This window comes from Thermobia domestica, chromosome 1, assembly GCF_964235325.1.
Source record: "Thermobia domestica chromosome 1, izTheDome1.hap1.1, whole genome shotgun sequence".
NCBI classification, from domain to species: Eukaryota; Metazoa; Arthropoda; class Insecta; order Zygentoma; family Lepismatidae; genus Thermobia; species Thermobia domestica.
Window position 1 is genome coordinate 205,312,810 of NC_137454.1, and position 288,358 is coordinate 205,601,167.

General features: G+C 35.4%; 2 protein-coding genes across 3 annotated transcripts; one reads left to right on the plus strand and one right to left on the minus strand.

The window, feature by feature from the left end:
- The first annotated feature begins 48,512 nt into the window (after positions 1-48,512).
- Cul5 (cullin 5) lies at positions 48,513-168,447 on the plus strand. Of its 2 annotated transcripts, none has more exons than XM_081768975.1 (16): positions 48,513-48,951; positions 77,026-77,235; positions 81,070-81,252; positions 82,550-82,691; positions 85,200-85,420; positions 88,562-88,655; positions 95,828-95,958; positions 106,615-106,782; positions 112,191-112,325; positions 132,735-132,859; positions 135,859-135,989; positions 149,674-149,846; positions 152,120-152,281; positions 157,710-157,828; positions 159,431-159,554; positions 167,704-168,447. In XM_081768975.1, exons 1-16 carry the CDS (start codon positions 48,943-48,945, stop codon positions 167,896-167,898), a joined length of 2,322 nt encoding a protein of 773 aa, XP_081625101.1. In that variant the 5' UTR covers positions 48,513-48,942; the 3' UTR covers positions 167,899-168,447. The 2 variants fall into 2 exon arrangements, with proteins under 2 accessions (XP_081625101.1, XP_081625093.1); XM_081768967.1 differs by having other exon boundaries at positions 48,513-48,864.
- Positions 168,448-192,632: 24,185 nt separating this feature from the next.
- mgr (prefoldin subunit mgr) lies at positions 192,633-222,236 on the minus strand. The gene is made up of 5 exons (XM_081768988.1): positions 222,036-222,236; positions 206,693-206,820; positions 205,123-205,288; positions 201,254-201,366; positions 192,633-193,190 (listed from the first exon to the last, which is right to left on the minus strand). The coding sequence occupies exons 1-5, from the start codon at positions 222,102-222,104 to the stop codon at positions 193,106-193,108; spliced, it is 561 nt and encodes a 186-aa protein (XP_081625114.1). The 5' UTR covers positions 222,105-222,236; the 3' UTR covers positions 192,633-193,105.
- Positions 222,237-288,358: the final 66,122 nt, after the last annotated feature.

Consider the following 288,358-nt stretch of genomic DNA (forward strand, 5'->3'; position numbering starts at 1 on the left):
TCAGAAGGTTGGCGTTTGAACTATTGACGGGTGGCCCTCACGACGTCATCTGAATGAAACTTCTGACCATTCTACACCTTATTTAGAGAACCAAAGATGTAGCACTCATAATTTAAAAGGTCAAGGCTGTGGAAAGTGTAACGCAATATTTCCCAATTGAATCTTTACAATAAGACTTGAATGTGGCGTGTAACATGAAGACGGGCATTATAATGTAAAACAGCTACCTGAGAAGTTCTATCCTCAATCAATTACCTGTCAACAGACGGACGGACATAGCCGTTCTATAAGACTTACCTTCTTCCTAAACTTCTGTGTACCATAGTCTGGAAGTATAGAAACTATTGTTGATATCTAAGGTAAACGCAAACTGTACAATTCTAGTTGTCCAAAGGGAAAATAAGGATTATACTGTTGAAGAAGAGCGCTTTTCAGTGATGAATCACGAATTCAGCTTTACTTTTTCCGCAAGATTTGAATTGGTTTCGCATCTAACGAACAAGTTCTGTTCTCAGCAGTTCAAAGTGGAGACTTGTCTGTTTATGGCTTGGAGTGTGTTTCCGGCAGACAGTTAGATCCTTTGCTTCATCTAGAGCATTATGAACTTAAATGGGTGTTTGTACTGTTTGAGAGATTGTATTGCCTTCAGTTACAAAACTTCATGGGGAATAGTTTGTGTTCCAGAAAGACAACGCCCGATGTCATAAATCTCCTGCAGTCATACAATCAGGAACAGTGAAATTCTTGGCTACCAAACATCCCGACTCGGTCGTATTGAAAGCTTCTGGAGTTGTATTGGAAGACGACTGGGAACAGTAGTAAGCTTAGCGTAATAACTTAGCCGAGTTACTACTGTTTAAGACGTGTTTTGGCCCGGAACTCCTCGAAATTTGACTAAGGATTCCTAATTACGAAGGAAATAGAACATAATCCGCTTTTATCTAATATTCTTGTAAAACAGTGTATATGTGTATTATAAAGCTTTAAGCTGACACGTAAAGCTTCCATCTATCTGTTGTAGTCTAGGTCAGTCCCATATTTACGTACGACTCCAGGAGCTTGGGTCCATGGTGACAACTTTCGAGGGGCGGAAGAGGCTTTCAACGAGGTACAACATTAAGAGAAATCTATACTGAAAACAAGGTTGTACCCCATCTCAACTTTTTTTTTTTTTTTTTGTTTGTTTGTTTGTTATGACGCCATTGGCACTAGAAGATGGTCAGGCTAATGTACATTGGCTGCCAGCGTAATCAGTGCATTTGGTTCGGCACTTCCATCCCGTTACTAGCGGCTCAACGCAAGCCAGACACACCATATTTTATAAGTTTTTAGTATTTTTTTTCCCTACACATAACAAAGCTATTTATTTAATCCGTTGACAATAAGTACCACGACAAAAAGAAACTCTTGCCAATTTTATTCGGTGAGAAACTGAAAGAAAAAGGCATTAGCCACTATTGCACTATTTAAATAACATATTGTTTAGTACCTCTTCCTCTTCACCTCCGTTGTGATGATAAATAGTCTAAGGCAGGGGTTCTCAACCTTTTACACAAGCGTACCACCAAAAGCGGCTCGCCTACCACAGGTTGAGAAACCCTGGTCTAGGGTATTTGTGCTGGTACAGGAAAAAACTGGTAGAAAGCTAATTATTGCTGGAATATGTTCTTTAGGATCTCTTTATTTACTGGACAAAAATCCCACATGGATAAATCCAAATGAAATCGATCAATTTCCAGGTCAGAGGTTGCTGACGAAATTTATTTATTTTTGAATTTTTTACCTAAGATTGTACCACATTTAGGGAGTTGAAAACGGGTATTAATTTATTTTTAAGCCGCGCAGGTTTGTGGCGGCCATTTTGTGTAGGCGCCTGACTGTATTTTGCACTTTTCAGAGGATTCCGTTAAATGCTGTAACTTTTTAGGTTTTAAAGATTATGGGGCTTATGCAGAGTCGTTTCGACGTATGATTAGCAACATACTAAAAGCCTAACTACTGCAGGAAACATGTTAGTCGAACTCTTTAGTAAGGCACTAATCACGTGTTAGAACGGTCTCTGCATAAGGCACAATGAGTTCAAACCAAAATCATATGAATGATAATGGAATGGACAACATTCTGTGTTCTGTCCACATTGAGACGTACTTTAGAATGACGAAAAAAAGAAGCTCTGAGGTTGAGGTTGGAAACCTAGAAATGACCATTTTGGAATGTACATTTTGAAATGAAATAAATAAGACTCACCTTCAATTCTTTGTCTACATAGAGACTAGATAGTAAACAACGCCCCAAAAAAGTTTCAGATCTGAGAACCTTATACTTGATTCTTGGAAATTTTTAAACTTTGCGGATTTTCGAATATCGTGTATTTTCACCATCAAATATCTCAGGAACGACACAAGTGAAAAATGTTAAATTTGTAGAAAATAGACAATAGTTGTTCAGTAAGAAGTGGGTAAAATTGCATCACTAAGACTTTAGTAGTTTCTGAGTTATAAGTTGTTGCGGTGCACAGTGGTTCAGAACGAGCAAAAACCTGGTCAAAACCTATAACCGTTTATAACAATGTGCAAAATGCTTCTAATCCCTCAAATATGTGAAAATTGTATATTTATAATACTAAGAATTAACGAACACGTTCATCGTTCGGTTGCGCTAGCCTTATGTGCAGGAGAGAGTTTGTAGGAAATGTTTGTAAATACTGATAAAGTACTGCGTATTGGTATGCATTACGTCAGTACACACACACAAAAATCTGCACTACATTCATGCATACAAGTCTTCATTACGCTCACACACACAAATGAAAAACAAGAATTCATTTTGTAAACCACATTTGTAAGTCAATCATCACTGTCACTATCAATATCGCTGAATAAAAATGGAATGCCTTCATTCTTTTGTTTGCTAGACGCCACGTTGGCTCCTTATGCTCCATGCTTCGACGTCTTTAACAGCATTCGTCCTTCATGTCACAAGCAACGTCTTTTCTTCCCGGTAGTCATGTGCCTAATACTTGAAAGAAAGGGATCAGAAGTAATAAGGAGCATATGCAGCATATCCTGATTCGTAATAGTGTGAGAGAATTTTTGCTCTAAACTGCTTCCGAATCTCATGTTTTCGTGATTTCAATAGTTCCTTGTGCTTCCTTCGAACTTGCCATGTCTTGAAATCGAGTGTATAAGCAATATAAAGGAGGCACTCAAAAAATCGTATGTACGCATGTAACACTGACAATCCAAAGAGAAATGTGGATGTGTCTATGTCTTTCATAGAAACTCTCTCTAAATCGTTCATTTCTTTGGGAGATGCTTTGCAAATATAACACTTTGAAGAGATTTGTTGTTCAGGAGTGCATTACAACTTTTCCATCTACCATAGTGAGAATGAGCTCGTGATGCACAGTAAATTGGAATCCACTGACATTCACAGTTGATAGGTGATCTTGAATCTTCTGTTCGATGCACTGGACTTTTTCAACTTTTTTCTACAATAAAGCTTGAGATTTAATTTCTGCACTGACATCTGAAACCGTAATACTTTCATCTGACGGGTAACAACTTTCTTTGCCTCGAGTAATTGGTGATAACTTGGACAAATGTCTGCGTTGCGTGTTTTGGCACCAAGGCGTAGACAGTTGTATTGATTTTTGGTTAACTTACGATCGAGAAGCAATGCAAGCACCTCTTCTTTGGTGCACGGTTTAAGTAAAATACTCTGGACCTTTGCGCTCATAAACGCTTGTCTCATCTTACGAACTCTAGTCGAAGTTGTTTCTGTCACCCCACGAAGTACTTTTTCTGCATCTTCTTGTTCTGATACCCGAAGCCTCATTTTGGCAGCAAAAGCCAGTTCCGACGTACTTGCAGATGTACGTAAATCTTCCGCTTTCCTCCGTTTAGTTATGTCAATAGATTCTCCGAAATCCTTCGATGGACAACCGCCAGGGTTTGATCGACGTTCCATGTGTCTCCGGAATTTAAATGTCAGTTCTTCATCAAGCCATTCTGTATGTGTCTTCAGGAAATGTCATGATTTCTGCCACTCTTATACAGTTTTTGGTACACTTGGCTGCAAAACCTGGAAACAATTCGTCGAATGTCTTCACTAACGTGGGCTGGGTGATCACCAAGGTCCAATTACGTTAAAACCCAGGTCTGGACATGTGTTTGTTCCCTTCGACAACGTCCTTACATTTCTCTCATTTTCGCATTGACCTGGATGCATCTCAGCATCATTATGAACTATAGATGTCCTGCACGTAAAAAGTAGGAATAATTAATTTCAGTGTCCTGTCACAACACACAATAACAAAGGAACACGTATTTCACGAATTCGCACATATTCGCACCTAAACTTCCTGAAAAACAATTCATTATGGATTATTCTTTCAGGCCATTTCAATAACTCTGCTGGGGAACGCTGGGCACTATACTAAATCTCTGTAGTTTTGTGGACCTTTTGCTAAAGCACATTAGATTTTGTCATATTAACATATTTTGTTCGAGGAAACGTAGATATGGAAGATACTGCATAGCCACTTTGGACAGTTGCAGTGCTTGAGAGGTATGTTGGTACCATATACAACAAATGTTTCTTGTAACCACATATTCTCAGATACCAAGCCATGAACTTGAATTACAAATACTCTATTTGGCAGCTATTTCACAGATATGTCCACAATGGTTAACTTTCACCCTTTCTAACTCACACGTTACATGTTACTCGTGTTCATTATTTGTATATAATAAACTATGGATATTTCGTAATCCATACACTAAACCAGTGTCCTTCTAACGCAATTTTCAAAAATTGGGTTTTGGCCAGCTTTTTGCTCGTTCTGAACCGCGGTGATGTGAAATTCACGATTTTAAAAACTGAACAGATGTGCAGGTTTTGTGTTGATATAGTATCTCAGGCATACAATTTATGTTTCATCAGAAGAATTAGTCAAATAGCAAAAAATTCAAGATTTGCTACTTGTAAAAGAATTATTAATAGCAGATCATATTATAGATTTGTACCTCTGACGAAAACACAAATCAGATGTTATGAATACTCAAAATCAGATGAATTTACTGATTGCAGCACTTCAGTACTTCCAGAACATAGCATGTTGTCATTTGCACCATGATAGAAATGGTGGATTCGAGAATTGAAGACATCAGTCAGGAAAATAATAATCTTTTTGAGCACTTTTTCCATCCCCGTGGCCCAAGAACCTCTTTTAAACTATGTATGAATGACAAAGCGTGCGTGCCAATCACTAAGGTTCGCCGGAAACTCACACCCAGAGAGTTCATAACTCCTACAGGTCGTACTTTCAATATGTGCCAAACTCTGTACACAAATGTGTCATCTATTTACCTCACTGATGTCATAACAGCAGCGCTATAGGCAGAAAAGAAATAACAGACGACTTTTGTGTTTTGTACAAGATATGATTCATAAATTATACACACTTTACCCATTTAACATTACTTTCGTGTTATTTTGACTTTTCCTACAAAGTTTATATTCACTCCAATGGCGCTTCATGATATTAAGTCCCAGTGAAGAAAAAACTTGTAACTCAGAAACTACTCAAGTCTCAGTGATATAATTTTACCCACTTGTTATTCAACAACTGTCGTCTATTTATTGCAAATTTGGGATTTTTCACTTCTTTCCTTCCTGAGATATTTGATGGTGAAAATACAAGATTTTCGAAAATTCGCAAAGTTTAAAAATTTCCAAAAAATCAAGTATATAGTTCTCAGATGTGAAACTTGTTCAGGGCATTGTCTATTATCTAGTCTCTAAGTAGACAAAGGATTGAAGGTGAGTGTCATTTATTTCGTTTCAAAATGTACATTCCAAAATTGCAATTTCTAGGTTTCCAACCTCAATGTTAAGAGCTACTTTTTTCGACGTTCTGAAGCACGTCTCAACGTGCACAGAACACTGAATATTGTCCATTCCATTATCTTTCATATAGTTTTGATTTGAATTCATTATCTTTAAAACCTAAAAAGTTAGAGCGTTTAATGGAATGCACGGAACGGAACGGAATGCCGGCCTCCCTAGAAGCAAAGCTGGCCTCCCCAGAATTTTTCTACTGAATGAAAATAATGTTATTAATTTACCTCAATTTACGCATAACAATTTTAGTGATGCTTGCATTCGACATATTTAATAGTGTTTATACTCGTCCGCCCATCGATTTTTTTTTTTTTTTTTTTTTTTTTTTTTTTTTTTTTTTTTTTTTTTTTTACGGTCTGCTGCCTGGATATAAAATTTCTGGACCAATGTGATAGTGGGCAGTATAGTATAGCGAAATCTCAAGTTGTATTATATGCGATTTTTTTTTATTTGATAGCTTCATTAATGTAAATTATTTTTGTATTGTTTCAAGTAATTAACTTATTGACGTAGCATTGATAGACAGAATAGGTATGAAAGGAAGCATGCATTGATATACAAGCTCTCATATCTATCCCGTCTATCAATATAAAACTTGGTACACATTTCTTATTCCCTATAGTATTTTTCGAGATACATTTGGATTGAGTGCTTTTACCCGGGGCTACTCTAGAAAGGTCCAAAGTTGATGGAAGGGATTTCTGGAGGGAATTTTTCCGACATTATCTAAATTTTACCTGTTCAAGTACGTTATGGACCCCACTACATAGCACATCTGGAAATTTTCTTTCATGCTGAAGAGAATGAGCTATAAACCATGACTCTTCAATAGACAGTGGTGATGCAGTAGCTATTTCACTGCGAGTCTACGATTTTCTTTATACTAAGGGTTAATGGGCCCCAGGGACTTACTTCGTTGTCTGTGGCACCTATTTTTTTGTGAATGAACATATCTTTGTCATGTTTATCGAATGGAATAGGTTTGATTCGGAAGTCCGGATTCATGCCCCTTCCTTGTGAGCACATGATAGTCAACGTTTACGAATAATGTACTTTCGCTCAGAATTGCACGAGTAAAACAGTAGTGGTAAATTTAGTTTTCATAGTTAGAGCAGATTTTAGATAGTTATTTAGTAGTAACTGAATATAGGAAATATACAATTTTAAGCAAACTTATGATGTAATATATTTTCACTGAACTATTACATGACAGTCTCGTGTTAGGAGAACTAAATAACTTGAAGAGATTATAGTGAGTGCGGGGAAAGGGGGACTTACAAGGGAAAAGAGGGAGATTATATATCGAAGTGGAAGATGGTTTATACAGCAATCGAAAGCACTAAGGACACCGATTAAGAAATTGTAATAAAATTTTTCCGAATGCATATACAGTGCGAATTATATGAATATACAAAGTGTCCAGAAAGTACGTTGTCACCCCCAGAAATTGCAAACGGTGTGACAGATGCCAAAACAAGGAAGCACGTGTTTGATCATTTGAAAAGTACAACGTATCAAAGCAAAAATTGTTGTCCCAGGGCCACCCGCAGTGTCCCAGGCGAAGTCCAACTCAAAAATTTCAAATGGTAAAGGGGTCAAGTAGCATATCGTTAGAAAGTTAAGAAAGGAAAGAAGACAGAAAAAGTCTCGACTCTCTAAAAGTACAATGTGCAAACTGGCGGCCGGTCAAAATGTCAGCAAAAACGTCATTGTAATGTCTATGGCCACCTCAGAAATGTGAAATGATGAGACAGATGTCAAAATAGGAAAGCACGTATTTCATCATTTTCAAAAGTACAGAGATTTAAAGTGAAAAATATTTGTCCCACAGGGTCCCAGACGGAGCCCTACTCAAAATTTTCAAATGGCAACTGGGGTCAAGTAGCATATCGTTTGAAAGTTGTTATTAAATGAAAGCAGATGGAGCAAGTCTGGACGCTCTACAACATTTTGCAAATATCACTTACAACAACACTGTGCACTTTTGTCAAACGAAAGTCTCTAGCAAATCAGTCTCAGACTACAGTAGTAAGTCGAAAATCCGAACTAATTGGGATCACAGGTAGTTCGGATTTTCGAAAATGACCAAGAAAATGCCATTTAGGCTTAACATATTGATCGCCAGAGTGTTTTTTGTAAATTTTACTGTCAGCGCCAAGTTGATGTGTATCAGAAATACACGAAGTGTAGGCGGAGCACCTACTTAAAGAAAAGTATTCAACTGCACCAAATTACTGCTGCAATATGATTTTCCAGCGCCCTGACTACAGTTAAGATGTGCTAAATATACCAGCCTGTCTATTAGATCATATACACGTGGCGGTGGAAAGAATGTTCGTTGTGTATCAGAAATGATACACGAGGCGTAGGTGGAACACGCTGTGTGTATCACCTGTGATACACATGGCGATCAATGTGTTAAATATACTGTACGGTATGTTCTTTTATCGATACAGTGGTTATACAGTACATACAGTAATTACAATACCGTACGTAAGGCTACTTACATTTAATGTTCTGAAGAACCTACTCGTACACTAAATTACACTGTTCTTGTAACTCACACTTAAAACTTAAGTTGTATAGGTCTAAGGGAAAATATAAATAAACATATGTATGACAAACAATTATATATGAATGAGCTTCTTTAAGAACACTGACTTCACACAACGCCGACGGACAACCCTATTGTTTGTTTATCGCTAGCGCTAAGACAAAATATAAAAAACTTCTAGGGACCACGTTCGGATTATCGATGTTTTACTGTATATTCAAACCATTTCTGATGTGATCTGATGCGATATTTGTTGAAAATAGGAAACCTTACAAATAAAAATGCATAAGACTCGCACAGTACATGCATTCGGAACAATAATATTACAGTTTATTAATGAGCATAATAGTACTTTCGATTGGTGTCTAAACCATTTTCCACTTCGATTTATAATCTTGGTCTCTCTTAGTTTTCTCTGTTCTTATCGTTTCTTTTCTTTTCTTTACTGGGCCCCAAGAGCAGAATTTCACAGTAGGGGCATTTCTTTTCTTTAAGTTAAGTACACTAATTAAAGTGAAATCAAACTAAAACCTGACTACAGAAAAAAGAACTAAAACGCAAGATGTTTGCACAGTGTTATCATGGAATGTCCAAACTTGTTCCATATGCTTTCATTTAACAACATATTTCAAACGATATGCTACTTGACCTCCTTGCCATGCGAAAATTGAGTAGGACCCGCCTGGGACCTTGCGGGGACCGTGGAACAAATATTTTCACTTTAAATAATTGTACTTTTGAAAATGATGAAACGCGTGTTTTCCTGTTTTGACATCTGTCTCATCATTTCACATTTCCGGGGTGGCCATAGACATTACAATGACGTTTTTGCTGAAATTTTGACCGGCCGCCAGTTTGCACATTGTACTTTTAGAGAGTCGAGTCTTTTTCTGTCTTCTTTCCTTTCTTAACAACTTTCTAAATATATGCTACTTGGCCCCTTTACCATTTGAAATTTTTGAGTTTGACTCCGCCTGGGACCCTGCGGGTTACCCTGGGACTTTTTGCTTTGATATATTGTACTTTTCAAATGACCAAACACGTGCTTCCCTATTTTGGCATCTGTCCCACCGTTTGCGATTTCTAGGGGTGGCAACGAACTTTCTGGACACCCTGTATAATCATATAACTCGCACTGTATATGTATTCGGACAAATTTTATTACAGTTTCTTAATAGGTGTTCTTAGTGCTTTCAATTGCTGTACACCGTATAAACCATCTTCCACTTCAATATATAGTAGTAGGGACCGCAATATGTCTAGTCGAGTCAGCAAAATTTTAGTGACGTCATAGGTGAAAGGTCAATGACCTTGGCCCGGGATCAACGACCTAGGGGTACTTAGGACCACCCCCTCTAGATTTTGGCAGGGGTTCCTTGGCCCACCCCCTAAATTTTGGAATGGGTACATAGGACCACCACCCTTAAATTTTGGAAATTGCCAAATCTAAAAATTGGGTATGGTAGCCTAGAACCAGAGTATGTACTCCCATGCGCAAAAAAAAATTGCGCGTATACTGTAACTCACGATTTTTCGCAATTATTTCATTTTCCATATGTTTATTGGTAAAATTTAGTTATTAGTAAGTGGAGATAATAGAAAGCAATCCATCTAAGGAGATATTTCCAAAAAATATAATAAAATAATAAAAATATAAGCAAAAAACAAAATTATGTTCGGTTTTGTGTATACTGGCAATAATGTTTTCGAGGGAATTTTTGGAGTAGCACAGCACGATTGCAGAGGGAATAACAAGATTAGTAGGAGAAGAGCTGAATGAAGGAACTGGAAATTTGACTAAAATATTGCATTTATTGGCTTAAATCTAGGGTGTAAATTGTCTGCCAAATATAAATTAGCTTCTGTAAACAAGATGTTATAAGGAAATATATAAACAAAGACAAAAACTGTTGTCTTAAGTTTGGAAGTGACATGCTCTATAGCCATGAGCATTTATTTCTTAAGAAAAAGATAGGCAACAAAAGAAAATCTGTGTGGTCAAGTGGGTAGAGTGACGGACTAGTAATTCTTATACTGTTTTGACACCAGATCGAATCCCATCCGGTCCTGTTCAATTTTTTTTCTTTACAAAACATTGTAGAAAGTGTATAATTTTTATGTTAATAAAACTGAAACAATACAATTAGGAAATAACTTTTTGTTTTCTCTGATGACGTATTTATTTAGAATTAGTGTACTATTAGTAATACCGATTGCTTTCAGTTTATGGTGTTGTATAGCTTCCTTTATCATCCTCTTTTCTTGAAAAAAAAATTGTCTCGAATAAAGTATGAAAAATAATATATAGTCAGAAACAGACATATTAGTATCAAACGTGATTTATCGTGATGAAATAAACAAGTTTCCCGTTATTAAAAAAGAAAACTATAGAAAATCATTGAATTTGGTCTTAAGGTTTTTATTATGCTATATATATTCTTTATAAGACTATACTTTATAAGACAAGATGAGCGATCATACCCTCAAATTTAGCTAGTGAGTGAAAGATGTTTTCGGCACAAATATTTTACAGGTTTAGGTGCATGAAACACTAATACGCCATGGTCTTGACCTTCGTTTATTTCACATTATTATCCGACATATCATAGCAGGTAAAAAGCAGCATCAATCGGCAAGAAGAACTGCAAGTTGTGGTCTTAGTCTGTTTTTGATGCTCCGGACTCGATCGCCTAGCACGCTCGTCTATACCTTGACTCATACGTCTATCATTCAGTGCAGGCACACATCCAGCTTTTCTTTTCGGAGGGGGCCCAACACGAATCCTCGTAAGCACGTAATTCTAATGTTTCAAAAATATCAATAATAATAATAATAATAATGCAACAGTTCTGTATTTATCTTAAACGTTTCTTACTTGTCATTTATGAACCGGTCAAACTTAATTCTAACTCACATGAAATCAAAAAATATTTTCTAGAGACATATAAAGAAAACTGTCTGCTACGTATATCACATAACAAAAATAGCAAATGGCAATGAGTGTATCGTTCTAATACAGTAATGTTATAAACAGACCGGAAACGAAATTGTAATCCCATTTAAAATTGTTCTTTAATTCCACCTGGTATCAATGGCATTACGGTATATTCTTACAAGTAACACTTCCCAAGTGTAACACTCCGATTTTGATAAAATTTGACAGGCAGATACTACACATAAAATAAACGAATACATGTTTTTTTTATTTTCTGCGGTAAAACTGTTTTACGGGGGCAAAAGCACTCATCCAAAATTTTGAAAGTTGACGCCCGAAAGACAAAAACAAGTGGACCAAAATGTACGAAATTGTGCACAGATATGGCAGACGTAAAATGAAGGAATACGTGTTTTGTATTTTCCTGGAAAAAACGGTTAGGTGGGACGCAGACCCCTCCAAACCTTTGATCATGAAATATCAAAAGTGCTAGTAACAATATGTCTGATGTGTGTAAAGGACGAAGAATTCCGATGACACTTTGTGTATGGACAATACGCAAAAACTAAACGAATGCCTGTTTTATGGTACAAAATCCCCCATCCAAAATGCTGAAAGTTGACGCCCGAAAGGCAAGAAGAAGTGAACCGAAATGAATGAAATTGTGCACAGATATTGTAGACGAAAAATAAGGGAATATTGGTTCCGTATTTTCCTGAAAAAAGAAAAACGTTTCGGTGGGACACAGACCCCTCCAAAACTTTGATCGTGAAATATCAAAAGTGCTAATAACAGTATGTCAGAAGTGCTTAAAGGACATGAAGAATTGGAACGACACATTGTGTAGGGACAATACGCGGAAAAACATTGTAAGGGTTAAAGTTGCCTCGTGAAATACTACAAAATACGCTATACTGTTTGTGCTTGTTGTTGATCTGCCAAATTTGAAGAAATCTGATGGAGACACTTGTGAAACACGAGAGGCTTTATTTTTCATATCCAATATTTACAGACAATTTCATTCGCTTCGGTACAATCCTTCCGACACTCAACGCCTCGGTCCACTCAAAAGGTTTTTTTCTCTTTTCAGGAAAATACGAAGCACGTATTTCTTCATCTTACCTCTAAAACATTTGTGAACAATTTCATTCAGTTCGGTACATTTTTTCTTGCCTTTCTTGCGTCAAATTTCAAAATTCATGGAGGGAACCTTTTGTCCTCTAAAACCGTTTTTTCGCAGGAAATAAAAAAGCCGAATTTGTTTATTTTTTGCTTATTGTCCTAACACAAAGTTTTGTTCCAATTCTTCATGTAAATTTAGGCACTTCTGACATACTGTTATTAGCACTTTTGATATTTCATGATCAAAGGTTTGGAGGGATCAGTGCCCCACCTAACCGTTTTTTCCAGGAAAATACAAAACACGTATTCCCTAATTTTATGTCCGCAATATCTGTTCACAATTTCGTTCACTTTGGTCCACTTGTTTTTGCCTTTCGAGCGTCAACTTTCAAATTTTGGGTGAGGGCTTTTGCCCCCTAAAACCGTTTTTCAGCAAAAAAAAGCACTTATTTGTTTATTTTATGTATAGTATCTATCTGCCAAATTTTATCAAAATCGGAGTGTTACACTTGGGAAGTGTTACTTGTTAGAATTATAACAACAACGCATTGTCCACAGTTTGGACACTGACTCAAAGTAATCTGAGATAAAAAAAAACTCAAAAGGGAAAAAGTAGGTTTATTAAAAAAGTGCTTGAGGTTCGGTAAGGGACAGCTTCCAGGACCTCACGCTGGATACGTCACTGAGTAAATGCATTATATTTGTTTCTTGCAAAGATGATAATTAGATGCGTAATGTGTAAAATTATATCATAGTTTGTCTTTTTATAGGTCTTTCCTTAACACATCCATATTATCCGGCGTTCTGCCTGCCTGTTTTATGTCGGATAAGCGAAACTCTACTGTATTTTCAGATAGCATATACACAGGAGCTAGAGGTCTGCACGGGCCGGAATTTTTAGAACGGACCCGGCCCGTCCCCTTTAATTTATAATCTATAGGCATTAGCGGATTAAGGGCGGAGCCAATGGAGCCCAGGGCCCCCAGCTCAGGGGGCTCTTTAAAATCCCTCTGTTTAATACTTACGCTCGCGGTATCGCTAGATTTAAGTCTTTGCATCAGCAGCATTTAACTGTTAATAATGAATGCAATTATTTAATTGTTAATAATGAATTTAACTAAACTAATTATTGTAAACTTGGAACACATTCAAATATTACAGCATAGTTCTCGGTAGTTCCATAAGTAATTTCAGAGACCACGGTGTTTCAGTGGTAGAGCGTTCACCTTTAGTGCATGGAGTCCTTGGTTCAATCTATGCTCGCGCCAAGTGAACCTTGTGCTGGACAAACACTGTGTGCGTGGGTTTTCTCGAGGTTCTCCCGTTTTATCCCACTTTTTTCATTCCACCATTTCATTCATTTCTTATCCTCACTGTCTCCTTTAGCCTATCCGGCATAATCGTGGGACGTAAAACTTAAAAATTTCATTTCAAATCATTTCAATCAAAAAACAGTTGCAGTAAGTATGTAATTTCGAATAAAACAAACTACTATATACAATTCTGAGTATATTATTCTTTTATGAAATTCTCGCGAACCTTATTTCTAAATTGAAAGGTAAGAAGACTAAATTAATTATCTTATTATTATAGATCCATTTCAATTGAAGCAGTTGGAATAGTTGGAAAAAAATAATAAAAAAAACATACCCTATATTCCAGTGGGCCACAATCGGTATAACGCGCCACACTGATGTGTCCAGCAAAGTGAACAGTGTGACGCAAACTTTTTCCTATTATTTGCAAGAATATTTGTCGAGTTCCTGTTATTTATTATTATTATTATTATTATTATTATTATTATTATTATTATTATTATTATTATTATTATTATTATTATTATTATTATTATTATTAACGATTTTTCCATGGATCAGCTGTCTGTATACGGTTAAGCAACCACAAGTATCACATTGAAGGAATGAGTGTAATTATTTACTTTAATAGTAATACAAAAGTCTAGTTGCTTGTATATTCTACCGGTAATAACTGCATCCGTCTAGAAAGCTAGGACTAACAACAAAGGGATACCAAGTTGTGACCACACACCGCCCCAAATCGTGGGTGCCACAAGTTCTCTTCTACGCCTTAGAACAATAAGGGCTGTAGCGTTCAGGGAGAGAGAGAAACAACTTAATTCCATTGCAGTTATATGCTTATTAAATGTTAACTTATATTTATCAATTATGTAAGTGATCGTATCGTTTTCTGTTTATTAATAATAATAATAATAATAATAATAATAATAATAATAATAATTCTTATTATTATACATTTCTTAATACGTTGATTGCCATGTGTATGGAATTCCATACACACGGCTGTCCTGTACAGTAGAGCGTGATTATTTTCCATACGCAAACAATGTAGATATTCCAAGTTTGTTGTGTTCGTTCTATAGGTGTGTATGTAATTAGATACATATAGCGTAGAAATCAAAATTTAATGTCCATGCCGCGTATATGCAAAACCATAGACAAAGACATTTATGAACAAAGACATTGAGTTTGAGTTTAACGTCTCGTTCAGCAACGAAGCTATATGAGACGTCGGCCTACTGATTAACGTGGACTCCGAACCACGCGAGCTCTCGCCGGGAATCGAAGCCGAGTCTTCCACACCAAAGGCGCATACGCTAACCACTAAGGAGCTTGTGAACAGAGACATTTATGAGCTAAAACAAAGGCGAAAACAAAGATGTGTGATGTGATTTTGAATTTATCGTCCCTTTCAGCAGCAAGGCTATATGAGACGTGGACCTACTGATTAACGTGAAATCCGAACCACATGAGCTCCAGCCGGACGAAAACAAAGACCTTTGGAATTGACAATTGTTTGGACATTCCAGTCGAACCTACGTAATATTAACAACGTTTCTACGATAATTTCGTAACATTGTATTATTTCTTTTGTTGATTAGCTTGGTTAGGCTTATTTAAACACTTTCTTCTTTGCACCGACGTGTCACATCTCTTGGATGAAGATACACTAGCTCTCACTGGAAATCTAATCCAGAACCAATGCACTTGAACCATTTGACCATAACAAGGCACATTTAAAAAGAAGTTTCGATTTTGTTCGGAAAATTGTGATTAGGTGTAACATTTAAAAAATATATTTAAGAAAGGGTACGGAGTAAACGCACTGTACTTTCTCGCTCGAATTTTTTACACTGACTTATGTTAGGCTGCAACTGTTATTGAAACTTTTATTTAGGAAATTGCGAATAAAATAATGTTTTGGAAAACTTTGCTAGAAGAAACTTCAGGCCCAAAAGTAAAGTACCCATTGGACATATTTCCGTTAGAAATAACTTGATCCATATATTAGAATTATAAAGGATATAATTGTATGTGAACTATAAGCAAAAGCGTCTGAGTAATTTCTGAGAAAATTATGCAAAAAGTCACCCCCAAGAATAAATTATCCCTTGTGGATCTTTTCAGTACAAACGAGCTATGCTATATTGTTAGTGTTTTCATAAAACATTTATTTATGAAATACGAACACAATCGCCTGAGTCGTTCTTGAGAAAATCGCAGGGTAAAACTTACTGTCAAAAGTAATATACCATTTCTAGATTTTCCGGATGAGGGAATTATACCATATAGCTAGGTTATTTATGTAACACGTATTTATAAAATATGAACAACAAACATATCCTGAGTTGTTTTTAGGAAGGTCATCGGGAAAAGCTTACCCCCAAAAGTAAACTCTTCTATCTGTAATTTTGACAGCATATCGAGTAATTTTTAAGCAAATCGTCGGGAAAAATTTCACTGTCAAAGTAAACTATTTCTTTTGGATTTTTCTTTTCGGAACAAGCGAGTTATACCATATTGTAAGATTATTACAGAATATATTTTTACTGAAATTAGAACAAATTTGTCTCAGTTATTACTGAGACAATTGTCTAAAAAAATCAACCCTTGAGAAAACCACTTCTTCTGTATGTTATCGGAATAAACTATTTATGCTCTATGTTAGTTTGTTAATGAAATATTTCTTTACGAAATATGAACAAAATTGCCTGAGGCGTTAATGGGAAAACCATCTGAGGAAATCTCACCCTAAGATTAAGGTACTCCTTCGAACGAGTTGTCATATTGTTAGGTAATTAATGATACGTTTATTTATGAAATGTGGTTGAGAAAATTGTGCAAAAAGAACGCATACCATACAGTAAATTACACCATATATATTTTTTCAGAAAAATTATTCATATGTGGTGGAGATTTGTTAATAAAATATATATTTATCAAAAGTAAATAAAATCGTCACAGCTTTTTTTATTTGAGAAAATTGAATTATTTTAAATTTTAATCCTTCAGTAAATTACCATTGCTTTTAGGTGTCGAAGGACATAAAATTCGAAAGATATTATGTTATTAAAACGTTATGTCTAGAATTCGGTGCAGATACGTTGAACAGTATGGCCTCTATTTGAGTGCGTGTAGAAGCGTGACGAACCGAGAGACAAATAGATGGACAGACATCGAAAAATCATTTTTTCTCGATATGTAGGAGCCATGTAACTTGAATTTATTGAAATCTGGTATTCGGTTTTCATAACTATCACCACACTTTCTTCTTTCGTCGTTCGAATGTGAAAACGAATAGGCCTACACCGACACGTAATGTGATAATTTGTAATCCCAAAAATTTAATTTGTTATGTTTAATGTGGTTACTCTAGGAAAAAAGCTTATGCATGTTACATCATTTTATTATCAGTTTTTCACGCTACTGTATATTTCGGTACGATTATAGTTAATATTCATAGCATCTTTTTGAAGCTTTCGCGTTCCTCACAAAGAGAGCTGTAAAATTTAGTTTTGTTTAAAGAAAGCACTCTTGATTTTTTTTCACACAGACTTGCATTTGTTGCATTTGTGGATATGAAACAAAAGGAGAGAGAGTCAAAGAAACACACACACAGAAACACTAGAACAGTTTTTTTTCTTCATGACAACGAGCTATCGCTGTGACTGTGTTCCTCACGCTGTGTGTAAAGCTGCAGGTTACTCTTGTTTTGTTTTTTCCAGTTCCTGACTCACAGACACTCGCAGTGAGTTGAAGCTGTGTAAAAACGGAGAGGGAACGGTTAAGCATACCACACCATAAACTAAAAACAATCGCTATTAGTAATAAATAGTAAGCTAATTCTGAATAAATACGTCATCAGAAAAACAAAAAGTTATTTCATTATTATATTATTTCGTTTCTTATTAACATAAAAATTATACACTTTCTACAATGTTTTGTAAAGAAAAAAAATTGAACAGGACCGGATGGGATTCGATCTGGTGTCAAAACAGTATAAGAATTACTAGTCCGTCACTCTACCCACTTGACCACACAGATTTTCTTTTGTTGCCTATCTTTTTCTTAAGAAATAAATGCTCATGGCTATAGAGCATGTCACTTCCAAACTTAAGACAACAGTTTTTGTCTTTGTTTATATATTTCCTTATAACATCTTGTTTACAGAAGCTAATTTATATTTGGCAGACAATTTACACCCTAGATTTAAGCCAATAAATGCAATATTTTAGTCAAATTTCCAGTTCCTTCATTCAGCTCTTCTCCTACTAATCTTGTTATTCCCTCTGCAATTGTGCTGTGCTACTCCAAAAATTCCCTCGAAAACATTATTGCCAGTATACACAAAACCGAACATAATTTTGTTTCTTGCTTATATTTTTATTATTTTATTATATTTTTTGGAAATATCTCCTTAGATGGATTGCTTTCTATTATCTCCACGTACTAATAACTGAATTTTACCAATAAACATATGGAAAATGGAATAATTGCGAAAAATCGTGAGTTACAGTATACGCGCAATATTTTTTGCGCATGGGAGTACCTCTATTAGTATTGGGGGTCCATCTCGTTCCCTTTTATGGGTAAAAAATTGCCAAAATGTTAAATTTCGGTTTTTTTATGACCTAAGTTAACCCCTTTGATGAGGTGTTATTACCCTATATAGTTATGTGGGCGTATACAGGGGTCTATTCCCTTTTATAAGATATGGGTATAAACCCCTTTAAAATTTTGGGAGGACTATCTTGGCCCACCCTTTAATTTTGAAAATTGTCCAATTTAAGCATTTGGTATAATAGTATAGGACCCTAATATAGATCACTATAAATTTGGGTGGTCCACCTCGTTCCCTTTTAGGGGTACAAAATTGCCAAAATATAAACGTAAGCAATACGTTGTACCACGTGTTTATTTTTTGGCACATTTTATCCCCTTTGATGAGGTCCTATTACCTTATATGGTTATATGGTCATGTATAGGGGCCATTCCCTTACATAAGACATGGGTATATTGATGCACCCCTTTAAAAATTTGGGAGGGGTACATTGGCCCACCCCTTAAATTTTGCAAATTGCCCAATTTAAACATTTGGTATTATAGTATAGGATCCTAATATATATTTATTATAAATTTGGGTGGTCCACCTCGTTCCCTTTTAGAGTACAAAATTGCCAAATTTTAGTACAAACACGTGTTTAGTTTTAGGTCCATTTTATCCCCTTTGAGAGGTCCTATTACCTTATATGGTTATATGGGCGTATACACGGGTTCATTTCCTATCATAAGACATGGGTATATTCATGCACCCCTTTAAATTTTTGGGAGTGGTACCTTGGCCCACCCCTTAAATTTTGGAAATTGCCCAATTTAAACATTTGGTATAGTACAGGACCCTAATATATGTTATCATAAATTTGGGTGGTCCATCTCGTTCCCTTTCTTGGGTAAAATTAGGATTGTCGAAAATTAGTACGACCACGTGTTTGGTTCTGACTTAAGTTATCCCCTTTTATGTGGTTCTATTATCTTATATGGTTATATGGGTATGTATAGGGGCCAATTATCTTACATAAGACAGGTATATTAGTGCACTCTTCTTAAAATTTGGAAGGGGTACCTAGACCCACCCCTTTAAATTTTGGAATTTGTTAAATTTAAAAATTCGGTATTATAGTATAGGACCCCAATATAGATCACTATAAATTTGGGCGATCCATCACGTTCCCTTTCATGGGTAAAAACTACCAAAAATCAAATTTTGGAGGTTATTGACCTCCCTTTGATGAGGTTTTATTACCTTATATGATTATATGGGCATGTATAGGGGTCTATTCTATTTCTTAAGATATAGATACATTGGTGCATCCGTTGAAAAATTGAAGGAGTACATTGGCCCCCACCTTAAATTTCGACCCTAATATGTATTAGTATAAATTTGGGTGGTCCATTTTTGTTCCCATTTATGGATAAAAAATGTTAATTCAAATTTCGGAGGTTATTGACCCCCTTTCATGCGGTTTTATTATCTTATATGAACATATTAATGTGTTCAGGGGTTTATTTTCTAAGGCATGAAAACATCGATGCTTTCATCTTAAAATTTGGTAGAGGTACATTGGCTCACCCGTAAAGTTAGGAAATTGCCCAATTTGGTATAATAATATAGTTTCTTATAAATTTCGTTCCTTCATGGGTAAAAATTACCAGTAATTAGTATGACCACGTGTTCGATTATTGACTCAATTCCCTTTGATAAAGATTTAGCACGTTATATGGGTATGTACAGAGGTTTATTACCTTTATATTTTTGTTTTCTTTTAAATTTTGTTGGGATTTATAGGACCATTTTTAATTTGGGAATTACCAAATAAAATTCGGTAATCGTTCTCTCGGACCCATTGTAAATTTTGGTGTCCCTCTTATGGCCAAAGATTTAAATTTGAAGGTTATTGACCTATTTATCTTTTTTGATACGGCTTTATTATTGAATGAGTACAGGAATTTTTACTTTTTCATAAGACACAGTTGTATTTGTGTACCAATCTTAAATTTTGGGATGGGTACATTTCTTATTGTTAAATCAATAATTGTTAATTGCTCTTAGAATTGGATGGTATCTCATTCTTTGGGTAAATCATTGTCAAATATTAGTATGATCACGTGGTCAGTTATTGGCCTATGATGGGATTAGGAGTCCAGGACATTGGTACATTGAAACTTTGTAGGATAATTTGAGAATTGTCAAAATGAAATTACGTCATTAGTTTTGATTATTCCCGCCTATGGACCAAATATAAACGTAAGCAACATGATGTACCACATGGACCTTATTGAACATATAATGATATGGTTAATTTTAAGACAGGTATATCGAGAGAGGTATTCTTTAAATTCGGGAATTGTGATAAAGAGAATTTTAACATAAGGCGCGAAATTTAAAACAATACTTTGTACTTTAGTCACAGCTCATAGTCTAAGATTATTGGTGGTAGTTGATTTGCCCTTGAACTTTAGAAATGTGATAGCTAACCTTATTGAATCTCATGACTTATAGTCAAAAGGTAATACATGCTATAACACTGAAATTTAGTCACAAGGTGATGTAATCTGACACTGGCAAATTTATTGTTGATGCAATTTGATTGGATGATCACTATCTTTCGTGCAATCTGACTAGTTGATCACCATCTTTCACGCAATCTGATTGGTTGACGATTTTCAAATGTTTGCTGCATTCAGTTTTAAGTTTTTTTAAACATTTATCGATTACTGTTAAAAATCTTGTTTTGAACATTATCGTTCAACATTTTGCACTCACTGATAAATAGGATGAAAACCGTTTATTTGTTAATCGAATAGTTAAAAACCGGATAAAGTTTGACGGTTAACCGTGAAACGTAAAATTATTTGTTTGAATTTTTTAATTTTTTTTCGTTTCAAAACTTTTGTTTGAAATTTTGTTTAATTTTTTCGTTTCAAAATTTTGTTTAAAAATTTTTTGTTTGAAAGCTTTTCGTTTTCAAATTTTTAGTTTAAAAAAATTTTGTTCGAATTTTTTGTTTAAAACTTTTTGTTTCAAAATTTTTGTTTGAAATTTTTGTTTGTAAACTTTTTGTTTGAAATTTTTGTTTGGAACATTTTTGGTTTCAAATTTTAAATTTGTGCACTCATTGATAAAGAACCGGAACTGTTTAGAACAAAATCATCTGGCAACACTGTTTATCATGATGCAATAGTACACGTCAGAACATGGGGTTGTACTTGAAATAAAAAACACAAATCATTGAAATGGGTCATTTTATTACTCTGCACTGATTTATCACATACATCCATACCAGATAAATTATCTGGATATTGTCGATACAATGTATTATGAAGTTCTTTCATAGTTTGTCCTTAGCATATAATTTTAATTCCAACTGAAGTCTTTTAAGGTCCAATGCAATGTCAATTGGTGGAATCTCAATTTCCATTTGATCACAAATAAACTGTTTATCGATACAGGTATGCACCCACGAACGATGTTGACAACCATCACAACATCTAGATACATTTACAAGATGCATATCACATTTCTCAAAATAGTACTTTTTCAGGAATATACTTCTTGCACACTTCCACTGCATGTTTAACACTCTGGAATATATTGATGATTTTATCCATTTCGTTTGTGTTAGATACACCATGTTGCGGGCTTCATGCAATGTACTCTTTTTACGTAACAGCACAATCTTCTTCTCGAGGACTGTACGCAGCACAACTTCATGATTTGAGCCTAATGATTTGACTATGGTCACATTTAGCTCATCATGAAAATAATCATTCATTTGGTCGATATGTGTACATAATATTTGCCATTCTTCAAAGTTCAGTTGTACAGTAAATTGTTCTGATTTGCCCAATCGAATCACGGGTTCATACGTTGTAGCACAGATACCAACCATGACATGTTTTGTGTTAAATATATTTATTGGATAGTAGCTTGCGAAGAGGAATTCTTCATCGTTAGAAGTACATATCGTTCCTGCTGAATCGCACTTGCTGGAATGATTTCATGGGCTGAACCGGTATTTGCTAACGTTTACATTGATGATTTCATACAGCTACGACTGACGTCATTGAAAAGGTATTTGCTGACGTTTGAATTCATGATTTCATCACAATTGCTAACGAAACCAAATTCACAGACACGGCTGTGTACTAAATTCAAATTGATGACTTCGACCCGAGAATCCTTTGTAGCATAAAGATACAGATCTAATATTTAAAAAACGTAATAGTTCTTTTAGTTTTGAAGCTTCCATGGGTAAATATCTTGCTGGTAAAATAGTCCTTATCATTTCTAAGCTTCACTACGATTTTTAATCCCAACTTTGTAGGGATCATTTGGCTAGCTAAGATTCTATAAGGTACATTCTGTTGTAAATCAGTAATCTTGGTAAACGATTTCATCACATCACGTGAATTTAAAAACTGCAGACAAGTAGCCATGATGACGTTATGAAGAATACTATCTCGAACAATGATGCAAAACTGATGACGTTGCATTACTATGTTCTGACGTGTACTATTGCATCATGATAAACAGTGTTGCCAGATGTTTTTGTTCTAAACAGTTCCGGTTCTTTATCAATGAGTGCACAAACTTAAAAATTTGAAACCAAAATTTTCCATTAAAAGTTTTAAAAAATTTACAAACAAAAATTTTAAACAAAAAATTTCAAAAATTTTGAAACAAAAAATTTAAACAAAAAAATTCAAACAAAATTTTTTAAACTAAATATTTGAAAACGAAAAAATTTCAAACAAAATTTTTCGAACAAAATTTTGAAATGAAAAAGTTTTAAACAAAAAATTTTCCAAACAAAATTTTGAAACGAAAAAAATTAAACAAAATTCAAAACAAAAATTTTCAAACGAAAAAAATTCTAAAAAATCAAACGAATAATTTTACGTTTCACGGTTAACCGTCAAACTTTATCCGATTTTTAACTATTCGATTAACAAATAAACCATTTTCATTCTATTTATCAGTGAGTGCAAAATGTTGAACGATAATGTTCAAAACAAGATTTTTAAACAGTAGTCGATAAATGTTAAACAAGACTTAAAACTGAATGCAGCAAAGATTTGAAAATCGTCAATCAATCAGATTGCGTGAAAGATAGCGATCAACCAATCAGATTGTACGAAAGATAGTGATCATCCAATCAAATTGCATCAACAATAACTTTGCCAGTGTCAGATTACATCACCTTGTGACTAAATTTCAGTGTTGTAGCATGTATTACCTTTAGACTATGAGTCATAAGATTCAATAAGGTTAGCTATCAGATTTCTAAAGCTCAAGGGCAAATCAACTACCACCAATAATCTTAGACTATGAGCTGCGACTAAAGTTCAAAGTATTGTTTCAAATTTCGCGCCTTATGTTAAAATTCTGTTTATCGCAATTACCGAATTTAAAAAATACCTCTCTGGATATACCTGTCTTAAAATTAACCATATCATTATATGTTCAATGAGGTCAAAAATGTCCGTCAATTGTTTACTTTAGCAGAACCAACAGTTTTCTAGAAGTGTGTACTCAAACTTAAGAAGTACCACAACAAAGGAAATGAATCCCTGTACAGTATCTCATCAAGGTCAATCACATGGTACATCATATTGCTTACGTTTATATTTGGTCCATAGGCGGGAATAATCAAAACTAATGACGTAATTTCATTTTGACAATTCTCAAATTATCCTACAAAGTTTCAATGTACCAATGTCCTGGACTCCTAATCCCATCATAGGCCAATAACTGACCACGTGATCATACTAATATTTGACAATGATTTACCCAAAGAATGAGATACCATCCAATTCTAAGAGCAATTAACAATTATTGATTTAACAATAAGAAATGTACCCATCCCAAAATTTAAGATTGGTACACAAATACAACTGTGTCTTATGAAAAAGTAAAAATTCCTGTACTCATTCAATAATAAAGCCGTATCAAAAAAGATAAATAGGTCAATAACCTTCAAATTTAAATCTTTGGCCATAAGAGGGACACCAAAATTTACAATGGGTCCGAGAGAACGATTACCGAATTTTATTTGGTAATTCCCAAATTAAAAATGGTCCTATAAATCCCAACAAAATTTAAAAGAAAACAAAAATATAAAGGTAATAAACCTCTGTACATACCCATATAACGTGCTAAATCTTTATCAAAGGGAATTGAGTCAATAATCGAACACGTGGTCATACTAATTACTGGTAATTTTTACCCATGAAGGAACGAAATTTATAAGAAACTATATTATTATACCAAATTGGGCAATTTCCTAACTTTACGGGTGAGCCAATGTACCTCTACCAAATTTTAAGATGAAAGCATCGATGTTTTCATGCCTTAGAAAATAAACCCCTGAACACATTAATATGTTCATATAAGATAATAAAACCGCATGAAAGGGGGTCAATAACCTCCGAAATTTGAATTAACATTTTTTATCCATAAATGGGAACAAAAATGGACCACCCAAATTTATACTAATACATATTAGGGTCGAAATTTAAGGTGGGGGCCAATGTACTCCTTCAATTTTTTCAACGGATGCACCAATGTATCTATATCTCAAGAAATAGAATAGACCCCTATACATGCCCATATAATCATATAAGGTAATAAGACCTCATCAAAGGGAGGTCAATAACCTCCAAAATTTGATTTTTGGTAGTTTTTTACCCATGAAAGGGAACGTGATGGATCGCCCAAATTTATAGTGATCTATATTGGGGTCCTATACTATAATACCGAATTTTTAAATTTAACAAATTCCAAAATTTAAGGGGTGGGTCTAGGTACCCCTTCCAAATTTTAAGAGTGCACTAATATACCTATGTCTTATGTAAGATAATTGACACCTACCCATGAAATTTATGAATTTATGAAATTTATTAAATTTATAAATTTACCCATGAAATTTATGATAAAATACTATTAGGGTCCTGTACTATGATACCAAATGTTTAAATTGGGCAATTTCCAAAATTTAAGGAGTGGGCCAAGGTATCCCTCCCAAAAATTTAAAGGAGTGCATCAATATACCCATGTCTTATGATAAGTAACAAACCCGTGTATACGCCCATATTACTATATAGGATAATAACACCTTTATATACGGTAAACAAAAATTTAACATTTTGGCAATTTTTTATCCATAAATGGGAACGAGATTCACCCCCAATACTAATAGAGTACATACCCTGGTCCTAGGCTACCATACCTAGTGCTCTCAAACTGGTAAGGTCGGGTCGGGTCAACTCGGGTCGGGTTGTCGGGTCAGGCTACTCGGGTCGGGTTGTCGGGTCAGGCTACTCGGGTCAGGTTGTCGGGTCGGTTCGGGTTATTCGGGTCGGGTTGTCGGATCGGCTTATTCGGGTCGGGTCAGTTCACTTTGCTCAACTGAGTTTAGGTTGAGCTTAAACTCGGCTGGAGTCGAAAGCTGCTGTTTTTCACTAGCTGCCTAATTAAAAATAGCAATTTTCAATTGAGTTTATAGAAGCCATAAATCTTTTTTGAACACTTGCAGCTAGTGTTTTTATGGTAAATGCTTATTTTTGTACTTGTGTGTACTTTAATTTTTAAATGTGGAAGATTCATTTTACCAATCGACTGTAATATTAATATCTACGCTAATATGGAGTCTGTATTTAGAACAAAACTAGAAGTTGTTTAAGCAAGGCCAAAAGAAAGATTGGATATGGACGACCAAGCCCCAGCAGGTCCGCGGTAGCTCAGTGGTAGAGAATTCATCTCTGGTGCATGATGTCCACGGTTTGATCCCAGCTTGTGTTAAGTGGGCTTTGTGGTGGAGAAACGCCGTGTAGTGGGTGTTCTCGGGGTTCTCCTGTTTCTTCCCAATTTCTTCATTCCACCATTTCATTCATTTCTCATGGTCACCATATCCCTTAGCCTCGATGCAGAATCGAGGGACCTTAAACTGAATATTTCATTTTATTTCACCAAGCCCAAGAACATCGATACAAGAATAAGATAAAGATTGGATATGCAAGACGAAGTGCATAGTAATCTTGCTCTTGGCCTTGTTTTGGTGATCACGAAGTAGCGATGAGCATATTTTCTTGCTTTCCGTATAGTATGAAAGACCATAATCAAAATCACATTTGGTCTTCATTTGTACCGATGAGGTGAGCATTCTTGGCTCTTGTATAGCATGAAAGACCACCAAGGCTACGAAATGCAGGAGCAAAACTTGACTGTGCAAGACAAAGAATAAGACGCAGTATTGATGACCAAGACCCAGGGTGCGAATTGTTTGAATTTCATTTGTTGGGCTGAAAGTGATGAAATAAAACTAGTACTTTATAATTAATTATCATACTGTGTTTTTAAATTTTAAATTACAAAATTCATATTATGTATCTTCTTACTTGCAACTATATCCTCTTCAGTCCCCTTGTCGAGCCCGCTGAACAAATTTCAAGGTCACGTTGTATTATCGCAAACGGGGCAAATGCATTCAAATTCCGTCATCGAGCTCGTTGAACATTGTACTTTATCTGTATGTATGAGTAGTGCGAGTGTCGCTTTTCTTTTGTTCGTTTTGTGTTCGGGAGTATGGCTGGACGTCCAGAGAAGCGGGAAGCTGCATCGTCCTTACACAAAGGTACGTCTATTCATTATAAAACCTATTTTAGAGAATACATTTCGCTTCTTTCTTATCAAGAAATGTCTGGTGTGTATTATTAGTAAGAAATTTCATTGATATGAACTAAAGTCTGTAAATATAAGACGTCATTGTTGGCGTGTTCAGCCGGCTGAACAATCGTACGCAACTGATAAAATTCTGGCTAATCTTTGTACTACTGCGTCGTATTTCATTTTTATTGTTACTTCCTAGAAACATTGAACAATTGTTTGTATAATTGTTTAGGCTTGTAGTCAGGGTTGGGTGCTTAACTAGCTGGAATTGTTGCTGTACTTATTTAATGTTGTATGAATTATTTTAAATGTTAATTTGGCGTTTCTTTTCAACGAATTAACTCTAGAACTTGACAATTCTGGTTAATTAAAGAGAAAACTTGTTTCGATTTCTATTTCAGGTCGAGGCCTTGACCAAGATGATGTACTTCAAATGATTGATGAAAGCGATATTGACGCTTATGAAAGTGATGTATCGAGAATGAAAGAGTTAGAATTTAAGTATTAAGCTCTGAAGAGGAAGAGGAAAAAATAATGTTGCTCCACATTTTTTAATTTTTGAATTTAGGCTGCATTCATTGAGGGGATGAGTGTACCCAGCTTATTAATATTTGTAATTTACCAGTTTAGTAATTTGTATGTATGACTGAGTTGGGGGGGAGGTATGGGGACATCAGCATTGAGGCCGTATGCCCATGTCACGATCGACACGGCTGCTCGCACAAGTACTGTATCAATAGAAGAGCAAAGGAAAGCTAAAACGAATATATCAAAAACAAAAAGTGCTGCAAAATTAAAAACAAAAAATAATGATAAAAGAATAAATATATGGAATAAAAATAGATAACAAGAACAATAAATATAGAAAAAAATAAAAAGATAGAAGAATAGCTAAAAGCGTAGCAGCAATTAAAAGAATAAAGAGACTAGAAAGCACAGAGAATGTAAGCAACCTCAGAAGCATGAAGAAAATGAAGTGCCAAGCTAACAATACCATCATCATAAACCAAAGCGCGGGTAAAGGTACAAGGCAATCCGTGACGTTCTCTGAGATCTGAATATTCAGGACATTCCAGAAGAATGTGCTGAATACTCAGATGGACAATACACTCCTCACAATATGGACGGCGCAAATCACGCAGCAAATACTCATGTGTCAGGTGAGAATGTCCGATACGAAAACACGTCAAAAGACACTTCATCTAGATGACTAGAGTGAGAAGATGTATGTCACTTTCCTAGGAGCGGCTTAACTGCGTACATTTTCATTAGGCTGGTCCCAAACTGCTTGCCAATGAGTGCGTATCAAGGTGGAAAAATTAGTAAAGATCGCAGTAAGGAAGAATATGCTCCAATGCAACTCAGCCAAGGCGCCGTTCTTGGCGATTGTGGCAGCACGTTCGTTTCCCCGGATGCCAACATGACCCGGCACCCAAGAGACAACGATGACACAGTCCTGGTGTTAGAGCTGATGGCTGGATCTCAGAAGAATGTCTTCAACGAAGGCGTGCTTAATGAAGACTTGTGGAGGCCCCTAATTATGCTCTGAGAATCGCTGCAAACCAGCTCACGACGGAACGAGAGCGTGAGAGCATGTTCACGGGCAAGCATAATGGCAGTAAATTAAGCAGTATATACGGAACACATGCGATGTAAGCTATATTCTGAGTTGCTCTCGTCAATGACAAAGGCACAGCCAACAGAATTTCCCTCTTTAAACAATCCGTATAGAACACATTAAAATTAGGGTACTGTTCTAAGAGTGTTGTAAACTGTTGCTGGTACAGCTGGGAATTAGTATGCTGCTTGGGGTGTGAAGACAAGCGTAATTCAAACCGTGGTGATCGAAGCAGCCTTGTTGGGACAACAAAAAATTGAAGCAACGAAAGAGAGGGCCACACAAATTCGTCAAAAAGGAGACTCTCACACACATGGATATACCATGGACGGACCATGTGTACAGCGACGACGTGCAGCATAGAGGTCGTAAATCCGGCCATCACACAAGAAAATCTACAGAGGTGATTAGAAATACAGAGCACGTGTGCAGAATAATTAAAGAGAAGCCTCCTACGACGATATATTAATGAATGTTCGTTGGCTTCAACACAAGGGCTGGCAACAGGACTAGTACGAAGCGCGCCAGTAGCTAGTCGAATGTCCAGGTAAAGAACTCTTTCTAGTTGTTTCACCAGAGAAGAGCGAGTGGACATATAAACAATAAACAAGGGTGTTCAAAATCAACAGGTCCCAAATGTATCTAGTGCAATATTATACTCCATTCAGGAAAACAGGAACTATTTCTATGATTTCTATGGAAAGTGAACCGGATAATGGAGTGCAGAAAGGGAAATGAAATGGAATGAACTAATAGTTCACAAATTATCAATATAAACAAATTATAAATATTGTACACATCAGGGGCGGATCCAGGGGGTCGATCGCCCCCCAGAAGACGAAACTTTCTTTTATATATATATATATATATATATATATATATATATAACCCATCCCAAAGTTCGGAGCACTTAAAAGTTGCGGTATGACCTCCCACCGCCCCCTCAGAAGTAAGTCCTGGATCCGCCCCTGGTACACATTCTATATTAGTTTAACATAGTCAACATACATAACTGAATGTACGATAAATATAGGAATAAATTTACTCAAAATTTAAGAAGGTGAATCTCACTGTTCTTCCAAAAATAAGTATCCGATTATGGACAGAAATGTAGTGCCTTGTTACAAATGTTCAGCCGGCTGAACAGGCCCCCCACCCCACCCCGTCAACCCTACCCCAACGAAACTGTCATTTATGTGTTTCAAAGCACCCCAATTTCATAATATATAAAACTCCTATCTCTGCGATTCCAACTAACAGCTTGGGACTGAAGAGGATATATACTGTAAAATACGTTTTAATTATCGAGAAAGAAAAATCAAATTGGGGCGGTTCCCGGAATCATAAGAACCTATTTTGGAATGAAAGTTGAACGATTGGAAAAAATCACAGGTGTTCTCCCGTTTCCTCAACCCTTATCATTGTAGTTAAACGATTTCCTTTTGTCTCCGCCAAGAGACTCTCGCTTCTGAGAAGACCCCTTGCCGTGCGAGCAGGTGAGAACACTGACCTTGAATAAATATTTCGTCACATAGAACTAAAGCAAGAAAAAATAAATTTCTCCCACGTCGGACCTGGTATCAGTTATAAAAAGAAATAACCAAACCTCAAAAGTGCCAAATATTCATTAAGATGCATATACCAATCTCCCGCTTGATCTAGCTAGTGGTTAACGTGTAAGACTTCGGTACACGTGGTCCGGATTTAATTCCCAATGGGAGTGCATTTTGGCGTTCATCCAGTGTCGTGACCATAATGCTCTCAAACTCGGCTCGAGTCAGATCGAGTGGGGTTACGGATCGGGTAGGGTCGGGTCAGCTCGGGTCGGGTTGTCGGGTCGGGGCAATCGGTTCAGCTCGGGTCGGGTTGTCGGGTCAGGTCAATCGGATCGGATCGCGAGTCGGGTCACTTGGGTCGGGTCAGTCAATTCTGGTCACGGGTCGGGTTGGGTCAGTCTTCAACCCGACCAGCTGAGAGCACTAACCATACCCAATTTTTAGATTTGGCAATTTCCAAAATTTAAGGGGGGTGGTCCTATGTACCCATGCCAAAATTTAGGGGGTGGGCCAAGGTACCCCTGCCAAAATCTAGAGGGGTGATCCTAAGTACCCCTAGGTCATTGAAAAATATCCTAGTTACGCCAATGTCTATTTCATTTGGATTGCTCCTCATATGAAACATGTCGCCATCTTGCAAAAAATTGTGGGAAAAGCGTATGTTTTACTACTTTGTCATTTAACCGCTGTTGGTAGAAGGGAAACACTAGTAGAGAGCTGATTATTGCTGGAATTTGATCTTTAGAATATCTTTATTCGCTAATTAAAAATTCAAAAATCTCACATGTTGAACATTTCACCATCATGTGAAAATGTTGAGAAAGGCACGTGGTCTATTTCCCCATTTAACGGCTGCTGGTGAGAGGGGAGAATTTGCTCTTTAGGATCCTTTTATTCGCTGGACAGAAATTCCACATGGCGAAAATGGCGGGAAAGCTTCATGGTCTAATTTTTCCTCATCAACTGTTTCTTACACAGTAAAAATATATACAACTATAATTAATTTTAATGTAATGGTTCATAATCTTTTAAAAATCGAAACATTTCTTCCTATATATTATCCCCATCCAAGTGATTTTGTGGTTGACCGTGGGTTTTCTCAGGGTACTCCCGTTTCCTCTCACATTCTCATTCCACTGGTTCTTCCATGAAACCTCACTTGCCTTAACCATTTGTCTCCCTTCCCTAAAGGGCATAACCGTGGTACGTTAAACTGAAAGGTTTCATTTCATTTCTTTCTATATATATCTCTTGACAGTATAATGTAAAATTAGCTTCCTAATATAGTATGTAGAGCAATTTAGCACATATGATTTTCGATTTTCTCCCACAAGCTTACAATGTTGTCTAGTTTGATTTAGTAGAAATGAGTGCTCTAAGGCCCAGGCAGCAAATGGAAGGATATCACAGAGCTCCAAACAAGCTAAGTGGTTAATATAGGAATTATTTTCAGTGTTCCAGACAGGTTAAAGCCCGCAGACTACCACACAAGGTAAACGGGCAGAAGAACCACAGAACTCCAGGGAATCTAAGTGGTTCTGGTTCGGATATCTCAGAGCTCCAGCCAAGCTAAGAGGCTTGGGCTAATTTCTCACATCTCCATGCAAACTAAGAGAGGGAATGACCAGCCGAAACTGATGCGATGAAGGTTTTGCAATGTGTTTTATGGAGAGTAGCGCTAGTGTTCCTTTCCTATCACGTGTCCTGGTGATAATGATGGTGCCTGTCGTTTGCTTACTCGTAGTAGTTGTAATAAGAGAACACGTGATTTTGTTCAAAAATAAGAATCACATATTTTTGTTTACAAATATAGACCACGTGTAAGATATTCCACCCCCGATCAGTTTAAAAATAAGCCAGAGGGTTATTTTTTCGTAGAATTGCACTGGTAAGCACCAATTAGCTTTGGAAATTACTGAAGATTAACTAAAGATGTGATTGCAGTAAATACTAGCCCTGGTGAACACTAATACTGGTATCATAAACATAAAGGGATAGTTGTAAGAGCAAAGGCGTTTAACAGTTAGTCCTTTGCCAAGGCAGGATCTGTGACACATTTCATTTCCGTCAAGGAAAAGGCTGTTCGAGGTTTGATATATAATTAATATAAGTACACTAATCCACCGATGGTGATATTCGATGTATTTGGTAGTTGTACATAGGAAATAGTGCTATTATGAAAATATCTAATGGAATTCGCTTGGAAATGTCGCGAATTTTACTAGTTGTCGCGAACGGAGTCGATGATAGAATACAGAGGAAAATTAAAAATGAAGCACCATGAAGATAGTTAAAATCACTGAGGTAATAAGCTTATTCTTACTGGAAGAGAGTTTGTCTAATGATGGGTCTGATTTCTGGACACCCAGTATATAAGTTCAAGGGCATGACGTCATTGGCAACATGTAATTCACTGCAAGACAATGAAATGTTATTGCTATCCTTGTGTAGATCGTTGACTTGACAAGGAAACAACGGCAGGTTTTCTTGAACGAAAAATTTATGTGAATTCTGTGGGGTTTTGTTAAAGAAAAAACTTCGACAATGCCAATATAGCTATGATTATAAGCTGGACACAATTTTAATTATTTTTTTTTTTAAATTTTGTAGCCGCTTCGCCTTGTGGGCTGGAGCCTATCGAGATGTAAATAAGAATATGCCAAAACGTAGTATATCTTCGACAAGGAATTTCTCAATGGTTCTGCGGTATTTTTACTGGAGAACATGGTAAGCAGTTCGACTGCAACAGAGATGTGTTTTTGACGTCCTCTGTTGGAAAAGGTCGTAGGGTTCAAATTGCCAATGTTGTACAATAGATTGAACTGGATGATGCAATAGTTCACTGTACGTTTTTTTCAGTAGCTTCTTGATTTGTTGGCACCGAACTTTTATTGGTGAGCCAAATTTCATGGTGTGGAAAGTAGTATTTTCTTAGAGTTGATAAGTGTTAGTAAATCCAAAGTTCGGAACTATAGGATGTTTATGTATTAACTCGAATCGTTGATTTACAAAAGACCGGGACGCGAAGAATGTATATTAATTCTGGATGTCAATGTGCGGATACAGTAAGTTATTAGGCAAAATAGGCTCCTTACGATCCAATATGAAAATGATGTCCGAAAAGAATTCATCTTCTCTTTGTTCGTGTGTCAAGTTGCTTAATGGCAAACAGTGCTCTACTTGGAGAATGGTATCTTCTAATACGTTTATTCAAAATACTTTTGCGTCTTCTGCGTCGTAAAAGTTGCCAATTTTTTTTGTTTATTTTGATCTTGTTGTTTATTTTTTAGTTCAAGGTGACTGAAAATTTTCATTGAGTGGTTTTGACTTTATATGGTATATATCAAAGTGATAATCGGCCAGAAATATTTTATAAGGTAAATTTTCCTGCCCTGTCGGGTTGGATATTTAAAGATGACAGTTGAATAGTTTAATTTTCGGTTTAGTTGAAACTATGGAATCTTTTTAGCAAATAGATGAAAGTGTAAAGGTCGCGTTCCCAAGTTGAAGCTTTTACCTGAAGTTAATCGACGGCTACAATATAACACTTATTTCTTAGTTTGAGAGATAATCTCAAATTGATTGACAAAGCGATGTAACAACAGTGTGTGCAGTATGTCCTGTTTAGTTTTTCGAAGAGTTCATCATGGTATAAAGACCATTTAAGTTTAGCAATGTCGATAAGAAGTACTTGAAATGGATTTTTTCTGAGTTCTTAATGTGACCAAGCAAATAGGAACATAGGTATAGGAAGCTTTCCGAAATACGTTTTGTAGTTAGTTTATTAAATGTCTAATTATGTTACCTGTCGGGAGAAATTTTGTTTTCGGGGTACTCCAAGAATGTTCAATTCATTAAATAATACATGTGTTTTTCTAAGGCTTGCTCTACAGTCGTGTTTTCTAAGTTTTTCAAAAAGAAGCTCTAAATCCGAAAGCTGTTCTACAATTTTTTGAACCACTTACTAAATCATCTGCAAACGATGTTATACGTTCTGACAACCTCTCTAAAACATACGGGTTGCGATTGAAAGAGCTTGTGCCGACGTCTTCTGACTCATGACATAGCGTAGAAATTGGTAAGATTTTCGTGAAGGGTTTACGTCGAATCATATATCTAGAACTTTTAGGATGAACTAATATTTGAAAGTAGAACTGCTTAATATCGATAGAGGAGACAAATGGAGATTTTCCTTTTGACACATGTAGGACATCCTCAGTAAATTGAAAAGGAGTACTACGATATTTTGTAAATGAATTGCATGTCTAGATTTAAGACCAATCGAAATTCTGATGTATTTAGCTTTTTAACTACTATAGCAGAGCCAGCAAGAGGTCTCTGATAGCTTGAAATGACGTTACCACTATTCACATGTCAAGGCTTCGATGCATCTATGTTTCGATGCTGCATTGTCCTTGCGCATGTGGTAAGAAACGTCAGAGACCCTCTCTTGTTAGCCCTGCTATAGTAAAGAAGAAAATGAACTATCACGTGTCCCCTGAATAATATTCGCATCTAAAAAGTATTGAATCTGCTTATCTATCTGTGGACGGAGAGCTAGTGGTATACGAGGTTACCTTGGGTACAGGGGTAAAAGAGGGGGAACGCGGGGGACGCCGTCCTCTATTTCCAGAAAATATTTGTGGCGTCTGCCCGCTTTCTAAAAATATTACAATGGGCAAAGGTAAGCACGGGGGACGGCGTGACGTAATGCGTCCCCTACCTTTTCAGATCCACTTTTACTCCTGCTTGGGTGGAAATTTACCGCATTGTCAATGCAATATTTTATGAGTGTAGCCTCTAAAATAACCAATGTCCTGTGATGAGTAGGAGTATATATCTTCATATTTATGAATCAAGTTATGAACAGCAGTTTTTTGTGCTAGTAAATCCGGATTAATATCAAACAGTTTAATATCAAAGGATGTAGCTGTCTTTAATCTATCGTGAATTTCCTGTCGTGGCCTAAATGGAGTTTGGTGAACGTTGTCTTCTGTTTTTGCTCCTCATCAAGTTGGAGGTTAATCTCTCATAAGTTTTCCTCTATATATGCTATTGGAGTGCTTTTGTTTAACGTTATAGGACGAAATGAGGGATTTCAAAGTAAGAAAGTGAGATTGTCCTTTAGAATTTTGACGGTCATTGCTTCTAATCCGTATCTCTCCAGAATAAGGACTCCGCCATCACTGTTTTTCTTGATATTGACGATAAAAATATAATCTGGCACGAATGACGACTTTACGAGTTGTAAATATATCGGCCGAGATATACAAATGTATAGAATTTATAACTTTCTCTGATAATTCTTCAATAGTCATGAAATGAAATCTTTCAGTTTTGAGTCCGACTATTATGTTCTTTAGGCTAAGGGGCAGATGATACTTGTGTGTTTCACATTACAAGCGGTATGACCTTGACTTGGCTTCACACGGCGTCCAATTGGCTTTGAGCAGTGTTGACAATTCGCGACAAGCAGTTTTGCACGCTGACTTCTCTCGCTACTGCCAATCTTGACAATACCAGAAACTACTTAGAAATATTGTATTAGCACATGAACTGCCCACTTTACGAGGTGGTATAAAGAATTACGCACACATACGTTAAAACTACATATTTTTATGTCAACTGGTTGTCATGATACAAGCTTTTAAAGGTTTCCATATCTAATATAAATAAAATAAAGATTTTGTTTGTGTTTGTTTGTTTGTCTGTCTGCCTGTGTGCAGCCTGGGGACCAGACGAGTGGACCGAGAGTTATCAAATTTTGATCAGAGGTACCTTGGCCCAGGCCCCAGATCAAGATGAAGCCCTTTTTGAAATTTCGAACCAGGGGGGTCTCAGGTGGGGCGTTTACCGGAACTGGAACCAGACAAATTGACCGAGAGTTACCAAATTTTATTCATGAATACCTTGGTCCAGGCTCCAGACCAGAGTTAAACGTTTTTGTCAAAATTCGAACCAGGGGGGTCTCAGGGGGTGTTTACCGGACATGTAAAAGTAGTAGAAAATGACCGATAGTAGTGTTGAATTCATAGTTTTCGCGGTCGCTGAAATCAATGGTGACACTTTCATTAGCGATGACTTGCAAATTTAGTTACAATTGCATGCGGGCTGGGACTTAGCGGGAGGATAACGACACATTTTAAAAAATAGCCCAAAATAACCGACATTAGTATCAAATCCATAGTTTTCGCGGTCGCTGAGATCAATGGTGATACTCCCACAGGCGTCGACTTCCAAATACAGCCCCCGTGCGAAGCATAGGTATGTTCAACTAGTAAAACAATAAGTAAAACGAGTGTTGAGTCCCGCGTGTAATTTCCAGTGGATTTTGTTTCGATTTGGAAAAAGAACTCACAACTTTTATTACAGGACAATCAGGGGTGTAACCAGCAGGTTGTTCTAGGGGAACATTACTTTCAGTTAAAGGCAAGCATTTCACATATTAAAAGCAAAACAAATGTCCTCTTTCAGAATATGAATCTTATTTTAACTAACTACATATTATATTTTCACGATGCTATAGTACGGGACAAAACATAACCTATTTTTTCCTCGAAGGTCAGGATCTAAGGGTTTACTTGTCCCTACAATAAATCCTTCATTGTAACTAGATTTCGGCGTTGCCCCTCCAACTCAGGTAGAACTGTATAAAGCTTTCAGTATGGCTAACCCCATTACGGTTATTATAGTAGCATCGTACAGCGTTTTTTCCGTCTGGCATCCGTAGCTTTTACAGCGTGATTGAAGAACGTATATTTCGGAAGCTAGGCTTTGCAATCAGCCCACGTCATGTGACAATATATGAAAGCTATTTTATTCTACATTGCACAGCTTAAAACACAAATTACTTTGATGTTTATTATGTCGGGAAGTATGTAAATGTTATCGAATAGAGCAAATCTTCCTTAAATTTTACTCTCGATCCAAGCATTTGCATTATGTTTTTTCCTTAAATGACGTAAAGGCAATGTTCTAAATAGAAGAGAGCGAGTATGCGGGGTATACTTTCTTAGATCTTCCACTTCGGGCACTGCATAAAGAAATAGCAACACAGTTTAAAAACCGAGATCTTGCTATCTTGAATATTTTCAGTGCGTAGCTGATGCTTGTTGTATTGCGACATTGGGCAGGCACGGCCCCTCATGGACCGTAGCTCCAGGGAGTCAGTTTAGTATATTTCCTAGTTAATTTTCTCACTATTTCAATCAGCATTTATTATTTTATTACCGACGTCCTAGCCACACTGGAATATCACTCCCCATGAGATCAGCGAAGTCGAGCAGTCCTGGGTTTGGTCAGAGAATAGACAGGTGTGACTATTCGTACTCACCAGATGGTCTTGGCACTGCGGCGTAAACCTCGTGAGGACAATTGGAAGTTACTTGAAAGAAAAAAGTAGCGAATTGCAGTCCAGAAAGCAAGCATTAATGGCGAGGGTAGCCGATCTGCTGATAACACATCACCCCACAGGAATGAGTGCCATAATTCCAGGCCTTCAAAGAGCTGTTGCGCCAGGAATTTAGTTATTAGGCGTATTATTATTGCTAATAATAATAATAATAATAATAATAATAATAATAATAATAATAATAATAATAATAATAATAATAATAATAATAGTAAAATGCTTAATAAGATACTGTCTGTCTGTCTGCTCTGCTCGTAAGTACATTATTTCTAACTTTATGATGTAGTTAAACAGGCCAATAATTGATCAGTTTCTTTCTAATGTGATTCGTCACGTTGCTGGACGATAAAAACGGGACAAGCCACAAATTAGGATATTTACACAGGAAATTAATAATGATAGCTTCATTACTCAGATATTAACCTGCATACATTAATAAATATGAGGATCTAGGTACTTAATAGAATGCTTTTTAATCATTTCTTTTTAAAAGAAAAAAGTTTTAAATTGTCATTATAGACAGATGGCCTGTCGAATAATAATAATAATAATAATAATAATAATAATAATAATAATAATAATAATAATAATAATAATAATAATAGTTTTTCCAGGACATTGAACAAAATTATCGTGTTTTGCAAAATGTATTTGATGAAGACCAGGATCATGGTCATCAAGATAGATCAATCGTCTTCAGAAAGTGAGGTAAATGAAAACGAGAAGTGTTAAGTTCAAAATTGTTTATTTTATCTATTTATGTGAGAATTTTCAAAATAATATTCAATCAGGTCTGATATAGTGCTTTATGTGAGATTGATTCTAAGCTAAAAGAGCATAAACAAGAAATAATAATAATAATAATAATAATAATAATAATAATAATAATAATAATGCTATTTATAAAATACTAATATTAGTGCATCACGCTAACTCCTAAGAGTAAATCACGTTCATGCTCATTGCAATAATATAATGCACTAATTTAGATTTGAGCATTTATATTTATGTATCCGCAAGTTGGTTAACTAAAAAAAGTGTATGCAAACAATTAGAGCTCTTAAGATTGAATTTAACCTATAATTAGTGCGTGAACTTTTCAGGTAAACAGTATCCGCCCGATAACCATTGCGTTTGGTTTACTCGATCCTTAGACCTGATAAATCCGTTTGACCTGCGTTTCGCCTGTTTGTACCGTTTGACCCGATAGACTCGTTATGAGTTCCTACGTGATAATTAGAAGAATTTGTGTTACGACAATAAAGTGAAATAACACACTATTTACAATCATGACAGACTAAGTTTGTTTTCATAAAATCGGGGTTATCAGGCCAACCCTATTCATACGGTTCAATCGGGCAAACCCGATTCATACGGGTAAAAATACAATATCGGTCCAACGGGCGGTCCAGGATCGATTCTATTTTCCGAGCATTATCGAAAATGCACAGTAGCCCGAAACGGCTTGAACGGAAAAACTATATTATTATTATTATTATTATTATTATTATTATTATTATTATTATTATTATTATTATTATTATTATTATTATTATTATTATTATTATTATTATTAAAAGGAGAGAAAATTACTTGTCGAATTACCTATATGTATTTTATTACTATTTTAAATGGTTATTCTTGTTATATTTATCTGCTTATTGGTTTGCAACACTCAGAAAGAATAGTTCGAGACTTCATTGTTTACCCTGGTGACGGGGAGAGCGGCTAAGCTTTTGTAATACCGGCAAGATCCAACTGGTTGACGAACCGCGCGTGGCCGCTAAAAACCATATGACAGTTTTACTGCTGATAAGACAAGTTGGTTTAGCTTTGAAAAGCACTATACCTTATCAAAAGACGGATCTTGACTAATGTTGCCAACTCTGAAAAATAAAATGCCGGAACCCCTTCAAAATTCCTTATGATATTGGTCCAAGTGTGAAGTATCTCTGTTTGGACCCATCTATGCAAAGGAAATGTGGTATCGTGAACAAAAGTGAATTAGTACCTGTATTTTGCATATCCTTAGTACATTCACTAATAAGCTTAATAGATATATTGTGCTGTAAATGAGAAATTGAAATCGGCATTGATCATTTTATAATTGCTAGTAACTGCTACTACTTTAAAATTATCGAAACAGCTGAACAAAAGTATATTAATCTTTACGTGACAATTTTGGATTTGGAAAACAAAATTTATTCTTTAAACTTACACTTCAACTATAGAAAACTGCTTTAAGAAGTCCTTTTTCACTCTTAATAAATGTATAAAATTCCTTACAAGTAGATTTCAAATTTTCCCTGATACAATCCCTGTTATGTCTTTAAAATTATCTGAACAGATGATCAAAGTATATTAATCGTTGATAGATGGTGAAAGATGACAGTTTTGGATTTACAGAATGAAAGTTACTTTTTAAATCTATAGTTCGAACTAGATACAAATTTGAAAAAAATCCGGCCATAAAGAGATTGGTAAGAAATTTGAACCGGTCCCCGGCTTTAATCAAAATAACAGTAATATTTCCGGCCAGGCCAGTGAAAAACCGGCCAGTTCGTAACCCTAATCTTCACAGTACTGTAGTTGAAAATCGGATTGTAAGAGATGAATCAATAAGCTATTCATAAGTAAACAAATGCTGTTTATGGCAGTCTGTTTATCTGACTGTGTTTGTGTAGGTTAAAATAGTAAAGGAAAAAACTCAGAAACAGGAGCGTCATTTCAGATTTTGCTTGGGGGGCAAGACCCCTTGATATAAGTAAAATTTCGCGTTTTTCACTGATTTACTACTATTCTATTGATAAAATCTATATACATCTCAAACTCAGGGGGGGCAAATGCCCCTCCCTGCCCCCCTAAATGACGCCCCTGCTCAGAAAAATATCAACTCAGATATTATTATGCAATAATATAATAGTGAAGTCTCGCGGCGTGTGTCACGTTAGGAAAATTAGAATATAAAGCATATGATTAATTTTAGTTGTTTTAATTAGATACAGAAACCGTATTGATGATGATTTAAAATTTTCATAATCATAATTTTTTATATTTTTTTTATAAATTTTTATAATCATCATCAAAATTATAAACGTCCCTGGTTTGCATTAATTATTAAATAAGCTTATTAAACATATACCAGACGAACCTCATTTTGGGACTGGATGGCAGGGCCTTCTTTTTTCCCCACGGCTAAACTCCAGATAATAGTAAGCGAGCGAATTAAATAATATCAAGCCTCTTTGCAATCTGATTCATATATATATATATATATATATATATATATATATATATATATATATATATAGAGAGAGAGAGAGAGAGAGAGAGAGAGAGAGAGAGAGAGAGAGAGAGAGAGAGGGAGGGAGAGAGAGAGAGAACCTGTAAAGTTGAGCAACCCAAAGTTTGATTGCGTATATCTTTTGATCTAAGAATGATAAAAACCTGAGACTTGAAAGAAATGTAAACATGTTCTATGTAGATATTTTCGAGATCATGGCCAATGCTGGAACTTGTAACGTTTTTGTATAGTTTTTTAAATAAAGAAATTACTGTAAATGTAAAATAAAAATGTGCAAAATGAAGAAATCAATATTCAGTTGCAGAAAACAGATTTCCTGCGTGTGAATTCCTGTGTATATGTACAGTATGCATCAACACTTATCCATTGGTGGGAAAATGAGAAAAAGTTGATGCAGTGTTCCCATATACAAAGGCTATTTAATGAAGTCCGTAAAATGGATGTTTTTGACAGAAACGCGGCACCTGACAAACTGTTGTCGTAAAATTACTGCAACAGGTGTGTTTTAGGTTAATTAATAAGCAATGAGAACTTGCAAATAATTGATAACATGAATTCTTATTAAAAAATTTGCGATAAATTTGCGATATCGTACATTCTTCCCGTGGCAAGAGGCAAACAAATGTTTCTTGTTCAAAATCTGTTTTCTGGTTGAAAATGTCTGATTTTTATTTTTTTCTATTCCTATAGTAGCCATTTTTATCCGAAAAGTTAATAATGAAAGTACAAAGACATGGTCCTACCTTGTGTACTTACTCTTGATTCAATTGAAGACAGAAATTTTCAAAACTTTAATTTTTTAGAATTAACTTCTTTATTTGGATATTATAAGGTCATTCAACATTAAAATATAAATAATAAATTAGAACAATGTGTTCTGAATTCAAGTTGGCCAAGTATTTAGTTCAGAAACAAATGGTTGAACGTAACATAAACATGATCTCCGTGGAACTTTTGAAAATTCACAACTTCGAAATGAAATGAAATGAAATCTGTGAGTTTTACGTTCCACGGTTATGCCGGTTAGACTAAAGGAGACGGTGACTATAAGAAATGAATGAAATGGTGGAATGAAGAAAGTGGAAGGAAACGGGAGAGCCCCGAGAAAACCCACGCATACGGTGTTTGTCCACCACAAAGTTCACTTGGCGGGGGCTGGGATCGAACCCGGGTCCCCAAGCATCAGAGGTGAACGCTCTACCACTGAGCCACCACGGCCCAAATTCACAACTTTGATCGAAGTTAGATATCATAGTTGAAATTTCTTCAAACATTGCAAAAATTACAAAATTTCAAATTAAAAAAAAATCATTGTAGAAATTGTAGAAAAAAATATATCAATGTACTTTATTTAGTAACTATAGGACCAGTGTTCGAAATGAAAAAAAAAGCAGAGGCGGTATGATTTATTACGATTTTAACTCGACATACCGGCTATCTAAATGTTGAAATACAGTGATGGTATGTTGCCTAAAAGATGGCATTTCAATTTACAAAATGACTGAAAACCACTGAAGAGCTTCTCTTTAGTTACGGAGGAGGGGGACATGGAAAGACTTTGATCCCTCGCCAACAACTTTCTGATTTTTTTAAAAAATATCCTCTTATATTGTATTATAGAGAATTATACACGAAAATGTTCAAAAACCGAGTTTTTATATGAACAATTTCCTGTGGGAAAGCCCCCGGACCCCCCATTTGACTGAGGAATATTCCAAACCCCAGAAGAATCGCCCCACGGCACAGTGCATTTTTTAAGAAATCGCTACTGGGTATCCAGGTACAAAAGGGGGCCTTAACACACACACAGCAACATTTAAACACACAGAGATGTTTTAAAGTGCATTTTTGGATAATGTACACTTTTGAAATAATGACATACAAAATGAGGTATTCGTCACACTTCTGCTAAACCGTTTCATTTCCGATTCAACACATCGCCATCAATACAGGAGCGGACATATCTTTTTTACATTTTGGCTCAGATCCTCCTTCAGGCCGGTACTTAAACATAAAACCATAATTGGATATTTTCCTTTATTTATTTATTTATTTTGATTATCATATTTTTAAATTCGACATAGACAGGACAAGGACAAAGAAACGCGACTGATACAGATGGAGAGGATACAAAGCACACAATACACGACACAAACTGCTTAACAAGGAAATAATACGTGAACTTGACTAAACATTTCCCTAACGAAATCATTTTATGTATACATGTATGTATTCAATGCTAAATATTATTACTATTTTTTTTTAAAGAAACAATGTAATCAAAAATTTATCTTTATGGTTTAAATATTATCAATGGTTTAAATCATAGTATGTAAGCCTTTTTGTTAGTGGTTTCACCTCTGCTATAATTTTTACACTTTAAATATCAATCTGTTTCACATTGTTTGGTTTCTCTCCTGTTTTAAAGCGTGTTATTCCACTTGTAACTGGTTAATTTCTAGAATTATTTTCACACTTCAAATTTTAAAATGTCCCATATTATTTGGTTTCTTATCTGTATTAAAGCATTTTAGGCTATTTGTTAATGATTATACTTTTGCTATTATTTTCACACTTTAAAGTTGAAGTTGCTTCACATTGTTTGGTTCCTCAAGTACTTTAAAGCTGTATTATTCCAGTTGTTATAAGTTGTATTCCTGCTATTATTTTTACACTCTGCATCTGAATGTGTTCTGCATTGTTTGGTTTCTTACATGTTTAGAATATAATTGAGTAAGTTTCTCATCTAGTTACCATAGATTTGACAGAGCCGTTAAAATCATCAGCAGTCTTAACACCTGTATTACTGTCACGGCAATTGATACATGATCTACTATCACCAAATTAAGGACACTGACTGATAACATCACAACAAATGACTATGTGACACAAATATGTTGATTTTGAATATAACAAATTATTCAACTCTGAAAAAACCTTTTCACAAACTCACTTCTTTTATAGATACCACGATCAGGCCTGCTCTCCCATCTGTCCTTTTGCTTCAAGAACTCCGCTACAGCGGTCTTATGTCGTAGTTTGTAGTACCAGTTCTATTTAGCGATATTAGAAGTCGATCATTAGTCGTGTTTTCACTCATCGACAAACGATAAATACTTCGGAGCTGGTTATAGTGTGAAATAGCTCGTTCAACTGAAATGCTGTGAGGCGACATTGTAAGTAAGACAGCATTCCAGGAAGTTTCTGCAGCATTCCAGAGAAGACTGGTAATAGTCTCCTCAGTCTCACAAAATATTTCATTTCTACATCAGCACTATCCAATGGTACTTCCTGAATTCCTAGCCAGCTGTCGCATACATTTGAGGCAAAAGTATGTACTTCTTCTTTTCCAAATATTGCTTCTTGCTAATGGACGAACAGCATTTACCATAGACTATGCTGAGATTCGAACAAAGTAGTCTGATTGGAGCTGAGAATGCTGTCATCTTCTATGTGCAAATCATAATGTGTATCAAGGAAGTTTAAGCAAGATTGCACTGTTTCTCTTCGAACAGCTTCCCAGTTTCTGTTCCGACGAGTCGCATGCACATTATGATTTGTACGACACTGTAGCCTCTGTTCATCGTCCCTCACGTTGTCTCTAACTACGCAGTCCTCCTTTCCACCGGGAAAGGGATTCACCAACATTAAGGTCAGTTTCTTTAATGCTACATCCCTCCTGTAAGAACATCAATCAGTAGAAAATCAGACCGTTGAAGAATATTCTGCATCTTCTGGAAGATACTGGTGATGTCATGCATGAGAACTGTTAGCTTAAACTGCATGGAATTTTCGGCTCACGCATCTAACATTCTGTTGGCAGCAGCTCGATCCTTCTTCTCTCCTTCCCTGACAATTGCCTCCCAAACCATCTTGCATCTAGGAAAGTTGTGGAGTACGGCGACAACGAATGCACCGTATGTAAGTGTTCATCAAACCGTAACCTTGAAGTAGGCAAGAAAAGTATGGAAATTAGCCATTGTTTTGTGCAGCATTTTTGCTTTTATTTTCGATGTTCTGAAATACACTGTAACATTTTTCAAACTTGACAGTCAATATGCCATTTCAGGAACAAAGTCCAACATGTCCTCCATTCCAAGATCAGATCTGTGGTAAACACCGGCATCGACACTCTGAATCAGCAGCTCCTTGTTGTAAATCTTGACGTTTTCTATCTAAAGTTGCTAGGTCAGAACTGGCTATCATCGCAACGCAAGATGTTCCCCTAAAGTGTAAAAGTTCTTTTTACAATGTTTTATCAGAAATAATGAGTTTTAATTGTAACGAACCAAAACAGTGTTGTAAGCTAAAAATAAGTAAAAAAAAAATCACTTCATAAAAATTAAATACCCAAATAGCAAGTTGTTTTATGTTATTTTCTTTCAGAGACTATTCAAAAGATGTATAAGCCAAACGCCATTTGGACCGTTATATGTGAGAGTTCTGTTCCAACCTTTCTATCTATTTAGTCAGTCTATTAATTTTCTCTGTATTAGAGTAGAATGAAAGTGTTAGCATCTCGAGTAGATAAATGAGTACACGAAACGAAGGAAAGAGGATCTGAAATTTCAAGAATGAAGTTCTCCAATTTTATACCTACCCACAGAATACAAGCCAATACATATAGACACAAAACCAAAGTATATTGAAGTGATTTTAAACTTACAGTAATTCAAGTAATTTATTGTTCAAGTACTCTTCCAGTAATTTAAAGATTTATGGAGTACACTGGGTATCCAAACTGTTGGGCCTGGGTACCCATTTGGATACAAAAAAGGTAGCTTAAAAAATGCCCTGCCACGGCAGACAATCCTTAAATTCGCTCGTGCTCAAAACATGACATTTATATAAAGTAAGACAAGAAGATACACACATTCATATGAAATAAACAATTCAATATCGCATATCAAAATATAAACTAGATAGACACTTCATTTGAAGACACCTCATTTCTCTGAAGACACCTCATTTGAAAAACAAAAATTAGGAAAAAGATAACAAAAATGTCGGTGTTGTCGACTTAGAAATTATTTCTTCGTCAATTACTCTGTATGAAAATGGTTTCATTAAAAGTATTTAGCATCTACTCCCCCGTGACAGTATGTCTTGATCACTTAAAAAATCAGAGGCGGTATGTTTTCGTCACTGAAAAATCAGAGGCGGTATGGCATACCACTGCATACCGCCTCACTTCGACCACTGTATAGTGCCATGTGGAACTATAATAAAAAAAAATCCACAAAAATTGTGTCAGTGTACTTTAGCTATAGTAATTATAGTACCTTATGAAAGTATAATAAAAAATCCACTTTGATATTTCAACTCTTCGTTACAAACGTCAGTTCTAAAAAAGTAGCATTTGTCAAAAATCGATACTAAATTTAGCGAGTAATTTTCAACTATTAGGGTTCAATTAGGGTTTTGCTAAGAGGCAAAATTAAAGGGAAAGTGGTGAAGAAAATAGTGTTTGTTGCAATGTTTCTGAATAGACCATTAAATTAAAAATGGTAAAGCAACCCTCATTGATGCCAAGTAACTTCATATAGATTGATCGATTTTTAAAGCATTTATTATGGTACTTGTAATTTGCATAATGTAGACGGATTTAATCTTCTCGTTCACACAGAAAAGAAAGTATTTGACAGTTCACAAATTTTCTTTTGTCAATAACTCGGGAACAAATTAATTAATTTCGATCTTTTTGTACCTATCCTTAGAATAGTTATAACTTGATAACTTGCCAAAATCGGTAGGCACTCCATTAGGTTATTTTTGTTGAGTTATTAAGAAAAGAAAGTTTGTCAACTGAAGAATACTTTCTTTCGTGACTGTACAGATCAAGAACTGACCAGAAAATAAAAATGGCTGCAAAATAGTGTTTATGTTTGGACAAACAAATCTTTTGGTGCTTTAAATACATTTATTCTGTTAGCAGACCATTTCGCTAAACATATTGGGCAAGGGTATTTGTTTCATTTTACACAGGGAAGTGCAAGGCCTGAAAGTCAACCGACTGACATAATGCAAAGTTGACGAATTCATACAACTTTACAATACTTCAGACAAGTGCTTATGACATGTTAGGGGACATAAGATGTGTAGAGTGTTTCTCTTACGGAGGCACATATGGAGGTCATTACTACTGTACCTTATTACTGTAAATACAGTTTTGCTGGTTGTATAAATCAGTTCCTTGGATATTATTCTTTCTTTGTAAAGTAATATTTTACCTTAGTATTTCCTATTATAGTCTGGACGTTCTCAATCTGCATCATTGTAAATATTTATAGTTATTAAATGATCAGAGCGTGTGTTTTCATGTTGAGCGTGGGGGTAATTGTCTTCCTTTAAGAAAAGCCTTTCATGTATTTTGGTATACAGAGATTATGTTGCTTTCCCGAACCAATTAAATTAACAACTGACATGATTTTCAACTTTAGTCCTCTCGAGGATCTTATAATATTAAATCGATTAAAATGCATATTATAAGGGTTAGCGAGAGCCATAATTTATGTGAAAAATTGAGTTGTGACATGTGAATATAATCGAAAATGGATCTTTCTTAGTGTCCTTGGAGTTGCTGAGATGATTAGTGACACTCTCGATCTTGGGCATAATAATAATAATAATAATAATAATAATAATAATAATAATAATAATAATAATAATAATAATAATAATATACAATTTTTGTATAATATGAGCATGTAATAGTCTGACTAGATGCCATATCAAAAGTAAAAAAAAAAAGTTTCCAATGAGTATATAATTTTGTCTTCATGAACGCGGTTTAGAGGGTTGTTGTGGCATGTTCGCAGGAATTTTTTGATTGTTACCCATTCTTTAACGAATATCAATTAAAAGTTAATTCTCGAAAAATTTAAGGGCCTTATGCAAAGTCGCTCTGCCGCGGGATTAGTACCTTACTAAAGAGTTCGACTAACATATGTTTCCTGCAGTTGTAAGATCTTTAGTGTCACCCCAATCATACGTCCAAACGACTCTATAAGGCGGCAACTAATTAAACTAGGAATTAAGAAAATTTCTAGTTGATTAATTTATTGTCCTTTTTAACGGATTAATTTCAATCCTGGTAAAATACTTTTTTAAGTTCCTATGAGAAAATCCGTATCTGTTTACTTCAACGCAATACAAATTTGCAATGTAATTTGTATTAATTGGCATAGCAGTTATAATTCTTTTTATTATTATTATTATTATTATTATTATTATTATTATGTTTTGCGTTGTGTTGCTGTCTACAGAAGTTTGGGAAGACTGATACCAATTCTCATTTTTCACTCTTTAAACGTCAGTTTAAATCATATTGAAGTAACCATGCGGATTATTCTGTATCAACCTTGCACATATAACAGTGCGTAACTAAATAGTAAAAACAATCGCTAACTAAAACGCAGATTATTATTTGTGTTGACGGAAATCATTACGGAATAGACCTCAAATCTGACTTCGAGCCATATTTCTTACCAGCCTTTCCAAAAATTACATATTGGAAAGTAATGCAAAATTTGCAAAAATATATTATAACTATCATACATATTATGGGAAGATTAAAGCGCTGACTTGACGTTGCGTTGGCTCAAGGCTTGCGGCATGGGTCTTCTGCATTAATTGAAAATTAATTTTCTAATATGGCATTTCAATTCTTTATTATTTAAAAGAAGAAAAAGAGGAATAGAGAGAATATCACAGTGGAAAGTTTTGAATGAAGAGTGCAATTCCCTTACCAATGGCATTTACGGTGTGAAATGACATGAGGAAATGTGTGTAGTAGTGGTGTGTTTTAAATACAATACTACATTGTGCCTTCCAGAATGAACAAATAGTGTGATAGAAATTTATCCGCGACAGTTTCATTTGAGCGATAAATTACCATGGCGGCTATGTTGAAGGTGAGGTGAAGCTAACTTCCATACAATACAGAGAATTTTCGATTTTACGAACCATTTTGAAAGTGAAAGATCGGAAAAATGAATAAGGTAGGTGTAAGTATAATGTTTGGAGGTGGAAGGAACACTTCTGTCATTTTTGACGATTTTTCAAATCTTTTCGATTTGTATATTCCCAGAATTAGGTTCATAGACTCATTTGGGGGTTATTCGATTCATGTTTGGGACCGGTATATAAAGAATATCTATGCCCAAAGACAGTTAACGAGGTACCCAGCGGGATATTAATTCCAAACATATTCGAGAATATTGAGTATACTTAAATAGACTTGTAATGTAGTGTATGCTTATAAATAGGATACTCATTTCACTTCACGTTACATATGAACAACGTTAAACCGAAAGGAGCACCTACGTTCCTAAGATGAATTTCAGGACTAAATTTTGTTGCAAACAATTCTGAAACAAACCTTAGGGCACATAAATTGTGTTAACATCAAAATCTACTTTTTGATTTTGTGGATTTTACACAAAAGTAACTGTACTGCTATATTCATAATAAAAACTAGTTAATTTTGGAAATTTTCTAGGGAGTATGTTTAGTACAAGGGGTCCAGAAGCACGTAAAAAACACAAAATTTACAGGAGAAATGAATGATGCAAGTATTTAGACGTAACTAACGTAATTAAATCTAACCTAACCTAACATAAACCAACCTAAATTAACATGAACTAACCTAATATTAGTAAAAATAAACGAAATTCTATCATTTTTTAAAAAATTATACGAGACCGTTACACTAATATAACATAAACTAACCTAACCTCCTTTAAACTACCCGAATGTGAACACAGATTACGAAAATTGTAACATTTTTTAGAGAAAAGAGCTGGTCCCCTGCTGCTAAACATAGGCCGTTTCTAGATGTATAGGTTTATTTTGGATAAACAAGGGGTCTCTTCAATAGGTTTGAAGACACGGTTTATATTACGGCCGGGGATGTAATGGAGAGTATACGCGGGTATACGGTGTATACCAACCTCTAATTTTTGGAAACTATCGTATAGCCACCTAACATTTAGGAAGTACGCGGGTATACGCTATATTCGATCCATGGTATAGTCACTTCAGGTTAGTGTAAAGGGACAAGTTTTGCCGATAGATGTCGCTACAGTCTTCGTATATCTCCCATGTATTTTTTACCTTTCACGAAAATTTACAATTTCTCTTATAAATTTCAACCTAGAGACTTCAACATTTTTAGAGAAGGAAATTCATAACCTATTAAAGGGAACAAACCGTGCCGATTTTTTATTTAGAATGTTCTTCACTGTTGGAACAGTTCCATTGTTAAAGGTTTGGGTATCCATTTCAACAATGAAGAAAATTCTAAATAAAAATTTGGCACGGATTGTTCTCTTTAATAGGTTTGAAGTTCCTTTTCTAAAAATTTGAAGTCTCTAGGTTGAAATGTGTAAGAGAAATTGTAAATTTTCATGAAAGGTAAAATCTACATGGGAGAGATACGAAGACTGTAGTGCCATCTATCGGCAAAACTTGTCCCTTTAAACCAGGGTTTGAAAAAACCCGGGCTTTTTTGAAAAAGCCCAACCCACCTGGGCCCATATGGTTTTTTTCGGGTATTTTCGGGTTTAATTGGGTTTTTTCGGGTTTAATCGGGTTTTTTCGAAATATTTCAATGTCTTTGGGGTAAAAGTGTTAAAATGTGATTTATATTTCAAGATTGTCATTGTCACAACTTGCAACAATTTTCTACTTACTGCTGTTTTGAAAAAAATGGCCACCATTTTGAAATTTTACATTCGATCGCCGAGAAAATCTATACAGCAAATTTAACATATCTCGTGCTTCCACCGTCAAAATTTCAACTTAAAAGACTGAAAATTGGGCTTCGTAGCGTGGATACTCGCTGTTTTGAAATAATGGCCGCCATTTTGAAATTTTACGTTGGTATGGCGCCAAAATCTATACAGGAAATTTAGAGTGTCTCGTGCTTGTATTCTGAAAATTTTAACTTAAAAGGCCGAAAGGTGTACCCTGTAGTGTGTGTGGTAGAGGCAGACAAACGAGTTGAGTTGATTTTGTGTTTAACGTCCCTTTCAGCAGCGAGGCTATATGAGACGGGACCTACTGATTAACGTGGAATCCGAACCACATGAGCTCCCTCCGGGAAGCAAACCCGGTTCCCACGCCGAAGACGCGTACACTAACCGCGTAGCCATGAAGGAGCTCGGCAGACAAACGAACAAATGTAGATCAAGTCATCCAGAAGCCTGACTGACGTTCGCCAAATATGAATACCAAAAGGGGTCTATTAATTTAAAACAAAGATACAATTCATGTTGTATGAAATAAATAAATGTTTTAAAATATCTTATATGAAGTTAATATCTTCCAGCGTAAATAAACCTGCCATATTTTCTCCATGAGAATACGGGACACCTCAGATCCCCCTTCCTCAACTTTCCAACACAATGCAATGAACTGTAGTCTGGTTATGAACAAAAGTAGGCCGAGGTGGCTCAGTGGTAGAGCGTTCACCTCTAGCGCATGGGGTTCCTAGTTCGATCCCAGCTCGCGCCAAATGAGCTTTGTGGTGGACAAACACCTTGTGTGTGAGTTTTCTCGGGATTCTCACGTTTCCTCCTACTTTCTTCATTCCGTCATTTCAATCATTTCTCATCATCACCGTTACCTTGAGCATAGCACGCATAACCGTGAGACTAAAACTAAAAGATTTCATTTTATTTAATTTTTTTCAATAATATAATAGGCGAAAGTCCACTAAGCAGTAGCTGCTTTTCTCTGTTCGTACCCTGCAATTAATTGTATAGACTGAAGATGTCTAAAAACTTAAGATGTGCTATAAAAATGCTTTACAGGAAAACAATATGCAAATTTTTTAAATCAGTGGTACAATCTACTTTCAATATTTTTCGCGCGTTTAGCAATATTTATTTACATGGCTGTATCTGCCAAAATTACGTTCGTCAGTTTAATCTGATGAAAAGCTGATTTTTCTCCTTGTGTCGTGTGTAATTCTCAGGACCAGATTTACATTTTTCTAAGACCTGGACCAAACCACAATTCTGTACCCCTAGCCTCTGAAAAAGATTATGGTTCTTGTTAACTTATCTAATGTGTTGCTGAAGAAAAGGTTAAGTCATCTTCCCTGTGTTTGTAAATGTAGAAACACTCAAAGCCATCTTTTTTTTATTATTTTATTTATTTATTTCTATTTCATTTTTTATTTATTTATTTATTTATTTATTTTTATTTTATTTTTATTTTTTTACATATATGTTCCGGAGAGGATCCGAGTTTCCGTCAAGTGCAATGGAAAAAGTAGCATTGCAAATTTCGCTCGCTATCAAGTCGGACAGGGTGGTGTTATAACTTCCTCGAAACTGTTACATACAACAGCGCACTGTTCATTCACTAATTAGAGGATTCCCAGCCAATGTCTGATTTTTTGTTTTTCACTTTTAGAATAAGCTGATATTGATAGCAGAAATGGAACGGAGTTAAAATACGGGACATTTCTCTGTCCCGACTAAATTTACGGGGACGCGGGACACTCGGGCTCAAAAACGGGACCCGTATGGCAGCCTTAAGCGTAAAATAAATAGTTTCATTGTTGAAGTATTCATTTCCAATCCTTCTGCGTTTAATTTGGAAATTTCCCGAGCATTTCTTTCACGGCGTGTACATCAAAACTTCCACTAGTACGGAAATTTGAACTCAGCACTTGAAATAGTAAGCGTTACATAGTCTTCGGAATCCCAAGCATTAAGCTTCTTAAATTTGACAAGAATTTTTACGATATTGCTGGTTTTGGTTCTACAGAATGCTTATTTTAAGAGTAGCAACAAATGATTGAATTAAACTGTTATTGTTGCAAAACCAAATTTTAGTTGAAGAACCTTGTGTTTTACATCAAAGGTGAGAAATAATACTAATATATTTACATATGTACTATTAGTACCGGCACCTATGACTTTAAACCCGTCAAACGTATGAGTGATAATGTCCCTCGGTGTCGCCAAGTCGACGAGCATACTATTCACGGAAAATATTTTCTAAAGTACAAAATTGGTTATTTTACTTTAAATAAGTTATAAACATAATTCATACATTAATTTGCTCTGTAACTATCGCAAGCTAAGGTAAGTTTTTTTTTTTATTTTTATTTTTTTTTTATTAATTCATTCAGTGCATTCAGAACTTTATAAAGGTCTTATGTTGAATGTTGTTGTATACCTTAACGTGAAAGCCTCTAATCCACACAAGGAAAGTCTAAAATGTGATAAAAATCACTTACAATGTGATCACGTTAGTTGTATCAATAATATACTAACAAATTGGTCAAAAACCCAGGTGGGTTTTAAAGTGGGTTTTTTCAGGTGGGTCCAACCCGAAAAAACCCACCGGGTTTTTTCGGGCTGGGCCCACTTGGGCAAACCCTGCTTTAAACCAACCTTCAACGGAACAAACAACTGCTTTTCATGTACTGTATTTCAAAACAAAGAAAATCTCACTAAACAGCTGGTTGTCAGGTGGTTGCTGCGAATGATGTCGAAATTCATTTAAAATGTTTGCGTTTTCGGGGTGTAGAAATCGAATTTTCCGAGAATACCTTCTATAAGGAAAACAGTACTCTGAACCTGCAGTTTTTCCCCCAAGATGTCGCATGTGCTGTCCCTACCTTCTGAAAGCTGACCTCTTGTATTATAATAAAATAAAGCCAAGTTGTTTCCAAATGTTTTTATTGGAAGCTGTTTTGTTTCTTGAAGACCACTGAGAGTTAGAGTTGAGTGATAAGGTGGGTGGAGAATGAAGAGTAGGGCCTATAATTCATGTGGTGACATTGTAGTTTTTTTGTTTTCACATACCAATGACACATTTTTTACTCCCTCTTTGATCCAAATTCAAAGTTTGCCAATTGGATACAATTTGAATAAGGGGTCATTCCATGTGAAATCAACAAATTAAACAGGGATTTCAGACCCGACCATTATAGATTTTTACCAAATTTTAGTATTTCGTAGGTATTGTCGAGATATGGAATTGTGCAAAGTTGTAGCTTCCTGTGTGGCGAGGTTTCTGAATTATGGGGGCTCAAAAATACGAAAAAAATCGTCTATGGTATACACACAAAACTTTCGGACAACACTGCTCTTTATCTAATTGACGTAAAGAGCTGATTCTTGTTTTGTTTGAAAGAGCATAAAATAAGCTTTACAACGATATATCGCGTGCCAAATTTTGGAAGAATATCTATTTAAGGTCACCCAGTGTGACCTTTTGACCTTGAACTTTTGAGGATGCATATCTTCGATTTTCCTAAAACTTGCATATAATTTGCACACAAGCTTACTCTATAATATAACGGAAATAGAAGTTGGGACAGTAATGGGAACTTGCAATAAAATTGTTGAAAGCAATTTTATATTTTAGAAAATACTATCCGTGAATAGTGTGCTTCCTGACTCGGCGCCGCCGAGGGACGTTGTCTCTCATACGTTGACGGGTTTAAGATCATAGGTGCCAGTACTAATGGTAAATATGTAAATACATTAGTAAAACTATTAGTCCTATTTCTTACCTTTCACGGTGACAAAAGTATTGAGTAAAATTTGGTTTTCCAACAACAGTTCAGTCATTTTTTGCTACCCTTCAAGTAAGCATTCTGTAGAATTAACATCAGCAGTAGCGTAAAAATTCTCGTCAAAATTAAGAAGCTTAATGCTCGGAGCTCCCAACACTACGTAACGCTTACTATTTTAAGTGCTGAATTCAAACTTCAGTATTAATGGAAGTTTCGATGTACAGTAAAGCAAGCTGCATTTTCAAGGAAAACCCGTCGTGAAAGAAGTGTGCGGGAAATTTCCACCATTGAACCCACAAGGCATCGGAAGTGAATACTTCAACAATAAAACTATTTATTTTACGCTGGAAGATATTTAATTTCATTTATGATATTTTGAAACATTTACTTCAATAAAATATTAATTATAGGACTATCTTTGTTAATTGTTTTAAATTAATTTTCAGGAAAGAACCGTCTTGCAATAGGTGCTCGGGAAATTCCCGTAATTGAACGCACAAAGCATCGAAAGTGAACTTCAACAATAAAACCATTTATTTTACGTTGAAGAATATTTATTTCATATTAGACATTTTGATGAATTATGTCTTTGTTTTAAATTAATATAGCTATTTGGTATTCATATTTGGCGAACGTCACAGGCTCCTGGAATGACTCGATCTACATTTGTTCGTTTGTCTGCCTGTACCACACAGTGTTCAACTTTCGGTCTTTTAAATTTCAGGATACAAGCCGGAGACACTAAATTTTCTGTATAGATTTTTTCGGCATACCAACGTGAAATTACAATATGGCGCCCTTTCTTTCTTTTTTTTTTTTTTCTTTCTAGGGCAGTTTCCGGTCTTTCAAGTTAAAATTTTCAAAGTAGAAGCACGAGAGATTAAATTAGTTGTACATATTTTGGCGGCATAAATTTTTAAAATGGCGGCCATTATTCAAAATAGTGGGTATCCATGCTACAGGGTGCAATTTTGTGACTTTTTAAATTGAAATTTTAAGGGTAGAAGTACAAGACATTCTAAATTTGCTGTATAGATTTTTTCGGCTATCCAATGGAAAATTTCAAAATGGCGGCCATCTTTTCAAAACAGCAGTGAATAGAAAATTGTTGCAAGTTGTGACAATGACAGTCTTGAAATGTAAATCATATTTTAACATTTTTCCCCAAAGACATTGAAATATTTCGAAAAAACTCAAACCCGAAAAAACCCACATGGGCCCAGGTGGGTTGGGTTTTTCAAAAATACTCGGGTTTTTTCAAACCCTGTCTGCAACCGTTTGTTCTTTTAAAAGAATTCTAGAAAGAAGGCGAAAAGTAAAGTGTGGCAACAAGTGAACTGTCACCCTCAATGACTTCTTTTCGATCAGCCATAAATAAGCCCCCATACTTAGTCTGGTGACATCTTCCACCACCTACTGTGTGTCGGCATCGGCCAGAAACTGTATAAGAGGATAGCGGACACACTATACCTTTAAACTGTTGCAAAGTATGCATTATTGACAAATGACGAAAACAACGAATCCCTACCATCACAATGCAATGGAGGGTTTAGCTTCGAAACTGCTACTAAGAATTCATGATCGATATCAAACTTTTTTGTTGCATATTTAAATTGATATTCTGCCAAATATCCATTTTTACTCCTTAAAGTATTTCTTAAGGAAAGAGTTGTATTAATGGATGTATGTTCATTTTAGGAACACTGAGCATAACTACAGCGTGTAGACATATGACATAAATCACGAACCAACGTGCTAGGTGGCCACTAAAAAATCGAATACTATCTAACTGAATCAGAAGGAAGAGTGCAGCAGGCGTTCCTACGAAGGAGTTACGTTAGCGACGGTTGTTATAGAAATTGTACATAAACTAGGAATCCTCCACTTATATGGCATAAAAGCACATGCATAGCGTGTGTGTGGGATTTCTTGAATCCTCCAGGAGTAATCAGGGGATGACTTTTCGACATCAAAATCTTGTGCCACTTTAGGAACATCATGATGCATTCATAAAGTAAATCCTAACCACATTTGATTAAGATGCGACTTCAGTTTCATATCTTCCCACTATACATTTCTGTTTTTCCCTCCATTATTGCACCATACACGTCCTAGGTTGTAAAGACAGTGGGTTTGAAACACTGACACATTACACTGTATTGCCTGTATCGTACCAATACGCGAATTCATATATTCCACAATTTAACTATGATTATTACTTTTTTTTAGTCTCATACTGACATTTTGCCTGACCCTTTTCATTTCTCCGTATTTTTAATTTTTTTTTTTTTTTTTTTTTTTTTATTATTATCTCGGAGCCACCACCTGCGGCAACTAACCCCTATTTTCAGTGGACGCATGCTTACATACGACATTAGGGTGCAATGATGTGATTAGTTCCCGTATTCAGATATGATAGTTGCATGTGATGAATGCGATATTTCTATTTTCATTTTCATAACGTATGTTGGTAAAAAAAGAGATATTACTACATGATGTGCAGCCGTACGGATTATTAAAATCGAGCAGAAAGTGCGGCAAATATGGGAAGATCTGTAAACAGCTAATCTAACCTAACCTAGTGTTCTTTTAAGCAACATCCTTGTTTATATGTATACCCACCGTTGCCGACTCGTCTAATCGGTACGGCCGAACCTCCGCGCGGTCTCACAAGTTTCGGCCTGCACTGACACAGGTACGTAGCATTTGGAGTTGTTGGTGCCCACCTAAAACAAGTTGGTTTGTTTTTTTCGCATTGTGGTTTTTATGGCATACCTCCGGACACTGTATTTATACGGAAACGGTAAAGTAAAGCTGCATCGAGGAATGCAGCTCCTCTCTTCAGAAACACTTTCTAAAGTAGTAGCAGTGAATTTCGTCATAACAGTTAACAACATTTTAAGATTTTTAAGTCTTAATTTTTTTAACCAACTCTGCGGCACTGAGGCTTTAAGTTTGCCCAGCGTTTCTGAAAGTGGTAGTAATCATAAAAACCTCGTGTTTTGCACACTCGGACAATTTTTGACGCTGATTCAGAATATGATACTAATTATCCGTTTAAGTGTACTTCATTATAAATACAACTCTTGAATGGTTAAAAAAAAAAAAAAAAAAAAAAAAGCACACTTCAGGGAACCCACATTGAACACCATAACGACGTGAATGCTCCTGTTCAATCAAAGCTTGGAGATACGATTATTACCTATGATATTAATCTGTGGATTACATTCAGTTGCCACTGTAGAGCTAGATCCAAAAGTATGCACTTGGAAAGTTGGTCAAAACCTCGTAAATTTTTGGGTATGTTTGGGTGATATTTTAACTGTATCCTCTCTAACCCTATCCTTCTAGCCACGCCCGAAAGGGCATGCTTAAATCTTTAGAAGCTATATAACCGAATTTTAGTACTTAAAATAATCTCAGAAGATTTGGAAAGTCATCTAGAAAACGAGGTGAGAAAATTTTGAAATGTAGAACATTATAGAATCAGGTTGTATAATATAAAGAGTACTGGAACATTATAGAATATCTTAACACATCCTATAATGTTCTATAAGGGTGATTCTAGACGAATGTATTCTTGTTATTTATTTTCAGTGGTTTAAGACTAGAATAAAAGAAAAAAGAATTTAAAACATCTTAGAAAGTTTGAAATGTTACGGTGTGCTAGAATATTCGTAAACAAATTGAAAATATGTATAAACGTTACGATTTTAGAACGGCCTCGTATATGCATTTGCTAAGCTTTAGTAGTGATCTAATGATAAGTTGCGTGCTTGTGATAACTTTGTAGATAGAATACTTGTATCTATTTTTAAATAATTACTTATCGTTGCAGAAATGAATTATTGAGATACCTGCATTCAGCTTTCTTGAAGACGCAGATGGTACTGATTATCATAAGCCATCAGTATTTTATTCGGTAAAAGTCAGCTAAAGTCAATGAAAGATATGTTACCGGTACCAATGGAAAAGTAACTTTCGCATCGCAGGTCATTGCTGGACTTAAAATGCCCAAATTTGTTCCCATCTGCTGCTGACCTGGATTCAGTTTCTACAAAAGACATGCTGCAACCCATTTGGAAAGAAAAAGACACGGTCAAGAAGGGTTTTACAATCAGTCAGGTCAGAAAATTCGTTCCAAATGTGGACGAGAAGTAACTCAAAAGCAGTTAGACTTCAGGGATGAGTAAGAATGAACATCTGCTGAAGACATGGGTATTGATGCTTGCTACACATCAAACACTTCATTATCATCACTTGGGGACTCACTTTTGAAGCTTGAACGATTTGACAGGGATTAAATGGATTACATTTGGCACAAATTTCAGAAACCATGGATGTATTACTCAGGCGATTGCAACAACTGCTAGTGTGAATAAAACTGATATTGTTAAAACATAAATGGAAACGGAGTGCCAGAAATGTAAGGATGTGGACATCTTGATCAAGGAATCGAAAATTAAACTTCAGAGTTCAAGTTATTTCCAGAAGGTTCAGATTGTGATCTTGGCCCCAAGTAACTGGACTATAGCAAAAACAACTGAAGAATGTTGCTGTTTATCTTGGATGGTGAAGCAGACTAGGAACTTCTCAGGTGGCATTTTGGCAACATTTGAGAACGGAAAGGGAAAAAACAAAATGTCCTCTGCTTTCTTGAGGATGATGTGTTTTCTCGTTTGTATTTAGGCAAAAAGAATTGTGTTGCAAGTAAATCAATGGTGAAAAAGTTTACAAGCGAAAACATTTGCTGTGAAATTTCAAAGAAATGTTCAAAGCTCATTTTGAGCAATATGGCAATAAACTCAGCTTCTCAATATTTTGAGAATTACAACGAAAATGGCGTCTCAGAATTGGCGCTCCTTTGACACATTCAGAGAGAGAAAGAGAGAATGTTAATATACGTATATGGTATGTGTGTGTGTGTGTGTGTGTGTGTGTGTGTGTGTGTGTGTGTGTGTGTGTGTGTGTGTGTGTGTGTGTGTGTGTGTGTGTGTGTGTGTGTGCGCGCGCATGTGCATGTGCATCTATGTATCCAGTTCACCAAATGTGAAGTTGATATTGGTTGCGGTAACAACAATCAAAGATGTCTATAAGGAACTGATGGTGAAAACTGTATGTAGCTCGGAAGCAAAAGGCTGCATGCTGCAACTCTGTGGGCAGTGGCCAGGAAATCTTAACTTGGATCTTATTTGGGAGATTTTTTTAACAACTATAAGCAAGATAAAGTGATAGAATACAAGCTATACTGAGAGAAAACACATCGCAGAGATGCCATGCAACTGTTGACGACTTGGTTTTAAAAATTGCTAGTTTGGTAAACCATCACTTTGTGTCAAAACACCAAAGTTTATACCTTAAACAGTCTAAAGACAATCCTGCGGATAATAGTGACCATATTGATGGATTATGCTGGCATGCTCATCTGTTTCGCAAGATGCAGTCCATGGACTTCATTGGGAGAATAATCAGGCCATATTACATCCCTTTGTCATCTGTGTTGTTGGAAACGAACTTCAGTATATTAGCACATGTGATCAGTGACTGCCTCCGCAAATCGATCATTATTCATTCTTTTCTAATGCGTTTGGTTGAGTATCTGAAGACAAAGATAGGAATAATCAAGAACTAGGATTTATTACCATAGTGATGGATTGGTTGTTCAGGATAAGAATTTCATTAACTTGCGTCTGCATGAGAGAACTTTGGCTCACTGCTGAACGGAATTTCTTCGGAAGAAGCCATGCCAATTCTGTGATGGCATTGGAGGAACAGCTAAAAGGCTAGCAGTTTGTACTAGTCATTTAGACGAGCAAATATTGGTTCCACATGATTTGTTCAAATTCTGGCATGACAATATTCCAGACGTACTTTTTTTTTCTCTTCTTCTTAATGAGATATAGAACATTACACACGTTCAGACTGATCAAGAAAGATTGGCCAGGTTTTGAAAAAAAGAAAATCATATGTTCATGTGATTTTTTAAAATTTATTTATTTTAGGAATAAAGACTTTTTAAAATTCCAAGTTTTGTGAGATATTGGCTTGTAACACTTATTTTGACTCACCACCGATGAACCATTCGCCCTGTGCGAATGGTTATTTGCATCCCTGATATAGGGTGTAACAAAAAGGCACGGTAAAATTTCAGGGGTGGATTCCTTATGGGTAGACAAGCAAAAAAGCTCATATGACCTTATGTCGGGAAATGCATCGTTACAGAGTTACGGCCATTGAGCCACTTGACGGTGTGAAATAGTCACATTCTGGTCGCCCCTTAATGTGACTCAATTTAAACCTCAGTAACTCAGCCTCTAATTAAATTAGGAAGATAATTTTGGTATCAGTGTGTTTCTGAAAGACGAAGCTTTTCGCCGATGTGCATTTTACGTGAGGGGTATCACAGCAGACGGAGGAGGGTAAAGTACGTACTTTTTCGTTTTTTTTTTTTTCTTTTTGTTTTTGTTTTGCATCAGAATTTTGAAAATGGCATTCCTTCCCTCTTTCTTTCACTTGTAAAATCTGGTATGTGAAGCAATGAAGTAGTCCACTACGTGGTAATACCTTGTATATGTATTTGTTGCGTAGAAGTCACATGGAGCCGCCATGAAACTAAATGTAATTTTAAAACACTCAAAAAATTGGCCAAATTTGTCCTCCCCCTTTTCTCCAATATAAGCAACAAGTACACACACAGGCTATTACCATATGGTGGGCTATCTCATTGCTTCATACACCAATTTTCATGAGTGTATACTCAAGGGGGAAGGAATGCCATTATCAAAATCCCGATGCAAAAAACGAAAAAGCGCGTACTTTATCCTCCCCATCCGCTGTGGTGTCTCCGACATGCATAAAACGCATATTGACGGAAAGCTTCGTCCGTCAGGAACACATTGATACCAAAATTATCTCCCTAGCTTAATTAGAGGCTGATTATTGAGCTTTAAATTGAATCACATTGATGGGCGACCAAAATGTGACTTATTTCATATTGTCAGGCGGTTCAATGACCGTAACTGTAACGATGCATTTCCCGGCATATGGCCATATGAGCTTTTTTCCCTTGTTTACCCATAGGGAATCTACCCTTGAAATTTTGCCTACCTTTTTGTTACAAGAAAGTCGATGGAATAAATGTACAATAATAACAAACAATAATAATAATAAAAAAAAAAAACACACACACATACATACACACAAGAAACATTCATAAACTTACAAAGAAAAAAGTTGCTTTTGCAGTATAATCTCTGAGTAATGAATGGGGAATTTAGGTCTGAATATACTTAATACGAATAATATACGGAAGTGAAACGTGATAACCCACAAATGTCTGTTCATCAAGATTTTACGAACACTTACACTTCTACGAACAATTTTTTTTTTTTTTTTTTTTTTTTTTTTTTTTTTTTTTTTTTTTTTTTTTTAAAGCTGGTTTAAACCATCTTGGTTTAAATCAGCCAACCCTGGGATGAGGAATAACTCATTTCGGGCAAAGTGTGTAAAACTTTGACACACCAATTTTTACATGTAAATGGTCTTCTGTGAATTTCTGGTAAATTTCTTTTATTGTTGTTCTTAAGAAGCGCTTAACTTTTTTGAATACGCTCATCATTTTCTCTCACTGTGATAACGTCTTTAGCATTGGAGTTCTAGAGAGAGAGAGCAATCAAGATTGTCACTAAAGTAATAACTTTTTGCAAGTGCCACAGTTTCTGGAGGTAATGAGTGACCTAAATACGAATCAGGAATATGGTATACTCCATGCATTCGTTGTATTCTTCTGGATCTGTTTATCAAGTGCTTTGTCACGTGGGAAAACCAGGACAGTAATTCCGTCTTCGTTATATTGTTGGGTGCAATTGTCATCAGTCGTACTTTTACATTATAAGAGCGGCATCCTTCAAAGGTAGCATTAATCTTTTTATGTCACTGTTCGCAATTAACACATTTTTCAAACCGGGCACTTACATTTTGTGCATGGATAGGGACATCATAAATTTCAGTCAACTTAGTCTGTTTTTGCTTCAAATTCTGTTATCAGTTGCTTCCGCTTTCTGGTCACATAAGCTCCTCTTCTTTCAGGCTTTACAACAGTAGATGTCCTCAGTGGTGTTACATTCATTTTAAGGCTCAAAATGATCGTGTCCATAGCTTGCATCACTTCTTCAGTTTGGTTAAATGTTATATCCTCTTCAAATGGATTGAATTCAGGATCACTTTCTTCTGTAGAAATATTTGCTGTTCTTGTACTTACATAGGAAATATACTCTGCTTGTTTAGAGATGTCAGAACTCACTTCAAACATCTTGGAACACCGGCGATAACAGTTGAAACAAACCAAAGTCTCACTGAATATATCATCACGTTTAAATAAGCTTTTCAGTAAAAAGGACATATCTTCCAGCTTCACAAATCTACATCTTGTGCTTTTGTACACCACATTTTTGTTTAGGTTCAAAATCTGGGCACTTATATATCTTTCACCAGAAAACAGATTTTCCACCCTTTTCCCCATAACTTTTAAAATGATGTGCACAGTACTTTACGACAGGAAGGTAACCCACGAAATGATACAAAAATACCATCAAGTGTTCATCCCTCAGTACAAAACTCTTTTAACATACATTCCAATTTCCGGCTGAGTTTATAAAATTGGATGAAGCACGTCTTCTGATTGGCTGAGAGTTGCGACTTTTGAGCCACAGCTCGAAATGCTTTCATTTGAAGAAGAAATAAGACGAGTTGATTATTATGATATCCTGAAACACAAATAATAAAATTAATTTGTATTGTAGCGGCAATCTTGACTGCAAGTACACCACTATTTACGGAAAGGTTCGATTGCTTTCCCTGAATGCGGAACAATTGGGCAAGTAATATTTTCAAGAGAAATGTTATGATTTTTTTAAACAGTAACAATTTATTGTAAAAATTTATCAATATGAAAATAAATATAACTATAACGTAATAGAAGTGCGTACACAAATATTAACATACAAACAAGTTTAACCTTTCCCATTTTTCACTGGTAGTACGGAAGTTTCCAACATTCTCATTCCACTTTCAATTAGTTAGATGCAATTTTACATATTCTAAACTTTAGAAAATTTCTCATTTATCAAAATATACTACTAGATATAATGTAAATTTCAAATACTTAATAATAAAGATTTTAATTTAGGACTCAGACTCATCGAGAATTGAAATGGTTGGCAAAACGAGGGAAAATTAGAATAAAATTTCGTACTTACAATTCACGTTGAGCTACTACACCTCCTTGTTTACTTTACATATATATATATATATATATATATATATATATATATATATATATATATATATATATATTCATATTTTACGTCCGTCCACCTTACGTATAGGAGCACTATAAACCAAAACTTTTTCCGAATGATACACTTTACTTAATTTCTATTAACAGAAATAAATAAATAAAATGAAAAAATTAAAAATTAAAAAATCAAAAAAAAAAAAAAATAATAAAAATAAAAAATAAAAAATAAAAATAAAAAAACTCCTATCCTGTTTACCTCACGTTTTCCTTCTAATGGAAACGTAGTAGTTACATTTAAATTACACAAGATAAGTGGCGTTTCAATCGCTTAAAAACAAACTAAAATCAAAACCTTGACATTGACCTAGTAAGCCAATGTTTCCATCCTCAAGTTTGTATAGCTAATCAGCTGATCGGAAATGTCCAAAGCTCTTCGACTTTTTTTCCCACAACTTGCTGAGAAGTGTCTTAGTATGTAGATAATTGTTAAAGAGTAACAAAGATAATGTGTTACATTTGTTCTATATTAACGATGATAATAGTGTGGTTCGTCGGAAAAATTTCATGGAAAGAATATTGCTTCTACTGCCAGTTCAATTCACGTCAGAATAATGGTAGTTTTTACTACGAATGACATAAGCTAATTTTACCTTACGTGAAGTCAGGAATACATAAATAAAATAAAACCATTTTGCCCTGTGACTGATCAGATTCTCGAGAAAATTGAACAGTACTGTACAACCAAGGCTGTAACATCTGAACCAAGCATTTACTCTCTCTGAAATTTATACAGAAACATATTGGGGTGGTGTTGAGTTTATCCTGAAAGTATGAAATTTTTTAAAGGTGGGAGTTTCTATATACTGACCCAAAAATGGGTATGTTTTTTCCTTTCAACAATAATAGCTCAGTACGTATGTAACTTACAGAGTTGAATTTTGTCTCATTTTATAGAGCTTTTAGAGAACTTTCAGAGGAACAAAACAAAATGAACATATCCTGAATAGTTCTTGAGATATATACATTTGAAGATTTTGACCCCAAAAGCGCGGAAGATGTTACCCAAAATTTCAAGCGGGTATAACTGATTTTTTTTTCTTTTTTAAAGCAAAACGCAAAAATACGGGTCTCTTATTTTTGTACCTAGAGTAATATATTTAAATTTCATGGAAATCTGAGAGAAATACCGGACAGATTTTTTTTTTTTTTTTTTTTTTTAAATTTGCCTGAGTTCAAATGAAAGAAGCCCTACATCATCCTCGGAAAATCCATATATATCCATATGTTATAATACATAATTTCACTAATTTATTTTGAAAATAATGATTTCAATTGATTGCTGTAAATGAATGATATACATGTAATTCAGCATCCGATACTTTCTTTCGTATCATAAACACTTGAAAGAGGACTAATGCCATTACTTGTGCATGCACTATTGTCTCAGTGTAGTCGCCAACACATTTTATAAATTAGTTACAGAACTAACCTTCAACAAAATATAAATGTGCTGTTTTCAATATGTCATAATGGTATTTAAAAATTTAAAACACTAACATAAAAATTACTTTCCAGTAAGTACATATTAACATGTGTTAACTTATTTGGTCTAGGAATTAATTCGTGCGGTTGGTACGCACACATTGAAGCTGTAGTACAAACACAAAATACATAAATACCTTAAGAAAAATATTGTCCATCGCTAGCCACCACTTTCGCCCATCTGTCAGGCAATGTACGGATTCCGTGGCGAAAGAAGTCCTCATCCTTGGAAGCGATCCAGTCAGAGACCCATGTTTCGATATCTTCTGAAGAAGTAAACCGCTGTCCAATCAAATCGTTGTTCATGCAATCGAACAAGTAGTAGTCCGAAGGAGCAACGTCTGGTGAATACGGCGGGTGGGGTAAAACTTCCCATCCGACATTTTCTAAATAGGTTTTGACCGGTTTTGCGACATGTGGGCGAGCGTTATCATGTTGAACAATAAGTTTATCATGTCTGTTCTCCCATTCTGATCGTGTTCTGGCCAGAGCTTGCTTCAAACGCATTAATTGTCGTCGATAACGTTCTCCATTCATAGTTTCACCCGGTTGCAGCAGCTCATAGTACACCACACCTTTCATATCCCACCATATGCACAGCATAACCTTTGCACAGTGAATATCTCGTTTTGGTTGTGATGGACCTGGTTCACCTAGGCCTTTTTTCGTTTAGGGTTCTCGTAATGGATCCACTTCTCATCACCCGTAATAATTCGATGCAGAAACCCCTTTCTGCTCTGTCGTTGAAGCAGCAATTCGCAAATGGTTTTTCGTCTTTCAACGTCTCTGTCTTTCAATTCATGTGGAACCCAATGTGACATCTTTTGAATCATTCCCATGGCTTTCAAGCGTTTGGAGACTGTTGTTTGATCAACGCCTAATGCTGCTGCAAGTTGTTCCTGCGTTTGACACGAATCCTGCTCGAGCAATGCTGTCAATTCTTCGTCTTGAAATTTTTTTGGCTGTCCAGCTCGCTCTTGGTCTGCCAAGCCGAAATCACCACTTCTAAACCGTGCAAACCACTTCTGACACGTTCGCTCAGCTATAGCATGGTCACCATACACTTCCACCAAAATACGATGACTTTCAGTCGCACTTTTCTGCATGTTAAAGTAATGCAGCAGGACACCCCGCAAAAACACTTTATCAGGCACAAATTGCGCCATGTTCACTTAACTACAAACTGGTGTTGTTGACGCTTTAATCCACTGCCCTATACTACGAACGATACGCGATGACAGGGGTTTGCAACACATGTGTGGATACACGGAACTGTGGGACGCTCCGTTCGTTGCGCCATCTCTTGTCCACCCGCACGAATTAATTCCTAGACCAAATATAATGGCAATGAAGTTTTTTAAATTAATGTGTTCTTCAGCGATACTCAGATGTACTAAAGTATATCACATATTCTTTTTGTTAACAAATGAAGTTATGAAAGGAACAGTCTACTTGCAAGTCGTTGCATACATAACACGATTATTTGATAAATCAGTTTGGCCAACAAATTTATTAATTTATTTATCTATATTATATATTTAGATTATATAGTTATTAATTTGGCGTCACTTGGAACAGTTTACGTTAGTTTTTACTTTCTGTAAAAATTGTTTTCTAATTAGCTTACCTCCGTATCTCGTAAGTAATATCTGTTAATCCTTGTGAATAATTTCGGACCTCGCTGTAACCTTTTTTAGCACCTGCCACGACTATAAACTTGAATTTATTTCATTTCTAATGTTGTTGCCTTGTAAAAATTATAAGAGCGCAGAATCATTTGAGAAACAATAACTTAAATATTATCTTACTATTTTCCATAATTGTAGTATAAGTTCTATCCATATTCTCATATCTCAGTGTTGAAGGTGAAAACCTTTGGCTGTTATTTATTGTTAGATACCTATGATTAATATTTATTGTTTATTTCTGTAAAATCACTATTTTACTGCTTAAATGTTTGTAAACACATGTAAACATTTACTTAACAGAACGAATTTACCTTTTCGAAAATCTAAAAGTTTGAAATGAAAATATTTGATTTGTAAATTTGATCACCTATAGACTGAAATAGGGATGCTGTCATTTCCTCTGTTACCACTGTGATTGTCAAGTTTTTTCAATGTAAACGCATGAAGGAAAGGTGTATTGTGAAGCCTAGAACAAATAACAATAGATGTAACATTATTTGCATTTATAGAACACCTTGAAGACGTATTGAAGTTTTAGGGAAAACTTATAGATTAAGAATGTAGGGATCATCATTTAGAATGTGTACGAGTGAAATGTTACAAAGAAAGTGTAACATCCAAGGAACTTATTTCTACAGGCGCCAAATCTCTAAGTAAAAGATATTTTAGAAATCAGGGTTCCCACTCGTCCTGGAAATCCTGAAAATGTCCTTGAATTGTTTTTGTTCTGGAAACATCCTGGAAATGACCTTCAAAATGCATTTCTGTCCTTGAAATGTACAGAAATACTAAATGTCAGATTTTTCATAATTATAATGAACATTTTAACTGATTGCTATTCCTGTTTTTGTGCTGAATAATAATTTATGATCCTGCATGTGTGGGTGGTTGGTGTCTTTCCTTGTTCCAACAGAGTAGTTGGCTAGGAGAACTCTTCTTTCATCCACTAGGCTGTCAACCCATTCTTGGCTGTCTTCACTAGCATTATCCTCCAGAAACTGTGCTTTGTACTAGTATCAACTTTCCACAGTCAGTTTAATTTCGCCACAGTAATTCAGTAAAATTTCATATGAATCCTATTTGTGACAAGGTTATATCTAGGTGAAACTCAGTTCCCTGCTATGCCAAAGAAACTTTAAGTTTCCCAAAGTTGTTTAAATTAGGATTTCGTTAGAAAGTTGTGAGTCTCTAATATTTATTTGTATGTTGAACCCTGAGAGGCTAGATTGTTTTTACACAAAACTATTGGATGGTTCGGAAGAATTTAAAGATTTGTTGTTAATCACAAAGAAGCTTTTGGTTTGTCTCATGGACAAGCTGCTGTCGAGCGAGGCTACAGCATAAATAGAGATCTGCTTGTTGAAAATATGAAGGAGAAATCATTGCTCGGTTTGAGATTGGTGTATGATAACATTTCCCATAAAGACCTTGCTTCAATCAACATCACGAAAAAAATGCTACACCATGTCTTCCATGCAAGGCAACGCTATAAGGTAAAGCTGGAGAAAATAAGAATTGTTGAAAGAAAAAGTCAAGTGCAGGGCAAGAGGAAGGAGCTAATTGCGAAAATGTACATCCGCTGCAGAGAAAGAAAAGGAAATTGATGAAAATAAGCGAAGCTTTGGAAAACCAGCTTGCAATGAAGCCGAGCAGAAATCTTGCTTTACTTCATTGAAAAAATTAAAGTCGTAGAGCAGCTTCTCTAAAGAAGAAGGAGATTGTTACTAGATGAGGAAATCACACAACTCCATATTCAGTTGAAAAAACTTACAGTAGCATTTCTTTTTTCCCCTAATTATGTTTGTCAGACTGTCACTCAACGAAGATGTCATGTACGAAAAATAGATTTTTGTTGTTTGTAAATTTGTTCGGTGCACAATTAAAATGTAATGTAGAAAAAGAAAATATACGTGCCGGATGTGGGTGGATCGGGTGGCTATAAAGGGAGTTGGGAGCCCCCCATATATATATATATATATATATATATATATATATATATATATATATATATAATACAAAAAGCACATTACGCTCCGCTTGTGTATTTAATTATTGTGTATTGATACTGTATTTCCATTAATATTCACTGCATAAGCTCTGTACTTTTCATTTCACTGTTGTGAGTTTTGAACCTACAGTTGCAATCCTGTTATACTTTCCTGTTTCGAAGTCCTGGAAAATTAGTGATTTGTTCTGGAAACGTTCTGGAAATATCCTGGATTTTTTTTTTTGGGGGGAAGAAAGTGGGAACCCTAAGAAATCGCATAATTAACACAAGTGCCATTACCATGTAATTTACCGTAAGAAAAATCAATTACCGGGGATCATTTCAATTCCAGAGCATATACCATAAAATAAACGAAGAACGAAGTAAATACAAAGGTTATTGTTGTAAGATTAACATTGTTTACGAGATACAGAGGCTAGCTAATTATAATTGATTGATGTATATTCCATATTTTATCAGCAATATAATGCTTTCCACATGGAATCAAAAATAAAATTTTAATATGCCATAAACAAATTTATCTAATAATTATTTATTCTAAGACTATAGGAACACTAGAAGACATCAATAAAATTTCTGATAATATTAGTTGTTACCATATATCAATTATTCTGTATCATTTACAGGTTACAAGGACAACAATTGCTCTCCTCTTAATGTGGCTTCCGTGATTGCCTGTGATACATGTGGTTCAGTGTTCGATTCCCGTTGGGAGAGTACTAAAATTTGAGTCTGGGTGGTTCGGATTTCACTTAAACTATAGATCAGCTTCTCATGAAGCCTCGATTCTGACATGTGAAACGTAAACTTCAAGAAACAGGCTACAACAAAGACAAAATTGATTAAGCAGAACAGTTTGGTTTTCAACCTCTATGCCAATCACAAACAAAAGAACTATTTACCGAGTTATAAGAGAACACATACAGTAACTGAAACAGGGATTGTTTGAATCCAAGAGGAATTGTGAGATGAACGGATGGAAACATGCATGTTATAGTAGAGTTGAGAAGGTTATATTATCCTTTGATCGTGGTCTATGTAATTTCTCTTCCTGTAAGCTTCTCAGTAGAAGAACTCTACGCCATGAATACTTTTTATTCGAGCGACGGGTTTTACCCATCAGTGACCTAGCGATTAAATCTGTATGATCTTTTGACGTGTAGATATTGTGTATTGCACAAATATTTAATATGTTGCATAAAAATTAAGGAAAGAAAAATTGATCCAATTTAGGTTGTACTATATATACGTGTATGATACGTATATATATATATACGTATGATATTATATATATATATATATATATATATATATATATATATATATATATATATATATATATATATATATATAATATAATATAATATCACAACTGGTTGGATGCAGTATATATTATGCCATAATATTGTATCCTGGTATTCGGTATCCAGGAAATCCTGAAAAGTCAGGAAATTCAACTTACTTGCTTACTTGTAAAAAGTCGTAAAAAGTCAGAATTTTCAGTAGCGAGTTTTACTTTTCAGAACTTTTTTTCCCTTACTGGTATTTGATAGGGAATATTTTATAAAATAAATTAGTTTATGAAAAACTTCTCTACCTACATACGCATTATATACGAATGAGAAACCCCCTGGTAGGGAAAAATATAGTTACTTTTTACATTGTATATTGAACTGGAAGTTTGTAAATCGTGTCCTGAAAAAGTCTGGGAGTTCATGCTCGGCAAATTAGTGGGAATCCTGCTATCTTCATGATAGTTTCAATATCCACCTCCAAATACGGTGGTGTGTGTTCGAACCGAAGACTTGCACCAGATATTTTCACCAAACTCTTTGTTCTATCTTAATTATATATACGAATTTTTGTTTTAGAAATATATTTAAAAATTTAGTACAAATAACAGGCTACGGCACAAAATGAGTACTTATTTACAGTATGAATTAATTTTAGTTATCATGTTTCCATATTTTAATTGCTCATCTTTTCGGCTAGTTCATTTGCTTCGCCACTCTACAAAAATAAGATGATTGTCAGTAGTAGTCTAACACAAGAAGCACATTACATTTAATACGAAATCAACACATTCCTTGTCCCAGTTTTTGAAAGCTTCGCAAGAATTTCAGTTGATGCTGATATAATCTTCAGGTGCGAAGTATGGGCGAGTTAATTAAAACTTAACAAACTAAAATATTCTGTGAATTAAAAGTTTACATGTTCCTTGCAAATATGATTATCACTTCCCAGTTTCTATTATTGCTCAAATCTTGATTAAACGCAAACGCACTCAAATTTCTTCCAATTATCACTAGCACAAAAAAGTTAAACATGAAACAGTTTCGATTCGATCGCTTACGTAAAATTGATTCTCGCGATATTTTCAGACACCAGAATACCTACGATATTTGCAAGACATCGGTGTAGATCATACTTTGAATGAAAAGTTTCAATACTTGCATTATTTCCTTATAGCTGACATCTTTCGTGATCCTCTCAGGGCAATAAAATTATGGTGTACACATCAAGAAGTGAAAGCAGCTGACATCTCAGAATGAGATAATGAAAGATATGGTTCTCACTTCTGAAGTTTATTTGTACGAGGGTCATTAACGAAAGTTTTGAGATACGCATTGTTGTGGCACAGTATTTGAATTCCAGTTCGGTAGTGGTATCCAGAGCGAAGAAGCGAAGCAAGTTTCAACTCGCCTTGCTTATCGGTGTGGCCTATCGCCTTCACTTGTTTGTTGATGTGAGCAGTATTCGGCTGTCCACAATGGAGCTCGAAAGGGAACATTTTCGGGCAATGATCCTTTACGATTTCAAAAGTGGTTTGAACGAGACACAAAACCTAGACCGTTTGCAGGGGACATATGGGTACCTTGCTCCTTCCCGTGCTACAATTTTTCGGTGGTTTGGTGAATTCAGAAGAGGCCAGACATCGCTTAAAGATGAAGAGAGAGCTGGACGTCCGGCAACAGCTGTGTCAGATGAAAACATTGCCGCTGTGGAACAAATGATTCGAGAAAATCCTTAAAGAACTTTCAAGGACATTGGATCGACAGCAGTAACAAAAATTCTTCATGATCATCTTTGGCTCAGGAAGGTTTCATCTCGTTGGGTGCCTCACACTTTGAACAGCAGAAGCGCATGCGTGTGGAATGTTGTGAAGAAATGTTTGCAAGATTTGATGGAGGCAATTCTCGACGCGTCTCTGACATTGTTACTGGTGATGAGACTTGGATCTATCAATTTGACCCTGAAAATAAACGGCAGTCTACAGTTTGGATCATTCCAGACGAAAATCCACCCACGAAAGTGAAGCGACCGCGAAGTGTGGGGAAGAAGATGGTCGCAACTTTCTTCTTCAAATCTGGCCATGTTTCAACTGTTCCACTTGAAGAACAAAGGACTATTACTGCTCAGTAGTACACCACTGTTTGCCTAACAAAAGTGTTCCAGAAGCTTCGGGAACGGCGTCCAAGAACTGGATTGCGTGGGATCCTGCTTCAGCATGACAACGCGTCCGCAATACGGCCAACATCACAATTCAGTTTTTAGAATCTACGGAGGTCAAACTTATGACTCATCCACCGTATAGCCCTGACCTGGCCCCGTGTGATTTTTTTCTGTTCCCCAGGATCAAAGATCGAATGCGTGGGGAGAGATTTTGCAGCCCTGAAGAAGCTGTAGTGGCTTACGAGAATGAACTTTCAACACTTAAAGAAAAAGACTGGCAACACTGCTTCCAAAACTGGTTTTCGAGGGTGCAAAAGTGTGTACAGTGTAATGGTGAATACTTTGAGAAAATGTAAGTGTTAAATTGATTTTAAGTGTGTAAGTTATTTCACATCTCAAAACTTTCGTAGTGACCCTCGTTTGTACACTCATGTCCAAAATTATTGTCGCATATCTATAACTGTCTTCTAGTAAGAATATAATGTGATAATGATTTTGCAAGGTACGTGTAATACGGATACTTTGTGTATAATTGGGAAATTTATATTTGTGGTAAAATTTATAGGAAAAGAATTATAAATACGAAAATTATAATGAGTAAAATAAAATGTTGCTAAATGGACAAGAAAGCTTTATTTTCGTTTTATTATTCTTATTTACTGCTCTTTTGACATGACATTTACCATGTACGTGTCTTTGCTGATTATACACACACTAGGATTATAAGAAATACCGGGCGAATTCGATATCGAATTATATTCCTAGAACAACATATTTATAGACATGCGACAATAATTTTGGACATGAGTGTACATTATAGCTGAGTTATGTATATCAAAGGTTCATTAGAAAGTTCCACGATTTAAATCGGACATTTTGTAAGTCTGTTCATTTTCACTCCGTTCCTTTCCAGGGTGTATAAGTTAAATATCTTTTGTGTAACAGTTTTCATTGTTGTTAATTTATTTCAATTATAAAATTTCACACTGAACTCACATGAAAGGAGGGGGCCGCGATGGCTCAGTGGTAGAGCGTTCACCTCTGGTGCTTGGGGTCCCGGGTTCGATCCCAGCTCCCGCCAAGTGAACTTTGTGGTGGACAAACACCGTGTGCGTGGGTTTTCTTGGGGTTCTCCCGTTTCCTCCCACTTTCTTCATTCCACTATTTCATTCATCACTCATTATCACCGTCTCCTTATCCTAACCGGCATAATCGTGGGACATAAAACTCAAAGATTTCATTTCATTTCATTTCTCATGAAAGCAAATAAATTCCCGCATATGCTATATTTACGTGTATATAATGCACATTTTTCTTCTAAAATTTTACGTCCAAGAAGCAGGGCGCGATGTATACGGAGAATATTTTCGACATCGCTTTGAGACTAATACTTCTATTAAGTCATTAAGTTCATACAACAGGTAATTTCGCGAGATTATATTGTATGAATATAGAAGTAGTAAGTGAAATAAGTGAAGTAATTACACGTTTACGTGCCATAGTTTGTATTATGGTCAAATACACGGAAATTATCCACTTTCGTCTTTTTAAACCGATCTTCTGCCATCAAATTGGCGTAGAAAACTTTATTATATATTACATAGTATAATATAACATTATTCTTTGTTATCTATCAAAACCAGGGTCCTCATTATATATACGTAATACAGTACTGACCCAGAATATGTTTTTACAGTTATAAGATTGTAGTAGTTTATAATCAGAATTTATATTAAGTCTATAAATGTATTACATTATTTATTTGAGACTTATATTTTTAAGGTATAATACTTGCAAGGGCAATTTAGGTATAGTGCTAGAAGGAATATTTGACAAAGAACCAATGTATCAGATACTCCTAATTTATATCCAATTTAACATCAGGGTTTGAAAAAACCCGGGTATTTTTGAAAAAACCCAACCCACCTGGGCCCATGTGGGTTTTTTCGGGTATTTTCGGGTTTTATTGGTTTTTTTCGGGTTTAATTGGGTTTTTTCGAAATATTTCAATCTCTTTGGGGTAAAAATGTTAAAATAAGATTTACATTTTATGAGTGTCATTGTCACAACTTGCAACAACTTTCTATTCACTGCTGTTTTGAAAACATTGCCGCCATTTTGAAATTTTATATTGGATCACCGAAAAAATCTATACAGCAACTCTAGAAGGTCTTGTGCTTCTACCCTCAAAATATCAACTTAAAAAGTCCGAAAATTGCACCTTGTAGCATGGATACCCGCTATTTTGAAAAATGGCCGCCATTTTGAAATTTTACGCCGCCAAAATATATACAATTAATTTAGTTTCTCGTGCTTCTACTTTGAAAATTTCAATTTGAAAGACCTAAAATTGTGCTTTGTAGCGTGGATATCAGCAGCGGCGCAAATTTGTCTTCAACATTGGGGGGACGGGTAAGACGGTATATATATATATATGCGATGTACAAAATATTTATGAAGGAGAAAAACAATGCTGGGGAGGATTACCTATGTCGGTCCCGGCGTCCTCCACAGGGAACAAAATATGACGACATTATTATTGCTTTATAACTTTAAAATCCGACTGGCAACATTGAAAACTGTTTACAAGGGATGATCCAAATATGATAATTCCCTGTAAACAGTTTTCAATGTTGCCAGTCTGATTTTAAAGTTGTCAAGTAATAATAATATCGTCATATTTTATGTCCCCTGTGTGGGACTCAGGGACAACATGGGTAGGGGAGCAGAGTTGTTTTCAACATCGGGAGACGGTCAGATTTGAGGCTTATTCTGGGAGGTATTAATTTCATCTCACTTTCCTTTGTGACAGTTGGACACAAATCATCACATTTCTTCCTAAAAGACACATTTCCAATCGGATTATTGAGGGGGACAGTTTCAAGATTGTAAGAGATATGTCCCCATCATCCTCCCGGGATTTTCGCCAGTGGATATCAGCTATTTTTTTAAACGCGCCATTTTGTAATTTTACGTTGGTATGCTTCCAAAATCTAAACAGAAAATTTAGTGTGTCTGGTTTGTATCCTGAAAATGTAAAAGACCGAAAGTTGAACACTGTGTGGTAAAGGCAGACAAACGAACAAATGTAGATCGAGTCATCCTAGGAGCCTCAGTGACGTTCGCCAAATATGAATACCAAATAGCTATACTAATTTAAAACAAAGACATAATTCATCAAAAAGTCTTAAATATTTTTCAACGTAAAATAAATGGTCTTATTGTTGAAGTTCACTTTCGATGCTTTGTGCATTCAATTACGGAAATTACCCGAGCACTTGTTGCAAGACCGTTCTTTTCCGAAAATTAATTTAAAACAATTAACAAAGATAGGCCTATAATTCATATTTTATAAAGTAAATGTTTCAAAATGTCTAAAATGAAATGAAATATCCTCCAGCGTAAAATAAATAGTTTTATTGTTGAAGTATTCACTTTCGATGCTTTGTGGGTTCAATTGCGGGAATTTCGCGAACACTTTTTTCACGACGGGTTTTCCCTCAAATGCAGCTTGCTTTACTGTACATCGAAACTTCCATTAATACTGAAGTTTGACTGCAGCACTTAAAATAGTAAGCGTTACGTAGTCTTCGGAGCTCCGAGCATTAAGCTTCTTAATTTTGACAAGAATTTTTACGTTATTGCTAGTGTTGATTCCACAGAATGCTTATTTGAAGGCTAGCAACAAATGACTGAACTTAACTGTTGTTGTTGGAAAACCAAATTTTACTGAATACTTTTGTTACCATCAAAGGTAAGAAACAATACTAATAGTTTTACTAATGTATTTACATATTTACTGTTAGTACCGGCACCTATGACCTTAAACCCGTCAACGTATGAGGGATAACGTCCCTCGGGGTGCCGAGTCAGGAAACATACTATTCATGGAAAGTATTTTCTAAAATATACAATCGCTTACTTTACTTCAAATAGGCTATAAGCATAATCCACACATTAATTTGTTCTACAATTATCTCAAGTTAAGGTGAGGGTTTTATTTATTTATTCATTCATTCAGTGCATTTAGAGCTCTATAAAGGTCTTATGTTGAATATTGTCTATCTTAACATGAAAGCATATAATTCGCCCAAAGAAAGTTTAAAATCTGATAAAAATAACTTTCAATGCGATCACCTTAGTTGTACCAATAATACACTAACAAAAAAGTCAAAAACCCAGGTGGGTTTTTTCAGGTGGGTCCAACCCGAAAAAACCCGGTGGGTTTTTTCGGGCTGGGCCCACTTGGGCAAACCCTGTTTAACATCCCATTGAATATTTATTTCATTAGTGGTTCGTACCTCTTAATGTCTCGATGAACCTACTACAGTCATTGTAGATCATTCCTTTGGCTCTCGCGTATTCGATACAGCCGTAGAACTAATTAAGCTGGAAATGCAATAAGTCTATATTAGTTTCGTATGTCTGTGATCCAGATGTTAAATATTTTGTGTTGCAGTATTAAATCGTTTTAAGGGAGCAAAGCGTAAAATTTGTACTATTTGAAATTAGCAAATAGTTTCTAAATTTCAATCCTTCTTTCAGGACAAGGGGCAGCAAATGTTCGATGAGAAATGGCCTTCTATGAGACCAGTAATTTTGAAATTACTTCGCCAGGAGACTGTTACTCATGATGAGTGGCAGGATTTGTTCTATTCGGTGCACGTTGTGTGCCTATGGGATGAGAAAGGCCCGCCCAAGGTTAAAGAAGCTCTGCAGGAGGACATCATGGACTTCATCAAACAGGCTCAGCAGGTTAGTAATTACGTAGAAAAATATGTTACTTGGAGTTAAATGATTAGTATTCATTGTAATCTACTGTTCTGTGTTCCGTTATTTATAATACACATAATACGAGGCTTGTCAGGAAAGTGAAGATACAACGGAAAATAAGATATATATATATATATATGAATCGCTTTGTTTTGAAAGGACATCAGTCAAGGTTTTACCGAAATTGAGTTTTGTGCGAATTCATAATCATCGACCATATGTCCATATATTGGTGTTACAGAGGCATAAAACTGATGGATGGAAATGGTCAAAAACAAGGTGGGAAAAAGCGAAGTTGTGTTGAAAGGGCATCAGTCACTGACTGATGCCGTTTTAGCACAAAAGTTAATAACGCCTTCAGAAGCGTAAATTAATTGGTGCGTACATTTTCATTGCTTTCTTTGCCAGTATCGTATTATTAGCATAAGTATGATACTGTGCTGATGGAACTTGAATCGAACGAGAGATTGTGGTCTGAAAAAAGGCCATTTCCAGTTGGTAATACGGAAAAATGAAGACACAAAATTTGGAAACTGATGCAAAGAAGTTTTTAATAGCTGGCAATTGTGATTCACATTAGTTTAACTTAAGTATATCTGACGAAAATGTTCTTTTCATGTGTCTAGCAACGGAAGATAATTTCGAAGAGACTAGGAGGAGAGTAACAAATGCATGTAAAGATAAAAGGAATTCGTGACTTAAAATTAGGGAGAAAATAGCCAGAAGAACGAAGAGGGAGAAGTGTGTTTAATGCCATTTCACGTGACATCGAGCTGATAATTCGCAACCATATTGAATAATTTCCGGTGAAGGAGAGTCGCACTATTCAGAAAAAAATATATGCTACTTAAATACAGATAAACCTGGCAAGTTCACAGTTAAGGAAGCTTGCGACACCTACAACTACAAGCAGTGGTGGATGGATTACTGCAAGAAGATACCAATTTCCATTGAAAGTGAACAAACCCACGGACTGAACGAGTGTCATTTTCTATATCAACTCTGTTTCACTTCGTTTTAGAGAAGTAAAGAAAAGGTTGTCACAGGCTACACAACAATCAATGGTCTCATTCGCCATATCTATATTTCAAATGACACTTCCAGCGACATCATATGGTTCAACCTGCACACGAGAAGGTTTATCCTACAGGAAAAGTTCTCATTAAATAATGTAAAATGAAAGACACATTCCTGCGGAGAAGACGTAGCTTTATTGTGAACTTCTGCGCTAGTCATTGACATCAGAAACTGACAAAGATAATAACTAGGTATGCTGAATTTAGATAATACATTTTGTTCAACAAATCACTTTATGTGACTTCTGAACTGTGTTTTATTAGGGATGGGCACAAAACCAGGTTTCCACTTTTTCTATATACAGGGTGTTTCAAATAACACCGACAACGTTTCGGAGGTGATTCCTGACACCAAGACCAGACGAAAAGTATATACCAACCTGGGTGCACAAATGCCTCATTTCGGAGTTATAGACTGCCGAAAACATGAAAAAATGAAGTTAAAGGTCAATAGCTCCAAAACTATGGAACCTACGGCAGTCAGACCAAGACTTCACTTAGGAATATGTGCCCTATCCAAAAGTGTATGTTTCTGAATCCTAAGGTACTCAAGCAACAGTTTTTATAGAGGCTGTTTGGCTACGGGCATGTAATATGAAGTAATCACCAACTACCTCTATAAAAGTCGTTGCGGAAGTGCCGCAAGATTCTGAAACATTTATATTTGGATAGGGCACATATTAGTTCCTAAACGAAGTCTTGACCCGACTACGGTTGGTTCCATAGTATTGGAGTTATGGACCTTTAAAGTTCATTTCTTCATGCTTTCGGCAGCCTATAACTCCGAAAAGGAGCATTTGTCCTCGCAGGTTGGTCTATACTTTTCGTCTCATCTTGGTGTCAGGAATCAACTCCCAAACGTTATCGGTGTTGTTTTGAAACAACCTGTATATACAAAAACTGTTTTGCCCATGGCCTAGTCTTTATAGATATGAACTTTTCTTTACTAAATAGTATACCTATTTTGTAACAAGTAATATGTTTAGTCTAGTAATAAAACAAATTTGTCAAGTTTTAACATAATTTGCGTCTTTTGTGTTGAAAGGGCAACATCATTTTGCAAATTTTACATCATCACAGCATAACATACATCATGCATGCAAAGTTAATAATCATGTTAAAATGCCTAGTAAAAGATAACAAATCACCATCTCAAACTATTGGAAGCTACGAAATCTCTACTTTCATTGGGACAGTTTTTGCTGTTTTCCTAAATTTTATATTCGTTGACTGATGCCCTTAAAAAATCATATATATATAAAAATAATGTGTGTGTGTAAGAAAAATATTCGACGCAATAAAAACTACATTGATACAGAGGTTATTTCTCTATATAAGTTGTCACCATTCTCCAAATATTTGTTCAAATGCGGAAGAAGATTTTGTATCTCAGAATCGTAAAAATCCGGCACCTGCAATGGGACCATGTTGTGACTTTTTCCCTGACCGTATCGTCGTCATCAAAATGTTTTTCACCAAGATTTTTTAAAATTATTATTTTTTTTTTCTTAAGATTCAGATACAGGTAATATTCGCTGGGTGCGGAGTCGGGGCTGTATGGCAGATGTTCAAGGATGCCTCTTGAAAATGTTCAGTAAATTTTTTGGTGACATTTGCGAAATGGAGCCAGTGTTGTCATGAATAGAGCGGATTTTATGTGACATCATGCCCCTCCGTTTAATGTAAATTGCATAGTAAAGACGTTTCAAAGTCTGGCAATGTGTTTAATCGCTTTCCTTTTATGGACAAAAACGTGATCACACTGCACGCTTCACACTGACGGGATTCGGTATTGCTACTGCCATTTCCAATGCGTGTTTCTCACACAAGACTCAACGCAGCACTGACGAATGACTCCCAATTCTCGCCTCATGGATCCAGGTTATTGCCAACCTTGCCAACTTTGATATTTATTTTTCACCTAACGTGCAAATGTGTATCAGGTATGTGGTTGAGTTATTTTGAGCATTACTTAAACACTCAAACGTTCAAAAATTCGCACCGTATTTAATTATGGCAAAGAGATACATAGAAACACTTCTACAGTAGGTAAGTGTTGAAAACGGTTATCTTAACTTGAAGGCACAGGCCAGTCCTATACATTTTTGCGAACACTCGAAAGGACGCAAATACAAATCAATAAATGTACTTATAATTAGATTTTTCAAAATCTTGAAATGTTTTGTCATTTCAAAATACAGTCATTTCCAAGTGCTTCGTACACACCCTCGTGTTTCTTTTTATTTGTGTTTTACTTTCAAATGCAGCTGCAAGCCCAATTGACATTGGAGTCATTAATAGTTCACAACAGTAATGGGAAAGGAATTGCAAGGGAGCTAACCAGGGCCTGTAGTTAAATGTACTGTCCCGGCTTCGTGTGGTGGAGCTGAGCATGGTAACATTTCAGTCAGGACGGCTCACTTCTTAATTCAAGCCTGGAAATTTCTGATTACAAAACAATAACTCGAAGTTCTTGGTGTTGATCAATCTTGCAATGTTCATATATGTGTGGTAAACACTTCGATTCATGTAAGAAAGATATGGTTCTGCATTTGATTAAAATTGTCTGATGCTTAATAAAATATTTGTAGGCTTCTGGATATAATTTTTTGTTCCGTGCACACTTTGTTTTTTGAATGTTAAATGCATAATAACGTTGGTTGCTTACATATATATATATATATATATATATATATATATATATATATATATATATATATATAAATTATAATTATTTCAGAGGGTGCTTCAACATCAGGAAGACCAAGCATTGTTAAAGGCATACATAGCGGAGTGGAGGAAGTTCTTTGCTCAGTGTGATTATCTTCCTACCCCATTCCGACAGCTGGAATCTGCATTGGCTGGAAAAACTACTACCTCCGTGCAAAAGAAGGCTCAGAATGATGAGAGCATAGTTCGCAAGGTAATTGTAGATATATTGTAATTAATCAATGTCTGAACAGTTTAAAACATTTATGTCAGGAACCCGGAATGTTAAGGTTTCTTGTAATTTTATTGGATAGATCCTGTAAATATGCTAGGCTTTTAAGTTTCTGACACGTGTTAGTCAGTATTGCTTTGTCGTAGAAGAAGTAGTTGTACGTTGGTAGATATATTTGTATCACTTTGGATTTTTTCTGACAGCTTCATTAGAATGTGGTAATAAGAGACAGCCTTTGGAGAAGAAAGACCTCTAATTCGTCCTTAGCCCCAGAACTTGTAAAAGATATCACATATATGTAGCTTTTTTTAGAATTGTTTTCCCTTCTCGTGTTGTCCTCTTCGCCCCTCCAATCTTGTATCATTCAATTTCATTCACCATTTGCCTTTTTTAGCCTGAAAAGAAATTAAAACTGGAGGAATGTACGTAAATAATAAGAGCAATGCCAGATTAGTATTATTTATTATACGTACTTTTCTTTTGAGACTTTCAAGTATATTAATTCATTATCCTTCTTATCAGAAATAATGATGAGAACTTTTATCACACGATAGAATTGTTATTATTTATTTATTTATTTTAAATGAATCAGTCTTTTGTGTTATTTCTTACAATGTACGATTATTAGATGTATCCGTATACTATTATTTTGATTCAGCAGCTTAGTTTCTGGTAGCCGAAGGATTAACCAGCAGAGTAAACAAAAAATATTAAATTGTGAGAAACCAAATAATATTTATTTCAAGTAAAATACCTGAACAGTCAAAGCTGTATAAGCTATAATGGAGAAAAATATTAATTGTAGACTTTATCTGCAGGAACTAGATTAGTGTTACTGAAATAAATCACTCCAATGCGTACATTTTTTATTAATTTTTAAGTTCTTCCAATGGTATGTAAAGATATTGCATAGTACCCGTCTCATATGGCCTCGCTGCTGAAAGAGACCTTAAACTCAAAATCAACTCAAGATATTGCATAGAGATTCATGTTTTTTAAAAAATAAAGTAATATCCAAATCACGAGTAAGAAGGAACTTTTCTTGTCTGTAATAATATACACAATTGATCTCTTCCCTTCCTCAAGAAAGATTTCTGTTCATGCCATTGTTACAATTGTCAAAAATCATTATTTACATTAAAGACAGGAAAAGTGAGATTATATCAGACCAGGTTTTTCCAAGTAACCCATAGTTGTGAGATCAATGTAGATCCTCCACCAGATTCCTCTGATAATTTGATTAATAAATAGTCAAAGTAAGTTAATGTTTGTATTTCAGTTGATGCTGGATAGTTGGAATCAAAGTATCTTTTGCAACATAAAACAGCGTCTCCAAAATTCTGCAATGAAGTTGGTACATGCTGAACGAAATGGCGAAGCATTTGATTCGTTACTAGTCATAGGTGTAAGAGAATCCTACGGTGAGTATGTAGCTAAGCGTTTGTTTTAGGGAGATAATTTTCTATAACCGTTATTACCATTTTTCTTAATGAATCATTTCTGAAGCACCATTTCACATGTTCACATAAGGGTTTTATCAGATCTTTTTAAATCTGAATATCAGTTTGGTGAACCCGGGCGGGAATGTTTTTGATCATCCGTAGTCGCTCCCTTTGGGTTGTGTAGTGGACAAAGTGATACAGGGATATGTATTATAGGGAGCTGGCTTTAATGCGAGGCTGAGGAATTCAGAGTTGATTGACAGGTGCCCCATCCCGTCACTAAGAAATGGCCACTCGACGGTCCTAGGCAGGGTTGCCAGTGCGTTGTCAAAAAATTCACCTAATACTTAAATCAAAGAGTTTATGCAAATTATGCAATCCCTATCGAAATAAAAAAAAAAAAAAAAAAAAAAAAAAAACATTTACAAATTTGCATAAGCAGTTATCGTATTTAGGTACATTTTGCATATTACTCACTTTCTATATTTTATAACAACCCGCGTGGCAGAGCGGTCTAGCAGTTAAGTCTTCGATTGCAAGATAAAAGAGTCAATTCGCTGGCGACAGCTGAATGGAATGGTTCAAATCCCACCTTATGCACGAGAAATAAATTTTTTGTTTGATGACTGAAAATTTCGATGCGCTTGGAATAATTTTCTTCTGCAAATAGAAGTCTTGTATAATATAACCTATAACGCACCTGTCAAATTCATCACAATGAAACGTATACTGTTCCGCTTTAGGTCGTTTTTTTTTTTTAATACCTGGGGTGGTGAGTAATGATTCACCAGCGTCCAGTCCCTCTTTCCGAATCGCACAGAGATCCCTGTATACGTGGACACACGCAAATTAGGCTGTGATAACAAATGCTTTAGTTTTTTCTCCCTCGCTTCTTCGTCGCACTGCATTATGACCTTCCTATTACTTCTTTAGCTTCGCTGTGTATAGTTTGACCTCTTTTACGCTGTGAAATGAATAATGAGCAACAAAACCGTAACCACAATAGCACCCAAGAAATAACAAACCCTCTATAACTCTTCAGAATGGCATTCATGTGACAGTATTCTACCCTTGGCAACACTGACATATAGGAGGAGGGAAAGGGAGTGTCGCAAGAGTTAGGCAGAAAAATGTTGAAATGTTTTCCCCTCTACCTCAGCCCCCGCTGGTAAACAAGCTAGCTCGCTATAATAGATTCTCTTGAGGATACTTCCTGTTTATCTCACCTTTATATCATTTCTAATTCTTTTTTCCATCATTAGCTTCAGCGTGAAGAGCGTCTAGAGTTTTTATTTTATTTCTTTTGTATCATAGTTGAAGAGATGAGATTGGTCATTGTAACAATGAAATACTAAGGTGAGGAGTATCATTTTCCAATTTTTGAGAAGATGGAAATAATTTCTGTTTAGTGAAAATAATCTTGTTTCAACACAAGAACATCTACAGTGAGAGTCTGCCTTCAATTGAGAAAAACATAATGAATATTTTCATGTGAAGGGAATATTGAACTTTGGAAACTTTATCGGGGCAATCTCCATATTATCTTGCATTGTTTCATTAACTAAAATTATTTATCATTATTATTTTCAGTTTGTCTGTATATGTCTTAACAAATCTGTGAATTTTATTGAAATTGAAGTTAAAATAATTGGACTGTCAAATTTAAATCAAAATTATGGATGTGTAAAACATGTTTAGCAATAGAGTAGTAGTATAGTTCTTTATTTTAGTTATACAGATTTCCTAGATTCGGCATTGATAATATAGATAATGTTCATTTCTTCTTAAGGCTGCTTTTAATTGTATCATTATGTCGTAATAATAAGTTTATTAAGAAATTAAGGAAAGTATATGAAAAAATGTAATAATAATTTCACACTTCAAAATTTCTACTTTCCAAAAAGTCCTGAGAATGGCTTACTATTTCGTTGATTAAACATATTAATACAGACGTATCTGTGCAACACTAAATAATCTGGACCTACTATAAGTTTACCAGAAAGGTGCGTCCCTAAACAATAATAAATTTTATTATAGATATTTCATTTAACATGATCCCGAAATTGACAAATGCTGACATTAAAACTTTAATGAAGAACTTATGAAAACCATTAACTTCATATGTAGCACCATTGCTACCATTACATTTCTAAACGAATAGGAGGGTTAATTTCGCTTTTAGAGAATGTACTTTTCATATATTTATTATACGTACATATAATGAAATCCATCTTATGTGATTCTGACAACGGACATTTACTGAATTCGTTAAGATCGGGGAGTTAGTGAAAAAATGCTTTGAGACTATAAAATATTGTAAATGTAATAATCTGAATATTCTTAGCTAGAAGGGCAGTTGTACAATAGCAAGCGGAAATTAATACCAATCAAAATTAAATTAGTAAAATAGTTGTATTGGATTAAATTTATTTTTTCCTTTAATGCTCCTTTAATTTTAATGTTCTTCCTTTTTATTTCCTGTTTCAGTAAATCTATGTTCAAATCCTGAGGATAGACTGCAGATCTATAGAGAAAATTTCGAGAAAGCGTACATTGAAGCAACTGAAGCATTCTATAAGATGAAAGCTCCTCAGTACTTACAAGCAAATGGAGTTCAAAATTATATGAAATATGCCGACGTTAAGTTGCGAGAGGAAGAACAACGAGCTCAGAAGTACTTGGAGTCATGTAGTGGATCTGTTCAAGTCGTAAGTACTTAAAAGTGCTTAGCACCAAAAGGGTAAAGTACTATTAAAGATGAAATTTTAATAATATAATTTTATATAAATAAGTAATCCTAGTTTAGATAAATAACAAACATATTTAGTAAAGATGAACTATTTGGGGAAAGCTGAGAATTATGTTCATCCTCTTATGGATGTTCACGGCGGATTTTAAGGTGCAGCACCTTTTCTAAAATTGTAGTTGTTATAATAACCAAAGTTCAAAATATGTATTTCCGGGCATAAAACGAACTGAGATGAACGCACTTTGTTGCACCTTTTTCGTAAATGTTGCACCTTTTTTGCAAGAGTAATAAAATGTCCCTTTTTTTTTTTTTACTTCTTTTAACCTTCAGCGCCTTTATTGCCCCTTTTTTCTATCTTTTTTTTTTAAATGGCCAGAACAATATGTTTTATTTTTAATCTGGTTTATACATAATATTCCATAAATTTAAACACAATCTTGACAGATTTGCTAGGGACAAATTTGAACTGAATTTGCGAAACAATCCGGACGTATAAACCTTTGCAGCGTCAACTGAATTTCCTTTCCGTGTGCTTACAAGATATGCATACTGGTTTTCATTCATGTTGAGCGAAGTTTCTCCGCCTTTAAGGATCTCCTGAGCTCCAAGCGACAGAAACTAACATTCGAGAACATAGAAATGTTGTGCATAATCAAGTGTAACCAGTTTCTGAAAACCTAGTAGTATGTAACGGTTTCTCAAGCCACAATATTGCTAAGTTATTTTTTTTTTTTTAATACCGAGTTGTTGTAACCACAATTTTATTACGAGAATGTTGAATGTTGTACTGTACAAGTTTGAGATTAAATAAAACAATTTTGCAATTTATGTCAGATGTTTACAGCCAAGTTTTAAAAAAATATTTGCTGGTGTAATGAATAAAGAATATTCATGTAACTGTATACTACACTACTTAATAAAGATATCGTATTATCACCTTTTCTGCACCTTTTTGAATGATTTTTCAGCTCCTTTTTTTCCCTCTTTCCTACCCTTTTTTGCACCTTAAAATCCGGTCTCTAGTTATAGCAGTAGATTTCAAACTGTGTGTTGGGACAGAATGTGTTACGAATGTAAGTACATGCGGAGCTGGAAGGTTGCCAAGATATAGTCTGTGGGGTTGTATGTTAACAAGGTAATTTTCAAGATAATAAATAAATAAATGTCGTTTGGGAGAGGAGTAACGAATCTTAAGATTTATAAGTATATATATTAGTTAAGATATGCAAGATATAAAGGAAAAGAATGATTAATTAATCGAAGATTATCAAGAGGTTAAGCGTATGCCAGTTATTTTAGATTAGTCTTTGACATTATTACCAGTCACAGTCAACTACTACAAAGATGATACGATACATTGCATTCATTCTACCAATACAATAATTCCTTTTTAAGATTGAACAAGTTAGTCTTAGACATGGTGTAGATGTGAATAAAATGCCAGGAATAGAAACCGATGATCATAGCTTTAAATTCCCATCTTTCAGTACTGTTTTTCACTCGAATGACCTGAAAAGCTGCATACAAGTTTGATTATGAAATATGCAGGGCAACAATGTGTACAAGAACTGACACAAACGTAGTTATTCTTGGTTTCTTGCAGTGGATTTTGCGTCCGATCCTGTGGTCAGCTTTTTTATTTTATTTATTTTTGTAATCGATTATTGTAATGTAGAGAACTTCTTGCAGGTTACAAAACAAAGTAGAATATAAAGTCGTAGTCTGATAAATCTAGTGATATGTACAAGAAATACTTAGGAATTTTGTTTCAAAAATAATGTAAGATTTTCTACATATAGAAAGATAACTTAAAGTTCGTTAGGAAATATGTGTGAAATCTTTTATCAATATGCAGTGATATTTCTCAAAGCAAGTATGCCCCTCTGTCATGTTTGAAGTTATAACTACAATAAATGTTAAGATTGTTAACAGTAGCAGTTAATTGGTAATCCACATATTTCCATATATTTTGATATACGTATATTAAATTATATAAATTTGTATTTTAAAATTAGCACAACACCGCTGCAGAACGTTAAATCTGTAGTTTTTTCATTATCATACAACAATGTAGAAACGATCCTGAGAAATGTAGTTACGTCGATCATCTAGCTCTACCTCCTTTTATACAGGGCCGTAGTCTAGGGGGAAGGGAGATTTGTTACCGTAAACTTTAACCAAGTACTTCCATCCAAGGCTGCTGTAAGTCTAACCGAGTGTATTATAAGCAAGAGTTATATGGAATATTTTTAGTTTCATATAGGCGATTAATACTCATACATCTGACTCTCAAATGCAACATTGTTTCACACTTTTGCGTCTCAATCTTACGAATTGTCTTCGATTGTTGCTATTCTTTAAAATCTGTTAAGGTAAACTCTTGCCTTAATCAATCTTACATTATCAATGCCTTTTCAACTTTTGACAATAACATTGCACTTTTCTGGATGCCCTTTATTTCACTCTTCACTATAAACTTATCTTATTATCTAAACATCTCCATATCTCTTGACTTAATTACATTCACTTCTCTAACTTTACTCGGTTTAAAATCTCACACATTTTCGTGGCACAAACTCTGAATTAACAACTAACTTGTTATCACTCAAACCCCCATAAACAACTACTTAATATCTCCTTAACTACCAACCATTCTCCCTTCCTTTTTCCCCTCTCTCTTTTTTAGGTACAGCTCTAACCCAAAAATACTTTCCGCGCTAAAGTGTAACTCAAGCCTCATTCCATACTCTAAGCCTCATTACATCTCATAGCCCTAACAATTGTCTTCATAGAGGTCAGTGAGATTGAGGTGTCATATATGTGTAATATGATTGATTCTCTTCATGACATTCCGTTCACCTCCTAGGGCCTCTGTGGTGGCTACGATTCATGTGTACGCTGTGTATTGTTGCTCGTTCTTCCCACTTGTAATTACTTAAATCAGTTTCTAAATACGATTGAATATCAATAATTCGTAAGTCGATTGGGATAGAACGTCAATAGTAAAACATTTCGTACAATACGAAGTATATTCATTGCTATTAGTATTATTGTGTCTTACCAATATTGCTTGCTATAGTCTGCTTTGGGTTTCTTTCAGTTAACGGAATGCTGTGTTAAAGTCCTAGTAACAGCTTTCCGGGACACGATATTAGCGGAATGTGCACAGATGATCAAGGACAACGATACTGGAAGTAAGTATACAATGCTAATTCTGGAAGGCTAGAATATAATGAGTATTCAATGTCAGGAAAACTGGAATTAGTATATATATATGAATGAAAATCAGTTAACAATTAGTAAGAATTATAAGTTGTTTATTATTCAATTTGTAACATTTGTTTCTATAACTTGGAAAGTAAATTGTATTACTGAGTTCAATAAAGAGTTGGCTGTAAGCTGTTGAGTAAACAAACAAAACAAAACTTACTGACATTGAAGGGAAGGGGAATCATTCTGTAGGCAAAAAAGAGAAAAAATCATACACAGTGGCACCAAAAAAAAAAAAAAAAAAGTCAGTACTTCATGCAAATTACAGAACGTTATCTTTCTATAACATCTTCGTCAGAATAAAACTTTTTAGAAAAACTTTTCAAAATATCACGACAAATGTACTGTAAAAATAGTCAGTCGGCCACACATGAGTTTGAGACTGTATCTGAAACTTCTTTGGACTTTCAAGCTCCGGAATATTCCTGGCAATTTGTAAGAGCAGTCACAAATCCACTTCTTGATGAGTAGGCATGAGAAAGTGCAATCTGGCACCAAAACAAGGGAACATGTTCTTAATTCCAAGAAGTGTTCACCTATTTTAAAGGCCTAATAAATCAAACTATATTATGTAGAAAGATAAAATAAAGTGAAAGGTTTGGAACATACTTTATTCAAATAAAACCGCCGAAACTGAGCGTTAATTCGGTCATTTTGCACACCAGATGGCACCCATTTATAGGTTAACTCATTTTGCAGATCAAAATCGTAACACCATAGCTTCGTAGCTTGAAATTTTAGTCAAAAGTCGGGAAGTCATAAGAATTACACAATCTACAACGATAACGGTGTATTGGACGCTTGCCCGAAGTAATCTTCACTGATAGTACAAGGTTTCTACGGAAGGCAGAGGAAGTCAGGGAAACTACACTTTCAAACTTCACTTTATAAATATACAAGGTCTTATAGAACAGCTATGTTTGTCTGTCTGTTAGTCCGACCATCCGCCAGAGCAAACACTGTAAGAAATAGCGAAAAGCGCATTTTTTGAAACAAGAATAGGTACATCTAATCCATTAACCTGTTTAATCTGGAAGTGGTAGAAATTCACTCCGTTTATATCGTTGACCACCAGAGCAAATACATCTTTTTTAAATCGATTCAGTATTTCAAGAATAGATAGTTTCCACTTTGCTAAAACCGGAAGTGGTAGAAATTCAGTACCACTTCTGGTTTCAATATTCATCTCTATAGAACAAAATTGGTAAGTGATATCGAGAAATATCTTTTTGAAATGCGTTCAGAGTACAAATATCTAAGGGAGATCTTGACCTTTATCCTTTATGCAACCTGGAAGTGGCAGAAATCAACCACTTCAGGTTTCAACGTTGATAACCATAGAGCAAAAACAGTAATATATAGCGAGACGCGGTTTTTCGGAATCAGTTCAATGTCCCAAGAATATATTTAATTTCCACCCTTATTTCTCTACTAAAATAAGAAGTGTTGGAAATATACTACCAGTTCCGATTTCAATATTGATCACCATACAGCAAACACGGTAATAATTAACGAAAAGCATGAATTCAGTGCCTTAAGAATAGACGCTATCTCCAAGTTTTATCGTCTGGTAGAAATTTACTACCATTTCAGTTTTCAATGGTGATCAGCATAGAACAAAAATTGTAAGAAATAGCGAGATGTGGCTTTTAGATATGAATTTAACATCTAAAGATTATCAACTTGATCTTTTTCCTATTTAAACCGGAAGTAGTGAGAAATTGCCAATCTCAGTTTCAACACTGATCGTCATATTAAAAGATCGATAGCAAGAAGCAGTTTTCGATACGGATTAATTGATGCAAGAATATTTTTCATCTCCGTTTTCATTCATCTATTGCAACCGGAAGTAGTAGAAGCTTACCACTTTCGGTTACAATATTGATTCTAATAGAGCGAAAAAATGTACTAGGAGGCGACAAACTTTAGGGATGGTATCGGGACGAAACGAGACTTATTGCAGTCTCGGTCTCATTTTGAAATTGAGTGAAATTAGAAAAGAGTATAAGTAATAGCTTACTACAGCCTGAAGGTTTATTTACTTATTTATTTTAGTTCATTCTTGACTAGGCCCTATATGCTCATAATTATCGTAGGCCGAATACTACTTCGTAGCTAAGTTGCTAACGGCCGTGATTTCTGTGCATGTATTCGCAGGTTAAATCCGTAGGAAGTATATGAAGTCTTGGATGAAACCCGAATAATGATTCAGATTCCGTTTTAAGCAGCAGATATTTTGTATTAAATATCCTCTGTACTGAAAAGGATATGAAACTAATGTCAACTCCAGTATTTAACGTATTTTATGATCTATGTATTTTCTAGTGCACGCATCTTGGTTGCATGTGATTACGGATTTCATTCGCGAAAGAGAGCATTAAAAAATGTAAGCACATTACGGTTATTCGGATTCCACCGTAACCTGTAGGTCCACATCTCATATAGCCTTGGTGCTGAAAGGACTAAATTCCAATCCAACCAACCAACCAATTTACATTATATACTTCTAAACAATTCTCTGGTTGAATCTGATGCTTTCCCTACTTACATGATCTTGCGTCCTCCTATTCTGGAATCCCTGCTTTACTGTCTGCCAATCGTAATACTTTATCTTGTTTCAGAAGAAAGATGGTATGTACCACGTATAGTTACTGTAAAAACAACAAGAAATTTAAATATCTTTCCCAGGATAATTCCTAACTTATATGGAAAAATAATGTTGCGGAGTTACAAAATTAAATGTTTGCGTTACAAAATTGAGTTTAGTAACATTTTGGCAACATAGTCTTTGATTCATTTAAATGACTGGAAGGAGAATAAAATATACTGAATCTGAATTCAAAAATATTTGCTGTATAAAACACCTTCGTAATATCTCTGGATCAATGATTCTTGGTGACATTTCTCCCTTTTTCTCGTGTATATGCCTATATTGCGATCATCCAAGGTCATTTCTTCCACTGTCTTACACATAACATAACATATAACAAATTTTGAGTTTAAAAAGTAATTTCAGTAAACTATATTAATATTCGAGATGAGACCTGTCTTGGTCCTGCCTCGCGTAAGTTTGTCTCGTCTCGATTTATAAACGTCCGTCTCGATCTCAGTACCGTCTCTAATCCAAAGAATAGATTTCAAATCCTCTCAGCTAATCTACTGGCTAGCTAGTGTTCCATTGATGGACGCAGTTCCAGGTTCGATTCCCAATGGAAAAGCATTCAACATATTACGATGTCTCTGATTCCACTTTAAACTGTAGACTTACATCTCGTATATTTTCTGTACTGAAAAGGGATGCTCGAAGTCTCAACAAAGAACCAAATAAAAAATATTTCATCTCATAGTATTCTTCTACTGAAACTAGAAGTAGTAAAAACATACGAAAACGAAAACTCACTTATTTAAAATTTGAATTTGAATTTGAGTTTGATGAAGTCATTATAGTCAGACAGTTTTCTCTCCTGTTGTCTATGAAAGATCTTTAAAACAAATAAACTATTCAGTAGTATTTTCTTAATATTAAATTGCCTATTTTTGAAAGCAGTCATATTGTTTGTGATCCCGACTTATATTCCCATTCATTTCTCTTATTTTCTATTAGTGATAAGCCGTTAGAATCAGTATCACTATATATATAATCAGTTTGTTTCAATTTTGTTAAAATCAATTTATTACAAAATTGTCCTGATGCTTCAATTTATACAAGGACCTTTTTGGTAATTTATTATTTTTGTTCTTACATCGATAATGCATTAATAATCACTGTTAGCGCATAGCTACATTTTGATATTCTGTAATAAATTTTACACTGTTTACCTGATTGAATAAAACGTTTGAGTAGTAAAATGGAAGACGTTGCATATCTGCAAGGAGAAGTGAGGAACTGGCAGCCTGCGATGGAAAATTATGGAATTGTTTTAAGAGGAAATTTTTGGCTTTTTAATTTTATTCTGGCTCACCATAGCCTTTATCTGCTTTTTATTTTCATAGATGCAACTCACATACCATGTCACGTTGTATACTTATACTATACCTGCTATATAAGTTCTTTAATCATCTACAACTTAATTTAGCTTGCAACTTGTTTGAAAGAAAACCGCTACCAAATTAAAATCACGTATATTTGTCATATATTACACCTAAGAGAAATTGCATTATTTTGTAGACGATTATGAACAGTAGATGTTTACTAAATGATTATTAAAATTAAGTCCGAATGAATGCATATCTATATTTGAAAAAACAAAACCATTATAAAGATCCTGCATTTTAGACCATAAGTGACGCTGCTATCAAAGATTTCATCACTTTACGGCTCATTATATTGGAGAACCCAGATTCTAAGGTATCTGCCTCAGTAATTGATAGTGTACTTATAATCGAGACTTTGGACTTTTTTGTCGTAATAAGATTCCAGAATCTGGTATGACTGAGTGCTCGTACCAGTCGTTAGTTCTTTTGTGATCGCACATCCTACACATATTTGCCAATAAGCTTTGAATTCTTCCAAAGGAAGCAAGAATTTGAGTAAAGTAAAAAATCACCTGGTTTTCTTGATATTGAGTAATAGTTACGCTCAAGATAAGTTGTTCTTGTATCCGGTAAATGTTTACTTTATCAGAATAAACTCATATCAACTGAAGTTACTTGAAATAGTAAGTAACACGCTTATTGATCAGTATGTAAATAAAATTTTGGCTGAAGGTGAAACCACATGTATGTTATAGGTTTAAGGAGGCGCAGAGGCTCAATATAAAGAGCTTGCTTCTGGTGCATGGAGTGTCTGATTCTATCACAGCTAGCGTCAAGTGGGCTTTGTGGTGGAAAAACAATCTTCATTTTTTTGCCCTCCTGTTTCCGACTACTTTATTAATTCAATGATTTTGTTGATTATCATGATTACAGTCTCCGCTATAGCTTCGGATCATAAACGTGACAATTAAACTAAATTTCGTATTAATAATCAGTAACTGACACCTATGTCAATCTTATTTCCTGCTTTATGTTTAACAATACAATAGTTTTAATTTGTTTCCATTTCTGTCACTGATTTGATGGTCAGTAATTCAGAAGCCAAATCTCACCGTAACATCTCATACGAGTACTTAAACTATCATCGGATGAATTCAGTGTTACGTGTTTTACTGAAATTTCTGGATTTCACTGAATCCAAACTTAATTTTGATAGCCAGTAATTGAGGAGTGAAAGGACTCTCACCATAATATTTCGTAGTAAGCTTTTCAAGGTCTGCCAATCATACAAAGTTCGATTAAGATCAGAAGAGTTACATCAATTGTACGTACTTTAGCCAAAACCAAACTCCAGAGCCCAGAAGTTGCAACACCATACCATTTTACATATATTCTTAGCATGAAGTCTACCATATCAATTTTCGTTAAGATCGGTTGCGTTTAATTGATCACATACAGTATATACTACGCGTGTGTTTGATTTTTGAAAGAAAAATGAAATGAAGGACGGAAGTAAAACAAAACAAAACGGAAACGTTTTCGGACTTTTTCGAAAACTTAAACCCCCTTGTCGGGAAAAACACGAAAAATGAAAAATCAAGAAACGAAAGATTATAAGAAAACCAAAAAAGATTTTTTTTCCGAGAAACGAAAACGAATTTTTTTTCAAAAATCGAGAAACAGTTTTTCGAAAAAGGCCATTCCTTACTCTCGTTTGTTTCCTTCATGTGTTATATAATTAATTCAACCGTTGTAAGTGTTTGTACTTACTAATACCGATCTGTATTTTTACTAATCCTTTTCGTATGCTGAGATCAGATAATCTGCTCTTGATATATATATATATATAACGGAGTTCATTTATTTATGCCAGGACTGAATGACATATACCAAATTTAATTGTAGATTTTGAACTTGCAAAACTGGCCAGAAGTTTCTTAAACAATGAATAGTGGTAATTTTTATCTAGACTCTGAATATAGCAAGAAAATAAGCCACTTTTTGTGTCAGGCATTCTTTTCTAAAATGCTTTCTTCATCCTAAAAATATCACAGAAAATATTGTGGAAATAGGTGCTTGGTACATAGGATACCAGTCACTCACTCTTTGTAAAGTTGAAGTTCGTGAATTTTGTGGTAGCAGTCCTAAATGCTCCATTACGCTTTTGAAATCTTTAAATTTCGCAACAGATCTGAAGTGTCATATTCAGATTGAAAGTTTTTTTTTTTTTTTTAATGGAATATAGTGGTTTTAAAATCATATCGGAAATCTATGTAAGAATATTACAAAAGTTGGTTTAGAACAGTTGTTTTTTTTCTTTGAAATGATGTCCAAATTATGACGAGAATACTTGTATGTAAAATACTAGGTATCCATATCACTGTAAAGACAAAGGAAATGTTGAGGGAACAAGTTTGAAACGAAAAAAAACTATACATTTTCTTCTATATGTAACGTTTCTCTCTCTCTCTCTCTGTGTGTATAATTTATATATATATATATATATATATATATATATATATATATATATATATAACTATCTTTAAAATTCACGTTCCTCGTAAGAGCTCGAAGCATTGTAATGTTAACTACGTGAAGAGCAGTCTTATAAATAAACTCAAAATATACTCTCCTTGCTCTTATGTGTTGTCTGTTTAGTTGAAACAGACATGTTAAAGTCGAATTTTCACTGACAACAAGGTATTTTCGTTTACTAGTATAAATATTTGCGATTTTTTATTATCGTAATTCGTATATAAATTCCATGTATCGTATCCTCTTCATACGTATCTTGATATTGCTGATAGCTATCAGCAAAATTCGACGTTGAACATGTTTATACTTAACTATACAGGATACAGCAAAAAGAATAAGATAAGTACCTTCTAAGTTTATCGAGTCAGAGCATTTTACGATATCTTACTGTAAGTCTGAGAGAGGCATTAAGTTGAAATGAGAAAGGATCATATCCAAAGTATAAGATGTAGTTTTGTTAAGTATAGAGTATTTACGGAAACTATGAGTGCTAGGTGCCTATATGAATTGTTTATAATGACTGCTTGTATATTGCAGATTATCTTAATTTTGTATTTTACTTAAGTACTTATTTTCTCCCTTTCAGAGTTGCAGCTAATGTTTAAATTAATGGATCGTGTACCTGACGGTATATTGCCAATGCTTAAAGACTTAGAGGAACACATTGTAAGTGCAGGTTTAGCAGATATGGTAGCAGCAGCGGATATCATTACTCAGGTAAGAAAGAATGAGTGAAAATGAACGTATACTTTTCTAAAGTGCCCACTGAACAGTGGAAAGCATGAATAAGCCGTGAATTTCGCGTACCGAGAAAAAATCTGGAAAAAGCCTTGAATTTTCTTATAAGACCTTGAAAATCCAAAAAATTTTCAAATTAATTGAAAACAATTCAGAAAATAAAAGTCGAAAGAAATTCTAAATAAATTTTTATTGTTCTCCCGTTTCTTGTATGTACAGTTGACCTTGTCAGGTTGAACGAGAGCAAGTTGAATTATTCCATTGCAACTTACCAACCGACACTTCGCAACTTGGATCCCGTACTGGGTAGTTTTTAATGACTTTATGCGGTCAGTAAAGCTTGTTTTTATAAATGTTCCAACCGTGAAATAGAAAAATTTGGACCATGAAAAAGCCGTAAATTCGATTATTTAATTTGATCGAAACTCTTTATTCCACTATCAGACATAATACTGAATCATTACATAATATGAACTACTAACAATGGAATAAATTAATATTGGATTAACATTTTTAACGAGAAAAACATTTGGTAGATGTAAGGCATAAGTTTTTTTTATTATTATTTTTTATAATAGGCGAGAGAGTATATTTCACCTACAGATGTGGGAAAAATTTTGTATCATTTATATATTATTATAATGTTCATGAAATTTTGTAAAGTGCAACAGACTGTAATTCAATTTTCTGCGTAATTCAAAAGTTCTGCTGCTTTTATTGTGTTATTAATAGATTTTATTAATTCTTTATTTTTCTTGACACCATCTACAAGAATCTATGTTTAATTGACTGACACACAAAATTATCTAACAATGTTAACGTGATTCCATGACAGTTGAAATGTTATTCCCTTTGTATTTCTTTTACTATTTCTGCTTCCAGTGTAGAATACACTGCCTACATTATAGAGTCGGGGCCGCGGTGGCTCAATGGTAGAGCGTTCACCTCTAGTGCTTGGGGTCCCGGGTTCGATCCTAGCCCCCACCAAGTGAACTTTGTGGTGGACAAACACCGTGTGCGTGGGGTTTTCTCGGGGTTCTCCCGTTTCCTCCCACTTTCTTCATTCCACCATTTCATTCATTACTCATCATCACCGTCTCCTTTAGCCTCCCCGGCATAACCGTGGTACGTAAAACTCAGATTTCATTTCATTTTTACATTATAGAGTCAAAAGAAGAAGAATAAAATAGCAGTCCCATTAACCTTACTCAACATCATCAAAATTCCTATACTGACAGTATTGTTAGTAACAAGCATCAAATTTATCAAAGCTTTCCAAGTCTTACTCATACATCGGTAAACTATTTTATCTGCTCACCTTCCATCAATTTTAGGACACCTGTCAAACAGCTGACCTCCCGACATGTGCAATTTCTGTATGTTATAGTGGTTGATTGATTTGTAGTTTTGCGTCCCGTTCAGCGCCGAGGATATATCAGACGTGTGATTCAACACGGAACGGATTCAAGGTTGCAGGAAGCTGTAACTCAAGACCCTCTTCGCGGTAACGAAAAAAAGTAAAAACCATTACCTAGAACGAAATTATCAACTGATAAGTTCAAACTAATATTAATTTCGGCAGAAGGGCACACATTAAATTGTATATATGAATATATACAGTATAACGATCTGAAGGCTGGCTGAAGTTCGTTTGTAAAGGCCAGACTTATTTTCTAATTTTCTTCGGAAAGATTGTATAATATTAAGAACTGTAACTGCCCTGTTACAGGGATGAACTGAAAGAGAAGACAAAATGCATGAATCCCGTATTTTCCCCCCTTTTCAGAGTATAGAAAACTTAAAAAAATTCAAGAGTAAACTGTCTTTCATGAATGATTCAAGAGAAACGACTTACGCTATATTGTATGTAGTGATTGATATACTTATTAATTATGAACAGTCACGTGACAAAACTTTCCCACCTCAAAGAATAAATTATCCATTATAGCGTGAAACGCTTGAAGAGCAAAGTTGTTTGCGAAAATTCGGTACTCAATTTTGTTTTTCAAGGATATGAGACTTTAAAGTTAAGTAGAGGAATTTGGAGTACCTTTGAGTTTATTCGGTAAACTATCGCTTGAAGACTTTTCACGAAAAATCACTCACACCATAATGTGAGGTTATTAATGAATACTTCTTTCTTAAGAATAAACTCAGGTGAACCTGTTTTGAGAAAATCAAAGAAAACTAATTCCATAAAATAAATTATCCCCACGAGGAATTCTTGTGAGAATTTACTTATACCATATGCGAGTGCGGTGAAGCTATTACAGAATACATCTTACAAATGAAACAGCAACGTTATATAGGTTAAGCAATTGACAAATATCACAAATGGAAATACCTGATTCGATCCCAGGTCCCGCCAAGTGGAATTTGTGGATAAACGTGTGTGCGTTGATTTTTTCGGGGTTCTCCGTTTCCTCCAACTTTCATCATTCCACCATTTATCATCCTCCTCATCATCACAGTTTCCCTTAACTTCGGTGCATAAATGGAACGTTAAATTAAAAAAAAAAAAAAAAAAAAGTTTACAGTGAGCTTCATGAATACTTCTAATGTCTATTTGAATAATCCTCATCAAATTATTTCATTAAAATAGTTTTTCAGCGACATGGCATACATTACATTTAATAATACTTTTCATATCGTATAAAATTTATAATTGAACATAACTGCATTTTCATTACTCCATTCGTCGAATCATTTATTTCATATTTGCATTCATCAATAATAGGTTGATTTTAAATATATAGCATTGTATCAGACGCTAACTTGATAGTTAGTAACCATAATCGTTTTCAAAATACCAACAAGTTTTACTATAAAGATCAGATTGTTACCACTGGACAGATCAGATGTTAAATATTCAGAACATTTACAGTTTATTACTACGTCTGTATCTGAACACCATTTGTTTCATAATATAACTAACTAAATAAGGAATATTGCACTTACTTGGCAGTCAGCTGCTATCCTAAACATAAATTTCATTCAGCGGGAAAACAAGAAGGTGGATCAGACCTTAGACTCGTTGATGACCAGTTCATTCTCATTGACACCTCAGCTCTCAAATCGCATGTAGATCAATGCTTATCAAGGAAAGAATAAAATGGATTAATTTGTAGTCATCAGTGATATAATCGTGTCGATAAAACAATAAATTCAGATTTTAGGAATGTTTTGACGTGGTTACCCTCTGTTTCCTTTTAACAGTGTAAACATATATATATTGAAAATCTTTGTGACACGAAGAGAGAGAGAGGAAGAGAAACATAGGTAATTATAAGAAGAGATTACAAGTATTCAGTAACGCAGAGCATTATTTCACCCATTTGCCATTTTAAGATAGTGGCAGCGTAGAACAGGAATAGAGGTGAGGTTATTTTGAGTTTAACGTCCCGTTCAGCAGCGAGGCTATATGAGACGTGGACCTACTGATTTACGTGGAATCCGAGCCACATGAGTTCCCGCCGGGAATCGAACCCGGGTCTCTCAGAACTGGAATAGAGTACACACATAAATTAGGTAATACAAAATCAACATTAAAACATACAATAATTCTAGTAAATCAGGAAAATTATGTTTATTGAAAAACGGCAGCTTCTACAGAATTTATGTACAAATTATTATTATTATTATTATTATTATTATTATTATTATAAGAATATCCAACCGATTGTGGTGCCTGATAGCTTTCATTATCCTATTGAAATTAAGTTTCATTTTTATTTCAATACTCGGATAGTTGGTAATTCTTCTCATTATGCTTATCATAAGGGCGATTATTTAAGCCCTTTATCAACAACTTTTTGAAGCTGAGTGGACTAATGTTCTGTTGAATCCATACCTTAATACTGCTGTTATTGCTGTAGAAAATTTAATAAAATCTAATATGAGTAAGAACATGCCTCTAAATAGACCTAAATCTAGAAAATATCCTTCTTGGTACTCTAGGAATCTGATCTCATTAATTAAAGCGAAAGAAAAAGCTCATAAGAGATTCAAACTTATTGGTTCAAGTGAAGATTATAATGTTTTTGCTTACATACAGAAACAATTTAAAGAAAGGTTAAGGTTGGACAAGCTTGCTTATATACATAATATTGCTAAAACCTAAAATAGGTTCGCAATCTACCTTAAACGTGACCGGTTTTAATTTTTTAGTTGATGTTGGTGTCTGAAATGTTTTGAAATAATGATCTTGTCCGAAATTTTGTAACCAAACCTGGATAATTCATATCCTAACGCTATCACTTTATCGTGGATAAACTTACACTTCTCAACAGAAAGCTTCAGGCCTACATTACGTAATCTTTGGAATACTTTTTCTAAAATTTCAATCATCTGCTACTGAGAATTTGTTGAAATTAAAACATCACCCATATAACACATCACAAGCTCAGGATAAACATTCGCTAAACACATGGCCATAATTCTACTAAATATTGCTGGAGAATTTAAGAAACCTTGAGGAATTGAACGATAACGAAATGACCCAGTTTGAGGCAAATTAAAAGCTGTATAAGGTCTAGATTGTTCTGCCAAAGGAACACAATGAAATGCGTTCTTGATGTCTAACGAACAATAGTACAATCTTCCTCCTATGGTAGATAAAATGTCATGTATTGGTGGTAGAGAAAAAGATTGTAACACTGCATGAGAATAAGGAGATGTGAATCCAAGCATAGACGTAAATCTCCATTTCTTTTCTTTACAAACAGCACGGGCGAATTATATGGGTTTTCACTATATTCAATCACTTTTTGGTCTAAAAGAAGATTGATGTGTTCCCTAATTTGTGGTCTAAGGACCGCAGGAATGGGATACTGTCTTCTATAAAAAGGAACCTGTGTTTTAACTCTATTACATGCTCATAATTCTTAATTCTCCCTATAGAATTCTCTGACCAAGCAAACACGTCGGCACACCTATAACAAATCAATCAATTGTTCTCTAATCTCAGGTTTAACCTCTGTACCATCTAGTTTTGTGCTATCAAACAATTTCTGATCTTTCAACAATTGCTCTGAATCTATATCCTCTGACTGTACATTGAAACATTTAAAATCACTTGAATATGCAAGATCTTCGGCATACCCTAAAATCTCATTTTTCGCTAACAAAACTGAAGACATAAAAGGACCTGTACAAAGTGTTGTTTGGGAGATAGAACTGTCCTAGGAATCAGAATTCCTGTCTTATCTTGTAATAATTTGTTTGGTTCAAGTAACCACTCTTTTCCTGTCTTTGAATTCGCTAATTTTACTTCAACAAATAGTTACGTCCTAGGCAGAATAGAAACATTGTTAACCAAAACAAACGCAGGGCTCGTACTATTACAAACTAAATTATTAGCCTGTGGTGATAATTCCTTTGAAATATCCCTGTTATTCCTTATAACAAACCTAGGAGGTTTTCCAAATCTACGTAGCAACAAAACATTTCTATTCAAGTCTATTTATGCTCTCTGGGATACTAAAAAGTCATTCCCTAACAACATGTCTTGGGAAAAGTTGTTTAACATGCGAAAAGCATGATGAAATGTTCTCCCATTAATTTTAAAACGAACAATTGCTATTTTATTTATCAAAACAGAATTTTGAGTAATTCTTTTTATGCGTGTATCAATATTCAAAATCTTAGCCTTTGGTGAAACTAAATCCTCTCTAATTATTGATATCTGTGAAGCAGAATCTAACACAGCATGAGCATTCTCATCTTCTGTCAGTATTGGCATTAAAATCGTATTGTTTTGTGTAGTAATGGAGGATTTTACTGACCCTTTTCCCGAATACTGTGTTATCTGTAAATGTAACTCCCACATTTACAGACTTTACGCGTTTAAAGACTGTTTCCGCAATAAACATGCATCCTCTGTGTGAAATCCATGACCACAAACCGAACGAACGGGATGTGTTTGTGCCTGATTCGGATACTGTTGATAATTACTACTATACATATGTGTTTGGAACTGGTAATTATAAAAATTACCTCTAGGATAAAATTGATTTCTCGACTGGCCTCAAAAATTTCTATGTTACCACGGAATCGACCTCTAAAATTTCCTGTTTGACTAAAGTTGTGATTCTGATTTCCCCTATTTTGTCTGAAAAAATTATTCCCTTTTCCTTGAAAATTCTGTCTGTTTTTATTACCATTGTTTCTATTGCTAGTATTACTATTTTGATCAGTTTGCTGCTGACTAATCTGTAAAGTTAATTTCTCTAACATTTTCTCCAACGACTGCAATTGATCGGCGCTAACTGGACTTTGTGCCTGATTACTTGATTGACTCTGCACTTTCGGTTCACTAGCCCCCTGCTTAACTAACTTTTTCATTTTCTTCCTCTTTTCCTGATTGTTCAGCACCTTCATATCTACTTCACTGTCTGACTCGACCTTGGAAGAGTCTGCTGGTACTGAAGTTTTTAACTTTGGAAGTACAGACTTCCAAGATAGTTTTGTAACGGACGTATTATGTTCACGTTTTTCCCTTCTTTGTACACAAGCTTTATTTTTCTCAAGTTTAACTAAAACATCCAACATTTCTTCTACAGTTGTAAATTCATATACTCCAATGCGCTCTAAATAATAAGGTTGTAATGCAGAGGCTATAAGAGCAATCACCCTTTCCTCTGACAACTTGTCATCAAATCTCTAAATCAGTAAAAGCATGTCATACACAAAGTCCGTGACTGGTTCATCAGGTTTTTGTATTCTTTCTCGCAATTGATCTTCTATGTCTAAACCTAGTATAGATCTATCAAATTCCTTAAAAATGAGTGTTTTTAGATTGTCATAAGATTGTGGCTCTTCACCTTGTCTCTGTAAGAATGCCCGTAACCTTTTCCTAAATTGCCCTGTAAATGCTAAAGATAACATTTCCTTTTTCTTAGTTTCGTCCCAACCATTGATCCTACATATGTCATCATATTCTTCCATAAATAAACGAATATCATCACCACTTTTGACATCGAACCTCGGAATAGGCAACAAATCTCGAGAAATCTCAACCCTAACTGAATTGTTTGCCGGAGTTTCTGTATTCGTTCCCTGATTCATTTTGCTGTTTAACCTAGTATTATATCTATGTGGAATTCTTGTTTGCGTTTGCGCTGACTTTTTCTTTAATTGCACTACACGTAAATGTATGTCATCTAACAATTCTGTTAACTCATCAATGGGCATGAGCAAAATAAAGCAAGAAATAACCTTTTAAAATTAAATAACTAATATAACATTGTCCTCTATGTAATATAACCTTAAATTCCTAAACCACTTTAAATATAACCTTAGCACTTAAGTTCTAAAACGTATAAATACACTTTGAAATATGGTTGCACACTCCTGCACTTGGTTGAACATTTCGAGACCGAAATCAATTTGAACAGTGGATTTCAACATACAAAATAGCTTGTACCACTATCCAAAAGACCGTGCACTCCACCATGCTAAAACCTAAAATAGGTTCGCAATCTACCTTAAACGTGACCGGTTTTGTGACGTAAAAGGCAGTTAGAAATTTCCGAAGTCATGTTAAACGGAGACCTTTTGTCTGGGTTACAAACCCCAAACCATCTCATACATGAAATTACTGAATGGCCTTAACATCCACCCAGTTCCTCCAAGAAGTAATTTAAATTAATGCAAGTCTTGGGGGCGTAGAAAACATAGCCCAAAATTGATTAGAAACATGGGAATAGAAATTCAAAGATAAAATTCGATAACACAGAAATAATTTAGAATAAGAATTTAATGATCTGATGTTGAATATTTGAATAATCACAGAGCATGATATGGACTGGTATGACTTAAAGACTAGGGAAGACAATGCATAATCACTTACTTTTGGTAACGATGATAAGCAGAACCTCTGATGGACAGAATGACGAAATAGAAAAACTAATGATGAATAAACTGTCTCGCAGAGTTTCACGTCAAAATAGAACTTCCAATACCCGGAAGAGAATCCGGTAGTATTTATATGATTTTTCCGTCATGTCAACATTCTTACACATTCTTTCTGCGTCTTCCTAGTTCTAGAAGTCATAGCCGGTCATTTGCATTGTAGAAGTCAAGACACACTAAATTTTCCATTGAATTATGAATCCTGATGAATATTCAAACTGCCTCCACTTCATACATTCCCTATTTTATACACATTTTAAAATTCAATTAAATATTTTGTTTGATTACACATTGTGGTACACAATAATATGGAGAATGCATTAAATAATTCACCTCAAAAGTTTTGGAAGTTCGTTAATAAAAATAAAAGCCAAATAAACCAAGCCACTGGACTTACGGTTGATGATATGTATGTGTCTAATCCTAAAACTTTAGCTAATTCATGGGCTCAATTATTTGAGACTATATATCAAAGGCGTCCTTCTTTACATAATATTGACTTACCGGAGTTGGCGGGTAATGATTCTTTTTATCCTATTATTACAGTTGAGCAAGTAACTAAGGCTATAAACAATCTTAATGCCAAATCATCTTCTGGCTTAGACGGTATACCTGCTTTTATACTGAAGGGCATTGTGTCCATCATTGCGCCTGTCTTAACATCTTTGTTCAACTGGACTTTATTTATTTCTGTTTATCCTGAACATTGGAAGGTGGTCGTTGTTGTTCCTATACCCAAGACTGATGGGAAAAATTTATCCGACTATAGACCTATTTCTCTGTTGGGTATCTTTTTGATAAGTTAATATATAATTATTTGTATAATCATGTTTGTCCCAATATTACGATCTATCAACATGGCTTTATGAAAAACAGGTCAACTACAACTAACTTAACATGTTTTATGGCTGATACTCTTCCTATCTTTTAAGAGTAATGGTCAAATCGATGTAATTTATTTCGACTTCTCTAAAGCCTTTGATAAGTTACCACATGACATCTTAATTTACAAATTGAAACATTATGATCTCTCCGTTGTATTTATTACTTGGTTAGTATCTTACTTGTCCCATAGAAAGTTTGTGGTTAGGTATAAGTGTAATCTTTCAGACGTATATAACATATACTCCGGTGTTCCGCAAGGATCAAATCTCGGACCACTTCTATTCCTTATGTTTATTAATGATATAATTAAAAATGTGGATTGTAAATGTTTGATGTATGCAGATGACCTCTAAATCTACAAAACTATTGTAAATTTGGATGATTGGTTCTCCACAATAATATTAATAAAATACTACTTTGGTCTAAAAAGAATGTACTACCTTTAAATTGTAACAAAACCTTTTCAATGAATATTACGAATAAAACATTTTTTTTTTTTTTTTTTTTTTACTTATAAATGATACTCCAATAGAATTGTAGATACTATTAAAGATTTAGGTATTGTTTTTGACAGTAAATTGCTTTTCAAACATCTTGAGAATATAACTTCCAGAGCGAGAAGGAATCTCGGAATTCTTAAATGGATGTCCAAAGATTTTAGGTCTGTTAAAACATGCCTTATTCTTTATTATTCCAATGTTAGAAGTCATCTTAAATATTTCTCTATCATATGGAATAGAAGTATAGATTGTATATCTACTAGTTTGGAACAGTTCAAAATCTTTTTCTTTCTTGGTTACGCTGGAAGTTTAAGTGTTATGAAGGTTGGATGAAGTTAGGATGTCCTTAAGTATGTTAAGATTGTCCGAAAGAAGGATTATTCTGGATCTTAAAATCCTACATTCAATCCTTCACGGTAATTTGAATCTGTTATCAATAATAACTTCGTATACAACCAGTTATCATATAAGAAATCCGAAAATATTTAAACCCATTCAGTTTCTCAATGATGTTCCTTTGTATAAAATTTTATCAGTAGCCAATGATTTTGCCAGTGTTATTGACATTTTTGATCATAATTTTAGCAATATACAAGGGCAATTATATAATCATTTCATTATCAGCTGAGAGTATTATTTTCTTTTATATAAGAAAATGTTTGTTTTATGCATGATTTTTTTTTTCCCTTTTCTGTGCATGTATCATTTGTATTTTAATGTATTATGTTTATATTTGTTATTTGCATGTTATTTGTATGGAAATTGAAAGTGGGCAGTTCTGTCTGGAATTTCCAGTATGCAATAAAAATATTTATTATTATTATTATTATTATTATTATTATTATTATTATTATTATTATTATTATTATTACACAATCACCATCATTTCTTCTTTACTATCACCATTCAACAGTAAAAAAGTTACTTTTCACAGACTCCTGAACAAAACTGTTTCGAAAACATTTGGAACAAAATGATAATTCAGATCCGCTAATGGGATCTCGGGAAAGGAAGTGGAGAGTGATACAAATGTTAATTTCATGTATTATATTACCAAATATTAATAACTTACAACTTATTAAACAGACTACGTTGTAGAATATTTTTATTATTTATTTCCTTTTCCTTCTAAAGAAATGTTCAGGAATACTTACTGTTGCTGCTGTTACTATAATTTCTAGTGCGCTAACTTCATGTTTTTTTTTTTTTGTCTTAATAAAGATTTCAGATCAAAGCTTTTCTTTTTTTCACCAATCCGTTAGTGTGTAGTATGCATTGTACTAACAGCTAGTCAACATTAAGAAATAAACTGGAAACATAATCTCATTTATTTTTCTAGGATTCTGAGAAGTACGTAGAACGACTATTAGAATTGTTCCATCAATTTAGTACCTTAGTCAGGGATGCATTCAACGATGACCCTCGATTTCTGACTGCCAGAGATAAAGCGTATAAACAGGTTGTTAATGACACAACAGTATTCCGTTTAGAATTGCCAACTAAACAAGTAAGTATTTCTTGTTAGAGATTGAGATTTTATCACTTTATAACCTACATTTATATATTTTTTCTTTAATTATACTGTTCAATTTCAATTTTTTGTTTTTTTATCAGGACGAAAATAGCCGTTATTTATAGATTTTTTTGTGCTAAACATACAAGTAACATTAAAAAAATCTCCTAGCCCAGGTTTCGGGGTAAATAGAGTTTGTGTTTTACGTATAATGCAATGTGATGTTACATTTGCGATACATGTATACATTGCTGTAGAGGTTAAGTTATTATCAGTTCAATTGTGTACCTATGATGGAATTTGGGAACGCTGATCATATCAGACACATATGACTTGCTCTCTTCAATCACGTGATAATAGCCAAGGAGTGGTGAACTCCTATCCATTTACCTTACTTTAAGGGAAGCGTGTGTCATTAACATGATCGGTTTAATTCAGTACGTGTGACTTATCGTTGTAGTTACTGTAAGTGGATTTTATTTTACTAACGTGTTATCTGTGGTGCTGTTTGAGTGTTTATATTTAAATGTATTATAATGCACCGCTCCTTACAATTCAGACAGTTTTCGTTGCATTTGTGCAGATGTGATCTGTGAATCAAGAAAGCGACCAATGACTCGAAAAAGAAGTAGTTTTTGTACTTTGAATGTCGTGTTCGAGTCCAAGATAAAACTTGGGTTCCACATGTTCATCAACAATGAATACTTGGATGTATGGAGAGAAAGTTTCAATGTGTTTTGAAGCCACCAACCATGTTACCGTTTGCTACTTCTGCATGGTACCTTTCTTGAAGAAAAGTATACGTGTGAAAAGAAGGAACATTGAATAATTTGTAATACTATCCGATATTTACCCAGTAGCTCAAAAAGAGGGATTGCGTGTTCCTTATTTCCAAGTTAGCGTTCAGACAACTATTGACGAATATAATTATAAATTCATAGAATCAGGTGATACACAAGCTTATCCATCCATCGGTAATACAAATTCTACATATATGCGAACATTGTCTCCCCAACGAACCCAGAATTATGCAGTGTGAACTCAGCGATCTGGTTAGGGATTTGAAACTACCAAAGTGTAAAGCAGAATTGTAGCATCACGTTTACCAGAACCTCATCGCCCATACATTAAGAATGTCAGTTTTTCGTTTCATCATAAAGAACTACAAGGGTTATCCTCAGTGATAGTATAACGTTCTGTATAAACCAGGGTTTGCCCAAGTGGGCCCAGCCCGAAAAAACCCTCTGAAAAAACCCACTTTAAAACCCACCTGGGTTTTTGACTTATTTGTTAGTATATTATTGATACAACTAAGGTGATCACATTGTACGTGATTTTTATCAAATTTTAGACTTTCCTTGGGCGAATTAGAAGCTTCCACGTTAAGGTATACAATAATATTCAACATTAAGACCTTTATAAAGGTCTGAATGCACTAAATGAATTAAAAAAAAAAAAAAAAACTTACCTTAGCTTGAGATAGTTATAGAACAAATTAATGTATGGATTATGCTTATAGCCTATTTGAAGCAAAATAAGCAATTTTGTACTTTAGAAAATATTTTCCGTGAATAGTATGCTCGTCGACTTGGCGACACCGAGGGACATTATCACTCATACGTTTGACGGATTTAAAGTCATAGGTGCCGGTACTAATAGTACATATATAAATACATTAGTAAAACTATTAGTATTATCTCTTACCTTTGATGTAAAACACAAGGTTCTTCAACTAAAATTTGGTTTTCTAACAACAGTTTAGTTCAGTCATTTGTTGCTACTCTTCAAATAAGCATTCTGTAGAATCAACACCAGCAATAGCTTAAAAATTCTTGTCAAATTTAAGAAGCTTAATGCTCGGGGTTCCGAAGACTATGTAACGCTTAATACTTCAAGTGCTGAGTTCAAATTTCCGTACTAATGGAAGTTTTGATGTACACGCTGTGAAAAAGTGCTCGGAAAATTCCCGAATTAAACGCTGAAGGATCGGAAATGAATACTTCAACAATAAAACTATTTATTTTACGCTTAAGCCTGCCATACGTCCCGTAAAAAACGGGAATGTCCCATTTTTGGGCTCGAGTGTCCCGTGTCCTCGTAAATTTAGTCGGGACAGGGAAATGTCCCGTATTTTAACTCCGTTCCATTTCTGCTATCAATAGCTTATTCGAAAAGTGAAAAACAAAAAATTCTGACATTGGCTGGGAATCCTGTGAATGAACAATACGCTGTTGCATGTCAGTTTCGAGGAAGTTATAACACCACCCTGTTCGACTTGATAGCGAGCGAAATTTGCAATGCTACTTTTTCTATTGTACTTGATGGAAACTCAAATACTCTCCGGAACATTTAAAAAAGAAAAAAAAAAGATGACTTTGAGTGTTTCTACATTTACAAACACAGGGAAGATGACTAACCTTTTCTTCAGCAACACATTAGATAAGTTAACAAGAATTATAACCTTTTTCAGAAGCTAGGGGCACAGAAGTGTGCTTTGGTTCAGGTCTTAGAAAAATGTAAATCTGGTCCTGACAGTTACACATGACACAAGGAGAAAAATCAGCTTTTCATCAGATTAAACTGACGAACGTAATTTTGGCAGATACAGCCATGTAAATAACTATTGCTAAACACGCGAAAAATATTGAAAGTAGATTGTACCGCTGATGTAAATAATTTGCATATTGTTTTCCTGTAAAGCATTTTTATAGCACATCTTAAGTTTTTAGGCATCTTCAGTCTATACAATTAATTGCAGGGTACGAACAGAGAAAAGCAGCTACTGCTTAGTGAACTTTCGCCTATTATATTATTGAAAAAATAAATAAATAAATAAATAAAATGAAATCTTTCAGTTTTAGTCTCACGGTTATGCCTGCTATGCTCAAGGTGACGGTGATGATGAGAAATGAATGAAATGACGGAATGAAGAAAGTAGGAGGAAACGTGAGAATCCCGAGAAAACCCACGCACAAGGTGTTTGTCCACCACAAAGCTCACTTGGCGCGAGCTGGGATCTAACTAGGAACCCCATGCACTAGAGGTGAACGCTCTACCACTGAGCCATCGCGGCTTATTATACTTTTGTTCATAACCAGACTACACTTTATTGCATTGTGTTGGAAAGTTGAGAAAGGGAAGGGGGAACTGAGGTGTCCCGTATTCTCATGGAGAAAATATGGCAGGTTTATTTACGCTGGAAGATGTTAATTTCATATAAGACATTTTAAAACATTTATTTATTTTATACAACATGAATTGTATCTTTGTTTTAAATTAATAGACCCCTTTTTTTAGTATTTATATTTGGCGAACGTCAGTCAGGCTTCTGAATGACTTGATCTACAATTGTTCGTTTGTCTGCCGAGCTCCTTCATGGCTGTGCGGTTAGTGTACGCGTCTTCGGTGTAGGACCCGGGTTTGCTTCCCCAAGGTAGCTCATGTGGTTCGGATTCCACGTTAATCAGTAGGTCCCGTCTCATATTGCCTCGCTGCTGAAAGGGGCGTTAAACACAAAATCAACTTAACTCGTCTGTCTGCCTCTACCACACAAACTACAGGGTACAACTTTCAGCCTTTTAAGTTGTTAAAATTTTCAGAATACAAGCACGAGACACTCTAAATTTCCTGTATAGATTTTGAAGGCATACCAACGTAAAATATCAAAATGGCGGCCATTTTTTCAAAACAACGAGTATCCACGCTACGAAGAGCAAGAGTTTTTTAAGTTGAAATTTTGACGGTGGAAGCACGAGATATGCTAAATTTGCTGTATAGATGATCTCGGCGATCGAATGTAAAATTTCAAAATGGCGGCTATTTTTTTCAAAACTGCAGTAAGTAGAAAATTGTTGCAAGTTGTGACAATGACAATCATGAAATATGAATCACATTTTAACACTTTTACCCCAAAGACAATGAAATATTTCGAAAAAACCCGATTAAACCCGAAAAAAAACAATTAAACCCGAAAATACCCGAAAAACCCACATGGGTCCAGGTGGGTTGGGCTTTTTCAAACCCTGGTATAAACATTGAAGGAAGAACTGAACATTCCTGACAAGCCAGTCAAGTGGAGACTCTTTATAGATGCATCTAAAATGCTGCCCTATTACATTATAGTAATATGAGACCTTTCATCCCTCTTGCATATGTTGCCCTACGTAAAGAAAATTATACCATGTTAAAACATGTCTTAAGCAGTATAAACTACAATAAATTTGAATGGCTGATACATGGAGATTTCAAAGTTATTCTCATTTTGCTCGTTTGCACTGAGGGTACATACAGTATTAACTGTCATATCTGTGAGTGGGACAACCATACAACACGAGTAAATTTTAAGGTGTAGTACCAGCGACGACCAGCTTTGTTGCCTGACACAAAAAGTGTTACACAAGAACCTCTAGTCGGTCCTACACAAATTTTATACCACCATTGCTTATAAAAGTGGGGTTCATGAGGGTATTCTTAAAGACTGTAACCAAAAATAAACATGCACATGAATATTTGCGCCAAAAGTTCCCACGTCTAAGTACTGAGAAGATTAGTGGTCCACAGGTACGCCAGCTTTTGGGAGAGCGACATTTTGAATCTATTCCTACTTCTGATAAACAACACGCTTGGCATTGATTCCGTAATGTTACAACATTGTTCCTGAACTAAAGAGCTGATAATTCCATGGACCTTGTGGAAGAATTCCTACTTTCTTATGAGAAACTTGGCTGCAATATAGCACGTTCCCATTTATTTATCTTCGCTGAGAACTGTGGTGTGTTTAGTGAGAACACGGGGTGAGTTTTCATCGGAACATTTTAGTAATTGAACAGCGGCACAATGGAAAGTGGAATGTTGCTGTGTTATCAGACTTCTGGTGGATGCTTCAGAGACACCAGGGTTTTCTCATAAGCAACGAGTGAAAAGATGGCGCGTATAATTCAGGTAAGTTCATCCAATTTTATCACTTCTTGTGGTACATCCTATTGTAATGTACGTGCTATAATACAAAGCGTAAACAATGTGTTTACTTGGAAACCTGAGCTAGTTAAGAGAAATTTTTGCTATGTCTTTCGTGTTCAGAATCCCAGAATCTATAAAGAATAATTACTTGGAATAATTACGTATTTGTAAAAAATTCATTCTTGGGCAGTGTTACCTATCAAATTAATTTATAAATGAGATGAATTCTCTGCACCTACTGAGTTATAGTTAAATTTCTCTTTTTTATAATTATAAAGTTCTATTTTAGATTTCCGTAGAAAGACTCAAAATAAATGTGTTATTTTAAAAGGTAATGATGTAATAAAATTTTGCAATATGTGTTCATAATGGATTTAATGTCTGCCAATACTTGTAATGTCTTCAGTCTTACTATTTCTTTAATATAATAAATTTATTTGTAGGGTACTGGTGTTAAATCCCAACCTGAATCCAAATGTCCGGAGTTACTTGCCAATTACTGTGATATGTTATTAAGAAAAACTCCTTTAAGTAAAAAATTAACATCCGATGAAATAGAAAGTAAGCTGAGAGATGTTGTAAGTATGTATTTCTCTGTAGTATCTTTACTTGTGTTCTATACTATATTCCTCCTATTGTTTATTTTTTTAAAAGTATTTCTAAGTCGTTCACTAATGTATCAAAACCATAATAAAAATATCATAGTCGTTCGTAAACACAACGAACCACACCGTCAGTTGATGAAAGAATTTCAGCAGTACTTTGGACATGATGTGTCTGCATATACTCTTTCTTGGAAAGATATTTTATTTCCCTGATGCTCTTATTTCTCTTTTATTTTTATCCTTCGTGGACAATGTTCTAGAAGAGAGCCGAAAACTTGAAAATACAAGGATTATTTAAGAGAGAGAGATTTGAGATGGTTACTAATTCAAGTTTTTATGTACATAGCAGTAGAGCAACTATGTGATGAAATAGGTTTGTTTTAAATAACTAAAGGTGAGTACAAGTGTAAAAATTGCTCTCTTGTCTGTGTGAGAAGTTAAACTATCTTCAAAATTCAAATCCCCAGTCCGGAGTGTACGAGATTACATACGAATCCAATAGTTCTTAAGATGGCATAATATATAAACTAAGATAAAAGAACAAATCATTAGAGATTCGAACTGTGGTCGCACAAGGACCTGACCGAGGGACCGCCGACGAGTTTCACTACTGGTAGAGGAAAATCCTCTTTCAAATCCGAAAAAAATTGCTGCAGTCCATGAATACATCTATTCAAACAAATTTCGGAGAGTACATTGCAAAGGGAATTTTATGCAATAAATATTTGGACTAGAGTAGCACGAAAGAACCTACTTCTCACCACTGTGCATATAGGTGGATCTTTTCAATTGGCTGAAAAACACACATTGAAGTGTAGCGGGTCCCGCGAGTCGCGGTTTGTGTATTCCATTGATGCAAAACGTCGAGTGCACCGAAATTCCAACAAAGCACTTCATTTGTAGTGTTCAGAAGGCGTGGTCCAAGCTGGAGGAGGTTCTGTTATTGTAGGGGTATAGGGGCATATGAACATGTAAACAAGCATGTTTAGTTGACATTCTCATTGACCAGTTTTTTCCATTTTCCCAACATCTTTATGAAGAATATACAGCGGTCATTTCCATCTCCGAAGATTACAACTGTCATCTTCAAAGTACTCAAAAGCGTTTCTACATGGTTTGAGAAATAACTAAGGTTAATGACGCACATGTCTGATCTGCAGTCCCCAGATTTAAAATGTGTAGGACTATTTAGAGCAACAGATGAAATGCAGAAGTAGACATCCCTATACTTCACTGGAACTAGAGAATCTCTGATCAAGTAGGTTGACATCGATATCATATCTGTAACACCTTGTGAAGTCACTTCCAAACAGAATCCAATTTTTGTTACTCTGTATTCACCCCAGAGTTATTTTCAAAGATTTTTTTAAAAATAATACTGAATAGTCACGTTATGTAACACAATAAATTCTTACGTATAAAGATTTCTTACTGTGGTAGAGGAATTCCGTGTATTTATATATACCTGTAGGCACAGTGTAAAGCACGAACTGATCTTTCCAAATTCTTTTGATACATTCAGCAGAGCAAAACTCGCTAAAATAACAATAGTAAAGATAACAATTTAAATTAATAGAGAGAAAGGAATATTGAAGATATTAGTAAGTTAGGAATATCAGTTCCAGCGACACATTGAGCTCCATTCACTTGCTAGTATTGATAAGTTGGAAATCGAGAATTTGGAAGACGAAAGTAAAAGTTGGAGTAAGCCAATTGCTACTCTGACGTTCCTCTATTTCTGTTATTTCCTTTTAAATACTGTTATCTTCTTTCTCTTTCTGTTGGAAGAAACATGTTAGCGAAAGTGTTAAAGTTCATTATTATTTATGACCGTGTTTTGTATATGTATCAATCATGAAGCCAAAATAAAAAATAAATTATTTACCAAAAAAAAAAAAAAAAAATCACAATACTAAAAAATACATTATGAGCCTTTCGCTAGATCGCGTCATGGAATAAGGAGGAAAAGCTACTTCTGTCTCCTTACTTTCTTTCTTTCTATCTGGTGAAGCATTTTAACGAAGATTAAATAATATTCTATTTATAGTTTTTATTATTATTATTATTATTATTATTATTATTATTATTATTATTATTATTATTATTATTATTATTATTATTATTTCTAGTAATTCACACACAGAAAGAACTGTGTGTATATAATACAGGCGCCAATAGAAAATAAATAATAATCCATACGAATGCTTACTGGAAAAAAGTGTTTTGATCAATAAATAAAATAAGTCGTCAGAATCCAGCAGAATATGTATGGAAGGGCTCTGATTGATGATTTGGTCGGTGACGGGCGGAAAAGTTACGCACGTAAACGTGCGTAAAGTTCGATCAGGTATTATAATTGCCATTGTATACATGTAAATTTGGAGTTCAAGAGGGTTACTTAGGTCCACTTCTGTATAGCGTAAAATGTGGGACATGATGTACGTATTCCAAAACTGATCATTGTATGGGAAATTTCACTGTTACAACATGCTACCTCTCAACCATTGAACATGAAGGCACTTAAATTCAAATGAGAGTTCTTGAAACAAAATACTGCCATGGATTAATTCTATAACTATATGCGGGCTAATATATATATCAGAAGGTAGATGGAACAAATTACTCGTTAGATCATGATGCTTGTGTTCTTTTCTTGTACAATAAGGAGTCATTGCTTTATCCATAACCTGAAGCTAGTATCAGTGCACAGATGCTTACCAATTTAATGGAAACACCTGAAAAAAGTGCAACTTAGCAGATTAGTATGACGGTCGACTACCTTTCGCCCTTACAGCAGCTTTGATGCAATGTGAAATAGAGTTATAGAGATATTGAACGCCAGTAAGTAGATTAGTATACAATTTTGCGTAAAGTATACCATTTAGTTTCGTAAGAGAGTCTGAGGACGGAAATAAGCGCCTGATTCGTGGCTTCAAAATGGACAAAAGATGTTTAGTTATCATGTCCGAGATATAGTTGGCCAGGGGATGTGTTCAGCTTCATCCCTACATTCCCCAAATCACGCCGCAATAGCTCCAGCTGTGTGAATGGGCTCATTATCCTGGAATATGGTGTACCATTACAGTTGAAAGTAATGGCAATTTTTTTTTTTACGCACCCTGTACCTAGTAATTTTTTTTTAATTCAATTTCGGTTTAGCTACACAATTTATTTACTCCCTTTACTTCGAATTAAATACAATGAATCGAAAGGTTTCATTAATAACCATATTCCCGCTGTATAATATATTTATTTACATTTTGATTAAGTGTAAATCTCATTTACGGATATATAACTTGAATAGTTACAAGGTTTACCATTCTGACGTCATACCGAAACATAGTTCCGTTATTGGATATAAATTTCCTTAATTTCAGACCAATGTAGAATTTAGCCAGGTACCTAATCTTTCCCTCACCCCCTCTCACTAGTCCATAGTCACTTTCAGATCCGGTTATATCTGGATTTACCAAATTTCCATTCGTTTTGTAATTTCCGCGGCTAAAGTTTTCGTTCTGATTGGAGGAATTCTCCTACCTCTGGCTTTTTCGGCGCAATGTTATGAGAATAATCAAGAACGACTCTACGAGCACAGCCGTGAAAATCAACTACGCTATACTGGCTGGTAAAGACGTGGATTTCGAGTGTAAAACAGGTAAAATTTAGACTAAATGTCATCGTAAACGTCGTGTGATTAATCGGGAGCCAGGAAACCCATATTTTTGTTGAAAGAACTGCAAAACCAGGGGAAAATATCTGATTCAGGATTTCGGTTTGCAGGAAGCCATATTTGCTGCCCAGATAGGATAGACAATATAGGAAAGTGATTTTTTTTTTATCTTTTCAAATTCAATTAGGGATTAGGGAAATTACGACCTGATTAGTGCATGTTGGTCGTGTATTAAGTAAATGTGATTTATTATTATTTATTTCGTAATTGCAAGTATGTAGTAGGTTTGATAGTATTGTAAATAATCATAATGGCAGCTTAAGTTAGCTTAAAAGGGCTCCTATCCCCTTTTCTGAATTGAACCGGTTCTAGCGGGGGAATGGGTTAGTTATTGTTCGTTTTAGGGCCTTTTCCCCTTTCAGGGGAAGGGTCCTTACATAAACCTCCTTAAGGTGCCCCCCGGGCATCAACTTTTGGTAGTCATTATGTAAACAATTGGTCAGGTCAATTGGACCTAGTGTTTACCTTTCTCATTTTGCCCCCTCTAAATTAAATAGAGCCGACGGTATATATCAGAAGGGAGTATTTATTTTGTCAACATGCATGTAACTAAATGGTGCATGTTTGGTTTAGTTAGTTGTTTTATGTATAGTATTAGCAGTGGTGTATGTAGTTAGTAGTTTTGTGTGAGTGTGTGAATTTTCGATTTGGACAGTGTATAAATATGTGTTAATTTAGTACCATTTTCCTAACAGAAATAAACCAGAGTAAATATTAAATTTCTGATTAATGAGTACAAGTATACATTTCAGTACACGGTAAATTATGCCTCCACTACAGCGCCACAGCGTCCGGTTTCGGTACTCAATTGTTTGTTGACAATACGACATCGCATAACTTAGTGATCTAGGTTGTCGGATTTTAGTCATTTATTCAAAAATTACTTTCATTGGACATGGTTTTCGGTTCAGATGAGTATACCTTCGTATAAAATAGCATGAGATCTTACTGTACTGAAAATTTCAGCTTGCTAGGGTCAGTAGAAATTGAAATATCCGCCGAAATAAAGAATACCTATTTTCTTAATAGAAGTAAAGCCCATATGCTGTTACTGTTTGGTTCAAAATGTAGTATTAAATTCTTTTTTCCCGTGGCTGTCGAAAATTCCATTGTTGCTTCAGTTTTATCAACAAATCAGAAATAGATTAATCATTGACAATTTAACTTTCCGTAAATACATGTATGATTTTTTTTTTTAAACCTGCAAGGTAAATACAATTTGGGTGCTTCGAAATAAAGAGTACGTGGTTCGATGAATGTGATCGTGTGGTGGTTTGAGCGTGATAGATTGTGATAGTTATATATATATATATATATTTATTACTGCGTAATGTAGATATGTGTATGGCCTGCGTGTAAAATGTACGAAATAGGGTGTTTATAAAATATTACTTCGTGCGAAAATTAGTAGATAATGAATGAACGTAATGATATGTTAATAATATGATATATAATATGAACGAGATGACGACCCCTATATTTAAATGGATAGGCCTAGTGAATTTTATATAGTGAAAATATGAATATGTTTACGAAAAAAAAAAAAAAAAAATCTCTCGCGTTTTGACTTCCACACCAGTGCATTCATCCAACCGAGTTTGCTACTTGAATGTAAATTATAGTTGGGAATTGTGTGTTACTTTGCATTTATGTACCTCATAATAACAGCCCCAGATCTTAAGCCTTTCAATAGATAGAGTAGTATCATGTGGGAATTACTTCTAAAGGATGACAGAAATGATAATTAAGAAAACCAACTGCTATATCCTGTGATCATCGAAAAGTACAGGTTTCGGTCATTTGTATCTTTAGCATTCATAGCCTCTCCGAGATTTTTTTTTTTTTGTTTTTGTTGCTTACCTTATTTATTTATTGTGCAGTGTTCATATAACTCAGTTCGGACTATCCGATTAAATTAACTGCTACTAAATGTAGCGTACCCGGACGTCGACCCCTAGTCCCCTTAAGTATTTTCATGTCTTTTCTTAGTCTAATTAGATGAGGGAAATTAACGACGTCCCAGACGGTGGCATGTCTGCGCTGGGTAGCCATCGGTGATGTTTCGGTAATTGAAATCACCGATCCAAAATTCAGTTTATTTATTTAATTTTTTTTAATTTTGGCGAATTACTAATTAGGGATACCTTAGCTATTACTCTAATTTCATTACTATCCTGGAATCTTCTAGTTTCCAAGAGGTCGGATGATTTTTTTTTTTTCTTGAAATTCTAAATTAGCGCCTTCTCTAACCTTCCGGACGATTTCCGGGAACCTGCTGGTTTGGGCCGGATACGGGGATCGGATTTCAATCTTACAACCAAATACTTGTGGGATTGGGATCTGATGGACACAGAACTTGCATCCTTGGCAGCAGGGCGTTCCTTGAGTCTACGTATTTGAGTAGACCACCCTTTTGGCATGTTAAGAATATTTTGGCTATGGATTTGTTGAGATAGAAATTCGACTTTTGTCTTTGTAGCGTTAGTTATTTCTCACTTAAGTCTTTGGCGCCACTATTCTTCGTCTTCCTTCTTCTCTATCTCTCTCTGTCTTCATTACTTCGAGATTTTTTTTTTTTTAATTTTTCAACCTTGCCCCCCCCCCCCCCCCGATTTCTGAAACTCATGAAAATGTACAATATTCCATATCACTTATTTCGATCGTATGTACTAACTGAGACATCGAGGGATGCAATTCGTGGAGGTATTGCAGCACATCTCGGGACCATTTTCGCGATATTCAATCCACTACTGGAGAAATTGATGGGAAGGTACACTATGCTTTCGGATTCCTAGAAACATTCGTTATTCATGGATCATACAAATTATATCCATTGACAACTGATTTCTGGTTTTTATTTCTATTGATTGGTCATATAGTGTGTATGTATTAGTAGTCTGGGCCCACTAGTTTCCAATAACATTGATTTTTTTTTTATATACATCTATATATGTGCTTACATAGTTTTAAAAGTTACGTGCCTGCTCAATTTGTTACATTTCCACCTCTTATGTCACTAAATAACACCAACTATTTTTTATATATATATATGCGGATCTTTAGTAAATTGAAAATGATTATTGATTATCGGGTTTATACATAGAAAGTACAATGTTGCAACCTTATGAGAGAAAAAAGTGAATTTTGATAGTCAGGGTTTTTGTTTTGTCTTTGAGCCAATAAAATATAAACATTTATAAAATATGAATACTTGTCGAATATGAACGGTTATGTAGAATTTAAACGTCGACAAAATACTACGATGGATATTAAAGTGAAATTTATTGTATTGAATAATATGAATATATATATATACGAGTATGTATGTAATGGGCTCGGTATTTACCCTGGTTTTGTTTAGGTTGCCATAGGTTTTTGACACCCGACCGTTACCAACTATTTGTGACATATAGTGTTACCGCGTATATTGTAATAAATTACATTTTGTTGAGTGGTTACTGATGTCTGTAACTATTAAAGTTGAATATAATGTTAAATACCGCATGTAAGTAAAACGAGTAGCAGGTCGTAAGATAAGTAAAATAACCCTAATCCTCATCCAAATTTATTCGCAAGATCAAAGTGAAATTAATAACCTACGAAACAGTGTGCCCCACCAACGAATCTTCTATCAGTAGACTCTGAAACAAATCCTTCCCCTACGATCAGAAATTTAACTATTCAGTGACTAGAATCTTTTGACTACAAGATCTATACTATAAAGAAAATTACTGGTCTTAAATTTAATGAAGAGAAATTTAGTTGATAACTTAAGGTGAATACCGGAATATGGAAATATGTTCTCAATATCTGTGACTGGATTCAAAATTTTTTTTAACCTTGATAAACTTTGAAATTTTATATTGAGTGCGTCGAGTGACGAAATGAGAAATATAAATATATATGTGATATGAAGCGACTATTTGTCTATAGCTAAAACAAAAACAATTAAACACTCTCATGGACACAAACCACAGTGCGAAAAGAGAGTTGGAAAAAGGAGCTATTATCGATGTGAGAACAAAGACTCATAAAATCGTCGAAATGTCTCCTCTTGGGACAGAGACCTAATAAAATGTTACTGAAGTGTTTTTTTTTTTTTTAGGATGATTAACCAATTATAATTTTTTTTATTTATTTTTTCTTTCTTTTTCCGCAACGATATATATATATTCATTACATTGAATCCTAAATGTATTGATCTTTGAATTTTTTTATTTTTGTCTTTCATTTTTTTTTTTTTTTTTTTGTCAAATTCTCTTTTATGTAATTCAACTTTTAATATATATATAGGAAGAGAAATGTGTTATTTGGTCTTGATAAAATTAGCGAATTTCTTTGCATGTTAATGAAACATTCTTTCCATGTATTAAATTTTTTCCCTGTTATGTCCAACTAATTTTTCTTTTATTGAAATGTAATAAATGTATATAGTAATGTAGTTAGGTTAGTTTAATTTAACTAAATACAACCCGAAGTATACATTGTCCTGTATGAATGTGTGTGTGAGTGAAATGTAGGTTCATTATTAAGTGCATCCATTATTTTGACATATATGTGTGACTTATTATAATTAATGGTAGTTATCAATTAAACTCATTGAATGTTAATACTAACTTAAGTTGGCTCTATGAAGGAAGTAAAAGGGACTGAAGTAGTCTGAACGAATGATCAGCATGGGAGAACTGTGAGAGTCAAAATCTTCTACGAATATGTAATACTCTGATTTTTTTTTTTTTTCTTTGTGGTCGATTCTAACATGCCATCAACTTCGTCGTTTATTTTTCAAATATTGGATATTAGTCTAGAACTTCTGGAAATATTGAATAAACTGTAAACTTAAACTTTCTCGTCTATCTCAGATCTAGATCGGGATAATTTGGTAGTTAGGGTTAAATGGATCTAGATCGGGGATGTATGGGTTAACATGTGTCTACCCTTGATCACCTTAATACCAAATATTAACCCAATAGCTATTGGAATTCGATAATTATTCACTTTCTTTACCATATTTTTCAAAATATTCAGTAACAGCTTCCTCTTTATCACCTTCTTACTTTACCTCTTTCCTTTTCTATTTTCCTTTTCCTTTCTTCATCTTCTTCTTCTATTTTTTAATAAAACTGAAAAGGGGGTCGTGACTGGGAATCCTAGATGTAATAAACACGGTCATGTATTTAGTTATTTTATTTCATTCTCTTTAGAAGTCCGATAAAAAGTTTTCTCGTTTCGATCGAATCTAGTATGTTCAAAATTAAGAAACGGCTAATATATTCCAACGTAATTAGACATAAGCTGATAGCTTCATGAACATCCCCACCAGGGGTGAAGGGTTCCCACTTACGACTTATTCTTTTCTTCAAACAGTTTTAGACTGACAAGAAGTGACAGGATTCGTTGTTATAGAAACGGTGGTTTCTATGGCAACGACGACTTTCCCTTTTACAGTTTTAAATTGGCGACACGTGACAAGACTGTTGCTATGGTAACCATGTTTACTGTGGTAACGGATCTGAAAATGCTTATTGAATAATACCAGTTATCATGCCAATCAGTTTGAGTTGGTGAACCGCGATAAAAATGGTTGTTATGGCAACGTTTGTTTCCATGGCAACGGATCTCAGTTTAAATGGCAACCGATAGATTTGAAATTTTTTTTTAAGAATGTCAAAGAGTGAGGTTGAAGGCATGTTGAATTGATTACAACATTGAAATTAATAAGAGAAATTTTATAGTCAAATGAAATAAGTAGAGTCGTTGGCTACTTTGTCATTTTTGTTTCCTTTTCTAAGGGGGAGAAAGAGAAGGAGTGTCCAAATTTTTCTAAAATTAGAATTAAACGCTAGAAGGGTTTCAAGGAAGGAAAGAGAATGGGAGTCCTTTAAGTCATGAATAATACTTGTCTGGATAGCAAATAAGTATTTTATAGTATATGTGTATTTTTGCTATATATATCTTGTCTTTTGTAAAGTGTAAAGTGTCTCAAAGCTATGGCAACAAAAAAGGTTGTGGTGTCACAGGGCGAGTGTGAAATCACGTGCACTCAATGCACATTAAATGAAAAAGAGAAAAGATCTCGCGCCCCGCGAAGATTAATTAGATGCACCGGTTGTGGACAAAAATGGATCCACTTTGCTTGTTCCAATTTAGATGATACTGCGGAAAATGCAGAAAAGGTGCAAACCGGCGAAATAGAAAAATATTGTGAGGACTGTGAAAAGGACCGAGGCCAAATATCTCCAGCGGAGATATCTGACCTCGACGATGAGGAAAAAAATGAAAATCACAGTGATTCTCGGGATCAGACGGCAAACCCGAAGGAAGGAATGTCATCTGGAGGGTCTGACACGTCTGCATTAATTCGCCAGATGATGGAAATGATGCATGAAAAATTCACTAACATGGAAGTTAAAATAGACCAGAATAGTGAAAACTTAAGGCGTGAGATAAATGAGAAGTTTGATACCTCGAAACGAGAGACCGACGCTCGATTCGAGGTATTAAACAACAAATTTGACCAGATTTGTTTAGACTTTGCTTCTTCGATTAGTAAATTGAAAGAACAAACGTCTACTGAACTGGAGCAGGTTAGATACCAGGCCCAACAGTCTACCGAGCAGCTCAGAGACGAAACAAATGAGAAATTAAACGAAATAGATGTAAGGTTTGAGGGTACAAACAAAAGATTTGGTGACATCGAACGAAAGGTTGAACAGCAGCAGGCTGAAATAAGTAAATTGAATGTTGTAATATCCGACCTATCAATAGAAACTAAACTAGAGTCGGTTGATCAAAGAATTAGTCGAATTCAAACTGAGGTAGACAGTATTAAGGGGAAGATTACTAAACTGGAAATCGTCAAGTCTGACATCTCCTATCCTTTTCCTGATAGCGATTCTATAGGGAAAAATTTCCCCGAAACGAGTAACGTCCTCCCGGGAAAGAGTCAAGTGTTGCCTGATGCACGGGACACAACCATGTATTGTCCCCCGCATCAGCCAACCTCGAAATCATGGTTGAGTAATTTCGATGTACCGATGCAGTCGAGTGTTGTGACTACAACAGTCACTAGCGTAAATGCTCACTCTACCTTTGGAATGGTACAATCTTACAGCGTGCTGCCAGGAGGGGAAAGGAGATGTGCCGGACCGTCAGTTACTGCAGTGGTGGGTCCTAAATTCGAACCTTACATGGTCAATACTAATTATAAAACCTCTCTTGGTCATATGGGAGCGTTCAGTTCAGTGACCACTCCGTCGGTGGCAAATCCGGTGACAACCCCAACCGCTCAGGATAATGCGTTGATTCCACTAGATTCTTTTCCTGCCCCGTATAGTATGAGCTCTAAAGTTTCCCTCCGGGATATTGAACGTTTCCCCACTTTCGATGGGAACATTACTAACGGGTTACCTAGAGTTTTTCTGCGAAGATTGCAGCAATATCTAGACATGTACAAACTTACTGATGGAGAACGCCTACAAATAGTTGAAAAATGTTTGATCGCCGCTTCGGGCGCATGGTTTGCCTCGGTTAAATACCAAATCCGGACGTTCGGTGATTTTTTGATTCTTTTCAAAGAAGAATATTGTAATGAGCACATCGAACGACTCCAAAAAAGAAACTTACAATCACTCCGGTATGATCGCTCCAAGTATGGATCCCTCTTGGACTATGCTTGGAAAATTATCGAACTATATTATCAGATAGCTGAACATCCCTCTCAGGCCGAACTGGTAGATATTATAGTTAACGCTCTTCCACCTGATGAGTCCCGGGCCATAGCGTCCCACTTGTGCCAAACGGTGCGAGAAGTCACCTCACGGTTAGCTGCCTTGTGCGGTAAGGAAGTTGGTGGTCCACCAAAACGATACTTCGCCCGACAGGCAAAGATTCTAAAACCGACGAAGATGAAGGTAACGGCAAGTTGCCAGACGGATTTCCTGAGTTATACCCAAGCTGGATCTCGTTATCCTAGTGGGTATGGCTCAGAAAACAACAATAATGGCCGGCGACTATTTAGGAATCGGCCCATGTTCAACAATCGCCGGAGTTATCGTCCCTATGACCGTACCAACATGGCATCGAACCCGGATAGGGGCGATAACACCAGGAGGAATTTTAACAGGACGTACGGAAGAAGGGAGAACGGTAATAGTCAGAATAATAGTAACAATAATGTAAATCGACCCCAGAATTCAGTCCCTTCGCAAGCGCGTGGTAACGGTGAGTCTAGAACAATATTGAATGGAAGTGATCGTCGGGAAACTGCATCCTAATGTCATTTGATATGCTACTCGGCGAGTGAAGCCTTACGAATTGTCTCTGTCGATTTCTCAGTTAGAACTTCTGTCCGTTCTATTGCTATGTGAACACTACTGAAAAAAAAAAAAAAAAAAAAAAAACTGCGCTGTTTTGCATAATCTCAAAGGCGAAAGTATCGGAACTCACAATTTTCGAAATTTAAAGATTTTCAATTGTACAGAAGATAAACGTAATGAATTACTCGCGCAATACCCCAAGTAGATATAATATACTGTCCTAGTGTGACTGGTAATGTTTGAATGAGATGAATGAGTGTGTTAATTTAACAAGCATCAGTAGTTAGTATTCCCAATTAGCAAAATTTTGTTATTCTAACAAAATTTTGTTAATGGGCCGGGGAAAACTGTAATGTACCATTACAGTTGAAAGTAATGGCAATTTTTTTTTTACGCACCCTGTACCTAGTAATTTTTTTTTAATTCAATTTCGGTTTAGCTACACAATTTATTTACTCCCTTTACTTCGAATTAAATACAATGAATCGAAAGGTTTCATTAATAACCATATTCCCGCTGTATAATATATTTATTTACATTTTGATTAAGTGTAAATCTCATTTACGGATATATAACTTGAATAGTTACAAGGTTTACCATTCTGACGTCATACCGAAACATAGTTCCGTTATTGGATATAAATTTCCTTAATTTCAGACCAATGTAGAATTTAGCCAGGTACCTAATCTTTCCCTCACCCCCTCTCACTAGTCCATAGTCACTTTCAGATCCGGTTATATCTGGATTTACCAAATTTCCATTCGTTTTGTAATTTCCGCGGCTAAAGTTTTCGTTCTGATTGGAGGAATTCTCCTACCTCTGGCTTTTTCGGCGCAATGTTATGAGAATAATCAAGAACGACTCTACGAGCACAGCCGTGAAAATCAACTACGCTATACTGGCTGGTAAAGACGTGGATTTCGAGTGTAAAACAGGTAAAATTTAGACTAAATGTCATCGTAAACGTCGTGTGATTAATCGGGAGCCAGGAAACCCATATTTTTGTTGAAAGAACTGCAAAACCAGGGGAAAATATCTGATTCAGGATTTCGGTTTGCAGGAAGCCATGTTTGCTGCCCAGATAGGATAGACAATATAGGAAAGTGATTTTTTTTTTATCTTTTCAAATTCAATTAGGGATTAGGGAAATTACGACCTGATTAGTGCATGTTGGTCGTGTATTAAGTAAATGTGATTTATTATTATTTATTTCGTAATTGCATGTATGTAGTAGGTTTGATAGTATTGTAAATAATCATAATGGCAGCTTAAGTTAGCTTAAAAGGGCTCCTATCCCCTTTTCTGAATTGAACCGGTTCTAGCGGGGGAATGGGTTAGTTATTGTTCGTTTTAGGGCCTTTTCCCCTTTCAGGGGAAGGGTCCTTACATAAACCTCCTTAAGGTGCCCCCCGGGCATCAACTTTTGGTAGTCATTATGTAAACAATTGGTCAGGTCAATTGGACCTAGTGTTTACCTTTCTCATTTTGCCCCCTCTAAATTAAATAGAGCCGACGGTATATATCAGAAGGGAGTATTTATTTTGTCAACATGCATGTAACTAAATGGTGCATGTTTGGTTTAGTTAGTTGTTTTATGTATAGTATTAGCAGTGGTGTATGTAGTTAGTAGTTTTGTGTGAGTGTGTGAATTTTCGATTTGGACAGTGTATAAATATGTGTTAATTTAGTACCATTTTCCTAACAGAAATAAACCAGAGTAAATATTAAATTTCTGATTAATGAGTACAAGTATACATTTCAGTACACGGTAAATTATGCCTCCACTACAGCGCCACAGCGTCCGGTTTCGGTACTCAATTGTTTGTTGACAATACGACATCGCATAACTTAGTGATCTAGGTTGTCGGATTTTAGTCATTTATTCAAAAATTACTTTCATTGGACATGGTTTTCGGTTCAGATGAGTATACCTTCGTATAAAATAGCATGAGATCTTACTGTACTGAAAATTTCAGCTTGCTAGGGTCAGTAGAAATTGAAATATCCGCCGAAATAAAGAATACCTATTTTCTTAATAGAAGTAAAGCCCATATGCTGTTACTGTTTGGTTCAAAATGTAGTATTAAATTCTTTTTTCCCGTGGCTGTCGAAAATTCCATTGTTGCTTCAGTTTTATCAACAAATCAGAAATAGATTAATCATTGACAATTTAACTTTCCGTAAATACATGTATGATTTTTTTTTTTAAACCTGCAAGGTAAATACAATTTGGGTGCTTCGAAATAAAGAGTACGTGGTTCGATGAATGTGATCGTGTGGTGGTTTGAGCGTGATAGATTGTGATAGTTATATATATATATATATTTATTACTGCGTAATGTAGATATGTGTATGGCCTGCGTGTAAAATGTACGAAATAGGGTGTTTATAAAATATTACTTCGTGCGAAAATTAGTAGATAATGAATGAACGTAATGATATGTTAATAATATGATATATAATATGAACGAGATGACGACCCCTATATTTAAATGGATAGGCCTAGTGAATTTTATATAGTGAAAATATGAATATGTTTACGAAAAAAAAAAAAAAAAAAAAATCTCTCGCGTTTTGACTTCCACACCAGTGCATTCATCCAACCGAGTTTGCTACTTGAATGCAAATTATAGTTGGGAATTGTGTGTTACTTTGCATTTATGTACCTCATAATAACAGCCCCAGATCTTAAGCCTTTCAATAGATAGAGTAGTATCATGTGGGAATTACTTCTAAAGGATGACAGAAATGATAATTAAGAAAACCAACTGCTATATCCTGTGATCATCGAAAAGTACAGGTTTCGGTCATTTGTATCTTTAGCATTCATAGCCTCTCCGAGATTTTTTTTTTTTTTTGTTTTTGTTGCTTACCTTATTTATTTATTGTGCAGTGTTCATATAACTCAGTTCGGACTATCCGATTAAATTAACTGCTACTAAATGTAGCGTACCCGGACGTCGACCCCTAGTCCCCTTAAGTATTTTCATGTCTTTTCTTAGTCTAATTAGATGAGGGAAATTAACGACGTCCCAGACGGTGGCATGTCTGCGCTGGGTAGCCATCGGTGATGTTTCGGTAATTGAAATCACCGATCCAAAATTCAGTTTATTTATTTAATTTTTTTTAATTTTGGCGAATTACTAATTAGGGATACCTTAGCTATTACTCTAATTTCATTACTATCCTGGAATCTTCTAGTTTCCAAGAGGTCGGATGATTTTTTTTTTTTTTCTTGAAATTCTAAATTAGCGCCTTCTCTAACCTTCCGGACGATTTCCGGGAACCTGCTGGTTTGGGCCGGATACGGGGATCGGATTTCAATCTTACAACCAAATACTTGTGGGATTGGGATCTGATGGACACAGAACTTGCATCCTTGGCAGCAGGGCGTTCCTTGAGTCTACGTATTTGAGTAGACCACCCTTTTGGCATGTTAAGAATATTTTGGCTATGGATTTGTTGAGATAGAAATTCGACTTTTGTCTTTGTAGCGTTAGTTATTTCTCACTTAAGTCTTTGGCGCCACTATTCTTCGTCTTCCTTCTTCTCTATCTCTCTCTGTCTTCATTACTTCGAGATTTTTTTTTTTTAATTTTTCAACCTTGCCCCCCCCCCCGATTTCTGAAACTCATGAAAATGTACAATATTCCATATCACTTATTTCGATCGTATGTACTAACTGAGACATCGAGGGATGCAATTCGTGGAGGTATTGCAGCACATCTCGGGACCATTTTCGCGATATTCAATCCACTACTGGAGAAATTGATGGGAAGGTACACTATGCTTTCGGATTCCTAGAAACATTCGTTATTCATGGATCATACAAATTATATCCATTGACAACTGATTTCTGGTTTTTATTTCTATTGATTGGTCATATAGTGTGTATGTATTAGTAGTCTGGGCCCACTAGTTTCCAATAACATTGATTTTTTTTTTATATACATCTATATATGTGCTTACATAGTTTTAAAAGTTACGTGCCTGCTCAATTTGTTACATTTCCACCTCTTATGTCACTAAATAACACCAACTATTTTTTATATATATATATGCGGATCTTTAGTAAATTGAAAATGATTATTGATTATCGGGTTTATACATAGAAAGTACAATGTTGCAACCTTATGAGAGAAAAAAGTGAATTTTGATAGTCAGGGTTTTTGTTTTGTCTTTGAGCCAATAAAATATAAACATTTATAAAATATGAATACTTGTCGAATATGAACGGTTATGTAGAATTTAAACGTCGACAAAATACTACGATGGATATTAAAGTGAAATTTATTGTATTGAATAATATGAATATATATATATACGAGTATGTATGTAATGGGCTCGGTATTTACCCTGGTTTTGTTTAGGTTGCCATAGGTTTTTGACACCCGACCGTTACCAACTATTTGTGACAGATTCGTGGCTTCAAAATGGACAAAAGATGTTTAGTTATCATGTCCGAGATATAGTTGGCCAGGGGATGTGTTCAGCTTCATCCCTACATTCCCCAAATCACGCCGCAATAGCTCCAGCTGTGTGAATGGGCTCATTATCCTGGAATATGGTGTAATTACTCGGAAACAACATTTAGGCTACAGGATGCATATGGTCCCCTGAAACGGCGACATAATCACAGGCAGTGACGCGACCGGTAACCCCTTGCCCTAACCACTACCACCAACAGCCTTGCACTGCGGTCATCACCTGACTGCCAACCAGATATCTGGCCTAATTTCAGCTCCAGGTGGTTCCATTAAATTGATAAGTATCTGTATAATTATCAAGCTGTTGAGTAAAAATATTACTAAACTATGAACGTCAGCAAACAATTGCCAGAATCTTACTTCACTCCAGCATTCAATGTTACCATACCTTCATTTATCTTGTTATTATTCTGCCGTGTCGTGACAAAACGCTGTAACTTTGGCGAAGAAGTTTTGCGAAAATGAGCCTTAAAGTTTTCATCCGAAAATGTGATCTGTATCGTGTAGAACCAGTGTAACTAGGCAATAATGGTCAACCAATCAATTTTCACCAAATTTAATCACACAACATGCATTTACGTAACATTACATGTAACCACGTGTTTCCAAAGTCAAGATACACTATTTCTACACGATACAGATCACATTTTCGGATGAAAACTTTAAGGCTCATTTTCGCAAAACTTCTTCGCCAAAGTTACAGCGTTTTGTCACGACACGGCAGTATTGCTCTCGTACCAATACAGAAATTATTATAGTTTTGAGTAGAATTCTTTAGAATTCCTCATTATCAAATCCCACTTTTTAAGTTTACTTTATCTAAATTTAATTTTAGATTCTTTGTTCTGATGAAACAAGATTCACACACTGATCTTTTCACCAGTGTAATGTTACATACAATCTGTGTTCGTTGGAATGCTTGTAGTTGTTTAAATGTTTTCATAATCCTGATACTGTTTAATTTGTCTTTATCGACTTTTATGTATTCTATAGTCCTTTTTCCTATACCAAATATGTATTTGTTTGAATCTCATACAACCTCGTATATGCTCGAATTTACCGTAACTTCCACATAGTAATGTTTATGATCTGTTAATGACTTCCCAGTATTCTTTGCAGATTTGAGTGCTACTTTGAATCCATACTTTTGTGCGATATTTTAAAGTTTAAATGATAGTCCTCGCCGTAGTTGGAAAGAAACCTGTTTACTTTTATGTTGCTGTCGTTTTTAGTTTGAGTTATTAATTTCTTTGTTTTATATATATGGATAATGCCCGGTATTTTTATTTGCCTAATATAGATTTATTGTATCTTCTGAGCGTCTAGTTTATGTATTCCAACAGTTTTTTTGGTGATATTACGATCTTGCAGATTTTTATAAAATACATCTGTATCTAGACATATTTACCCTGTAAAAATGAGTAGTTTTTATTTATTTATTTATTTATTTATTTATTTAGAAGTCACACACGTTTGGCATTTTATAAATGTTGATTATAAATTTACTATCAACTCTGCTGATCGTCAGATGTAAGAAATAATTTAACTAATATCTTTTCACTAAAGTAAATTTAATTTTAGGGTGAAAGTTATTTAATTCAAAGAGAAGCTTTTATAAAGTTTCTTCCTTTTTATAAATGAAAAGTGAATTATTTACAAGAGTGTTACAGCTGGAAGAGTTTAACGAATTTAGAATATAAGAACAATATGTCGGCCATCGAAGAATATGGAAAAGTAATGTCATTTCGTAAAGATTTTTTATAGATCTGTTTCATGTGATTGCAAGATTGTTTACCTATTTCTGGTTCCTTGAATCATTTAAAGGATCCTGTCATTTGATTTAGGATGTGACATTATTAAAACAAAACCGTCAAAACAACAATTGAAACAGACGTAAGCCATTAGAAGGCAAAAATACTGCTTAGACATTCGGATCAGAAAAGGATCCATTTTACATGGAGTAGATTTATTTTTATAACAAGACAAAGATTTCTACAAAGTATTCATATTCAACGCGTTTATCTGATAGTTACATTTTTCAAATCCTGTAAAAAAAGTTTACTCAAAAAATATCTTTAGATGATATTGTAATTAATTCATTATTTTATATTGTCTTCTTCAAATCTTGCAAGAAATTGTTAAAATCGTGTAAAAATTTACGTAAAAGATATCCTTAGCTAATGATATAACTAATCTGTTATTATGTTTTCTTCAAGTTTTAAACGAATTTTGTATTAGTATTTTCTCAGACAATATTCTTAAATGATGAAATTATTAACCCTTTATTTTGTCTTCAAATCTTGCAGGAAATTTTGTTAAAATTCTATTAGGATTTACTCAAAAGATATCCTTATATGATAATGTAATTAATCCTTTATTTTACATTGTCTTCAATCCCATTAGGATATGCTGAAAAGATATCCTTAGATGATGATATAATTCTTATCATAAAATATCATTCGCTAAGGTTATCTTTTACGTAAATTCTTACGAGATTTTAACAAAATTTCTTGCAAAATATGAAGAAGGCAAAGTAAAATAAAGAATTAATTGTCATCGTCTAAGGATATCTTTTAAGTAACATCTGAGAAATCCCATTAGGATTTACTCAAGAAATATCCGCAGGTGATGATATAATTAATGCTTTATTTTGCATTGCCTTCTTCAAGAAATTGTCTTGCAAGAAATCGTTAAAATCCTGTTGGTATTTACTCAAAAGATATCTTTAGGTGATGACATAATTAATCCATTATTTTACATTGTCTTCTTTGAATTTCCAAGAATTTTTGTTAGGATTTACTCATTGGTAGCAAAACTTCAGGTAAACTAAGTATCTTACTTTCTAATACGTAAATCAAATTTAGTTTATCAGAAGGACAGACGCTAGAGATATTCAGTATATTACCCATAGACATTCTAATATAGTATAGAATATGTGGTCAGGTTGGATTCCCGATTACATATTTGTCTCGTGTATAAAACTCGAGTAATGGTTTGGGCCGCGGTGGCTCAGTGGTAGAGCGTTCACCTCTGGTGCTTGGGGTCTCGGGTTCAAATCCTGCTCCCGCCAAGTGAACTTTGTGGTGGACAAACACAGTGTGCGGGGGTTTCCTCGGGGTTCTCCCGTTTCCTCCCACTTTCTTCATTCCACCATTTTATTCATTTCTCATAATCACCGTCTCCTTTAGCCTAACCGGCATAACCGTGGGACGTTAAACTCAAAGATTTCATTTCATTTTTTTTTTCGAGTAATGGTTTGAATATTACTAAGCAGTAGGTCCTCGGTACTGAAAAATAACATCAAATTTTAAAGGATAAATACCACCTTCATTTAGGGGGTTCAAAATTCTCCGCAGCATAGTAAAAATGAGATTTGTGTAGTATGTTAAGAAATTTTGTGATTACATAGTGTGAACAGCCCTGAAGTATTTACTATATATACTTTGGTATATTTATTTGTTGCTTTGTGTACTGAGGATAGACATCAATTTTTGCCCAAAATACGTACGATATAGGTTAATCTATTATTTGCTGTTGTTGGAATGCTATGAATGTATCACTTGTTGTTTTATTACTAGTTTTCCTCCACCTTACTCTCACTAATGCAATAACAATGTATTTTAAATTTTCATTACTAACGTTAAATGTAGTGAGAAAAATTGTAAATAGTAATCTGTCCATAAAAGTTTTATTTTCCCGTACCTTTTGCTATAATTTTTTTAGATTTAAATCCTCCCCTTCTTTTTAACTACCATTATGGAATAGTAGAAACACTAGAATATTTTAACAATTACTGCTATTTGAACTTTGACTAACAGTGAAATGAAGTTCTCTTTCTTCATTGCAGCTCCTTGTGTTAAAATATGTACAGAATAAGGATGTATTTATGAGGTATCACAAAGCTCATTTAACAAGACGATTAATTCTCGATACTTCAGCTGATTCAGAAAAAGAGGAAAATATGGTTGAATGGTAAGATGTTCTTAAAAGCAAAGTGGAGTTTGCATTTCTTTCGTAGGATAACACAAGATGCGATAAGGCGTTAAAAGTATAAAAAGAAGTAAATATGAAAGAAAGTAGAGAATATCTGTATAAATTTAACCCTTGGAGTTCTGTTTTCTAACGGATCTCCAGCAATCTGCATGGATATTCATGTTTCGGTGTTTGAGAAAGGTTTCTTAACTCTTCTCCACAACAACCTACCGTGATTCGCCACATTACTGGGCAGTAAATCTTGGAACTGGGTGTTCAGAATCCAAGACAGACAGGTGTTCATGATTTAGTGATTTAGATACATAAATTGATATTATTGCGCTCAGTTCTTGGTAAATGTGCAAAAACTAAGGGGTTTCACTGTTTATTTTTTCCGCTGAAATCTACGAGTAAAATAGGCTAAAAGATTTGCTATTTCATGAGCTAAAATGAAATCATATTCTACATGCTGAACAGTGAGGGAGAAATCGCAAACTGTTATTAATGAAGTATTCTAGGACTTAATGTTATTTATTGAAGAATCGTAACGTTACATTATACTTATTTCTAGTCTCTAATCTACCTTCATACGGTGTTTTTTTTTTTTTTTTTTTTTTTTTTTTTTTTTTCAGCGTTAAGATCACGTAGATAGAACTTTTCAATTCTTACAACCTGTATACTTAGAAAATTTAATATCAAATGTGCAAAAGAAACTACAGTGGACGTAAAGATTCAGGTGAAGCTCTTTATATATACGAAATATTAGATGGCCTCGAGAACGACCAGGATGCCTAAAATTCTGAAACTTTGGTCTCGTATCTCTCACCAACTATTAGGATTTCGGAAGAAAAAATTTACAGGTCTTCATACCATAGTAGTGTTAACAAGTACACGAAGTTTCATTAAAATCTGCATCGGTGGGTGATATTTTGGATTTTTTTTTCTGGGTGATTTGAGATGGAATGAGCCTTGTATTTCTTGAGCATAATATTCATTAAATGTGTGATTCTAATTAAATTGGGTCTTATTTGTACGTCCTTTTTTTCAGTTTTTAGGTCCCTTTTGGGCAATTTTTAGGTCTTCAACTTCCGAGCCCTACTGATAACATATAATTCAATAATAGTGATCTGAATAAAGGGAAAATTATGTTAAGATGCGGAGTAATTGTTACAGTCCTGGAAAAAAATCCTTTTGATTTGTTGCTGGCATTTTGTATTTTGCGTTGGGAAGATGAGTAGATAAAAATTTAATGTTCTTACATTAGACTAAAAACGAGGCAATAATGGAGTGACTTACTAAAGTTATTCCAACAATAAATGGTGAATATTCTTCATGTTTCGAGATACACGATACCTAATAACAATTGGAACAAGGAAGGTATGATCTTATAGTTCCCCATTACATAAAACCTACTTTTCATAGCCACATCATCAGATAAGGGTAAAATATATATTTGAGAATAAAATTACATAATCTACATAGAATAATAATAATAATAATAATAACAATTGTGTGAATGTCACTTTCATGTAATCCTTCGTCCTTATATTGGACATCCCTATAAATTTGAACCCTTTTCCATGGAGCTACGAATGTTCAGCTAAAAATTTTCAGTATTTAAAAGAAAAAAGTTATAGAATAATTTAGTCGTTTATGATTACACTGAGTCGTAATAATAATGATAGAAAAACTTGATCTAAATGTACATGAATATGTATGTGCTTCGAAGATCACATCATTCCATACTTAATTCATACAACATTGAAATAAAAATTATTATTTTTTAAATGTATTACACCAAATACTAGAAATAACACAAAATTGAGTAAAAACGTTTGCAATATTTAGGTCATTTACTTGCTTTGTGCGACAAGTTACAATAAAAGCTGTCTAGTAAGCTGTAGTACTAGAATAGAGGTCATCACGTTACATCATCTGAAGCTACTTTCCGGCAAGTTCTTTGATTCCACGCCGACACAGATTCTTATTCTTCGAAAAGAAGAAATCTTGCATTTCAATTACCACCTCCATTTGGTTGTTAAAGCGTCGCGAGCGCAGAGAATAAATCTTGGATCGGACCAAGTAGTAATCTGAGTATACTGGATGTGGTATCAGTTTAATTCCCTCCAGTTTTTGGAGTTTATTCTGGGCCGTTCGAGAAGTATTAGTTTACGTTGTCTCACTGAAGGACCAACTTTCTGTAAATAAATGGGGGATTTTTTTTTTTTTTTTTTTTTTTTTCTAGCACGCAATGGCATACATCCACTCAAAGCAGGCTGGCATTGATGGTTCGACGTCCATAATGAACTCGTAGTGAATTTTCCCATCACAACTCGACCAGACGTAGAGCATTGCTTTGTGTTCGAAACATCTGTGTTTGCCGAAAGGTTCCATCATGTAATTGTTGTTTAACAATTACCTATAAATGTTAGGAATTTAAAAAATATATCTACTTTCCATCACACGGTATTATTCTCTTCAGGTAATTCAAATCATGAGGGCTTTCGACAAGTTTTTTACACTTTCGACTGCTTAAACTGGTTCGTTCATAACACATGTACGCCACAAGTGATGCATACGTGCTAATATTGCAAACTTACTATTCATTTTTATGTGTACATATGTGTGTATATGTACGTAAATTAATTTATACAGTATTGATATAAGAATTATCATTTTTTAAAGTATTACTTCAAATAATAGTGATACTGTTACTTAATTATCCCGAGGATTTGATACGGTATATTTAGAATCAAACTAATTCCCAATATGCATTTAGTCATTTTGGCACTAGAGTTTAAGCGTTTACATTCCTATCCTATGCTTCTGGATACTATTTGATCAAAAGGATTTTCGTGTTAAGCAATAAGAAGGATGGAAAGAAGTTTTCGAGTACCCAGTTCAGTAGTTGCTTGCAAGCAAACCATAATCTCAAGTCTGTAACTTCAAACTTGTAAACATTAGAACTATATACTTTATAGACTATCTTCTTGTTTCAGGTTGAGGGAAGTTGGAATGCCAGCTGACTATGTAAATAAACTAGCCAGGATGTTCCAAGATATCAAAGTAAGCGAGGATCTGAATCAACAATTCAAGGAACAGTATAGAAATAACCGAGGAAGTATAGCAGGTACTCTTTTATACTTTTTATTTGTGACATTCTGCTCTTTGTCTCGACTGTCATTCTTGTGTTCAAAAACTACTTTAATATTCCTTTGTTTGCAGTTGCTTCCATGCTTCACCATTGTATATGATGTAGCACCGGACGAGACACCAGGAGTTAGAGCTTGTGCCTAGCTTACTGATAGGAACTCTCCGTGAACCTTTAAGGCGTTTCACTGTTTCTTTACATTCTACACTAGTTCGGATCCTCTGCATTAATCACTTGTTCAAAGCAGAAACTTAACGTGCTAACCAAAAATCTATAGAATATCAAAGGTCCGTAACAACTCATAAAAGATTTGACATATGATCCTCCGAGTTACGACTAATTATTATAATTTGTGTACTAGGACAAAATTATTCGTTCATGCGACACTAATGAAACTAAGTATTAAAGAATTTGATGCACAAACGTGTATCGACCGCCAAACAGCAAATTACGTATGCTGTTAATATCAAACCCTATATTTCACCGCTTTCCACCAGTTTAATAAAATAGTGGGCAGCGAAACATTTTACATCGTAACAGCTTACATTTAATTTAACCAATACGGACCAGAGGTAGCACATGAGACGCTCGGAGGTATCTTTAATAGCAAAGAATATAGGGATTCCAGGTGTAATTCTGCATCATCATTTAATTTTACAATTTAGGCAGTTATTAAAAGTAAGTTATTTTATACCTATCCCAATGTCATCTGCTACGAAGGGAACGAATTACAAAACCATTAACTGTCCGTGAAAGAAGCATGGAAGCAACAAGATAGACTTGTAAGTAGTGTTTAATGACAAAAACAAAAAAGTTAGTGATTCTCCTGAGACAAATGAGACGGATCAGAATGCAAACAATAGGTAATTGAAATTTCTGAGCGGCTGTATTGAAACAAAAGTCTTAATCCTCTTAAGAGATGTTTTTTCTACCATTCGTTTCTCAACGATCCTTAAATATTGCATTCTTAGATTAAGTTCGTGATCACTGCAAAGACATTTCACTCGCGCCGGTGATAGCACAGGCACTAAGAAATTTGTCCACATATATCCAGGCGAAATCCTTGAAATTTGATAGACAAGACTTGTGCGCCGAGCTAATGAACCCCAAGTAGTATGATCCTCCTGACGAATAGTACAACTTACAACTTCTGGAATGGTACACCGTGTCTAAGATGGAAGATGGCAAAAGCGAGTGGATAAGAAGTACCGGACGAAACTTCTCTTCCTAAGAGCTCCTAGTTTCAGCAATTAGGCATCTAGTCGCAGAGACGAAGCATCCAGATTATAGAGACTTTTATAGTGAGTTTGTATCATTGCCATTATATTTGCATAACGTTTCTCTTTTGTTTTAAAAAACAGTTTGTGTGTGTGAGTGTCAGCAAGTTGAGCACCAAGAGATCCATACAAGACAGTCCTCCGGAATTCGTAAAAGAGACAATATAACAGTAAGTTGTAAGTGTTTCAGTTGTGTAGGTAGTGCAAATAAACATTTATTCATTTATCACAATTAAGCTGTTTTGTGAACATTTATTCATCAAAAGAGAGAAACATTGGTCAACTCCGACCGGATTACAGTGAACTAGCGTTTGATACAAACTGTGAATGTGTATGTGAACAATTGTTACATTGCTCTTTGTTTAGTTCTGTTCATGTGTGCAGTGATATTTATTAATTCTTCTGGAAATTATGTGAATAGACATAAGTGAGAACACGTTCATCAGTGTGGACTTGAGTGTGGACTTCTGTTCATTAGTGTTAGTGGGGACTTTAAATATTTTAAGATGGAGGACTCAAACAGAAGCAAGCTAATGAAACAACGTGGTGTGTGCGAAAATCAACTGATAAGAATTCAAAACTACGTAAGTAATATTAATTCAACAACTACAATTACTCAGGAGAAAGTACGTAAGACTGCAATGATTGAGTTGTATAAAAAGTTCGATGAAGTACAATCACAGTTAGAAATAAATTACGAACAAGTAGAGGACGATGCATATAGGGAGGAGTTTGAAACCAGTTACTATGATGTATTAGCGCAACTAGAGGATTTTATTATTCAGCGTAGCCAGGAATATCATTCAAACAATTCCTCGAAAAATGAGAATCAGGTGTCAAATGATCAATTAAAATTGCATCGTGTTGAATTGCCATCATTTGAAGGACGATACGAAAATTGGCTTTCATTTTCAGACAATTTTAAAGTTATGATTCATAATAACGATAACGTGTCAGTGTTGCAAAAGTTCCATTACCTTAGGAGTGCATTGAGAGGGGAGGCGAATGATTTAATAGCGAATCTGCAAGTTACAGAAGCTAATTATAAAATTGCATGGTAATTATTGAAAGACAGGTATGAAAATAAGCGTGTGCAGCTACTCATGTCCGTAATTTGTTACATATTAAATGTATCACAAAGGAAACTACATCAGAATTAAGAGAATTTATTAATACAGCTACTAGTAACTTAAATGCATTACGAGCTTTAGATTTGCAGACACCACTAGAAGAGGTTTTGTTAGTTCAACATTTCGTTTCACAATTAGACAGTAACACTAGGCGTGCGTGGGAGTTACAAATCACAGGTCATTCTTTCCCTCCCTTCTCAGAGTTCTTTGCTTTTTTGGAACGTAGGTGTCAAGCATTTGAAACTATAAAAAATACACCATCGCAGGAAGTAGTTGGAACGTAGGTGTCAAGCATTTGAAACTATAAAAAATACATCATCGCAGGAAGTAGTGTCAAGGTCAAAAGGCAATAAAAATAGACAGAGTGCTGAACCGAAACAAAAAGAAAAAAATATGCAAATCATACGTGACAACAACTCAGTCTTTCTGTAACTTTTGTAAACAAAACCTAATACATCAGTTGTTTAATTGTCCTGCATTTTTAAACGCTGAAGCAAAAGAAAGACAAGACTATGTTCGAGATAATTTATTGTGTTTCAACTGTCTCAAAAAAGAATGTAAAGTAAAGACGTGCAGATCAGGTGGCTATAACTGTTCGAAAAGTCAATACCTTGCTGCGTTATGACGTAATGTCAAAAGCAGATGAGAAAACCAGTGTTGCTAATTCACAAACAAGAAATTTTTCGAGTCATTCTAATACGAATAGGGAAAATATGACACAAGGTTCTTATTGCATTTTCAAGGGAAAACCAAATGTTACTGTTATCTACTGCTATAGCAAATGTACGAGATGAAAATGGTAAATTACATCCATGTAGAGTATTATTAGATTCTGCCAGTCAAAAAATTTTGTGACTGAAGATTTAGCTCAAAGGTTGCGTCTGCCTAAAAATAAACACCGAGTTCCAATTCAAGACATTAATAGTGTGATTAGTGAAACAAAGCATTGTGTAGATGTACATATAGAATCAAGAATTCGTGAATTTGCAATTGATGTAAACTGTTTAGTTTTGCTCAAAATAACAGATAACATTCCAAATAGGCCAATAGACATGCTGCTTGGAACTTGCCGATAGACATAGTGTGTGCAGATCCTAACTTTCACCAACCAGATACTATTGACATTTTGTTAGGCGCGGAAGTGTTTTTGGACATTTTGCGGTGGCATAAACTAACTAGACCAGGGAATTATCCAGTAGTACAAGAGACTGAATTTGGGTACATTTTGGCGGGTAAAGTTCCTACAATAAGAGATTCTAGTATACCACAAGTGTCATTTTTGTGCAAGAAAGTAACTTTGATAGACAGTTACATTTTGGGAGCTCGAAACTATACATTCAACAGTCATGACTCAAGAAGAAAGGCAATGTGAACGACACTTTGAGGAAAACACTACCAGAGATAGCAGTGGTCGATTCGTTGTACGTCTGCCAATTAAGCCAAACCATAAACTATTAGGAGAATCATATAATTTAGCTCTTCGTAGATTTTACCAGCTAGAAAGACGGTTGCAGCAGTATCCAGAAATTAACGAGCGGTACTGTAACTTTGAGGGAATATGAAGAATTAGATCATATGAAACCGGTGAAAGAAAAACATGAAGATAGTGCTATGAAATGTTATCTGCCCCATCATGCAGTATTGAAACCATCCAGTACCACAACAAAGCTGAGTGTGGTTTTCGACGCTTCTGCAAAGACTTCAACGGGGGTTTCATTAAACGGCATACTTGGATAATTCCACGGGAATGTACACCAAAAGTGTATTTTCTAAACTTGTGTTTCGCTTGTTTTTGTCACTCATATCTTCGATTGAGGTCTAAAATTATGAATGCTATATAATTTGCTGCAGTTTGTAAAATGCTGAACTGACAACAGTGCTGATCCAATATGGCCGCTCTGTGGGACAAGCTGAAAGATATATCGACTGACATTTAATTGTCGATCATTCATTTTATTGAGAAGAGAAGAAAAAGATGTTTACAATTTTGAGTGCAGAGTACCGTATTGTGTATCACTACATATGCAAATGTTGTCTACTTTCAGCTGTTTAAGTGGTATTTCATATTAGAAAACTGGTCTTGTGCTGTAGTGTGCGTCACGAAAAAAACACATTTTTTCTTGCTGAAAGTTAGTTATTGTATGTAACGGTTTAATACTTTCAATTTTCCTTCTTGATAGATAGAGCAACTACTTCCAGTGATATTGATTTGGAAACTCAAATAAACACAGACTTACAATTACTGAAGCGTATGTAGTGTGCGTCACGGGTAGTGTGTGTCACGTTCAAGCATGGCGAAAACTGCTGCACAACGTAAAGCAGAGCACGAAAAGGCTCCGTACGTCCGGAAATAATGCTGAATTTCGAAGAAAAGAGACTCAGAGAATTAAACGTGAAAGAAAAAGAAAAATATTACAATTGAAGAGAAGGAGCATACGCGAAAGAAGAAGAGGGAAGAGGGACAATATCGTCTGAAGAAGAAATAAAGCACAGCTATTGATGCTATGTTAAATAAACAAGTACCAGTGCATCTTCACCTAACAAAGTGTTAGAATCTCGGTGTTAGAATCTCGGCATGGGAAAGCTATGGCTAAAGTTAAAAGAAACGTACCTCATAGTTCCAATAAGCGTAAGGTTGTTGTTAAACAATTGTTTGAACAGTTTGCGCCCGACAATAAAATAACAGCCAAGACACTAGATCAAAGTTCATCAAAAACGGCAACTGAAGAAGCAGTTATTCAGTTTTATTTAAGCGATGCAATATCTTACCAGGCACTAGGACTTCGAGATTGTTTAATCATCAGAGATTCATTCGGCAAACAAAAAGTTCAAAAACGGTACTCGTTCCTAACACTCGGTGAAACAGTTCAAGAAACAGAATCCTGATATAGAGATTGGAAGATGTAAATTCTGTGAATTTCGGCCGAAACACGTCTGCTGAACGCGAACACCACCAAATCTTTCTGTGTATCAATCACGAGAATGTTAGATTACTGTTAAATTCATGTTCATTTCTGTCAAACAGCACAAATGATCTGATTTCGTCTCGTAGTGTGTGACGATGAATCTGAGACCTGTATGTTTCATACTTGACAAGAATGTGGTGAATTACCAAAGTTCGTTTCGCTTCTCAACTCTACTCAACCAATGGACACGAATATGGAAATCACCTATCAACAATAGACTACTGATGAGACTGGCAAAGTGCCGAAAGAGAAGGTCAGGAACAAATTAAAGGAAGTGATGAAAAAACTATAGAATAAACTACTCGTTTTTTATAGCATGCATTTATACTGCGTCACCAGGCAAATTATTTTAAAATCCTGAAAAAGATTGGGTTGATTTAGTTTAACGTCCCACGATTATGCCTGCTAGGCTGAAGACGACGTGGACCTACTGATTATAGTGGAATTCTAACCACTTTGGTCCTTCAACTGTACCCCCACCGGGAATCGAACCCGGGACCACGCTATCCGAAATCAAGCGTGCTAGCCACTAGGCCAAGCAGGGGTTCCCTGAAAGAAAATGTACCGGAAAACACAATAATCATGCAAATAAACTTTAGTGAAAACTACACATTTCCGAAACATGCTAAATCCTTTTTTGGTCGCTCAATAAGTATAGTTGAGTTTGCTCTTTCATTTTTCGAAAACCTTTCGACATATACCTCAGTTTCCTATTTTTATTTTTTAATTTGCGTTTTGGTTTCTAACAAACATTATTGAAACGAAACTACTGCAGGTATCGATAGGCATTTGAAAAGATCAAAGAAACAATACTGGTATGCTTATTGAATCACCAAAATGCGTTTATTTATTTAACGAACACCAGATACGGCTCAGAGGCCATCTTACACTAAGGAAAGGATTTGGAAAAGTGTTGGCCAGAGTGGATTTGCTAGGTACCATCCCGGCATTTGCCTGGTAGGACTGAGGGAAAAGCAGAAAAACCCGTCAGAATGGTCGGCAGTGGCATCGAACCCACAACCTTCCGGCAGCGAACCAACGCTGTACCAACAGAGCTACCTCAGTAGTATGTTTTGGAAATACATTCCACAGTTGACTTGACTTGATTTTAGTTTAGCGTCCCTTTCAGCAGCGAGGCTATATGAGACGTGGACCTACTGATTAACGTGGAATCCGAACCACATGAGCTCCCGCCGGGAATCGAACCCGGGTCTCCCACGCCAAAGGCACGTATGCTAACCGCTTAGCCACGAGAAAGCTCTACATTCCACAGTTGTACGAGGTACGATGAATAACAAATTCAAACAATCAATAAGATTCCAAACAATAGGAAAATTTAAGTGTTGTCATTGAAGGAAGTGTAGTGTGCGTCACAGAGAAATTCCATTGGCATATGTTTACTACAGTGAAGTGCGAATGAAACGGTGGTTGTGAGAACATTGCATTCCTTCTGGAAAATGTTTATGTACAAAATACATTTTGTAAAGTCATACGAATGGATTTCCTAAATTCAAAATATGAGTAAAATTTTACTTCCCTTTCTGTAGTGTGAGTCACGTTTTAGTGTATAAATATAACCTGGTATTTTAATAATTAAATACAAAAATACCAATATGTGGAAACTATAATATGTCCTTTCTATAATCATATTTAGTGGTTTGTATTTAAAAATCGTTACATTCATTACCATAGTTAAGGTTTAAAATATACTAGCATGTTCCCTTGTAGAGTGCGTCATGCGTGGAAATAACCACTTATGACAGGACCAACAGCCCAGCAAGATTTACATTCAATTCTCACGAGATTTCGAACCTTTCCTATTGCTTTTACGGCGGATATTCAGTCAATGTATCGAATGATTCAAGTTCGTGAAGATGACATTGGACTTCAAAGAATTCTGTGGAGATATTCATCATTGGAACCAGTCAAGATTTATGAGTTGCAGCAGCGGGTCACATATGGTGAAGCATCATCACCATATTTGGCGACGGCGTGTCTTCGAAGGTTAGCGGAAGAAGAAAGAAGTAAATATCCTCAAGCAGCGACAGTATTGGAACTTGATTTTTATATGGATGATGTAAGCTCAGGATGCCATAGCGTTGAACAGGCGTTTAAGCTTCAGAAAGAACTTAATCAATTATTGCAAAGCGGTGGGTTTACTTTAAGAAAATGGTGTTCGAACGAGGCAGCATTGTTGAAACCAGTGCCAGAAGAACATAGGGAAATTCACTTACCGTTTGAATTTGAGTCCGAGTCAGGTGTTCCAACATTGGGTTTATCGTGGAATCCTGCATAAGATAAGCTTCTCATCACCAACAAGTCAGTTAAAAAATGTCTTACGACCAACATACCAACCAAACGTCAAGTGACTTCGACCATAGCAAAAATATTTGATCCTTTAGGACTTATAAGCCCTGTAGTTACTCCGTTCAAGGTTTTCTTACAACAAGTGTGGATCCATAAGATCAATTGGGATGATCAAATACCATCAGAGCTCTATCAGCAATGGTTAGACATGTCATCATCTTCCAAGTGTTAACGAAATACAAATTGATAGATGTGTAGTATTGAAGAATTATGTTCGTGTCGAGATACATGGGTTTGCTGACAGCAGTCAACTTGCTTACGGCTGTTGCATATATGTTAAAACTGTGGACAGATCACATCAGTCAACCAATGGCATCATGTGTCGTCAATGGACAATCCAGCCGACATTATTACAAGGGGAATGGATCCGAAACAGTTGAAGGAAGCAGATATTTGGTGACATGGACCCGCATGGCCCGAACAATCAGAAGTGGTAGACGATGTTCCAGAAGAAAGGAAAGTAACGAGCATATCTTTAGCCAGTTATGAAGGTGGCATAAGCTGTCTGGAGAAATTTTCATCATTGTGGAAACTATTGCGAGTTATTTGTTTGTGTTGTCGTTTTATTTACAATTGTAAAAATCATAACGAGAAGAAAGTAGGAACTGTTTCCACTACTGAAATTGGTGATACTTTACAACAATGCATTAAGTTAATTCAACAAGTCAGTTATTCGCAAGAATTCAAAGATTTAGCTTCGTCAGGCCAAGTTTCATCCCAAAGTGAACGTAAATCTTTGTATCCATTTATAGATATGAACAGTCGCTACGAGTGGGAGGACGGCTAAAAAACTCCGACTTACCGTATGATAGCCGACATCAGATCATCTTACCACCTAAAGAGCATCTCACCAAATTGATAATTGAAGCGGAACATAGAAGATTGTTACATGCTGGACCGCAGTTATTGATTTCATCATTGAGGGAAAAATATTGGATCCCACGAGCTAAACAAGTCGTTCGATCTATCATTCATCAGTGTCTAGTTTGTTTTAAATTGAAAGCGTCAGCCTCAGAACAACTCATGGGTCAATTACCATCAGCACGAGTACAACCACTCGAGCTTTTATTCACTTAGGAGTGGATTTCCTCGGTCCCCTAATGATTAAGTAAGGAACTAGATCTCGTAAAGTGACAAAGGCGTATGTTGCAATATTCGTGTGCTTAGCAACCAAAGCGATTCATATGGAGTTAGTGAGTGATTTGAGTAGCCAAGCATTTTTAGCAGCTCTTCGAAGATTTGTATCAAGAGGAGGCAAATTTTCGAACATCTATAGTGACAACGGAACCAATTTCGTTGGAGCTCAGCGAGAACTTAAGGAGCTTCAACAACTACTCAGCTCACAACAATTTCAAAACTCAATTCAAGATGTTGCAGTGCAAGAAGGATTTACATGGCATTTCATTCCACCCAGAGCAAGTCATTTTGCAGGCATTTGGGAAAGTACAGTGAAGTCATTTAAGTTTCATTTAAGAAGAATAGTAGGTTGCACGATTTTGACATTTGAAGAACTCAACACAGTTATAACACAAATAGAAACCTGTTTGAATTCAAGACCAATCACCGTTCTATCCAATGATCCTGATGATCCTCCATTTTTGTCGCCAGGACATTTCCTTATTGGTGAACCTTTGATGAGCATTCCTGAACCAGATCTAGTGGACATTGCGACCAACCGATTATCAAGATGGAATCACTTTCAGAAGATGAAGCAGCATTTTTGGAAAAGATTGTCTCAAGATTATCTACATGAACTTCAGCAGAGAAGAAAATGGACAACAAAACAACCTAAAACAGGGACCAATAGACCAATTACTAAAATTGTACCTTTACCTAAAAGTGATAATGTGGATTGTGTGTAAGCTGATTGACTTGGTTCAATCAAGAGAGGGGAGAATGTAGAGACTTTTATAGTGAGTTTGTATCATTGCCATTATATTTGCATAACGTTTCTCTTTTGTTTTAAAAAACAGTTTGTGTGTGTGAGTGTCAGCAAGTTGAGCACCAAGAGATCCATACAAGACAGTCCTCCGAAATTCGTAAAAGAGACAATATAACAGTAAATTGTAAGTGTTTCAGTTGTTGTGTAGTTAGTGCAAATAAACATTTATTCATTTATCTCAATTAAGCTGTTTTGTAAACATTTATTCATCAAAAGACAGAAACACAGATAAAGAAGGGCGTCAAGTACCTGTATAGAAGGTGTTCCTCTCGCCGATCGACTTGCAAGAAACGAACACTATTTCGCAGGTTTAGCCGGTGAAGAAGCGAAAGATGGTAGTTCGTATTTTTATGAAGAGTGCTATATTAAAATAATGTTGGCAACAGATATTTTCGTTTTTAGTTGAAATTTATTTGGAACGGAAACAATTAACAAACCATGTTACAATTCTGGACATGAACTTTGGGTTTAAGGATAGATGTGTAGAAATATTTGGTCTAGGAATTAATTCGTGCGGTTGGTACGCACACATTGAAGCTGTAGTACAAACACAAAATACATAAATACCTTAAGAAAAATATTGTCCATCGCTAGCCACCACTTTCGCCCATCTGTCAGGCAATGTACGGATTCCGTGGCGAAAGAAGTCCTCATCCTTGGAAGCGATCCAGTCAGAGACCCATGTTTCGATATCTTCTGAAGAAGTAAACCGCTGTCCAATCAAATCGTTGTTCATGCAATCGAACAAGTAGTAGTCCGAAGGAACAACGTCTGGTGAATACGGCGGGTGGGGTAAAACTTCCCATCCGACATTTTCTAAATAGGTTTTGACCGGTTTTGCGACATGTGGGCGAGCGTTATCATGTTGAACAATAAGTTTATCATGTCTGTTCTCCCATTCTGGTCGTGTTCTGGCCAGAGCTTGCTTCAAACGCATTAATTGTCGTCGATAACGTTCTCCATTCATAGTTTCACCCGGTTGCAGCAGCTCATAGTACACCACACCTTTCATATCCCACCATATGCACAGCATAACCTTTGCACAGTGAATATCTCGTTTTGGTTGTGATGGACCTGGTTCACCTGGTTTCACCCAGGCCTTTTTTCGTTTAGGGTTCTCGTAATAGTTCCACTTCTCATCACCCGTAATAATTCGATGCAGAAACCCCTTTCTGCTCTGTCGTTGAAGCAGCAATTCGCAAATGGTTTTTCGTCTTTCAACGTCTCTGTCTTTCAATTCATGTGGAACCCAATGTGACATCTTTTGAATCATTCCCATGGCTTTCAAGCGTTTGGAGACTGTTGTTTGATCAACGCCTAATGCTGCTGCAAGTTGTTCCTGCGTTTGACACGAATCCTGCTCGAGCAATGCTGTCAATTCTTCGTCTTGAAATTTTTTTGGCTGTCCAGCTCGCTCTTGGTCTGCCAAGCCGAAATCACCACTTCTAAACCGTGCAAACCACTTCTGACACGTTCGCTCAGCTAGAGCATGGTCACCATACACTTCCACCAAAATACGATGACTTTCAGTCGCACTTTTCTGCATGTTAAAGTAATGCAGCAGGACACCCCGCAAAAACACTTTATCAGGCACAAATTGCGCCATGTTCACTTAACTACAAACTGGTGTTGTTGACGCTTTAATCCACTGCCCTATACTACGAACGATACGCGATGACAGGGGTTTGCAACACATGTATGGATACACGGAACTGTGGGACGCTCCGTTCGTTGCGCCATCTCTTGTCCACCCGCACGAATTAATTCCTAGACCAAATAGATTTTTAGGCATTAGGATGTATGTTTGAAAGTAGTGACATGTCAACAAGATACACGCAAGTGGAAAGTTCAAGAGAGGTAGTGGGATAAGAGGAGCAACTCTGTTTTCGTTATATAATTTTGAAGAGGTATATAATTCGATGCCTCTCAGAGGTTGTAATCATGAGTCCGTGAGGGATAAGATTTATGACCGTGAGGGATGCCTTAAAAGGGCTTTAAACACAAGATAGGTTCATAACACGGATAATGATATTTTAGTAGCGGTATCGTAACGAACTATGTCCGTTTAAATACACACACAGTTCTACAATAACAAGACGACATAACACATTAGAATGATATTACTGACGACTCTTGATGAATGATGTCTAGTCGACTGGAAAATATAGTTCGTAAATCTGTGACACCCAGTAGATACAGAAGTCGACTGAGTGTAAGTCATAACGTTTACAAAAATAATATTCCAACATTCGATAAGTCCAACATTCTTTCGAAGAAGATGTGGAGATATCGCTATGTCGCATGAGGACGAGTAATTATCTCCACGCACTGAAAAGGGGTTGAAAAAATTAGAAAATACGAAGTTCCCCCGAACTGTAGAAAGCATTAGGTTCGAACCGAGAAATGTGGATTTTGCGTTGCGTATGTACGAATGTTTTCCCTCCAAACACTGGGTTCAAACGAACGAGCTTCGTGAAGTTAGCGCACCTTGAGACGTAGTATTCTCCCTCCTCCCGTCCACCACCGCCAGAGAAAGCAATCCCTGGGTTTTTAAGAGGACCTTATCTATTACACACGATACTATTGTTGAATCGTGCTGATAGTGGGCAGCTAAAGAGTAATTTTGAAGGAACATTGATGACGTTCGAACCGAAAATAAGCTTACCAAGTTTTAGGCGTTTCTTATGACTATACCTTAATTGATAAATTTTGATGTATTAACAAGTTTTGGAGATTAAGACAGGATGCAGAGGTTGAGAGAATGACTCATCATATTACAGAATTCCATTTTTTTTTAAAACAAAATTTAGGATGGTATTTACAAGCAACCAGATTGCACAAAAATCATACATACGGTCAATGTCAAACAGAACCCGAACACAGTCTGTATTTGAGATATGAACAAAGTAGTATGCCTTGAGCATCTCCTAAGAGCGCCTTCTATACAGGTACTTGATGCCCTTCTTCATCTGGATGCTTCGTCTCTGCGACTAGATGCCTGATTGCTGAAACTAGAAGCTCTTAGGAAGAGAAGTTTCGTCCGGTAGTTCTTCCTATCCACTCGCTTTCGCGATCTTCGCCATTTCGCCAATTTTACCCAGTTGGACAGTTTTAACGAAAAGACGTCAAATGGAAAGTTCAGTTATTAAGTTGTCTTGTAACTTCTCTATAATCATAAGAACAGTGTGTATTTTCTCTTTCTTCCGCTGAAGGGAAGAGTAATATTACTGCTTGTATTTTTTTTTTTTTTTTTTTGAAACTTCAATCTATAATTTATGTGGGCAGACTATTGACTCAAGAGGAGGGGGGAGAGTGAATTAGAGCGAAGGAAGAAGGGTGGTTTCGTGAAACGAAACAATATTCCTCTTTGTTTTCTTGCTGTTTGTGGAAGATAACAATGAAGGAAAGTTAATAAACTAATAAAAACACTAGTATTCAAAGATTAACAAGCTATACCGAAATACTTGTCATCTCTAATCCTGTTATATAGCTGATAATTAGTGTATTAAAGTTGATAATTAAACATAACTAAATTCTTTGTCACAAAAGAGATGAAGTGGAGCAAAAATTAAGGGCGGAACTTCACACACTAAAATGACAATTGAGAAAATAACTGATTTTATATCACTAATTCCCCTATAGGTGCAAATTTAACATTTTTAATAGTTCAGAAAATTTGACCTAAAAACACTGAAGCGTAAGAAAATGGTGAACGGAAACAAAAATAAATATAGAAATTTACAGTTAATCTTCGGCAAAGTTTCGTTATAAAAAGGCACATTAAAAAATAAAAATAAAAAAAAAGTTAAGAAAATGAATTTATTGGTTAACATAAATGTTGGATATTGTTTTCTAACATTTGAAGTGTATCTTTTGTTGTAAATTCCGTTTTACAATGTAAAAATTTGTGATTGTTTTGTTGGATTATACAATGTCGCTTCAGTATTAGTTATTATTTCCATTGCACATGTTTCTCTTTAGATTCAATAAATATTAAAATTTTGAACGCTGGAGCATGGGCACGAGGTAGTGAGAGAGTGACAGTATCCTTGCCATTAGAGCTGGAAGATTATATTCCAGAAGTTGAAGACTTCTACAAAAGAAAACACAGCGGAAGAAAACTTCAGTGGTACCATCATATGTCCAATGGTACAGTAAGTATTGCGATTCGGTTAATCTTTATTTCTTTCTTTCTGTAACTAATAATTAAACTTTATTTACATACTATAGCAAGCTGAACTTGCTTGTTTTCTGTCCACAATAAATTTTCAATATTTAAATAATACTAATAATAATGTTTCATGTTCTTTTATTTTAAGTATATCATATAAAGATCTTCTATTTGCGAATTAAGAGATTTTTACAAAGTATACTTTTGTTTCTTTAAGAAATTTTGTAATATATTTTGAAGTCCATGTGAATACATGACTAAGGTAGCTGAAGATCGTGATGCATGGAAACTTCTCAGTTGCGGAAAATGACCTGCCAATAATGGTAGAATGTTGATAATCATGGCATAAGTGTCAGAAATATGCAGGTTATAAATCTGGGAGGAGTGTGTGGTTTGACAAGGAACTGCCGATTTGTTCTTCAAGCTTTTAATTAAAAGAAGTCAAGATTGATACGAGTATGAATAATTGAGTATGTACGTGAGACTATACAAACCTCTATTCATTATTATTATTATTATTATTATTATTATTATTATTATTATTATTATTATTATTATTATTATTATTATTATTATTATTATTATTATTATTATTATTTTCGGGATGTGTAACGTGGTAACGAAAAACAAGAAAATTAGTATACGTATAAATTAAAAAAAAAATGAATTACCAGGTCTGTATCATATACTGTATGGAAATCCATATATTAAACTGATGGAAAAGCATTTAAGAACAGTCCTTGCACATCGTCGGATGTTAATGAAATTCGCACCACAATGTGTCCTTTTATAGGTTGTTGGACAACACGACGAGGTACTTGTGTTTTGAATCCTTTGTGTACATTGCCAGAGAATGTCCATTGTGTGCAATTAAGTGATTTTAAGCGTGATCGTATAGTGTGGCTGTGGCAGGCCACGTTTCACAGAGTTGCGCTTCCGTGGGTAGTGGCGTTAGTGGCATATCATTATTTCCTCGGTGGGAGGTAGAAGTTTCCTATAGTAGACTTACCGCTTCCTTATGATCCTGCGACGAACTGGGTAGCGTCTGGACAAAAAATCGTTTGAGTTGTCCTAAGGGATCGTTAGTGCAATCAGAGGCACCATGGCTCCGTGTGAGAGCATTTACACCTAAAAATCGATTGTTGGAGGAAGGCCTACGTTCTGCATTCGTCTCGCACGTCATCGAGACGACATCGTGGTGTCGGAAGAGACTGCAACTGTGAGATGCATGAAGACACTGGTATTCAGTGATTAAGGACTATCGGGCAGAGTGCAGCAAGCGTCCATAGAAGTGAAGGCGAGTGGAAAATCTATCATGTTCGCTCTCGTCATGCGAGACACACACCTGGCATTCCATTGGGCAGAGAATAGTAAGCTATACATCCAGATACTCTTGTAGTCTTCATTCATTCAGCTATGTATGATTAGTTGCTCGTACGTTCGTGACATCAATCTTGTTTCCCTACCTCACGTGCACACATTCTGGATTTCTATCTTAAAGTGGGATAACGCGCGTCCCCTTAACACCAGAGGAACCCACGATATTCTGCTCGATATACACCTTCTAGACTTCTATCTTCACTGCTAGGTGGATAACATCGTGTCCGTGAGTTTTCTCAGGGTACTCCCGTTTCCTCTCACTTTCTCATTCCATTAATTCGTCCATCATTCACTTGCCTTCATCATCGTCTCCCTTAGCCTAAAGGGCACAATCGTGGGACGTTAAACTAAAATATTTCATTTTTTCTCAGAAAAATTGTTACGTTGCACACAATAGAAATCTAGAAATTGAATGTTTAAAGTTTATCGCAAGAGTGCAGCACGTGAATATTTGGCGTAGTTGGTATGATTCTTACCAGTCAGCTGGCCGTGTTTGAATCTTCAATAAGTACACTTTCTATTTTTTCTTCGAAGGAATAGCTATAAAATGTAGTATTACAGTTTTAGATCTGGTTTCAGCCTGTTAGATTTTTCATTATTATTATTATTATTATTATTATTATTATTCGATAAGACAACAAGTATGATTCTATATCAAAAGTAAATGTGTTCTAGATTTTTCCTCCATTAATAAAATATAGAAATAAGCTTTCGTCCTAAACTAAATATACACATAATTGAAACGAACGTAAGGAGTTTCTATCATTGGACTTACTCAACATTTATGTGCGCGTCCGTCAAGAATGGACAGAATGTAATTTATGGTTTTGAAAATTTTATGTACATTTTGTGAAACCATATCGTTTAAACTTTCAGATAACGTTCTCCAATGCCGTAGGTAGGTACGATGTAGACGTTACAACGTTTCAGATGGCTGTACTTTTTGCTTGGAATCAACGACCATACGACAGAATATCTTACGAAAACCTACGACTGGCAACCGAGTTACCGGATCCAGAATTGCGTCGAACACTTTGGGTAATTTTATCATCATTTTATTATTTTACTTATTTATGTATTTATTAGTAGCAATAATATACCAATATTTTGTCTCATTTCAAGTATGAATGTGATGCATAATTAAACCATAACTTACCCAGGAAATGTTGAAGAAAAAAAGAAGAAAGACATAAAAGCAATAAATAATGTAACCTCTTAAGAAGCTGTCTTGTAAGCAAACTCAAAACGTATTCACCTTGCGCTTCTCCACTATGTTACGAATTTTTGAAACAATGACCAATCGTCGACTTTACTGAAAGAATTGTCAAGAGAAAAAGTTAGTGATGATAGGATGAAAGGGAACTAATTACACAGATAATAACTAAGGCTAACGTATTATAAGCGGAAGTTATATAAACACAGTTACTAAGGTAATACAACTTGATATGTTTTTCCATGTCAATTAACCCACATCTTTTCACCTGTTTTGAAGATTTGTAAGGGCAGGAAGCGCTAATTTAACTAAGATAGTTTCTCAAATGTGTAACATAGTAGAGATTAATAAGGTGAGTAATTGTTTATGTAAGAACAAACTGTGTGAAAGAGGAAAACAAGGATGTATGAGAAGTTCAAGAGCAATTTAAGAAGGGAAATCGACAAGTTTATGCATAAACGTGATGGTAGAGAAATTGGAAAGAGTAGAGAAACAGAACAAATGTATAGGAAACTAAAGTTAATGAAAATAGGAAGGTACGAGGAATAAGTATGATATTGGAAACGAAGACTGGGAAAACCATAAGCAAGTAAAACTAGGTTTTAGGCGGGAAAAATTAATTGAAGATTTGTAAGGGTATATTCTTATCTATCGTTTAATCTAGATATTAAAGACTAGAACAAAGGATATGACAAAAGTTGTTATGGAAAGTTTGAGATAGTTTAATGGAAAGGTAATATGCAGAGATAATAGTTTGAGTTAGTTAAGAATATAAGGAGGGAAAATAATGAATATTTGAAAAATGTTCTTCATATATAAAAATAATTCATAGGTTAAAAAAAGGGATTAATTTTAAATTTAGTCAAGAAATTGTACCGCATTCGGTAAAAGAGAACTATGAAAATGTGCCTTAATATAAATTTTGTAATTTTATGTTCATCAAATGGTGTGTGTGTTATACCACTAAAGCCAGTAAGTTGTAAGGCTTGCCTCAACATGGCGCTACTGCGCGAAATTTCAGATGTCATAATGTACACGGAAAGTACCATCCTGTGTAACATCAGCAAGGCGCGTATTTGATATGACAATGATAATAGTCCGGTACTGGTTGTGTGAAGCAATGATGTGTTAGCCGTGAAGAGGCCATGTCAGAAGTGGAGTTGGAACATTGTTTTGTCAGCAGTACACCAGCTATACGTTGATATGCTGTGAAAGAGTCGTACTTCTTTCCCTCAACACATCAACGTACTTCTGTCTTCATGTGATACCGGTCGTTCGTGTGGACAGGGAATTCGTGGAATATGTATACAGACATCAGATGTTGAACAAAACAGAGAGAACTTTCGGGAAGTAACAGATTGTTTATGAAAATTGTTTCCGTACAATAGATGGCATCTTAGGGGCATCAAGAATCTACCATGACAGCTGTTATTCCATTTTAACAGGATTTGTAAGTAACATGTATCACTGAAAACTTGCATGTAACAGATCTTATTATGATAACAGATGATCAGCAAGAGATTCGGCTGACTATCTGCGGATACTGATTGAGGACACTGACCCAACATTCCATTATCACAAAGACTAGTCATAGTGCTTCCTATACTATTTACAATTAAAACTCCATCTTCAACCTGGAAGCCGCATACGTTCCGACTCAAGAAACAATGTCGTCAAGACATGTCCAAAGCAAAATAATATTCCAGGGGATTTTCGATGCTAGGAGAGTCGAGCATAGAGAATTCATTCCCGACGAAGCAACAGTCATCCAGTATCTCTATGTGAACTTTCTGCGTTATCTACATGAATCCGGACCTGTGGATGAACAATTGCTCTTTCTCCACGATAATGGCCTCACGTCGCTTTGCTCTTGTGCAATCTGAGCTTACAAAATATGGAATGACTATATTTTGCTACATCTTTCATACTCCACCATGTATGGAGAAGATTTTTGTTGCAGTGATGCATGCCTTCCGGTCGGTTTCAGGAGTCTTTCCAGTGGTTGTATCGACGCAGTGGTTTTGTATTATGGCCGAACATTGTCGAAAATGGATGTGTATAGCAGGAACATTGTACCAAGTTTAGACCCGTTTTTAGACTATTGATTCTATTGATGTCTTGTTGATCTTGTACTGTGTATATTCTTGTAACATATATCACCATTATGCCACATTGTATTTCATAATTCTTTTGTTGTTTTCTAATATGAGTAAAATAATTGCTTTAGCTGAACAATCACTGTTGGCATAAACGCAATATTTTACGAAATCTTACTCGCAATCAGTGAAATATTCAGACGTTTTCACTGGGAGCGAATAAGAACATTTTTTCTGTAAGTATTCGTCATTAAACATACTTAATAGATCCATGGAGGGGCCTGAATTTGTTTTCTCGTAAAATATTTTTTTTTCTTCTGATTTCCTTGAATTCACTTTGCATATAATCTTCAGATCACCTGATTCTATGTCCAATACTTAAAACTTCGACTAAGCTTTCGCTGCGTCATTTTCGAATATTAGAAAAATATTGTAAAGGAATTGTTTCCGCAATACTTTGTCCAATTTGTAGTGTTTCCAATATGATAATCACATTGTTCGTATGAGAATACATCACTTATAATCGCAGTTTGTCATGTCCTGTAATTGGAATGTTACATTTCATTGCAACACTATGGCTGTCAAGGTTTATACTCTTATAGTATCAGTTATATTCTGTTAAAATCGAGAGGCTTTCCAACTACACCAAATGTATCACTGTATGTGGTTAAATATGTCTTCAGATTTCTTAACTCTATAAGTGTTGTCACTAGCAGTGTGTAATTCTTTTATGAATTTATATTCGAGAAAATTCAAATTCGTACTATATAATGAAAGTTATGTTAGGAATACAGTGTTGGGATATAGGCCTTTTTTTGTTATGAGTAAAGGTACTATAAAATGGAAAGAGAGGGAAGTTGTTGCAAATAGGTGGTTTTCAGTCCTAAAACAATGGAATTTTTCCAGTCGAACCAACCGTTTGGGCTCCATTTTGATAAGGTACACTATTTTCAATAATAAAAAAAGGAACTTTGCCAGTTCAGCAGGCCCTTGGGTCTTCACTCGACAAACAATACAGCATTGGTAGGAAATGGACAAGGGGTTCTAGGTTTTTTCACACAACAATGTGCACGGTCCTCTCCGTCATGTATTGTGTGTCCTCGCGTTCCATCCTAACAGTGCTGAATTGGAAATGTTTTTTTCTCAGTTACCATGAACACCTTAGGAGTGTAGAACCCAAATGGCTTGTGCGATTGAAAAAAATCTATTTAAAATTGAGAACTGACCATTTTCAACACTTCTCCTCTTTCCATTTTTCCGTATCTTTACTCTTAGGAGTTAACCTATGGCTCCGGACCTTTTGATGTGCCCGGTATATACCTATGTAAGTATGTACTTCGTAGTTAACGGAAAATGTAAGAATGTAGTGCGTAACTGCTATAATTTATTATATGATACATAAAGGGAATATCCAATTTTATACCACATCAATTATTCTATGGATGCGAATTCTATATTTGCATATTGTGTTTTAATTCATATTTGACGAAGCTGCCCCAGGAATACGTCTTCTAACTAACCAGGATGCTTGTCTTCTAGGCGCCGCTCTCACAAAGGAAGCATTTACCAATGTCCTGTTAAGCAAAATATCGAAGTTTGAATATTTTTTGTCTCGCCTCGCCTCGACTTCTGTCCATGCAGCTTTCTTTCTTCTACGTGCCTCTTTATCGATCCCTCATTTAAACTACTTCTTAAGATGCTTTCCATCTTGGAAAGAGACTCCACTACTGGAAAAATATTATCTTATCCTTAGAATGGGTCTGGAGTCAATTTTGAATTGCTCCTTGAGTGACGACTCTTGGATGCAAGCATCCTTACCTGTTGGATTAGGTCTTGGTATTCGACGAACCGTTGATATGGCGATTCTTACCTTTTTAGCGTCCTACCACGGATCTCTTCGTTTAATCGAGGCTCTCCTTCCACAAGGTTACCACCTGGACCCAGATGAAATAGTTAAAGAAGGCTCAAGTAAATGGATAAATATAACAGATACGGACCTTCCAGAAATCAGCAGAAGAGGTTTTCAGGCGTCTTGGTACACATCAATAGCAGCACATTTTCATGAACTTCTTTTACAATCCGTTACTGTTCCAGACGATAAAGCTAGACTTCTTGCTGCGTCATCCCCCCATGCTGGGGCATGGTTAAATGCGTTACCTTCCCCCCAATTAGGTCTTCACATGTCTAATGAAGCCTTTCAAATCGCAGTAGCCTTAAGACTAGGTTGAGATGTTTGTGAGCCACATCGCTGTCCAGCTTGCGGGGATCAAGTTACCCAACGTGGCCTGCATGGCCTCTCATGCATGAAGAGCATTGGCAGGAACACCAGACATTCATCTGTTAATGACATCATTTTGCGAGCCCTCACAACGGCAGGAATTCCTTCCATTCGTGAACCGTCAGGCTGTTGTTGTTCTGATGGTAAACGACCTGACGGCATGACATTAATACCTTGGATGAGAGGCAAATCACTAGTTTGGGATTTTACATGTTCGGACACATTTGCCCATTCAAGCCTCCCATTGACTATTATGAATGCTGGAGAAGTTGCTAGACGTAGAGAGACAGAAAAGGAAAGGAAATACAACAATCTCCTCGACAAATTTATTTTTGCTCCAATAGCCATCGAGACCAGTGGGGCATGGGGTTCTAGAAGCATTCATTTTATTAGAGAGGTAGGCAGACGCATATCTATCGTTTCTGGCGATGTTCGTTCAGCATCCTTCTTAATACAACGTATATCCATTGCGGTCCAACGAGGCAACGTTTCGTCAGTTCTTGGTACGTTGCCGCCTGGAAGGGAACTGGAGGAGATATTTCTTCTCTAGCAGAGTAAAGCGGGTCAAAAGGCCGCACTTAATGTTCAGCGGGGCAAAAGTCCTTCAGTTAATGGGTAAAGGGACGCATAATTGTGTTTGATAATATCATAATGTAAAATGCAGACTTTTTTCCATTACAAACTAAAGTAAATTAGCGATATCAATGTTACCTTAAAATACTAAAACTATTTCTTATGTTTGTATCTGGTAGTTTCATAATCTGATGTATTTTCATTTATTTTCGATAATGTGTGTATATATTTTAATTTATAACGCATCAGTTGTAAAGTCCATACAAATAAATTCTTAGAATAATTTCTTCTATTTCTTTATTACAGTCTTTAGTAGCGTTTCCAAAATTGAAGCGTCAGGTACTTATATTTGAGCCAGAAGTACAAACGCCCAAGGATTTTGATGGAAATACTATGTTTTGGGTTAACCAGGAATTTGCTTTAGTGTGAGTTTTGTAAACCAACTCTCTAGTTTTCTTTTTTCTTTCTTTCTTTTTTTCTTTTCTCACTATTACTGAATGACAAAAATGCGGCTAAGTAACCAGCACAGGAAAGTATATTCTTTCAAGTACTTACAATTGTTAAGTTACTGTATGCTTACCATAAAGTAAAATCTCGTTATACTAAATGTAAATCAAAAAGAAAGTGCAAAGGGTATACTATGATTTTTTTTCAGACATATTCATACAGGTTATACAGCAACTGATCTGTACACCTTCCGAATGTAATCTCCCTTTATTTTTCTGCACTTTTGCCAGCAGTGTGCCAGTTTCAGAAAACCCTCTTGAAATCAATTATTTGGAGTCCCACAAACCCATGTTTGGGCAGCTTGTTCAAGTTCATGAGCACCTGGAAACCGACGACCTCTAAGAGATTTTTTATTGGTAATTTCTGGGAGTCAAGTCTGGAGAGTAGGGAGAGTGTGGCAGCACCTTAAACCGTAGTTGATCAGTGGCAGTAGTGGTTTTCCAGCTGGTGTGAGGATGTGTCGTAGAAGCACGCCTTTCGCCCATTTTCATGGCCGCTTTCCTTTGAATAGCACGATTAAGCGTCTGAGAGACTCCACATATGCTGCACTGTTAATTATGGCTCCACCTTCTAGGCAGTCGATCAGAATAATGCCTTTCGTGTCCCAGAACACTGCAGCCATACACTTCCCAACTGAAAGTGTTGTTCGAAATGTTTTTGGCGGTGGACTGTCGTAACGTTTTCACTGCATTGATTTCTGCTTGTTATCAGCACGTGGTAATGAAGCCAGATCTCATCACCAGTCACAAATCTAAACATGAAATATTCGTGATCATGCTCATGGTGTTTCAAAGCCGTGGATTAATCGGGATTCTCCCATCTCGTCTCATATTCTCATTCCACCAATTCTTCCTAATCATTCACCTTCATTAATCTGCTCATCTCCTTTAGGCATGGGCGTGGTACTTAAGTGAAATGTTTTTATTTATTTTTTTAAATCCTTTTGAGGAATACGAATGACAAGGTGTATATTTTGTGTTCCAAAAACCAATTTAATTAAACTATAGGGTACCAAAAACAACCTTCAAACTTTGAAACCAGTTTCTGCGCCCTAACTGGGTTCTATCCGGTAAATCATAGTCCTCATAAGGATACACTGTAAGTAAGAGTCGTCATATTAGGATTAGTTTACCTGCAATAGTGGATTTTTATTTATTTGTTCGTTTATTTTAATGAAGCCATCTTACAAGTAGATTGCAATTCAGGATGATAGTACACCAGGTCAAGAGAAAATTTCTTAGAAATAACTGCTCGAGCTTAATGGTGATACATATATATAATCATTTTAATAAATCTAGTACGACTTTTGTAAATTAAAAGCACTTAAGAACAATAATTGCGACATTTAGCAGTATACTATATGAAATGTATTGAAAAAGCCTATAAAAAAACAGAAAAAAATCTTATGTTACTTCACTACATTGATAATTGTAAGATATATATAATTACTGCTGTATATTTTGTGCATAAAATTGATTTATTCAGAATAAATTTAGCTAAATATCAATATTTATCTCCAGGAAAAATGGAAAACTTCAGAAACGTGGTAAAATTAACTTAATAGGAAGACTACAGCTATCCACAGAAAGAAGTAAGGAAGAAGATAACGAAAGTATAGTACAATTAAGGATATTACGTGTACAGGTAGGAATCAATATTTAGTGGAAATTTTCTTTTCGTATATATGTAATACAAGGGAGTAAAGGTATGGTCGAGTTCGAATAATGTAAACTAAGGTATTAATTCCAAGCTTTTTTAAGCAGCAACTTAGTTGCCATTACGGTTCACATGTGTATGCATGTTGAAGACTTTAAAGACAACTTTCTATTGAAGTCATATTAATGGAAACGCACAAACCATACAACACTACCACGTTGGAAACTGAATTTGAACAACTTAATATATCTGAACAAGATAATATAGTTGAGCGTATTTCTGTTTCTCATATTAATTCGAAGCAGATCTGCAACAATTTATTCGACCTACGGTCTCTTGTACAGGGCGTGGCAAAAAGATATATTTTTTAGTTAATAATAATAATACACTTATTACACGTTTGTATATGTTTGTTTATTTAACACGAATATATGTGCCACGTAACAGTCATTTAAAAAAAAAAAAATCTCACGTAACTTTAAACTTTAATTTTTAAGGTTTTCAAAATGACGTCATACATGTAATGCAGCAAAATGATCTTACGGTTTTCATTGGTGCGTACCGTAAGCGTATTGCGGGGGGGAGGAGGATTCATTGCTTGATCAACTGCTGCGCATGCTACGCCAGTTCAGTAGCCATGGAACTGTGGTCGTGTGAGCACTGTGCATTTTCGTGGAAATCTTTTTAAAAAGTGCTGGTTCTTCTGTTGCAACTCAGCTCAGTTCCGTCAACGCTTCATCGTTTGTCGAAGAGATCGTGTTTTATTCCTAACACAATTTTATAAAAAAAAATTTCAAACAATTTCAGCTCTAAAGTGGAAATCAACAGGTCGTGCAAGGTCGGTCAAGACACCAAAAAAACATTAAGCCTATAAGAGAAGCTGTGGAGATAGTCCAAACCGGCTAGCTCGTAAAAACACTTATGCTATGCATCTCTTTTCTGAACGCAGCTTATGGCGAATACTTAATTACGATTTACTCTGTCATCCGTAGAAAATGGTGGTGCAACAACTAACGTCTCAAAATCACACACATCGTGTAACATTTTCACGGCAAAAATGATTGATATGATGACTGATGACATGGTTTTCATGATGAGCGACAAAGTTAGTTTCTATTTATCTGATGAGGATATTCTATATATTACCTATCTACCGTATAATTTATATTACGTCTATGGAAAACATAGTTTAACGAAACATTAATCCTGCCCTCGAATGACTGATTAATTTGTATTTTCATATTTTCGTCCATTGCCAGCAACGAGGTTATATTGGGTGGGACCTACAGTCTAAGGTGAGATATAACCAATGTATTGCGTTTCGATGCTCTCTCGTCGGGAACTCAGGATCTCGTACATCAAACGCACACGTGCTAGACACTAGAGCAGCGAAAAACGTACCCGAAATGAAACCGAGCTACGTGTAATTCTCACTTCCTGATACCAGAATATCTTTGTTTATATGGTATAGTAAAGATTGGTAGAATTTGTAACATGTAAGTAATAAAAGTGCTGAAGTATATGCATTATACAACACGCTTGTGATATGAATAATTATAATAGATTCAGAAATTTTTAATTTTAAAATGTCATTATTAAGTTGATATTTGTACTAGACACCATGTTCAGAAAACATTGTTTGCAATAATGTGAGACAAAAGGATACGTTTGCCATTTTGAGACTTTTATTTCAAAGCTACATGGTAGTGTTTGATATATAGACATTTAAAAAAATAAAATTTTAAAAATGTTGGTACCTAGTCTATATATATATATATATATATATATATATATATATATATATATATATATATATATATATATAATCACTTAACATTCTTGATAATAAGTTGTGTAATATTTCACACTTTTTTGTCATATACAGGGAATGGATAAAAATATGGAAACAGTTAAAAATTTTTGCACATTGCCTGTATTAATAGCGAGTAGAACTACAACTTCCTTTGGCACGCAGAACGGCCTGCAGTCGACGGGGAATGGAGAAATACAGGTCATATATGGTTGTCCAAGGATGTTGTATCATTCTTCCGCCAAAGCAGCTGAAAGTTGTTATAGAGATGACGGTAGTGGATAGCTGGCTCGCACCGTGGTCTCCAAAAAATTGACCGCAAGGCCTCAATGATATTGAGGTCTAGCGATTGTGGATGCCGTGGCAGATGTGACACTTCATCTTTGTGCTCATCAAACAAGTCCGGGACGATGTGAGCTGTATGAACAGGGGCTATCATCTTGAAATACGGCATTACCATCTGGGAACAAAGTTTGCACCATGGAATGCAGCTGGTCATTGAAAGTGGTTACGTAGTCCTTGGCAGTGACATATCCATGCAGGTGATGATAGGTTCGGCAGAATACCAGGATGTGGATGCCCAAATCATCACTAAACCACTGCGATGCTTCACTTTTGGTAACAGACGGTCTGTATCGTGCGCTTGTGCTGACGTTCTCCACACGTAAACTCAGCGAGCAGTTGGAAACAATGTAGAGGAAGACTCATCCGACCAGATGACAGTTTTCCACTGTTTCATTGTCCAATTTTTATCGGCGTTGTCAACATGGTCATTAGTCACAGGTAGTTCGGAAATTGCAGATCTGTCATAACTGCTTATGGAGTTCTCTTCTGACTGTTTTGAAGCTAACAAAGTTTGTAAGCACTATTCAGAACAACTGTGACTTTCGGCACCGTGGTGATCTGCTTTGTCACAATCTTACCCAGTGCTCATCTGTCTCTGTCACGCAACATACATTTGCATCCATACTGGTTCTTCGCTGATGCAGTTTTTCCGGAACACTCGTAGACAGTTATGATCTTTAAGATTGTGCCTCTTGATACACCAAAAATTTCCGCTAGTTTCGTCACGGAAGGTCCCACTAGGGCTGTGCGATATCGACATTCGATATTTTTCTGATATGGATATATATCAAATGTCGATATCCACATCATCAAATATGGATAACCAACATATTGACGTATTCATGTTGATGTAGACCATCTGCTCGCAAAACGTTTCAATGTAGGATATCTCAGAATACTTTTCAGTCACAGAAAATAGACTTGTGTTCCTTCTAATTCACCAGTCTCCTCCGAAAAAGTTAATAAAAATAGTCATTTAAAAGTCTTTCCCAGCTATATATTGGTCATCATTGCGGAAACAGAGTGAAACAGCGTGACATATTTGATGCCTTACTGCAAGAGGAAATCGATGCACATCTTTCAGTGCCATCTACAGACAGTGATGCTATTCAGCCGGTTCGCTAGAACCAGTTGTTAAAATATTTTAAGTTTGCTAAACCGTTTGTTATACACAGACATAACAGAATTTTACCCAGTTATACCCAGGAACAAGCAGGTTTTAATTTTTTAGCTTTGTTCTTAGAAATTCTTACAGCTACAGGATTAAATATATCGCCCCCAGAAAGCAGAAAGGTGCTAAGCGCCATTCTCCTTGTTTTCCAACTAAATGCATATCCTGACTACCCATTTCATGTTTAATATTGTGCAGAAAGAAGACAAGTAGCAGGAAACAATATGAAAGGTTTGCAGTGAAAACTGAATTCTAGAAGAAAGAAAGAATCGGAATTAATTAGCTTAGCACCTTTGTGCTTTCTGGGGGCGATATGATCTCTCAGAATAAAGGATAAGCGATTATTAATTAATTTCAAATGGGCTGGGTAGATATCAAGAATGAGAACTGGGATCACATGAGTATAGTGGTAAGGGTTATTTATATTTCAAACGCATATATACCATTATCAACATTTGTTGATCGATTGCTGGATTAAGGTCTTTCCAATACTTTTTGACAAACATCTATTTTGGATAATTCGTTTCCAAGATATTCACAGTGCTATCTAATTTCGTCACAACACTTTATATTAGGTTGCTGTGTAGGTCTCTACCTGTCACTTGTGGTATACAGTAAAAAATTTGCTTTTGTCTATCTTGTATGATTTGTTTCCTAAGAGAGAGGGAGAAAAAAATCTTTCTATCTATCCATAAAATAATCTACTCTCTCTCTCTCTCTCCCCATAAAATATACAGGGTGTTAATGAACTATACCGACAAACTGTAAGAGGTGATTCCTTACATCAAAATAAGAGAAAAAGTTCATATGAACATGTGGGGAAAAGTGAATAGTTTCTGAGGTAGGGCTGTCCAAAATCCCTAAAAAGTCAAATTTCAACAAGCCCCATTTCGAATTCCAAAAACTGTGGATGGTGGTTCTTATCATCGTAAAGGAAGTCACGCATACGCAATCCAGTAATGCATATTTCATTAATTTTCAGTGGGTGTACAGAGTATTCCATACAAGGTGAAATTGCCAGACATGCCGTCAACCGAATTTTGAGATAATCTCTGACTTTATGATTGGTTCAAAATAGACAAACGATAAGCCTTGATAGCAGTGAACGCAGAGTCCTTTGGCGCGATGTCGGAAGTGTTAAGGATCGTCAGAAGTGTGGTTTCTCGCACTTGGGAAAACGCATGCTGCAATGTTTTCTTTCACGCTTATAAGCGAAGAAAACGTGAAATTTACCGTGACGAAATACATCGCACCACACACTATTTCGAAAAACACATACAAAGAAAGAAAGAAAAAAAAAAAAACATAGAGCTGCCGGTTCTTATCATTTCCGACTCCCCTCCGAAGCATTGGATGTCTATTGTTGTCAAGGCTTTCTTTCTGCCTTGAAACCGCCTTGAAATCAGAGTATATCTGAAAACTATTGAGAGCGTATCTGAGAATTACACCCTGTAGGGAATACTTTATATAGCTATTGAAAATTGACGAAATATGCACTTTTGGATTGGGTATGCGTGGCTTCCTTTACGTTGATAAGGACCACCATCCACAGTTTCTGGAATTCAAAATAGGGCCTGTTGAAATTTGGCTTTTTCGCGATTTTGGACAACCCTAACTCTGAAACTATGCACTTTTCGCCGTAGGTCCATATTAACTCTTAATTTGATGTGAGGAATTACCTTTTAGTTTGTCGGTATAGTTCATTAATACCCTGTATATATATATATATATAACCGGTTGTTAAAAAATTAGAATAACACCACTGTCTACAAATATGGAAGAAAACCACCTTCACTGGTGGAAATCTCATGACTGTGACTTTCCAAAATTAGCTCTTCTGGCTCATAAGTATTTGTGTATTCAGGGTACCAGCGTTCCATCGGAAAGAGTATTTAGTTGTGGATGCAATATCGTAACTGATGCTCATACTTCAGTTAGTGCAGAACATGCGAAACAACTGATTTCCTTTCCATGAATAAAAAAGCTCTTTCCTAAATAGCGGTGTCATGAACTTCGATGCAGCATACATTTCTAGTTGAAAACTTAGTATTAACCAACATATTTTTACACAAGACAGTTATTGTTCATTTTTCTCTCTGTGTGTGATGTATGTCTTTGTGTGTTCTTCTAAATTAGTCCGTTGGCTTTACAAATTTAACACTTGGACTTAATGTTCTTTTGTAATATTCTATTTTAATATTCAATTTAAAAAGCACGTGATCCGCCGAGATCTCTTACATGTTGTTATTAAATTAGTAATATTCTGTATTAAACAACTTCACGGAAAGACGTGACATCTCCCATGTGAACTGGAGAGGTTTCTTGTTATTGGTTTTGTGCAAACACTTACCTAAAAGTGTTGATTTTTTTTATTATTATTATTAAATTTAGAGCTTACGTCTTATACCATTATTCAGTTTTGCTTATGAAATTAATTTAGAAAGGTTCTAAGTTATTCCTAATAATAGTTCACCTGCATTTTCTAATACTTAAGCAAATCCAAAGAAATAGGTAAGTGCTGATACTACCTAAACAGAATACGTAGGTCTGTGTAGTGAAATGACAATGGAGGCTTTTGTTTCTTTTAGTGGGCTGAGTTATGTGGCTCAACTTACATTTAGTAACCACATACAAATAAACGGAAAGCTATTACTTTGCACAAAATACGAGTAAATTCTTGTTTGCCTCTCTGTTTAGATTTAAGCACTGGCATTTGATTCTTTATTCGTAATGACAATACAGCACAAACATTAACTGTAGTGAGGATATCAAGTTGACTTTGTTAAGGAATGTAACTATGTTAATGATGAGAAATATTTTGGAGGGCATAACTCCCGGCTTTGCACTTATTTGGCTCTATCTTCGAAAGGGACAGAATTTCTTCCCCACACAATTTTTGCACAAAGTTTGGTTTGATTCGGTGAAGAAGTGCAGCCGATAATATGAGTTAAATATACAATATATAGGTTGATTAAGTAGATGTAGAGACATCCCTATCCCACCACTGATTTGGAATCTCTTCAAAAGGAACCAAATTTTTAACCCATACTAATTCTGTGTAAATTTAGTTTCATTCGATTAAGAAATGCAGTCAACAGGGGGGCATAGTCCCCAAGCCCTACATTAATTTGACTCATGGAACGGGGCGTTTTTCTGCCTCATACGAGTATTGTGCAGTTTGGTTTCATTTGGTTAAGAAATGCAAATGCAGCTGCTATCGCGAGCCAAAAAGCGTTATATATATATATATATATATATATATATATATATATATATATATATATATATATATATATATATATATATATATATATATATATATATATATATATATATATACAGTAAAACCTGTCTTCAACGGACCCTTTATTAAACGGAAAACTGTCTTAAACGGAAATATTTCACGGTCCCATGAATTTTGGAGAACAAAACGCGTAAAACGTCCCTTTCTTAAGCGGAAACTGTGTTATGCGGACAACGGAAAGAAAAATAAACATTTAACGGAAAATTCTGAGTTCCTGACTACAGCATTTAGAAGATGTTTAGACATTTTGTGAGACATATACATTACATTGTCTGCGATAAAATGTTCGTTCTTTTGTTAAATATTTCTGGACAGTGTTGGCCTTCCCCAACCACTACTCATATTCACCCCTACAAATTGTCCTTAATCCCCGCAACTTAATCAAGAATCATACGGAATGTCGGAAAGAAGAAAACGAGATAGAGGAAGAAGAGGAATACGATACCGAGTTCGAAGAAGAGTGTAGAATAAATACATATCAAGATGCTCTCAGAAGTTCAAAGGAACTGCAAAAATTTGCCTTACGGAAAAATGATTCTGATTCACTTAGTATAATTTCTCAGGCTAAACTGTATGCAGAAAGTCAAGCAGCCAAGCAGCAATGTACACAGAAAATCCTGCTTGGCTATTAGAAAAATAAAGAAAACGTGTGCATATTATGTTTTGTATTCATTTTAGTTTTATTTTGTGTGTGTATTTATTCGTAGAAGAAAGAAGTACTGTATTCGAGCAATGTACGTACAGCAATATATTTTCTCAGTATGCCCCTTTATAAGCATATATATATATATATATATATTTAAAAAAGGGAAAGGGCTACCTCCACTAAGCGGAAACCTGACTTTAACGGAAATTTTTGCAAGTCCCGCTCGATTCCGTTAAAGACAGGTTTCACTGTATAAGCAAAACCCGCCGCAATTTTTTCGAGACAGTGTCAAACACCCATATCGAATGTCGATATCAACGATATTGCTATATCGACACTTATGTTTGCGATATCGATATAAGCTGATATCGTTATCAACGATATCGACATATCGCACAGCCCTAGCTCCCACCAATACGCTCATCCACAATTTGCCCTCTTTGAAACTCGGTCAGCTCAGACATGATTCACGATAACCTGCACGAACCGGTCGCTGAACTGTAACTGGCCCATCTGTTCCATTGGCTAGGTTATGTACCTCACCGAATGTGCCAGTGAACACAGCGACACCTACAAATCGTGTTTGAAATGGCTACCTCTTTTATACCAGGTGTTTCTATATTTTTGTCCATTCCCTGTATGTCCTTATAAGATTGAATTCTCCCTTACGCATAAGTATCATTAGCTCGTTATTTAAGTTTTTTTTTTTTTTTTTATGTTTATAATGCTTCTACTAGTATGAATTACATTTATTTTACTAAGTGTAATGTTTAAAAATATCTTTAATATCTTATTTCCCACTAGAAGTGTCATTTTGTCTACTTTTGTGTTTGATTGTTGGATTAATTTTATATTTTTCAGGAGGCAGTAATTAAAATTTTAAAAATGAGAAAACGAATAACGAATGCTCAGCTTCAAACAGAACTCGTGGATATTTTGAAAAACATGTTTCTTCCTAGTAAAAAAATGATCAAGGAACAAATTGAATGGCTTATAGAGCATAAATATATGCGAAGAGATGAAGATGATATTAATACTTTTATTTACATGGCATGAGAAGACTTCATATCTATATACGTGTGTGTGTATCTGTATATATTTATCGAATCTGTGCATATTCGATATGAAGTGTTCTTCGAAGTGAAGAAGGGAGTAAAAAGAACTTTGTGGAGGAAACAAAAACAGTGGCTTCGACACTTTTGCAGAAAAAGTACGCATAATAAAGAAAATAAAATTGAAGTGTACGTTACATCTAAGTATAATTTTATACCGTGTATATCTTTGCATAGAAATTAATTTGTACATTGTTATGGAGAACAGTTGTTCAAAGTATGCACAGTTACTCCTTGCGAAATATTGTTACTAAGAAAACAAACATTGCCTTCTCTTCACACAGTTAAATATTTCACTGTGACTTAAGGAGTGGAATTAGAAAGCAATTTTATTTTTATGTGACACTGCTTTCAATGTAGAATATGTTTTACTTTCTCTCATAAAAGTTTGTTGATATGCAATAATTTTTGATTGGTTCATAAATATCAGTGCATTCAGTTTGCATTGACTAATAACAAGTGTTCATGTTTTAATGTATTTTTACTGCGAATATTTGTAGTTTTATTCCTTTATAAGCATATTAAGCTTATTGATCGATCCTATTGCATTCACAACAAATTTACATAATCTGTTCCTTCGTCTCAGTACCGTAGCATATTGAAAGTATATTTACATTTTCCAAATGAGAAGGCCATACCAAAAATTTAACTAACTTCTACACAGTATGGTAACACGAAACGTATAAAATTTGTTGGCTGTTGCAGTTCTTCTTCTTATTTTCCAGTGAAAATACATGCTGTTTGTATCTTTCGCTAAACTGGTAAGTTTAAATTTCATTTAGCCTCGAAGAACTGTCTGATTTTTGAAACAATTTTTCTGCCCGCTCGAAGATTTTCAACATTATTATCTATTACTCATTATGAAAGATGCACGGAGTTAATATGGCAAAATGACCTCCTTGATATTGTAATTGTTAGTAAGGTCTCTGCTATATTTATGCATTATAACACCGGGTTGAATGTTAAGAGTAGCTCTATATTTTTGACTTGAACTAAGTCATCAACTACAAAATCCACACTTCTTTTATTTTCTAAATATCTGAAACAAAAGAAAACTAGAGTACATAGCGACTGACAGCATAGTAAGTACTGTGGAATATGACGATAAGAGTTTTAGAAATGTTATTTTCAACTTGGAAATACATGATAACGTTATGATGTCCGAAAGTTCTCCAAATATTAATATTGCATTCCGTGTTATAGTTACCGATTTAAGAACCAACATTTTTGGAATGTACTTATTTGTGTGTAATATTTTGTTAAATTAACGTAATTAGAAATTTCATTATTCAGGTATTATTTCGTGCATCTAAAGGGTTACTAACTATACGAAAGCTCACCTTTGTTTGGCTTACTCATGGTCATGAAAACCTACATGTCCTTCCATAGTAAGGCTAAAATATCAGATTATCTAAAAAGTATTGAGCCTTTGGAGGTCAAAATTGAGCGAAACGTATGATTTCAAAATAGCATTATGAGACCACACATGCACCATTATGTTCGGTGACCTTTGGTTTCGCTATAGGACTGGTTTCTGGTCAAAAAATTGGGACATATTGCTTTCATAGATCTTTTTGAAAGTAACGTAATACCATTCAGGGAGTTCTGCAGAGACCGAAATAAATAATAGTCTGATGTTGCTAGGTCCGGACTGTACGGTGGACTCATTAAAATCTTCTAGCCAAGTTCTCTCAATTTCTGACGGGTTATGAAATATGTAAGCGGTCTGGCATTGTCAGCGTGGTACACAACACCCTTTCTTTTTAAAATTCCGGCGGTTTCCTTTGAACTGGTAGATGCACTCGTGTTAATTATCGACAGACAGGTTCGAATCTATCGTTCCGCCCGACGGCAGCAGCTCGTGATTCCACCAAACACACAGTATAACTTTCCTGAGTGTTAGTGTAGGCTTTGCCACAGTGTGTGGAGCTTATTCTCTCTTCGACCACGAAGTTTTCCGTACATTGCTGTCGTAGATTATCCACTTTTTATCACTTACGATTAACCACTTTAGAAATGGTTCGAGTTCGTTACGTTCCAGTAGAGACTCAAAGATAGAAATCCGATCAAGTTAATGTTTTGAGTTGGATCATGTTGCATTCAAACTTTGAGCTTTTTTTTTTTTAAACTTCGGTTCATTAGCGATGTAATGACTGTTTACATGCCGGTTTTGTGTGACTTTTGCCAGAATATTATCCGCTTTTTCTGTGATTGATCGCCCACTGCGAGGAGCATTTTAGATAACGAAATTTTCAGAACGAAAGCGATTGAACAATCTTTTAACTGTTGATTATCATAATTTATCTCGCCTGCCAAAAACAACACAAATTTCTTCACGGACTTGTGCAGCATTTGCTTCTTTATCAAAATAAAATTGTGAAATGTAGCGCAGTTTTGCAGAAAGTTCACTCATCCTAATGACACAATATCTTACTTCTGATTATAAGAATTCCAATATTTTTCTATTCTACTAACTTCAACTGTCAAATGACGTTAGGCCTGACCCATTGTGACACGTATACCCTGAGATTTATAGCAAGGCCAACAAGAAATGGTCTCTGACGTTTCATACCACATGCAGAAGGATAATGCAGCCTCTACTTTGGTACTAGTGTTAACAACCACTGTCACTCTGTCTAGTACCATTAATTAAATTGCCATTATAGATGCACCGACGTAAGTAGTGGCATCGTTACTGCGAGCTGTCAAAGACCTTCTGTTGCTGGCCCTGCTATAGGACACTAGCGCCACCTCGTGCACAAAACCTTAGTACTTTTTACATTACCTGATATTCCCACCCCGCAGGGAAATGTATTACATAACAGACATTACATTAAAAATAATACACACACAAGTGTCGAAACCTGACATACTTCACGTATGAACATCTTTCTAGGTTGCTTTCTGTTAAAGAGTATACATTAGAGACAAGAGTTGAAGGAGTTCTAATTATGTTTGGATAATGTATATATTGTAGTATACTGCATTACAGAGCCATGAAAGACAGGGTGGACCAAGTTAAACCGACGGACATAGAAGATGAGAAATCGAACAGCGTTATTGCATTTGACGTAGCAACACAATAATATTTCGTGTTCCACATAGTGAACTATGGACGAAACACATTGACCTTGAATACATAAAACAGACACAGGAGGGTAAAAGACGATCTGCCACTGCAAAGAAGAAAGTTGACTTGAAGTTAACCACCAGTGTGGACGGAAGGCTATGGTATCTATCATAAAGGATTATTCATAGGCATATCACTGAAAAGAGTACAAGAAAAATTCAGTGCCGAGTTCAACAGTAACCCATCCGCCAATTCATCCATACACGAACTTCTATAAAAGTTTGATCGAGTAGGATCCGTGCTTGATAAGGAGCATAAATACCCGCATTGGAAAAAGATCAAAGTGCAGAAAGACTATATTTTTCAGCGGGTGTTGAATAGCCCCACAAAGTCCATGAGGCGTCTATCGCAGCAGATGAGAATGTCGTGAACATGTTGGTGCATCCTTAAAGACCTTAACCTAAAGTCATATAAGATTCTGGCTTTACAGGAGTTGAAGCCCGCATACCTGACAGAACTGTCTCGAAAGATCTATAACCTCCAAGATCTGACCTACCTACCAGTGGTTATTTGTGAGACAACCTAAAGGGCAAGATTACCACAACAATCCACGAACCATTGATGCATTGCAATAGAACATACGCAAAGCCATCTCCAACATCCAAAGGTCGCGATGAGCATGATCCATCCGGCCAAGCTATGCCTGGAATATGATGGTCAGCATTGCCAGCAGTACCTCTAGAGACAGGGGTAAAAGTGGATCTGAAAAAGTAGGGGGACGCATGACGTCACGCCTTCCCCCGTGCCTATCTTTGCCCATTGTATTTTTTTTTTAGAAAGTAGGGGGACGCCATGGATATTTTCTGGAATAAGGGGGACGTTCCTCCTCACTTTTACCCATGTCTAGAGATGGAGGAACGCATGTGAGTACGCCTTTTGTCTTTGATCTGCTTCATAATATTGCCTTGCAGTTCATATGCACTCCACTTAATTTGGGTTCCGTTTATCTTGGTCCATCCTATACTTTATAACTTAAGTCTTTAGTTACATAAATTTTTGGATACACTTACGTGACCTTATTGACTATACCATGAATCCACTACTATGGAAGTTCCTTTTCTTAATGCTCTTGCACCATAATACAGGCTTGGTTGGATCTTCTACTACCCAGTTGCCAGTTTTCTTCTTAAGGTCTCAGTGGCAGAGCTCTCACCTCTGGTGCGTAGTGTCCCCATTCGATTCCAGTTCCATGTGGTGGGTAAGACACCGTGTTCGTGGGTTTTGTCGGTATTTCCCGTTTCCTCCCACTTGCTTCATTTCACCATGTCGTTCATCACTATCTCCCTTAGCCTCAGTGGATAATTATGGGACGTTAAACTAAAAAAATGTATTGTTGTTGTGTATAATAACCATGTGACAGAATGTAGGAGAGTGTTCCATTCCTGTATGTGTGGGAAGGTGGGTGTAGCGCATGTGCGCTCTCCTCAGACTTTTGAGATTGGAAAGGATCTAGAGTGTTTTTAGACTTTTTAGCTGTGGATAGCTGTCTAGATTTTATTGACCAGGAGTATACCAAAACGAAAACTCTTGTTACGACCTGCAACACTGACCACCATAAATCTCAATTTACGAATAGAAGTTTCGTATTAGTACTGATTAGCCTTTCTTTTTACAATAACGTACTAGCGTATTACATACATAAACAATCATCAAAGTTACCGTACTTCACAATAATGGCTCTAAAACTAAAGTTTCGTTACAATAATTTATACGGCAAACATTGCTAATAAAACTAAAACCGTATTCGTATAAGAAATAGACCGCCAGCTACTCTGGGACGAAGCAGGATGTATCGGAAACAGTCAATAAAAGGTAGAAACATGTGATTTTATTAATTTTCTTTCCACGAAAATGGGTATTCAGGAGAAAGGATATATCAAATGTTTGTCAGAGTATTATACTGAAATATAAAAACATCAAACATTTGAACTAAATATCTCTATATGTAACAAATTTAATGTAATTGAGGTGAGAAACAGTAAACAGTTCAGGTATTCACAAAAGTTTACATCTATACGTTACAGTTAAACGGGAACGTGAGTGGGAGCTAGTCAAATGTGGAAATCCCGTGGAACCTAATTTCTTACTAATTGAAACTGAAAAGAAATATCAGAACGTTAAGAAAAACCCGGTAGGCATTCGATAGGGATGTAAGAAATGAGTCGAAAGTAGAACAGTGGTTTTAACAAATTTAAGAGAGGAATGAATACCACCAAGACATGTCATGTACTGGACATCTGTAAGTTATACACATCGAGGCACTCAAGACTGCTATAAAGGCTAATAATACCCAAATTTTACGTTGGAAAAAGCATTACATACAAGTAGAAACCATTCCCCAACACTTGTCCAGTTTGGGAAGTTTACAGTGTAGAACAATGGGTTGATTAAATTCAGAACCCTATAGAGCAAATGTTTCTGTTTCCTTGTTCATTTATGTAAAAGATCCGTTTGAGAACAGAGTTCTAACGTATAATCAATAGTGTATTTATGTCTCTAACGATACTGCACGGCGCTATCTTTGATTCATATATAAACACACTCTGAAATAACCAAACTTATTGAACCAACATTTATGCTCGTATGTTATGGATTAACTCGGGACTACAGTAATTCAAGGACGTAGTAGTGTTAACGTATCCAGCAGAACAAAATACACCTTATTGGTAACCCATCTATCACTCACATTTTTTAACTTTTTGGTATTGATCTAAACTGAATTTTTTGCATAAATATAGTATGTAGATTTAATTTCTGACCTCCGATACTGGTAGAAAGAAAAGAAAACGCTGTGCCTTCATTGTCATACAATGCATTTATGAAAATGTAGCTTGCAATGTTTATATACATGTAAAGGAGTGGGCGAAAGTTAACACACAGTGTCATTGCTGTGCTAAGGTCACATTGAGCAATGCGAGTGAGTCTGTACGTCGTACTGAGCAAGCAGATTTGAAAAATATACGGCTGAGAAAAGGAGAATTGCATTACGACGACATGTGTATCACCTTCTTGGACATCTGTCTGTGGTAGAAATTTCAAGCATTTTCAAAAAGAGAACTTTTCACGGTACACGATATATATCAATATAAAACGCTATCAAAATGGTTTCTCGGTTGAAGACTTGGCAAACTGACCTACAGTGACAAGAGGAAACAAGAAACTTGCAGAAAACCGTATTGGGATAAATGGTCAGAAATAGCTAGCAAGTTTCGTATCTCCAGAAGAATGAATGCTCGGAATTTGCAGAAAATGAGTGTGAAATTTCAAGCGTCAGAAAACACCGAAGTATACAGAGAAACAATTCGTTACAATAACAGGCAAGTGTAGAAAACTTCGTCGCGACATTTTGCATCCTGACACAATCATCATGGATAGTGAAAAATATTTTTTATTTGTTGGAGATGAAATGTCAGGAAACAGCGGGTATTATGGGAACTCCAGCTACTGTAAGCTACAAAAGCAATGAAAAATTTCAGAAGAAATTACTGGTATCGGTGGCCATTTCACCAAAGGGTGTCACCCAACTATTCATCAATACAGCTAATGGACCAGCAATCACAGCTGACATGTACACCAAGAGAATTCTACCGAAGTTGCTTCAGTTCATTAACACACATCATCATGGTGATAACTTTGTATTTCGGCCAGACCTCGCAGCCAGCCATTATGCCAGGAAAATAAGTACTGGTTGACAAGACACTCAATACCATTCGTAATATAAATCCAACAAATGTCCAACAGACCAATGTATGTGCTGTCTTGTAGAATTGTGTGCAGAGCGTCTACCACACGGAAGTCTCGAAAAGGCCCAAAATTAAAGTATTGGTCACGGGAAAATACTGCTAAATAATCAGGGCTACCAACTGTCCTATTTCCCTATTTTTTCCTATATTTTGAAAATTTGTGTATATTTGTCCTATATTTTAATCGTGTCCTTTATTTCCTATATATTTTAGTGATTGAATTATTAAAAATACAAGCCAAGGGCAGTTCCATTGATGTTATAAATTGCTACATATTAGCAATATGTAAATGTGTCTTAGCATTTTTTCTAAGGGATTAGTCACTAATCATCACTTTTTTTTTCTTTCTCCTATCCTCCCATGTCCACTCTTCTTGTTTTATTTCCTATGTGCTTATTCTTCCGCAATGAAGCTTAGCTGAGGAATCTTGCCATGCTCCAATTTCTTATAAAGCAAGCTGTGTTAGCATTTTCTTTCAGCAGTGTGCGCAGCAGTATTGGCTAGGCATTGAGGTATGTTAGTACTTACCAACATAGCCCAATGCTTCCAATATTGGAAATGAATGGAATTTATGAATTGGAAATGTCCTAAAATATTGTATAACAGTTGTTAGAAGTGTATATATAATTCGCAGAGCTATGATGAATGAAATGCTATTACATTATTTATTTCAGAAGGAAATACGTCTATCAAATAATTCAATGTTTGATTATATTCACATATTTCATTAAAGAGAAATAAGTTATCAGTCTTCTTTCTTTTCAGTAAAAAGATGTGAAGTAATGAAAAATAATGTCAAGGTTCATCTGTAAATAAAAGAATAGAAGGATAGTAGGAAGGTAGAGAAATAGTTAATATTTTTGCGCGCATTAATTGAATTTACGTATTCAAAATTTTGTATGAATAATGACATTTCTTGAATTTCCTTCCCAAACAAAATCAAAGTTCATTATAGTCAGAACGCTACAAAAGAATCCGTCAGAACTTGAGATCTCCTGTTACATATTCTTGTTTACATTTTCTTATTAGTGTAGGCACTTTGATAAATTCCTTGTGATTATGCAAAGACAGGGACCACTTCTCCACATTTTGCATGATGAATTAGTTGAGCTACTTCAAAGAATAATGGCAAGATTTCTAGTATTTGATTTGTACAATGAAAAAAAAAAAAAAAAAAAGGATCTGATCTTCTGAATATAAAACTGAAAGAAGAAAATAATGTTCTGCCAGATAACAAAATTGATATCGGTGAAGGCGCACGGTTAGATTGAAAGAAGTCGATGAAGTGCAACAATGGTTATTCACATTGAATGCAAAGAAATTCTTCATAACAGTAACAAGTTACCTTTAGCAAAGGCTGCCGCTAAACAACCAGGTTTTGAAACAGCCAGATTTTGTATCCTGCTTTTAGACATGCAAAGGAAGAACAAGATAAGATATTGTCATCCTTGAAACAATTAGCGTCTTTTTTTTGCCTAGGATTGATCAGTCAGGAAATTGACAAGGCTGTAGACGAGTGGCAAATTTATATGAGTGATCAGAATATACACGATGACTTTTTTTTTTTTTTTTTTTTTTTTTAATAGTGATTATAGTGTAAGTGTATTGGAACAAAGTAATGCAGCTGGAAAATAATATAAGGAAACCAAAGTATCCAACAATTACTAAATTTGTGAAAGCAGTGTTAACACTTTCACACGGGCAGGCATCTGTGTGAACGTGGTTTCTCGACAAATAAGAACATGATGCCATCCGAGAGACAAGGACTGAATGAAGAAACCATCCATGGGCTACGAATAATTAAAGACGCAGTGGGTAAAAATGGAAATGAAGTTAATATCACTAAAGAAACGTTACTCTACTACAAAGAAGCACATAAGAAGTATCGTGAAGACATGGGCAGAAAAATATAAGGCTTAGAAGCAAGAAAGTGAGCATAAGATCACAACAGAGAATACAACAATGACTGCCAAAAAAGGAGTGGAGAAAAACGTGTGTATTGAAGTTGAAGATGAAAAATTAATTTCAGAGAAAAACATTCAGCTTCAGAAAGCAATAAAACATCGGTTCATGGATGACGTGTCAGCTGCACAAGGCTGAATCCCCTCCCCCCCCCCCAAAAAAAAATGCTCCAACAAAGGTGTCGCAAATGTAACACGTGTACTAGTATTTCACAGTTCATTATTGTACCTTTAAAATATAAAAGTAAAATGTGTAAGCGTAGTAGTGGTGGATCGAGGAAAAGGCATGCGCCACAACAATTTTCTTTTAATCCGTAAATCGTCATTTATTTCAATCAGTTTGTTTTTTCCAAAACAGTACATCAGGTCTATTAAGTTTAAAAAGTAAGTTAAATATACTTTTATTCTGTATAATCTAAATCTTGTTTCCAGTGGCCCATTGGGATGAATGGTGGCCTTTTCTCACAATACATTTATATTTTTTTCTGTCCTATTTTATAAACCAAAATGTCGTATATTTTTTCAATGACCTGCTGGGAGGCCTGAATAGTGCATTTTGAAGTTTCTGTGCAGCAAATTTGGTTATTTCTCACAGTGGTTTAAATGCAGTGCTCATAGTAAAAGCAAGAGGCATATTGAATTATCAACAGCATTTCCCCTGTGGAAAAGAAAAGTGTTTCCCTTCCATAAAAGTTGGTACACGAGTGTCATAAACTAAGTGTTCATTGGCAGAAAAATCGTAGGATATTATTTCAATACCATTACCATCGAAAGTTGAAGAGACAATGTCGATTTCAAATTTTTCTTTTGATTTAAGTTATTTTGTCCTGTCAAAAGTTGTTAAAAGCAGAAGTCTTGTGGGCAATAAATAAGATTGTCGTATTTTTAGCCGAAGTTCGTTCTCTCTCTCTCTCTCACACACACACACACACACACATATATATATATATATATATATATGTTTCAGAATCCTAAACTACTCTCGCAACAATTTTTATAGAGAGAGTTTGGCTACGGGCATATAATTTGAAGTACTCACCTACATCTATAAAAATTGTTGTGGAAGTACCGGAGGATTCTGAAACTTAAATATTTGGATAGGGCACATACTTGTTCCTAAGTGATGTCTTGACCCGACTACAGTAGGTCCCGTAATTTTGGAGCTATGGTCCTTTAAACTTCATTTTTTCGGAAGTCTATAACTCCAAAAGGAAGCATTTGTGCATCCAGGTTGGTCTATACTTTTTGTCTTATCTTGGTGTCAGGAATCACCTCCCAAACGTCGGTGTTGTTTTGAAACACTCTGTATATATATATATATATATATATATATATATATATATATATATAAAATATGTTAACTAATACATGATAACATGTATTACATCATACATGCATGATAACTAATGGACTTCAATTTTTCCCCCTCAAGATTTCCTAGTTAAGGAACTACGTACGTACATATTGTGCAGATTCTTTCTTTCAGGTCAGAGCTAAAAGATGGTACGCAGGAGTTTGGACTTTCCCATCACCTTTTATCATATGTTTCCTCTTGTATACAATAGTAATAAATATAAAAGATAAATTATAAGTTGCTATTTGCTGGCGAATTAGTAGGATCCCAATGACCAGGCGTCTTAGAGTTGTAAGAACTTTCAAGATCAGACGTTTTAGAGAGTAGGTGGAGATGAATGCATTTTGCGGTGTCCTGTCTTATGTAGAAATGTTGCTGAATTTCCATTTGGTACTTGAATAGTTTAGTCCAGGAAATAACAACTTGTTACTTAACATCAGTATTCTTGGTCCGTTCAGATAAATCTGATTTGTTGAAATCCTTCCATGAAGGTATTCCTGTATTAGGTGTCGCAGCAACATGTTTATTGCAAATTGCAACTGATGGCCGAAGTATTAATATCATGTTCTTAAATTCTTTCAATTTAATGTAATCGTCATAATTACCGTAAATGAAGAGGGCAAAATTCTAATAGATCCAGACAGGTATTGTCTTCGGTTTGTACTCTATAGCTACAAAACAGCAGAAACTTACCTGCGTGGGAAAGAGTTTTTCAGAGCTTTGTATTATTTCAAAGATTTCCCATCTAGACGGTCGCAGTATTTCTCTGACATTAATTTTTATTTCTTTTGACAATGATTTCACAGATTCATTTTTATTTCTTCTGAAAATGTTTTCAATCAGACGAGTTGAGAATATAATGTAAGTGAAAGAGCACTACAATTGATACCCTATTTGAAAAAAAATAAATAAATAAATAAATAAATTGGGTCTTTTTGAGCTAATCCACCTGAGATAAACAATTTCTTCATTTTGGGCGAGTTTGTAAAAAATTATTTGCTTCCTGCTAAATTGTCGTTCCTTCAGTTGGTGCTGCGGAATTAAGTCTTTTGATTTCCTTTCAGACGGACAAACCTGTGGTACCATTTTTGTACATTGAAATGTACTCATTATTTACAAATATTGGCAAGCGATTCTTGAAGAGAAGTTTAAAAGAAAAGCCGTTAAAAATCCTGCACAGATGCTTTCAGTAGATATTAAGAATAAAGCTTATTTATTACCAGTAAAGGATATTGAAATAAGATTTGGAGCAAGATCAGCATGTTAAGATTTGAAAGACATAAACATAATTTCCTTGAGATGTGATTGCAGGCACTTCTTGACTGTTATATGTGAAAAACTATTAGTAAAAGAAGACCTTATGTAAAAAGATGATAAAGGGAGCGACATATTTGTCATTATCAGTCATGCTTAATTCAGTATTGTGCAATTGACTTGCTTTAGAGGAATTCATTTCCATGAACTGGATTTCTACCTAGAAGCAGATCAAATAAAAAGCTGTTACCTTAAAATTTGTAAAAGTGAGAAACTTCAGCAAAAATTGAGAAATTTTGAATGAAAGAAACAAAGATTGGTACATTTCTCGTTGAGATCAGACGATGCTGTGGTTCTTAAATTTACCATGAAGACTCAGCTTATGTTTCATGGGAGTGCAATCGTTGGAAGAGGATTCTCTGTAAATAAGGAGTATTTCGTTAAAAATGTTCGTGAAGAATATCTTATAGCTCAGCAGCATATTCATTCAGAAAAACGGTTTGAAGGTATTTATTTAATCTGGTGAGGCAACATTTTATTTCTTTACAGTTTGCTGTTACATCTATGAGCTTTCTGTTGTCTTGGTGCATCAGAACGATTTCAGACAGCTTTCCACATTGATCTCGCATTTTTTCACTTAAACACCTTAATGGTTCTCAACAATATAATCCAGTCACCGAAGTACCATTTACTAAAGAGTCTACCCAAAGAATACTCTGAGTTCCATAGAAAATTGGCCATTACTTTACCTCGAACGATCTCACGTAGGGATTAGGTTCGTTTTTCATTGTTTTGTAACCTCTTAGCTCTACAGGGGGGGGGGGGGGTTAGAAGTATACGTGGAAAGAACAGTGATCGCTGCCGACTATATTCAGTATTCAGAAAGTTGGAAACCTATCTAGCCGACTTTTCCTCATGCTCAGCCATTGCCGACTACGATCTCTCAGCGCCTTCCCAAATAGTACGAACAAGCGATCAGGGTCCAGTTCCTTTAGGACCCACTGTGGTGCTAGTATCCTGCAATATTTTCTGACCATGAAGCAGGCAAATAAAATAGCTATAGCAGGAAAAGAATTCTAAAGTTTTTAAAGTAAATCCATCTATCGTATCGCAAAACCTAATTTTTAAAAAAAGAAAAAGAAAACCACTAATATTGATTAAATAAGAATAAAATACAACAAATCCATTACAAATGCAGGACTTTCTGATAATGGCTTGGCATTAGAATTTTCGCATTTTCAGAACGTTTTATCTCAAACTGCTATGTTCTTCACCAAAACTAGAAATAATACTTCACAAACACTCATACTTAAATTCAATGGATGATTGTCCAAAAACGGCGTACTGCAGAAACGAAGTGTGTTATGAAAAGAAAATATAGACAGAAAAAGTTTTCAAAACTCGGTTGCCAACAAACCGATTAGCCTTTTCAGCGTGAGTCACCGATGCTAGAAGCATATTACATTCTGTAGAATTTATCAATCTCGCACTTGTCGAATTGCATTTGTTCTGAGTGATAAACTTGTAGCGTGAGGGACAATATACTCTATAAACAAATTTTCGGATTGTAAAGCCTCATGAGAGAGCAGTACAGAGGTTGATTCATTTATAATGACCCACATTTGAATGTGCCATTTACCTAGGAAACGCCGTGTTTCCACAATCAATTGTGTTCGATCTGCAATCCACTTCCATTGGTTATAGCCCGGCATCGGAGTTTCCACTGCAGGAGAATGCGTTGCAGCTGGACCATAGGTCCCATTCCACCTATCTTTACAGGCTTTCCACAGGTCGGAGAGGGGTGAACTCGACCATGGGACAGACGCCACTTAAGGAGTCCAAAAACAATAGTCAGCTGGGCCGACATCTGGACTTTTCACAGGGATATCAAGGAAGGAAACTGTCGAAATTCCAACTTCCTGTTTCATACGACAATAGAATTTCATCGATGTTTTCTCCATGTGACTAGATAGCTTGTCTTGGTGCAGTTCAACCTGATTCACATCTTGCCCGTATAATGCTAGAATTGCATGCTGGTACATGTCAATCAGGACGAGTCTGTTAGTACGCAGCATTGATTTTTGACGTTTCGCCAATTATCCTGGGAAACTACGCACCGACGGAAGAATGTGCTTTGGCCCTTGGCGTAAACAGGTCTGTATGTAACAGCACGAACTTTACTACAGTCTGTGAAGTAAATTCATGTCCCATCAATGGTAACAACAAACTTCCACCTACGAGATAACATTCATACAGCCTCCTACAGTTCCTTTCTCGCTCATACACATGACATGGTTTCCGGGCGTGTACACTACTCTTGCGAACGACCGTGAGGCGTAATCTCTGTGAATGGTGCGGTTGATTGTCGCCTGTGATGTACGGCATTTTCTGGTCACTGCACAGTGTGTGTGTGTGGGGGGGATTTTTGGAAGTCGTCATATACAAAACCACACGCAATAGCGGCTAGGTCCTCTTCACAGAAGGCCCGTTTCTAGCTGTCGTGGTGTGGTGAGCCCAGGACTCAGTGCCGCATATTTCCCTATAATACGATTCACAGTGGCACGGCCTACACGAAAATTACGCACTTGACACATTTCTACGATGCATGACGCCATGAACTTAGCGTCGGAAAGGGTCATAATGAACCCCTCCCAGAATCTGTTCAGTTTCAGCGGCATCAAAGCACGACCACATTGCTCTATAGCGTGACTATCGAAATACTTGGTTGCCTCATGACAGTCTCACGGCAATGGGTTGCGCTGGCGCGGTACAGTTGCATATTGACTTCGGCTCAATATAAACCTCCTATTCACAGGACCAGATATGAATTGGCGCGCGGAACAAAAGTAAATTGTGGGCTAATGATGTAGGTGAGAATTAATACATAAAATAAATTATTTTATGCCAACTTAGACTATCAGTATCAATCATAGTGATATTTCACTAAAATATGTAGATAATGATAATCACTCCATAGCAATACGATACAGTATTTAGTATATGTTAAACTATATTCGCTATCTTTTATGTGGCGTCAGATTTATTCTAATTGAACTAAAACGCATTCTTTGTAGTGTGCACATACATGGGTTGTGTGTGTGTGCTTCATCCACGCAAATTCACATGTACGGCTTAAAGGAGCAGTTCGACTTAGAAATGCATTTTTTACAATTTATTTCCATTTGAAGAGTTGAAAATTCTAAAAGGAATGGTGTTTGTTTGATCGCGATACGTTCAGTCGTTAGCGAGTAACAGAGGAAGAAAGATTTTGTGATTACGTCATTGGTGGGCAAGGAGTGAGAGCAGGCTTACATACAATACAGTGCCAAGCATTTCGTTTGTGAGAGGTGCGGTGGCACGTTCTAAGTGCGGTTTCCTTCTCCAGAACTGATTGCAAAGACTTACAAATATCATCTGCATGTAGAAAATGATGTCTGATGGTGGGCTGTATAAACGTTATTATAATAATATAAAACGTATCCTATAAAGCATGAATTCAGCGTTTCAAAAAAATCGAAACCAATATGTAAACAGATGGCGAACGAGATTGCTGAAACAACTAAGCACCTTTCCTGTAATCATTCTTCCGATTCCCAAACATAAGTATGTTCATTTTCACGTTTTGTTGCAATTTTTAACACTGACCCTATAATTTTGTGCTTCAAGGTATGTAGAGGAGCGCAACATATGAGGCAAAAATGAAATAACATTGTAAAGTTTGCCAGAATACGAAAAACACTTCACCGGTTAAGTTTCTTTTATTCTCATAGCTGTCCGCGGAACAACTCTCATCACCCGTTTCATCATCATTGTCACATGATACAGAGAAATTAAACGATGGATCAATGTCTCGAGGAACAGTCATCGTCACTGATTCCTTCTACAAGCCGGTATATTTCACTCCCTAATTCACATTGTATAGCTTATTTCTAAAACAGTATCTTCAGAATCATGAGTGACATCGTCTCTATTACCCCCTAATGCCTTGTCTTGACTACAACCGTCAATTGCGTCTTGTACGATATTTGTACGTTGGTAACTGGACATAGATCGGTGCTTGTTCAATGGCTCGGATTTTAAACCTTTGAATAATATATTTGGAACAGCATTCTTTCTCAGTTTGCGTGTAAATAATTCTTCTGGCATTAGCCAGAAGTGGATCTTAACGGTAAAAACTATGTGGGGGGGGGGGAGTCAGAACCCAGACTATGATATGTATTTGGTCTAGGAATTAATTCGTGCGGTTGGTACGCACACATTGAAGCTGTAGTACAAACACAAAATACATAAATACCTTAAGAAAAATATTGTCCATCGCTAGCCACCACTTTCGCCCATCTGTCAGGCAATGTACGGATTCCGTGGCGAAAGAAGTCCTCATCCTTGGAAGCGATCCAGTCAGAGACCCATGTTTCGATATCTTCTGAAGAAGTAAACCGCTGTCCAATCAAATCGTTGTTCATGCAATCGAACAAGTAGTAGTCCGAAGGAGCAACGTCTGGTGAATACGGCGGGTGGGGTAAAACTTCCCATCCGACATTTTCTAAATAGGTTTTGACCGGTTTTGCGACATGTGGGCGAGCGTAATAATGTTGAACAATAAGTTTATCATGTCTGTTCTCCCATTCTGGTCGTGTTCTGGCCAGAGCTTGCTTCAAACGCATTAATTGTCGTCGATAACGTTCTCCATTCATAGTTTCACCCGGTTGCAGCAGCTCATAGTACACCACACCTTTCATATCCCACCATATGCACAGCATAACCTTTGCACAGTGAATATCTCATTTTGGTTGTGATGGACCTGGTTCACCTGGTTTCACCCAGGCCTTTTTTCGTTTAGGGTTCTCGTAATGGATCCACTTCTCATCACCCGTAATGATTCGACGCAGAAATCCCTTTCTGCTCTGTCGTTGAAGCAGCAATTCGCAAATGTTTTTTTGTCTTTCAACGTCTCTGTCTTTCAATTCATGTGGAACCCAATGTGACATCTTTTGAATCATTCCCATGGCTTTCAAGCGTTTGGAGACTGTTGTTTGATCAACGCCTAATGCTGCTGCAAGTTGTTCCTGCGTTTGATACGAATCCTGCTCGAGCAATGCTGTCAATTCTTCGTCTTGAAATTTTTTTGGCTGTCCAGCTCGCTCTTGGTCTGCCAAGCCGAAATCACTACTTCTAAACCGTGCAAACCACTTCTGACACGTTCGCTCAGCTAGAGCATGGTCACCATACACTTCCACCAAAATACGATGACTTTCAGTCGCACTTTTCTGCATGTTAAAGTAATGCAGCAGGACACCCCGCAAAAACACTTTATCAGGCACAAATTGCGTCATGTTCACTTAACTACAAACTGGTGTTGTTGACGCTTTAATCCACTGCCCTATACTACGAACGATACGCGATGACAGGGGTTTGCAACACATATGTGGATACATGGAACTGTGGGACGCTCCGTTCGTTGCGCCATCTCTTGTCCACCCGCACGAATTAATTCCTAGACCAAATATATCATGTTTACTAAAAACTTTCAAAAATATCTAAATAATAGCTTAAATCAATTTTGTCACTCAAAAAATGGGGCCTAGGCCCACGGCCCCAGCCTAGATCCGCCACTGGCATTAACTTTTCTTTCAGTAAATTTAACTTCTCGAAGGCAGGCTCTTCAAGATGTTCGGAACGCGAGTAATTTTATTTGGTACATTTTTTCTCCATTGATTTTCTTGGGCCATAATTTATATCGATCTGGTGAATTCTCACGACTTAGAAACGTAAAAAAAGATACTTTACAGCTTCAACTCTTACAGCAGTTACTCTTCAGCTTCAATTGCACAAGAATTACATCCGAAAACACAGCAGGTGTTAGGCATTTGTACTTCACTTCACAGACACAGCACGCGCTGTACTAACATGTGTTTTCTACTTCACACTAGTGTTTCTTCCAGAAAAAAATCCGAGGAGAGGGAGGGGGAAAGGGACACTTAGTATTCGGAGAGGTACATTATTTTTACACACTACTATTATATTTATTACATTATAGACGTATGATTTTGGTCTCCTCCGGGTGAATCTCTCAGAGCTCCGGGAGACAGTGCCACCCTAAAAACATGTCTGGAAGAAACACTGTTTCGCACAACAAACGTAATTACTGCTCTCTCTCTACTCTTTTTTATACTAATGCTATAGGAAAAACAACTATTTAAAATAACAGAAACTTCCCTCAAGAATTCAACACAGAGCAAGACTGCTAACAAATCCAAAACACAATCTATTAAATCCATTGCACTATTAAAGGTTTATCAGCTGCGTACAAGAGAGTGGTTGCTGACTCACATTGAGTTTCCCGCGTATCCCACTCATGACGTCACCATTTACGATTCATCAAAAACAAATGCCTGTAGAAGCTGAACGAGAGGGCCTATCAAGATATAAAAAAAATACGGGTCTCTTATTTTTTGTTTCTATTGAATCAAACTTGTTTTTAACTCGAACTGCTCCTTTAAGCACGGGTTAAGTATGTGTGCATCATCTACACAAATGCACATGTGCACATGCACGGCTTATGCACATGTGCCGTACACGTACGTGTCTGAGAATGGTACAAATATATGAAAATCGCGATTTCGTCCACTGTGATCCGTCGGTTTTCCATTACCATGCCCTCAACGACTTTCAAATTGTTCTCAGTCGTTGATGTCGATGACCTGCCCGATCTTTCCTCGTCACATAAAGGATTTAGATTTCTGGGCTTTCGGCATCTAAGGCCATTTAGCCCTTCACATTTTTGAGGAATGACGTCCCTCGGCGAGCACACAAGGGATTCCTGCCGGGGAAAGGGAAAAAAGAAAGGATTGGGGAAGGAGGGAAGCGGCCTGGGACCTTTGTTGGGTACCACCCCGGCATTTGCCTGGTGTGAATGAGGAAAACCTCATTCAGGGTGGCTGGCCTGGAAAAGCGTTTTACACTTTTTCGACTGAGTGGCCTGTCACATAAAGTTCTTTCCCGTTTGAAACGCTCTATCCATTCGTAGATCTTGCTTCGCGATAAACAGCTGTCACCATATTGCGCTTTCATTCGACGAATAATTTCCGCAGGTTTAACACCTTCCGCAAACAAAAAGCGAATCACTGCCCTCATTTCATTCTTGGTGCAGATTGACAATAGAGCTGCCATGTTTAACGATCTGCTACACTTCAACGATAACGCGGGAATAAGTGTGACACGTTGCATGATGTTAGAAGAAAATATTTTTTATAAAATTTACCTGTCTTCCCTGTAGTATCTCCACCACGAAAAGTGTACAAAAACATCTCACCGGATTTAAAAGTTATTTTGTTGATCCACTATATAAGTCAACATTTATCGTGTTTAATCACGGCCTTCTCAATCGGAAGGCTGTGGGGCTACATTTAGGTTCAGCCGTGACATCACAACGAGTAGGTACAGTCCGCAGGAAAAAAAAAAAAACCTGCAACATGAGCATGTAAGTTTATTGTGAAACGACAAAGTCTTTTGCTCCAAAATAAGTGTGCAGGGGAGGATGCCGATGTTTCTCCTGGCGTGATTCGTGCCACTGAGAGGTTATATTGGTTCCTTTGACTGTTAGACTTAGTTTTACAATAAACTTACGTGCTCATGTTGCAGGTTTCTTGCTGCTGACTGTGCAAAAAGGACAGATTTCTGCGTGCGGGTGAACGACACTTGTGTGGTTAGTTAAAACTGAGCGCATCTTTTGAAAGTGTATGTGGTGGTGTTAAGTGAATTCTTATTTTAAGTGTTTATTTGTGTTTAAGTGTTTTACGTGTTTATAATTTGAAGACAAAAAATGCCTCTTACTTGTTGTATCCCGAATTGTAAAGTGAATTATGGAAACGGTCCAAAAGTTTCTATAAATTTCCAGAAGACAATCTAAAACAAATATTGCTCCGCAAAATGTACACAAAAAGAGTTCATAGTCACCCAATCCAGTGGGGTAAGGCTGTATTTTTTCAAGGTATATGTACTTTTCTCAAGATAGTTCATAACAATGATTCTTAAAATATAATCTAAAAGAATTGTTCATTTTTATTTAGTTAATATTTATATAAGATTAACTTACTTCTTTGCAGCATTATTCATATACAAATACAGAACTTTCACATTCTTTGTTTGTTTAGGACTTGAACAAATTGTCAGCTCAAATTCAGTAATTCAGGAACTGGTCTATCTATAGTAATATATACTCTTCTCTGGAAGTAGGCAACAGTACGATGTATTGACATATTCCTCAGATTCGATGATCATAATAATTATAATATTTAAGTAGCAGATCTATAAATCAGTACTCTGAGTCAGTACAGTTTTTAATAGATTGTTATTTTTTTCGTTTCACCACAGGGCCCTATACCATATGTATTTATACTTTAATTATCGAATTTGTCTACTGTATCAATGGCAAAAACGCAACTATGTAACTGTAAGGATGCTTACATGTATCAACAGTGCCTATGGTTGTGAAAAAAAGTATTTTAATAAAGGATGGTAATTCATTTAATACAATTGACAAACAGCAGCAATATTTGTTTATCATGCATTAATTATAAAAAGAAAGAATAGCATCAAATATGAGTAAGAAGCCTGTATTTTTTTCGAAACAAGCTTCGCTAGTTTATATGTTTAAGAGGGTCACTGAGTTAAAATGTGATTAAAGTGAAACCTCCCTTAACGGACATTTTTTTTTTTTTTGTCCCGGCAAAAACATGTTCCCTTATGGAACAAAATCCTCCCTTTTACGGACACTCAGATACGGACGCGGACAGTCCTTTTTCCCCTCAGACGTTTCAATAACCTCTTCATAACGGACAGGAATTATTCTTGGTTCTGCGATATATTATTCCTCACAAGCGTATCTATCATAATTCTAGACCTGATGAACCATCAAACAGAACAGCTTCAAGCTGAACTTGAATTTTTTTTTCTGCCCGCAATAAATTACTTTCTGGTGGAAATCCTAGAATACCTTCATGCAGGGTGAGTTGTATGGCCAAGAATTTTATGCGAACTATTTTCCCTTCCCTAACAAATTTAGTCCTTTTGCCTCTGAGCCTTGCATCTTTCCCGACAATTTCATAGATAACAAAACAAACATTCTTTGTTTTACAATAACATTTCAAACGAGCAATGTTTCCTCTCACATTTTTGGAAAAGCAATATTTTTCGTTTACTTATGATCTGTAACAAGTCTGGATTGGAGTTTTCCCGGCTTCATTTTCAACTTTCTCTAAGAGGATGTTCTTTGTGATTGGGGCTGGATCAATAAACATATGCTATCCAATATGCCTTTTCATACATTCCGCCAACGAAGATACCACGCCAATACACACACACACACACACACACACACACACACACACACACACACATATATATATATATATATATATATATATATATATATATATATATATATATATATATATATATGTGTGTGTGTGTGTGTGTTTCTTCCGCAACTGTACTGAGGATTCTCAGAGGACATTTGCTAATGAGTTTTATTACCCTTGTAGAGGAAAAAGTATACCTTATTCGCTAAACAAAAGAGTTTAGCCGATTAGTTGGCTCCTAACGCATCTTTTGAGAAGGTTCTGAGAATTTGAAATAAATTAGAAACGCTTACATGGTGATGACATGTACTTAAGAAAATTAGCATACACGCATTATCTTTTGCAGTACCGGTATACGAATATATTAACACATCCCCCAGCAATAATATTAACAGAAATGAATTTCTCCTTCATCCCTCCCAGTAATTCAAATACATATTAAATAGAGTATTTGTATATTGAATTTTATGTACTCACGTTCATTCACAATGTATTTACTGTATATTACAGCACACAATTACCGTTGAGAAATTGAATTTATGTAACCTCTCAATAACGGACACAAATTCATGTCCCATTGGTGTCCGTTATTCAGAGGTTTCACTGTATTTTGATACTTCATTTGTAGAACGAATTCACGGTCCTGAGAAGACGGAAGAAATTTACCTCCACTTAATATTTTTGGTTTTAATTTATTGAGAGGGGGTAAATAAAATGACACAATTCTCAGTAGTTTGCAAATTAATTACAGTAATTCATATGTAATTAACTAGTGATTAGTTATATGGGAAGTCAGTGGCGTACGCACAATTTCAATAAGAAAAGCATTCAAACATTTAATCTCATAACATTTCATGACCAGTGTGATTTTTGCATCTATGTAATAATATAGTAAACATTTATTTTTCCATATCTTATTCACGGGAGGAGTTAAACCCCAACCCTCCTTGCATACCCCTCTGTGGAAAGAGAAATAACTGGAGTTATTATGAGCTGCAAACTTTGTATACATAACTCCACATTATTTAATAATTACGAATGTTCATATATGTGACCTTTGTTAGAGCAGTGATAATTTGACACTGTCCGTGCTCATTGTTAAGTGTTGGTCACACAATGTAAATTTATTGACTTCTGCAATTTCACTTATTATCTTCGTCCTAATTGTTGGTTCAGTGGCTAGCGCATGAGTCTTTCGTGCATGTGGTATCGGGTTCGAATTCCACCTTCAACTGTATATGTGCTGTCCGTCTCATACAGCCTCGGTGCTGAAAAAGTACGGTAAAACTCATATTTTGTTTAATTGGTCACAACCAATTACAGACGGCTGATCTCAAAACAGAATTGAAGTCCTCTCACCAATTACCATCAAGCAACAAAACTTAGCAGATTATTTCTTCTGTATCAAGACCAGAAATTACTTTACGGGACGAGTCGAGAAAATCTTTTTAGATAATCGAGACGAGACGAGAATCCTGCAAAAATTGAGAAAGATTTTCTACTCTCGTGGCCCACGAAGAGTGTAATATGACAACATTTAAATCATATTCATTATTCAAGTATATTATGAAATCGCTTCCATATTTTCAAATGTTGATGAATGCTCTTCACTTTGTTTGTACAATCACTTTAATAATTTGTGAATTTTTACTATGGATCGTATAATACTAAAACACTGAGATCTAAGACTTGGGTGAATCAGTGTTTCCCACGAGCCTTGACAAATATCTTGTCTCGAAGATGAGACGAGAATGTTTGTTTGTCGACTCGCCTCTAATTTGAACCTATACTTCTCGTCTCGTTTCCGAGACCATACGAGATATTTCTGTATCGTAGACATTCCTTTGGCGCTTCCCCAAGTACTGAACTTTTTAGTCATCTTTCATGCCACTTGTCTTCACTTGCTTGATTCATCAAGTATTTAAAAGATAAGCTGAACTTTATTCATTCTTTTTGAAGTACAGTTTCTTCCTAATCAGATTTTTTTAGTTCCATCACACCAAAGCGAAGGCTTTATCTTCCAATATGCCAATAGCATTTTCTTAAATGCAAATAGCTAATAATAGCAACCAGAATTGGTAAACGCGTTTGATCACCGTGCCTCCTGGGTGACGTGAAAAAACTGTGAATAATAATCATCATAATAATCAGTGGCGTATTTAGGTGGTATCTATCGGGCTCAAGCCGCCCCGAAACAAAATCCTAAATACGCCACTAATAATAATAATAGATGTCGGAGTAGTAGTGATTAACTATTTACTAATAGATTTTTATTTCCTTGGTATAACAACATTAATTTGCAATAGGTTCGTGTGCCTGAGTGGTAGAGCACTCACCTCTGGGGCATGGGGTATCTGGTTCGATCCCAGCTCTCGCGAAGTAAATATCGCATGCATGAGCTTCTTGGAGTTCTCCCATTTTCTTTACTCCCACTATTTCGCTCATTATCATCATCGCTTCTTTTAGCCTCGGATCATAATCATTAAGTAAATACAAAATGCAACTCATTCCTAGCAAGCACAAACCATACCTAAAAAGTAAGAAAGCAACATATGCGTGCACGCTACCAATACGTACACATGTGTTCCTAATTGCCAAATATGCTCTTCGAAAGATTTTCATGAACATTTCCTCTATGCGCTCTAACATGATACAAAGCTTTTGGAAGAACCTGTAACTTTAAATAACAATATCAATATAATATCAAAAACATAATTTCTGTAAAACAACTTGCTTTTAGCTCTTGTGTAGAGCTGACCAACTCTGCCCAGCACACTGCGCCCGTCACTACTTTGTATGACGTCACACGCTACGACGAAGGCCTCTGTTACGAGAGTTGTGGTTCAGCGCGTCTGTGACTCCTCATATGTAGGCCAAACGAAACGCAATAGTATCAACCGAATTAAAGAACATATTAGACAATCAAAAACGTCCAAGAAGAGGGTATGTCAGGATTGTCATTCACGTAAAGCAACATACACATAATACAGGTTACTGTGATAGGTTAAAAATAAATATTAAAAAAAAAAAAAAAAAAAAATCATTCTTTATTCATAAATATAAACCAGCTTTAAATCTGGATTCTGGCAACATTGATAAAGCCTGGCTACTTACCTTTAATGTATATTTTGAATCTAGCACCGCGCTTCTCACAATAAAACTCTTTCGTCCACTGTACTCTGCTGGCTGTTTTTAGTACCCATCTCTTACGTTATATTTATTTGGTGGTATGTATTCCTTTTTCCATACCATATTTTTCTCATTTTTATCCCAGTATCGTACCACTAAAGAAGGAACTAGCTTGTTGTTCTGATAAGTTTGGAGAATATTTAGTTTCTCCATGAGAGGATATATTAGTAAGTAAACAATTTTTTGTTAATTTGAATAATTTCATGCACTTACATAATTTATTTCATAATTATTCCAATATCTGATAAACTTCGTTTGTAAAGATCTGATTTGCGTAAGACTACAAGCCTCGACTCAACTCATCTTACGTAACGACTTGAGCAGGATTTAGAATTTAGATTTCTGGGCTTTCGGCATCTAAAGCCATTTAGCCCGTCATGTTTGAGGGATGACGTCCCTCGGCGAGAACACTATCCGGCGAAAGGAAAAGAAGGAAGCGGCCTGCGATCTATAAGGTAGGTACCATTCCGGCATTTGCCGGATGTGAATGAGGAAAACAGGAAAAACTCATTCAGAGTGGCTGGAATGAAAAAGCGTTTTATACTTTTTCGACCGAGTGCTCACAACCGGAAATCGAACCAGAGACAGCTCGCACCAAAGGCGAGAGCGTTAGCGACTACGCTACTAACGACTTGAGATCGTAAATTGTAGGTCAGCATCTTTTATGCTATAAATAATATGGAAAAAGTCGAATTAGAAATATTTATTCAGATGGAAAAAAAATTCTAAGAATTACAAAATAATCTTAACTAGGTATTAAGGTTTTTACACACGTTAATATTTCTTTAGATTAATATTTCTAATCATGATTTGTATTCCGTTTCGTAGTGTATATAAAATTTTTGAATGTTCTTTAGAAAAACAAAAAATCATCATACACATTTTGTTCTTGAAACTGATATACGTAACTAAGTAGTAAGATGAATAGCATTTGCAAAACTTGGAAACTCATATAAGCGAATATTGTGGAAGATGCAACTGATTTCGTTACAAGAAATCTTAGAATGCACTTACAGAATCTATTCAATGTTACTTCTGTACAAATGGCATAATAAATAATAGCATACTTTGTAGATTAGATCAATATCCGAATGATAAAAAATCATTGCACGAACAAATTTTTGCCTAAAATTATGTATACAGTACATTTGACGTAATTCTTCACGAAGATTTTGCAGCTTGACGTCTCTTTACATCCCAGTTATAAACACGAGCCATATTGACTTCTGTCGTGGTGAACTGATCTCTGAAAAAAAGAAAGAAAAAAAAAAAAAAAACAAGCAAATGATAATCGCTAAATATGTCCCAATTTACATTCTATACTCTCAATGAATTACTATATATTAAATTTTGTTATATATACATACATACACACTGTGGCCATTAAAATTTCAACATCAGGAAGACCTATGATCGATCCAATATGTGTAGAACAAGAGAGGTCAATGATAAAATATACAACAGTGCAGATCTCTGCGTCACGTCATGTTATGCTATGCTGCAGTTAGCAGAATCACCATTTTCTTGTGAAATACGAACAAACTTATAAGATGTTTTCGGAAAACTTTGCCCAAAGAAAACACCTAAACTATCCCTTGCAGATTTTTCCGTAAGAAATGACTTATGCCATATCTTACAGTTCTTAATGAAATATCTGTTTCTAAAATATCAACAAATTCGCATGAGTTGCATTTCACAAGACTGTCAAAAAAAATCTCGCCCCAAAGTGCAAACTAGCCCTTGCGAATATTTTCATGGAAGTGATATTTCATTAGCATTCGTATAATGTTGGATATATATTTATTTTATATGAAATATGAACAAAATTACCTGAGTCATTTTTGAGAAAATAGTCCAGAAACAAGCCTATGTCAAGATAGAACTCAGAAACTCCGTTCAAAGCTGCGTTCTCTGTTGTCGGGCTCAGCCTGGCCACCAAATATAGCGATTTTTAGTTCCTATGCGATAGGCTAGTTGCCCACCGAATTTCGTTCAGATCCGGCCACGAGTTACCGAGAAATAAAGTACTACATACAAGACGAGACGAGATCAGTCTGTCCCTGGCCGAGTCCGACGACCAAACACTACGATTTTAATCTCTATTTGTCCACCGAGTTTCATTGAGATCCGGCCATTAGTTACCGAGAAATGAAGTACTACATACAAGGCGAGCCTGTTTTATAGCATTATTTTTTCATTTGGCAAGGGTTACTTGCCGACAAAATTTGGTTCAGATCTGGCCAGTAGTTACCGAGAAATGAAGTATTACACACTCAATTGGAGTGAAAGCTCCCGTATGCTTCCACAGGAAGCTTAAAAAAAAAATCACCTCAAGAATAACCTACCTCTCAAAGATTTTTTCAGGTAAAACGAGTTATGCCATACTGTCAGGTTATTAAAGAAATATTTATTTATTTATTTATGAAATCTGAACAAAATAGCTTGAGTCGTTTAAGCTGTCTGGGAAAAAAAAAAGTCTTTTAATCAAAAGTGATAGGATTAAAAAACCCAGCTTGAGGTGAGTATTATCTACTTTCCAAAAGTCATTTGGAACGGGTCAGCCGTTTTCCCGACCCCAAAAACTATGAATTCGACACTAATCTCAGTCATCTTTGATATTTTATTTTTCACCTCCCTCTCCCAATTCCTCTGCCAATGGATCTGAACTTGAACGTAAACAGCTTTGGGATCGTCACTATTCATTTCAGCAACCCTAAAAACTATGGATTGCACACTAATATTAGTCGTTTGGGATTAGTTTTACATGTCACCCCTTCCCCCTCGCATCCCTTGCGATGTCTTACTCCCACAATAAATAAATAAATAAATATATTATATATATATATATTCAGATTGTATGTCTCACACACATACATAATACACAGACATGTTCAAATTATTAGACTCACACTCGAAAAATGCAAAATTGATGTAGGAGTCCTAATTTCAGAGTTCTAGAACATTTAATTTAATGGTTAAACCACCAATATAGGATCCTTTATCATTTGTTTACTGTACAGTTGAAGTGGTGATATCACCATTGAACAGCACATGGTATTAGTGAGGGGAGGGGGGATTCTGAAAGTGGTGTTTCAGTTGTAGATAGCTACTGTGGTTCCTATCAACAAGTTACAGTCTGAAGTGTTGTGGTTGCTGTCGTAAAAAGTTAACGACATTCAAAGCGTTCAACAGTTCGAATGGGCCAGTTTAAAATGATCGTGACAAGTTTCGGGTATCAATCTTTTATTTTGTGTAGTCCTGTAATTGCAGCATAATGGGAAAAGCAAAAGACCTTTCTCCGCGTAAAATGGAAGTTAACAAAATACTTCTGGTGGAAATAAGATATACACGGCAATACATTGCTAGTAGAGTTGGGACAGAACAAAAATCTGTGAGTAGAATCTCTGTTGAAATGAACAAGGGCCAAAATAGGGTTGGGAAGTGTGGGCGAAAACCAAAGCTATCGCTAAGAGATATCAGAAAACTAAAAAGATTGGCTCTGGGAAACAGAAGTGCAACTTCAAATAGACTTAAGCACAAAAATGGCCGAGTATGGCGCAGACATTTGGCCTGAATGTGTTCGAAGGATTCTTTGTGCCGAGGGAATAAAAGCACACGGTCAAGAAAGTAAACAAAAATTAGAGTCTACTCCAAACATGGCAATGAAGCGCCTTGAATGGGCACGAGGCCTAGAATATTGGACTGCTGATGATTGGAGAATAGTGTGTTTCTGTGATGAATCATGTATCTTTGTGTCTGATGAATGTTCACAATATGTGTGACGTTGACCTTGGAGGAATTCAAGTTGGAATGTCTTGAATAAACCGTGAAGCATCCTACTTCAGTCGTGCATCTCTGTCTTCGGGTCTGGAAGACTGTATATAGTAGAGAGGACAATGAAGGACGACCAATACCTACAAATCCTTCAAGAAGAACTGCTTTCCCAGACTGCACTCTGGTTTGATGACGCATAATTCATCTTTATACATGATGGAGACCCATGCCACCGGGCCAAAGCTGTGACAAAATTCTTCGAGGACAACGAAATTAGTGTTCTTCTGTGGCCAGGTACTAGTCCTGATATGAGCCCAATTGAAAACTTTTGGAGGTTCGTGAAAGAAAAGCTAGAGGAAAAGCACATTAGAACCGAACTTCAATTGATCACGGAGATCAACAATTTGTGGTATCACGATGCTGAATTGAAGACAAAATGTGCTAAACTTATACATAGGATGTCACAGAGCATAAAAGATTTAATAAAGAATAAGGGATTTCATAAGAAATATTAATCTTTGTGTGAGAGATAATTTTCTTGTAAGTATTCCATTTCATTTTTTGTTTTTAATTTGGATATACACACTTTATAGTAATTATATTTGAATGTTACGTACACATTTCTTTTATTGATATTGAAAAGCATATGCCACACCCACTAGAAATTAGGAAAGAGTTTCAAAGTAGTACTTTGGACTAAGTTTGACCTATTTTCTCACGTAATATTGTAAGAACAGTAAAATATTCAGAAACTGAATGTTGAGTCTAATAATTTGAATACGTCTGTACATACATACAATCAAATATATTAGGTTGATGCATAATTCCCTAACGTTTTGAATATAGCTTTGTCAAGTTTGTTTGTTTAGTGTTTCATTTATGAAATTCAGTTAAAAACTTGACCAAGTCAAAACAAGCAGCTATTCAACAATGTAATCTCAGTCATTGTCAATAATTTCCTCCCAACGTTGGGGTGGTTTTTGGATCCCCCGTCTGCAGAAATCTGTTGGTTTTGAGTTTACGAAGTCTTCAATCCAAGTTTGGAGAGCAGGTTCATCGTCCTTGAATGTGACTGGAAATGGAAGGATGGTTGCTTGTCACATTCCATCACACTAGCCAATTCTCTAATTGTCCAGCGTGGATTTTCGCGGATCAAACTGATTCGCTTTAAAACGAGAAAACTATTTCCTTGCTGTGCTTTCACCGACAGCATTAGTTCCATACTCATCACAGATGTTCCTAGCCGCATTTGCTGCGTTTGAACCTCGGTTAAACTCGTACAACAGATTATGTCGGATATGTTCTTTTTTCTCAACCTCACACTCATCTTCAACAACGAAGAAATAACAATCGTTGTAACAATCTCGCTGAAAACTCGTATTCCACAACACTACAAAGTAAACAATGACGCAATAAAAACGGCAAACAAATGAGCAGCAATGTCGTATTGCCAAGTCAAATCAGAACGCTACGGAATTATGCCTCAATCCTATATATATATATGAGCAACGCCTTCGGTTATTTTTACATGTCACCGTCCTAGGGGTGCTAAATATGGGCTAAACTAGGAAAACGGTACAAAAAGTCTCATTACTAATCCGACGGAGCCCCAACACTATCAATTACATACTAATATATATATATATTTTTTTTTTAAATATTTTTACACTTTCCTTATTTTCAACGCTTCCTATCGGCACTAAGGGGCTTTACTGCTACTGAGAGCTTAAAGAGCAAACAGAATTATCATCAATCAACTAAAGACCCCACTCCCCCAAAAAAAACCTACGAATTCGGCACTAATATCAGTCGTTTTCGATTGTTTTCACATGTCATCATTTCCTCCTAGGGTGCCAATAGGGAATGAATTTAGACTTAAACGACTAATCATCTCAGCCAACTCAAAAACTATGGAATCGACACTATCGGTCGTTTTCTATCATTTTATATGTCACCCACTACGACTCCTACGTGTGCTAGGAGGATCTTACCCTCACTTGGGCAGAACTTGGACTTAAAGGGCATCGGAACTGTCACCAATCAATTTAAACGCTCCAGAAACTATGGCTTCCCGACTCCCCCTAGGTGTCCTAAGAAGGTTTTACTCCCACTGAGGACAGCACTTGGATTTGCAGGGCATCAAAACTGTCACCAATAAACTTAGGGACCCCGAAAAGTACGGATTTGACACTAACATCGGTCGTTTTGATACATTTTCTTCCCTCCCACTTCCCCTAGGCATGCTAGGTGCCTTACTCCAATGGTATTCTTTTCCAGATAGTAACAAGTGTACCAAGATCGATTGAAATTGTTTCAGCTATTCCAGAGTTATGCAGGAACAATATATATATTAGGTTATTCAAAAAGGAGTAGGATTATTTCTAATGAACGACAATAGACACACATATGATACATTACTAGAGGAAAGTTCAAAGTTTTAAACCTTCACATACTAGTTTCATTCAATAGGTACAGCGGCGCTATGGTTTGTTTACGAGAAAATGGCGACGCCCCAAGAAAAGTTTTGTTGCTGCAGTATGCAAAGAGTAAACCCATTGTTGTAGTGTGGCGTGCACTTCGTTTGTAAGTCCAATAAAAAGTCGCCTCGTCATAAAGATTAGATTTACAATTGGTACAAAAAATTCGTAGAAGATCGTTGCATATGTAAGGGAAAATGGTTGCATATGCAAAGAAATGGACTACCAATTCGACGTTTGTCTCGTCACATATGTTGCCCATGTTGAATGGACACAAAACTTTGAACTTCTTGCTATCCAGTGATGTATCATACGTGTGTGTATCTACTGTTGTTCATTGAAAATAAAAATTTTAAATCTGCTCCTTCGTTTTGAATAAACTTGTATATAAAGTTTCTTTTAGTCCCTTCATCTACATCGGTCCTCTTGCAATACACACAATACACACTTGCTGGGCATCTTTCCTATTTTAAAATCTTCCTTTTTTAGTGTAATATCCAAAAAACTAATTTCATTTTCTTCTATTCCACATCAGGCTTATTCCTTTTCTTTATTTTCGATCCTTCTTAAAACAATTCCAACTGTTTTTTTTTTTTCTTTCCAAATTCCTAAACAACCGTCCACTATCTGCAAAACATAATTAAGCTTTCCCATTCTTCTTTCACCTTCTGCTTCCATTTGTTCATTACAATTTTTGGTAGTATTGGGCTTAATCTCAATGCTATACTTAGTTCTTGTTTATTCTAACTTCTTTTCTATTGTACTTGACAACATACTGTTCTCCCATATCAGTTTTAAGGCTTTTATCAGTTTTTCTCACTTCCATTTCCTTATTATGTTATCCTTCATTTCTTCTTCCATCACCTTAAAAATATAATTCCTTCTTAAGCTTGGAAACACAGCTTCGACATCTTCACTAAACATCAACGTTTTCTCATTTCGTCTATATCGTACACTTGACTTCTATATTATTTACCCTATTATTTTCTTGTTCATCTCTTATTTCTTTTTCCAAAAGTTCAAAAATATGCTTCCTCTCACGGAGAACAGGTAATTTTCTGTGTCAGGTTGCCAACTGGCCGGTATTTTACCGGCAAGTCCGGAGATATTGCGGCTAGTTTAATTAAGGTAGGTCAATATCATAGGCAATTTGTGAGGGCGTGCTGTCAATTTTATTTCCCTGAGTTGGCAACCTTAGTCATATCTCATATTGATCTTTAATTTCTTCTACGATGTTAAATGTGGTTTGGTTACATTACAGTAGGGACCTACTAAAACTTGAAACAAGATCTCTCAGAACTTCACCATAAAAGTTGTTGTTGCGCGTATGTATCTACATATTCAGATATATTACTCATTTATTAAAGTATTGCTACGCTACTTTCTTGTAATACTGGATTATTTATTAGACGGTAATGCTGAGTACTATTTAAGTTCTAAAAATTAACCACTTCCTTGACTGAAAGAAAGTAAATTAATATTCGTACAACTGGCCACTGAGATGAATTATATAATTACTGATATCTTAGATCAGTGGTTCCCAGCGGATGAGGAGGCGTTCTCATTTCCAAAGGGGCGATAGACTATTTAGGGGGCGTTTGATATCATGATTTGTTAGACTTTTTTCTTATTACTGGATGAAAGTCATTATACATTTGACCAATTATCGAAAGCTTTCCCTCTTTTTCTTTTGAATGAACATTCTTTTGACATGAACAAAGTATTTTACTTTTCAGGTATAACAGCAAATTTGTAGAATTTTTGTGGTACGCCTTGGAGATTGTACGTACTTGCAGGGTCTGACCAAGATTTTATTTTGGAAGGGGGATTTTTTCCGAACATATAGTTTTTTTTTTTACCAATTTTTTCTTATATTATAATCCAATATTTTTAATGTATTTTCTTCATATTTCGAAAGGAGTGGAATATATCTCTATACTCCTTGTTTTCGCCACTGTAAACTGGTATGCTTATGAATGACAGTTTTTCTGCACTGTGTAAGTTACGATAAATATTTAAATTTCTTGTATTAAAGTAACTAAACTATAGCGTACAGTTAAAAATATAACTTGCCATGGGAAATGTAGCATGCCCCACCCAATATTTAAAAGCTAATGACGCCAGTACTTTCTACAATCCATAATCAGTCTCAGATTCACCTCCTTTTTGTGTTTCTTTGAGAATTCTTTCATATCCGGAATTCTGTCTTTATCGTTTAACGATTTCTTGAAACATTTTCTCTTTCACTTCTTCTTTCATCTTTCTCTCTCTCCCTTCTCCTTTTAATTTCTCCCATTTTTCTTACATCACTATCACTTACATTTTCATCACATTTGTCAGTTCGTTGAATACTATTCTTTCCTTTTCTGTATCTCTTGCTACTTTCCTCAGTAGGATTGATTTACTTGCCGATCATTTCATTTTTCGCAATGTCATCTTGCATTTGAGTGTGTGTATAGTTGTGTATAATGTTAAAAAGAAATGCTTACCAATTTTTTGACTCTGAACAACTCTACCAATGAAAAGCTGACTTGGGGAAAATTTGAAAATAGACCACTCTAATGAGGAATGTAGCAGGAAGCGAAATATTTTAAGATAGATAATTTAATACTGGTCGCAGTAAAAGGTTAAATGTTAAGCTTATTTTATGGTTGTCATATTCATGCATTAATTTTATCGTTAAATAAGTAACACACATTCAATAATTAACCGGAATTTCTGTCATCGGTCAACGAAAACAGAAACTGTACAGCAAAATTTAAGGCATTATTGAAGCAAAGAGATGTTTGGATGGACATTTTTCTCTTTTGTTCTTTCTCTTGAATACAGTTACTTTACTTTTATTTGATAATTCCTAGCTGTTTTACAATGGCACTTCCTTATTAATTTCTCAGTACTTCAGACGAAAGGAGGAGGGTTGTCGGAAATTTTATAATACAAAGTTAACGGGCATTATATACAAAATTAATGAGATAAATACACGTTATATAGTTAGTTTAGATTAACAGTTATAAAATGTAATTTTTATTAAATTACAACAGAGTAAAACAATGCTTACCTAAGAAAATCAAGATCGTGATCCACAAGACTAAGATTCTTTTTAGCAGTCTCTATATTTTTCACCAACAGTGCAACTGCATCTTCCAATGTATATTCTAACATTACGTTTGCCTAATTAAAATAAATAAATAAATAAATATATCAATTATTCAATTGCTATACAAAACACCAAACAATAAATTCTAATGTCCTAGTCGGAAATTCAATAAAACTGATACTCAATGTAATCTTTACAAGTCTTTAAATATATATTCTATACTTGAAACAGCAACTTAATCTGAAAAAGTTTGCTGACTAATAGTTCGCTTTCAAAAATTGTTAAACAAATGAGTTAGAATTCGACCTTTTTATATATCAGGTTGTCTAGAAAGCATTACGCCTTTTGCTCACCAGATAGCAGGACATAAATCGTAGTGGGTCAGACCTAACATCATTCGACAGCTAGTAGACGGTTGAAGCTAGATGTGCAAATACGTTCGAATTCGCATCGTAAATCAGACAAAGTATTGCGCCGTGAAGGTGAGAGAACTCCGCTACTTTTATAGATTTATTTCAATAAAGGCGCAAATCCTGCACAGGCTCGTGAAGAAATTTGTGCTGTTTATGAACAAAATACGTTCCAAATGCTACAGCAGAAAGATTTTTCAGTCATTTCAGTTCTGGAAACCTCAATGCCCAAGATATTCCTTGCAGTAGGCAACCAATCACAGAAGAAGTGAATGATATTCTGGTAAAGTCGAGCAAGACCGGCCTGTATGTAAGCAGTCATAACCTAAACATTCATCACTAAACAGTGTTAGATCATTTGGAGAAAGGTCGATGTTTCGTTGCCACATGTTCTGACTCAAAGAGATTTACTCCATTGAATTTCTATCTGCGAAATTTTACTGAAACGTACCGACATCAAGCCATTTCTAAAGCGGTTGATCACGAGTGATGAAAAGTAGGTTAACTTACAATAACAATGTGGAAAAAGACCGCGGTCGAAGCGAAGAGAGCCTATACTGACGCCCTGGAAGGTTATGATGTCCGGTTGATGGGATTGGGACCATGAGCTGCCGCCGCCACCAGAACAATAATGCTGACTACCGCAACTGCACCTAGAACTTAAGAGGAAAAGGTCGGAACTGGTCAGCAAAAAAGTGTTGTACACCACGCTGATAACGCCAGACTGCATACATCTTTTAATGAGCCGTCAGAAATTGAGAGCTTGGCTGGAAAGTGTTAATGGATCCACCGTAACGCTCAGACTTGGCATTGTCAGACTATCGTTTGTTTCAGTCTCTGTCGAATTTCCTGAAAGGTGTTAAGTTAGTTTCAAAAGAGGCTTGAGAAAACGTGTCACAAGTTTTTGACTAGAACAGAACAAAAGTTGTATTGCGATTATGGTGTTCCAGAAAAATATCAGAAGGTAAAGTCATCTAACAAAATTATGCATAGGTGATTTCATAATGTTGTTTTCAACACAAGTGTTATTATTAATAGGTTTGTTGTTCTGGTCAGTTTAGCTTCATTAATTCATGTTAAATATTTCCAAAGCTATAATGTGCAAAAAGGCTCAATACGTTTTAGACAAAGTGATATATTACAAATTGCAAAAATAATGCTTCTTAAAAATCAAAATACTGTTTTTTAAAATAATTTGCTCTACATATTTATCTTATGTATGGTCAGAAATAAGTTTGTTTCGCCTTGGTGTTATTATGCAACAACGGGGTTATGCTGAAAGGGGTCACATAAGCTCAAAGTAGAATCCAAACCGCCTCTCGGCTTACATCCAAGAAATAGTCCTCCATCTGGACTCGAAACCGGGACTAATTGGCCACAAATGCGATGAGTCTGCCGACTTACTTACGAAGGACTCCTGATCAGAATACGCTGTACTGATCTTTATGTAGTTGTTAATATAATTGTCAAGAGTCATTTCAGGAAGGACAAAAACATTCACAGTTGCACAAGTGAAACCACTATACAGAATTGTATATAAATCGGGAAAATCCTGTTATTACTTTAAATGCAAAGCAATAACGGGAAAAATCCCGTTATTGCTTGGCATGTAAAATGTCAAGGTCAACGTATAATCAGTACGTTAAAACTAAAGTATTAAATTACAAATTTGGTATGTAGATATCAATCAATTACATTAAAACTGAAAGTCTAATCCAAGCTAATGTTGGAAGCTACGTAGACAGTCCATAAGTTTTGCTAATTTCTATCAATATATTTAAGCAACCTTGGCTTTATAAAACAACAGGCATTCAGGCAAGCAAAAATATACAATTTGGTTTTGTTTCGTATGTTTAGGTTAAACATCCTTATGTAATACCGAGGTTATTAAGAAGATTTTCGCTTACAGTGACATCCGAACCGCTACTTAGTTTACACTTGAAAGAAGGGTTGTGGTTCGACCGATAATTCAACGAGGGACGCCTTGATTAAAAGGTGAAAAGGAGATAAAACTAATGGAGATTGTTTGATATGTGGAAACGTCATCATCAAGTTCACATGATTTAAAGCATTTTTTCGTTGTTTTTTTTTCTTTCTTATTTAAACTTTTTGTGTGTGTGTATGTGTGGAAAATATCAGCTGGTTTAAACCATGATTTAAACCAGCCAACCCTGTATTACACCGACAAATAATGGGGCACTCGTCCAACTTAGCAGTTGGGCACTCGTACAACTTAGCAGTAGTCCGGTTCCAAACAAGTGCTTGACTTGCCTGTTGCAACACAAAGACTTGTCTAGAAGGAAAATAGAAGAAAAGACCAAGCAGCCCAAAGCGACTGCAGCACTTGTTCTAAAGAAGTAGAAAGACACTTATGAGAAAACCGAAAAATGTGTCCAGACATTGAATGACAACCTTCTTCAGTTTCGAGCAGTCAAGAAATCATTTGCCATCATCAGAAAACTGCGCACCGGAAGACACCAGCTCCATAATGTAGTGCTGAATAGCTAAGGTTTAAAAAACTATATTTATTTAGAACTTGCCTTTTTAAAGTGAAATACATTTACCATTATGTAATCAGTCTATCATGGACTTTTAGCAGCCAGTGGAATATCCGAACAATAGGTTCAGCGTTAAAGAGAAAACTCATCTGACCATCCTGAGAGTATTAAGGCTGAGAGACACGCTGTTTTGCAGTCCTCAAAATGTTCTGTTAGGAAAGGTGTTGCAGTTGTTGGGCTTCCTTGTGAAAGCGTAAGAGGAACTTTAACCAACAGATTTTATAAGACGACAACAGTCATGTAAGAACTTCATGCAAAATGTCCCAGAGATGCTGTTCTTTTGTGTAGAGATAAAAACACGCTTTAGTAGTTGTGAAAAATAAATAAAATTTCGCCTACTGATCGGATCATAATCCAATTACGACTGTTTTCAATACCATTTCATATTTTTAAATAAAGAACTTTCTATTTATAATACGGTTTGTTTTATTACCCTTTAAAATGTGAGAAGTTTTATTGGGTCACATTTTATAAATAACTATTTTTTATTATAAAATAGATATAACGCAATATCAATGATAATTCTATATTTGTATCCCATTTCTTATGTAAGTTATCTTTATCCAGTATTCCTCATGTATATGAAATATGATTAAAAATATTCTTTTCTGTAGGAGAGGTTTCTACAATATTATCATGTTTTCTATGTGCCTTGACGAAGGCAGCAAAGAGAAAGTATCGTCGAAATTATATGCTACAAAAATTTAGATACAATACAAATGAGTTTATAAAAGTGTTTTAAGTATGTCTAGTTTATAGTTTCTCTTGAACTTCAAAGGCAATCATTCATGAAGTTATAGAAACGATGCTCTTGTATTGTGTGTTACTTTTTTTAAATGATCTTATCACTGGAAATACTAACCCCAAGCCATAAACACACTTTTTCCGTTGGCGGCACCACTGCCTTCATAAACACTTGCTCCGAGAGGAGGAACTGAGTTTCAATGCCCTCTGGCGAATCCTGATGTTTCTTGAGAAGCTTTATCATCTCTAATGAGTGCTCAAGATCTGGAATCTGTGATTTCAATCTGTACAAAGAAAAAGCAGAATTTATATTTTTCAAAGTGTTACGCAATGTTACATCAGATTTATCTAAATATCAGCAAAACAATATAGCTCAGGTAGGCTTGTGTCATTATTATTATTACCTACTTAGTTTTTAACACTACTTTCACAATAAAAAATATGTTCTATTGTTTCCCTTTGTGTTAGGAATACACACATTGTTTTAAGATTAACTCCAAAAAGTAAAACGTATTGAAAGATAACAAAAAATTCTACTGAGACATCTATAAACATAATGTTAATGAATACATTTAACTTACAAATATGCATATTTAGTTTTTTATTTTTTTTTTTTTTTTTTTTTTGTGTGTGTGTGTGTGTCAATCACGCACAGTGACTCTAAGTTAACATAATACTTATTAATATGAAATGAAAAATTGCTTTGCCTTGCACCATTTACATATAAATTAGTACCATTACAATAGAGAAATAACTGAAGTTAACTTAATGTTAAAAATAGTGGTAATTTCACTGATAGACCAATGCAGGTTGGAAACAAATGGTAGGCAATAAATCTTCATTCCTTAATTGACAAAATTTCAGAGATCGAAAGATTTTCGAACCATTATAAACAGTGTACAAATTTTAGTGTTATTTTTAATTTGCTAAATATACGCACAAAAGAATTAAAAAATGAAAACCCTAACATCGGAACGAAAAGAACATATGTTCCGGTTAACAATGGAAGATGATGTCAGGCAAGTGGTCCCCCTTGGAATTGCTGAAAGCAACCAGTTTTTTGTTAAAATTTTCAATGATATTTGGCCCTAAACGGATGTTAATTGCTGCGCTAGCAGCGATAATGTTGTCCTTAGAGACCTGAATTGTTTGTGGGTTACTGATATACCGTTATAGATTTATGTGGGGCTAAGTGAAAAGTGTATGCCAACAACTTACAAACAATTCAGGACCTTAAGGACAACATTGCTGCTACTACCGTAGCATTGACATGCGTTTAAGCGCGAATGTCGTTGAAAAATGTTAGCGAAAGACGGAGTGCTTCCCGCAATTCCAGCGAGAGACACTTGTCTTGACATCTTCTTCCGCTGTTGACCGGAACATGTGTTTTCTTCTTTTTAATATTAAAGTTTTTACGTTTCTGTTCTTTTGTGTGTTTATTTAACAAATTAAAAGTACCACTGAAATTTCAAACCCTTTACTATTAAGTTCTTTTCTATTTTATGAAGACTCTCCACGCGGTGGCGCATGTTCAACTGGTTACATATGTTCAGTGCATTAAATTCCAATATCACCATATTTTATCACTGTATTACACACTATATAAAATCATCCAGAACCCTGGGAAGACAAACTGGATCAGAAAGAAAAAACGTTAAGTCTAAGACATGAACAGCTAGTCATCTTACCTTCTTCTTTTTGCCAATAAGTTTAATTCCATAAACTTGTATTTACTATGTTGTTCATCTAACCGCCTTAGCACAACCTCGACATTATTGCTGTTTTCGGCCATAGCCATGTATCGGTCCACATCATCCTACACAAGAACATAATAATCTTAAACTAAACATTTAGCAGATTATACTGAAATACATTCATATACTCTTTTTAATAGTTAACTGTCATTTCAAATTTGAGACATAATCACGAGAAACAGTTATCCCCTTTGTTCACAATTACAGAGATTAAATTGCGGAAGGATTCCCTTCCAACACTGAGGTTATATGAGATCTGCACTAACTGCTTAACGTGAAATTCGAACCAGATGAGGTCCTGACGGAAATCGGAACATGTACTCCCGCGCCGGAGTAAACGCTGGAGACAAGAGAAGGAGCAGCTGTGATTTTGTTTAATGTAAGTTTTCTATTTATATTCATAAATTCCTTACATGCCAACATAAATGTTCATCAGTAAAATGCAAACTCTATTAAAAAAAAAAATAAAAAAGCTTTTGAAGGCAAGATTCGAACCCATGTTAAAATAAACATTAATACGCGAATCCGCCAAGTTATCCACTCGACTAAGTTGTTCGCATGTCTATTAGCCTCCTCCGTTTGTTTGTTACTGTTCTACTGATGGTGAACTCTCAACAGCAGCGTTTTCCAACTGGCGTGCCGCGAGGAAATTGGAACAAAATTATTAATTCTATAGCAACCAAATTGCAAGACATAAGGAAAAAAATGTATATTTTTGTATTTCATATATGAATTTCTACCATGGAAAAAAATACTGTAATTGTAATATATTATTCTACATCTATTACTGTGTAGCAGACAGTATTTCGGCTCGTACACATTTCCACGGTTAGCTGCTATGTTACGCTTCAATTGAGAGTTATACTAACACCGAGAAATGGAAGCACTTGTACGATACGCGTCAAGTGAACGTTCATTGAACACTCATTCGCACGTGAATGACAAAACAACACTTTGTTCAACAGCTGCGTTTTGACTTCGACGCATCGCAAGCTGTGTGATTGCAATAATATGCACCGGTTTTGGTTAAAACAGCAAAGTTAAAAGTACAAGATATTTGTCTGTTCGTTCGTTATTTAGTGATCTTCGTTATTCGTCTGTTCGTTCGTTATTTGTCTGTTCGTTCGTTATTTAGTGAAAGGGGGATACAGTTTTCGAAAAAGAAAGCGTATTTTTAAATATCTGAGTCCTATATGTCATTGCAATTGTTTTCTATTTTAAAATTTGAATAAAAAATAAGCACAATGAATTAGCATGGGGGGAAACCAGTGATCGAGTTTTCATCTCTGTGAGGAGGAGATCAGTAATCACAGAAAAAAATTACCATGGTATTTTATATTTGCAAATAATAATAATAATAATAATATCTATGAGTGTGCCGCGAGAATTCAAGTTACACCCGTAGTGTGCCGCAAGTTGAAAAAGGTTGAGAAACGCTGCTCTACAGGCTTGAATCTAGTATCATGCAGTATATCAGTTTTTGACTTTTACCTTAATTTTTTGTCATATTTTACATGATTGTTTTCTACATGCCACTTGAATACCTTTACTTGGAGGCAATGTCTACATAATTCATTTCTATTGGGGAACATGCATGTTGCTCTGTAATAGAATGGATGCACAGATCTGAGGGACACATAGTCCCGATACTGACGTCTCCATTAAACCTCAACCAATCAATTAAATAAGGAGTTTCATTTCCCAAACCTGAGGCTCTCGTAAGATTTTATTTGTTGCATTAGTTTTGAGTGATGCGCATTTTAATCAAAGTGACATGACAAAAATGCCCAGTTCGAGGTATACACAGAGTGCCACAAGCTTTCCAGCGTAGTCCTAATCGGTTTTGCACGTCGCCAACCAACCGCCTTACATATAACTTCTAGAACCATTCGACGTATTTTATAAGTATTTAAAGTCATGTCTCTTTAAAATCCAAACAAACGACTCCTTCCTGGTGATTTGAATGAGTGGAGTGAATTTTACAGGGAATTGTAAGTGATATAAAACAATAATAATATAATATAACAAACATCACGATTCCTTTATAGCAATAGTTCTCAAAGTGGGGTCCGCGACGCCTAAAAATTGAAATGTGTTGTAATAAAATTGAACTCTCAGCTGTTATGCATGAAGAATCTTTTCAATTACAAAAGAGAAAACAATTAGAAATTATACCTACGTTTGTATATTTAAATTTTTCCTTTACTAAATTTCTGCCCTGAAGCCGGGAAACCATTATATAAAATTACTTCAAGTGAGAGAAATTCCTTCTTTGATACGGTACTTTTTCAAAAGCAGTTGTACATTAACTGCACGATGCCTCGGAATTTCATGAATTTCATCTTCAAGCGGCAGAAAGCTCTCACCACTACCACCTATTCCAGATTTTTCTTCAAGACGTAAGTATTAGTCATTCCTATGTTTATAAACATCAAGCCTCTCCCCCAATTCTGGGAATTCTAAAAACAACTCCTAAAATATGTTCCTAGATCCGTCACTGTGAGTAACTCTTGACTCAAATTGCGTGCGGTTAATGTAAAATTGCTTTGGAAAATCGAGCGCAACAGAGAAATGTTGCTTTGATTCAATGAACTTGTGAAAAGATAAAAAATATCAAAATGACATACACACACAACATTGGTTTTTAATCGCTTCCTTTCCAACAAAAGTAAGAACAACTCTGAAACAATAACATTGTTTTTAAAATTCTAATTAGTGTATTTTTTAAATACCACATAAAAATTCAGATAGCATTGCAAGGGGGTCCGCAGATCACTTTTCGAATGAACAGGGGTCCGCGTTATCGGAAAGCTTGAGAACCACTGCTTTATAGTGTTACGTTGCTGGGAAAACACCTTATCCTAAAAATAACTGATAGGAAAAATAATCATATGGAGATATATAAGTGCACCAAGACCATTCTACGTCTCCGAAATGAGAGACTCTGCAAAAATGAAATAGCTACATTTTTCAGCGTTTCCAAGAATTTCATTTCTATGGTGGAAAGAAGTGAGTTTCTCTAATAGTCAAATTTCTCTTTCTTTGTTCAGAAAATGCCGAATATAAAGATTCGCTTAAGTTGGAGGTTTGGAATTCGGCATAAAGGCTCTTAACTAAAAGTAATAAAATATATTTCAGAGTTTCAAAAAATTCCGCTGCTACAGGGTCATTTCTATATCTAATTTTCCCTTTATTTCCTGTATTTTAAAAGTGCCGAACATAAGGATTCGTTTAACATGGACGTATCAAAGGACGGCATGTAGTATCAGCCGTAGAGGAATCAAGGCCTGATTTAATAATAAGGTATCAGGCAAAAAAGATACATGAGCCCCATACCGAGCTTTTGGGAAAGATTAAAACGAAAAGAGAGTAGAGATAAACTGCTAGAGAGAGATTAAAGAGAATTAGGGGCAGATGCGTCTACCAGTGAGGCCGTACGAACACGACAAAGGCAGGGGTAGTGGAGGATATACAGATGGTGATCAGAAAAATGGAAACACCTGTAGTTGGCAACACGTCAGATGTATGGGTTGGCAGTGGTGTCGTGGCGCCCGCAGCGATGGACCGCTGGTGGTGGTGTGTTAGGTCGGTCTCCATATTACGTCAGGCGCAGTGGAACAGCAGTGTCTAGTGGATGCAGCAGACGGAGGTACTGTAAAATGGGAGACCTCTCAGATTTTCAAAGAGGACAAATTGTTGGTGCGCGGTTATGTGGAGTGAGTGTGACGGCAGTGGCTACTGTGTTAGGTGTGTCACGTGGGACAGTGTCGAAGGTGATGACGCCCTACACAACACACGGGAAAACCACATCGGGGAAGCGGAACAGTGGGCAGAAGAATATCATGAGTGACAGGTCACGCCGGGTATTAAAGTGCATTGTCACGCAGAACCGTCGTGCCACTGCGGAGCAAGTGACGGAGGAACTCAATCAGCACCTCCCCCACCCTGTTTCGACAATCACAGTCCGCCGCGAATTACATGACATGAACTTACGGGGTCGTGTTGCACGGGTCAAACCGCTCATCAGGGACCATAACGCTTTCGCACGCCGCAAATGGTGCCGCGACCATGCCGATGACTTGGACCGTTGAAGACTGGAAACGTGTGATATGGTCGGATGAGTCATCCTTCACCCTATTCCCAACCACGGGCCATGTTTGTGTGTGGAGAACGCCCAAAGAAGCTTATGATCTGCAGTGTCTCCGCCCAACTGTGAAACATGGCAGCGGCTCGGTGATGCTGTGGGCCGCCATATCATGGTTTTCATTGGGTCCTGTGGTCACACTTAGCGGACGAATCACTGCCAACGACTATGTGGCAATTTTAGGAGACCACTTGCATCCTATGGTCCGGATGTTGTTCCCGGACAATGACGCCATCTTCCAGGATGATAACGCACCCATTCACACAGCTGGCGTTGTTGCAGCGTGGTTTGAGGAACATCGGGATGAAGTTCAACACCTCCACTAGCCCGTCCAATCCCCAGATCTCAATATAATTGAACATCTGTGGTCCGTCTTGGAAACACGACTCCGGCGACGATTTCCACTTCCATCCTCTCTCACAGAACTGCCGATGCCCTGCACGAGAAATGGTGTAAAATTCCACTTGCTACCATTCACAACCTCTATGCCTCCATCCTACGTCGCATCAAGGCTGTTCTGAAGGCGAAAGGTGGCCCGACACCATATTAATCTGGTAAGTTGCAATTTCGTTCAGGTGTTTCCATTTTTCTGATCACCATCTGTATATATATATCAACCCCAAATCTATCGACGGCTCCGGAGCCGGTACTTTTGACTTATAGTGCGCAATTGTAAACAACCCCGTTTATGCGTATACCCACGTCGCTTGCTTTTTAGTGGCCACCTATCACACGTTGGTTTGTGTTTTACGAACTATAGTTTTTATCCCATACGTCCACACTTTACTTATAATTACATCACAGTTACAAATAACGAACCGTAATCACTACCAAGTGAGCCAAAATCATTACCAAGTGATTTGTGGGAGAAACTAAATAATACTCGTGTTAAATTTAGTAAATAAATTTTTAATTTAAAATATGGAAATGGTTTTTAAAAAAATCCGTTTCTAAGAGTACAAACTAACTGATTTCTGTAATATCCAAATTTTATTTTTTTTTTTTTAATTTAGAAAATGACCAATCTACTCATGCTAAAATTGGGATCTAAAATTTGTAATTAAAATTAAGGGAATACTTTTCGAAAATTCCTCTCTAAGGAAGAAAAAGGGAGAAATTTATAAGTATTCCGGTTTCTCTTTCTTCATTCCGAAAGTGTTCAAGATTGGAATTTATTTAAGTTAGAGATGTGCGCTGCATTACACAATCTACAGGATGATTCTTTATAGGGTTTACAATTTCAATCAGTTATAATTCTTTACTGGAACCATATACAGACTTGATTTGTATGTCATTATACTGCAAAACACTTCAAGTTTGACTCACGTAGTGAGTATCTGCGGAGTTGACCACATGCGGCGCCACCGGTCAGTCGCTGAAAATGGAGACTTTCACTGGTGTGGAAAGAGCTAAGTGTGTGTTTTGGTTTGAAGAAACGAAGTCAGCAATGAGTGTACAACGTAAGTTTCGCACACAATACGGCAAGGAACCACCCAGCAGACCAACAGTGTACAAATGGCACCACACATTTCTTGAAACAGGTTGTTCTGTGCAACACACAGAAGCTCCAGGGCGCTCACCCGTGACTGACGATGTGGTGGAAACAGTTAGGGAGAGATCTGTCCGCAGTTCTCGAAAATCTACAAGACGTGTATCACAAGAAACTGGTATCCCTCAGACCAATGTTTGGCGTGTATTGTGTAGACGTTTGTCCATGAAGTTATACACACTGTCCTTGGTTCAAGTACTGAGTGAAGCGGATAAACGTACCCGATATGAATTCTGTGTTACCATGTTGGATCGCATTAGTTGTGATGAGTCATTCTTGAACAATGTGCTATTCAGTGACGAATCAACTTTTTACTTTTCCGGCCGAGTCAACACACACAAATGTCGTATTTTGGGCACGGAAAATCCATATGAGTAGGTGAAGCTGGTTCGTGACACCCCAAAGTGAACGTGTTTTGCGCTGTTTCTAGAGCAAAGGTGTATGAGCCATTCTTCTTCGCTGAGAGCACATTCACCGGCATCGCCTATTTTGATATGCTCCAGAACTTCATTGTTTCACAGTTAGATGATCACGATCGCCGCTTATGGTAGCAACAAGATGGCGCCCTGCTGCATTACCTGATATAGACGTAAGGGAATTTCTTGATCAGCGTTTCCCAGATAAGTGGATAGGTTGTGGTAGATCAATTGCCAGGCCGCCACGGTCTCCAGATTACACGCCACTTGACTTCTTCCTGTAGGGGTTTGTGAAAGATAAGGTGTACACCCCTCCCCTACCTGATAATGTTAATGAACAGAAACGTCGTATCCCAATAGTCATCGCGGACGTTATACCCGAAATGCTGGGTACTGTTTGGCAAAAAAATGACTTTCGTTGGGATGTGTCCATGATAACCGCAGTGCACACTTTGAGCCATAACGGATTTGTCACAAAAAACTTGAAATGTTTTGCAGTGTAGTGACCTACAAACCAAGTCTGTATGTGGTTCCAATAAGGAATTATAACTGATTGAACTTGTAAACCCTATAAAGAATCACCCTGTATTCATTAAAAATATACGTGATTCAGCCTTTTTTAAAAAATCCATATTATTAGAAGGGGGTAAAATAGAGTAGAATAGAATATTTTATTGCCATTGAGCTTTACAAGCAATATATATATATACAGATATAAAAAAAGTAATCATAACATACAGACAATCAGTTACTGGTTAATAGTATAATGAATAACCTAATGATATTTGAAATAAAGTGACACTGCGAATTACGACACAGTTTCTTGACATTCACTAAACTCTTGAATCGAGTACAATGGATTCGTTATTAACCAATCGTATAACTTCTTATAAACCTTAAACCGCAGCTGCTGCATGGAGGATGTTAGTTTATTAAACAGCTTCGGTCCTATAACTAACTAAATAGTTTTGATTTTTGATCATTAGTGAAGGGTATATTAATTTTCTTACACTATCTAGTATTATATGTATATACTTAATCCCTGAGTGTCATATTTGACAGGTTTTGTTAGTGTAAAGTAGCACTCGATAAATATATACATTAGCTTCTGTCATTATCTTAAGGCTGATAAATGGTGGTTTACAGTGTTCTTTATCATGTACTCCAACAATATTCCTGATGGCTTTCTTCTGCAAAACTAGGACATCATGTGCTTGGCTACTGTTACTCCAAGGCAAAATCCAATATCCAATTATGCTATGAAAAAATGCAAAATATGAATTCTTCAGATACTCATCGGGAACTGTATCTTTCAGTAGAGCACTCAGGAGAGCTTTGTACATACATATTTGACATGTTGTTCCCAGGTTAGTTGGCTATCTATATATATATATATATATACCAAGAAATTTAACCTCAGATTCATCATAGTTTTCTCTGTCATTGCAGTGATTGAGACTAAAGGTTACTTTTTTCTTGATTTAGCACAAAAACATTTCTTTTAAACCAGGTTGCTGCCTCTCTTAATGCGCCTTGAGCTTCTATATACATTCTTCAAAGCATGTATTTATGTTAAGTAGGGTTACCGCGTATAGAATTGATGTGGTATTAGTATTTAGAGGCAAATCATTTATCATTATTAAAAATAGTACCGGACCCAGAACAGAACCCTGAGGAACCCCATACTTTACTTCTAAGATGTTTGAATGCATGTTGTTAACGCTATCTGTTTACGTTCATTTAAATAGGATTTTACAAAATTTAAACTGCAGCTATGGTATCCGTAATACGCTAATTTATAACAACATTCAACATTCAACATGAATGAATAATAAAAACACCTGCCCTAGCTTCAGATAATTGTAGAACAAATTAATGTATGGATTATGCTAGCCTATTTCAAGTAAAAAATGCAATTTTATATTTTGGAAAATAATTTTCGTGAAAAGTGTGCTCACCGATTCGGCGACGCCTGGGGACGTTTAACGGGTTTAAGGCAATAGGTGCCGGTACTACCAGTAAATATGTAAATACATTAGTAAAACTATTAGTATTATTTCTTACCTTTAATGTAAAACACAAGTTTCTTCAACTAAAATTTGATTTTCCAACAACAATAGTTTAGTTCAGTAATTTGTTGCTACTCCTCAAATAAACAATCTGTAGAATTAACACCAGCAATAGCATAAAAATTCTTGTCAAATTTAAGAAGTTTAATGCTCGGAGTTCCGAAGACTACTAACGCTTACTATTTCAAGTGCCTAATTCAAACTTCGTACTAGTGGAAATTTCAATGTACAGAATGGAAGCTTCATTTACGGGGAAAAACCCGTCGTGAAAGAAGTGTTAAGGAAATTCCGGCAGTTGAACGCACAGAGCATCGGAAGTGAACTTCAACAATAAAACTGTTTATTTTACGCTGGAAGATATTTAATTTTATTTAAGGCATTTTGAAACACTTACTTTATAAAACATTAATTATATTTTTCTTAACTGGTTTAAATTAATTTTCGGGAAAGAACAGTCTTGCTACAAGGGCTCATGAAATTGCCGTACTTGAACGCATAAAGTATCGGAAGTGAACTTCAACAATAAAACCATTTCTACGCTAAAAAATACTTATTTCAGATAAGACATTGTGAAACATTTATTTTATAAAATATATCTTTGTTTTAAATAAATATATTTTTTATTCATATTTGTTGAATGTCACTGAGTTCCTGGGATGGCTCGATGTACATTTGTTCGTATGTCTGCCTGTACCACACACATTATCAGGGTACAAGCACGAGACACTCCAAATTTCCTGTATAGATTTTGGCGGCATACCAATGTAAAATTTCAAAATGGTGGTCATTTTTTTTTTTTTTTTTTCAAAATAGCGGGTTCCCCGCTACAGTTTGCAATTTTTCGGACTTTTAAGTTGAAATTTTGAAGGCACGAGACATTCTGAATTTGCTGTATAGATTTACTCGGCGATCCAATGTAAAATTTCAAAATGGCCGCCATTTTTTCAAAACAGGAGTGAATAGAAAATTGTTGTAAGTTGTGACAATGACAATCTTGAAATATAAATCAAATTTTAACATTTTTACCCCAAAGATATTTGAAATATTAAAAAAAAATAATAAAAAAATAAACCCGAAAAAACTCATATGGGACCAGGTGGGTACGATTTTTTCAGAGAAACCCAGATCTTTTCAAACCCTGGTTAGTATTTTTTCAGTTGCTTTTCAGGTCTCTGCGTTAACACAGGGTGGGGTCAAGGGGGCCTCAAAATTTGAAAAAAAAAAATTCAGAGAAAAGTCCCGATTTCTCTGAAAATTCACCACGTCAGGGACATGACAGCGAAATGTGAATAGTACCACTTGAAAGATTGCTCTATTGTGAAAAAAATGAGGTGTGAACCATGATCCTACGATAAATAGGGATGATGCTATAGCCACTTAACTGAAAGTCTGTAATTTACCTTAAAAAAAAAAAGCCAGTATTTAAAAGGCTTAAGAATCAATTTATCTGAACCGGTTTCCAAAGTACCGGTTGTTTGGGAAGACGTTTCTATTCTTCGGAGTAGTCTAGGAGTGAGTAACAGGTTGTCTGTTCCGAGGAACTGATTCCTAGACTGTTCTGATGAACTGAATCGTTCTTGGGAAATGATTCCTAAAATGCTCCGGGAACCAGGTCAGATGAATCGGTTGCAGTCACTGTCCAAGTCAAAGTAAAGACTTCTCCAGAAGTATACAAACAATAGACGTAAGTAATCACAACAGTAGCGTAGATAGATTTTTCAGGGGGGGAGGGGGCAATGAAGGGCCCAAGAAAATGTGGGGGCCATCTCCAATGAATGAAAAATTTTATTCACATACCCCTATATATATATATATATATATATATATATATACCTGGTATATGTGTGTTCAAGGTGAATGTTTTCATCTTTGTTGTTCATGATTTTACTCTTTTACAGCGAAAATGTAAGAATTTACTACCTCAAACAACTAGGATATATTAATACAACTGATTTCTAATATAAGTAAGTAGTTCTTTAATCATGGCGCTTAAAATATTTGTGGCTGGTTGATTTAAGTGGAAGCGAAGAAATACACTTTTACAGGTAAAGAAAACAACTTATAAATTCATTCCTCTACTTAAAAGAGAATCTTTCTATTCTTGTAGGCAGCAGCAAACTTATCACTTCTTCAAGATCTAACGATTTAGCAAATTTTCTTCAATATAAAGTAATCTTTCAACCTATCATCAGTCATTGAATTGTGTATGTCTTTAATCTTTTCAAACATGAGAATGACCTTTCACATGTAGCACTAGAAACTTGTATAGGCACGGAGATGATATCTAGCTTGTAGGTTTCAAAGATCAACGACATTAATCAAGGAATCAACTTTGGTTTTCTCTCGCCTTCGTACAACTTAATTGCGTATGGAAGGATTTTGAGTTCACATTTGAATATTTCCAGATCACTTCCATAATACTGGGCCATAGGCTCCATAATGTTGTAATTTAGAAAGTTTTCACTTTTTGGATGTAGAGTGGTGATTGATCCAATGGTTTTGCTACATGATCCAAAGCGTTTTTAACTCTCAGTGATTGCCTTATCAACAGTAGGCAGAAAAATGTATCTTAGTATATCATCGTTAGAAAATTCATTTTCTGCCTCCAATGAAGGAAGAGATTCATTCAAAATGAATTTGTGATATTTCGATGACGAATGTCTAGTTCGTTTCCACGAAAAACCCCTATGGTCTATCTGTTTCCGGCTCTGGAATTTCAAGACCATTTTCTTTGCATATCTCCAAACATTCTTGATAAATTTGTTCGAATGTTGTTCGTTGAGAGTCATATTCTCCAGACCTCATCTTCGACAGCGTTTGAACTAGTGAGTCTACAACCGAACCGAACCTTCCGACATTTCTGCATCTACTTGAGATAAGGCAAAGCTCAAAGTTATAGCATGGTAGCAGGGTTGGCTGGTTTAAACCAGCTGTTTTTTTTTTTTTTTCAAAAAAACCAACTGGTTTAAACCAAAAAAACAAAAAAATGTTCGTAAAAGTGTAAGTGTTTGTAAAATCTTGATGAACACACATTTGTGGGTTATCACGTTTCACTCCCGTATATTATTCGTATTATATTCAGACCTAAATTCTCCATTCATTACTCAAAAAGATTATACTACAAAAGCAACTTCTTTTTTTTACAAGTTCATAAATGTTTATTTTGTGATTTTTTTGTAGTTGTTATTATTGTTATGTAATTGCAATCGAAGAAAAATTCGAAATATTGTTTCGTTTCAATGTTTACTATTGATAAAATACATCGAAAATGCCGTACTTTGTGTGTGTGTGTGGGGGGGGGGGTCATACAGACCCCACGAGAAGCATTTAGTGAAATAAGTATCTTTGATATCTATTTATGTATAAATGAGTCTGAGCCATAATGGACTCAAATAATTCGTATCTTTATTCACTTTTCTTATTGATATGCAGATTAAGTCGGTGTATTTCTTTAATTTGGACCAATAAAAGTCGTTGTTAACTAACTTGAACAAAATTAGTTCTTCTGTACTCCGTCGTACTTTGAAATTGTTCATATGTAATTCTGTGTAATGGTTTCACTTGTGCAACTGTTTATCTTTTTGTCCTTCTGAAATGACTCTTGACAATTATATTAAGAAGCATGTAAAGATCAGTACAACGTATTTTTTATCAGGATTCCTTCGTGAGTGAGTCGGAAGACGTATCGCATTTGTGGCCAATTAGTCCTGGTTCCGAGTTCAAATGGAGGACAATTTCTCTCGGATGTAACTCGAGAAGCGGTTTTTATTCCGCTTTAAGCTTATATAACCCCTTCCAGCATAGCCCGGTTGTTGCATAATAACATCAAGGCGAAACAAACTTATTTCTGTCCATATATGATATGAATATATAGAGCAAATCATTTAAACCATAAAACCTGGTTTAAACCAAAAAAACCTGGTTTAAACCAAAAAAAACCTGGTTTAAACCCCCCCAAAAAAACAAACGTTTTTCTTGTTTTTTTTTAAATAAAAACCATGGTTTTTGCCAACCCTGCATGGTAGCAGTCATCTCAAATATTACCAGCCCGAAAACATTTTCTTTTGTAGATTACACTAATTTGCAGGATGGAATGATGGAAGTAAATAAATATCCCAAGTTCTAGATTTGGTTTAATGCTGCATAATAATATAAATAGTTGTTTGGTAGATAAATAGTATTTATAATAATAATAATAATAATAATAATAATAATAATAATAATAATAAAGTAAAAAGTGATGAACAAAGACAAATGTTCTTAAGAGACAAACGTCGCACAGAAATAGGAACTGAACTCTAGCAGGACACTGAGTTACCGTCCCAGCCCACTTTCAATTCTAAGCCTTGCTCTTGAAGTTTAAAGTAAACTGCCAATAATTATCATGTATTCTTAATATTTCAGAAAAATGTCCCGATTTCACGCTCTAAAAATACGGTAGCCTAATCAGTTACGAAACTAGACATTTGGTTCCCAGGGCAAACTTTGCTATTAGTATCCCCTTCATCTACATCTACACCAATAAACACAGATTAGTTTGCTGGCGCCCGGGGCAACTGCCCCAGTTGCAGCATTTTGTTTTGATCTGGTCGTGGTTCAATTATTTATGGTTACTTTTATCCTTGAGCCCCAACAATGAGTAATGAATGTGCCTTTACTTTATTAAAATGATGAGGTGAACATTCTTTGAAGCAAAAGGAGGAAATGTGTTTTTCTTTCCCTAATATCAAACAGTGTTAGAATAGACATTTCAATCGGGACTCCTTACAGCAAAAGAAGTATACGTGGCCTTTTTCTTTCTTTCGTTTGTTTTCTTTCATTAGTTTTTAGAATTTGACGTGAATTCAAATACACAAACACTTCACACCCACACTGAATGGCCCAAGTTCAGCGGTAGAACATCTGCTTAAGATTCGGAAGATGGTGTGATCGATCCCTCGTGGATAAATATTTCGCCTGAGGAGATTACCAAGATTCTTCCTCGGTGTCACTTGGGAAATTTTTATGGACCTATTGAATCATTTCTATCCTCTGAGTCTTGGATGTTTCAAAGCCTTAAAATAAATTGAAATGTAGTTGAAATAACTTAACGCTACTATCCTGTAGTCGATGCTAAATAAATATTGTTAGTTTTGAGCTTAGATTTGAAGGAGGGGCATTAATAGTATATCTTGTTGAAAATCCATATCACCACTGATTTACTGTTCTGCATAATTCCTACAATGTAATTTTCTAAGAAATGCTTAGTGTTTAATTTTCTCAGAAATGCATATTTTGACGAAGAACAAATATAAATCTGTGATAAAAATGGGTATTCACTGACTGAATGGAATATCTGTGGACCATTACTAAACATCAGAAAACGGAATGATACAATCTGATCATGGGGGTAACTACCACTTTTACACAAAATAGCATTACTGCCGCGACCAAGTTGTATCATCTCGGTATCTTACCTGATGGTTAGTAATCTGTCTCTGTGATAAACTTCGGAATTTCTCTAGTAGTAGCAGTTTTGAGATTAAGCTACAGTTAAAATCATTTAAAAGAAAATACTCCTGAACGATTTATTTATAAAGAATCACTGATTTTTGTTAGCCTCATTTCCCCAGGCTTTAGTTAGTAGTATAGGTCCACCAAGCGCTGACTTCGTTTTTCTTGGAGATAACATTGTAGCAGAAAGTTTCAACTGAGTTGGCAACGGCCAAGAACGTTAGGAAACTAGACGTACTAGATACAAGACCAGAAGGTAGTCGAAAAGGAGAACCAGTATCAGTAGCAAATAGGTGTTGATATTTGGGATACGAACAACAGAAATAATGAAAACTTCTGCTCTCTTCTTTTACTGTATATTAAACAAGACAGCTCGATATTATTTTTTATTATTATTAATAATAATATTATTATTATTATTATACCGAATTATTCAATGGACGCTACGCATTTGTTCTATGTCGCCATAATCAATGAAATTAATTGCTTAGTGCACGAAGACTTCTTTCGTCCAACACAAGTATAATGTTTTACTGCAGTGCATGATATTTGTAAGTAAGCTCCCTTACTTTCATATGACTTTCAACATCGAAGCGAATGAAAGAAAATAACCAGATAAGAGACAGAGGTTAAAAGGAACGGTCAGCTGGTGAGGTCAATCCATGCACCATACAGATTTCGATTAATTAGATCTTGCTGTACTACAAACAAAAACGAGCCTGGAGCTTTCTACTCAGAACGCAGACTATTACAACATACGGCATTCTGTCGTTGGTAACTCTGTTGTTGAGAGATGTTTCGGTAGTAGTTTCACTTAAGGCCACTATCAACTCACCATTGTCAACCTATAGTAGTATCACTCTGTGTAGGCACTCCCTTGGCTCCGCCACTGAATCGCAATGAATGTGTTCAGAAAAGAACTATCTTAATGAAACTTAGTTAATTTAGTGACATCCTCATTTACGCCCCTGCTCCCTTCGGACCTTACGGCCTTCGGTAGAGCCGCAGAATAGATCCAAAATGTTAAGGGTTAGGTTGTTACTATGTTTCGAGATAATTTAGGACTTGGGGGCCAAAATCACCATATTTATAGAAGAAATGAGTTAATGTTACGTAAGTGTAATTACTAACCTAACCTAAGCAATCAAAAAAAAAAAAAAAAAGGAAGAAAATACGAATTTTAAACAAAGAATTCTGGCCCCCAAATCCAAATATCCTATCCTAACCTACCTGCAAAAAAACAGAAAATATAGCAAGAAAACACGAAATTTAAGCAATATATTCTGGCCCCCAAATTCCAAAAATATGCTGAAATATTTACGAAATCTTCAGGTATTTTTCTACTACACTATTTAACATGTGAATTACAGTAGTATACGAAATGACGAACACAAAAGCATCCGCCCACACTAAAAGATTGCTTTGATTGTTAACAAAAAGGGATACAATAAAGCTGGTTAAATAGAAAAATATCCTAAGCTTCAAATTCCCCCTCTCTTTTCTAGAACACGTGTAATTTAATATAGTGTATATAACGTACAGTGGTTAAAGTCAACTACCGTAAACATGAAAGACAAATTATGAGAAGTCTTTGATAAATGCTTACAACAAAAACTGCCTCTGGAATACCGGCATAAGTTTTCTTCTCTTCTACTTTCTCTCCTGTATCCATCATAATATTTTTCTGATATCAACTTCAAAACAAGGTTCACATTTAATACTACTGTGATACTACAAAATACACTTCGAGCATAATTTTTGCAGGACACACACAGAATACTTCTTCTTTTTTCTATCTACTGTAATATTGTCAATGTTGCCAACAAGTTGATACATAGAGTCTCTAAAGAAGAAATGAAATGACCTATTTTGGATGAAAAGTCGCTAAAACATTATTCCTGGAATTTCGTCTCTCTCTTTAATACAATATATATTTTTTACTTTATGTTCAATTTCACTTCAACGAAATAAAAAAAATGAGTTTAGTAAAACGAACAAAAGTAAGTATGAAAAGAAAAATCTTACCTACGTCACTTTTACTCACGCTTCTGTAATCAGTTTTCTATCAGTAATCAACAGCGTAGCGAGAAACTCAAGGGGGCTCACACACAATCATATTATATATATATATATATATATATATATATATATATATATATATATATATATATATATATATATATATATATATATATATATATATATATATGTAGTGTTCGAAGTGGAGAAATAGCAGAGGCGGTATGCTTTAATACAATTTATACCTGCTATATAAATGTTGAAACGCAGTGAGGGTATGTTGCCTAAAAGATTGCATTTCTATTTACATAATGACTAGAAGTCATTGGATAGCTTCTCTGTAGTAACGCAGGGGGGGTATATGAAGAGACTCTGATCCCCTCCAGCAACTTTCTGAAGAAAAAAATATTCCCTTATCTTGTATTAGGCCAGTTTTAGACGAAAGCATTTATCGTAGCATTTCTCGTAGCAGATGTGCTGCCAAAAATCTCGTACAATATTCTATTGCATCAAAAGTATATTGTGCTTTTACACGGTAGCATTTTGATAAGCATTTTGTCGTGACGTAGTAAACAAATCACTGGAGAAGAGCGCAATTATGGCTCCAAAACTAAAAACAGATACTTCAGTCACTATTTCTTCAAAAGCCCTTTTTTGCATATGCTTATTATGATACAAAGGACTTTTAACGGTGCAGTTATACTATACAGATCCATAGATTTTAAAATTTACAGAAGAAATTTCTAATATTTTAATAGAGTAGTGTATAAGTAATGGAAATATGGTGTGCACTTACATCTGAGATGCGTATTTACGTGGAAATGTAGAAATTAAAGTCGAACCTGAAATGCACGTAATCTTCAATAAGCTGTCATAAAATTTTGGCAAGTGTGTAATTTCCCCATTTTGTATCGAGAACAGAACCCAACCAACCCCTTCGGGGCTTCTAACCCGTTCCCACTACTGCTACTACTACTACTACCCGTTCCTACTCCTACTCCTATTCCTACTACTGCTACTACTACTACTCTTACTATTACTATACCTACTGCTACTGTTACTATTACAAAGTACTCCGATTTTTACTCTTACTACTACTTACTCTTCCTCCTACTACTGCTTACTTCTACTACTATTACTACTTCTACTACTACTACTAATACACGTACTACTACTTACTCCTCCTCCTACTACTACTACTTATACTATGGATCCGAATAGTAAAACTACACGTTGCGTCCCGTTAAAGTGAACCTGTACCGGAGAATGCAAGAGCACACCTCAGAAATGATTGCTGAAGGTACAATAAATGAAACGAAAAGTCTTTTTTAATGAATTCTTTCTGTGTGGATCCGTATAGTGAAACTGCACGCTTTTAACTTTGTACAAACAAGGGTGTCCTCATATTTTTTAATCAACATAATAATAGTATCCCTACTCCAACTCATTTTTCTTTGCTACAATTCAATTTCCCACACAAAACAAAGAGCATGGATATTTGACAAAATCTTTCGCTTCCTTTTAACACACCACGGCGCTGCAATCGGAGCAGAAATGCTGGGGAAAATGCTACAAAATAGAGCAGGTTCTATCGACAAGAAATGCCATAGGATATGCCATGGTATGGAAAATGCTATAGCATTTGCTACTTTACACGGTAGGATATCGATGATACGATTTTTGCTACGAGAAATGCTACGATAAATGCTTCCGTCTAAAACTAGCCTTACAGAGAATTATACACGAAAATGATTAAAAATCGAATGAGGACAACAATTTTCTGTGGGAAAACTCCCGGTCTCCCAATCGACTGTGGGGTATTGCAAACACCCGGAAGATCCGTCCCCGTAGCAGAAACCCCTAAATCCGCCCATACTCAAAACATGGTATTTATATACATTAAGGCAGAAGACACACCCACATACATAACAAAGAAAGAATTCAATGTGGCACATCAAAATATAAAATTACCGGTACTTCTTTGAAGACATCTCATTTTAAAAACAAAAGGTACGAAAAATGTCAACTTAGAAATTATTTTGTACATGAGATTTTTTTTACGTGCAAAGCTATTCGTCAATTACTGTATATAAAAGTGGTTTATTAAAGATATTTAGCATCTACTTTCCGGTGACGAAGTAGCAGGGGCCAGCGTTGGTCCAGCCGAGTCAGCAAATTTTTTGTGACGTCATAGGTCAAAGGTCAATGAACTTGGCCAGGGGTAAATGACCTAGGGGTACTTAGGGCCACCCCCTCTATATTTTGGCAGGGATACCTTGGCCCACCCTCTAATTTTTGGCAGGGGTACATGGGACCACCCCCCTTAAATTTTGGAAATTGCCAAATTTATAAATTGGGTATGGTAGCTTAGGACCATAGTATGTAACTCTATCAGTATTGGGGTCCACCTCGTTCCCTTTCATGGGTAAAAAATTGCCAAAAATTCAAATTTCGGAGGGTTTGGATCTAATTTATCCCCTTTGATGAGGTCTCATTATCCTATTTGGTTATATGGGCGTATATAGGGGTCCATTACCTTTCATAAGACATGGGTACATTAATGCACCCCTTGAAATTTTTGGGAGGGGTACCTTGGCCTACCCCTTATGTTGTGGAAATTGTTTAATATAAGCATTTGGTATTATAGTATAGGACATCAATATGTATCACTATAAATTTGGGTGGTACACCTCGTTCCCTTTCATGGGTAAAGAACTACCAAAAATCAAATTTCGGAGGTTATTGACCAATTTATTTTCATTTGATGAGATCCTATTATCTTATATGACTATATGGCTATGTATAAGGGTCAATTATCTTACATAAGACATAGGTATATTAGTGCACCTTTTTAAAATTTGGGAGGGGTACCTTAGCCCACCTCTTAAATTGTGGAAATTGTTTAATACAAGCATTTGGTATTATAGTATAGGACATCAATATGTATCACTATAAATTTGGGTGATCCATCATCATGTTCCCTTTCATGGGTAAAGAACTATCAAAAATCAAATTTCGGAGGTGTTTAACCCATTTTATTTCATTTGATGAGGTCTTATTACCTTATATGATTATATGGGCGTATACAGGGATCCATTTCCGTTCATAAGACATGGGTACATTAATGCACCCCTTGATATTTTGGGAGGTGTACCTTGGCCCACCTCTTAAATTTTGGAAATTGAACAATTTAAACATTTGGTATCATAGTATAGGACCTTAATACATATTATTATAAATTTGGGTGGTCCACCTCGTTCCCTTTTAGGGGTACGAAATTGCCAAATTTTAGTACAACCACGTGTTTGGTTTTGACCTATTTTATCCCCTTTGATGAGGTTTAATTACCTTATATTGTTATATGGTCGTGTATAGGAGTCCATTCCCTATCATAAGACATGGGTACATTGGTGCACCATGCATTTGGTATCATAGTACAGGACCTCAATATGTATTATGATAAATTTCGATGGTCCACCTCGTTCCCTTTCATGGGTAAAAAATTGCCTAATTTTAGTACAACCACGTGTTTGGTTTTGACCTAAGTTATCCCCTTTTATGTGGTCCTATTATCTTATATGATTATATGGCTATGTTTAGGGGTCAATTATCTTACATAAGACATAGGTATATTAGTGCACCCTTCTTAAAATTTGGGAGGGGTACATTGGCCCACTCCTTAAATTTTGGAAAGTGTTTAATTTTAAAAAATTGGTAGCATAGTATAGGACCCAATATGTACTACTATAAATTTGGGTGATCCATCACGTTCCCTTTCATGAGTAAAAAACTACCAAAAAATCAAATTTCGGAGGTGATTGACCCGTTTTATTTCATTTGATGAGGTCTTATTACCTTATATGATTATATGGGCATGTATAGGGGTCTATTCTATTTTTTAAAAATATAGATACATTGGTGCACCCGTTGAAAACTTTGAAAGAGTACATTGGCCTATACCTTAAATTTTGGAAATTGCCAAATGTAAACATTTAATATAGTACTATAAGACCCATATATATATTAGTACAAATTTGGGTGGTTCATTTTGTTCCCTTTGATGGATAAAAAATGTTAAAAATTCAAATTTTGGAGATTATTGACCCCTTTGATGCGGTTTTATTACCTTATATGAATATATGAATGTGTTCAGGGGTCTATTTTATTCCTTAAGATATAGGTACATCGATGCTTCCATTTTAAAATTTGGCAGAGGTACATTGGCTCACCCTTAAAGTTAGGAAATTGCCCAATTTGGTATAATAATATAGGTTCTTAATATATACCATTATAAATCTCGTTTCCTTTCATGGGTAAAAAATCGTCAAAAATTAAATTTCAGAAGTGATTATTCCGATTGATTATTACCTTTATATTTTTATGTTCCCTTTTAAATTTTGTTGGGGTACATAGAACCATCTCTTAAATTTGGGAATTATCAAATAACAAGTAGGTGTTCCTCTTATGGACAAATATTCAAATTACAAATGTTATTGACCTATTTTATCTTTCTTGATACGGCTCTATTATTGAATGGGTACAGGATTTATTACTTTTTCATAAGACACAGGTGTATTTGTGTACCAATCTTAAATTTTGGGAGGGGTACATTTCTTATTGTCAAATCAATAATTGGTAATTGTTCTTAAAATTGGGTTGTATCTCATTCTTTGGGTAAATTATTGTCAAATATTAGTATGATCACGTGGTCAGTTATTGACCTATGATGGGATTAGGAGTCTAGAACTTTGGTACATTGAAACTTTGTAGGATAATTTGAGAAATGTCAAAATGAAATTACGTCATTAGTTTTGATTATTCCCGCCAATGGACCAAATATAAACGTAAGCAATACGATCTACCACGTGATTGACCTTGATGAGGTAGTGTACAGGGATTCATTTCCTTTGTTGTGGTACTTCTTAAGTTTGAGTACACACTTCTATAAAACAGTTGGTTCTGCTAAGGTAAACAATTGACGGACATTATTAACCTTATTGAACATACGTATAATGATATGGTTAATTTTAAGACAGGTATATCGAGAGAGGTACGTAGGACCATTCTTTAAATTTGCGAATTGTGATAAACAGAATTTTAACATAAGGCGCGAAATTTGAAACAATACTTTGAACTTTAGTCACAGCTCATAGTCTTAGATCATTGATGGTGGTTGATTTGCCCTTGAGCTTTAGAAATCTGATAGCTAACCTTATTGAATCTTATGACTTATAGTATAAAGGCAATACATGCTACAACACTGAAATTTAGTCACAAGGTGATGTAATCTGACACTGGCAAAGTTATTGTTGATGCAATTTGATTGGATGATCACTATCTTTCGTGCAATCTGATTGGTTGATCACTATCTTTCACGCAATGTGATTGGTTGATGATTTTCAAATCTTTGCTGCATTGAGTTTTAAGTTTTGTTTAACATTTTATCGATTACTGTTTAAAAATCTTGGTTTCGTTCAACATTTTGCACTTACTGATAAATATGATCAAAACTGTTTATTTGTTAATCGAATAGTTAAAAAACGGATAGTTTGACGGTTAACCGTAAAACGAAAAATTATTTGTTTGAAAATTTTTAGTTTGAAAATTTTTTGTTTGAAATATTTTATGAAAATTTTTTCGTTTGAAATTTTTGTTTGTTAAATTTTTTCGTTTCAAAATTTTGTTTGAATTTTTTTGAAAATTTTGTTTGGAAATTTTTTGTTTCAAACTTTTTCGTTTCAAAATTTTGTTTAAAAATTTTTTGTTTGAAAGCTTTTTGTTTCCAAATTTTTAGTTTAAAAAAATTTTGTTCGAATTTTTTGTTTAAAATTTTTTGTGTCAAAATTTTTGTTTGTAAACTTTTTGTTTAAAATTTTTGTTTGGAAAATTTTTGGTTTCAAATTTTTAAGTTTGTGCACTCATTGATAAAGTACCGGAACTGTTTAGAACAAAATCATCTGGCAACACTGTTTATCATGATGCAATAGTACACGTCAGAACATGGGGTTGTACTTGAAATGAAAAACACAAATCATTGAAATGGGTCATTTTATTACTCTGCACTGATTTATCACATACATCCATACCAGATAAAGGATCTGGATATTGTCGATACAATGTATTTTGAACTGGCACAAGTTTGTCTTTAGCGTATAATTTTAATTCCAACTTAAGTCTTTTAAGGTCCATTGCAATGTCAATTGGTGGAAACTCAATGTCCGTTTGATCACAAATAAACTGTTTATCAATATAGGTATGCACCCACGAACGATGTTGACAACCATCACAACATCTAGATACATGTACAATATGCATGACACATTTCTCAAAATAGTACTTTTTCAGGAATACACTTGTTTTGTTGCACACTTCCACTGCATGTTTAACACGCTGGAATACATTGATGAGTTTGTTCCATTTCGTTTCCGTTAGATACACCATGTTTCGGGCTTCATACAATGTACTCTCTTTACGTAACAGCACCATCTTCTTCTCGAGGACTGTACGTAGCACAACTTCATGATTTGAGCCTAATGATTTGACTACGGTCACATTTAGCTCATCATGAAAATAATCATTCATTTGGTCAATTCCTGAACATAATATTTGCCATTCTTGATCCTCCTAATGGTCCTAATGACCATTTTCCATCCAAACTTCATTTTGATGTTGTCCTTCCATCTATGTCTAGGAATTCCTAATGGTCCTAAAGGCCATTTTCCATCCACATTTCATTTTAATATTATCCTCCCATCTATGTCTAGGCCTTCCTTATGGTCATTTCCATTCAAAATCCATTTTGCAAACATGACCTGGTTACGTAATACGTATATCTGTTATATAATTTTTCATTTTGTTTATCCCTCTGCATATATTTGAGAACAACAGACATTATTTTAAGTTTGAAATTCCTCAACAGAATTTCTGACGACAATAGATTTTCAACTGCTCAAATTCTCTCCTTTTAGTCTAAATTTTAGTTCTGCGTGCATATAGTTTACGTCTGTTCCTGGATATTTGAAACCACTCGCTTCATCAAAAGCACGTATTGTTCAATATTTTATCGTCTACATATGTTCTCTTAATCTATAAAGTTTCAATCGAAAATGCCTTTTCTCTTCGTTACTATACACACTCGAAGATATGACGACTTTTATTTACAAAAAAAAAATATATATTCAAATGTGTCTATTATTATTATTATTATTATTGCTGTCTGATTAATGTTGCTCTTGATATAGAGGTGCAGTAAATCATTGGTAGAGTATTTACTTCTGCTAATTGAGGTCCATCATAGCACTGTGACGGCTGAGTGGTAGAGTGTTTACTTATGGTCCCTCATTGAATTTTCAGCGCAATGACTCACTGCTATACTACTTACTTATGGTACATCATTTAATCTTCACAACGTTCACTCTGTAATAAAGTACTTCCTTGTGATCCATGACTCATACCCCTCCCAATTAAGTTTCTTTCACTTGCCATTTAAAAAATGTTCTACACTCAATAAGCTTTTCACATAAACCATGCCATTAAAACAAGCCGATGGATAAAACTCCCATATATTTTCTGTTTTCTTCCAATCCTACAACAAATAAGTATTAGTACTACTATTACTACATGAGTTATACGTGACTCATCCCATAACATATAAGCGTTCACTATCGCGTTCCTTACTAGCTCCCTCCCTCCCCCAAAAGCTAGCCTTCATAAAAAGACGTAAGCAAATTGCAGAAATATTCTCATTTAATGGCAATATTGTTCTCAATACATCTTATTTTTTCTAAAATTGCATTCCTTCACTACCAAGATCTTTCTGAAAAATGGCTTGAATATTGTCAACACAATATACTGAATTTCTGATTTAAAAAAACAGTATAGGGGGACCGTGAAAATATTCTGGTACTTATTACTGTACTTGTGTGCTAACACAGATACGTGATGAAACCCATGTCTTAACCTAGCTTTATGAAGATAAACTCAAATTCATTTTAATGGTTTTAGTATTCTTAACGATATACGATTTCTCCACGAAATTTCAACCATTGTTTACAACAAAGAATGAGTCGGAGGCAGAGAATACTTGCCTATTATAATAGGAACCGGATATATTAGTATCGAAAATATTTTACTTAGTTATTAAAGAAAAAAGCATAAAATCAAATATTCAGGTCCCTGTGCGGCATGATTCGATTGCAGTTTGCTATAACCAAAGTTCGGGTTCGTGCAACAGAAGCGAATGGCTTTTTTCATTATTCATATTTCTCCATGTCCTTTAACGAAAAAAGAAGCTTATTTCTAATAACACAGCAAGTGTGATAAGACAGCTTATGTTCCATATGCTTTTTTGTACAATACGAATCAAAAAACCTGCAACATGAAAGTTTAAGTTCATTGTGAAACTACGCCTAACAACATAGGCAACCAACCTAACGTCTTTGGTGCACTGATCACGCCAGGATAACCTTCGGCTTCGTCCCCCTACACACTTCGTTTGGAGCAAGAAATGCATAGACCACGTGACTGCAAACCACAAATTTCTCACAACATGGAGTAATAGATTGAGGTTCTTCTCATTTCTCTTCTCATTTTACATCCTCAGTTTTAAAGAGAGAGAAAGAGAAAAATGTCAACGTGATAAAAACTAAAAAAAGAGGAATATACGAAATATAAAGGAAAAGAAAACGTGCGCATATGTTGACAAATGACACATGCACTTCAAAGAAGACCACCACAAATTTTGTTATGAACCATACATAATAACTGAGAATCAGCAAACCACAAATACATAATTACACACAGTAAGTGTTATATAACACATATTTATTTAAACAAATAAAAATGCTCGCAGAAAGCTGAAAATTTCTTTAAAATCTCAACCATAACAGAAAGAAGAGATTACTTCTCTATCGTTTTTCTTCGTAGCATCCATCTACATGGAGAAATGAGAAAGAGAGAACATCTTAAGAGATTCGCACGTATACAACGTCGTAAACTGCTAAATGGAAAAAATTACAGTCTTTGGATGGGATTCGAACGCAGAACCATAGCATTAGAAATCCCACACTCTACCGATGTAGCTAGTCTGACACTAATTCCCTATTCCTCCATCATTGACAGACCGCCTATAACCTATGTCTAATTGGTATTATCTGTCAGAAAAGTAAATGTACACCTATTTTTCGAGTCTGGCATTCCTGCGCTCCATCAGTGGAGAGTATGAGAATTAAATCAATCAAATGTTTACTGAGGGCAAGAAGAAAAGTCTAATCTGAATAAAACATTGCAGAGGGGCACAAGCTGTGAATACGAATAGTGCATGGTGTATATAAAGGACGACACCGAAAGAGAAAGCCAGAAACAGCTCTTAAACGGAGAAAAAAAACTAAAAATTTTCCAAGTGGGAACATAAAACACAAATACAAAAAATACGCCGACAACTAAACATTCACCACTCCATGATCTTGGTGTAGTGATTAACGTGCTAGCTTACAAATGCAAAGGTCGCAAGTTCGAATACCCGACAACGACCTTTTTAAAAATTTTTGTTAATAATACATACAGCTCATGAGAGATGGTAAAAGAGGTCGTATTTAGTCTTTCGTAGCAATTATTATTGGTAATATTTAGCACTGATAATACTTTTTGTCTTTGCGTATTGCTTTTATTCTTTTCTTCATTTTGAAAGAGAAGAATATCCGAACAAATGCCACCAAAATTCCTCTTATTTTGAATGTAAACGCCATTTGCAATTAGTGAAGAATAAAAATTGAACGTTCCGATGTAGCTGGAAAAAGGAAAAAAGAAAAATATGGAAGTGGACCTTACTCACGGTTATTAAAAAATACAATTTCTACATGCCTTACACCTCCCGACCACGTTTCTACGTTAGCAAGTAAGAGGTTTGTGTTTAGGTTAGGCTGGTTAATATCTTTTGCAAGGGGGCCCGGTTTAGCTCTGTCGCACCACAGGTGCCAGCAGGGAGCAAAACACTTTTTCTCTCTCCCTCTGTGTGTCTATTTATCTATCTATCTGTATATATATAACGTTATTTGTGAATGCCATAATCACCCTAATTTTCAGCGGATTGAGACGAAACTTGGCACAAACATTAATTGTTGAAATATCTTGAGTTCGTTAACCAGAATAATCAGACGAAAATGTTCAAAATGGCGGCCCTTCAAACTCTTAAAAACTTCCACGGGAACCAAATTTCGCCCATAAATAGGTATTCAGAAAGTTTGAATAACTTTTCCACTTTTACTGAAATATTTGGGTGCAGGGACATATTGAAATATTGGACCCGATTAATCGCATAAAGAAGGTTCACGCCCTTTCACTACGGTCAGGCTTTTTTTTTTTTTTTTTTTTTTTTTTGCAGGAGGGGGTTATTTTCGTATCGGAACAAGATGATTCTTAAGGATGATATGAAATTACATATTGAAAGTGAAGTAACCTGTGAATCGTGTTATTTGAAAGAATAATATAATAAATGTGCTTTTCTCTAACACAGAGAACTGTAAATTATGTATTTCGAGTTCAGAGCGTGAATGGCGAGGAGTGTTATTTGATTTGCTTTTTAGTAACACATTGCAATGCAAATAAAGGGAGGCAACATTAGTGGTAAGTAAAATAATAATAATAATAATAATAACAATAATAATAATAATAATAATAATAGTAATAATAATAATAATAATAAGAATAATAATAGGTGTTTTTTTGTGGCAAGGCAATATCTTCCTCAATTCTTCTTCAAACGTAATGATTGTAAAGTCATATCTCCCTTACAAACAAAATATTAGCAATTTATATCGAGAGAACGGGAAACTGTTGAGTGATGGGAACAACGTTGGACAGTATGCACTCATAGTACTCAGGAAAATAAGTGATTTCAATGCAAAATGGACGAAGAGTCATTGTCATGGGTAGTCATGGAGCCACGGCAGAGCCCTCTTTAGGCAAAATGTCGATAACTTATATCGAGAGAACAGGAGGTGATACTGTGATGGGACCAACGCTGGACACCGTGAAGCCATAAGGCGCATCGAAAAAATTAGGGGTGCGGGCGCCAGCCAGCTTTACTTATTTCCACATAATAATATAAAATTATATTGTCGAAATACACACACGAGTTAGCTAGTTATATTTCATACTATTATTATTATTATCGACAGCGTCTTTTCATTACGTGTGCATGTTTGACATGAGGCCAAAGAGAAGATAAATCATTCGTAGAAAGAATAAGAATAAGTAGATAGATTCGCACTCGCATGGTACGGTGCGAAAAGCCAGTGCTTTGTCCACTTTTTTCTTAACTGATTCACCGAACGTGTTTTAGTAACTTACTTATTGCTAATTTTATTTGCTTCACTCGTTTAACTTGCTTTTTCTAATAACTTATAACGACAAGGACACGAACACAGAAACTTCGAGGACAGTTAAAAATCATAGATGCTCTCCCGCCGGGAATCGAACCCGGGATACCATACACCAAAAGCGCACGTGCTAGCCACTAGACCAGCGGGGAGAGCACCGCTCACTCCCTGTGTCGTTAGGGATTACGACCTCCGTATTGCCAGCTATCACTTCTGTGGGTTGTATACTATATATACCCCTTAAATTTTGGAAATTGACCAATTTAAACATTTGGTATTATAGTACAGGACCCTAATATGTATTATGATTAATTTGGATGGTCCACCTCGTTCCCTTCTAGGGGTACAAAATTGCCAAAATGTAAACGTAAGCAATACGTAGTACCACGTGTTTGGTTTTTTGGTCGATTGTATCCCCTTGGATGAGGTCCTATTACCTTATATGTTTATATGAGCGTATACAGGAGTCTATTACCTTTCATAAGACATGGATATATTGGTGCACCCCCGGGAGGGGTACCTTGGCCCACCCCTTCAATTTTAGAAATTGCCCAATTTAAACATTTGGTATAATAGTATAGAGACCTAGTATGTATCACTATAAATTTGTGTGGTCCACCTTGTTCCCTTTCATGGGTACACAATTGCCAAATTTTAGTACAACCACGTGTTTGGCCTTTTGACCTAATTTATCACCTTTGATGAGGTGTTATTATCCTATATCGTTATATGGGCGTATACAGGGGTTCATTACCTTTCATAAGATATGGGTACATTAATGCACCCCCAGGAGGGGTACATTGGACCACCCTTTAATTTTGGAAATTGCCCAATTTAAACATTCGGTATAATAGTATAGGACCCTAATATATATTAATGTATTTTCGTTCCCTTTTAGGGGTACAAAATTGCCAAAATATAAATGTAAGCAATACGTTGTACCACGTGTTTCGTTTTTTTACCTAATCTATTCCATTGGACGAGGTCCTATTACCTTATACGTTATATGGTCACGTATGGGGATTCATTTCCTATCATAAGACATAGGTACATTTGTGCACCCGGGAGGGGTACTTTGACCCACCCCTTTAATTTTGGAAATTGTCCCTTTTATATGTTTGGTATTATAGTATAGGACCCTAATATAAATTACTATAAATTTTGGTGGTCCACCTCGTTCCCTTTCATGGGTACACAATTGCCAAATTTTAGTACAACCACGTGTTTGGTTTTGGCTCAATTTATCCCCTTGGATGAGGTCCTATTACCTTATATGGTTATATGGTCATGTATATATTGGTCCATTTCCTATTATAAGACATGGGTACATTGATGCACCCTTTAAATTTTTGGAAGGGGTACCATGGCCAACCCCTTAAATTTTGGAAATTTTCCAATTTGAGCATTCGGTATCATAGTACATGCCTCAACATGTATCATGATAAATTTGGGTGGTCCACCTCGTTCCCTTTTAGGGGTACAAAATTGCCAAAATATAAACGTAAGCAATACGTTGTACCACGTGTTTGGTTTTTGGCCCAATTTCTCCCCTTTGATGAGGTTCTATTACCTTATATGGTTATATGGTCATGTATATGGGTTCATTTCCTATCATAAGACATGGGTACATTGACGCACCCTTTAAAAATTTGGGAGGGGTATCTTGACTCATCCACTCAGTTTTAGAAATTGTTTAATATAAGCATTTGGTATCATAGTACAGGTCTTCAATATGTACCACTATAAATTTGGATGGTCCACATCGTTCCCTTTCATGGGTAAAGAACTACGAAAAATCAAATTTCGGAGGTTATTGACACCTATTTAGCACGTTATATGGGTATGTACAGAGGTTTATTACCTTTATATGTTTATGTTCCCTTTTAAATTTGGGAATTATCAAATAACAAAATTCGGTAAACGTTTTCTAGGACCCATTGGTGTTCCTCTTATGACCAAATATTCAAAATTTAAAGGTTATTGACCGGCTTTATTATTGAATAAGTACAGGATTTATTACTTTTTCATAAGACACAGGTGTATTTGTGTACCAATCTTAAATTTTGGGAGGAGGTACATTTCTTATTGTCATATCAATAATTGGTAATTGGATAGTATCTCATTCATTGGGTAAATCATTATGATCACGTGATCAGTTATTAACCTATGATGGGATTAGGAGTCCAGAACATTGGTACATTGAAACTTTGTAGGATAATTTGAGAATGCGTCATTGGTTTTGATTATTCCCGCCAAATATAAACGTAAGCAAGACGTTGTACCACGTGATTGTCCTTGATGAAGTAGTGTACAGGGATTCATTTCCTTTGTTGTGGTACTTCTTAAGTTTGAGTACACACACACACTTCTAGAAAACAGTTGGTTCTACTCAGGTAAACAATTGACGGACATTATTGACCTTATTGAACATATAATGATATGATTAACTCTAAGACTTAGGTATATCAAGAGAAGTATTCTTTAAATTTGGGAATGGTGATAAACAGAATTTTAACATAAGGTGCGAAATTTGAAACAATACATTGAACTTTAGTCACAGCTCATAGTCTAAGATCATTGGTGGTGATTGATTTGAAATCTGATAGCTAACCTTATTGAATCTTATGACTCATAGACGAAAGGCAATCATGCTACAACAGTTTGAAATTTAATCATAAGGTGATGTAATCTGACACTAGCAAAGTTATTGTTAATGCAATTTGATTGGATGATCACTATCTTTCCTGCAATCTGATTGGTTGATCACTATCTTTCGTGCAATCTGATAGGTTGATGAGTTTTAAATCTTTTTCTGCATTCAGTTTTTGAATTTTTTTTTGTTTGAAACTTTGGTTTGAAATTTTTCGTTTTAAAAATTTTTGTTTGAAAATTTTCAAAATTTTATTTGGAATTTTTTCGTTTGAGATTTTTGTTTGAAAATTTTTTTTTCGTTTGAAATTTTTTGTTTGAAAATTTTTGTTCGAAATTTTGTTTAAAATTTTTTGTTTGAAATTTTTCGTTTCCAAATTTTTTGTTTGAAATTTTTTGTTTCAAAATTTTGTTTGAAAATTTTTTCGCTTCAAAATTTTGTTTGAAAATTTTTCGTTTGAAATTTTTTGTTTGAATTTTTTTTCGTTTCAAAATTTTGTTTCAAAGATTTTTTGTTCTAAATTTTTGTTTCAAAGTTTAGTTTGACATTTTTAAAAGTTTGTGCACCCATTAGTAAAGAACCGGAACTGTTTAGAGCAAAAACCTCTGGCAACATTGTGGTGCAATAGTACACGTCAGAACATGATAATGCAACGTCATCAGTTTTGCATCATATATAAGTATCGTTCGAGTTAGTATTCATGATAACATCATCATGGCTACTTGTCTGCAGTTTCTAAACACGCGTGATGTGATGAAATCATTTACCAAGATTACTGATTTACAACAGAATGTACCTTATAGAATCTTAGCTAGCCAAATGATCCCTACAAAGTTTGGATTAAGAATCGTAGTGAAGCTTGAAAATGATAAGAATATAATTTTACCAGCAAGATATTTACCCATGGAAGCATCAAAACAAGAAGAACTGCTGCGTTTCTTAAATTCTGGATCTGTATCTTTATGTTACAAAGGATTCTTGGGTCGAAGTCATCAACTTGAATTTAGTACACAGCCAGATTCGTCAGCAATTGTGATGAAATCATGAATTCAAACGTCAGCACATCAGAAATAGTTGTATGAATGTGGTTGGTCGGCATGACGTCAGCAACTGTGATGAAACTATAAATTCAAACGTCAGCACATTCCTTACCAATGACGTCAGCAATAACTATAAACCAGCAAATACAGTGTCATCCCACGAAATCATTTGAGCAAGTGCTTTTCAGGAGGAAAGATGTATACTTCTAACGATAAAGAGTTCATCTTCGCAAGCTATTATCCAATAAATATATTTCAAACAAAACATGTGATGATTGGTATCAGTGCTAAAACATTTGAACCTGTGATTCGATTGGGCAAAGCAGAACAATTTGGTGTACAACTGACCTGTGAAGAATGGCAAATATTATGTTCACGAATCGACCAAATGAACGATTATTTTCATGATGAGCTAAATGTGACCATAGTCAAATCATTAGGCTCAAATCATGAAGTGGTGCTGCGTACAGTCCTCGAAGAGAAGATGGTGCTGTTACGTAAAAAGAGTACATTTCATGTCCCTCGCAATATGGTGTATCTAACACAAACGGAATGGAACAAATTCATCAGCGTATTTCAGTGTGTGAAACATGCAGTGGAAGTGTGCAACAAAACTAGTATATTCCTGAAAAAGTACTATTTTGAAAAATGTGTTATGCATATTGTACAACATGTATCTAGATATTGTGATGGTTGTCAACATCGTTCGTGGGTGCATACCTGCATTGATAAACAGTTTATTTGTGATCAAATGGACATTGAGTTTCCACCAATTGATATTGCAATAGACCTTAAAAGACTTCAACTGGAATTAAAATTATATGCTAAAGACAAACTAGTGCAAGAAGTTCAAAATACATTGTATCGACAATATCCAGAACTACTATCTGGTATGGATGTATGTGGAGTGTAATAAAATGATCCATTTCAATGAATTGTGTTTTTTCATTTCAAGTACAACCCCAGGTTCTGATGTGTACTATTGCACCACAATGTTGCCAGAGGTTTTTGCTCTAAACAGTTCCGGTTCTTTACTAATGGGTGCACAAACTTTTAAAAATGTCAAACTAAACTTTGAAACAAAAATTTAGAACAAAAAATCTTTGAAACAAAATTTTGAAACGGAAAAAAATTCAAACAAAAAATTTCAAACGAAAAATTTTCAAACAAAATTTTGAAGCGAAAAAATTTTCAAACAAAATTTTGAAACAAAAAATTTCAAACAAAAAATTTGGAAACGAAAAATTTCAAACAAAAAATTTTAAACAAAATTTTCGAACAAAAATTTTCAAACAAAAAATTTCAAACGAAAAAAAATTTTCAAACAAAAATTTCAAACGAAAAAATTCCAAACAAAATTTTGAAAATTTTCAAACAAAAAATTTTTAAAACGAAAAAATTCAAACCAAAGTTTCAAACAAAAAAAATTCAAAAACTGAATGCAGAAAAAGATTTAAAACTCATCAACCTATCAGATTGCACGAAAGATAGTGATCAACCAATCAGATTGCAGGAAAGATAGTGATCATCCAATCAAATTGCATTAACAATAACTTTGCTAGTGTCAGATTACATCACCTTATGATTAAATTTCAAACTGTTGTAGCATGTATTGCCTTTCGTCTATGAGTCATAAGATTCAATAAGGTTAGCTATCAGATTTCAAATCAATCACCACCAATGATCTTAGACTATGAGCTGTGACTAAAGTTCAATGTATTGTTTCAAATTTCGCACCTTATGTTAAAATTCTGTTTATCACCATTCCCAAATTTAAAGAATACTTCTCTTGATATACCTAAGTCTTAGAGTTAATCATATCATTATATGTTCAATAAGGTCAATAATGTCCGTCAATTGTTTACCTGAGTAGAACCAACTGTTTTCTAGAAGTGTGTGTGTGTACTCAAACTTAAGAAGTACCACAACAAAGGAAATGAATCCCTGTACACTACTTCATCAAGGACAATCACGTGGTACAACGTCTTGCTTACGTTTATATTTGGCGGGAATAATCAAAACCAATGACGCATTCTCAAATTATCCTACAAAGTTTCAATGTACCAATGTTCTGGACTCCTAATCCCATCATAGGTTAATAACTGATCACGTGATCATAATGATTTACCCAATGAATGAGATACTATCCAATTACCAATTATTGATATGACAATAAGAAATGTACCTCCTCCCAAAATTTAAGATTGGTACACAAATACACCTGTGTCTTATGAAAAAGTAATAAATCCTGTACTTATTCAATAATAAAGCCGGTCAATAACCTTTAAATTTTGAATATTTGGTCATAAGAGGAACACCAATGGGTCCTAGAAAACGTTTACCGAATTTTGTTATTTGATAATTCCCAAATTTAAAAGGGAGCATAAACATATAAAGGTAATAAACCTCTGTACATACCCATATAACGTGCTAAATAGGTGTCAATAACCTCCGAAATTTGATTTTTCGTAGTTCTTTACCCATGAAAGGGAACGATGTGGACCATCCAAATTTATAGTAGTACATATTGAAGACCTGTACTATGATACCAAATGCTTATATTAAACAATTTCTAAAACTGAGTGGATGAGTCAAGATACCCCTCCCAAATTTTTAAAGGGTGCGTCAATGTACCCATGTCTTATGATAGGAAATGAACCCATATACATGACCATATAACCATATAAGGTAATAGAACCTCATCAAAGGGGAGAAATTGGGCCAAAAACCAAACACGTGGTACAACGTATTGCTTACGTTTATATTTTGGCAATTTTGTACCCCTAAAAGGGAACGAGGTGGACCACCCAAATTTATCATGATACATGTTGAGGCATGTACTATGATACCGAATGCTCAAATTGGAAAATTTCCAAAATTTAAGGGGTTGGCCATGGTACCCCTTCCAAAAATTTAAAGGGTGCATCAATGTACCCATGTCTTATAATAGGAAATGGACCAATATATACATGACCATATAACCATATAAGGTAATAGGACCTCATCCAAGGGGATAAATTGAGCCAAAACCAAACACGTGGTTGTACTAAAATTTGGCAATTGTGTACCCATGAAAGGGAACGAGGTGGACCACCAAAATTTATAGTAATTTATATTAGGGTCCTATACTATAATACCAAACATATAAAAGGGACAATTTCCAAAATTAAAGGGGTGGGTCAAAGTACCCCTCCCGGGTGCACAAATGTACCTATGTCTTATGATAGGAAATGAATCCCCATACGTGACCATATAACGTATAAGGTAATAGGACCTCGTCCAATGGAATAGATTAGGTAAAAAAACGAAACACGTGGTACAACGTATTGCTTACATTTATATTTTGGCAATTTTGTACCCCTAAAAGGGAACGAAATTACATTAATATATATTAGGGTCCTATACTATTATACCGAATGTTTAAATTGGGCAATTTCCAAAATTAAAGGGTGGTCCAAGGTACCCCTCCTGGGGGTGCATTAATATACCCATATCTTATGAAAGGTAATGAACCCCTGTATACGCCCATATAACGATATAGGATAATAACACCTCATCAAAGGTGATAAATTAGGTCAAAAGGCCAAACACGTGGTTGTACTAAAATTTGGCAATTGTGTACCCATGAAAGGGAACAAGGTGGACCACACAAATTTATAGTGATACATACTAGGTCTCTATACTATTATACCAAATGTTTAAATTGGGCAATTTCTAAAATTGAAGGGGTGGGCCAAGGTACCCCTCCCGGGGGTGCACCAATATATCCATGTCTTATGAAAGGTAATAGACTCCTGTATACGCTCATATAAACATATAAGGTAATAGGACCTCATCCAAGGGGATACAATCGACCAAAAAACCAAACACGTGGTACTACGTATTGCTTACGTTTACATTTTGGCAATTTTGTACCCCTAGAAGGGAACGAGGTGGACCATCCAAATTTATCATAATACATATTAGGGTCCTGTACTATAATACCAAATGTTTAAATTGGTCAATTTCCAAAATTTAAGGGGTGGGCCAAGGTACCCCTCCCAAATTTTTCAAGGGGTGCATTAATATACCCATGTCTTATGAAAGGGAATGGACCCCTGTATACGCCCATATAACCATATAGGGTAATAACACCTCATCAAAGGGGATAAATTAGGTCAAAAAACCCCGAAATTTGACTTTTTGGCAATTTTTTACCCATGAAAGGGAACGACATTGACCCCCAATACTGATAGAGGTACATACTGTGGTCCTAGGCTACCATACCAAATTTTTAGATTTGGCAATTTCCAAAATTTAAGGGGTGGGCCAAGGTACCCCTCCCAAATTTTTCAAGGGGTGCATTAATATACTCATGTCTTATGAAAGGGAATGGACCCCTGTATACGTCCATATAACTATATAAGGTAATAATACCTCATCAAAGGGGATAAATTAGGTCAAAAAACCCCGAAATTTAAATTTTTGGCAATTTTTTACCCATGAAAGGGAACGACATAGACACCCAATACTGATAGAGGTACATACTATGGTCCTAGGCTACCACACCAAATTTTTAGATTTGGCAATTTCCAAAATTTAAGGGGGGTGGTCCTATGTACCTCTAAAAGGGAATGAGGTGGACCGCCCAAATTTATCATAGTACATATTAGGGTCCTATACTATAATACCCAATGTTGAAATTGGGCAATTTCCAAAATTGAAGGGGTGGGCCAAGGTACCCCTCCCAAAAATTTAAAGGGGTGCATTAATATACCCATGTCTTATGAAAGGTAATGGACCCCTGTATACGCCCATATAACTATATAGGGTAATAACACCTCATCAAAGGGGATAAATTAGGTCAAAAACCTCCGAAATTTGAATTTTTGGCAATTTTTTACTCATGAAAGGGAACGACATAGACACCCAATACTAATAGAGGTACATACTATGGTCCTAGGCTACTATACCAAATTTTTAGATTTGGCAATTTCCAAAATTTAAGGGGGGGTGGTCCTATGTACCCCTGCCAAAATTTAGGGGGTGGGCCATGGTACCCCTGCCAAAATTTAGAGGGGGTGGTCCTAGGTACCCCTAGGTCATTGACCCCGGCCAGGGACCATGGGTCCTGAGGCAGGGACCCAGGGGCCAAAAAGTGTCCTAAAGTAACGCCATTACTACTCTGTGAGTACTACAACTTGGATTTAACGAAAGCCGTTTAGATATTCAGTGGTTTGCAGGGTTGTATAAGGCACAAAAATTAAGACACAATACAATTCTTCATACCTCAGCTTCCAGTAACTAGATACATGCAATTTCTGGTTAGATACTGAAACTGCTGTCGGATTTTAATACATGACGTATTGCAGGATACAAAATGCTTTGCATTACTTGTTTGTTGTAGAAGCTACTAGCTTAGTGTTCTGAAAGGTTGTGTATAAACTAGGGATAGCCAATTCCGGAATTATTACTTTCCGGATTCCCGAAAGTAAAATCGGACAATTTCCGGAATTCGGAAAATTCCGATTTTGGAATAATTCCGGAATTCAGAAAAATCCGGAATTTAGAAATTTCTGATTTCGTTAACATTCCGGAATTCGAAAAAATCCGGATTTTTTCGAAATGCGGAGTTTTTCTAAAATCCGGAATTTTCTTAATTCCGGATTCTTCCCGAGTTCCGGAATTCTTCTGAATTGCGGAGTTTAACTGAATTACATAATTTTCCGAAATCCGGAAAGTGAAAGTTCCGCTTCCGAAAAATGAATTTTTTTGGTTAATATGAATCGTGGCGGAAATAAGTCTTCGACCAGGTAATGCGACTGCTTTGAAACAAATGGAGAGTATGAGAATTCAATCTGTCATATTTGTAGTTTCGTGTGGAGAAAAAACAAACTTGTGAGCCAATGGTTTAAGAACAACTCAAGTTATTAATGTAAACTTTGCCGACATCATAAAAGAAATACGAAAGACATTTTGAATCGAAGTAATAAAACATACAAGTTTGCAACCGGAGACTAAGAAACCTAACGTAACCAGACTAAAGACGAATCGTTTACCGCGTAGCGATCGCGGTTCAGTGGTCAAGGTGCTTGTGCAAATGCATGTTGCCTTTTTCTTTCTTTTTTTTTTTTTTTTTTTTTTTTTTTTGCTCTAGGATTTTTGATGGCGATTGATCGGCGATGACATGTTTTATTATATTCAGATATTTGAATACTTGGAAGTTTCAATACTTGAACTATCAAATCTTCAGGAATAATAATAGTAATAATAATAAACTAATAATAAAAATTATTATCTCGCAGAAGATTAAAAGCTAGGAGCTAATTATCGCTCAGATCATACCATTACAAGCAGGAACGTGACATTTGTAAAGAATATTTCGGTTTGGTTTAATGTTGCTCACGAGAAGAGGAATTTCTCATCTCGTTTCTAAAACAAACAAAATAACATGAGAATTAACATTTTACATTCGAGACGGGACAAGGCTAACTCAAAATTTTCGTCTTGCTTTAAAGATGAGAATCGAGACGAGACGAAAAGTATCGTAAACATTTCCCGTCTTGTCTCGATCCTCGAAATAGTGTATGTCCATTCTTTAAGTAACAATTGCTCTGTAGACTGAATCTCATAGGCTATTTCGTTACATTGTATTTCAGAGCTCATAGAATTATGCTCTGTGTAGGTATTTTGTGGCAAAGCTTTTATATTTACCTCTGCATTTCCTAAAAATTAGTTTATTATATGCCTTACTGTTGGGTGATATTCAGTTATATTGATTACAGTTATTTGCCTTAAAACATACAGTAGAAAACTTTCTACATGAAACTTCGATGGAACGCTGCCAAATTTTAGAGCAAGTTTAAAACTCTTAATGCCATTATTATTATTATTATTATTATTATTATTATTATTATTATTATTATTATTATTATTATTATTATTATATTTTTTATTCTTATTCTTCTAGACTTATTTCCGCCACGATTCATATTAACCAAAATAAATTCATTTTTCGGAAGCGGGACTTTCACTTTGGGGATTTCAGGAAATTATGGAATTCAGTTAAACTCTGGAATTTCAGAAGAATTCCGGAACTCGGGAAGAATCCGGATTTAGAAAATTCCGGAATTGAGAAAAACTCCTGATTTCGAAAAAATCCGGATTTTTTCAAATTCCGGAATGGTAACGAAATCAGAAATTTCTAAATTCCGGATTTTTCCGAATTCCGGAATTATTCCAAAATCGGAAATTTCCAAATTCCGGAATTTGTCCGGTTTTACTTTCGGGAGTTCGGAAAGTAATAATTCCGGAATTGGCTATCCCTAGTTTATACACAACCTTTTAGAACACTAAGCTAGTAGCTGTCTACAAACAAACAAGTAATGCAAAGCATTTTGTATCCTGCAATACGCCATGTATTAAAATCCGACAGCAGTTTCAGTATCTAACCAGAAATTGAATGTATCTAGTTACTGGAAGCTGAGGTATGAAGAATTGTATTGTGCCTTAACTTTTTGTTTCCTATACAACCCTGCAAACCACTGAATATCTAAACGGCTTTCGTTAAATCCAAGTTGTAATACTCACAGTTACATCCATTTGTGTCTGTATGATCATGTTACTAAAGCTTACTATATGACAGCGTTAGTAAGTCTTTCTCTGCTCTTCCGTAAAGTTGTGATACGATCTACTACAGAATAAAGAACCAATTATCAATTTAACCAAGTTGTATTATTACACATCTGCTTCCGCCTCTGTCAACTCTGGTGGATCTCGTTGACGCGACATATTTGCTTTTTTATTCCCCTTTCTTCGTTTACTGAACTAAACAGTAACTATTCTGAAATATACTACTGCGCATGCCTCGTAGATAAATATTTCTGATGCCAATAGTTTCCGTTTTGTCCAAGGAATGTTGACCCCCTTTCTTATTCCCAGCATGACCCTTTTATTACATTATATGAAGAGCATGTAGGTCTAAATACCTCATGTATTACATAGAATGTAGGTTTAACTCTTCCAGCAAAGAAGAAACATGTGATCATAGTATACAACCCACAGAAGTGATAGCTGGCAATACAGTGATCGTAATCCCTAACGACACAGGGAGTGAGCGGTGCCCTCCCCGCTGGTCTAGTGGCTAGCACGTGCGCCTTTGGTGTATGGTATCCCGGGTTCGAATCCCGGCGGGAGAGCATCTATGATTTTTAACTGTCCTCGAAGTTTCTGTGTTCGTGTCCTTGTCGTTATAAGTTATTAGAAAAAGTAAGTTAAACGCGTGAAGCAAGTAAAATTAGCAATAAGTAAGATACTGAAACACGTTCGGTGAGTCAGTGAAAAAAAGTGGACAAAGCACTGGCTTTTCGCGCAGTCCAAGCGAGTTCGAATCTATCTCGGCTTCATTGTTTTATCCATTTGAGAGAAAGTATTATTCCTTTTTGCTACAGGTATTTACTCTTTTCGTATTTTTTGCCGTCCTTCACAGTTAAAGCAACTGTCTATTCTTATCTTTTCTACGAATGATGGATATTCTCTTTGGCTTCATGTCAAACATGCACACGTAATGAAAAGACGCTGTTAATAATAATAATAATAATAATAATAATAATAATAATAATAATAATAATAATAATAATAATAATAATAATAATAATATGAAATATAACTAGCTAACTCGTGTGTGTATTTCAACAATATAATTTTATATTATTATGTGGAAATAAGTAATGCTGGCTTGCGCCCGCCCCCCTAATTTTTTCGATGCCCCTTTTGGGTCCACGGTGTCCAACGTTTGTCCCATCCCACTATCACCTCCTGTTCTCTCGATATAAGTTATCGACATTTTGCCTAAAGAGGGCTCTGCCGTGGCCCCATGACTACCCATGATAATGACTCTTCGTTCATTTTGCATATAAATCGCTTATTTTTCTGAGTACTATGAGTGCATACTGTCCAACGTTGTTCCTATCACTATACAATTTCCCGTTCTCTCGATATAAATTGCTAATATTTTGTTTGTAAGGGAGATATGGCGTTACAATCATTACGTTTGAAGAAGATATTGCCATACCACAAACAATACTTATTATTATTATTATTATTATTATTATTTTATTTACCACTAGTGTTGCCTACCTTTATTTGCAATGCAATGTGTTACTAAAAAGCAAATCAAATAATACTCCTCGCCATTCACGCTCCCGAACTCGAAATATATGATTTACAGTTCTCTGTGTTAGGGGAAAGCACATTTCTTATATTATTCTTTCAAATAACACGATTCACAAGTTACTTCACTTTCAATGTGTAATTTCATATCATCACTAATAATCATCTTGTTCCGATAGGAAAATCCCCCCCTCCTGCATAAAAAAAGCGTGACCGTAGCGAAAGGACGTGAAGGACGTGAACCTTCTTTAGGCGATTAATTGGATCCAATATTTCAATGAAAGAGGATAAGTCCCTGTACACAAATATTTCAGTAAAAGAGTTATTCAAACTTTCTGAATACCTATTTATGGGCGAAATTTGGTTCCCGTGGAAGTTTTTAAGAGTTTGTAAGAATTTTTAAGAGGGCTGCCATTTTGAACATTATTATCTGATTATTCTGGTTAACGAACTCATCAAGATATTTCAACAATTAATGTTTATGCCAAGTTTCGTCTCAATCCGCTGAGATTTACGGTGGTTGTGGCATTCACAAATAGCGTTATATATATACAGATAGATAGATAAACAGATACACAGAGGGAGAGAGAAAAACTGTTTTGCTCCCTTCTCGCACCTGTGGTGTGTCAGAGCTAGACCGGGCCCCTTTGCAAAACGTATTGACCAGCCTAATCTAAACACAAACCTCTTACTTGCTAACGTAGAAACGTGGTCGGGAGGTGTAAGACATGTAGAAATTGTATTTTTAATAACCATGAGTATGGATTCGAACCCCTCTACTTCCATGTTTTTCTTTTTACTTTTTGCAGCTACGTCGGAACGTTCAATTTTTATTCTTCATTAATTGCAAATGGCGTTTACATTCAAAATAAGAGGAATTTTGGTGGCATTTGTTCGGATATTCTTCTCTTTCAAAATGAAGGAAAGAATAAAAGCAATACGCAAAGACAAAAAGTATTATCAGTACTAAACATTACCAATAATAATTGCTACGAAAGACTAAATAGACCTCTTTTACCATCTCTCATGAGCTGTATGTATTATTAACAAAAAATTTTTAAAAAGGTCGTTGTTGGGTATTTGAACTTGCGACCTTTGCATTTGTAAGCTAGCACGTTAACCACTACGCCAAGATCATGGAGTGGTGAATGTTTAGTTGTCGGCGTATTTTTTGTATTTGTGTTTTATGTTCCCACTTGGAAAATTTTTAGTCTTTTTTCTTCGTTTAAACCTTTTTCTGGCTTTCTCTTTCGATGTCGTCCTTTATATACACCATGCACTATTCGTATTCACAGCTTGTGCCCCTCTGCAATGTCTTATTCAGATTAAACTTTTCTTTTTGCCCCTCAGTAAACATTTGATTGATTTAATTCTCATACTCTCCACGGGTGGAGTGCAGGAATGCCAGACTCGAAAAATTGGTGTACATTTACTTTCCTGACAGATAATACTTTAAAAAGCTAGCTATACACGTGCATAGAAAAGTAAAAGCAAATTAGTAGTTAGTACAGATCACTTTGTCTGTCTCACTCTATCTCTGACTATAGAAATCGAGGGAAAAAAAGTATAGAGGTGAGAACACAGCAAGAACAAGCAAAAATAAAAGTTGCAGGGAACTGAATATCAAGGAGAGAGAGAGAGAGAGAGAGGCATAGAGACACAGAGAAAAATAGAGGGAACGGAGCAAATGATTTAATATACATCCGAAAAGAAGGTTCATAACTGTGCTATACATTTAATGTATTGAATACTCTGTTTCTTCTAAATTGCTTGCTAGTTGACAAATATTAATTTGTAAAAACGTAGCATATGCCCGCGTTGTCTTGTTTTCTAACTGTTTAAGTAATAGTGAAAAATGTGGTTTATGCAACATAATAAATTACTAATTTTTCCACAACAATCATGTAGTTTTTGTTGATGATTTTGAGTTTAACGTCCGTTCCGCAGCGAGGCTATATGAGACGTGGACCTACTTATTAACGTGGAATCCGAACCATATGAGCTGCTACCGGGAATCGAAGCAACCAAGTAGTGTTGGTAAAAAATTTATAAGCAAAAGAAAAAAGTGGTCAGCAAAATACATAAAACGATGGTCGTGCACGAGAATTTATTGTAAAATCAATACATCCATGTGGCGGTATATAGTCGTAAAGTGATTAGAAAACTTAATATTAAACTGTCGATCATATTGTTTTACTTATTTGAATTCAATGTCGTATAGGTTCGGTTTTAGCTCTAGATTTCAGCGTTCTCACTTCGATTCTTAACTTGTTGAAAATATGCACTAATCGAAATTATAAAAGTATACGAAATGTAACTAGCTAAAAGAAGAGGATAACATAAAAATCCCGATTAGAGTACAGTATTACAATAAACATGTGTATTTTGTTTAGCGTTTGCAAGTCATAGCTTATAGGAATTATAGAAAAAAACGTTCGTTGTGAAAGCACAAGAAAAAGAAAAACAGAGAATAGACACAAACCTCAGGAGGGTTTGAACACGAGAAGGCGGAATAGTAGACTACTCTACTAAACCGCTCGGCTATATCTTAATTCTGTAGTACGTTTTGATAAATATTGTTTAGAGTAATTGCACTTTACTTGTTTCTGTTTTGTTGTTTGTCATATAATGTATACGAGTGGCGAATAATAGAATAGAACTGTTTTAGACGAGTATGAACAAATTTCCGGATAAGTCGTAATCTTATATGTATCTAAATTACACAAATAAATCAGATTAAATCTGTAAAGTGTTTCGGGGGTTTTGATGGAAGTAAACTGTTGCATAGTTATGAGTTTGTGTTTATGCTCACCACTCGATGGTAATTATGTTCTTGAAAGATAGTAACTGCTACTATATTCTAATGTATTGGATTTTTAAAACATTGGAAAATATTTTGTTACTAACAGTGAGTGAGTATTTTTGCTTGCAACAACAGTTGATTACAGGCACATCTACTTCTTCTGCGCATGCCTTTCATAATATGACGTCATGTATAGCAATATTGTGCATTATCCTATATTCAAAGACGTTCTAGCATTTTTACTTTGGTGTGTAAGAATGGCGCAATATGATCATTCTGTACGTGAGAGTGTTATCGCTCTTATTGAACATGAGGGATTGAGTGTTCCTGAAGCAGGCGCTCGATTAGGCGTGCATCGTGCAACAGCGTTCAAGTGGTGGAAAAAATATGAGGAAACTGGAGTCTAACTCGAAAATCTGGAAGAGGTCGGCCACGAGTATCCTCACCGACACAGGACCAACGATTAGTTGATCAATGCTGTCGACAGCCTTTCATGTGTGCCCGACAGCTGCAGCAGTCTACCGTATTTCCAGGTGATGCAACTCATAGATGGCCATTTTCCACTGGGCTCGCTCGCGCTCGCGCTCACCTGTCTCTACTGGGCTCGCGCTCACTCGGGCTCGCGCTCATCTGTTTTGACTGGGCTCGCACTCACTCGCGCTCGCGCTCAACTGTCTCAACTGGGCTCGCGCTCACTAGCACTCGCGATCACTTCTGTCAACTGAGCTCGCACTCACTTGGGCTCGCGCTTATCTCTTTTGACTGGGCTCGCACTCACTTGCGCTTGCGCTCAACTGTCTCAACTGGGCTCGCGCTCACTAGCACTCGCGATCACTTCTCTCAACTGAGCTCGCACTCACTCGGGCTCGCGCTCATCTCTTTTGACTGGGCTCGCACTCACTTGCGCTCGCACTCAACTGTCTCAACTGGGCTCGCGCTCACTAGCACTCGCGATCACTTCTCTCAACTGAGCTCGCACTCACTCGGGCTCGCGCTCATCTCTTTTGACTGGGCTCGCACTCACTCGCGCTCTCACTCAACTGTCTCAACTGGGCTCGCGCTCACTAGCGCTCGCGATCACTTCTCTCAACTGAGCTTGCACTCACTCGGGCTCGCGCTCACCTGTCTCAATTGGACTCGCGCTCACTAGCGCTCGCGATCACTTCTCTTAACTGAGCTCGAGCTCGCGATCTTTTCTTTCAACTGAGCTCGCGCTCACTGGAGCTCACGTTTCCTTCTCTCGATTAGGCTTGAGCTCACTCGGGCTCACGCTTCCTTCTGTCGAGTGGGCTCGCGCTCGGGCTCATTTCTCTGAATTGGGCTCGCGCTCTCGCACTCGGGCTCACTTTTCTCAGTTGGGTTCGCACCGACTTATTTCATTGCGGCTAGGGCTTACTCGGGCTTGGGCTCAATTATTGAGTCCAAGTCCGGTGTAGCTCGAGTTCCGAGCTCGCGAGCATCGGGTTCGGGAGTTTGGACATCTACGAAATGGGGTGTCAGACATAAGCTCAGTGGAAAAAACCTCACCGGACATAAGCTCACTGGCAGTTTTATATTACAGGGCGGACAAAAGCTTACCACTAGCAAACATGAACTCCCTTCACGGACTTGTAATAAAATTCACCGAATATTGAAATCTAGGCTTTGGCAACTTCCTAAACGGAAAATGGAACTACTATCTTAGATCACTTATCAGATATATATATAAAGAAAAATAAGGATGTTGCGGCGTTGCGTTGTATTAAAACAGGGCAGACTTTGAGGAACTTCTAATAATATGCCCTGGATATTAAAATCTATCCTTTGACTGTAATTGTAAATAGACCTAATAACTTAGTAGAAAGTAGAGCTATTAATGTCGTATAGCAATTACCGGATACCAGAAAAAATAGGGATGTTGTAAGTTTAATGTGTTAAGCATGGGCGACAGTAGGCCTAATTTAGGCCCTGGAAATTTTGGAACCAATTTTTTCTTATAGGCCGGACAATTCATTGCTGCATTAAAATAATTTCATGATTAGGCATGAATACTTACATAATAGAATTTGCTTGCTTGCTAACAGGATTCGGAATTCTGATTTTTTTTTTTTTTTTTTTTTTTTTTTTTTTTTTTTTTTTACGAATTCATTGTACTTAGATATTTTTAGGCCTTGCTTCTTAGTGCTGCCGTCGTGTTTACAGACCAACACTCAAAGAAATATATTTCTTATTTACTAACACTAAGCTTTTTTTGGCTCATAAGTTGTTGTTTTGTTCTTAGTAAATAAGAAAGAGATTCATTTGATGAGTCTTGGTCTGCAAGTATGATGACAGTCTTAAGACTTGAAGTCTGCAACATTATTAATATTTTATTTTGATATCTCCTATATGACATTAGTCATATAGCCTATTTTCTATTGAGGAACTAGGCCTACTAGTAACCAAAGAACATTTAAATATCCGGAGCATTTTGAAATTTTGTTAAAACACTTGCTTCACCAAAATGAATTTAACCAGTCCAACAAGATATGTTGTTTATGCAGCTGAAATTTGAAATAGGCCTACTGCTGACTGATTAATTGATTGGTTGATTAGCGTTTTCTTTCATCAGCGAGGCTATATGAGACGTGGACGTGGTACACAGTTTTGACGTGGAATCCGAACCACTGTAATCCAAAGCTCCCTCACCGGGAATCGATCACCAAAGACACGCTTACTAATAGCCACTAGACCAGTGAGGAAGGCTTGTAATAATGTTGTTCATTTTTTATTAGGAATAAATTACAGGTGATTTTATTTATTATCGTTTAGTCAACATAACGAAGATTGATTGATTGATTTTAGTTTAGCGTCCCTTTAAGCAGCGAGACTATATGAGACGTGGACCTACTGATTAACGTGGAATCCGAACCACATGAGCTCCCGCCGGGAATTGAACCCGGGTCTCCCACGCCAAAGGCGCGTACGCTAACCTCTTAGCCACGAAGGAGCTCCGTAACGAAGATGTCCAAATTACAGTAAGCGGCCCATACATGTACACACTTGCATGACCAACATGTATGAAAGATTTGTCTCATCATGTATGTTGGAAGAATTTTTTGCCCACACACGCACCAACATGCTGTTCAACTTACTAGAAGTTGTTTGAGAAATGTGGAGGACGGACACCGTGAAGAGTCGAATGGTAAGACAATATGATTGCTACCAACTAGTAGTGACCATCGAGGTCTCTTAATTCTACATGTCAGTACACAGGAATAAGTGTGAAAATAAAACTAGTTGCAATAATATTATATTTTAATTACCTGTGGAGATGACTCATCAGGCTCTTCATCACTGCTGTATTCATCTAGGTTGCTTTTGCTTACACGTGTTTCTTCCTAATCCGATAAAAATTAAAGTTAATCGTAATGCCACAGGGGTGTAGCCATGGGGAGGAGGGCGTCGGAGCCAGTCCCCCCAAATGATTTCCTGGACCCCCTAAACGACCAGTTTCTAAAACATCATCGTAAAATTATATCGCTCCAGTTATTTAAATATAACAAAGTTTACATATAATTAATAATTTACGTTAAATTATTTACCGATTGAAAAATAATATGGTGTATCTTTTGTGTAAGGAATGACCAAATTCACAGGTTGCTACCACATCTACTACAATCGATTGCTCTAGTGCTCCTGTGCGGATCATTTCCAAATTGGTTGAGTTGATTTTGAGTTTAACGTCCCGTTCAGCAGCGAGGCTATATGAGACGTGGACCTACTGATGAACGTGGAATCCGAACCACATTAGTTCCCGCTGGGAATCGAACCCGGGTCTCCCACGCCAACATGTCCAAATTGGATGGAAATGGTTTAGATAATGGAACTAAATTATTCCACACAAATTATAATATTTTGTGTAATTTTTCTTTAGATTTGTGTCAATATAAACTCATAACAAACAAATGGACTTCGAAATATATATATATTTCGAAGTCCATTTGTTTGTTATGAGTTTATATTGACACAAATCTAAAGAAAAATTACACAAAATATTATAATTTGTGTGGAATAAATATATATATACTTATTTGTAACAGCAGATTACACGATTTACTGTGATTTTATATAAGAGGCGGATCCAGAGGGGCGATAACCCCCAGAAGATGATGATTTCTTATTTTATATATAAATAAAACCCATCCCAGAGTTTGGAGCTCTTAAAGGTAGCTCTAAGTAGCAGTATTATAACCCACCGACCCCCAGAAGTCCGACCTGGATCCGCCCGTGTTTTATATTTGACAGTTTGAAGACAAACGTTTCAACAAGGTACTATAAATACTGCTACAAAACTATCGCAGTAAACTGAGTGTTTTAAAAAACACATTTTTTTATCAGTTGGTAAATGTGGTGAAAAACAACGTTTGAATTCAGTTTTTCAGTTTGAATTTTATTCGCTTTTTTTTTCCACTTGGTGTAAAACAGGAAGTGATATATAGCTGTTAATAAAATAATTATAATGTTTTTTAGTCACGAATAATAAATAAATATTTTTGTCAGAAAATTTTAAAGAAATTAAATAAAATTAAAAAAATCAGTCTTATGTAGATAGGTTCTGTGTACAAGGACTTGGATTGAAATAGTTTTGCACAAAGGTATAATGTTTGCTTCGGGGCAGTAGTTCTTGGTTAAGTATAATAAAAACTACCTGGTACATAATATTTTTGAAGAAAAAAGCTTAAAAAACAGTGTGTTTAGATTTTCGGACGGAAACAAAAAAATTCCGTTTTTTCAGCCCTCAAAATCTCTAGCTGTAACACATTTTTTGGGGTTTTGTACATTGTAGCTCTCTCTCCTCAAAAACGACCCCCCCTAGATAAACCTGCTGGCTACACCCCTGTAGTACCATAACTTTGACATGTAAACTTCATGAGCGGCAGAACCACTTAATTTCCTTTTTCTCACTTTGATGTGCTCTCTTCTGTAGTTGGAGCGCAACGTATTTATCCTCCTTTTAACAACTATCTAGTGTGGAGTGAGGTTGAAATTCTCTCAGCTTTTCTAGATTTTCAAATGTAGAATTCTTTACGTCATTCCCCACACAGTAGTTTTTTTTAAATTTTTATTTTGCCTTCCAAAAACATGGTACTTCTTTGTATACCTGAATAAATGCATGCATAGAATCCCTTGTCATATAACGCATCTCTCTCTCTCTCTCTCTATGTTTTGATGCTCCAGGAATAACGAAGATCACCCATCTTCAATGACCTTGGCATGCGACGGAGGAGAGAGTCACGTGATTTCTTCCGCTGTCGTGATTGGCGGACCTAAATATAAAATAGCCACCTTGCATGAACGAGCCCATACACGGTAAACATGCATGCAGAACGGCAAAAACATCAAGCATGTTTTCAGAAGATTTTGAAAACTTTCAACATGAATGAACGAGGCCATACACGATCAACTTGCCTGTGGTTTTATAATTTTTCATGCAAGTCGGGCTGTTTCTTCAGGCATGTGCTTACGTGTATGGGCCGCATAGTGCAAGTATTGAACCATTATGTGGTCGACAATCCACTTACACCTTTCTTGTCAGCCTCGCTCTGAACCCTGTCACCAAATTAGCCTAAGGCATTCAAAGTGAAAGTGTAGTTCTCTGAAGAATGTTAACCCTCCTTCGTCCCATCCCCATTGTTAAGAAACCAACTCCCCAACCCCGAGTCGGTGAAGCGGAAATCGACCTACAACGGATGCGGATTTTGTGGTCAGGAACTGCATCAATTAGTAAGTATACAACAAAACTAGTAAATCCCAGATGTGTTATGGGGCCCATACACGTAAACACATGCCTGAAGAAACAGCCCGACTTACATGAAAAATGATAAAACCACAGGCAAGTTGATCGTGTATGGCCTCGTTCATTCATGTTGAAAGTTTTCAAAATCTCCTGAAAACATGCTTAATGTTTTTGCAGTTCTGCATGCATGTTTACCGTGTATGGGCTCGTTCATGCAAGGTGGCTGTTCTATATTTAGGTCCGCCAATCACGACAGCGGAAGAAATCATGTGACTCTCTCCTCCGTCGCATGCCAAGGTCATGCAGTTGCAGAAAGAAAAAGCACGCGTTTCCTCGTCCTCCACATTTCTCAAACTACTTTCAGTAAGTTGGACAGTACGTTGGTACGTGTGTGGGCAAAAAATTCTCTCAAGATGCATGATGAAAGAAACCTTTCATACATGTTGGTAATGCAAGTGCGTGCGTCTATGGCGCGCTTTAAGGGGGCAGACTACTGAATATTTTTGAAAAACTAATAATTTTTCTTTTGCCCGTTTTTCGTAAGTGGAAAGAGGTAATAAAATGTAACTTACCACAATAATAGATAATGCTATTTTACACCCGAAAATACGGATCGAAAGAATTTTCAATGTTGCCATCCATAGAAATAACAGTGTGACCAGAATTTGAATTACTCAAAAATCTAGGTAAAGGCAGCGACTAGAAAAATGAACTCAACGGTAATTGATGACTTATCATGCTGTCTATCCTTCTTGTTTACTACTTTTTAAATAATATTTCTATTTATTTTATAAACCTTACATAAATTCTTACAAGATAAATAAGTCATTACAAAATAAATAGAAACATTATTTAAAAAGTAGTAAACAAGAAGGATAGACAACATGATAAGTCATCAATTACCGTTGAATTCATTTTTCTAGTCGCTGCCTTTACCTAGATTTTTGAGTAATTCAAATTCTGGTCACACTGTAATTTCTATGGATGGCAACACTGAAAATTCTTCCGATTTGTATTTTCAGGTGTAGAATAACATTATCTATTATTGTGGTAACTTACATTTTATTACCTCTTTCCACTTGCGAAAAACGGGCAAAAGAAAAATTATCAGTTTTTCAAAAATATTTAGTAGTCTGCAGTCTTAAAGCAGACCTTCAAGTTTTATTGTATTGCCATGCCTCGAGGCATGTTCATTGTCGTGCTCTGTAGATAATAGCAATGTATCCGAAACCATGCTTCAAAATCATACCTGTAAATTGTCAGTCTTTTATCAAACTAATTTTGGCTTACGGGCCAAAGCCTTATCAAATAATTATGATGTAATCACAATCATCGAAAGTTTTTTTTTTTTTTTAACAGACTGTCATATTGATAGGTAATTCTTTGATAAAAGATATTTAGTTTTTCGTCAAGACAGAAATTTTGAACTATCAAATAATTACAAAGGAAGGTTGTAATAATAACAGTATCAAAATTACAATGTATCCTATATAAATTCTTGTGATCTAAATGTTGAATATGTAATTGTCAAGCTCTCCAGTCACTCACTAAAGATGTTTATATGTGCAGTATGCATTCCTCCGAATACAACTGTAACGACATATGAATTGTTTCATGAATTATTGAGAGTAATGTTCCAATAGGAAGCAACGTTCTTTGCATAGGGGACTTTAATATAAATCAAATAACATGTTATAATTTTGGCCTACTTTCAACAAATAAATATAAAGAATTAAATAACTTCATGTCCCTGTGTGACTAAATGTCCCATAATGACATTCAAAATAGTAATGGTCGAATCTTAGACTTAGTACTCTTAAATCTTAACGACGTTTCTATAATAAAAGTGTGTTCTCTTGTTACTAATGAATTCATCTCCCAGTTTTACTTATCTCTTTCCCATTTAAACACCTCCAGGAACATAAGAAATAAGTTAAGGAATCGGGTTTTAATTTCAGAAAAGCAGATTTCGAAAAGATGTGCATAGAACTCGAAAGTAAACTGGGATTGCCTTTTGCAATCGGATGATGTAAATATTGCAGTAGGCCCTAACAAACTTCTATCAAATGATTAACAACATATTTTCTGTATGTGTACCAATCAAAAGACATATCAGCGGAAGTTATCCATATGTTGGTTTACTTATAGGCCTAATTAGGAAAATAAAATTCAAGACGTACCACCCTAACAAGTGGAAAAAGGGATCAATAAATGCACTTTATCATTGCGATCATTTTGAAACACTGTACTGCCTAAAGAAATAAAATCTGACAAAATTAACCTACAATACTTTTATTTTAAACTCAGAATGCTCTATCGAAAAAGACCCAAACCAGATCTGTTGTTTTCTTAAACGCAAAACACACTTGTCATCAAGCACCCTTACGTACAATAGCCATTATATCCAACGTGCCAATGAAATAGCACAGGCATTTGCACATTATTTTCATACTGTTTACAACAATGTACCCTCTACATAAAACGTTGACTCAGCTTTCTAATCGGACCGAATGTAATATATTAAATAATTTTGAATGAAATGAAATAAACCTCGAAGAAATAGAAAATTCTATACGAGCGTTGAAACCAAAAGCATATTGTGGTCCTGATAACATTCCTCCTTATGTTGTGAAAGGTTGCAATGATCTATTTAAATACCCACTCCGCATTACATTTAATATTTCTATAAATATTCCTTGCTTTAAAAATATTCTTATATATAAACGCAGCGGCGCAAATCTGTCTTCAACTTTCGGGGGGGACGGGTAAGAATGTTCTCATAACGTTATATATATATATATATATATATATATATATATAGCAATGTTCAAAATATTTATGAAGTTGAAAAACAATGCACAAATGAAGATGAAGGGAGCACAGTTGTCGTCAACATTGGAAGGCGGGCAGATTTGATGCTTATTCTGGGAATGGGGAGAGGGGGAGATGAGACTCATATTACAGTAGATGAATCTAATAACTCTGTTTTATTATATATCAGGCGATCTAGATGAAGTAGTGGTACATATCAGTGCCGTGAACACATTCTGAAATCTGAATATATGCATATTTATAATTGATATGTTTCTACTGAGGCATCCACAATGATCCACATTAACATTTTATTACACTTGTTTTATAATAATATAAATAATGACTTCCCCGAAACTATGAAGAAAGAAAATCAATTATGTATGACACAACAATATGATGGTGATCTGAATAGCATTATAGCAATCGTTACAGGAATTAAACAAATAGTTGGAAATAAAGTAACTAATTAATGACAAATTTAATTTAATGAAGTTTCAAATCTTTACATCATTAAGGTGAAATGGAAAAGCCAAGAGAAATCAATTTCATTTCACTTTCTTTTGTGGCAGTCTGACACAAATCTCACTTATCCCCCCCGGGATTTGCGCCAGTGTATAAATGTAATTTTGTTTTAGTTTTTATTTATAAATATTAGAATTATATAATACAGTAGTTAAATTTCAACGAACCATTATGGTGCAGGTATTCAACATTCTTAAGAGCTACTCTTGTTTATTTCGATTTAAAGAAGCTATAATTAGATAATACATATTGCGCTCAACTTTTCTACGAAGCCACAGCTTCATTAGTTGCTAGTATATAAATTTCCTACTTTGCAAGGTCAAGCAGTTTCCTTACTTTATAATCTTAACAAAAAGAAATAATAATAACTATGAAATATATATATATATATATATTTAGTCATCGAAGATGTTTGAAGTCCTTTGAACAATAAAATAACAGCTCAGACCTCAAGAATGTGCTTTTTCTTTTTGTAAGTTGTTTCAATCTTCCTTTTCAATTCTGCACATGGAATGCGTTTCCTATCTTTTTGGCTCTGTACCAAATGAGTCCAAGTGAGTGCGAAGTGAGCGCGAGCTCGCGCTCACTTATCTCAACTGGGCTCGCGATCACTTTTCTCAACTGAGCTTGCACTCACTTGGGCTCGCGCTCATCTGTTTTGACTGGGCTCGCACTCACTCGCGCTCGCGCTCAACTGTCTCAACTGGGCTCGCGCTCACTAGCACTCGCGCTCATCTCTTTTGACTGGGCTCGCACTCACTCGCGCTCGCGCTCAACTATCTCAACTGGGCTCGCGCTCACTAGCACTCGCGATCACTTCTCTCAACTGAGCTCGCACTCACTCGGGCTCGCGCTCATCTCTTTTGACTGGGCTCGCACTCACTCGCGCTCGCACTCACTTCTCTCGATTGGGTTCGCGCTCACTCGGGCTCGCGCTCACTAATCTCAAGTGGGCTCGCGCTCACTCGGACTCGCGCTCACTTCTCTCAACTGGGCTCACACTCACTTGGGCTCGCGCTCACTTATTTCTTTGGGGCTCGGGCTCACTCGGGCTCGCGCTCAATTATTGAGCCCGAGCCCGGTTGAGCGCGAGTGCCGAGCTCATGAGCGCCGGGCTCGCGAGTTTGGACACCTATGATGCAACTACAGTCCGACGGCGACTTCGGGCCGCAGACTTAAGGTCCTTCCGGGCTGCTGTTAAGGAGAGATTGACAGAAGATCACAAAGTCGATAGACTGGCGTTTGCAGAGCTAAATATTGCTCGTCACTGGGACACTGTTGTCTTTACAGATGAGAAAATATTTTCCACTGGAAACTTTGGGCTGACACGTGTGTATCGCCCATCTGGAAGTCGGTTTGATCCACAACATATGGCCCGTTCAGCGCCAATGGGTCATGTGACGATTCACTGTTGGGGGTGGATATGCAAGGCTGTAGGTGGAGGTGGTATCCATCGAATTACAGGCCGACTTAATGGTCAAAAATATGTTGATCTTCTCGACTTTATGCTCCCTGAAATAAAAGCACACGTTGGTGACGACATACATCAGCTACAACAGGACCATAGTCAGCTGTGGTTCAATCATGAATCCAGAGGCAACCTGATCTCGAGCTAGTCGAATGGGTACCTCGAGGTGCTGATTTGAATCCCATTGAAAACATGTGGGCTGCTGTTGTAAGAATACTTCGTGAACATTGGTCGGACAATCCACCGCGAACAGCTGAAACTTATGGGAGCAAGTTGAAGAAGCTTGGGGACTTCGTTGCACTCCACGTTTCATCGCGCGCCTTGTTAATTCAATGGGTCGGCGATTAGAAGCCGTAAGGGAAGTCAATGGCGAATATTCCCGATATTAAATATAATACCTTCTACACCCTTCCCAGCCCTTTTCAGGGCTACTTAATTGCAACCAAATATATGAATATGTACGCGTACTTCCCTCGGTATTGCTGCAATATTTTCACTATTAGAATCTTATGATAACGTTAGGGTTGATCGGGACGTATCCTTCGTGGAGTAGTGGTTAGAAGACTAATTTTCCATTCAGCAGACTCGTGTTCGAAACTCAGTCCCATACCCTATTTTTTCAGTATGTATTTTTGTTATACGGATTAATACACTCCACAACATACAATGACAATTACAATAATATGTTTAGGATTCAAGTATGGAGTTCTGTCAATAGTTTGATAATTGTAATAAGGTAAATCGGGTGACAATAATCTATGAAAATTCTTCTTTATGATATTGTTGGCGTTTATATATGTGGGTATGCACGATGCACGCCTGAACGCTGTTGCACGATGCACGCCTAATCGAGCGCCTGCTTCAGGAACACTCAATCCCTCATGTTCAATAAGAGCGATAACACTCTCACGTACAGAATGATCATATTGCGCCATTCTTACACACCAAAGTAAAAATGCTAGAAAGTCTTTGAATATAGGATAATGCACAATATTGCTATACATGACGTCATATTATGAAAGGCATGCGCAGAAGAAGTAGATGTGCCTGTAATCAACTGTTGTTGCAAGCAAAAATACTCACTCACTGTTAGTAACAAAATATTTTCCAATGTTTTAAAAATCCAATACATTAGAATATAGTAGCAGTTACTATCTTTCAAGAACATAATTTCCATCGAGTGGTGAGCATAAACACAAACTCATAACTATGCAACAGTTTACTTCCATCAAAACCCCCGAAACACTTTACAGATTTAACCTGATTTATTTGTGTAATTTAGATACATATAAGATTACGACTTATCCGGAAATTTGTTCATACTCGTCTTCGCCACTCGTATACATTATATGACAAACAACAAAACAGAAACAAGTAAAGTGCAATTACTCTAAACAATATTTATCAAAACGTACTACAGAATTAAGATGTAGCCGAGCGGTTTAGTAGAGTAGTCTACTATTCCACTTCTCGTGTTCAAACTAGGGATGGCCAGAACCGGTTCCTGGTGGAACCGGTTTTCGGATCTGAACGGATCCGGTTCTAGAAGATCCGGTTCCGGAACCGGTTTTTCGGGTCCAGGTCTGGAACCGGTTCTTCGGATCCAGGTCTAGAACCGGTTCTTCGGATCCAGGTCTGGAACCGGTTCTTCGGGTTCAGGTCTGGAACCGGTTCTTCGGATCCAGGTCTGGAACCGGTTCTGAAAACAGAACCGGTTCCTCGCGGAACCGGTTCCGCTGGAACCGAAACTTTGTTACCATCCCTACCTAAACGCGAGCTGCTGGCAAGCTGTGAACAGTATGCTAGATGAAATGGTGGAAGCGACAGGCAGGCGCCCAGGCGACGGCAGCTTGTCTCATTTGGCTAAATAAACTGGGTAACTGTCAAACTCATTGGCTAAATAGGCAAACTGGGCAACTCATTTGGCTAAACACCCACTGGTAGACCAACATTTTTTTCTGGGGCCACAAGCGGGTCTATGCGGGGAAGGCACAAGCGCATGGTCCTGTTTGCATTATTTTTGAAGGTGAACTTTGTGCCTCCTTTACGGGTCTTTGGGGGCTTTCGGATCCAGGTCTGGAACCAGTCCCTAAGATCCGGTTCTGGAACCGGGTTTTCAGATCCAGATCTGGAACCGGTCCCTAAGATCCGGTTCTGGAACCGGGTTTTCAGATCCAGATCTGGAACCGCTTCTTAAGATCCGGTTCTGGAACCGGGTTTTCGGATCCGGTTCTGGAACCGGGTTTTCGGATCCAGGTCCGGAACCGGTTCTGAAAACCGGATCTCCGAGAACCGGTTCCTCGCAGAACCGGTTCCGCCGCAACCGGAACTTTGTGGCCATCCCTAGTTCAAACCCTCCTGAGGTTTGTGTCTTTTCTCTGTTTTTTTTTCTTGTGCTTTCACAACGAACGTTTTTTTCTATAATTCCTATAAGCTATGACTTGCAAACCCTAAACAAAATACACATGTTTATTGTAATACTGTACTCTAATCCGGATTTTTATGTTATTCTCTTCTTTTAGCTAGTTACATTTCGTATACTTTTATAATTTCGATTAGTGCATATTTCCAACAAGTTAAGAATCGAAGTGAGAACGCTGAAATCTAGAGCTAAATCCGATCCTATACGACATTGAATTCAAATAAGTAAAACGATATGATCGACAGTTTAATATTAAGTTTTCTAACCACTTTACGAATATATACCGCCACATGGATGTATTGATTTTACAATAAATTCTCGTGCACGACCATCGTTTTATGTATTTTGCTGATCACTTTTTTTCTTTTGCTTATAAATTTCTTACCAACACTACTTGGTTGCTTCGATTCCCGGCAGCAGCTCATATGGTTCGGATTCCACGTTAATAAGTAGGTCCACGTCTCATACAGCTTCGCTGCGGAACGGACGTTAAACTCAAAATCATCAACAAAAACTACATGATTGTTGTGGAAAAATTAGTAATTTATTATGTTGCATAAACCACATTTTTCACTATTACTTAAACAGTTAGAAAACAAGACAACGCGGGCATATGCTACGTTTTTACAAATTAATATTTGTCAACTAGCAAGCAATTTAGAAGAAACAGAGTATTCAATACATTAAATGTATAGCACAGTTATGAACCTTCTTTTCGGATGTATATTAAATCATTTGCTCCGTTCCCTCTATTTTTCTCTGTGTCTCTATGTCTCTCTCTCTCTCTCTCTCTCCTTGATATTCAGTTCCCTGCAACTTTTATTTTTGCTTGTTCTTGCTGTGTTCTCACCTCTATACTTTTTCTTCTTCCTCGATTTCTATAGTCAGAGATAGAGTGAGACAGACAAAGTGATCTGTACTAACTACTAATTTGCTTTTACTTTTCTATGCACGTGTATAGCTAGCTTTTTAAAGTACCAATTAGACATAGGTTATAGGCGGTCTGTCAATGATGGAGGAATAGGGAATTAGTGTCAGACTAGCTACATCGGTAGAGTGTGGGATTTCTAATGCTATGGTTCTGCGTTCGAATCCCATCCAAAGACTGTAATTTTTTCCATTTAGCAGTTTACGACGTTGTATACGTGCGAATCTCTTAAGATGTTCTCTCTTTCTCATTTCTCCATGTAGATGGATGCTACGAAGAAAAACGATAGAGAAGTAATCTCTTCTTTCTGTTATGGTTGAGATTTTAAAGAAATTTTCAGCTTTCTGCGAGCATTTTTATTTGTTTAAATAAATATGTGTTATATAACACTTACTGTGTGTAATTATGTATTTGTGGTTTGCTGATTCTCAGTTATTATGTATGGTTCATAACAAAATTTGTGGTGGTCTTCCTTGAAGTGCATGTGTCATTTGTCAACATATGCGCACGTTTTCTTTTCCTTTATATTTCGTATATTCCTCTTTTTTTAGTTTTTATCACGACATTTTTCTCTTTCTCTCTCTTTAAAACTGAGGATGTAAAATGAGAAGAAAATGAAATGAAATGAAATCTTTGAGTTTTACGTCCCACGGTTATGCCGGTTAGGCTAAAGGTGACGGTGATAATGAGAGATGAGTGAAATGGTGGAATGAAGAAAGTGGGAGGAAACGGGAGAACCCCGAGAACACCCACGAGCACGGTGTTTGTCCACCACAAAGTTCACTTGGCGGGGGCTGGGATCGAACCCGGGACCCCAAGCACCAGAGGAGAACGCTCTACCACTGAGCCACCGCGCCCCCAAAATGAGAAGAGAAATGAGAAGAACCTCAATCTATTACACCATCTTGTGAGAAATTTGTGGTTTGTAGTCACGTGGTCTATGCATTTCTTGCTCCAAACGAAGTGTGCAGGGGGATGAAGCCGAAGGTTATCCTGGCGTGATCAGTGCACCAAAGACGTTAGGTTGGTTGCCTATGTTGTTAGGCGTAGTTTCACAATGAACTTAAACTTTCATGTTGCAGGTTTTTTTGCTTCGTATTGTACAAGCTATTTTATATGCATTATTTCCAACACTAAGTGAATCTCTGAAATTACAGTCATCCTCCGTCAGAATTTTTGCCAATATATTATAATGTAAGAACCATATGTTGAAATCCAAAGAACATATTTCTTGGATGCTATATTTTAGAGTAATAATATGATTAGAATAATTTTACTAAAAAACAATGCCAAATACTTTCAAAGATAAGATTGCCCACAACTCTTCCAGAATTCATTGTCAAAGCGCTGTAGACATTCAGAATTTCACAAACTTGCTCCTACTATTTACTACTCAAAAAGACTATTCTCTAAGAGATTTTGACTTTCCCTTTCCGTGAAAAGAACGAAACATTGCAATATAATAGTTCTGTTCCTAAAAAAGATCACCCAAACACTGGAACCGACCCATAGAGGAGTGGAGGGGTTATTCAAGTACAACTCGCAAACTTTCCACCCTCCAAAACTAGTTTTCGAATACCCAAGACCTTCCCCCTTGAAGTTAAGTATGAAAATAGATGTCATTCACAACAAACAATATTTCCGTTACCAACATAGCAATAAGTAAGCAAACAAGATTTCTTCATTTAGATCCTATAAATCAGGTCTCATATGCATACAAATCAATATAATAATAATAATAATAATAATAATAATAATAATAATAATAATAATAATAATAATAATAATAATAATAATAATAATATAATTTCTTCATATCCACATTTCACAATGCTAAATCCAACTTCAACTTGTGGTCGGGTTCGAATCCTATGTTATACTGTCATATAACTTAGCTGTTATCATTAGATTCTACCAGAAATCAAACTTTTTTTTAGTAGGATCAAAATCGAATTTTAAAAACGAGTTTCCAATGAAACGAGAGAATACAAAAGCAGAGAATACAAGAGCAGGTAGGGAATTGGTAAATAATCACAAGACTTTATGTATTATCAAAAAAGAGTTGTGTATAAACAATCAGCTAATCATTATAACTGGTCATAGTATTATTTCTCTCATGTCCTCGTCTTGTTCTTCTGTGGATGTTCGTAACTTCTATTACTGATTTTTTTCAAATTTCAAATACTTACCCTCACTTTCTGTTTAAAGGCTATAAAAGAACAAATATTTTCTCCTTCCACTTTTTCTTAATGTGTGTGTCAGGCAATCTATTTTCAAGGTATAATTTAAGTGGTTTCGATTATGCGTTAAACTCTAATTCGACATCCTATACAGACTTATTCTTAAAAACAGCAAAAATAAGGCACAATTTAAGTGGTTTGGATGTCATGTTAATCTGTAAGTGTACATCTCATATAGCCTTATTGCTGAAAAAGAAAAAACAAGTCACAATTTAACTGCTTCGGATCCCATGTTAATTTGTAGGTGTATGTCTCATATAGCCTTATTGCTGAAAAACAAACAAGTCGCAACTTAACTGCTTCGGATCCCATGTTAATCTGTAGGTATAAGTCTCCAAACAGCTTCGCTGTTGTTAAAAAACAGATATTTTTTCCTTCAAGAATTGATTCCTTTTTCAACAGCAACAAGTAACCAATTTATCTTTCCTTCTTTTACATATACCATTCAAAAAGAGGGTTCACATTTTCTTGAAATCAAACATCAAATTTTTACTACAGCTACACCAATATACTATTTTTTCTTTTATTTAACCAGTATTTACATTTCATTCTTATTTACATTTAATTTTTTTTTAGTCTTAATTTTTCCATCGCCTCAACCCTTTTCACAGCAATTATTAGCTTAAGTGCAGCTTCCTCTTCTAGGAGGAAGAGTTTCCATAGTTATTCTTCTTGTTTTTGCTTCTTGTCTTTTCTTATATATAATTTCCACTCAATAAGGTTACATCGGTAATTCTATCATCAATATTTTACAAAGAAGACTGTACACTGTTCTACAAATTTAAAATTTCGTATTTATACTCAATGTATAAGTGCATACTATATTTTATACACAAGTTCTTGCTCGTTGAAGTTACAAAGAACATCATTGTATGTCAATATATTTGCGAAGGCTACAATATTATTTTGAGATACAGCTTCTTTATAAGCATTATTTATAGCATACTTTAAACGGCGAATACAGATATTCAAAAAATCAAGAGGACAATTGAAAATGCAATATAAATTATATCTATAGACAATGTATGTTGTGCTACGTGCTAAAATAATCAAAAAATTAGAGAGAGAAATAGCAGTTGACTTTATAGAGTAAAAATAGCCTACCATGAGTTTACTATTAGGTATTTCATTTAAGTCCAAAACTTTACAGATTAACGTGCTTACAAATTTCCAAACTGGCTAAACAGCATCACGTTCTTAAATTATATGTAATCCTGTGTCGACTTTCGGACAGAAAAGACACTTCGAACCATCTAATTTCTTCCATTGATACAATCTTTCAGGAGTTATTAGCCTATCATGAAAAAATCTCCATGAATTATGAAAATCATATCCAATTGAGAGAAATCGGCATATTTCAGTCCATGGAATCCTTTCATTCGTCCAACGATATTGATTTGTAACTGGATTAGAAGATAATGATCGAGAAAGTACTTGTCGATACAGCGTTTTTGATGTTGGAAAATGAATAGTATCGTTTGTTCCAAATCGCAGAAAAGTATATTCAATCTTATTTTCAGCCATATGAACAATTCTTGTCAAAAATTCTTTCAGTAAATTCTTAAATCTTCATAGGCCAAGTGTCAAGACACGCTGGGAGCATTCTGTAAGATTTGAATAATCAAAATGGTCCTCTTCGTACCAACTACCAGTTTCAGATATTAAATCCCCAAATGCATATACAGATAATCGCTTCCATTCAGCACTCAAAGAAATCAAACCTGTGTTTGATCGAAATATTAGACAGTTGTAAAGAGGCAAAGAACGAAAGAAATCCAATGTAATTGTTTCCAGATTTGGATAGACATTCATATGCTTCCATGAATTAATAACAGATAGTAGAAAGAATTTACACCATTAATGCTATTTGTATTAAAATCCATAATAAAAAATGGACAGGGTTTAATGGATGTGTACAACAGGATGATAAATGAAACAAAATTAAATTATTAAGAACTGAATGAAATTTTGATCGTAAAATATTTGCTATAACACTTTACTATAAATATACACTGTTCCTAAACCACTTTGCATTAGTGGAGAAAATACATAATTTGGGTGTAGCCAATGATGTCTATTCCAGAGAAAATTCAAAAATAATTTATCTATTCGCTGTAAAAAATCCAATGGAGGTTGGAAAACCGTAAACACGTGTTAACTTTGATCCCACAAACGTATTCAATAATAGGCGACGACTATAATATGAAGTGCAATACGAAAAGTGCTGCCACCTTAAAAGACTCTTCTTTATTTTGCTTTCCTGATTATTCCAGTTAACTCTTTCATCGTGTTCTGTATTCCCCAAGTGTACTCCTAAAAATTTACACGATCCATGTTGCTTTCAGTGGTGCGTCCTTGCGATGTTTCCAACTGCCAACCCAAAGTCCACATGATTTTTGAAGATTAAGTTTTGCTCCAGACACCACACTGTACTCAGAAAATAAATTATAAATTTCATTGAAACTTTCATTCCGTGTTATGAATAACACTACGTCATCGGCAAAACTTGAAACAATTATTTTGTTTTCTTCAACATAGATAGATTCATACATAAATAAATAGATAGAGATATAGATATAGATAGATAAGGTGACCAAAGCGTCCCCTCTTCCATATACAGAAGCATTTCAGAGTTTTAACTGAAAGCCTATATAAAGAAGATCCATTCTACCTTCCTTACAAAAGTACAATTTCAGTCTCTTAAAGTGACCTTTGGAGATCGGAAATTTATTTTTGAGTTTTCTTTTGTCTGGAACCAAGATCTGATTTGGGATATTTTCTGATATTGTCTTTACGCCTCTGACTATATTTCAAGAACCTAAATGACATGCTGTAATGAAAATATCGTGAAGTAACCACCGTATGATAAATAGCTGCATATAAATAGATTACACAACTTATTTATTGCTATTACACGATTTTTTAAATTTGTATTTAATATTACGTTCTGTCAACACCTACCACATCTCAGATATTATATTTTAAATATAATAATTACTTGTATTGAAATGACTATATGAATATATATATATATATATATATATATATATATATATATATATATATATATATATTGTGGCAGAGCCAGTATTTTATTTAACAGAATTCTTAATTTAATGATTAATTTTATTTATTTTTGAGGATATTGGTTTTTTGTAAAATATTAAAATTGTTTGGTGAAGAAAAACAACTGTCATAATTCAGGTCAATGCAAGTTTGTAAAATTATATTATTTTTGCCGTCAGCAGATAAAATAAACAAAAACACATAATTGGTAGTCTGCGAATGCAGGAAAGAAATTCATGTAATGCGTCGGCTATAACATTCTGTAAAATTACGAGTTGCATTTGTAACATGTTTGTGAACACAAGACACATTCACGGATATGTAGAAATTGCCTAGAATCGGGAAATCAGAGCATGCCGAGTGTTGCAGTTTTTGTTCTCGAAACAAGGAAGGACTTTGTTTTTCCGAAAGAAAGGAGGACACACGTGCCTGACGTCAGACAACGCCACCGAATTCCGGGAGTCAACATTGAAACAAAACCGGGGACAGGAGGTCTCGTGGGAGAGAAGGGAGAAGTTACGAGTCGTTTAATGGAGTAGTTACGAGCCTTTCGATGGAATAGTTCTGAGTTATTGAAAGAAGAAGTTAATCGATGTTAAGTTTCGAATGTGATTTGAAGTACAAAGTCAATCACAACATCGGTAATCTGATCTTCAGACAACTAACAGTTAACGTTAGTTATACCGGAGCATTGGATCGAGACGCCATCTCCAATGTGGACCATCTATTGACCAGAGACGCCAGTCAGCTTCGATATCAACTTGGCGATATCTAAATCTACGGAACAACCCCGGAGAGCAACATCAGGGAACGTCAACCGAAGACATCAGTAAAGGTATGTGTGACTTCAAATTCAGAGTTCAAATGCTAAATGCTTGGTATGCACTGCTCGTCTGGCAAAGATTCTAGATATCCGTTATAATCCACGACATTTTACACAAGCAACACACTTTCAAATGAGAAATATAACTTTTAGCCAATAATTGAATTTATGAGTTGTCATTTCGATTTAATCCCCAATAGAAATGTGCTTTATGCGAAACCTCTCGCATATGAAACAGTAACTTGCCCACTCATTCTAGATGGTGAGTGGAAGGTGATCTACTCAATTCAACTTTCGCATCCCCATTTCAAGGCACGAATTGAGCGGGTTGTCAATATATATATATATATATATATATATATATATATATATATATATATATATATATATATATATATAACTGATTTATTTGATGTAATTATCTTTTGTAATGTTTCATGCCTTGAAGAAAATAGAATTTCATACAAAATAGTTTGACTAAGATGGGAATCGAAATTACGACCTTACAATTTGAAGTACCGCGGTTTACCACTGAGCTAACATTACCACTCTGGCTGAGCCCCTTCTAACAAAATTGAACTCAATTGCCAAGACAATGATATTCAGATCCGTTCAAATGTTGTTTTTTCTCCTTTGTCTTTTTTTCTTGTTATGGATGCTATAACTAAGTTCGCTATCTTTCTTTTCATTGGAAATGTTCCTTTACATATGGAATTTTTTCTTATGGAAATCTCAATGATAAAACAAGCATGTGAATACATAGTTTCGAAATATTATATTATTAAGTATTTCAATCAATGTTACTTTTTCTACAGTTAATAACATTTCAACATTCTTATTATACTTAAAAGAAGAAAATACACATCTGCAGATTTTCCCAATTAAGAAGGTTGGCCTGGAGATTCGAAACTGGCATCTTTGCTTTACTGTTTTTCAAAGATACTTGACGTTGGACTATTGCCTCAAAACAGCCATAATCAATGCGCTCAACCTTTTTGGAACAAGGTGCACCATATTTCAATCAAGTAAATCCCTATTGAAGTAGGTTTGGATATTCGGACTCTTAACTATGAAAACGATCACCCGAACACCAATCATTTCAAAGGTGTAACCTGTTTTATGTATAGGTTATTAGAACGTAAAATCGAACGTGATTGACTCGAAAACTACTTTTATACATTGCAATTACTGTAATGTCCAAATGTTCACCGCAAACTCATAGTCGTACTTAAATAAACAAAAAAGAGTGTGGAGCAGAAAACTGCTTTACACACAAGTCAAAAGATCTGTGATGATATGCGAAATGGTCGAGCAGTGTGGTAGTCTATCAATCAGATGTTTATGTGTTCAAACTCAGTAAAAAGTCATATTTTCATTCTTTTCATCCTATTTTCATTCGGACACTGAGAACATTTCTTTGAATAACTTTGCCAACTCGCTTCTTTTCTTTCAAACTAGATTAAAACGATACATTATGTGAATTGCAAATTTAAAATCCATACCTGAAAATAGAATGTTAACTATGTTCACTACTCCATTATTATCCTCTGATTTGTAAAAAAAACCTTCTTATAAACAATGGTGATTTCAGAAGGTTCTTCCGGGGGATTGTCAATATGCGGAGGGAGGAAGTACTGCTAAAACAGCGGTAGTCCACATTCAGCAAGATTCTAAAATATGGTCCAAAAGGGGGGACATTTTCTACCTCGAGAGGGTTCTCAGATTCTCCTTCAGGTCACCCTCTGAGATCATTACTGTTTAAAAGATTTTCTTAACAAACAGAATATTACATTTGTTTCTCGTTCTATATTTGAAATGGCAAATTCATAACTTATAGGAGATTATAATAACAGCATAAAGAATTATAATATTAATTACGTAAATATTATCCTGCTCCTGCAAGTTACCGATTTCTGGTCGGATTAAAACTACAATTTTTTTTCGGATTGTACTCGAAATAAGTCATCTCTATATACTTCTGATTGAAAAGCTATGTTTAACTCCAATTAATTAGTTAATACGTTTACTAATATATTTTTTTGTAATATTTACTATTCTTTCTTTCTTTCTTCATCACTATTATCAGTGTTTTTTTAAGTCTTCGCCTCCGACTTAAATGTAGTCTTAGTAGGCTCCAAATGATAAGTTCATTAGGTGATCTCCATTGAATATTTCGACGTAAGTTACTATCTTCTTCAGTAGAAGGAATATTCCAAGCAATTATTTACTATTCAGTGTTGTATATGCTTTTATTCATTTCCATAGTCAAGATCTCGCAAGTGTATATTGGACGATTGCATATCTGCAAATAACATTATTTAGTTTACATAATAATAATAATAATAATAATAATAATAATAATAATAATAATAATAATAATAATAATAATAATAATAATAATAATAATAATAATAATAATAAAAATCATAGTCGTATCTTTATCAAAATTTTGGGCCTTAGTCAATAAATGAGTTATACGAAATCAAATGCTACGTATGCTTTCTATATATACATATACCTTTTGATCTCTATTCGAAATTATATTTAATCGAATCCGACAGGAACACAAACAGAAACGTTGAGAATACGTAAAAAAATTGTACTCTGGTGGTGTATAAAATAATAATAATAATAAAAAATATGTTGAGATTTGAGAATCAATATCATTCATGACAAAACTAACATTAAACCGTCATCCGTATACGTAATCATTTTTCTTTTTTACAACTACTCAGCAGGTGATTGGTGGGCTAAAACTTTTTAAGTTTACTGTACTTTATTCTACCTATGTGTCTTTGCACAGTGACTCCGGCTACAGGATTTACGCACATTTTCTCTACCTGCACTCTATGCACGGAGCATCTTCACTTTGTTATGTCTTTTATTTTTCATCAGACATAGTTGAACACAGTAAAATTAATATATATAAAAACATAGTAAAACTTAACCTACACCTAACCTAACCTAACCTAATCCAAACTAACTTAACCTACTACAATGGAATTTTTTTCACACATTTAACATTCCTAGCCCCCACATCACACCTGAGTTACAAAGACGTAGTAATGTCAACGTTACTGATCAGACCGAAGAAATTTTTAAAAAATTAGAAATATATATTTTTCCAGACGAAATTAATAAATACGGTATTAAATATTTTAGTTATATTCTCTTTAAACAAGATTGGATAACGTCTACGAGCTATAGAAAAGAAATTCTGTTGCCAGAAGATACCATGATGCACCCACCTGCACCAGGTTTTCAAAGTAAATATGACACGTAATTGGGAATTTAAATATTTTCATTCGGCTTTACTAACAACTCAAAAGAGATTTTTATTTCTTTTGAATTTTATGTACGTTAGGAGCAGTATCTTTGTTATAGCAGAAATAATCTGTCATTTCTAGTGAAGTATTTTTCTCTTGAATAACATTGTCAGAATGTTACAAAATAATACTGGGAGGAGACTTGCACTCACGAGGAGCACCAGCCTGTCTATTGCGACAACCAAATTAAACATTTTAAAACCTCTTCCCCCGGCTTATCCGCGTAGGACCCGTGTTCACATGATAGATGGATGTAATCACAGTCTCTAGGGAAACAGAATTTTTGTTTTAGAACTGCATGATAATATAAAACACGAACACTATGCACATGCAAGCCATCACTTTGGTCCAAACAAAATTTTGAGGTTAAGCACACTAAACCACCGATTTTCGTTGCATCTTTCAGTCTCATTGAATAGTAATAAACATTATTACTTATTTGCTTTACAGTTTGCACCGATTATCTTCCTGAAAATCTCAGTGGTGCTTTCAAAATAAATAACCTACACCAAGCTATAATCAACTTGTCTTCTTCACCATTATAGGTGTTTTATTGCTTTTTCGCACTCCACCAAGTATTGTGCTACAAGTGTAGGAGAGAGAAAATTCAGTTAATATGAAATTAGATTTTTTCCTCTCTTGGAAGTAATAGTTTATTTTTTAGATTCTGATATGTAGTTTCTCTCTCTCTGTGAATTCTGTTAATTCTTTCCATGCGATCTTTAAGTTGTTATCTGTTTATAGTTATTTTATAATTGATTTTCATTGACATAATACTTCCTCGTATAATAAACTGTGAATAATAATAACAATTTTTTTTTGAAGTTATATGATATTTTTTATAAGTTGAGTCTTGATTTTGATAAGAATTGTACCATTACTTTTATGGCTTTCCAGTTTTTTTTTTATGTCAAAACATATTTGTAAGAGAATAGTGCATATCCCAGAATGGAATGGAATTGTTGAAATAAATTGGTTCTATGTAGATTATATAGATTGCATTCAAATATGAGATGATTTAAGGTGATATGTTTCTTTCCTTTTAATTTGGAATAATTTTGTCGGCGTGAGTGCAGTATTGAGTAAGATACGATGATATATTATTACTTCTCTTCTTGTCCAGGAAGTTAAATGTTTGAAGAAGTTTTCTTTATTGTTTTCGTGGATCTCCCAGTAAAGTTTTCCAGCTAAAGTAGTGTTCTTTTCTCTCCATTGATTAAGTTCTGATTTGATGCAATCTGATATTATATATTTAAAATTATGTGGTGCTAATTTGATATTGATAATTTGACCTTCTTGACATGCACTTTTAGCTGCTATATCAATAATGTTAGAATTTTGTTCAAGATTGACATGTGATTTGCTGAAAACAAATGTTATTTGGTGTTTGTTTTCTAATATATTTGCATAGAGATGTTTGATATTTAGAATGAGCCAAGTAGTACGTTTATTCCAATGAGTTGTATTGAGAGAAATTAGCACCCTCAAGGAATCTGAACAGATTATAGACTTTATTATTTTATTTCGTTTTATATAAAGTAAAGCTTGTCCTATCGCGAATGCTTCTCCCTAAAAATAGATGTGAATTTCGGCAATTTATATATAATAATACATGAACTTGCTGGGATATATATTGCTGCACCAACTGTGGTGTTAGCAAATTTAGAGGCATCTGTATAAATAAATATTGTATCTTCGTCTAATAATTGAATGGTTGTTTTCCAGATATTCTGGTATATTGCTTGTCTTAAGTCTACGTGAGAAATTTTGATATAATTAGGTACGATAGGTTTAATCTGAGTCAGATTTACTTGATAATCCCAAACAAAGCAACTTAATGAAGGTACTTTCTGAATATATGAATTCATATTTTTTTAAGTTAATGTATGCTTAAATGTACCAATGTTTGTTCTTGGAAAAAGGCGTTCTCCTTTTCTGTAGAATTAGATCGAGTTGTTGTAGTTTATTGATGATCGGAGAGTTAGATTCTCCCAAAAAAATTAAAATAAATTGATGAACATGTTTAGAAATAAATATTTGAATTGGATTGCATCCAATTTCTGTTAGTATGGCTCTCTTTGGACAGAATGCTGGTTGTGAAAAGATTAATTTCGCTAAAGAATATAAAGATTGTTCCAGGTTGATATAATGAGATTTGATGTGGTTCATGAATTTAATGCCTTAAGCTACTTTTGACATGAATCCTTGTTTGAGGATAGTTTCTAAAGAGAAAGGATTTAATCCCCATTTTTTAAATGATAGACATCTGCGTAAGTTCTGATATTTAATTGACTCTTACAGAAGATACTGTGTTTCTTCCAGTTTAATTTCCTATCAAGATACATGCCTAAATGCTTCATTGAACTATAAGAATTTATCTTGATCTTTGCATTTGTATACTATATTGTTTAATGTTCATCTTCCTGGTGAATATGATAATTTTTTTCAGTTAAGTTCTAGGCCGTTCTGTATCATCCAGTTATTTGTTTAGGTTACGTTCTAATAGGAGGAGGCTTTTTCTAATATTATTAGTTTCAATGTTTAACACGACCTCATCTGCAAATCCAATCATATAACATGAGTACCAGTTGTTTCTCAGTAAGTCCGATATATATATATTGAAGAGGATTGGACTTAGTTTGCTTCCTCGTAGAAGTCCCAATGATATTTCCCTAGGAGTGAAGTAAGAGTTGTTCAATTTGATATAAACTTTCCTATTAATTAGAGGATTATGTATAATTCTTACCATTTTTCCTGGAATTTTTATTTCGTGCATTTTTTAAATCAGAATGTCTAAGACGACACTGTCATATGCTCCCTGGATACCTAGGGAAACAACTAAAAGTGATTGTCTTAAATAAAAAAGATTTATAAATATCTGATATAAGTAATGTTAGTGCATCGTAGGTTGAAATTTTTTCCTGAATCCTGTTACATTAAAGGGAAGAAGTTGATGATGTTCTATGAACCACATGAGTCGATATAATAAAAAAATTCAAATATTTTAATTGAGCAAGTTAATAAAGCTATAGGTCGAAAATTATTTGTCATATTATTGGGTTGTTTGGATTTCGGTATTGGAATTACAAGAATTTTTTCCATTGTAATGGAATGTTATCAGAGTTCCAACTGTTATTATAATAGTTGAGTAAGATTTAAAGCCCAGCTGGTGGAAGTTGTTTATCATGAGTAAATCCAATGCCATCAATGCCAGGAGTTGAATTTTTGTGTAAGTTTTTAAGTACAATTTCCAGTTCTGTCATAGCGAACTCCTTGTCTAAAGTTGGATTGGGATTTTAAATAAGTAATTAACTTAAAAGTACTCTTTCATTGTTGACTGAACAAGGCGTTAATTTACAATGAAACGACTCAATCCAGCAAGAATCATATCTAATATCAAGAATTATTTCTAAACTTCTTCCAAAAGTTCCAAATTTTATACGTTGATGTACGTTCCGACAAGGTATTATAAAAATCTTGCCAATGTTGTCTTTTGGTTAATGATAATTTTTGATAGAGCTTTCTGTTGTAGGTAGTTGACGAAATTTGATGGAGATTTAGTTGATATAAATAATTTAAAAGCTGATATACATTTGTTAATATTCTTTTGGCATTCAGTATTCCACCATATTGGTTTGTTGCGTGGTCGTTGTTTTGTACTATTATTTCTGTTCAGCATTTGTTTATATTTTGAGGATAAGGCCGAAGAAGTGGTTTTAACCAGTTTTAAAATTTCGTGATGTTTAGTAAGATGAATATTTTTTTCCTGAATCATATTAATGTAATCTATCCAATTAATATATTTTGCTACATGTTGTAGTTTTGATTTGAACGTTAAATTATTGATTTGAGAGGAAAAAGGTATCTGGGATAAGGTATGAGTTTTAAAAATTATTGGGTAATGATCACTGTTACATGTATGAAAATAAATTGACCATTCTCTTACTATATAGTGATCACTCTTGGATAAGGTTAAGTCAGGCACACTGAAAGAATTATTTTGAACTCTAGTTGGAAAACTATCATTCAGAAAAAATGAATGGTGATTCCGACAGTACTTTTAAAAATATTCGCTCCGCAGTATCCGTTCTGTTTGAGCCCAATATTTTGTGAGATACATTGAAATCTCCACAGATATAATCAATTTCTTGGTTGTTAAGTAACAACGATTTCCAAAATGTAATGTTAACTTTTATTTTTGGTGGAATATAAGTATTTACTAACTTTATATTATGAATTTGGATGCCAATATATTGAATATTATTGTGATGGTTAGTTAGTTGTAAATTGAATGTTTGATATTTAAGATTATTTTTGATGCAAATAGCAATACCACCATGTGAGTCTTGTCTCAGTTGATTAATGCAATTGTACCCTTTCATTTTTAAGGGAATTTTCGGTTTACACCATGTTTCCTGTAAAAGTATTAAGTCCGTCTCACACGGATCTGAACTAAGGCCTCAACCCAGGCTACAACTTAACAGTGTTGTTTAACTCAAACTTCCATACAATTTCTTTTATCCTGAGGTGATGTAGGGGTCTCAGACGATCATTAAAACTAAGTAGGTTTTACTAGCAGAGCCTCTCGTGGTCGCTGTATTAAAACAAACGAAAAACGTGTTACGCAAATCGTAAATATTATTGTTTTTCTATTTCACGATATGAGTTTATCTGAAGAGGATGAAATAGCCATAGCAGCGATATCTGCTCTGTTGCTGACACAAAATCCGCCCTCCTCAAAAAAAAAAAAAAAAAAAAAAAAAAAAAAAAAAAAAAGAGAGAGAGTAAAAAGGAGCTGGTGGACCAGGGAGTGAATTCTTCGCCGCAATAATGCACAGGAAAGCACCGTATTTTCAATGGTGAATAATGAATAATGAACTACTTACAAATCCTCGTTCCTACAAAAAAAAAAAAAAAAAAAAAAACTACAGAATAGATTATGCAGTTCCATACCCTATTGAAATTAGTAACTCCGAAAATTCAGCAGCAAGATACGAACGGGAGTCTGTATCGGCTGAAAAGTTGTCTGTAGATCCTTGGATCCACCAGATTGTAAAACTGAAAATCAAATGGCTTGTCCAAATATGTAAATGAGGACAGTTATCAGGCGCGGAAAGCTAAAATAAAGAAGAAAGAGCAATGTTCTAGTATAGGTACTGAGTGCATCATTTCAACTCAGTACCCACAAAAAATGCCCACATAGTCCATAAAGTATACTTATACCCACCGGGAACCCATCTCATCACTTCTGAATTTTATGTTTAGAAGTGTAGGATTACTAGTCTAAAATTATTACAAGTTCTTTACGACGGATAAAATAAATCAGTTGATATGAAAGATGCCTATATAGAAACTATTTTCCACCGGCGATGAATTTCTCCACAGTTTACAGAGGTTGTATTTTGTTTACAAGTGGAACGCTACTAGTATGAAACCATGACAAATGCTATTGAAACTCGTATCACTGTCAAAACCCACTCGTTTTCACTACCCTCGCATATGCGGATACCCACCTTCGCTGACGCGCCGGTTCCCTTCAGACGCACCACCTCGCTAACTCTCGGGCCCTACAGCTCCGCTCTGCCATGACTCGGTTAGATAGCATTCGTGCTTTTTAGTAGAGACCTGGCGCAGGTTGTTTTGTGCTTTTTGGGCTGTAGTTTTTATGCATGCATCCGAACGCTGTATTTATACGCAAATCGTAAAAGAATTATAATTTTTCAACAATTGCTTATGATACCCCCTTGAATTTTAACTATGCATTGTGGATATTTCATGTCGCCCAGCATAAATCATTTAGAAAACAAAGAAGGTAATTAGTGAAAGAATTCTAAATTTTGAACAATTATTTCGAGTGGTGCGCCAAAAGTAAACCTGCACGCTTTTTTAACATGTTACATTTTTTTGGTATACAAATTGCACAATAATCACCTATTTTTATTATTTTAAAAGATGTAATTACATTTGTTCACAGCTGTAGTTTTCGTGTGGATACCTTCTCTGCATACCTCCTCTAAGGTCTTTATTCTTGCATTTTTTAAATAATATAAATCATGCTACAAAAAAATCATATTTTTCGTATGGCTATTAATACTATTTGTGTTTCTCTTGTCCAGGCAGCATTGTTTTGAAATGACAGCGAGAAATAAAGCTGAATGTCGTCAGGCGCTACTCTTTTCTGATTGGTAGTTGTATGAAAGTCCAGATGAAAATATAAACTGCTTCTATTTCTTCCAAGTCAGGATCCAAATAAGGAAAATTTCAACCTGAACTTGGGGCAAGTCAGGGGGTGCTCTTAACCTATGTCCCGAACCTCTACTTTCACGCTCTCTTCACAGTGACGTCATCAGCGAGCTTCACAGTGACGTTACAGTTAGAGCTTGTCGTCTGCTTGGCGCGCGAAGATTTGCTAGTAAGACCATAAAACAATTCGTTATTTATTTTGGGTTTTTGCTATGTTGAATTATGTTGCTTTCTTTTCTAGTGGTGTACGTGGACGAATATTATTTAATAGAGAAAAGGTCTATATCTCGGAAGATTTCTTTACGTGGACTTGGCTATACAGGCATGCAATATTGCAAGATAGTGTGAGCTTGAGTACGTGTGTACATACGTATTTTTACGTGTATTTGTCTTTCATCTCCAAGTGTTCCGTATTATAGAATTAGGGATGTACCGATATATCGGTATAAGTAATATCAGCCACTTTTGGGAGTATCGGTATAGGCATTGGCAAATAAACACCGATATTTACCGATACATTTTTCAAACTATTTTCAGTTTGTTTAATATTAACAGTGACACATATTTCATCGGTTTCTTTTAGAGTTAAAAGTTGTTCTAAATTATTATCAATTGTACAATCAATCGATTTCTTTATGCATGTATACGCCTTTGATTTGCACTATTCATACTCAACTGATAGTTTTAGTCTCTCCATGCCAAAATAGTGAAGAAAACACAAAGGTCCTCAGTCAAGATCATAGGCACCCGAAGAAAATTTTCTAGGGGGAGCAGATTTCCCGATTTCAAAATAAAATAAAGTAAGTTTATTTTCCTTATTCTTTTTCATAAATTTCTATGTATGCATTAAGTTCATAATTTAAAATTATTTTTCGATGTTTTTCTGCTTATTGGTCCTCTAGATGTTTATTTGAGTTAGAAATCAGAATAAAACTCCGGGACGTCGTGTGGGTAGAACAGGTGGGGCGATTGCACCACAGAATGAAAGAGTTTGACAGTTGAGGAAAACTAGCAGGTTAACTATTTCTAATTCATTGTTGAGATTAGTGTTGTCCAGGAGACGAGATCGAGGTGAGAAATATCTCGTCGTGTCTGCAATTCGAGACGAGAAAAATCTTTTAAATTCGTTTAAATTTAAAAATATGGGAGTTCTCGTCTCGTTTCCGAGGCAAGATGAGAAACTTCACGAGTCTCATTGGCAACACGAGTTCACCCAAGTATTAAACCAGCGTTTCCCAACCGGTGTGCCGCGGCACAGTGGTGTGCCGCGAATGGGTCGCTGGTGTGCCGCGAGGAAATCAAAACAAAATTATTAATTTTATAGCAATCAAATTGCAAGACATAGAGAAAAAGAAATATTTGTATTTCATAATACTACTATGAATCTAAAATTTAAAGTTTCATACTGTGTTACTTTTCTGTAGAACATTTTTCTGTACATTTCTAATTTTGAAAAAAAGTATTCGTTATAATTATTATGACCATTATTGCTTCTTTATTGTTGCAGACTATTTCGTAGCTTGAAATTTTAAAACATTATTCAATTCTTCCGGCAAAAGTAAACATGCATACGAATTACCTACATTTGTGTTTTAAAAGTAAAAGAGATTTGTTTGTTCGTTAGTTATTTAGTGATCCTCTTTCTTAATGAAAGGTTCGATACAGTTTTCGAAAAATAAAGTGTATTTTTAACAACTTGAGCCCTATATCTGATTGCAGTTGTTTTCTATTTTTAAATTAAAATGAAAAATAAATAATGATTTACCACGGGTAAAAAACAGTGATCGAGCTTTCTTCTCTGTGACAAGGATGTCAGTAACCAGAAAAAAATACTACAGTATTTTATGTTTTCAAATAATAATAATAATAATAATAATAATAATAATAATAATAATAATAATAATAATAATAATAATAATAATATGTGCCGCGAGTATTCAAGTTACCCTGAAGTGTGCCGCAAGTTGAAAAAGGTTGGGAAACGCTGTATTAAACCTTAAACACTGGTTTATTGCTGCATGGTTCATCGTTAAAAAAAACTATAAATTGATAAAGTGATTGTAAGAATACAATGAAGAGCATTCAAAGATACACAAGTCATTACACAATGTACTCCAATAATAAATATGGTTTAACTGTTGTTATATATCATCCTTCGTGGATCTCTCGTGACTTTAGGAAGCCAGGACAAATTTTGTACACAAATTTATACAAGAGACTAGGGAAACTTCGAGGCGAGACGAAAAGAGCTTTTTTCGAAAATCGATTCTACAAGACGAGAAAACCTAATTTCTCGTCTCGTCTCGATTCGTAACACTAGTTAGCATACAAATATTTAGATATAAACCAAATACATTTTTCCGGACTGTGTACTATTAATGTCACGAAGTGCAATCATAGCGTCAATAATGGTTACATTGAATATAATCTGTGATGGATAGTCGACATGAGTTTAACACGGATGGGTTCCGTTTTAATAATCATGTGGAGAAGATATGGATTGGCAATTTTATACTTTAAGTCTGAGTGCCGTATATTGAACAAAATAAATTGCTGGGCATCAAAGGGCTTCCGCAACTAATGCATCGACGATCTATTATTATTATTATTATTATTATTATTATTATTATTATTATTATTATTATTATTATTATTATTATTATTATTATTATTATTATCCATGGTTTTAAGTATTTATTGAGATATTCCTATCAGTAATCACAAAGTAATCTATTTATGCCGGTTGTGGAACTCACCTTATCATTGGTTCCGCAATTACTTTAAATACAGGCACCGGAAATTTCAGAGATTGCGCTGGTAAAACACATATTTATCTGCAACTTTGCTTAAATACATTCACAGTAACATTTCAGATATAAATACATTTAAAATGAAATTATAATTCAACAATTATCTATCTCATCAAAAAATAAATAAATGATCCTGCAACACAAGTACATCGTTAATTTTCCATAATATAAATTGCGTTAAGAAGATGTTCTATTTATTGCTGGCTTATTTATTATTTATTTATTTATTCATTTATTTATTTATTTATTTATTTATTTATTTGTAGTTTAGGTGTAGGAGAATGTTGTGACAGCGAAAATGTTATTCATAAAGAAAAAAATACATTCTGGCTGCTTCGTACACCTCTATACCTACTTGCTGCTCCTCGCTGGTGACGTCACGCAAAACGAGGAGCAAAGCGTCTTTGCGTATAGCCCAACCTTTCCTTCTAGTAACCTTGGGGCAGGTTACTTCTAACACGATCGTTAAGTAAGGTCGTGAATTTTAGATCGTGAATCGCAGCCTTACTTCAGTCCTGTCTGAGACAGGCTTTATGTCAGGTGAATATATATTAATTAATGAATTTAAATGAAAATATTTCCATATATACTTTGTGCATTCCATTGAAGTACAACAAAATTTCTATTTGCTACATTATAAATTATAGTTTGCACACTAAAAGAATAAAAAGGATTAAACCCCGTCTGATAAACTTCTTTGAAGATTTTTTTGGAAAACCATTTTTTATTGTAGGTCAAGAACTGAGTATAAATCTAGTAAAACTGCGTCCAACTTCATTTGGGATTCATTCTAACAAGAGTCTACTTCAAATGAGGCAAGGCACCGTTGAAGAACTCTTATTTTAATTGAATTGTTTTGAAATTTTTCTAATTGATCTTTACTACAACCTGTCTTGGGTTGTTTCAGCCGAGTCTACAAGTTTTGGCAAAAATGATGTCGGTTTGGAGGTTTGTAATTTGTAATCTGCTTGAAAATTCTTTCCCTTGCGAATGAACACTGTTAGATATGAGGAGATATTTTCCTCTTAAAAGGAAAGGAATCTTCTCTTGAAACAGGAAAGATTTTACTTCTGTCCTTCTTTATACTATTAGAGTTCTGAAAGAAAGTTTTTGACGTAGTAGGTTGGGGCCATTTTGAATTAGAATCTGAGTCGAGGTTGAATTTCACAACCTTCTTGGAATTATTTTCAATCATAGATCTTATAGGTTTATTTTCTATGATGTTCCTCCTCTTTCTTCTGGAGGACTCAGGTACATCTCCGCGTGGGATTTCCAGTGAAGGAGTATCTTTATGTAAAAGAGCTGCCGAGTAAGTTAAGTGTTTGTCCTTAAAAGAAGGAAGCGACATAGAAGTCTGTTCTGTTAGATTTCTGTAAGATCCAAACCGATAGACTGCGTTTTCTACAGCTGGGGGACATTTGATTATTATATTAGCTTCATTAAAAGGAAGTTTCTCTTTTGCCATCAATTCCATAATTTGGATTTGACATAATCGTTCTGCACATTGAATAGAGCCAGCACGATGATTACCCCCACAATTTAGACATGTATCGGGTTGTTACAAGAGTTTGGTTGGTGAGATTGACCACCCAGGACGCATACAGGTTTCTTTGAGCGGCAATTACGTTTTGTATGTCCGAATTTATAACATCCAAAAATGCATTGTTTGATGGTCGGTATGTATAAATGCACGTCTCTTTTCATATAATAAAGTTTAATATCTGAAGGCAATTTTTGAGCATAGAAGGTTAAAATAACAGTAGACGTGGGCTGAAGTTTATTATTATCGTTTCTTCAAAATATTCTTCGTGCCGAAGTAACTTGAACGTCACTCTGTATATCTGTCAATGATTCATCCATTGTTACATCTGCGTCAAACCGTCAATTACACCGGTTGAGTAAATAAGATGATTTGGAATAAAAGCTTCCCACTGGGTGTTTGTTAAAATGGGATGAGACAGAAAGTTATTAGCTTCATCGCCTGATTTGAATCTAATTTTAATTAGGTTGCGGCCTATTTTATCAATACATTCTATACCAGGAATTTCCGCATAAAAAAAACTATACTGCTAATTGACGATATATTTTCTTCCTATGTCCTTGGTGTGGGATTTTAGGAATATGTAGTATGGTGCTAAATGGTGAGGTTGATATCTGTTCTTGGCTATTTGAGTTACGTTAGTTTCGGGATTAAGAAAAGTAGTTTTCACTTTTACTGTGACACTTTTACAAGTCTTTTTCCGAATTTCATTTAGAAGTTTGACTTTCTGTATTGTTGGAAGATAACATGCTGTTTGTTATATTTCCATTATATTTGAATCTGGCGTATTTTAAAAAGTCCGTGGAAGTTTTTTCCTTTACTTCCATAATATTCTAATCTAATCTTGATAAATAACAACATTACAAGTAAACTTAGATAACACAACAAAGTAACACAATTAAATAAGTATGAGTTGAAAAATTCAAAGAAAAGGGAAGAGATTAATTAAAATAGATCTCACCCAAATGCCAATTGTTTGCCGAAAGTTCTAGAAAAACACTATTCACTATGCTTTATAAGCTTTACTGAATGTGAAATGGATTCTATTATTCTGTGAAATTATTAAAGTCACTGATGCTAAAGATACAGTTAGTAATGATTTGTACTTTAGGATGCACTAAATAAGATGTATTCTTCAATCGATGGACATTTTTACACACACCAACATACTTCTACGTAGACAATATCCGCCATCTTTTTATTCATTCTCACTGGCATATCAGAAAGTCATGGCTCCCACTGCCAATCGGCTTCCCCAAGGAAATTTTGCTTCGGTACTCTACTCCACCGACCATTGAGCGTTTCAACACCAAATCCAACCACTTAGTCCGAATTAGACGAACACTAAAACAGCGTTCAAATTAAATTCAGTAAATACTGAGGTAATTTTCTCACTTTCTGCACAATTTATGGACGAGAAACTAGAATGTATGTCCGATCTCCAACACGGCTTTAGATAAAAGACAAAGAATAACAAGAGGAAGATAACTAATTGGTTCTTTGGTGACGCAACAAAAGGATAACACCTAAAATCTCGACATATCACAAGAAGCCGAACAAGTGACAAAATCGGAATAAGCCTCAAACCAAACTGAGATTTCTTTGCTCCAATGAGAAATAATTTCTACCTAAACAAAGGGATCTGCCAAAAAGACATCATGGCCGAATTTTCAAAACGAAATTTTTGAAGAAATTACAAAATTAAATTTTAAGAGTTTCCTTGCGAAGATTTCCTACATCTAAATTCCCTTGAAAATAGTACAAAACCTTTAAGAATCTACAAAATCTACACCTTTGAATCCACATAACAATAATGACAAAATATGCAATAATAATAAAATATTACGTTATATGTAATTTTTATGGATACTACTTCTATATTATTTCGACGAAATATTACAATTTAAAGCTGAACCCTAAAATATAATAATTTAAAATAATTTTAATTTTTTATCTGAAACTAAGTATGAACATGAATGTACAGGTGGTTCAAAAAATCACGGGCCATGATACATATACGTAGGTATACTGTAACACCCAAAAAACGTAGGCGTTTCTTGAACACTTAATTATCTGTAGTCTTAATTAGATGTAATTATGGAGCACACACACACACAGACTTTTTAGGGCTTTTTAAGTAGCTATCCCGTATAGCCTCTACAAACTCGTCACTTACCGATGGCCTTCCAGAACAGGGCTTGTTCAAGAAACTGTCTCTATCCTTCAACTGCTTATCTCACCAAGTAATGTTATTCCTATGTGGTGGCGCTTCGTTGTACACGCAACGATATTCACGTTGCACTTTGGTCACGGATTCGAATTTAGAAACTCACAGAACACACTGAGCTTTCCTCTGTACCGTCCACATCTCGACTAGCGTGGGCGTGGTCTACTACGCAATTCGTGGTGTTGCGTCATCACCTGTGTGTGCACACGCTTGCACATCATACTACGGAAACTGGAAGAGTTTTTCTTTTATTTGATGAAGATTTCACATTTCTATCTTCTTTTCTGCTTTGTTTTTCTGTTGCTTACCTGTGACCAGTCAAAATGCACTACGACTTTACAGACACACTGTACATCGTTTAAAAAAACTACTTACCTGCAACAGTGATTGATTCTGAGATTTTTCTCTAAAGATATAAATGTTCCTCTTTTTTAAAAAAAAGAAAAAAAGGAAATCGTGTCGTTTTCACTTTTTGTCCAGACTCCGTGACCAAGGGGCTGCAAAACATTTTCACCATAAAAGTTTAAAAATATAAGTGAGTCACTCCTATATAAAACATTGTCCCTTTTGAATATGTTGAGAGAGAGACCATCATAGAAGTTTTTGATAGGATCTCCTTGTATTTTCCCGCTCCAGGACCGCCAATGGTCTTAATTCGGCCCTGTATGTTTTCTATGAGGAAAACAACGGTGCTATAAATTGTAAATTATTTAGTTTCAAGTTATGGCATCATTTGAGATTTCAGTTTAGCGGAATACTTCAATATTAGCAAAATTATAAAGCAGGGTGGAAAATCAGTAACCTTTCAAGGGTTGAATTACGAAAAAAATGTGAAAGGCTCATGGGGCAACAATATTGGTTTGGGATTAGCTGATTGTATTGTCGGTACTCGACGTGTTATTGTCCTTCGTTTCGTTACTCCCCTATGCGAGAAGTGCGTGACGCAGTGGCGTGGCGTGACACTGTCGATTGTTACCAGTTGTTCATATTACAAGTATTTCTAGTTTTTCAATATCAAAAAATCTAGTGCTTTTTTCTTTTAGCATAGGCATAACCGTGGGACGTAAAACTCAAAGATTTCACTTCATTTCATTTTCAACCATTTCAAACTATAGGCATTGGCAACGATTTTTTTAGAGGAGGGAGTTAAATCCCACTTCATTTACCTTGACTTTTATGAAAACTGTGTCTTTTCATGTTCTTCCATTCATTGCTAAATATAGTCGAAACCGTCTCTCAATGATCTTAGATATTCTTCAAAGTCATCTATTTTTTTTCTGCAATAACTTACATCATGAATTTCCTTTTGTAAGATATTGAACAAGATTTGTTATCTTCATCCTATAACATAAAACAGTTCAAGTAAAAAATTGAAATCAAAACTTTGAAGGGTTTGGTAGAATTTTGCTGCACGAACTCTGGTTTAAGAATTCCATTAATCGATGTTTTCGTCATGGATTTAACCCATTTCTTCCCAAATTATTTTATTCTTGATGTTTTGTAGTTTTTCGTTTTACTTGGTCTATTTAGAGTCCGAGTAACATCAAGAAAGTGACAATTTATTTTTCTGGCCGTTTACTTGTGCGCAGTAGACTGCCTCAAAAATGGGGCAATGGGCACCGGAGAGTAGGTGACATGAAAACTACCAGTAGAGGGTAGCTGCATTACAAGCATAGAAATAGAGTGAATTTGGACGTTTTGTTTTATTTAGCATTTTATATCTTATATTTTATAAACTGGAGTGAAGAAATATTAAGAATATGTAATTGAGACAGAAAAAGCATGCTTATAGGTGAGCTGTTTTTGTACCTTATAGTATTTATACATTGATCAATTTCATTTTCTCATTATATTGGGCCCCTTCATATTCAAAATTAAGTATATCTTGTACGAATAGTACAGCTATATATTTTTAACTGACAAAACTGAGACGCCTCAATAAAGGAGCAATAAGAACTGTAGTCATTGTGGGAATATAATTTGCAGAAATTGTTGGTTACCATAACTTTACCTGATACTTGCAATTTGGATCTAAATAGAAAGCGATATTTACAATAAGATTATCTTTGATCCTTGTATCTGTATTACCCAAGTGTAAGATACCTTTAGACACACACACACACACATACATACACAAATAAAATAAGGGACAAAATTTGTATTACATGGCCGCAAACGCTACGGAGTGAGATCCACACAATGTATATAAAATACATTACATATCATATCGAAGTATCGAATTAGTGAACGACCGCCTTAGAATGAATACTGTTTACAAGAAATTGAACCAAATTAATTACAAGTTGAAATGAAACACTATTAAACAAATTGGGGATCATTCAATAGTAGTTTTAGTTTTAGTTTCCGGTAATTGACGTATATAATTACTTTTCGCAGTTTTTGCGTATCGTTGCGATGCGCAACTTTTGCGTTGGCTGATGCGAAATGTTGCCCATTATTTTATTTATGTGTGTGCGTTTAAAATTATCCTGAACGTGGGTAATGCAGGTATAAGAAGCAAATATTGTAAATATGGTTTTCTATTCACATGCAGATTGCAAGTATCAGGTACAGTTATGTGAACCAACAACTTCTGCAGATGATACTCCCACCATGACTACAGTTCCAATTGCCCCATTATAGGGGCTTCTGAGTTTTATGTCAGTTAAAAATATAAAACTATAATATTCGTACAAGTTGTA

Bases quoted from the DNA above. Each gene is read 5' to 3' on its own strand.
- Cul5 (XM_081768967.1), top strand. The intron at 95,959-106,614 runs GTAAGAAAGAAT...TTATTTTTCTAG, and splicing joins CAGCGGATATCATTACTCAG to GATTCTGAGAAGTACGTAGA. The intron at 112,326-132,734 runs GTAAGTATGTAT...TCTTCATTGCAG, and splicing joins AAAGTAAGCTGAGAGATGTT to CTCCTTGTGTTAAAATATGT.
- mgr (XM_081768988.1), bottom strand. From the start codon at position 222,104: ATGATGGATACAGGAGAGAAAGTAGAAGAGAAGAAAACTTATGCCGGT. The intron at 206,821-222,035 runs GTAAGCATTTAT...GTTCTTGTGTAG, and splicing joins TTCCAGAGGCAGTTTTTGTT to GATGATGTGGACCGATACAT. The intron at 205,289-206,692 runs GTAAGATGACTA...TTCTTTGTACAG, and splicing joins TTATTGGCAAAAAGAAGAAG to ATTGAAATCACAGATTCCAG.